The sequence below is a fragment of the Trichomycterus rosablanca genome, chromosome 4 (assembly GCF_030014385.1).
Source record: "Trichomycterus rosablanca isolate fTriRos1 chromosome 4, fTriRos1.hap1, whole genome shotgun sequence".
NCBI lineage: Eukaryota > Metazoa > Chordata > Actinopteri > Siluriformes > Trichomycteridae > Trichomycterus > Trichomycterus rosablanca.
The window spans coordinates 27,690,484-27,962,480 of record NC_085991.1 but is presented as its reverse complement, the minus strand read 5'-3'; the positions used below and the strand labels follow the sequence as shown (position 1 = coordinate 27,962,480).

At 38.9% G+C, this 271,997-nt stretch overlaps 4 protein-coding genes across 8 annotated transcripts; all 4 read right to left on the bottom strand.

The window, feature by feature from the left end:
* Positions 1 to 226: 226 nt before the first annotated feature.
* Positions 227 to 2,726, bottom strand: LOC134311522 (histone H2A.Z-like). Its single transcript, XM_062993152.1, has 5 exons — positions 2,629 to 2,726; positions 2,286 to 2,363; positions 1,706 to 1,819; positions 1,413 to 1,542; positions 227 to 1,103 (listed from the first exon to the last, which is right to left on the bottom strand). The coding sequence occupies exons 1-5, from the start codon at positions 2,629 to 2,631 to the stop codon at positions 1,042 to 1,044; spliced, it is 387 nt and encodes a 128-aa protein (XP_062849222.1). The 5' UTR covers positions 2,632 to 2,726; the 3' UTR covers positions 227 to 1,041.
* Positions 2,727 to 15,942: 13,216 nt separating this feature from the next.
* On the bottom strand, positions 15,943 to 19,769 carry LOC134311520 (DNA damage-inducible transcript 4-like protein). Its single transcript, XM_062993151.1, has 3 exons — positions 19,682 to 19,769; positions 19,344 to 19,457; positions 15,943 to 17,032 (listed from the first exon to the last, which is right to left on the bottom strand). Exons 2-3 carry the CDS (start codon positions 19,432 to 19,434, stop codon positions 16,539 to 16,541), a joined length of 585 nt encoding a protein of 194 aa, XP_062849221.1. The 5' UTR covers positions 19,435 to 19,457; positions 19,682 to 19,769; the 3' UTR covers positions 15,943 to 16,538.
* Positions 19,770 to 29,954: 10,185 nt separating this feature from the next.
* Positions 29,955 to 60,037, bottom strand: LOC134311519 (uncharacterized). Of its 2 annotated transcripts, XM_062993149.1 has the most exons (13): positions 59,947 to 60,037; positions 54,183 to 54,248; positions 52,912 to 52,977; positions 51,929 to 51,994; positions 49,628 to 49,684; positions 47,629 to 47,760; positions 43,086 to 43,154; positions 42,894 to 42,989; positions 40,851 to 40,904; positions 39,705 to 39,803; positions 39,575 to 39,599; positions 37,982 to 38,058; positions 29,955 to 30,525 (listed from the first exon to the last, which is right to left on the bottom strand). In XM_062993149.1, the coding sequence occupies exons 1-13, from the start codon at positions 59,993 to 59,995 to the stop codon at positions 30,512 to 30,514; spliced, it is 870 nt and encodes a 289-aa protein (XP_062849219.1). In that variant the 5' UTR covers positions 59,996 to 60,037; the 3' UTR covers positions 29,955 to 30,511. The 2 variants fall into 2 exon arrangements, with proteins under 2 accessions (XP_062849219.1, XP_062849220.1); XM_062993150.1 differs by lacking the exon at positions 40,851 to 40,904.
* A 6,868-nt stretch (positions 60,038 to 66,905) lies between these two features.
* On the bottom strand, positions 66,906 to 230,153 carry LOC134312289 (protein phosphatase 3 catalytic subunit alpha). 4 transcript variants are annotated; one of them, XM_062994120.1, is made up of 15 exons: positions 229,892 to 230,153; positions 151,713 to 151,913; positions 118,324 to 118,448; positions 116,094 to 116,205; positions 114,255 to 114,400; positions 107,451 to 107,590; positions 99,906 to 99,983; positions 98,599 to 98,693; positions 87,305 to 87,430; positions 85,153 to 85,224; positions 80,100 to 80,126; positions 78,177 to 78,261; positions 76,519 to 76,616; positions 71,513 to 71,542; positions 66,906 to 68,673 (listed from the first exon to the last, which is right to left on the bottom strand). In XM_062994120.1, the coding sequence occupies exons 1-15, from the start codon at positions 229,950 to 229,952 to the stop codon at positions 68,477 to 68,479; spliced, it is 1,593 nt and encodes a 530-aa protein (XP_062850190.1). In that variant the 5' UTR covers positions 229,953 to 230,153; the 3' UTR covers positions 66,906 to 68,476. The 4 variants fall into 4 exon arrangements, with proteins under 4 accessions (XP_062850190.1, XP_062850192.1, XP_062850191.1 ...); XM_062994122.1 differs by lacking the exon at positions 71,513 to 71,542; XM_062994121.1 differs by lacking the exon at positions 80,100 to 80,126.
* Between the last annotated feature and the right edge of the window lie 41,844 nt (positions 230,154 to 271,997).

Sequence of the window (271,997 nt, the reverse complement as noted above, 5' to 3'; positions counted from 1 at the left end):
CTGTGGGAAGAAACCCACAGACATGGAGAACATGCACACTTCACCTGTTAATCAGACCATCTGGGTGTGAGGCGAAAGTGCTACACAGAACCCTGTGCCACCCCATGTTACGAAGTAATAATTTAAAGCCATTGAATACACATCACACTAATTCCTGTGTTGCAAAGACAAAAACCCTTGCATGCAGATAATTCATACTGAATCTTTCAAACACTTGATTCCCAGATTTGTTAAACGAAGTGCTTTTATTTTCAAAAATGACTTCAAAAATTCTAAATAGGTGTGCATACACATCACTAAACACATTTACAAGTTTGTTTGCACAATCAGCCCTTTAACTTGATCCTTTACAGCTGAAGATGCTTACACTACTTACCCATTCATGTAAATTTGTAAAGTATCCATTGACCCAGCATTGTTCACAGGAAATTACTGATCTTATGTGAAATAAAATTATGTTGATATTTGTATTGGTTTTAAGGCTCACGGATATGATTGCAGATTGAGCCTTGTACAATCTTGCACAATAATAAATCCAGGTAAACCAGATAAAATGGTTGGTATTTAAAAAAAAAAGGCTAAATTTACTTCACTATATTACTTGAGGTCATGGTATAGATTGGATTGTAATTATATCAACATTTTAAACACATTAGGTAAATCATAGTTACTACATTTACTCTAATGACAAGATACAAATACATTCACACAGAGCCAGATGTGACCATGGCGAGATAGCAGGAGCAATAAGCTGCTTGACTAAATAAAAGGGCCAACAGTGGTTAATATAGTGCACCAAGATTTATTTCAATAAAACCCACTAACTCTTTAGCACATGACCAATTAAAATGCATAAGTACACTACAATTTAAAGTCAAAAATAAAAATTGGCTTCTTTGAAGCCATGTTTGTTTTAAAAGAAATACCCCAGAATTGAGTAAATGCAAAGATTAACACAGGGTCATGAAACTAAAACTACACAAAAACACAGCTGATTTCATTCAGAGCGAGTCCTGAGACACAACACATACATATCAATGTTTACACAGTCTTCTGTTGTCCTTTCTTTCCAATCAGAGATTTGTGAATGTGTGGAATGACACCTTAAAAACAGAAAAAACATCAGTGTAAAACAGGTGTTTATACTAAAAAATAGGCCAAGTAAACACATTAAGCAAACATTTGAAATCAAACACAAAAAGCACCAAAGCAATTATCACTCTAAGGCTTCAGAAGGAACTCGCCAACTGGGAACCTGACAATTCATTCTTACATAACTCGAGCAAACCACCAACAACCCATCCAAATGTCAGTGACTAACTGTGGCACATCTGATTTTTCATAGTTACAAAACAAGTTTAGTGTATGTGCATACTTGAACAATATACAAACATTAAATATGCACAACTTACCACCACCAGCAATGGTTGCTTTGATTAGAGAGTCCAGCTCCTCGTCACCTCTGATGGCAAGCTGCAAATGACGTGGAGTGATACGCTTTACCTTCAGATCCTTGGATGCATTTCCTGCCAACTCGAGGACCTAATTGTAGGAATAGAAACCATTTAGACTGATGAATTATACAATACGGCATCAGAAGTTTATTCATACAAGGCATGCAGATGGCATTCTTACAGAAGAAAAAGTTGGAGAGTCTTTGTGACTAATGCATTACAAATAAAACTAGTTAGAAAGCTCAACCTACCTCAGCAGTCAGGTACTCCAAAATAGCAGCACTATAAACAGCTGCAGTAGCACCTACGCGCCCATGGCTTGTTGTTCTTGACTTTAAATGTCTGTGAATACGGCCGACAGGGAACTAAAAGGTACAAAGAACAGATATTATACCACAACCTGAAGGTTGAAACCTTTATTGTACTAGGGGTGCAATTTTGTTTCGTCGGAACATTGACAGTCGACAGATTAATCACTATTATTATGACTACTCGCCAAACGAGCAAGTCTTGAGTATTCAGAGTTACTTTACAGTTTATCGAATACGTTCGAATTAAAAAACGAGAACAGCAAATATACTTCCATATAAACTACGATGGTAAAACTCTTCTACATGGAAGCATGTTTTTTACATTAGTAATTGGTAAATTCATGAGTATATTAGTGTATTTTATTGTTTAATAATGATTAATAATAAGTAACAAAACCGAAGACTAAAACTTGAATAAATAATCCAATGTAATTAGGATCAGGGCTAGATGCTGTATACATTTATTCAGAGACTTTTAAACTGTGTAAATAACGCAAACACACGGAGCCGCGGTACAAACCTGCAGTCCTGCCCTTTGTGAGCGCGAAACCGCCTTAGCCTTCGCCTTGCCCGAATCCTTACCAGCTTTTCCTCCAGCCTAGAAACAGAAAAGTTTCATCAATGGTTTAAAATAAAAAAAATTTCATTTAGAACATAATTAGCATTCTCAGGCATGTAGCACAATTCAAAAAAAGCGGGTAAACGTTAGCCAGCCGGACCACTACAACAAGCTATGCGTTAGCAACCGTGCTAACCAAAGTAAGCTACACGCACAATAGCTACAAACCACTAAACAACAAACAAGTTTAATACAACAAAAATGAGTGAAAATACAACAAGAGCAGGAAAACTGAACTTGTTACCATAATTTCGTTATAATTCTCCTGTACCACGCAGACAATTCCAGAAACTGTGTTTCAAACTGACTTCCCGCCTTCGGTTCACTATATAGAAACAACACCAGTACATCCGGGACCCCGAGCTCCTCTTTCAGCCAATCAGATTAGCTCTGCTGTCGTATGGCGCGTTCATTTACATAATCCTCTTTTGTTGTTTCACAACATAGAAACCAGATGGACCAAGAGATTTAGCATAACGAGACAAAATACAGCGTCTTTACTGGTCATTAAACGTCTAATTTTAAAATTTTTAACCTTAAATTACACTAAAAATTGATACAAACAATTTTATTATAAAATGTTGTAAGAACTGTGATTAGGAGATAAAAAGAGCTAGTTTTTTAAAGAACATACACATATATATTTGGAATTTACAGTAACATTTATGCCAAAGCAATATGCATTATGCACTAAAATATATATTACAATTTTAAATATGCAAATAAAAATGAAAAATTAATTCAAAATCAGAGATTTTAGGTGAGTGCAAAAGCACCATTTGTTGTATAATTTATTCATATTTATAATTTATTCATATGATCTCATCTAACAATATTTACTGCTAGGATACTTTTAAAGTTTTTATATTACATACTACATTTTTATTCTATTTATTTAATTACATAGTGTGTACAACATTACTTGTACTTTAATACGTTGTACTTTAATTAATAATTGTGTACTTGAATACTTTGTACTTTGATACTTGTGTACTTTAAATTTTTTTTTTTTGCTTTAATGTATCTTGAGCTGCTGTAATAACGGACTTTCCCTATGGGATTAATAAAGCTATCTATCTATCTATCTATCTATCTATCTATCTATCTATCTATCTATCTATCTATCTATCTATCTATCTATCTATCTATCTATCTATCTATCTATCTATCTATCTATATATGAAAATAGTAGGCCTACATCTAGTGCTATTTTATGTTAAAATAGCTATTGTAAAACACACACACACACTCACACACACACAACGGATCTGGACTTAATAGAAACATGATATTTTAAGTTATATATGGTATTTATTGTTTATGCGTGTAAACATCTTCCTTTAACTTTGTTTTGATACCAATTCCCACATTTAAATGTTAATAGGCACATTGTTGTAAAGCACAGTCTATAGTCTATCGATTTTTTTGTTTTATTACAATTATTTTATTTGTCAAAGTAATTTATTTTAATACTAAATATTTTAAATTGTAATAAAAGTGAAACTAAATGGTTTACATGGTCTAAGCATTAGAACTGTGCCACAGGTATCTGTATCTGATTTATATGCTATCCAAACCCCAAACGCATTTTAGTACATAATGCATATTGCTTTGAGAAAAATATGGATAAACAGAGGTATAAATCTTACTGTATCTAAAAATAACATCAACACATTCCTAAATGCTTCTCTGGACATCTGACATCCATTAAGTGCAATAAGACTCTGTATTACCTTTACTTGTCCGTCTTTTACAGTTCCACAAAGTAAATTATGTGCTTTAATTTTCATGTCTATAAACAATGTGGTGTCTTGGTGTGGTGTCAATAAATGTAATAAGCTATATTTAGAATATAGGCCTACCAGTAAACAGAGCTAAGCAAAGTGATGAATGTATATTGCTCTTGCCATGCTTTAACATAAAGGTAGCATCAGGTCAGTTCTTTCATAATTCTATATAATTATTTACATTTACATTTTTGGCGTATAGCAGATGCTCTTATCCAGGTGCTTTTACAGTAAACATTATCTTACTCTAGTTTAAGTATACAACAGTTCAAGAATACAAATCTGTTGAAACCCTGTTAGAACCAAAGTTTTTTTTTAAATATTTTATATTAATTTTTTTTTATAAATTATAATGTAATTGGATGGTAAAATATGTGAGCAAAAAAAAGTATATATATATAAGTATATATATATATATATGGATATATATATATATATATATATATATATATATACAGTGTATCACAAAAGTGAGTACACCCCTCACATTTCTGCAAATATTTTATTATATCTTTTCATGGGACAACACTATAGACATGAAACTTGGATATAACTTAGAGTAGTCAGTGTACAACTTGTATAGCAGTGTAGATTTACTGTCTTCTGAAAATAACTCAACACACAGCCATTAATGTCTAAATAGCTGGCAACATAAGTGAGTACACCCCACAGTGAACATGTCCAAATTGTGCCCAAAGTGTCAATATTTTGTGTGACCACCATTATTATCCAGCACTGCCTTAACCCTCCTGGGCATGGAATTCACCAGAGCTGCACAGGTTGCTACTGGAATCCTCTTCCACTCCTCCATGATGACATCACAGAGTTGGTGGATGTTAGACACCTTGAACTCCTCCACCTTCCACTTGAGGATGCACCACAGGTGCTCAATTGGGTTTAGTCCATCACCTTTACCTTCAGCTTCCTCAGCAAGGCAGTTGTCATCTTGGAGGTTGTGTTTGGGGTCGTTATCCTGTTGGAAAACTGCCATGAGGCCCAGTTTTCGAAGGGAGGGGATCATGCTCTGTTTCAGAATGTCACAGTACATGTTGGAATTCATGTTTCCCTCAATGAACTGCAGCTCCCCAGTGCCAGCAACACTCATGCAGCCCAAGACCATGATGCTACCACCACCATGCTTGACTGTAGGCAAGATACAGTTGTCTTGGTACTTCTCACCAGGGCGCCACCACACATGCTGGACACCATCTGAGCCAAACAAGTTTATCTTGGTCTCGTCAGACCACAGGGCATTCCAGTAATCCATGTTCTTGGACTGCTTGTTTTCAGCAAACTGTTTGCGGGCTTTCTTGTGCGTCAGCTTCCTTCTGGGATGACGACCATGCAGACCGAGTTGATGCAGTGTGCAGCGTATGGTCTGAGCACTGACAGGCTGACCTCCCACGTCTTCAACCTCTGCAGCAATGCTGGCAGCACTCATGTGTCTATTTTTTAAAGCCAACCTCTGGATATGACGCCGAACACGTGGACTCAACTTCTTTGGTCGACCCTGGCGAAGCCTGTTCCGAGTGGAACCTGTCCTGGAAAACCGCTGTATGACCTTGGCCACCATGCTGTAGCTCAGTTTCAGGGTGTTAGCAATCTTCTTATAGCCCAGGCCATCTTTGTGGAGAGCAACAATTCTATTTCTCACATCCTCAGAGAGTTCTTTGCCATGAGGTGCCATGTTGAATATCCAGTGGCCAGTATGAGAGAATTGTACCCAAAACACCAAATTTAACAGCCCTGCTCCCCATTTACACCTGGGACCTTGACACATGACACCAGGGAGGGACAACGACACATTTGGGCACAATTTGGACATGTTCACTGTGGGGTGTACTCACTTATGTTGCCAGCTATTTAGACATTAATGGCTGTGTGTTGAGTTATTTTCAGAAGACAGTAAATCTACACTGCTATACAAGCTGTACACTGACTACTCTAAGTTATATCCAAGTTTCATGTCTATAGTGTTGTCCCATGAAAAGATATAATGAAATATTTGCAGAAATGTGAGGGGTGTACTCACTTTTGTGATACACTGTATATATATATATTACTTTTTTGGTAAATGTTCTCTATAATAAATATGCATAAATTAAAAAATATATACTAAAATCAGTATCACATCCACTTTTAAGTTTGCACAAGAAGGAAGGTAGTTAGAAGGCAAGTTTGCCTACATGGTCAGCTATTTACTTGATCATAAAGGATGGAATTACCCAAAGATGTGTCAGACAAGAAAGAGGCACAATAGTTATCTAAAGTGGCCTGTTAAATGCCGGACAGTCATAACAATATCATTTCACACCTATTTAAACAGCTCAATGGCTGCACCTAGAAGTTCCAACAGGTGAAGTGCACAGTATGAATAGTCTACATGCATATGCATTTAAAAAGCCTAACTGCTAAATGCCTTTGTCATTACTATGATAAAAATCAATGTATTTCTCATTCTGCTGCCAATGTTATTCTATTGAGATTAAATTTGTTAGGAATGCAACATTTACATCAGTGCTTAACCAATTAAAATTTAGTATCACTTAAGTATCACAAAGTTTATAAAAGAAATCTTTGCTTTGCTGTTCATTAATCATGATTGCAATCCCCACTAGATGGCTGCATTGCTATGTAGTGCAAAAAACTGATTGCAACTCCTTATTACGCCATTTTATGTAGATCATTATGAGATCCTTTTGATCATTTGGAACTGTGTCAAGAGCAAAACATTTTTTTTTTCAAATACTTAAACAACCACCTAAGTGTAGCCAGAGCAAAGAACAGTACACACTTTTACATCACAACTATCAGGTGATTGATATACAGTATTTAGCCTATACAGCACCAGCTATTGTGGTCATGTGGAGAAGCATGATCTGTGGTAGTTATTATGCAACACCCTTTTTATCCTTTTTATTCAGTATGTGATCACCAAAAGTTGGTGAATAGTTTGCAGCAAAAATGATGGAGGTCTGTGCAGACCAGTCATATTTGTTCTCACCAACCTTTGCAAATAATTTCTTTATGGGTCTTGCTTTGTGCTAGCAGGAGCTGTAATGCTAAAAGAAAAGCAAAAGCCCACCCAAAACAAGTGTTGTTGAAGTTTTGACTCCAATATTTATGTGTTTATCACATGGTGATCCCAGGCCTGTGTACAACTAGGACATTAGAATACAATCCATGAAATCCAGTTTATGAAACAATTCATAATAAACAGTTCTGGTTCTAATGCTGCCTTTAAAGGAAGTTCAACATGTGTTGCAACTAAAAACCGACAGGTCTTTATCCCATATGTGCTTTAACCCTCTTTTGTTAGCTTGTGTGGGCTATTGTGTTGTGTGCACCTACAACTAACAAGCAAGAAAGTGTCTTGGAAAGGTGGCATCCTATAATTTTGACATAATAGGTCACAAAACTTTTTAGGACAATTCATCCTGCTCCCACTAAAGTTTGTCAACAAAAATGCATAGCTATATGCTTGGTTTAATATACCTGATAGAATAAGTATGGCTGAAATAACTGACTCCATTATTACAAGTATTGTTTACAAGTTTGGCCATGTAGTGTATCCTGGCAGGGGTCACTGCAGTGGATCATTCATCCGAATATTTGATTTGGCACAGTTTTTATTGCAGATGCCCTCCCAGATGCAACAATCTTATATTTATCCAAGCTTGGGATTAGCACTGGGTGTGCACTTATAAGTACCCAATGGTTAGGTTTATGTAACACCATCAATTCTTTCATATTTATAAGCCCAGCTCGGGATTTGAAATGCCTGAACATAGCCTTATGTCACACTAGCTAGCATAGTGTATCATGTGATTACAACCCTAAGTAAATGCTAATGTAAAATGTACAATGTATGGTATGCCCTGACATAACTCATAAGCACTTTCCAATAATGGCTTGTAAAAGTCAAATTGTTTTATATTTATTTTATTATGTGTACCAGTTAAGTTACAATTAGAAACCATGTGAATGCAATATGGTGTCCAGGAGATTGAAATGTGTAGTATAGCAGGCAGAATGACACCTCCTGCCCCACACAGAAATCTGTTGCTGGCAACTCACTGGCGTTAAATTACAGACATGCTTCAAGCAGTGTTGCCTACACAGAGCTACTGAAAGATACTTGGCCATTCATTGCTAAAGCTGACCTTCCGCCCATGTGTGATCTCCGCCCCCTCTCAGAATGCTCTGACATATTTTTTTGCTTTTCCCATTACAGTTACATTTTCCAAACTAAACATATTAAAAATGAATTAAGACTTAAAGTTCTGCTGTTTTTGGGATATAGATAACAATACTTATATGTACCACAATTATACAACCACAAAATAGGCCTTTAATTTAAAGTCTGTTGAAACAGATATAATCTTTTTTTTTAATTAATACATTTTTAAAAGATGTATTAGCACAGATATCTAATCAAGGTAGAACAACATTAAGACTAAAAAGCCACAAACTAAATGGAGGGACAATTGCAAATGAACAAGCGGAAAAATTAACAGAATCAAAGTATCAAATATAAGACACAAACGCATCTGCAACACGCAAAGAAGAAAGTGGATAGAACAGGGATTGTGCAGAAATTAGAAATGATTGTCACAATATGATATGCTAATTTGGCCGTCCACTACATAAAATAGAAATAGAACAGAGGGAACTGTCCGAAACTGCCGGTTGGAACACCTACTACACCTACCCTGTTTGTACCAGTGGATTTACGGGCGTATCCAGCTCTGGAAAAGCAACATCATACTGCCAGTGGGGCAGATTGCTCTCCCAAGGTGGTTCTCAACACGCCACAACACTGGGGTGAGTTCTCAGAAAACTAAAAAATGCTGACATTTAGTCACCTGGAGGCTGTTACACCTGCAAACAATCACATCAAGCTGATATAGTTATGACGGTCAAGTGTTCCAATACAGTGAGAGATACAAAGATCTAGTAGCCTAAATGATATTTTCTTTGAATAACTGCTATAAATTAGACACACTGCTAGATTATTGGGCATAAAGTGGTCATTCTGGAACCTACCACAGTTATATTGGGGTTGAGTCAAGAATAACAAGGCCATCCTTAAAAACTAACTGTGTTTCTTTTTATCCAGGTAAACTTGCATCATTGTACCACTGCATAATACAATTATGCCTCAGTTTTAGCTCAATTATAGCCAGATGGTCTAGTCTTCTCAAGAATCTGATTAACAGCAAGTCATCCCCTCCCTGACACAGCAAACTGTTATGTTTGACACATTACCACTGTTATGTTTGATTGTTGATACAATGTCATTATGAAATTCTCCCAGACTTACACCATACGTAAGGTTTAAGATGAGGGATTTCTATTCTACAAGGCTGGCAACAATCACGTCTGACTGTTCACTTAGCTAAAGTGGCTTTCCAATGAACTGGCTGAATATACAGAATAAAGTGTGTTTTTATTTGATTTTAGATTTGGCAATTATTGGTAAATATAATGTTTTGTTTAAATACAGTAGGTATAATGAATATACAACAGATCAAAACTAAATTAAAATGACTTTTTCACACCACTGAGTACTGCTAAAAGAAGCAGTACTATTAAAATATATAGAAAGGTTACAACAATTAAGTGCGAGGCTGACTGCATAAGTATGTACAATGTATCACAAAAGTGAGTACACCCCTCACATTTCTGCAGATATTTAAATATATCTTTTCATGGGACAACACTGACAAAATGACACTTTGACACAATGAAAAGTAGTCTGTGTGCAGCTTATATAACAGTGTAAATTTATTCTTTCCTCAAAATAACTCAATATACAGCCATTAATGTCTAAACCACCGGCAACAAAAGTGAGTACACCCCTAAGAGACTACACCCCTAAATGTCCAAATTGAGCACTGCTTGTATTTTTCCCTCCAAAATGTCATGTGACTCGTTAGTGTTACTAGGTCTCAGGTGTGCATAGGGAGCAGGTGTGTTCAATTTAGTAGTACAGCTCTCACACTCTCTCATACTGGTCACCGAAAGTTCCAACATGGCACCTCATGGCAATCCTCTCTGAGGATCTTAAAAGACGAATTGTTGCGCTACATGAAGATGGCCAAGGCTACAAGAAGATTGCCAACACCCTGAAACTGAGCTGCAGCACAGTGGCCAAGATCATCCAGCGTTTTAAAAGAGCAGGGTCCACTCAGAACAGACCTCGCGTTGGTCGTCCAAAGAAGCTGAGTGCACGTGCTCAGCGTCACATCCAACTGCTGTCTTTGAAAGATAGGCGCAGGAGTGCTGTCAGCATTGCTGCAGAGATTGAAAAGGTGGGGGGTCAGCCTGTCAGTGCTCAGACCATACGCCGCACACTACATCAAATTGGTCTGCATGGCTGTCACCCCAGAAGGAAGCCTCTTCTGAAGTCTCTACACAAAAAAGCCCGCAAACAGTTTGCTGAAGACATGTCAACAAAGGACATGGATTACTGGAACCATGTCCTATGGTCTGATGAGACCAAGATTAATTTGTTTGGTTCAGACGGTCTCAAGCATGTGTGGCGGCAATCAGGTGAGGAGTACAAAGATAAGTGTGTCATGCCTACAGTCAAGCATGGTGGTGGGAATGCCATGGTCTGGGGCTGCATGAGTGCAGCAGGTGTTGGGGAGTTACATTTCATTGAGGGACACATGAACTCCAATATGTACTGTGAAATACTGAAGCAGAGCATGATCCCCTCCCTCCGGAAACTGGGTCGCAGGGCAGTGTTCCAGCATGATAATGACCCCAAACACACCTCTAAGACGACCACTGCTTTATTGAAGAGGCTGAGGGTAAAGGTGATGGACTGGCCAAGCATGTCTCCAGACCTAAACCCAATAGAACATCTTTGGGGCATCCTCAAGTGGAAGGTGGAGGAGCGCAAAGTCTCGAATATCCGCCAGCTCCGTGATGTCGTCATGGAGGAGTGGAAAAGCATTCCAGTGGCAACCTGTGAAGCTCTGGTAAACTCCATGCCCAGGAGAGTTAAGGCAGTTCTGGGAAATAATGGTGGCCACACAAAATATTGACACTTCAGGAACTTTCACTAAGGGGTGTACTCACTTTTGTTGCCGGTGGTTTAGACATTAATGGCTGTATATTGAGTTATTTTGAGGGAAGAATAAATTTACACTGTTATATAAGCTGCACACAGACTACTTTTCATTGTGTCAAAGTGTCATTTTGTCAGTGTTGTCCCATGAAAAGATACACTTAAATATCTGCAGAAATGTGAGGGGTGTACTCACTTTTGTGATACACTGTATGCAAATGACATTGGACACTGGAACTTGCCTTTGGAAAATGATTTGATATTTTTAGCAGGTTTATCCTGGCATACCAAAAGCCTTTGGTTTCAGGCAGAGGGCAGTTTATAATGGGAACAAGTCCAGATGAAAGCTGTTACAAAAGCTAATGCAGGGCCAACGCCCACACCAGGGCAAAGAATTTAGCACATCCATGTACAGACTGATTAATAGTCTCATTAATCACTTATTTACAGAGAAGGACAATGTGGACAAAAACTAAGTGCGGTAATAAAGACTTTCTATATACTGAAGCCAGATTAACATTTTTCACTCCGCAACACTAAATTACTGTTGATATCTTTGGGTTTTGGGATGTCACAGTTAAGCAGGGGGTAACGCTGCCACCTTGCAGCCTGGGTTCAGTTTCCTGACCATTTCCTGTACTAACTGTGAATGTGTGTGCGTCTTGTGATGGAGTGTCCTAGGTGTTTCCTGCCTTACGCCCAATTAATCAGACCCAGCGTAACCCTGACCAGGATAAAGCGGTAAAGTGGTAAAACAGACAGTGAATGAATGAATGAATATATTGGTTTCACTGCAGGATTAGTTAATGAATCTTTAGAGGCCACCCTGTGGTTAAAATATCTATATTGTGAATATCTTGAAACATGAAAAATCTTTATTTTTTTGGTTTGAAGCAGTTTACATTAAAATTTAACATTCATTTAAAATCCCTGCCTTTATGTAACATTAAATCACACTGGTATGTCACAAGTTATAAGCCTGACAGAGTATAGGCAGTGACAAACATCTGTGGCTAAAATATTACATTATAACAACCTGACACTTGGACTCAACTGTCAATTAAATTTGACTTCTTCACTGCATATAAGCTTAAAGAAAATAGATTTTCTAGAGCTCCTGTGTTTCCTTGGTTCTGTAGGCATAAGTTTGTGACTGCAATGTAAATACTGTCCACTACGTTTGTTGTTCTTCTAGGTGAACACCATTACAGGCTCTGTATATATTAAGCTTTGTATTTGACCTATGCAGAACACATTTGACAGATACCTTGTGGCTTACCATCACATGGGCATGTCAGTAATACTTAAAGGTTATTGTGGTACATTATGGTAAAGGCAACATCATTATTTCTTCTGTTTATCATGAGGGTATCAGTTGCTGTAATGGGAGATTACAGTATCATGCCCATCTGCCATGCCATTATGGACCAGCAGAGGACATGGATGCAGTTTGCCAGTTCCTGTAATCAGCAATCCTGTCTCTGCACCATGTAGTGCATTTAGAGTTAATTTTTTTCTGGGAACCCAGCCAGTGGTGGTTTTATTTCGGTTCCTGTGTTTGTTCTTTTTTCCTCTTTCCTGAATAATGCATGAACTGGGGTTCTGTACTTCGACAATGTGTTTGACGTTTTCTGTAGATGACAGATCTGGGCTGCCGACAGGTCAGTCAAGCACAAGCATTTTGAAGCACTTGCAGAATGAGGCCCTGTATTGTTTTCCTGATGGCAGCATATGTTTCTCTAAAATCCCAATGTACAACTTTGTGTCTGTGGTACCTTTGCATTTTTGCAAGTCAGCCATGCTGTGTAAACATTTACTTAAGACCCTTAAGGTTTCCCTTTTACCAAGAGTTCTTGGTCACTTCCACCTTTTATTTTATTGTATACAGCATCCAGATGATTGTTTGCTAACTCGAACTTAAAAAAAAAAAAAAAACTTTGATTAGTTGAAGCAGAATGTGTTTGGATTGTGATTCCATTTTAGATGTAATAGGAAGGGGAAACAACAGAGGGTACTTAAAGTTCCAAAATATAATGCAGCTAGAGCAGTGTGGAAAAATACATGGGCTCTTAATTATCACAAGTATTTTATTATTACTCACTTATATTTATCTCTTTGGATACACAATTAACCAATAATGTAACATGTAATAAAGACATTTATGAGGCTGAAAATGTTCTGCAGAAATCTCAAAATTTCAACATGTATATAAATTTCAACATTAAAAGGATCAGTGACACATGGCCCACACATTCAAGGTTACTAGTCCCATTGCAAACCTTACATCAACATGGGCTTAGAAGGTACTGTGCAAAAAAATTGAGGGGTGCAAATGAATTTTTTTTGGTGACTGCGTTGTATTATTGTTCCTTATTGTTCCTCTAGATTTCGAAAAGCTGCCACAGCCCTTCATTAATTGTCATTCATAAACCTGACAGTTTGAAGACTGATTGTAACACATTGGCTGGATAGTGGTTTCCTGGAAGTCATTGTGTTACAAACAAAAGGTCAAGAGTTGACTCTGTGGAACATTTGCATTACTTGGCTGAGAATGTTTAAAGAACCAAAACCTGAAGAACAAAAAGTGTAAATGATATCTACGAACTGTGTAGCAGTCTAAGGACTTCTCAGGACTTCTTTTCTGTGACTGAATAACTGGGTCATGTTTTTCTATTTTCCCAAAAACTCACAAGTATACAGTGGGTTATTGTTGGTTCTTATTCCTGTATCATACAGGGGTTTAGTTGTGTATTAAATTGTTTGTAATGCATTTTGTGTTTCTGGTGTAAATAGATTGTTGCATTATCATCTTTGTTATTGTGTGCTACTGTTGAAACAGGATATGTAACAACTGCTTGTGCAGTTATTTAGAATTTTATGACTAGAAACGATTTCTAGTAAATTTTATGGCATGTGGCAGATGCTTTATCAAAAGTGACTTATAATTAACACTGAATACAATGGGTTAAGGTCCTTAAGCTACCTCTATCAGCATCTTTATTTACAATTTTAGCATTTAGCAGACACTTTTATCCAGTGACTTACAGTTGTGACAGTACCCAGTCTAAGCCATTAAGGGTTAAGGGCCCTATTCAAGAGCTCAACATTGGCAACTTGCCAGTGGTGGGGCTTTACCCAGCAATCTTCTGATTACTAGTCCAGTACCTTAGCCACTAGGCTACAACTGCCCCCTTAATGCCTTAAAACTAAAAATGTTTTAGCTTCTAAAAATAAAAGATTTAGAATTTTTTTTACTGATATTTCAGTAATTTCCTATTTTGTTTTCGCTATAAATCAGACATAGTAGTAGGAGTCAGCAGAAGGTGTACTTACAGTTACAAAATATAATACAGCTAGAGTGATGTGAAAAAGTTAACTGACTCTTAAATATCACAAGAACTTCTGGGTTAAGGGCCTTGCTCAGGGGCCCAACAGTTGCAGCCTGGCCAACATAAACCATCTTACCCCTTCTTCACTAGTAAAATTTTAATAGTAAGTCCACTATGCCACTGTTAACACAGTGGTCAAGGTAATGCTAGCTTACTGATAAGAAGGGTGATAGGTCAAGCCTGACCACCACTCTGAACTACTGCACAAGGCCCTTAACACTCAGTTGTGGTAAACACCTAGTTTAAAAATTCATACTAAGTTAAAAAAACAAACAAACTGACAGACACTTATGACTGTCCAACAGTCCCTATATGCCTCCTTATGTTGTCTTACGTAAAAATAGATGATTTGCACAAATCCCTATTTTGTAAATGCTACCTTTCAGGAAAAAAAACGGTTACTCCTAATTTTTAGTAATTAGTTTCTCATTAATTTTAACAATTTACTGGCTGAACACCAGTTTAAGCTAATGCCCTTTCTAGCTTCTTTTATTACTTGGCGCATAGCAAAATGATTCATGCAAATATGAATTTCTGATGGCATAACTGAATACATATCAGTAAAGCGACAAAACCAGTGACTATTTTGGCTAAGGGAAAAAACATATTATAAAAACTTTGCTTTTTGCCAACATCCCACCCAATAAGCCTTAGACCTTGTTTGTTTGGATTTTAACACCATGTTTAACACGTGTCATTTTATGGCATAATCAGTCACGTTTTATTTAACATTGCATGGATGGCGGGTGTGTGGCTTACCTGGGGAACACATGACACCAGGATGGGAAGAAGGCCAACTGGCAGAGGCAGTGTGATGCTTTGGGCAGTGTTCTGCTGGAAAACCTTGGGTCCTGCCATCCATGTGGATGTTACTTTGACACGTACCACCTACCTAAGCATTGTTCCAGACCATGTACACCCTTTCATGGAAACGGTATTCCCTGATGGCTGTGGCCTCTTTCAGCAGGATAATGCACCCTGCCACAAAGCAAAAATGCTTCAGGAATGGTTTGAGGAGCACAACAATGAGTTTGATGTGTTGACTTGGCCTTCAAATTTCCCAGATCTCATGTTTAACACATTTGTGTCATTTTATGGCATGGTCGGTATTTTGTGAGTCTGCTTATTGTATATTGTCTTTATATTGTGGGTCCATTTTATATTTTCATTTTTAGGGCTGCGAGGTAGGTTGGCTTACACCTTGAAGCTGCCTGTGGAAACTACCAACCTCTCAATTGAGAAGCTTTTTCTCTGACTAAGCAAGTCAATGTACTGAATTATTAAATCAAATAAATCAAGAGATATAAAGAAAATAGTTTATTGTCAAGAAAGACAAGAATTTGCCACTTCCTGAAACAGGAACCTCTTAAAAATACATTCAGTCCTTGTAACAGCACTGCAGTCAAAGGTGACAGAAGAGACAGAACATGTCTTGGGAGAAGCAGATCAGATACTGAACAATCACTCGATCAGATTTTTTTTTTTACACATTTTTTTTCTTTTAAACATTTGCAGCATATTTTTTGGGATTGGGGTGTCTCAAACACACACTTCCACTGAGAGTAAATGATCTCGGCAGCATGTTTATACAAGCATAAATACTGGGGAAAAGCCAGTTATATTTAGAAATGTTTTTTTTTCTTTTTCTATCAAACAGTTAACAATAGAGACAGCACAAAGTTATGGGCACAGCCTCATTACACAAACTGCAAAAACATTACAATCAACCACCACCATTTCCAATGCATTTTCCCCCAAACAGAACATCCAGTGACTACTAAACTAGTTCACATTTACAGTATAAAAAGTGCAGAAAACCAAGCTACTCGGAAGCAGCCTATACATTCACATCCTGAAGTGTTGAAGTGCATGTTATTTTTATTGAACCCCTCCTAAAGGCTCAACACTCCTCAACCACGGTACCAGCCGCTGAGGAGTAAAGCTTCTTTTTAACGAGCCTGAACCCAGGGCCAAGCCTAAGTGCTCGGCGAGAGAAGCAAGTGTTGATCCGCAGAAGGTCCCGCAAGTTCAGCCAGCTGCCACCATCTTGTTTAAACACCAGTGTCAGTTCGAAGGTGGGCACCACGCTGGCATCACAAGCCAATTTCTCTAGCCTTGCACAGCGTCGTTGATGATTCTCCTCAAGCTCGAGGCGCACGTCCAACAGGCAACCGCGCAGCCCGCACGGCTCGCATGCGGCCAGCCGCAAAACGTCCCGGGCAACCCGCTTGGTCAGTGTCTCGGGAACCAACACTTGGGCGCAGTGCAGGGTGCTGGTTTTTGCTCGGGCCAGACAGCCCTCGAGCAGTCGAGCCAGCTGTTGGCAGGCACGCTCCTCAAATGCCTCGGTGCTCAGGTATGGCTCGGACAGGCAGCGCTCCCAAAAGTCCAATTCTAAAAGGAATATAAGGATAAAATAATTACTCAATAAATGTTCATTTAACTTGAAGAAGATGAGAATTGTGCTGTAAAATTTTGACATTGCACATTGTAACACATCCAGCAGTCATTTCTTTCTTTTTACTATCTCTCTCATCCCAGTCAGATCATGGTGAGTTAAAGCAGTAAAACACCCTGAACAGAGTGCCAAATTAAATACAGGGTAGTACAAACATACCCATCCACTCACAATTAGTGGCAATGTAAAATAGCCAATCTACCATTTGCACAGTTTATTGTGAAATTAGCACTGCACAGACTGACTTTACACTTCTTAAATAAGCATGCCAATAGCACTACTTGTAGCTTTTTGGCAAGAACCTATTAAATCCCTCTATTAGTTGTAATTGCTTAATTATGGTTCGGGTCACAGTGGGCACAGCAGAAATACATTATATTGCCAAAAGTATTCGCTCGTCTGCCTTCACACACATATTAACTTGTGACGTCTCATTCTTAATCCATAGGGTTTAATATGATGTTGGCCCACCCTTTGCAGCTATAACAGCTTCAACTCTTCTGGGAAGGCTTTCCTCAAGATTTAGGAGTGTGTTTATGGGAATTTTTGACCATTCTTCCAGAAGCGCATTTGTGAGGTCGGACACTGATGTTGGATGAGAAGGCCTGGCTCGCAGTCTCCGCTCTAATTCATCCCAAACGTGTTCTGTCGGGTTGAGGTCAGGACTCTGTGCAGGCCAGTCAAGTTCTTCCACACCAAACTCACTCATCCATGTCTTTATGGACCTTGCTTTGTGCACTGGTGCACAGTTATGTTAAAACAGAAAGGGGCCATCCCCAAACTGTTCCCACAAAGTTGGGAGCATGAAATTGTCCAAAATCTCTCGGTGTGCTGAAGCATTAAGAGTTCCTTTCACTGGAACTTAGGGGCCGCGCCCAACTCCTGAAAAACAACCCCACACCATAATCCCCCCCCTCCACCAAACTTTACACTTGCCCAGTGGCGGCGTGCGCTTGATGGTGTAAAGCTTGTATGTCGGGCCATTCCATGAAGCTTTCTATGCACTGTTCTTGAGCTAATCTGAAGGCCACATGAAGTTTGGAGGTCTGTAGCGATTGACTCTGCAGAAAGTTGCCGACCTCTGCGAACACCTGAATTCAATGATTTGGATGGGTGAGTGAATACTTTTGGCAATATAGTGTATATCTGGGACATGGCTTGAATTCACTGCAGGACACCTACACTTAAAATTAAGCACAGCCAGTCCATCTATTGGCATACTTTAGAATGCTGAAGAAAAGGAATACCTGAAGGAATTCTACAAAGACATATGGACGACATGCCAAACTCATCATCATTTCATCAGTAACAAAAGATGGATGATCTAGTTGTGACGAAGTGACTAACAGTATTGAACCAATGAACCACCCTTTCGGGCTTCGGTAAACTAAAAAAAAAAAAAGGCTTTTTTTAAAAACGATTAAAAACCCACCTTTTTACTAAGCACTTGAGCTGACTTGTACTTACTTACTAACACTTTCATTTCTTAAAAAAAAAGCACTTTGGTTCTAACAGGTTTTAGCAGATGTGTTCTTGGACTGTTGTTTACTTAAACTAGAGTAAGGTAATGTTTACTATGGAAGCACTTCTGCAAGTCGCTCTGGATAAGAGCGTCTGCTAAATGCCGAAAATGTAAATGTAAATTTGCATCCAGGTGCATGTGGTGATGTTTATTAACAATTTTTTATTTATTTTATTTACATTCAATGACAGTTTCACATAGAATGCCCACATAGTTCAGTTAATAAGCAAGCTTGTCATGTTTTGATCTATGTGCAGTATTTGCAAGTGTCATATGCCTTGCTCAAATATGTAAACAAGACAATACAGCTCCTTTTAGATGAACTTTCTTTAAATAGATCGTTTAAATTATTCTATTTCATAGCTTTCCACAAATAATTCCACCATAATTATAATAACAGTAATAACAATAAAATACCCAGTGCAGATCTAATGCAGGGACTAATACAAGAAAGCTATTTATTATTATTATTTAGCTTGCAAACATGTCTACCTGGTGAAATTAAATGTTACTTATAGACTTAAGGTAAAAAACATGCTGACAAAGAAGCTCGGCTGCACAACAACATGACTTCATCCTCTTGGTGACGTCACTGCGACAAGCCTCTTCTCTGCCCTGCAGCTTTAAATCAGCTGTGCAGTAAACATGCAGTTCAGCTGCCTGCTTTGTTTAACCTCCAACAATAACAGTACTAACAATGAACAGACGTTTACAGTCATATTTACCGTTGTCGATGCAGGACTGATCGTAACCTCGATCAACAAAATCCAAGATGCATTCGGAGTTCTTGTTCTTCAATGTGCTTGTTGCAACCATGATGAAATCCTTCAGTTCAAGGTCTAAAAGAATAACGTAGAAATTATTTTAACTTACTAGCCAAGTAAAACACGCCTTAATACAAACACATACTAAATATTAAAGATAATAACAAAGATGCTAAAAGCTATCATTCAAATAAAAATATCCGCAAAAGTTTTAGCTTTTAAAGAAATTCTACCTACGCAGCCAAACAAAGCTCACTATTACTACCAAGCATTAAACAAATCAAGGTAAACGTGCTTACCGATATGAATGAAGTTAAAATCTAATACTTAGAAAGTTTCAAATAAATAGTCCAAAAGCGCTCCACACACTAACAACCACAAATCATTCTCGCCTAACGATAAACCTGACTCAGCCCTGCCAGTATTTATAACCTTGCGCTGACGGCGCCCCCATGACGCCAACCAATCAGAGCACATCTGTCATACCACAGACCTGCCAGCCAACGAGAACGCGCTTAATGTGAGAAACCTGATTGGACCGTGAGCCTATTCGACACTAGCCAATTGCTGGTGAGTATTAATTTGTTGCTACCTTCAGAAGATCTATTTTCCTCCTGTCTCCAGCTGAAGAAAAACAACGAGGTACCTGAATGTACTACTTATAGCAGTTTTATTAGTAAGAACTCTGCAGTTAAATGTGTAAAAATAATACAAACATCATTTGTCATATTCCAACATTAAATTAATATACATCAGCCTGTACTTTACCGTTCAATGACTGATTAAGTAAATACCTGCCACAAACAATTAGTAAATGTCAATAAATACCTGCAAAGAACTGTGCCTTTTACTCGTGTGAGAGAAAAATGATAATTTACACCAAAAGTATGCACCTTGAACCTATTTAATTAATAATTTTGTTTAAAAATTGTCTGTCTGTCTGTCTGTCTGTCTGTCTGTCTGTCTGTCTGTCTGTCTGTCTGTCTGTCTGTCTGTCTGTCTGTCTGTCTGTCTGTCTGTCTGTCTGTCTGTCTGTCTGTCTGTCTGTCTGTCTGTCTATCTATCTATCTATCTATCTATCTATCTATCTATCTATCTATCTATCTATCTATCTATCTATCTATCTATCTATCTATCTATCTATCTATCTATCTATCTATCTATCTATCTATCTATCTATACTACTTAGAAAATGTAGATTTGCGTAGGGCATGATTGCCAGTAGTCATGTTCCAAGAATACTGCCACAATAGAATGTTACTGGATGTGTACACGGTGTACAGGATTAGAAGTATGTCAATTACATTGTATGACATCCAAAACCCAGTTCTAGCTGATTTAGACCAGTTCCTATGTTAACTGTGGAATCTTCCACTGTCCTACAAGGTCACCAACAACATATATAAGGATGTTTATTATCATTATTGTTATCACATTTACAGAGCATCTGTGTGAGACTCTGGCGGTGTGATCCTTCTCTGCAGACGAGATTAAAACTCTTTTCTACTCACAATCCAGTCTTTGAGGTATTTTATTAAGGGTTTTACCACCACACCCTCTATTCTGACTAGTTCTATACTAACCCTGGCTGGTCTCTATATTACCAGGTCAACTATCACACATTTATCACACCACTAAATAACTAATTTATGGTAAGATTTGGCTAGTAAAATATTTGGCTTATAAAAGATACAAACCCTATTTTCAAAGGCTGAACCTTTGGTGGATCTTCCTCTAATATGCAATCATGATTCCTTCACCTGTCATCTGCTTATTCAGAAATGTTTCAGAACACTGTAACTTTTCACTCTTTTTTGTCAGTGTCACAACTTATTTTGAGTATGTAGCAGCCATCAATTCTTAATGTGTTTATATTTACAAAATACAATAAAGACAATCAGTGAAATCTTTGGTAATCTTTTGATGGTTAGTGAAGATTTAAGAGAATTAACAAATCATATATTCTTCTTTTTACTGAATTCTAAAAATGTCTAACTAGAAACTTAACTAAGTAGAATCTGACTGTGGGCTGGTAATTGAATAGCTCCAGTATACTGTATTGCCACAAAAACAACAACAAAATCCACCTACTTCATATAACGCACATTTATCCATGTTTTGAATTAGATACAAGTGAGTGAGATACGTGAGTTTTATTCAGCAAGAAATAATTATTGTTTAACAAAACCACATGTGCCACAGTTATTGCACGCCCAAGTAATTCTTAGAAACACTATAACTGAAGCATTTTATCCATGTTTGTTTTACCTTTTAAGTAACTTTTTATGCAGTAATTAATGACTTCTTGCTGTGTATATATGTGATGACAAAGAGGTCAAATAGTCTTAGTCATTCTCCAACATGGAAAACTAAGAGACAATTAAAATTGACCTTATAACAATTAAATTTGACCTTATAAGTCAGGGAATGGTTATAAACTAAATGTCCAGATTTACAGTGCAGAAAATAGAAAAAGACAAAAATGACGGAAGATCACTGTTGGAGAGTTACAGAAAAAATCTTGGGGTCAGCAAGTTGGACGAGAAGGCCAGGCTCGCAGTCTCCACTCTAATTCATCCCAAAGGTGTTCTATTGAGTTGAGGTCAGGACTGCATCTTGGGGTCAGCAAGTTTTTGAAACTACCATCAGATGCCACCATGCCAACAAGTTGTTTGGAAAGCTTGCTAGGAAAAAGCCTGTTCCTGTTAAGATGACTGTGCTCCCTAAATTTTGTGCTCCCTAAATTCTACACACACACTCCCATACTTGCACATAAACACACAAGAATAAAACGCACACTGTTAAATAGAGTGAATGGCCTGTGGTGTTGTTAAACAAAGTCCTCCAGTCCACACTTTGTGCAAGGCAGGTATACCCTAGACCGGGTGCCAGTTCATCCCAAAGCTTCGACCATCCCCTCAGACCCCTTCCCTCAGATTGCCAGTCGTGTGTGTTGATCACCGGCCAGTCAACACCCCTTCTAAGATTTAAACCCAGATCTCAGTGGTGGTGAGCTAGCATAAAAGAGTGCCATACATGTGGTTTGGTTAAAAATAACTCTTGCAGAGGGATTAATTTTCTCTGAATTCATTTTCTTCATAAAAGGCTGGCCTTTTAACTTATGTTAACCAGGAGTTCCAATAATTATGAAGGGGCAGGACAGTGTAGTGGATGCATTCAAACTAGATTCAAGTACAGTATATGGGTACAAAAAGCCACCAACCAAAGCCAATAATTATAAACCATGATTAATGAGGCCTTGCCTTAATGACATTTATTCAGTTTTTTTCCCTAACAAGCAAATATCTTTAGTCATTTAGTGGCAGGACAAAACACAGTTCCAGAAATCATACACATTTCTCACTAAATAAACTTTTAATCTCTACTCTTTACAGGCACAATAACGAACTCCTTCAGATCAGTGACTCAATATTTTTTTGCTGCATGCACATGTCATTAAAACTAACTGTTGTAACAATAGTCGCATTTATTTTTAGGTTTTTAGTTTTAGTTTTGCTGCTTTTAACAGAATCCTCAACTTTTTTGTTGTTTTACAAATAGTCTGTCTTTGTCAGAGTATTAAAATAATGTCTTCAAATTACTGACAGCTTCCTTAAAATTAGGAAGTGTGAAATGTGGTCCAAACCAACATACTGTATATGACATACAGACGTTTCAAGAAGTGTTTATCAACCGCATGGTGCAAAACAAGCTCATTAAACCATGCTCTCAATGGCTGTTTTTCTCCATGCAATATGACTCTGTCCACCTAGTACTTCTGACGCAGACACACTCATCCAAACACTCATACACCCAAAGCAAGGGGTAACAGAATACAGCTGGTCACATGGCATGAACAAGATCCTGGTATTAAAAGTCACATGTCTTCTATCCTCCTACAGTATCTAAAATGGCACAATCAACACAGCAACCTTTCTAAAGAAAAAATTAAGAGACATGCATACCATACCAGTATATAAACCTCAATTATTTTAGCAACAGTTTTTTTTTCTGTAAACAAATGATCAGAACATACTGATGTTGGAAGAAATGATAGAATGAATTTAAGTTACTTTATAACTTATCATAGGTTTTGTGAATGTATTAGTAGTATAATTATACCCTATTTAACTAGGGCTACTTTGAATGCACCAATTTTAAATACCGGGAACAGAGGTCTTTTTGTCAATAATAAAAAGAAAATGTCTGGCTGGTGAGGTGTAATTCATCACTTAAAAAAGGTCTGCCACAAATGAGAGCTGCTCAAACACAGGTCACACTGTCACTGTCACATCACCATATGAGAAAATTCTTTCTTTAAAACAAGCACATTGAAGATCGACTGAATGTTGTTGCTGATCTCATAGACAAGAAACAACGGGAACATGTTTTTTTTTTGCAAGGCAGCCATGGCAATATAAACTTGTTTGAGAGTGTACAGTTCCAGCAGCTTCTTTCTAACTTCTCCTAACCTACAATGGACCTGTTATTTTGAACAAAGAATTATGTATTCTAATCATTCAGTCACATAAAATTGCATTTGCAGAGTTTTTTTTTAAATGAAGATTACCATATGTCCAATATTGTTGTGTATAAATGTATTTTACATTTCTTACAGTTGTATTTTAAACTATTGACTTTAATTGTGCATGTGTATTACAAGTGTGACTACTGGCTTCATGTGCACGTCTCTTACAAGTGTATGTCAATCTTTCAGTTGTGTGTGAGAAGTTTTACCCCCATGTTGTGAGTACAAAGGAATACTGAAAACAGACCAGAACGTTTCATATGCATTAAAAGAGCTGCTTAATGCCTAAGTCTTTAATCTTAAAACTTTAATCTAAAGACATTGGGTACATCTATAAAATGAGTTTTCAGACTTTTTATGGTTGTGGTTGTTTGGATGTATAGACATACACTGATCAGCCATAACATTAAAACCATTTCCTTGTTTCCACACTCACATATAGAAGCACTGTGTAGTTCTACAGTTACTGACTGTAGTCCATCTGTTTCTCTGCATGCTTTGTTAGCCCCCTTTCATGCTGTTCTCCAATGGTCAGGACTCTCCCAGGACCAATACAAAGTAGGAATTATTTGGGTGGTGGGTCATTCTCAGCACTGCAGTGACACTGACATGGTGCTGGTATGAGTGGATAAGACACAGCAGTGCTGATGGAGTTTTTAAACACCTCAGTGTCACTGCTGGACTGAGAATAGTCCACCAACCAAAATCATCCAACCAACAGCGCCCCATGTGCAGCGTCTTGTGACCACTGATGAAGGTCTAGAAGACCTCAAACAGCAGCAATAGATGAGCGATCGTCTCTGACTTTACATCTACAAGGTGAACCAACTAGGTAGGAGTGTCTAACAGAGTGGACACGGTATTTAAAAACTCCAGCAGTGCTGCTGTGTCTGATCCACTCATACCAGCACAACACACACTAACACATCACCACCATGTCAGTGTCACTGCAGTGCTGAGAATGATCTACCATCTAAATAATAACTGCTCTGGGTGGTCCTGTGGGGGTCCTGACCATTGAAGAACAGGGTGAAAGCAGGCTAAAAAAGTATGTAATTAAATAGATGGACTACAGTCAGTAATTGTAGAACTACAAAGTGTTCCTATATGGTCAGTGGAGCTGATAAAATGGACACTGAGTGTAGAAACAGAGAGGTGGTTTTAATGTTATGGTTGATCAGTGTATGTAACAATTAAGCACTTTTTGACTTTAACACACATTGCCAAAAGTATATTGACAATTGATGAAATGTCTACTTCAGTCAAAGCCATTGCTAACAGATACATAAATTTAAGCTTACATCCATGTAATCTCCAAAGACAAACAGTGCCAAAAGAATGGGTCATTCATAACAACCGAAAAACTCTCCACCAGGGGTTTAGACTATAGGTTGTCAGGTGTGGCTGAATAAACCTAAACGCCAAAGGTGTAAATTCCAGTTTTGATCCAGTGTTTAGACAAATAAAAAAAGACAGTTCTTTAGACAGTTTTTTCCCATGTGATGACCCAGTCCAATCTTGAAGTTAAAACATCTAAGAACAAGTTAAGTCTGAGGCAGTAGAAGTAAATACTCTGGAAGAATGGATTTGTGTTTGGTAAACACAAGGAGAATACTAAAGTCAGCTACCATAGTTTAATCTATAAAGTTTTTAGGGGCTTTAATAAACTAAATAAACCCAGTCCAACAGCATTAACATTGTAGAGTATTATGTTCTTGTTAAAGGCAACAGTTTAAGAAGGTCTTCTTTATGTTTTAGCATATCAATGGCCTCATGCAGAACATGGGGTTATTAAAGGTCAACCCCACTAAGCATCAATTGCTCATCTTAGATGGACTGAACAGTGTGCTGTGGTCAGATGAGTTTAGGTTTTAGCTTATTTTTTGGGAAAATTAACATTGAGTTATCCATGCCAAAGACTGACTATCACTTGTGCCTCATGAGTGTTGGTACGCTCCAGGTGGAAGTTCCCATATATACTGTATATATATATATACTATATACAGTATATATATATATATAAAATCAGCTTTTTCCTGTCATTTTTGCCAGCTCCCTTGTTTGCACACTTACTTTTCTCAGAAATGTTGAAATTCTCAGAGTGGACCCACCCATAAAACCATCATGCACAGGAGGCGCCAGTTGCTTGCATGGCCAAGCCAGCAGGTTCTGATAGTTCCCTGTCTGTTCTATTTCTTAGGGATGGTTTGTTGCAGATGACCGGAGCAGCCTGTCATATTGTGCTATAGTTCTCTCCATGTTCTCTCCACTTTCTCCATTGCACACCTAAATCTGGGCAATCTGTACATATACAAATTTAGACTTGTGTTGATAGTTAGCTGTTACAACGACAATGACCCAAAGCAATGTATATATGTAAATAGACAAACACTAGCCTAATAAAACTAAAAATGAATCAAGAATTTATTTGTACTGTGCAACTGGTTATATAATATTTGCTGAACTGTCTACTCAGAAGTGGAAATGGAATTCTGTCACTGGTAATGACAAGCTACCTACCACAGCTGTTGGCAAACATCAGTATCCTGCAAAGTGTAAATCTAAGAACTTATGTAGCCTGACCCTGAACTTGCTCCTCACTATTTAGTTGGCCTGATCTGTAGCTCCCACCTTGGTAGTAATGCAAACAACTGACATGACCTCTGGGGAAATAGATGTGTGTTTAAATGAGTTCCCTACTCAACCTATATCCCCTGTACAACTTTTACCCTGCAGCAATCCTGGGGCTTTTCTGTGCACAGCCCAATCAAAGAGCTCCACCTGATCCAGAGACTCCAAAAATACCAGTGGTAGTGTAGGGAAAGGGAGTGGCACCATAAAGAGTTGCTACAACTGAACAGGGCCAAACTTTACATTATGGTCAAACCAAGGACGGATTAAGGATAGTCTGGGCCCCTGGGCAAAGAGTTGCCCAGGGCCCCCTCCAAAAACATAAATAGATTAATACATTAAACCAGAGTTTCTCAACCTTTGCTCAGTCACGGCACCCTTTAAAAGTGTTCAAAATATTGAAAGGCACTTCATCTCTGCGTCCCTCCTCGCACCACGCCCCCCTCCCCTTGGTGGACCAGCTCTCGGTAGCATATGATAGGCACTGCTTCCACCACGCCCCCTCCCCTCCCCCTTGGTGGAGCAATGCTCGATCGGCACCCCCCCCTCCCCTTGCAGAGTCGGTGCGTACAGTGGCTTACCTGACAATTTCTAGGTCCCTAGAACATCAAGGACCCATGGTGAACGACTTCTGTAGAAGTCTAGGGGCCCCAAAAGCATGGCTAGGGCCCCCGGAGCCCCCCCTCAGGGCCCCTAACCTCGAGGTCCCCTGGGCGCTGGCCCCACTGGCCCGGTCAGTAATCCAGCCATGGGTCAAACAGCCGTCACTGGCAGAGTTTCAGTTGACCAGGCCATTTATTTCTGTGCCAATTATATTGCCCTCTAAACAAGGTGAAATACTTAGCCAAGTAATAGTTAGGGCTCAAGTGAAGTATGCAGTGTGTGGGGATCAGTGTGCGGTGGGCTGCATTAAGGCAAACTACCTGCCTGGCCTCATGGATTACGTTGTTATGTTAAATAAGGTCTGATTTAAAACTAATTTCTTTGCACAGCCACCATGTTCATGCAAGCACCACTGTTGCCTTTCTTTGTATATACAGTAGTGTTCAAAAAAATAGCAGTGACTAAAGCACAAAATCATTATAATAACTTTTATTTCCATAAATGCAAACGCACTGAAAATACTACACTTTCAATTCTAAATCAAAACATTAACTACATTTAGCCAGTTAGTGTTAATCCTTTACAGAAAGTTAAGAAAAATGAATATTAGGCTGTTCAAAATAATAGCAGTGCCAGCATTTTTCTTTAAAAACTAAAAAAATGTATCTATAACATAAAAAATGTTTGAGGTTTCACTTTACTTTAAATTACTGAACTAATATTCAGTGGCATAACAATTGTTTCCGAGATCTGTGCTGCATGGAGTCGACCAACTTCTGGCACCTCTGAACAGGTATTCCAGTCCAGCATGATTACACTACATTCCACAGTTCTTCTGCAATTTTGGGTTTTGCCTAAAAAAAACACGTTTCAGATATCAGACCACAAGTTCTCTATGAGATTGAAGTCAGGGGATTGGGCTGGCCACTCTATTACCTCAATCTTGTTTGTCTGTAACCAAGATGTTTTGAATCACTGTCATGTTGAAACCCATTTTAAGGGCATTTCTTCTTCGACATAGGGCAACATGATCTGCTCAAGTATTCTGATATATTTAAACTGATCCATGATCCCTCGTATGTGATAAATAGGCGTAACACCATGGTATGAAAAACATCCCCATATCATCATTTTGTACCACCGTGCTTTACTGTCTTCACAGTGTACTGTGGCTTGAATTCAGTGCTCGAGGGTCGTCTGACATACTGTCTACGGCCACTAGACCCAAAAAGAAAAATTTTGCTTTCATCAGTCCACAAATTTGAACCCATTCAGGACGTGTCTGTTTCTTAACAACGGGACTTTGCAGGAGTTCTTGCTGGTAAATTGGCTTCACTTAATCATCTTCTGTACTTACTGGTAACTCCAGATGTTCCTTGATCTTTCTGGTGGTGATCATTGGCTGAGCCTTTGCCATTCTGGCTATTCTCTGATCCATTCGAACAGTAGTTCCACGCTTCCTTCTGCGTCTTTCAGGTTTTGGTTGTCACTTTAAGGCATTTTAGCTGAGCAGCCAATAATTTGCTGCACTTCTCTGTATGTTTTTTCCCTCTACAATCAACTTTTTAATCAAAGTACGCTGTTCATCAGAACAATGTCTGGAACAACCCATTTTACCCAATATTTCAAAAGGAAATGAGCTATGACCAACCTGTGCAACATTTGCCCCCTCCTACATTAAATAAGGGCCAAAATTGACACCCGTTCTTCTGCAGAATGAATGACTTCACCAATTGAACTCCTCACTGCTATTATTTTGAACAACCCCCTTTCAATCAATGCTTCAATTACTCAGAATGAGTGAGATGCATGTCCTAATTGTTGTGTTTGTTTTGTTTTCATTACTCTACTACACTTTCAAGTGAATTTTTTGCTATGTAGAAATATCTCTTCTACTAAAAACAGTGATTTATCAAGTTAATGGTGTTGGACTGCTATTTTTTTTAACACTACTGTAAATGCCATCAATTTATTTGTATATACATTTATTAATTTACTACTACTTCTACTACACTAGCAAAAACCCATTTAATACTATTTAATTTACTTAATTTAAATATGTGCACCAATATATAATCTTCTGTACTTCAATCAAATTAAATTATTTGTTTCATGTGAATAAGAATTTATGCTCAGAATTAAACTAAGGACCTTTATAGTTGACGGCTGTAACTCTACCTACTACACTCTGATACATACACATATTCACTTTCTTAACCGCTTATCCAGTTAGGGTCGCAGGGGGTGGCTGGAGCCTATCCCAGCTTTTCAATGGGCGCAAGGCACACAGTAACACCCTGGACGGGGCGCCAGTCCATCCCCGGGCAGGCGCACACACACAAACACACAAACACACAAACACACAAACACACAAACACACACACACACACACACACACACACACACACACACACACACACACATATTCACCTGTAGGGGAATTCAGTGTCTCCAATTAACCTGACTGCATGTTTTTGGACTGTGGGAGGAAACCCACACAGACACGGGAAGAACATGCAAACTCCACACAGAAAGGACCTGGACCGCCCCACCTGGGGATCGAACCCAGGACCTTCTTGCTGTGAGGTGACAGTGCTACCCACCGAGCCATGATACATACAGCCAGTATTTTTGTTTGCATTGGATGTAGTGCTCCAGATGTGATTACGTTTTAAAAAGTAATTGTTATTTTCAAATACAACCCCAAATTAGGCAAAAAGTTCAACATTTATTCCCAGCTAGTGTTGCAAAATTTAAGCAACAATATCCTCAACAGGTTCAAAAAGCAGAACATTGTATTTCTATATATCTGTGTTTAACAAGTCCTTTTATTTGTGAATTCAGTGTTTAGACAGATTCTCATGTACTGCACAAAGGCTTAGAATGAAAGTTTTACCCAAAATATAAAAGACAAAAATACCACTACCAACAACAACTTAAAACAACTTAAAATTTCTAATTTCTAATTGAATTTGGGATAAGCAAAATGTTTCAAAAGCAACAGTTCTCAGTTTTTGTATTAACAGGCAATATCAGTTGGCTTTAAAAAACTTTGTAATCTTGACACATAATAAGATAACAAAGAAACAGAATTTGTATGCACCATAAAAATTCTTATATACAATGTATAACATAACCTTCCAGCAATGGCATAATGGTATGAAAAAATTTACTCATGTTGCTTGAAAAACATTTTATATACAGTACTATTTATATGACTTCAGGCTTCCAATCTGCTGTTTAAATACAAATAAAATGCAAAATGTATGCTCCATTTCATTTCATTCCAGTGGAACATCATTGAAGCGAGTAGTCTTGATTTTATGAGCTTCGGATTCTTTTGGATCATCTTCCATCTCCAACCAGCTTATTTCGCTGCAGCTATATTAAAAGGGTAAGAGAACAAAGTTACAGTTAAATTAAAGCAAAAATCAGTGGTGAACAATCAGTGTCTGACGGGCACAAAATCTGTGATGCATCATGTATGATAAAATAGTCCTTATTCTTTATTAGGATTAACATTATGTTATTAGATCATCCAGATTACACTATAAACCTTTAGAAATCTTATATAAATATTTAATATTCTTAATATTTTATAATATTAATATGGGTGCCATGGTGTTTTCACTTGAAATGACATCCAACATGGCACTTCTTGAGTTTTTACAGGCATCTATAGAGGGCACCACATCACATTTTCTTCTTCTGGAGGGGCATCAATTATAAAGCTTTGCATGCAGGGACACCCTCTGCCGCACTCCATCACATGTTATCCACTGGGGGGTCACCTTTCCAATAGAGGAGCACCTAATTGGGCAGGGTACACCTGTAGGAATACCCTATATCACATTGCATCCCACTTTCTCTAATGGAATGGACACCCTTCTTGTCATCTGTCAAGATGGGGCAGCATAGAATACAATTTATAACGGCAAGAATGCCCATAAAGGCAAATTAGATAGACAGACAGACAGACAGACAGACAGACAGACAGACAGACAGATAGATAGATCACTTTATTAATCCCAGAGGTGGAAAGTAACGAAGTACATTTACTCGCGTTACTGTAATTGAGTAGTTTTTTACTTGTACTTTTTAAAGTAGACTTTACAACCTGTAATTTTACTTTTACTAAAGTATGTTTTGTATCAATAATTGTAATTCGCTACATTTTAAATAACATCCGTTACTGAGTAAAAAAAATGCTAAAAAAATGGCGTCTGGGAAACTGCTGCAGTGAATTCTGTGATGGAAAATAAACTGGTGCTAAAATAAAGGAGCTGTAATCTAAGTATAGAGTAGGGAAGGGTGATTTTAAAAGTTTAACATGTTTAGTTTGATGTTTCTTTATTTGACAATATAGTCTGATGTCAGAGAATGGCAAAGTTTTGTCTTACATCTTAAAGGTTTTCTTTGGGTCATTTAGTGAAAGCCACAACATGTGTAACCTTGACTTGTTTTGAGTTTTGAGATTTGCAGTATGACTGTTGTTTGGTATTTGTTGATGATGAAAAGAAGGCTGGTATATAGAATCCACAATTAATGCCACTTCAGTGGATATACAGTTGTTATACAGTTATACAGGGATGGTCTGTACTAAAATGACACATTACACATCCCTAAATGTTTTAAATGTTGTATCAACATGTTTTTTTTCTATTACATTTTAATTAAAAACAACTATTGTGAGATATATCCACTTGTCCTGTTTGCATTACACAGGAGAGACACCCTCTCCTGTTAAAAAAGTAACTCAGTAACGTTTACTCTGAGTACATTTCAAATGAGTTACTTTTTACTTGTAGATTTTTTTTTGACTAGTAATTTTACTCGTACTTAAGTAAATATTTATTAAAGTAATAGTAATTTTACTTGAGTACAATATTTTAGTACTCTTTCCACCTCTGATTAATCATATAGGGAAAGTCAGTTAGGACACCCTTTACAGTATTATTACATTTTCTTGCTCTAGAGGGCACATAATCATAATTGATTGCAGGAAAGCCACTTGTAGGGAACGTCAAGTTTATCCTATTATGGAAGCACCACATCACATTTTCTGTACTAGAGGGACACCTATGTTTTCCCCATGTAAAGTGCAGCCAGTGGGGCGCTTGTTCTCTGTTTGCCACTCTAGAGGGAACTCTTGGCATTCTAATAACATCATCATTTTAACTTCACCTGTTCGTTTTCAGCAAAACAATAATCAAATGTACATTTAAGCCACAAGTAATGTAAACTGCACATTTGAAATTGAAATTCCTCAGTAAATGTTTGTTTTTCCACTAGATATCACTATAATATAGGTTATGGTCAATTTAACTGAGGAAAAGCCTTTTTAACATAGCTAACAATGCTAGAAAATCCTGACATTTACAGAACATAGTAACAGTTTTCTAATAATGCCCAGTAACCCAAGCCCAAAAAGAGGAGCCCAAAACCTGGACCTGATAATAATGAAAAAATTATAATAAAATAAATAAAAGTTCAGATAAATATACAAGTAAACTCATTCAGATCAACCAGCTTTTTACATTCATATCTTGATTTCAAAATATGTTGTAATATGATAACGGTTTCCTAATGTTTTGTCATCTTGTTTTAATTATTGTTTTAATCTAATATAAGGATACAGGATCAGGTGCACTTTATAATGCAATGACCTTTTCTCTTTGTCAGAATGATAATGCCCACATACACACTGAATTCATTCATTTAAATTCATACATTTCAAACATTTCATTAATCATTTATCAAATGAGTGGTTTGATAAACACGAATAAAGTCAGGAACCTTCCATCATTCAACAATTTTACCTTATCCAGAAGTTCTTTCGATCAAAGAATTGAAAGGTTTTTTTATTTTTTATTCTTCTTAAATAATGCTTTAGTATGATGGCGTATTAGGGCCACTTTAAAGAATATACTGTATATATACAGTACAGTGAGGAAAATAAGTATTTGATCCCCTGCTGATTTTGTAAGTTTACCCCCTTACAAAGACTTGAACAGTCTATAATTTTTATGTAAGGTTTATTTTAACAGAGAGAGACAGAATATCAACAACAAATCCAGAAAAAAAACATTAAATAAAAGTTATAAATTAATTTGTATTTAATTAAGGGAAATAAGTATTTGATCCCCTACCAACCAGCAAGAATTCTGACCCCCACAGACCGGTTATGTGCACAAAAGGCACACAAATTAGTCCTGTCCCTGTATAAAAGACTCCTGTTTCTTCCGTTCAAATCTCTCGACCACCATGGGCAAGACCAAAGAGCTATCAAAGGACGTCAGGGACAAGATTGTAGACCTGCACAAGGCTGGAATGGGCTACAAGACCATCAGCAAGACGCTTGGTGAGAAGGAGACCACTGTTGGCATGATAATTCGAAAATGGAAGAAATACAAGATCACAGTCAATCGCCCTCGCTCTGGAGCTCCATGCAAGATCTCACCCGGTGGGGTAAGAATGATTCTGAGAAAGGTGAGGTCAGCCCAGAATTACACGGGAGGAGCTTGTCAATGATCTCAAGGGAGCTGGGAGCAGAGAAATGCTGGATAAGACCCCAAGAACACCATCCCCACTGGGCATTTCTCTGCCTCCAAACACGGCGAGTGGAGTTGATCCCAAAGAGCTCAATTTTGGTCTCATCTGACCATATCACATTCTCCCAAGCTTTCTCGGAATCATTCAGGTGTTCATTGGCAAACTTCAGACGGGCCTGTACATGAGCCTTCTTGAGCAGAGGGACTTTGCGGGCACTGTAGGATCTCAATCCATTACGGCGAAGTGTGTTACTAATGGTTTTCTTGGTGACTGTGCTCCCAGCTCCCTTGAGATCATTGACAAGCTCCTCCTGTGTAATTCTGGGCTGACCTCACCTTTCTCAGAATCATTCTTACCCCACCAGGTGAGATCTTGCATGGAGCTCCAGAGTGAGGGTGATTGACTGTGATCTTGTATTTCTTCCATTTTCGAATTATCGCACCAACAGTGGTCTCTTTCTCACCAAGCATCTTGCTGATGGTCTTGTAGCCCATTCCAGCCTTGTGCAGGTCTACAGTCTTGTCCCTGACGTCCTTTGATAGCTCTTTGGTCTTGCCCATGGTGGTCGAGAGATTTAAACGGAAGAAACTGATTCTGTGACAGGAGTCTTTTATACAGGGACAGGACTAATTTGTGTGCCTCATGGGCACATAACCGGTCTGTGGGGGTCAGAATTCTTGCTGGTTGGTAGGGGATCAAATACTTATTTTCCTTAATTAAATACAAATTAATTTATAACTATTATTTAATGTTTTTATTTCTGGATTTTTGTTGATATTCTGTCTCTCTCTGTTAAAATAAACCTTCCATAAAAACTATAGACTGTTCAAGTCTTTGTAAGGGGGTAAACTTACAAAATCAGCATGGGATCAAATACTTATTTCCCCCACTGTATGTATATACTGTATATATATATATATATATATATATATATACAGTGTATCACAAAAGTGAGTACACCCCTCACATTTCTGCAAATATTTCATTATATCTTTTCATGGGACAACACTATAGAGATGAAACTTGGATATAACTTAGAGTAGTCAGTGTACAGCTTGTATAGCAGTGTAGATTTACTGTCTTCTGAAAATAACTCAACACACAGCCATTAATGTCTAAATAGCTGGCAACATAAGTGAGTACACCCCACAGTGAACATGTCCAAATTGTGCCCAAATGTGTCGTTGTCCCTCCCTGGTGTCATGTGTCAAGGTTCCAGGTGTAAATGGGGAGCAGGGCTGTTAAATTTGGTGTTTTGGGTACAATTCTCTCATACTGGCCACTGGATATTCAACATGGCACCTCATGGCAAAGAACTCTCTGAGGATGTGAGAAATAGAATTGTTGCTCTCCACAAAGATGGCCTGGGCTATAAGAAGATTGCTAACACCCTGAAACTGAGCTACAGCATGGTGGCCAAGGTCATACAGCGGTTTTCCAGGACAGGTTCCACTCGGAACAGGCTTCGCCAGGGTCGACCAAAGAAGTTGAGTCCACGTGTTCGGCGTCATATCCAGAGGTTGGCTTTAAAAAATAGACACATGAGTGCTGCCAGCATTGCTGCAGAGGTTGAAGACGTGGGAGGTCAGCCTGTCAGTGCTCAGACCATACGCCGCACACTGCATCAACTCGGTCTGCATGGTCGTCATCCCAGAAGGAAGCTGACGCACAAGAAAGCCCGCAAACAGTTTGCTGAAGACAAGCAGTCCAATAACATGGATTACTGGAATGCCCTGTGGTCTGACGAGACCAAGATAAACTTGTTTGGCTCAGATGGTGTCCAGCATGTGTGGCGGCGCCCTGGTGAGAAGTACCAAGACAACTGTAGCTTGCCTACAGTCAAGCATGGTGGTGGTAGCATCATGGTCTTGGGCTGCATGAGTGTTGCTGGCACTGGGGAGCTGCGGTTCATTGAGGGAAACATGAATTCCAACATGTACTGTGACATTCTGAAACAGAGCATGATCCCCTCCCTTCGAAAACTGGGCCTTATGGCAGTTTTCCAACAGGATAACGACCCCAGACACAACCTCCAAGATGACAACTGCCTTGCTGAGGAAGCTGAAGGTAAAGGTGATGGACTAAACCCAATTGAGCACCTGTGGCGCATCCTCTAATGGAAGGTGGAGGAGTTCAAGGTGTCTAACATCCACCAGCTCCGTGATGTCATCATGGAGGAGTGGAAGAGGATTCCAGTAGCAACCTGTGCAGCTCTGGTGAATTCCATGCCCAGGAGGGTTAAGGCAGTGCTGGATAATAATGGTGGTCACACAAAATATTGACACTTTGGGCACAATTTGGACATGTTCACTGTGGGGTGTACTCACTTATGTTGCCAGCTATTTAGACATTAATGGCTGTGTGTTGAGTTATTTTCAGAAGACAGTAAATCTACACTGCTATACAAGTTGTACACTGACTACTCTAACTTATATCCAAGTTTTATTTCTATAGTGTTGTCCCATGAAAAGATATAATAAAATATTTGCAGAAATGTGAGGGGTGTACTCACTTTTGTGATACACTGTATATATATATATATATATATTGTATATATACTGTATATACTGTATATATATATATATATATATATATATATATATATATATATATTTTAAGTTGTATATGTTTCAATTTTGAGATTAAAGTCTAAATTATTTAGAGATTAAAGTCTAAATTATTTAGAGATTAAAGTCTAAATTATTTAGAGATTAAAGTCTAAATTATTTAGAGATTAAAGTTGACATATTATGGCTATTGCAACCTCCTTGTGTTAAATGAGGGATGTTCATGATTTGATTTTGTATCGGTTTCACAAATAAAGAAATCCCCAATCTCCTGCACATCAGCACCAGTTTGTTATTAGCGTAAGGACGATGAAACTGCTTTGTAATAAATTGTGTGTATTTAGAACAACTGGTGTCTGTGTCGTCACCAGTACCTCAACCGAGCCTTATGGACTCGTACAATAAACTAAAGCTGTATGGCATCGCTATAAATGGTTGCACTGATGGGTTTAGTTGTCATGTTATGCGGATGGAAGCGTACAATATAAACAATGACCCAAAAATTTTAACGCCAGTTACTGGATTACCACACTAACTGACTTTATTCTCGAAATGAAAACATAAAAATATTTTTTTTACAGTGGCCCTCGTACGCCGTCGTACTTTAGCCACCCACAGGATTAAAAAAGACATATATTGTTACCCATTATCGGTATTTTAGTCAGCATCTATAATTGTATTTATAAATGTTTAATAGAAAATGCCAATCAAACTAATTAAAACTGATCAACTAAAGCACTGTAGCAAACTAAATTGTGTTTGGCACATTTAGATATTCAGTACGCCAAGAATACATTTAAAGGAACACAAATACATTGCTGTGTTTCCACCTAAACAGAAGTTATTGTTTAAAGCCATAGTGCTTGATCAAGTCGTGAAGTCCAGTGGGACACATTTCACAATCCAGAAATTCACAAACACTGATTACAAAGAGTGTTTGGAACATTAAAATTAAAATCAAACAATAAAGATCTGACCTCAGTTCTAATTAAAGAAACAGCAACACAGAGGCAGGCAAATAAACAATCCAGTTTTGAGTTTGTGAGCCAGAAAAGTGCAACATTTTGTGCATTAGTCTTGAGGGATACATTGACATTTGTAATTTGACAGTGCCTCTTCAGGGTAGTGTGTGGGTAGTGTGTGGCTAAGGAACCTATTTTTCCATCTCCCACTATTTGTTTTGCAAGGTGGGGTGAGTGAAGGGAGGTGGAGAGATAAACAGCAGGAAACACCTTTTCTTGCCTACAATGAGTTATTAAAAGCACTTGCTTCCTCCCAGCAACTGAACACAGACAAGGCTGAAATAGCAATAGGCAGCATATATCGCCAGATAGAACACAACTTATATTTATATATTGGCTTTTTATTTTTGGTTGGAGCACTATTCTCTTACCAGCATTTGAATTAAGGTGTTTAAAACAGCCAACAAAACTGCTGCAGAATAGTCCACCACTCAAATAACTTTCTTTAGGGGTCCTATTATTATTGTTGATCATTTGATAATTAAACAAAGTGTTTAGAATGGGCTAGAATCAGTAATTCTATACCCACAAAGTTCACCTAGCTAAGTGTAGCTATACAATAATGGAAAAAAAGTCAGTGAGTGTATATACATTGTTTACAAAAAGCATATCTTTCAACACCCTTACATTTAAACCTCTCCCCAGCTATTCATGTATCTACATTAAAAAACTCATTATATAAGTCAGTAAGCATACCATTCTCCTCTCCACCTGATTTCACTCCCAGAAGCATGACCCCATCTTTGTTACTCTCTGTCCTTTGGAACGAAGCACTGAGCCATATGAGAACAAAGCAAGACAATAATTACCTTTACAGGAACATTATTTAACCAGCTTATTTATCTAGTTGTCTCTTTATTCCTTTTATTTCATACTTTGTAGAAGCCTATTTTGGCAGCATTTGCAGCTGCAAGGTTTTATCCAGATTCCTTTACATGCCATCATAAGCTTTTTACTCAACAGTGCATTCCATCTTGCCACTGTGCCACAAAACCCAAATGTATGGTGTTTAGAGCTTATTTAGAGTAACTGTTGGATTCTTTTCTACCTCTCTCACAAGGCCCTTCATTTCTGGGTGCCAAATTTGGAAGGATAGTCAGTTCTAGTTTAAAAAATTTTTTTTTAATGTTTTTTATTTTCTTTATGCATTTTCTCCCCATTTTTTTCTCCTTTTTAGGGCGTCCAATTGCCCCATTGCATCATGCTTCCTCTCCACCAATGCCGATCTCTGCTCTGATTGAGGAGAACGAAGCTAACCCACGCCCCCTCTGACACGTGGGCAGCATGCCGTATGCATCTTATCACCTACACTTTGACGAGTGCAGTGCAGCTTAGCTGCGTGTACGGAGGGACACACCCTAAGAGCACTCTTTTCTCATCTCTGTGCAGGTGCCATCAATCAGCCAGCAGAGGTCGTAATTGCATTAGTCATGAGAAAGAGACCCTATCCGGGTTAGTCCCGCCCATATGTTCTAGGTAGTTTTAAGGTTGTGCCAAGTTTCCTCCATTTCAAAGTAGGCCACAATGGTCCTGGAAACACTTAAAGCACAGATATGGCTTTATATCCTTGCCCTGATCTATGCCTTGCTACATTTTGATTGTGAAGGTACTAATACTAATAGTAATTAATGGTTTGGTCTTTGCCCTGGTAATGTAGTGTAAATTCTTTACACTATTTCCAGTTAATCGCAAACAAGTCGACTCCTATTCTCAACACACATCAAGGATGATTAAAGCAGGAATAAATCAGGATGTTCCTGACTACAGTTTAGAGTGTTACAGCAAAGGCTCCAAATAAGTTTCGGAATAAGAGATTTCAGTTTTTGATTTGTAATACATTTTTTGAAACATACGACAAAGCTTGTCATGCTTGATGAAAGAAGGGTTTATATTAGAGGATATCTTTAATCTTAGCCAAAACACTCAATCTGAATGCATCAACAAGCATAAAGTTAAAGTAACTTAAGACTTAATACTGGTTATTAAGAAGAAGAAGTTAAAGGTGTTTGGACTAGTATTTTACTGGAAATCTTTTAAAATGTATGTGGGAGTCCATTAGAGTGACCTTTGGGGAATGGTCAGACAGTTATACAAAAATAAATGGGCCAAAATTTAACTCTAAATAAACCAAAAGCTAATGGTGTCCTACCATGTTTCTTACCACATTCACCAAAGTCACCATTGTCAACAATGGCTTAGCATCAAGGTATTTATATTATTACTTTTTGTAGTGTTTGGATACTTTTTCCCCTACTGTGTGTGATTATTTAACCAACCCAAACTACTCACTTTTCAGTTCCACTGTCCATTGTTCCTATAAAGGGAAAACGAAATGAAAGAAAATCAAGGTTAGGTCTAACATGGTCTAAATCATGTCTACAATCCAATATTGTTTTTGTGTTTTGGTTGCAATAAATACCTTGATAATGTTGGACTTTAAAACACTTGAACCTAAGGTATATCAAACCAGCCAAAACAGCAACCAACAAAACCAAAAGTATCCAAAGATATCTTTTATCTGCAACACACAATGTCAAGGAATCAGATACATGTATAGCCTCCTTCAAAATTTTTGGCACCCTTGGTAAAGATGAGCAAAAATGGTTATAAAATATTGGGGGGGGGGGGGGGGGGGGGTGCTGGAGCCTATCCCAGCTTTTCAATGGGCGCAAGGCACACAGTAACACCCTGGATGGGGCACCAGTCTATTGCAGGACGGACACACACATGCACACGCACACACACGCACCTATAGGGCAATTCCGTGTCTCCAATTAACCTGACTGACCGGAGCTCCCGGAGGAAACTCACGCAGACATGGGGAGAACATGCGAACTCCGCACAGAAAGGACCTGGACCGCCCCGCCTGGGGAACGAACCCAGGTCCTTCTTGCTGTGAGGCGACAGTGCTACCCACTGAGCCACCGTGCCTAGTATGTAAAATTATTATTATAAAATTGTAATGGCATGCATATTTATTGCATGATCACAAACTGTTTCAGTTATTAAAAGAAAGCTGTATATATCCTTTTAGGCAATTTTTATTTTTTTAAGGTCCATTTTGTACCCATGTTGTATTTTTAGTACATATTGTAATATTCGATAATGTATATTATGTAATAAAATTAAAGTTATAGGCCAATCAATAGCTTGATTATGTAGCTTAATTTAAGTTACATCTATTATTCTGTTTTTGTTAAATTTTATAACACCACAGGATTCTATAACATAATAAAATTACCTTTAATATTGTATATTATTAGTAAATAATGTATATTTCCAGTTCAGTAATTATACATAATAATTCTACAAATCACAGCAGTTATGCATGTCATGTCATAGAAAATGTACCTTCTGTTAAAGTAACATTACAACAGATATAATAATATCTTGGGAATTTGTGATTGGCTAAAATTACTGATTGTACTGGTACTGATGGTTCATCCAACAGATGATCTATGAAAAAAGTCCTCTTATTAGATCAGTGGAATCATATGGAAATACAGTAAGTATGTGCTTGTATTTTACACAGTCACACATTGCTAATTGGCTACAAGTTACCAACCGGAATCTCCTTTTTCTGACTTGTTGTCCTGAACACCAGAACCATCTTGCTTTCCTGAATAAATAAACAATTAATAAGATCACTCGCAAAAAACACAGACAAGTGAATGAACTGTTGATGGCACATAGCAATGTACTTTGTACAAAGTACATTGCTTCTTAGGCTATGTAATATATGGTGGCACAGTAGTCAGTGACTTGTTGGATCCAAAACTTATCCCAGGAACACTGAGTGTAAGATGTGAATACTGTGAATGTAGTTGGACAGTGCATTGTATGACAGCACACCGTCTTGTAAACTGCCAACTGGGTTGGTTTTGGGATATAAAAGAAAACCTGAGTACTCAGCAGAAACCCATGCAAACACTGTAAGAACATGCTAAATTACACACTGACCTCACTGACCATTTTCTCAGCTCCACTTACCATATAGAAGCACTTTGTAGTTCTACAATTACTGACTGTAGTCCATCTGTTTCTCTGCATGCTTTGTTAGCTCCTTTCATGCTGTTCTTCAATGGTCAGGACTCTCCCAGGACCACTACAGAGTAGATATTATTTGGGTGGTGGATCATTCTCAGCACTGCAGTGACACTGACATGGTGGTGGTGTGTTAGTGTGTGTTGTGCTGGTATGAGTGGATCAGACACAGCAATGCTGCTGGAGTTTTTAAACACATCACTGTCACTGCTGGACTGAGAATAGTCCACCAACCAAAAACATATTCAGCCAACAGCGCCCCATGGGCAGCGTCCTGTGACCACTGATGAAGGTCTAGAAGATGACTCAAACAGCAGCAATAGATGAGCGATCGTCTCTGACTTTACATCTACAAGGTGGACCAACCAGGTAAGAGTGTCTAATAGAGTGGACAGTGAGTGGACATGGTATTTTAAAACTCCAGCAGCGCTGTTGTGTCTGATCTACTCATACCAGCACAACACACACTAACACATCACCACCATGTCATTGTCACTGCAGTGCTGAGAATGATCCACCACCTAAATAATACCTGCTCTGTGGTGGTCCTGTGGGGGTCCTAACCATTGAAGAACAGGGTGAAAGCAGGCTAAAAAGGTATGTAGAGAAAGAGATGGACTACAGTCAGTAACTGTAAAACTATAAAGTGCTTCTATATGGTAAGTGGAGCTGATAAAATGGACAGTGAGTATAGAAACAAGGAGGTGGTTTTAATGTTATGTCATAGAGCGAACACGACAATCATGGTGGTCCCACAGTTGCTAATTGGAATTAATTGGAAGTCTTGGTCATGCTCTTCCAACCAATGTCGGACACTTCTAGCAGTGTGACATGTCGCATTGTCCTGCTGGAAGATCCCATCCACCCCGAGACAATCAGCATGTTTTGGTGTATGTGATCTGCAAGGACGGATTCATACCCAAATTGGTTGAAAGCGCCTTCCACATGAACGCATGGGCCCAGAAAATGCCACGAAAACATTCCCCACACCAAAGCACTGCCACAATAATGTGACTCGACAGTGTGTAAACCACTTGGTTGGTGCAGTGGTCAATTACGTTAGCCCATCATGGCTGAGATCTGGATTTGAATCTCACTGATGCTATCAGCTGGCAGAAAATCTACACACACATTATTGGCTATGACTGGGGAAAATGGCTAAAGCCCTGCAATGGATTGGCGCCCTGCTCAGGGTGTTCCTGTATTAGGCCCAGTGTTTCCCTCTATGATCCTGACCAGGATAAAGCAGTTGATGGGAAGTTTTATGTTATCCTAGTGTCAGCACATGCTGGGTTTTCTTTGGGTACTCTGGTTCCTCCTACCTCCAAAAATATGCAGAAGCCGAATTAACTGATTTAATTTATCCCAAAGTGTAATGGATGAATGTGTGATTGTGTTTTGCCCTACAATCCATGGTGTAATCCTGTCCTGCACACAGTGTGTTCTAGTGGGGCCAGACACCACAATCCTGACCAAATTAAAGTGGTTAGAGAAAATAAATGAATTGATATGTTAATATAAATTAAAAAAGAGCTTTGACATGCATGTACAATCAGACACCAACCTTTATCTGACTTGTCATGAAATGTATTATTGGGTCCGGTTGCTGAGGTGCTAACAGCCTGTGTCGTCATCTTCTTATTTCCTTCAGTCTGTGAGCCTGAATTAACATATAGTTAGTAATTCACACTTTTCCTTAAACCTGCTGCATTTGTGTCTTTTATTCATTGATTATGACTGTCAGCATGAGACTTACCAGTTGAAGATTGTGCCAGTGTTGTGGTATTTGCAACATTTTTGTCACCTGTAGTAGATTGGGTGCTTGCTAAATGGAGAAAAAATTCATTATTTTCCATTATTTTCCAGTATGTTCTGTATCTTTTATACATAGACACTATATAGCCATAAGTATGTGGGTACCCCTCCCAGTTATTGATTTCAGGCATTTTTTTGCATAATTATTGCTAACATTGTATTATTTCCATTTCATGCAGTAGGTTCTGTTTTTGCACAATCATTGCTAACATCAATGTAACAGTCGATTACGTAAAATAATTATATGTTTTCATCATCGTGGCAACAGCATTACTGTGCCACTCTTCACAAAGTGAGGTCCACAGCATATGATTTAATGAGTCTGATATAAAGGAACTCATGCACAGAGAACTGACATTAACCTTAACCTTAACATTAACACCCTTTGGACAAACTGAAGCATTAAATGCAGGACAGACGACCTCTTCCAACTAGTGGTGGTAAATTCGGTTCATTTTATGGACTCGGGTTAATCTGAGTCACTCAGTAATGTGATTCGGTTCGCTTGAGTCACTTGTACTGACATCTTAATTGCGATTGATTTACTGCATGAAAATGCATCCAAATATCACTTGTCTTCTGTGCACTCATCTTCTGTAAATAAATCCTTCTCTCTTAATTCTCTTGGCACCTCACACTTTGACAAGTGGAATCTTGATCATGGGGGATAGGGACAAAGATAGGGGAGAAGGAGGTGGACTCACCTACCAATCAGATGGTATATTAATGGGTTGAGGGTTCAAGGGGGATGGTCAACAACAAATTGCCATGGTAACTTGACCCAGTCAGGCAGCCACAGTGGCACCAAAACAAACAGTCAATAAATTACCATAGGGACTATGACACTCCTTAAGTGATACAGTCCTAAAGTAGCCTGTAAGCATTTTAATAATAATAAATTCATAAGCATTTTAATAATATTATAACTACACTGCAAAAAATGATTTTTTGACTTAGTAAATAGAGTGAAGATTTTTAAAGTACTTTATACAAGAATTATCTAGTACAGTCTTGCTACTTAAAAATGTCACATATAATTTAGTGTGTTACTTGGTGTTTCTTTGTAATTACTTGTTATCAAATACATTAGTAAATTTTATTCTAAATACCAAGTAAAATTAACTGTTTTTTATTTCTTGGATTGAAGCAAAGCAAAACTAAAAACTTCTAGTAAATATTACTTTATGTTCTACGCATGCGCATTGCCTGGCAAGTTCGGACATGTTTCACACACGGAGTGCAAAACGAGCTGCTGAGACTTTTGAATCTTCTTAAGTCTTCTCACCACAAAGTTTTTCGGTCGTTGAGGACATACTTTGGCCAAAGGGGACTGTTTTATGGTAAGTTGTCATTTTTTAAGAAATTATATTACTGTGCCAGTTAATATTATAAATATTTAAAATGTGTTTACCTTTCTACACTATTGACTCTAAATTAGCATCCGTTAGCATGGCAGAATGAATGTTATGTAGTTATATTAATCGGGATAACTTGTTCCGTTTAATGAACGTGGGCTTAAAAATAGTTCTTTTGTCTAATGATTATGAAAGCCTGTTTTGCTACTTAAAAATAAATCTGTCTGAGGCTGTAGTCCCGGGTCTTTCAAATACAAATGTGCATTATTAGGCGACCTGTGAGCAAACCCTGAGAAAGTAAAATTGAATTATAATATGTAACATAACATTCTGAGGTCTACATAAACTTTATAATTACTAACTTATGTTATTTTTTTTAATCTTTGTCTTAGGTGAAAGATGAGTTCAGGAGGATAACTAGTCAGTCCACCTGGAGCGAGTGTTTCTGACAAACTTTTACTTGCATCTATTTTTATTTTTTACTGCAAGTTTTCAGAAAAATGTTTGAAAGATTGATATCATTTATTTTGTCCTTACACTGTGACACTTTTATAGTTTGTTTTCCATTTCCATTTTTTACTTTTGTGTAGCGAGTGAGACTTTAGAAAACACGCTGTTTGAAAGACATTTTGTCCACTGAACTGTAAGTAAAAAAATGCATTTCCATTAATTGAGCAAAACAAATAAAAAAGTTTGACAAAAAATGTTGTCTGTCTGTTATAGTGGTTTTTGTATATGGTAATCATTGATGTTGAATTGAATAATGTACAATTATTTTGCATTTTATAATATAACATTTTAGTAATATATAGCATTTTAATAATATATAATATAGCATTTTATAAGCCATGTTTTAATGCTTTAAGTGCTGCAATGTTTAAGTAAAATCTACTAAGATACAGCTATTACAATATACTGGAAGCAGTGTGTAGCAAAGTAACTTTTACTGAAGAATTTCTAGTAAAATCCAGATAGAATTGTGAGTAACTTTTACTTGAATATATGGTCTGTTAAATTTACTAGCAGTTTGTACATGGAAAAACTTTCCTAAGTTTTTTTTAAGTAAATCTTACTCCACATTTTTTGCAGTGTATATTTTGTTGTTTTGCTTACAAGAAAATATGCTGCATTACTAATCTATACCACTTCTACTGATAATAATAATAATAATAATAGCATGTGCATAAAATCAGCCACATAACGAACACCAGTGTGTTTAACCTCTTGTTTATTGGAATATTTAACTTATTACTTAGATTCACGGACTGGAGTGAAGCCAGTGCAGCCAAATAATCTGAGTCTGTGGTGTTTCCGGTGAGTCTGCTCACTCGCCTTGTGTACTTAGCAGTAGCCAGTCAGAGGACTCATAGGATACGGGTTAATTGAGACCTCAGACACGTGATTCCTGATTCAGTACGAAGATTCGAATCATTAACCCGGGTGATTCAGGAACCACCCAGCTCTACTTCCAACATCAGTGTCTGACCTCATAAATGCTCTTTTGACTGAAAAGGCAAATATTTCCACAGGTACACTCTTACGTCTTTTTGGAAGCATTGCCAGAAGAATAAAGGCTGTTTAAGATTATTTTGTCTTTTAAAATCCCTTTCACATCCCTTTCAATCAGGGTCCAAGAGCTTGTAACAGGGCACTAGAGCTGTTTTTATTGGGGTTCAGTGGTAAGGCCATGATGCAATGTAAACAACTAACTCAAGAGGACCCATGAGAACAGCTTGTGCTGGTCGGAATTAAGTGAGGAGAATCCAGCCCCTGTAACTGCCTTCAGGCTTGAGGCGACAGTGGCAATCTAATGACTAATAGTAAATGCCCTGTTTAAGTCTTATTACTTACTGTATTTAATATCTTAATATAACTAGCGAGTTAAGCAATGAGCTTAAATAAACTAACCAGTGTATTATTATACAGTCTTTAAATCTGAGATGGATGCCAATGATGATAATCATTTTCTACCTTTTACTTTAAAATTAAGTTCACTGTGGTAAATCCTGGGATGCAGTATGCCATGTAGTTAAATCTGGCAGCATACTATAAAATTCAGGGCAAGCAGTACATCATTCAAGCATACTACAAATAATCCCATTGTTTACATAATGTGTACTTAATTTGGGTTGAAGTAGTATGTATAGTGTGCCACTGTAACCCAGAGATGGGATCCGAGTCGCACATAAATTGCACACACAGCGACTTCAGACTCGTCTTGGACTCATTTCAAATGACTTGGACTCGACTCATGACTCGCAAAAAATTACTCGTAAACAACTGGAGTCCCTAGCGTCAGCATGTGTTAACGTTAGTTACGTGTGACAATTATATATATATAATCTGAACCCGCAACGCACACAATGGGTAAGTGTTAAAGCCAGCTTCCGGCGCAGTGATGTAGCGTAGCTCCCTACTCCCTATACAGTTTGAAGTTTACTTTATTTGAACATTTTCGTTACCTTTGGATTGGAATCTCACTTAAAATGGAGGAATACCCTACAAAGTGCACTTCACAGGAACAACTAGGGTGAAGGGAACGCTCCTACAGTATTGGCGCTAATGGTTGAAAGACCGATTTCTGAACCAATCAGACCTTCTGATTTGAATTTTTAGTAAGAAATGCTGTTATTTGCATTTATTCAGTTTGCGTCACACAGATGATGTGTCAGAACCTGTAGACAATGCACAATGACTAGGAAAGTAAAGGCACTAAGTAAAACAGCAAAATACAGTTGCTAATATGTTGTTGTTTTTATTTGAACTTATATTATTTGTTTATTTCTATGCTACATTTCCAATATATGTTTTGTGTTTATTATATTGCCTCATGACTTGACTCGGACTCTAGCCTAAAGATTCTCGACTTGACTCAGACTCGTATTTTGTGACTTGTGAACATCTCTGCTGTAACCACAGCCAATGTCTTAGCAAAATTTTGCCTGCAGAGTCTAAAGATAGCACCACCGGTTTTCGCTACATGCTGGGCATTACTGCTTGTTGCTTTCTCACTGAACACTAAATAAACATTAACATTAGCCTCTGTAGCATTACCAGGTTAATGAATAGATCAAGGTGATCATTGCATGCAGTGTTGAAACTGTCCAAGTCAGCTGAAATGATACTTACAGTTTACTGATGGTGCTGATGTGGAACTGGTTGTAGATTGGCTTTCAGAAGCAGATGAATTGGTTGTAGATTGGCTTTCAGAAGCAGATGAATTGGTTGTTGATTGGATTTCAAAAGCAGGTGAATTGGTTGCTAAACATTGAGAATTCATACATTACTCTCTTAATTTTTGAGCACAAAGTCTGGACAAGCTGACAGTTCATGATAAACATCTATAGAAAAATGCCCATGCGATAGATAGATAGATAGATAGATAGATAGATAGATAGATAGATAGATAGATAGATAGATAGATAGATAGATAGATAGATAGATAGATAGATAGATAGATAGATAGACAGACAGACAGACAGACAGACAGACAGACAGACAAGATAGATAGATAGATAGATAGATTAGATAGATTAGATAGATAGATAGATAGATAGATAGATAAGATAGATTAGATAGATTAGATAGATAGATACTGTACTTTATTGATCCCAAAGGAAATTAGAGACAGAGAACCTGAAAACATTGTTGTATTTAATTGGTTGGTGGCAATATTATTTAACATGATCCACTTACATACACATGAGCATGTGGAAAATTCAAACTGCACATTATTCAAAATAAAAACATTTGCTGATTTTCTTAAATCTTTTGGATTAAACTATTGCAACAACTATGAAATGGCTTGAAACCTAATATGTATAACAGCTCATTTCTCTTGATGTTTGCCTGTAACTAATGTTATCTTACTGTGTTGTGTTATAGGGGAGACAGTGGTAGCCTAGTGAGTAGAGCTTTGGGCTAGCAATCAGAAGATTGTTAGTTCGAATCCAGGCTCTGCTATACAGCCACTGTTGGGCCCTTGAGCAAGGCCCTTAACCCTTGTCTGCTCCAGGGGTGCTGTACAATGGCTGACCCTGCACTCTGACCCCAGCTTCCAATCAAGCTGGGATATGCAGAAGAAGAATTTTATTGTACTGTACACGTGTATATGTATATATGACAAATAAAGGCATTTCTCTTCTTCTTATAGTTAATGTAGTCTGATAAAGCTATTGATAGCTAAATCATCTGAGCTGAATGCTAAACATTAGGTATACTAGTTCATTTTGAGGCTGTGAAGCATCATGTGCTTAAATTTGAAAACATCAATTAAACGTTCTTAATTAAACCTGCTGTGGGTCCCAGTGTACAAAAACACATCAAATTTACAAACATTTACTTCATTATTTTAAAAGAATAGAAATATATTACACATCAGTGGGATCACAGAGCTACATAATCTCTACAATTATTGATTAACGATGCAGGTGCAGTTAACAACACTTGCCGTGGGCCGATCAGGTAGCGCAGCACTAAAAACACATGCTAGCTGGGATCTCGAATACATCGTCTCGAATCTCAGCTCTGCCATCCGGTTGGGCAGAGCGGCCACATTAACAATGATTGGCCTGTTGTTCATATATGGGTGGGGTGGTATTAAGCCGGGTAGGGACTGCTCATAACTGATGCAACTACGACCTTTGCTGGCTGCTGGGTGATTGATGGTGCCTGCACAGAGGTGGGGAAAGAGTGCGTTGATCAGGGTGTGTCTCTCCGTACACAATGCTGATTCGCATATATGCACTCGCCTAGTGTGGGTGACAAAATGCATATGGCTGCTGCCCACGTGTCGAAGGGGGCGTGGGTTAGCTTCGTTCTCCTTAAATCAGAGCGGGGGTCAGAATTAGTGGAGCATGACGCAATCTGGCAATTGGACGCGCTAAAAAGTCGGGAGAAAAAGAGGAGGGAAAAATGACCTGACAAATAAAAAAGGAATGGAAATCAATTTAGTTCCTAACACACATTGACCTTTGAAACCTGACAAACTTCTGTCTATTCTTAAAGGTATTAGTTACCATTAAAGGATTAGCATTAGCCACCATAGCATTACTAATTTCTTGAACATATCAAGGTATCTATTGCATACAGTATTGAATCTGTACAAGTAGATTGGAATGACACTTACAATTTTTAGATGGTGCTGGTGTGGTAGATGTGCTTTTTGTAGCAGATGTACTGGTTGCTAAAAATTGAGAAGTCATACATCACTTTGTTTATTTTGTAGCATGTAGTCTGAACAGAGTATACATTTATAGAACAAAATTATTTGCTACACAAGACACAGAAAAACTACAACTTTAAGACAATGGAATTAGCAAGTGGAAAATTCAAACCGTTTCATTACCATTACTGGAAATAAAATGTGTTGTGGTCTTAAATTTCAGTTCACTCAATAACTATACAATGGCATAAAAACAAGTTTGAAACCTAATATGTTAAACCTAATGTGGAAATATTTATGTCCAAAGAAAATATAGATTTATAACTCCAAACCTGCAGAGCTAAAATTTGCTTTAAATTAAATAAACAAAGAACATAAATGATGTAGTATTTTAAAGTAGCAGAATAATTTGTTAATACCATCATGTCACAATTATTCAACCCCTAATATTGCTGATCTTAAATCCTACTGCTTAAAGTTGGTTTAAACTATTGGGTACTTAATAACCCTTCTTAATTTGCCTCAGCTGTGATGTTATATAAACACCACCCAGAGCTGTGTTTAAGGTTTGTTACAAACATGGTGGAACATGGTGGTGTCACAAACGTTGAAAGAGGAGAACATTTCCAAGGGCTTGAACACTCTTAGGGATAGTGTTTTCCAGAAGGTCCAACCTTCACAGGAAGCGTTGACTGGAATACGACTGGAGAATTTGAATAGACCTGCAGAGATCTGGGACACAGTTCTATGGAGTGACGACAGGCTATCTTTATGAACAGAGGAATACTATCCCCACAGTCAAGCATGGGGTACATCAGTAATGATGTGAAGATGTTTCTCTGCTGCAGCAACTGCCAACCATGTCCATGTGATAGGCAACATAAATTCACAGAAATACCAAGGCATTTTGAGAAGGAATGTTCTGCCTTCTGTGCTAAAATGAAACCTTGGTGATAATTGTACCTTCCAACAAAAAAATAATTCCAAACACAATTTCAATGTCAATTAAAACATGTTTAAGAAACCAATCCTGGAATATCATTATCAGTCTCCAGATTGAAATACTGGAATTTAATGAAAGCAGTTGCATCACAAAAGCCATCCAATTAATTAATCCACTTAATGAGCTGGAAGCTTTTGCACAAGAAGAATATGTGTACATTCCACAAGAGAGGTGTCAGATGCTTGTTAGCACATATCAAAATTGCTTATTAGAGTTTATCAAGTCAAAAAGATCTTCTACCAAGTACTGAGGCTGGGGTTTAAATAATAATGCACATGGATATTTGTCAAGAGAACTTAAAACTCATAATTATATCAACTTGTTATTAGAATTGCTCGTATATATCAATAAATGTTTTCCAAGACTACTAGCTGTATATTTTAATTTAATTCTATACATATCACCATAACATCTGTTAAGGTGAGGGGGTTGGAGGTGAATATTTTCATTTAAAACTGTATATCAGCTTATTTAAAAACTCAGGATTTCAATAACCAACATAGTAATTATCTTGAAGGTTAGAATATAACTTAATATTACCTTGTTGTGTTTTAGTTACACCTTTACGTCTTCATTCATAATTATAAAACAGTTGTATGACACTATAATATAATGCTGCAAAATATGCTGCTCTTGTTTAAGCCCCAAAAGTGATTGATTTCTAATTTTAATACTAATACTAAGAAAGTCATACATTACTTTCTTCATTTTGTAGCATGCAGTCTGGTCAAGCTGACTTTTCAAGATAAAGATTTATAGAAAAAACACCCAGTTACACTACCCAGCAAATTGAACATTATGTACATCACGATGTACTTCTACCTACGACATAAAGATATCTGTTACACTCAGGTTTGTAGCAATATTATAGTGTTAATTCATAGTCCACTTCATAATGTTAAAAATGTTGAAGTTCTGCATCCCATTAGCTGATGTTAACATAACCAAGTGTACTACATCTATAATACATACAATATTATCAAAACATAAAAGATGTACATTTTGATTCATGTTTTAAAAGTTGGCAGTTTAGTTTTGTGTCTACTGTCTGAAACACAAGGGAAATTAAAACTTAAAAAGTTTTATTGATTTCCTCTGGATTATCTGGAAGTTTTAAAGTTATACATAATAGCATGTTAAAAATCATTAAATAAAATAACTTAATGTTACCTAATTGTGAGAATGAGTCTTAGTCTGCTAAAGCTTGTGATAGCTCAGTTATCTAAGCTAAATGCTACAGCTGAATTAGAGGTGACACTTACTGGTTGTTGTTTGTGCTGTTGTAATACTGGTTTTAAGTACTTCTTCTGTGGCAGTTGTCTTGGTTGCTAAACAGTAAGTAAGAAGTAAGAAGTTTTAGTTTGAATATGTTTGAGGCATTATTAAACTAATGACAAAGTGATACATTCGATCAATGCTTCAAAATTATTTGACTTGAATATCCAACAAACTTTTCACTCTTTGCTTTGCCTTGTCTCAACTTTTTTTGAGTGTGTGGTAGGAATGTATCAGACCATGGCCGTCAGGAAAGCCCACAACATAATTAAGGACAGCACACCCCCCCAAAACAACCTCTTCACTCTTCTGCCACCAGGCAAATGCTTTAGAAGCATTAAGGCCAGAACAACAAGACTGACCAACAGTTTCTACCCACAGGCAGTCAGGCTTGTGAACAAACATGGACTATCACACACACAACCTACCTCATGAACATTAAACCTCATAATACAATGCACAACTGTATATACAATGACTGCTGCTATGCATATTTGTACCTTAAAACAACTTAACAACTTAAAATTTACTTAAAATAACTTAAAATGCTGCTATATTCTTAAACACTGCACAATTTTTCTGCACCTTAAACAACTGCTGCTATGTGCCTTTTACTTTCATTTATATTTTTATTCATTGTACATAAAAGTTTTTATAGTTTAAGTTTACATAAAAAAAAAGGTTTTTATACTAAGTTTTTTATTGTGTTAGTTTAATTTTTGTTTTTAATGTATAATACTTACAGTATATTGACGTTTGGAGGACGAACAAAGTAAGAATTTCATTGTACAGTGTAACTGCTGGTTCTTTTAAAAGAAGTTTTACAATTATACATAATAGCATGTTAAAAATCATTAAATAAAATAACTTAATGTTACCTAATTGTGAAAATGAGTCTTAGTCTGCTAAAGCTTGCGATAGCTCAGTTATCTAAGCTAAATGCTACAGCTGAATTAGAGGTGACACTTACTGGTTGTTGTTTGTGCTGTTGTGATGCTGGTTTTAGGTACTTCTTCTGTGGCAGTTGTCTTGGTTGCTAAACAGTAAGTAAGAAGTAAGAAGTTTTAGTTTGAATATGTTTGAGGCATTATTAAACTAATGACAAAGTGATACATTCGATCAATGCTTCAAAATTATTTGACTTGAATATCCAACAAACTTTTCACTCTTTGCTTTGCCTTGTCTCAACTTTTTTTGAGTGTGTGGTAGGAATGTATCAGACCAGGGCCGTCAGGAGAGCCCACAACATTATTAAGGACAGCACACACACCCAAAACTACCTCTTTACTCTTCTGTCATCACACACATGTTACAGAACATGTTTAAGGTTCTCCCACAACATAATTAAGGACAGCACACCCCCCCAAAACTACCTATTTACTCTTCTGTCATCACACACATGTTACAGAACATGTTTAAGGTTCTCCCACAACATAATTAAGGACAGCACACACCCCCAAAACTACCTCTTTACTCTTCTGTCATCACACACGTTACAGAACATGTTTAAGGTTCTCCCACAACATAATTAAGGACAGCACACACCCCCAAAACAACCTCTTCACTCTTCTGCCACCAGGCAAATGCTTTAGAAGCATTAAGGCCAAAACAACAAGACTGACCAACAGTTTCTACCCACAGGCAGTCAGGCTTGTGAACAAACATGGACTATCACACACACAACCTACCTCATGAACATTAAACCTCATAATACAATGCACAACTTTATATACAATGACTGCTGCTATGCATATTTGTACCTTAAAACAACTTAACAACTTAAAATTTACTTAAAATAACTTAAAATGCTGCTATATTCTTAAACACTGCACAATTTTTCTGCACTTTAAACAACTGCTGCTATGTGCCTTTTTTTACTACCTTAATTTACTTTTATTTCTATTTTTATTCATTGTACATAAAAGTTTTTATAGTTTAAGTTTATATTTAAAAAAAGGTTTTTATACTAAGTTTTTTATTGTGTTAGTTAAATTTTTGTTTTTAATGTATAATACTTATATTGACGTTTGGAGGACGAACAAAGTAAGAATTTCATTGTACAGTGTAACTGCTGGTTCTTTTAAAAGAAGTTTTAAAGTTATACATAATAGCATGTTAAAAATCATTAAATAAAATAACTTATTGTTACCTAATTGTGAGAATGAGTCTTAGTCTGCTAAAGCTTGCGATAGCTCAGTTATCTAAGCTAAATGCTACAGCTGAATTAGAGGTGACACTTACTGGTTGTTGTTTGTGCTGTTGTGATGCTGGTTTTAGGTACTTCTTCTGTGGCAGTTGTCTTGGTTGCTAAACAGTAAGTAAGAAGTAAGAAGTTTTAGTTTGAATATGTTTGAGGCATTATTAAACTAATGACAAAGTGATACATTCGATCAATGCTTCAAAATTATTTGACTTGAATATCCAACAAACTTTTCACTCTTTGCTTTGCCTTGTCTCAACTTTTTTTGAGTGTGTGGTAGGAATGTATCAGACCAGGGCCGTCAGGAAAGCCCACAACATTATTAAGGACAGCACACACACCCAAAACTACCTCTTTACTCTTCTGTCATCACACACATGTTACAGAACATGTTTAAGGTTCTCCCACAACATAATTAAGGACAGCACACACCCCCAAAACAACCTCTTCACTCTTCTGCCACCAGGCAAATGCTTTAGAAGCATTAAGGCCAGAACAACAAGACTGACCAACAGTTTCTACCCACAGGCAGTCAGGCTTGTGAACAAACATGGACTATCACACACACAACCTACCTCATGAACATTAAACCTCATAATACAATGCACAACTGTATATACAATGACTGCTGCTATGCATATTTGTACCTTAAAACAACTTAACAACTTAAAATTTATTTAAAATAACTTAAAATGCTGCTATATTGTTAAACACTGCACAATTTTTCTGCACCTTAAACAACTGTTGCTATGTGCCTTTTTTTACTACCTTAATTTACTTCTATTTTTATTCATTGTACATAAAAGTTTTTATAGTTTAAGTTTATATTTAAAAAAAGTTTTTATACTAAGTTTTTTATTGTGTTAGTTTAATTTTTGTTTTTAATGTATAATACTTATATTGACGTTTGGAAGACGAACAAAGTAAGAATTTCATTGTACAGTGTAACTGCTGGTTCTTCTGTGGACATGACAATAAAACTCTTGAATCTTGAAGTGTAAAGGCCAGAACAAGACTGACAAACAGCTTCTACCCACAGACAGTCAGACTCTCACATCCCCTCATGAACCTCCTCAATACATTGCATAATTGCACCTTACTATGACTGCTTCTACTTTTTGCTGATTTGTTTATTTTTATTTTTATTTGTATATAAAAAATTCTATTGTTTTTATATTTTATGACAATAAAACTCTTGAATCTTGAATAAAATTCAAAATTTGTTTACATTTACAAAAATAATTACCTTGGTCAGCTAAAACATAAAAACAACATTTATTTGTACTTTAGTCAATTGAATAAATTTAAGAGTTTGAGAGAATTACCAAATTGCAAATTCTCTTTGTTGCAAAATGTCCCAACTTTTTTGGTAATGATGTTTGTACAGACATTATTCAGAACATATGCCAATTTTATAGTACAGTAGTATCTTATTTTACCTGTGGATATGTTCTGTATGTTGTGGGCCAAAGCCAGCATAAACATTATGACAATTTTGCTTTCTAACTTTATCTTTGATTTTGTCTGGAACAAATTAAAACTTCTCCAATTAAAGCTTTGTCTAATTAAAAAAAAAAAAAAAGTATTTTAGGTGAATGGGGATTTTAGAGTCAACCACTATAAAAGTTGTTAAACAAGTAAAAAACTTAATTTATGTAACAGTATATTTCAGCATGCATAATGTTACTTGTTAACAGTTTGTGTTGGTTTCAGAGATGCTGTATTGTTAAACACAATAGTTACTCATGTTTAGAGTTTCACTCTCCATTTGCTTAAAGATGTCATTTCCAAAGGTGTCAACACTTCTCAATAACGACTGGGTGTAACAAAGTATATGTAAGTATAAGTACTCATATATTTACAAGTATACTTTATAGTACACTTTACATCAGGCTGTTAATGTTATCTTAGGTTCTTCAGGCATTAAAACAGGACAGGCTCTAAAACAGATACAGTGGCTGGGGAAGCGAGCTAGTTGGATCTTTACATTACTGCGTCACCTGCTGGAAAAGTGAGGCTAGAGTGTACATGAAATAGAAACAATAGGATCTCGCCCATGTCTCTTTGTTTTCTCCCCAAAAATGGTGTTGGTAGTATACAGAATAATGACATTTTCTCAAATTGTTGGCATTATACAAAATTTTTATTACTAAAAAGCAAAACCTTTTCTTTAATGTAACCTTATTGTGTTATTAGTAACTTGTTAATGTTTGCTTTAGCTGGTGATAGCTTCGTTTATCATAGGAGTGGTATTAGCCAAGTGATGAACATGTTTGTTGCTGGCCAGACATGGTGTTTGTTGTTTTATTCTTATCTCATCAGACTAGAGAATCTTCTTCCTTATGCTGAATCCTTTACATGCCAACATTTTCTCTCTCTCATGACTAGTGCAATTACGACCTCTGCTGGCTGATTGATGGCGCCTGCACAGAGATGAGGAAAGAGTGCTCTCAGGGTGTGTCTCTCTGTACACAACACTGAGCTGCACTGCACTCGTCAAAGTGTAGGTGATAGGTAGGTGAGATGCATACGACATGCTGCCCACGTGTCAGAGGCCCCCTTTGTTAGCTTCGTTCTCCTCAATCAGAGCAGGGTTCAGCATTGGTGGAGAGGAAGCATGACACAATCGGGCAATTGGATGCATTAAAAGTGAGAAAGAGGGGAGAAAATGCATAAAAAAATATTTAAAAATGTTCCAAACACCCTAAAATAGACATATCCTTTTGAGCTTTGACCTAAAATCCAATAGTAAATCTTGGTGTTTTTCCTTTTTGGCACAGTTTTAGTATTTAAACTGCTATATTCTACCCAATGGCCCAAACAAAAGCATTCCCTTATCTTTTAGTTAAGACATCCTTTTGAACATTAAATGACCTGTAACCTGTGTAACCCCCTTATTCCTTCAACAGGCAATTAGCTTCCGGTCAATGTTTCCTGTCCAAAAGAAACACTCTTTTGCCTTATTGTTTGGCCTACTCCAAATGATAATTCTTTGATTTATTTTTTAAGGTCCTAACCTATCTGTCTGAGCCAGCTGAAATCAAACTAATTAATCTATTTAACAGTAGCTGAGCAGAAATGTTTTTTGTGAACTTTGGAAGTAATGTGCTTGCCAATAAATGCTCTCAATTATGTTTAACACAACCTTCTGCATACACATGCCAATGAAAGCAGATTTGCAGTACTTTTGTTTACTCGCTGAACAGTGGTCCTTTCCCCTGTGGGAGAGAGCACCATCTGTTTCCCACTGATTATCTTAACATCCTTTTGCACCCCCAAAATGAGAATGCCAGTAAATCTCCACCTTAGTGTGAAGAAAGCACCACAAATATCAACTAAACAAAAGTAAACAGTGTATTTGTGTATGGAATCAAATACACATAATATAGCAACATGAAACTCACTATATTAGGCTGCACATTAAGCAGAAAAGAGCTGTTGTGTTCCAAAAACACCCTATTCACAAAGTGTGCTAAACTTCTTATCTTAACTGACGAGAAGGTTATTATTTTAAGCACACTGTATATGATTTTGTGTGTGGATAGAGACACGACACTTCAGCTTGCCAGCCAATTGTAAAATACGTCACAGTTTGCCCAAAAAATTACAATTGAAAAAAGTCATATGATTTTATCTGCAGTAGTTTAAGTATTATAAATAAAACATAGTTTGGGTTCAAATGTACTGTAAAATCTGCATTTACCTGTTTCCAGCCTTAACATCCTTTCAGTTATTTCTATTATAATTAGAACTATATTGTGGTGAGTGGCTCTACTACCCACCCCTCATTAAAAAGGTGTGCCGCAGCTGAGAAAAAGGTCATGGAGGTGAGCATTGAACCGGATCTGCTGTTGTCAAAGATGGTGTTTTGGTCGTGCAACAAACCAGACCACCCAAATGATCCTGAGTGGGAAATAACTGAGAGGCTGATAATTGAGGGCTGATCGGACCCCTGCCATTAAGGCCCTCAACCTGGAGTTCACAGTTGGGCAATTGGGCTGGCAGAATATTATGTATATCAAGCTCTACAGCAAGCCAGCCTGCTGGGAGGGAACTTAGGAGGTCTGGAGAGGCTGAACACGCAGTGGCAGGCTGGAGTAGAGAAACTTTAATGAATCGGAGGACACCACAGCTTCTGGTTTGATTCCTTGTCTGCTGGAGTAGCTGAACATGAAAACCGCCAAAGCTGTGGGCGGTGCACTCAAGCAGCATGACAATGAGGAAGTCGTCAAGGAGCTGCACGCAAATAGACCTGGTCAAAAATGCCAAGACGCCAATCTGGTTGCAACCTCACTGCTTGCCCTGATTGCCCAAGAAAAAATCAAGGAGATGGTGGCAGCATGAGTCATTGAGCTATTCTGCAGTCTGTGTGCTATGTCCGGTTTGTTAGTTAAGAACAGTGGGGATTGGCATTTTTACCGGTGGCAAACAAAGTGGACTCCAACTTGCTGCCCTGTATCCATGACAAGTGGACTTGGCAGCCTGGTTGAGCTGTTTTAGCTTGCTAGACCTGTGCAGTGGCTTCTGGCACGTGCTTTTACCTTCCAAAGCCAAGGATAAAACAGTGTTCACCATCGGCGAAGGGCTGTGGCAGTTTAAAGTGATGCCCTTTGGGTTCTGTAATGCCCCTGCCACATTCAAGCGGTTGATGGAGCGGGTACTAGCACTCCCTCTGTGCTTTTTCAACACCAATAGGTCTTGACTTAGTAAAGGCATACATGATATCCTTTGTTACATGACGTGAAAAAAAGACAAGCAGAAATGCAATGTTTGGAAGAAAAAAAAGACACTGTACACCAACACAAAAACTTGATCTTAACTGTGAAACAGTTTGAAACTTGCATTAGGGAGAATATTAGGCTAGTGATCTATCACCTAAGGCATTAGATTTATTGTATTTAGCAACAACATGATGGCCCAAAACATGATTAAATTGAGAAGAGAACTGTACTGTTCCTAATTACACTGCTGCCATGCAGTGAGGGTTAAGATTTTCAGCACTTGTAACAGTAACTGTGATGAAGTAAATAGTATTGCTGGTAACACCGCTGCCAAGCAGTTATTGCTTGATTAGGTACTTTGGGGGCCTAATGTCAGTGTCAAAATGAGGACAATATCTTAAATTGTCAAACGGCAATGTTAGAAGAAACATATTAACGTATTATATATTATTTTTTTAATTGAGTTTAATTCTAACATGCTTTGTTCTCTATAGTCTTAAGCTACACTAGACTATTATTGCTGTAAATGCTACATGAAAAAGTGAGTTGTGTCTTACTGAATAAATAAACACACAATGTAATTATGTGATGTGATGTGTACGTGTGTGTGTGTGTGTGGGGGGGGGGGGGGGGGGGGCAGATGCTGGGAAGAGAAGCAAAGAACTTGTTGCCATCAAAATGACCAGACGTAACCCAATTACAATCCTTTTATTTGAACTACACAAAGCTGAATATGCAAGCAAAAAACAAAGCAAAAAGGCAAAAGTGTATTAAGGAACATTCTACCAATGCTGCTAATTATACCAGTATTAATGTACTAGACATCAGTTCACTTGTAGTAAAATGCATTTAATTCAAATCACTATTTAAAACAGTTTTATTGATTGCTAAAATAATTCAAGTAACTGTTAGCTTTTATAAGCACCTATAACCACCCATTTACCTATTGCTTTGAAGAAAACCTCATACTATCATATACAAATCATGTCTTACTGTTTGAATTTCTCTATTTTCTTAATTTACCTTTAAAAATCCAACCAACTATTGAAGCACACAATTAATAAAAATCAAAAAGTTTACTTACCTAGAATCATAACATAAGCACAAATGAGGAGAGTAATCCTGGCAACCATGGTGTTTTATTAATAATGAAGTACTATGGATTTACACTTCACCATCAGACAGATGAACTTACAATGAGAGGGACATGGCATTCCTTCACAGCTTATTTTGTTACTTCCTGTAGTTAAATAAAGGGGAAATACACCAGCTTCCACTTGGGTGGGGAACTAGCTGCCTGGATGTGGAGGTAGAGTTCCTGGCAAGGGATTATTCCAGGGAGTGAATTCCAAACATTGCTGATAGGATCTTGGTCTACATGTCTTTTTACATGTATTTTTGCACCTTTGTAATCATTTTATGCAGCTTATGTGAGCTGTGAAATGATAATTCAGGTACAAAAAACAAATACTAAGTGTATTGTACACACACACACACACACACACACACACACACACACATACGTATGTGTGTGTAGTGTGGAGGGAGGAGTAGTAGTGGTCGTGTCTGAAAGACTGAGAGAGAGCTTATAGTTCGAATTTAGCACCATCTGATTCCCATATTTTTGAACCGCTCAAATAAACTTTAAGGGAAAGAAGATTTTCATGTGATGATGTGAAAGCAGCGGTGCATCAGTGGCTACGTGCTCAACCAAAAAGAATTTTGCTGATGGCATTAAAATGTTATGACACTGGGAAAAATGCAACGCAAAGGAAGGTGACTATGTAGAAAAGTGGTGAAATTCTTAACAAATAGAGTAAAAAAATGTGAAGAAACTTTTTGAAGAACTCTTGTGTATAGACTATCTTAACAACTCCCTAAAACTAGTTGTCAACTTTTAATAATAACACACAAAAAGTATTGTGCAAATACGTGGAGTAATTTATTTATGCCACATTGTTTTCATAATTTCATAATGAATAGCCTTTCTTTGGTATGTGTGTGTGTTTGTAAATTATGCAGCACTCAGACCTTCCTGGTCCACGACAGGATGCCAGACATCGGTTTGCTTCCGTCATCTATTGTGTATGGGTTTTAAAAACGACAGGGTTACTGTATTAATATAGCAGAGCTCACAGTACCTTTCCAATGAAACTTGTAGGTAGAAAACAGAATAAATAATGCAAAAGTTGACACTCAGCCCAACATTTATAATGAACATTTACTTAAAATTATATCAGTTGGATAAACATAAAATCATGGAGAGTGGTTCAACATATTTCAAATATATTTTTAATCTTGAGTTTAAAATGTATTTTATATTTTTTTGTTTATGCATTTTCTCCCCTTTTTTCCTGACTTTTTAGCGCGTCCAATTGCGTCACGCTAACCCACACCCCCTCTGACATGTGGGCAGCCATATGCATTTTGTCACCCACACTAAGCAAGTGCATATATGCGAATCAGCCTTGTGTACAGAGAGACACACCCTGATCCACACTCTTTCCCCACCTCTGTGCAGGCGCCATCAATCAGCCAGCAGAGGTCATAGTGCATCAGTTACGAGGAGTTCCTATCTGGCTTAATACCCCACCCCTATATGAACAACAGGCCAATCGTTGTTCATGTGGCCGCTCAGCCCAGCTTTTACCACTGCACCACATGAGCGTCCTGTTTAAACTGAATTACTATTTGTAACTATGAGTACTTTAGCTTTACATGTGTAAAGTTGGTTAGAGCAGTACAAAACAATTTAAATGTAAACAATAGTGACACCTAGTTAAATGAATAAAGTCCAACATAATTTACTTAAGATGTTTGTTTCCCTTTAGTGAAAGCCCAGATACTGTACTTTACCCATTTACATTTTCAGCATTTAGCAGACGCTTTTATCCAAAGCGACTTACAGTATACAGTCTAAGCAACTGAGGGTTAAGGGCCTTGCTCAAGGGCCCAACAGTGGCAACCAGGCAGTGGTGGTGGGGTTTGAACGGGCAACCTTCAGATTACTTCAGATTACTAGTCTAGTGCCTTAACCACTAGGCTACACTGCCCCTACAGGGCACCCATCCAATTGCGAACATTGCATGGCATTCCTTCACAGTTTATTTTGTTACTTCCTGTAGTTAAATAAAGAGGAAATACACCAGCTTCCACCTAGGTGGGGCACTGGTAGCCTGGATGTGGGGGGTAGAGTTCCTGGCAAGGGATTATTCCAGGGAGTGAATTCCAAACATTGCTGATAGGAACCTGGTCTACATGGCTGTGTTTTAGCACCATTGTAAGAATTTTAGGAAATTTTTCCCTGACCAGCTTATGTGGACTGTGTAGTAATAATTAAGGCTGGTTTACGGATTTGGGTCCCTGTCCAGAAAGCCTACTAAATGTCCTGGATATCCAAAGGAAAACATTGTTCTAGAAACTTGATATATAGAAGACATTATTTGTATCACCAAAGGCTAACCTAGGGGAAAAAGTAAGGTACAATTAAACAAATAATAGGTAAATCACCCTGTAGCAACCTGGCAAATAGAAGTGGGTCTTGGACCAATGCAGTGCCTTCAGAGTTCATTCATGCCAGCAAGAGAGTGAGAGAATGGATTTGGCATGGAGTGAGAAGATCATGTGCTTAAAGGGAGATAACATTCCAAATGTCACTCTAAAAGAGCTCCAGTCAAAAAGAGTCTTGTGCAGAGCTAGGAGAACATGTTGGATGGACAACCAGCACTCCATATATCAGGCCTTTTATGACAGAGTGGCAAGATGAAGGTTACTGTTGGGTATACACACACGACAGCCTGCATGGAGTTTACTAAACACCATGTTTGTTTGTTTGTTCGATTCTTAACACCATGTCAGCCGCTATCGCTATTATCATGACTGAATAAAAGGTTCCATCTTTAAAAAGTCAAAGTGGGGTTGATATGTTTCTTTAAAGAAATTCATAAAAAGACTTTATATGGATTATGATGTTGTTTGAGTAACTGTGAGGGTGTAGAGACTAAACGGCATGTAGATAACTCTGAACTAATAGGTTAAAAATGTAACCTTTTTGGGAAAAAGAGCAATCACTGGAAAATGACTGGTAAAAACATCACCTGGCTAATACCATATCTATGTTGGAAGATGGTGGTGGCTGCATAGTGTCTTGTGGGTTTCTCTGAATGGAGACATGGATACTATTAAGAATTGTGACACGATTGCAGCCGAATACAAAGGGAGAATGGAAAATTCAGATGTAAATTGCTGTAAATTTGATCATTTGGTGTGGAGAAATGCTGCACTAAAGCCCTGGCCATTGTAAAAAGTTCTAACAGATTGTTATGATGTTTGGATGTACGCATCCTCTTATGTCACTAAGAAATTGCAAGTTCAAAACAGCAAGTAAGACATCATACTTTTTTTCAGTTAATGTTTTTAAGAACACTGGTCAGAACAGAAGGACCTGCCCTAAATAAAACATTTCATTTCTCAATGCTGCCTTTACTATTAATACTTTAGAATTAAAACTGTTTCCCACAGGCTTTGTTATCTTAGGGGCATTTCATAAAGGCATAAGACGCCACATGTCGAGGAAAAATCAATGACATCCTTACTTGTGGAAAAGGGGTTTCCACTGGAAAGACTGATGTGACTCCACTGAGAGCTTGTTCTCACAGTAAATGTAATGCTGATAAGCAGGAGTACTTCTGTATTGTCTCATACTCTACACAGAGCCTCAAATTGTTAGAACACACTTCACTGTTTAATTATTTTTCCACAAAATTCCCCCTTATGACGTTGTTAGCTTTTAAGAAATACAAATCCAAAAACACGACAACTTTATTACTGTAATCATATATACCAGGGGTGCCATTAGACCCAGTTTACTGTGGCATGTAAGCCACAATGCCCTATTAAAATCACAACAATAAAGACATAAATCTTACAGTTATATACTGGATTGCAGCACAGAACTAGGCACTATATTTCACTCACACTTTCACTCATGTGTATGTTGAACTGAACTAATGTAATAATGCATATGTATACAGTATATCCCCTTATTTAGTAGTTGGTTAAGTTAAGGTAGTTAATAGTGTTTTTTTAAATGTCCTTATATATTTATACAATGTGATGACTTATTTTACACACTTCTGCCAGGTTAGTTTGGAACTAGGGTGTTCAATACTAACTCCTGATTAAAATCACTGAATTACATACTAATATTGCTTTAATAATAATTTAGTTTAATTTTCAGCATACATACTGCTTATGATTTAAGAAGAAATGTTCCGAAGCAGTCATAATTTGTCTCGTAATTTTGCTGTGGAGTTTTAATAGCATTCATATAACATTTAGCTAATTCTTTTTGTTCATCCTATATAGGCATAACACATTAACATTTCATTCAGTTGCACTACTAACTTCTAAAACTTAGGATGACAGTTCACTGTCACAGTGGCTATATTAAAAAAACCCTTAAAGAATGAACATGTGAACATAAAGGAGATTATTTGTTTCTTTCTTTCTGTCTTTCTTTGCATTGTTGCAATTTAGATATATCTACAAGTAGCAGATTCCTATTAACAGATCACTCTGTGGCCCCTGATTTCCTCAACCAGTTTTGCCAACATGTTGAGTGTTGCAATTTCTAAATAGATTTAGATTTATTTTTAAGATGATTAAAATACAGTGGGCACTACACAGCAACATGCAACTTTGATTTAATTGCCTCCTGTTAATGCCTTTCCAAAAATAAGTGGATTGTCACCTGTCCAGGGTCTATCTCTGACCAGGATTATGCAGTTAGTAAACACAATGAATAACTATTAAATAAAGTAGTTAACTGATTGTTTATTAGGATTGTTAACATCATGTTTTACACTTTGGTTACATTCATGACAGAAACGGTAGTTACTCATTACACAAGGTTTATCAGTGCACAAAGTTATATTGAACACAGTCATGGACAATTTAGTGTCTCCAATTCACCTCACTTGCATGTCTTTGGACTGTGGGAAGAAACCGGAGCAACCCCACACAAACATGGGGAGAACATGCAAACTCCACACAGAAAGGACCCAGACCGCCCCACCTGGGGATCGAACCCAGGACTTTCTTGCTGTGAGACGACAGTGCTACCCACTTAGCCACTGTGCCACCTGTAGTTAACTGAAGAAATGAATTAAATCTGTAAAGTTAGACACATAATAAACTGGCACTAAAACATTAGCAGTACTAACAGTGAATGATGTTAGAATAGCTGATTTTTTTTATGCTCATCACAATAGTCTGGAAAAGTTAAAGCATTTGCTGTCAGGTTATCCTAACCTGATCCCTGTGTTTTTCACGAAATAAATATAGTCTGTTCAAGTTCCCTAAACACCTTTCAGTCTGCCAAATGCTCATTTACAATTCCCATTAGACTTGCTCCAATCTTCATTCCCTGCAAGGGCAGGAAAAGGAAAGAAATGGTCTTTAAAGTATCCCAAGGCCAAACTCAGTAAACACTTCAGCACATGCTTATTCTTCTCCTTTAGGCTACCTTCAGGGGTAGCCACAGCGAATCGTTTGTCTTCATCTTTTTCTGTCCTGAATATCCTTCTTTGTCAACCCAACCTCCTGCCCACTTGCATGTTCTCTCTCACTGCATCCATTAATCTCTTCTTTGGACTTCAAAATGCTTGAAATAATTCTGTTTATATGCAGTAATAAATACATTTTATTTTAAAATATAATAAATTCTGCAAATAAACAGCATACAAATGCAAGTTTGTTTCTTGTAGAGGTTTTCCACCACTAAGATTAGTTGTGACTGTAAAGCGCATTGAACACAACACTAGCGCACCAGAGCTGGGATTCTGAACTCCTTAAGTCTGAATCTCAGCTCTGCTACTGGTCGGCTGTGTTCAATGCTGTGTAAGGACCCTGGTTAGTAGTCCTATACATTTAGAGAAAATCTTTATGTATTTAGAATCTTATCTTTTAATTTCTTTTATTGATTTCTTAGTGCTAAATATGCTTCTTTTCATTTCTAAGTTTTCTGCTTTTCAGCCATAATAAATTAAAAGTTCTTTCTATTTTAGTTCAGCAATGCAATAGTGAAATGTAAACGTGGCTCTTGTATAAATCTTAGTATGAAACTTTTAACTTGACCTAGTTCACACTACATGATTTTTGCCCCAATTTTTGCTCGGGTTGCCGCTAGATGTGGCAGCTCGGAGGCAACTTGGCGTTCGTTCAGGGATCGAAACTCTGCTCTCGATCGCTATGTGTGAACTGAAGAAAAACATCTAGCATGTTAAATATCTGGACCTGTCGCCGAGGTGTTGCGAGCAGGTTGCGAGTGGCAGCGAGTGCTATGTCGAACTACAGCCAGTGAGAACGCAGGATACGGGGTGAGGGAAACCCGGGGGAGGGGTGTAAAAATGTGGAAAAGGGCATAATATAGTTTCTATCAGAATACATCGGCACACACAAGCTTTACAGTATTTTGTGATCTTATCCACGCCAAACCATAATACCAACGCTGCATTACAAATATATATATATATACTGTATATATAAACCTCCAACTCACTACAGAACAGACAATCCATGCTGGTCGCGTAGCCAAATCCACACAGATTTATTTATTTTTCCTACTTGCTTTTACACTGCACATCAGCACACAAACAACTTTGATCCATCGCTTATTGTTGACATGCATTTTGGACTTGGTATCATTAAACCCGTCAACGTCATGTGTATGTTTTCGTGACAACACCAAGTTTGGGAGACCAGACCGACTCGTCTGTGATTCCTCCTGATGGTAGATCGTGTAGTGTGTGACCCCCTATTGCCAATCAGTCGTGTAGTGTGAAAACCACACCGACTTAAAAGACTCCCGATTGCAAGAGACCCAGTTGTGTAGTGTGAACTGTACAGCGATCTGAACAACTTGAAAGTCGTGTAGTATGAACCTGGCATTAGATACATACCGGTCTGCCAATCAGGAAAAAGGGATTTTCATTGTTTATTGTATTGTTGCCTTAAAAACAGACAAACTCATAGACAAGTAGATTTATTTCCATGCACATTTTTATTGAACAGTAATATAAAATACTCTTTTATATTTGTGAGTGCATGCTGCATTAACCGACAGTTTGGAAGTTAAATTACAAAAGCAAGGCTTAATGTTGTGTAGTGAATTACTTGGGCACTTAAGCAGTTGTTTAAAAAATAAGAAAAAAAAAATCAATGGACTATTTTGTTTTCTTAAAGTATTGAGCAGTAACAAACTGATAACTGATATACAAAGCAGAGTTTCTAATAATAATAATAGTAATAATAATAATAATAAAATCAAATTACACTTTTGTCTGTGGCACGTTTACAAAAAACCCCAAAAATGTCTGTCATTTATGACATTAACAGATATCATGCATTTTGAGTTCCACATGTTATCACAAACTTGTGTCACGAGAACAGCTAAACATGCTAAATCGGACTACATGTGTACTTACAGCCGTAAAAACCATGATTCCTCATCCAATATTAAATAGTTCGATGCTTTCAATACAAAATAAGTCAAAGGCCTGAAGCTTTATCCCAGCTTTAGAGTAAAGAATGGTGGCATACATTTCCAGTACATACTAAGCACACTACAGATTGAAACCAGCCTCAGCAGCCAAAAGTAATTCTTCTGGTTTTTTTTTCCTTTCATAAATCTTATAAAACATGCATAGGCGGATGCTTTGAGTTTTTTGTCTTTTTTTACAGAATATAGGTGCTTTATAAATAGAGATTTTTTTGTTTGTTCGCAATACTTAAAAAGAACACTCACAAAAGTTCCAGCAAGCCACAATAAATCTATTCCCCTTCTTGATTCAAATAAAACAGTTTTCAAATGTAAAGGTGTAAATTCCAGTTTCAAACTCCAAGAAAGTGGGTACTTGCTATTAAGCAAATTAGCCATTTTACAGAAAATAAGATCGAAGCGCGCACACACACCAAAGAAACCTGAGGTAAGCATCTGTACAAAACCATAAAACATTCCATTTTTGGCATTTCAATGTTGCAACATTCTTTTAAGACTGCCTAATTTACGTTAGAGCTAGTTTATAAGAGTAGCAAAAAAAAAGGTAACAATAAATAGTCCTTATTTAGTTTGTACACCCTTTCCATGTTAAAAACTTTATGCTCTGTCCATTTTAGTGCTGTTTTTGTAAACATACAATAATTAGTAAGAAGTTACACACACAAAAAAGGTTAACCAGTAAATGAATAAAGGCCTTTTCACATAGATATCTGCCTGCTGCACGTTTAATCAACACCCCAGAGCACCCCCCCACTTCCTCTTTCCAAAAAAAGTAAACCCGCAAGAACTTTGTTTTTTACGAGCAAAATATTTTAAAAGGCATAACCCAAAGACTAAGAGAGAGTCACTCTGAATCAGGTTAAAAACTCTGTTCTTCACCTTCCACTTCATCCTCACTTGATCTGCTCCTTCCCTCTAACTCACGATGTCACCCACTGCACTCGCCTGCACAACATAGCATGGAGAGAAAGAGAGAGAGAGAGAGAGAGAGAAAGAGAGAGAGGAGAGAGGGAAGAGCCTGATAATGGCATGGCTTGGGCATCGGTGGGCGCAATCACTGGATGGCGCTGCCACTGCTGGCCTTGGCCTCGGTGCCATTGCTCTCGGAGCACAGCGCTTTGTTGAGCGAGTTAAGGCTGGCATCGCAGGGCAGCGTATCACGTCGGGGCGGCATGCGTTCGTTGATGCGGTCCAAGCCTTTAGCCTCCTCGAAGCTTGTGATCTTATGCTGTGGTGAGAAGCCTTTGATGGCTGGGGTGGAAAACAGGTGGAGGAGAAACATTAGAATACACTGATTCAATGCAGTACATGGCAAACCTTACATCTGAATGCAAGACAAGTTTGTAAACCTTGAACTTCCCAGATTTCTGCATTTCTTTTTCATTTTTCCCAATTTTCTTCCCAATCTAGTGGTATCCAATTACCCAATTGCATTACACTTCCTCTCGACTGATGCTGATCTCCACTTCTGATTGAGGATAGCAAAACTGACACACGCCCCCTCCCACACGTGTGCAGTAGCCGACTGCATCTCTTAAGGCGAGTTCATATGCGGATCAGCTTTGTGTACACAGAGCCAACCCCTTATCAACGCATTATTCCACGACTAAGTTATGAGGTCCCTATCCAGCTCCCCACCCTGTATGAACAACAAGCCAATCATTGTTCATGTAGCCGCCCAGCCCAGCCGGATGACAGAGCTGAGTTTCGAACCGACGAGTTTGAAATGTCAGCTCTGGTGTGCTAGCATGTTTTACTGCTGCACCACCCGAGTGGCTGGATTTCTGCATTATTGATTACAAAAATGTGGTCTTGATTTCCAGCTGGCTCACACCATTAATGACAAATTTTGTACTAGTAACATAAAAAATGTATATTTACACATGGAGTCACAATAAGTATGTACATTTTTGGGTTATGACTTCCAAAAGTAAATGTTTTTAAATGAGATTAGTATTGCTGAATTATCAATTAATCACTAAAGAAACAACACTAAACAAAAATTTGCAAATTTAAGGGTAACACATTGGGAAATATACACATCTAAAGCCTGGGGAAATGGCCCTGTTTTTACAATTGGAAATTCACATCATGAATGTGGAGCAAACATATTCACATTACTTGATGTCTACATGGAACAAAACCTTCAAAGTAATAGACTGAGACCTTGCAAAATCTATGCCAGAAAGTCATGGGGCTATTCAAATGGGGGCCATACCCAATATACAATCGAGTGATCAATAAAGTAATCAATGAGTGTACTGTAGCATTTAGCTAGCCATAGGGTAAGTCACTCTAATGGCTGAGAAGGATTTACATACATTATCCAGCCTAAGCTCTAAATGAATAATTTGGTTTAGGTTTGTTTGTTTGTTTATTAGGATTTTAACATCATGTTTTACACTTTGGTTACATTCATGACCGACTCGGTAGTTACTCATTACACAAGATTCCTCAGTTCACAAGGTTACATCAAACACAGTTATGGACAATTTAGTGTCTCCAATTCACCTCACTTGTATGTCTTTGGACTTTGGGAGGAAACCGGAGCTCCCGGAGGAAACCCACACAGAAAGGCCCCTGACCACCCCACCTGGGGATCGAACCCAGGACCTTCTAGTTGGTTTAGGTCAAATACCAATTGTTTTCATTTTGAAGAAGATTAGACCACGTTGTATAAGTAATTAATGCAGAATATCTAGGACATTTCGATGGTTTACAAAGTTCTTGCTTTTGTACAACTAAACATTCAGAACTATATGTATGGCAGCACACTTTAATATATGTATGTTTATTAATTTCATCATCATAATTAATACATATTTATAAACTTAAATAAACAAGTACTATGGTCAATTAAAACACAACAAAACAACAACAAACAACCCTTAAAAAAACCCATAAACCAGGAATATCCACATTTATAACCATCTGGTTCATATTAAAGTAATGCTGAGATGTATCAGTTCTGGATGGCCATGAAGTCAAGTGTTTCCATGGGACTATTTCCCTTTAAGCTAATCAGAAGATTATGTTATTCTATTCTGCCCAATAGAAACCAGAAAAAGGCCACCAAGAACTGAGCTTCCCAGCACACAATAAAACACTGCAGAGGCTTAGGAAACATAGAAGTGACAGAATAGGAAAAAACAGAAAAGTAATGATGGCTTGAAGTACCACCAACAGAAAAACATATAAGTGAATGTATGCAGAAAAGAAAAGTGGAACTTGACCAATATACATAAATTGAGGGGACTAAGTTGCTTGTTAACCACGTTATGCCTGTTTGAAGCATGCAGCAAGTGTTTGAAATGAATATTTCAGGAAGATCCTGTTCTGACTCAACTTGCCATTTCGGTTGGGATTTCAGTCTGGGTTTTGGGCCATGTTGCAAAATGAATATTTGTAATTATGTTGCTGCATTGCACAGGGCAAACACAGGTTATTAGCAGTGAAGGAAAGAAACACAGACACACAGCACAGCCACATACTATCCACATGGGGAAAAGCCAATAAATAAATCTTAATCTTATAAATAAATAAAATAGAATAATTATAATAATAATAATAAAAGAAAACAATGCTACTGGCACGGTGAGCATAATTCTTTTTACTACAATACTTAAGCATTAATAGTTATGACATAAATAGCAGCCGGAGCTGTTATTTAGAGCACAGTTGACATTGTTCTTGCAGTGGTAACATTGTGACGACTCAAAACCCACAATTTAGGCAAAAACAAAGCACAACTGCATCAGTACCATTGTTTTAAAGGGGGTAAACAGATTTTGTGTAACTACCATGTAATTACTAGATAATAAACGGTTGTATAGTACTTTTTAAAAGCTGAATCATTCTCCAAACTATACATGCTAATGTTGTAAATGATTAAACCTTTTCCCCTTTAAAGCAAGCATGGCCTGTTTCAGTTTTCTTCTGTTATTTCTACTGTTGCTGAACACTAAAGCACTCTGCCCAAACACCCAACACACTCTACACAAGCTACAGTAAAAATGGATGAACCCATTAGAACCCCCTTGTCTGTTGCAGAAAGGCAACAGAAAGAGGAAAGGGGCGTTGGCCTATTTACCTTCATCGGCTTCTATAGCCTCAATAGTAGCTGAAGAGAAGAAGGGGGAAGGGGTTACAAAACGAGTCAGAGAGGTGAGCAGAGCAGGTTACATTTGTCCATGTACAGGTCAACAAGCAGCAAAAAAGAGCCAAAATGTACGTAGATCAGAATTAAAACACGTCATCCCCATTCTGAGGTCAGCACACATACAGATTATGGTAGTAGAAAAAGAGAAGAGGAACAGGAACACCAAAAAGATGAGTGATGAAAGCTTACATCACAAGTCTCATACCATTAAGAATGGATGACTAGGAGGAATGTGAGACAGGGGCGACTAGCAATTAAAACAGTTACTGTGGGCCTGTCTGTCTCATGCTGCAGATACAAACTCTTAGCAAGAAATGGAGATTGTTTGTTTGTTTATTAGGATTTTAACATTGTTTTACACTTTGGTTACATTCATCACAGGAACGGTAGATAAAGGTTACACATGATTTATTGGTTCAAGGTCAAACACAGTCACAGGCAATTTTGTATCTCTAATTCACCTAACATACATGTCTTTGGACTGTGGGAGGAAACTGGAGCTTCCGGAGGTAACCAAACTCCAAACTATACACAAGGAGAATATGCAAACTCCACACAGAAAGGACCTGGACTGCTCCAACTGGGAATCAAACCCAGGACCTTCTTGCCGTGAGGCCACAGTGCTACCCATCAAGGCACCGTGCCTAGTCAATGGCATTATAAGTTCTAGCAAAGTATACAATACTTATTCTGATATCTAAATAAACATATATTTTACATTATAATTATTAAATAATATTGTACTATATATGCTATATTAGTATTATATATTTATTTATTAGGATTTTAACGTCATGTTTTACGCACTTTGGTTACATTCATGACAGGACATGTAATTACTGGTGACACAAGATTCATCAGTTCAAGTCTTTAATGCCAAACACAGTCATGGACAATTTAGTATCTTCAATTCACCTCACTTGCATGTCTTTGGACTGTAGGGGGAAAAAGGAGCTCGCCGAGGACCCCTACACAGACACAAGGGGAACATGCAAACTCCACACAGAAAGGACCTGGACTGCTCCAACTGGGAATCAAACCCAGGACATTCTTGCTGTAATATTACAGCGCTACCCACTGAGCATTGGTGCCGCCCCTATATTATTATAATATTATTATTATATTAAGAATTAAGCTCAATAAAATTATCTGACCACATAGTAAAAGCTTATACTTTACAAAATACAGTATTTTAATTAACTACATTTTCGTCTTTCTTATTTAATGTGAATGTGATTAGGTGATTAAGTTTAGCTTACCAGCCAAGGTTAAATTAACGGCTTTCAACTTATTTCACAATGTCAATTATTTATATGCTTTATCTGTCTGTGTTACAGCCTATCTTTTCCCTTTTTCATCTGGATTGTTTGTTCTTCTGTCTGGTCTTTCATGTTTTCTGCCCATTCCATTGTCTGTCGTCCGTTATTTGGTAAATTATCTGATCTTTAATGTGTCTGTTTACTTGGTTATTTATTTACGCAATTTCTTGTTTGGTCTGTCTGTTGGTTTTGTGCATTTTTTGTCAGTAAACTCATACGTTTTGTTCTAGTAGTCCTTTTTTTGTTGGTTAACTCATGGTTAACCCGTTACATAGTCTGTCCATTATGTCCCTTGACCATTTTTGTCCTTTCTTACATTTCTTTGTACTGCTTTCATTCTTTCTTCATTCCTGCCTCGCTTCTTTTGGTTCTTGTTTATTTTTCATTCATGCCTTCCTTCCTACCTTTCTTTCATTTTTTTTGCTTTCGTCACATTTTTCTTTCTTTCTTTGTTTAAATCCCCTTTTGCCTCTTCCTTCTTTCTTACCTCCACTCAACCCCATTTTTCTTCACTTTAGACTTTCTTCTTTCTTGCTTTTTTACTTCAAACTAATTTCGAACCAACTTTAAATATACCAAGCCAATGTTTAGTTATTCTATTTCCCCACTACTATTACACCATACACTACAAATTTCAGGATGTTATCAGGATTTTCTTCTTTTTGAGTGGACATAGTGAAGATAGTGTTCATATATTATGTATGTTATAAAAAACAGGATAATTGATTTCGAACCATGACTACTTTTTTTATATAAAGCATAACTGAACCCCTGTCAATTTATAAAAAAAATATATATATCTGTATATAATAGCATTGATCAAATTGTTTGGTAAGGATAAAGACAAAAGTGGTACTGAAGGAAAAAACAGCACTGCAGAGGAAGCACTGAAATGTGTTGAAGAGAAAACATTTACTGAATGTATTTCTACTGTTGCTAGGACAAGAATGAACTTATATTTATATGGTATGTCTTTACTATAAACTATCTACTGTGTGTGTGTGTGTGTGTGTGTGTGTGTGTGTAAGCTCACCAAGTTATTAACTGAACTAGCAACCAGAAAAAAGTAAACATTTGTTCATACTTATTTACAATAAGAAAAGTAACAACAGAAACAGTGAGATTTACACAGCTGGAACACATGGCATGCCTGGCATTCAGAAAGCAACTACGTCAAAGGCCAATGTAAAAAAAATTAATAGCTTTTTAACAACAGGGTAAATATATGTTTAGAAGTAGCCACAGCAGATGCCTTTAACTGACAATGTCTTCTGCTAACTGTTTATTACAGTGGAAAATAATTGCATGTTAAAATGATGAGGTAACATTTTCCAATTAATGTGCTGTGGAGGAGAGACTGTAAAGTTCCACATAATTTGTCCCTTAAAGAACTGAAAAAAAATGCATAAACATCCTATCACAAACAATTTAATAATATTATGGGAGCATTTAAGTATGAATTATAGTTTGAGTAAATTATTGGCTACTTTTGGCTATTCAGGCTACCCTGAATGTACTGGTTCCAATTTTTTATATTTTGTATATCCCTGTATACAAGCAAATGAATCTTTAAAACAACTTTCATGATCATTTGTGGTATAGGAATATTCTTAAAAATCTCCTTTTTAACATGGCATGAGCTTTATCATTATACTATCAGTAACACGTATGAAATGTGTTATTAATAATAATGACCAATTATTTCCTAATGAATCACAAAAAATTTATGAGTTATCAAGAAGAAAAACAGTTCTTGCGTGTAATATTTGTAAGTGAATTATAACCACAAATCAGAAGTTGGGACAGTATGGAAATACAGTGTTTCTTACATTTACTTCTATTTCATTGCAGACAGTTTGAACCCAAGATATTTCATGTTTTGTCTCATCAACTTCATTTAATTCATTAATATACCTCCATTCCTGTATTTCAGACCTGCAACACATTCCAAAAGAGGATGGGGGCAGTTTAGGGCTACTAGTGAGCAAAAACACTAAATAATGATGTGATTTCAAACAGGTAATGCTAATCTTGGTTTGGTACAAAAGCAGCATCCACGAAAGGCTGAGTCTTTGATGAGCAAAGATGATCAGAGGATCTCCAGTTCAACAAATGTGTGAGAAAACTGTTGAAATGTTTAAAAACAACGTACCTCAAAGAAATATTGGAAGGGATTTGAATGTTTCTCCCTTTACAGTGCATAATATCATTAAACGATTCAAGGAATCTGGAGGAATTTTAGTGCGTAAAGAGCAAGGGCGCAGCTGTGATCAACAGCAGGGATCTTCGATTCTGCAGATGAAAAAGATGTCATACATGTTTTACCATGCCAACTTTTTTGGAATGTGTTGCAGATCTAAAATGGAGGAATGGAGGTATATTAACAAATGAGATAAAGTTGACCAGACAAAACATGGAATATATTGGGTTCATATTGTCTGCAATGAAATAAAAGTCAAAGTAAATGTAAGACTGCAGGTTTATTTGTAATTTATGGGGCCATATTAGTTTCATGTAAACATGTTTAAAAGAGATTCCATAACACATTATACCTGTAATGTCTAGGAAGAAAGGGGGAGAAGAAAAGACAATGTTTGACAATAGATTGCACAGAAAACCAGAGAGGCTTTTGTTCCGAACACCACCAGAGAAGAAGGTATCAGTGTAAGGATTTTAAAGCAAATAGCACTTAGTTACCAGGTTACACCTTGGACTTATACTCACTGGTATTTTAAAAAAGTATCAGGATTTAAATTACACTTTATTAAATACACCTATTTAGTTTGACTTGTTTTATGTCTAAAGTTATAAGCTTATGTTTTGTCATTTGTTGTTTTTGTTTAGTTATTCTCCTACTATCTCTTAATGAGAGACCTATTGTCTACTGTCTATTGTTAGCTAGATATGTTGCGATGGTTATTTTTGTATTTTTAGAAAATATGTACTCTGTGTTCATGAAGATTTATAGTGTAATGCCAGATATGTTGCCTGTATAATGCTAAAGATGTACCACTTCAGTGAGTGCTGTCTGTGTATTGCCTCCACATGACCTAGTTTAAAGCTAAATAATAAATTATGAATAACTTTAAAACACATCAAAGGACTGGGCAGTGTGTTTCTACATGGATAGCTTACAGCTACGTACACATTTAAGTGTGTGTAGTTCAATTAATTATCAAGGTTACTTTTGTTCAGTGTTGTAATCATGACAAATGTCCTCCAATAACACTACTGTACAGATACAGAGTAGATCCATGTCCACAAACCACTTACCCATCCAAAAGATTGGCTAAAATATTTGCTTTGGTCATCGTTTAAGTATGTTAATGTTTTTATCAATGCCTCTGTATATCTTTTCACCTAAAATGTAGCAGCTCATGCTCACACATAAGAAGACCCTGTAAAGTGAACTGTCAGTCCAGTTGACGATTATTACTCAGGTGAATGTGCATGTGTACACGGGATGCAGGGAATCATACACATCTGATTCAAGCTGCCTGTCCACTATAAAATAAATCAGATCTGCTCTGCCTGTGTGCTATAAAACAAAAGTGTTGTAAAAAGTGAGTTTGAAATCCCCCTCATGCAGAGGTGTGTGTGAGGGGGTGCATAGCTTACCGTTCTGGAGTTTCTCTCTGCCTCCCGAGAGAACACCACTGGGTAGCATGCCAGTGGGGGTGAGACCCTTCAGAGTCAGCACACTCTCACTCTCCTCTCTAAAACAGATATACAACATTGCACCAGCATGGTAAACACCAGTACAACACACAGCTGTTGCTGAATTGATGTAGAAATATTGGACAACACATCAGCAGATAGAAAAGTAATTAGATATTCATTAAAATATTTAAATATCACAGCTGTTATTTTAATTTAATTAGTGATTAAATTACAGTATATCTAGTATGGTAGTTTGCCATTTTGGTCACAGCATTTATTGTGCTTTATTGTATTGACTTTTACATATACCGTTAATGATATAAACAGTACACCCATGATAGTAACACACCCGTAGTACACCCACATTACACCCAATAGTACACCCATGGTAGTAGTACACCCATGACAGTAGTACACCCATAATACACCCACAATAGTAGTACACCCATAGTACACCTATGGTAGTAGTACACCCATAGCACACCCATGATAGTAGTTCACCCATGATAGTAGTACACCCATAGTACACCCATGATAGTAGTACACCCATAGTACACCCATGATAGTAGTTCAACCATGATAGTAGTACACCCATAGTACACCCATGATAGTAGTTCAACCATGATAGTAGTACACCCATGATAGTAGTACACCCATGATAGTAGTACACCCATCGTACACCTATGATAGTAGTTCACCCATGATAGTAGTTCACCCATGATAGTAGTACACCCATAGTACACCCATGAAAGTCGTTCAACCATGATAGTAGTACACCCATAGTACACCCATGATAGTAGTTCAACCATGATAGTAGTACACCCATCGTACACCTATGATAGTAGTACACCCAATAGTACACCCATGATAGTAGTACACCCATAGTACACCTATGATAGTAGTACACCCATGATAGTAGTAAACCCATGATAGTAGTAAACCCATAATAGTAGTACACCCATAATAGTAGTACACCTAATGGTACAACTACAATAATAGCACACCCACACTACACCCATGATAGTAGTACATCCATAGTACACCTCTGATAGTAGAACACCAGTAGTAAACACATAGTACACCCACAATAGTAGTACACCTATGATAGTAGTGCACCCATTGTACACCCATTATAGTAGTACACCCATGATAGTACTACACCCATGGTACACCTATGGTAGTAGTACACCCATAGTACACCCATGATAGTACTACACCCATGGTACACCTATGGTAGTAGTACACCCATAGTACACCCATGATAGTAGTACACCCATGATAGTACTACACCCATGGTACACCTATGGTAGTAGTACACCCATAGTACACCCATTATAGTAGTACACCCATGATAGTACTACACCCATGGTACACCTATGGTAGTAGTACACCCATAGTACACCCATTATAGTAGTACACCCATGATAGTAGTACACCCATGGTACACCTATGGTAGTAGTACACCCATAGTACACCCATGATAGTACTACACCCATGGTACACCTATGGTAGTAGTACACCCATAGTACACCCATGATAGTAGTACACCCATAGTACTTGAGTGTTCTGTATCAGGCATGTATGCTCACTACTCACCGGTTTTATCAAAATCTTACCGTAGGACTGAAAACACCCTTGCCATTTTCCCAATGGCACGAATCTTATTCCGGATTACTTCTTTGCGTGCAGAGGCTGTTGGACCTACACACACACACACACACACACACACACACACACACAATTAAAAAAGCACACAAAACACCACAGAGAAGGCCGGAAGCTACATAAAGTTCAAACTCAACTCCATTAGCCCATCCACTTTCTATTGTTAATGGTAGCCAAGAAACAGCCTCAAATATTTAACACTTTTTAAATATTAAATATGCTCAGTTCCATCCTAACGTCCAGAAAGACAAACAGCTGAACTGACTCAACAGTGCCTTAGGGTGCAACTACTAATCAACAGCGATTTTAACCAATTCGTTATCGTTGCAGGTCAGATCTATGAAGTAGTTCCTAACAGCAGTCCACACCATCAGTCTTTAGAATGTGAAGCACATGCTAAGCATTTGATTAGCCTGTTGATTTCTGCAGCCAGGGTTACAGTGAGGTCACTCACAGCACTGCTCCACACATTTACTAATTAATGACTGATTAATCAAGCTAGCTTAAGGGGCCTTGTGGAAAACTTGCTGTAATAAATAAAAAAATGATGCACACAACTCCTACACATGCTGTGAGACCTGATTTGTAAACACTGGAAGTTATAAATCTCACACACACACACACAGACAGAGACTATAAGGCCAAAAGTATTTGGACACCTGAGCTTCTTGAACCGTCCATTAACATTTACATTTTCGGCATTAAGCAGAAGCCTTTATCCAAAGTGACTTAAAATACAGTAACAGTATACAGTCTGAGCAACTGAGGGTTAAGGGCCTTGCTCAAGGGCCCAACAGCAGCAACCTGGCAGTGGTGGGGCTTGAACCAGCGACCATCTGATTAATAGTCCAGTACCTTAACCACTAGGCTACGACTTGTGAATAGCTTTCAGCTATAACAACAGCCACTCTTCTAAGAAGGCTTCTCATAAGACTTTGACAATGTCTTTGACAATTTGTGCCCATTCAGTCAAAAGAACATTTGTATGGCTGGGCACTGATGTTGGTCAAGAAAGCCTTAGTTGATGTTCCAGTTCATTCCAAAACTGTTTAGTGGGGCTGAGGTCAAGGCTTTATGCAGGCCACTTTTCTTCATGTCTTTATAGAGCTTGCTTTGTGCACAGAGGTACAGTCATGCTAGAAAAGAAATGTTGCTGCAAAGTTGAAAGTGTATAATTTCTATAATATAATTGATTTACTACACCTGTTAGCAATTGTTGTGGCTGAAACACAAACTCTATAATTAGAAGGGGTGTCCCAATACTTTTGACCATTTTGTCCATAGTATGTGTGTGTGCCCATCATGATTTACATATAACACACACCATGTTGAATCAGTACTCTTTTATCATTTAAGTCAAACAAAATGTTGCAAAAACAAAATGCATTGGGCTACAGGGATGACGAAAAAAGTGATATGACCAGATAAGTCATCTTTCACCATATTCTAGACAAGTAGGCATGTGCATGTCTCAAGTGCATGAAAAGAACAGAAAATAAACGAGTACCTGAGAAGGAAAGAAAAGACCTGAGTACTTGAGGAGGAGTAGCTCTTGTGTGATGTATTGTTATCTACATTTCTGAATAGCAATTCACTCCTAAAGCTTGTAAACCCCATTGGCTCCTAAAATCTATGACAATGGGGTATTGCACTAAATATGTACATCTAGATTAACCTTGCAGGCACACCATTCGCAAACCATGTTTTACAGACCTACTTTAGCTGTACACAGATGCAGCACCATTAGTACAAACTGTATACTGAATAATAATAATAATAATTGTAAGTTTTAGTGTTATTCAATCTGTTAGCCAAAAATACAAACAATAGCAAGGCAGCACTGTGCACACGGCATGGCAGGTAAGAGGTGGTACCTTTCTTGGGGGCATATATTAGCTGTCCTTCTCAAGAACACCCCAGAACAGAACAGAAGAAGAACAGAAAAATGATCAGAGAATGAATCAGAATTAAGAAAGAAGGGAATAGAGAGAAAGAAATGTGTGATTATACGTAGGGCCCTAGCTAATTCACCGCTGTGAAAATCGCGTCACGGACCGTGAAATGAGCTGTGTCCCATGAAATGAGCCGCTTCCCGTGTAATATGCAGTTTAAAATAAGACACAATATGCAATATGAGGCGGCTATCATACAGCATCATAATTGCATTTGAGTAAGAGACTTTAATGTGTTGTCGTGTGCTGTCAATCTTTGATGTATGTGTTTATGTATTAAGTGCATTTTGTCCCTTTGGGGATTCCATAGTCAATTGAAAGTGTGCTTCTCTACACACGTGATCATCTCTCTGTAGTCTGTGCTCGAAAAACAAGCCAGTAAAGTATTATGCTTTTTAGTTTGCCTATGTACAGTTTATTTCATTCTCTATAAACTCGAGGTCCATGAAATTAAGCACATTTTCTTGTGAATTTAGTAGGGCCCTACTTATAGGTAATAACAATGAAGAGGGAGAAACAGAGAGAGACAGACAGACATGAAGCAAAAGAAAGGAAATGATTGACCCAATGACTGTGGGAAAAAAAGAAAAGACATTGGTTAGATAAAGCAAGAAAATGTTAGGAAAAATAAAAAAAAACAAATGTGTGAACTAAACAGTGAAAACAGACAGAAAAATAATTAATAAGGAAAAAGAAAGGAAAACAATTTTAAGGCTGTTTCACAGAATACTTTAGTCTGTACCCAGGACTGATTCTGGAATCATTTAAGAGAGGGCTGCTGTTACAATTGGTGGATTACAGGCAAAACTAAAACTATTAAAACTATTAAATAAAAATGCAATACATCTTTAAACTAATCTGTTTCTTTAAACTAAAACATTATAGCCATATTATTAATTCAGAGTGACCACTATGTGATTTTTTCAGCTACAACAACAGCTATCACAAAACTTCAAAGTATGTCTTTGGTAATTTGTGCCCATTTAGTCAAAAAAGCATTTGTATACCCAGGCACTGATGTTGGTCAAGAAAGCCTCAGTTAATGTACCGGTTTATTCCAAAGCTGTTTTGTGGAGCTGAGGTCAGGGCTCTGTCCAGGCCACAGGAGTTTCTTAACCAAACTTTTCTTCATGTGTTTACAGAGCTTGCTTTGTGCACATTTCATTAAATTAACAATACACAATGAAATGTTTTCAGCACAAAAGAAAAGCAAAAGCCTTAATCTGGTGTCATTTGTTTTACACAATGTTTAATTAAAATGCTGAATGAATGTTTATCTTTTGTGCAGCATTTCTACCTGTGACTTAGAATAAAATGCCTTTATTTGTCATTTTTACATATACAGATGTACAGTACAACAAAATTCTTTCTTCACATATCCAAGCTCATTTGGAAGCTGGGGTCAGAGCGCAGGGTCAGCCATTGCATGGAGGCCTTGGAACAGAGAGAGTTAAGGACCTTGCTCAAGGGCCCAACAGTGGCTGTATGACAGAGCTGGGATTCAAACTCTCAACCTTTCAGTTGATAGCCCTAAGCTCTACCCACTAGGCTACCACTGTTCCAAACATTTAACAGTTTTGTGTTTTGATTTTTATATTTTGTCAAGTCCAAATGTGTGATTTATCCTAATCAGGTTTGCAGGTTTCTGGAATTTACTTATTCGTGTTAGGAAAGAAGTTAGCCAGTCCACCTTCTGCATGTTTTTGCAGACAGAGTTAGAATCTAGGTTTTCAGGACCCTACTGCTTTGCTGCACTTGCACTACTTGCTGCATCACTGCTCTGCCCATTTGCTGTTCAGTTAAGTTAAAGCAAATGAACACTGGAGCCATCTGCTGCTCATTTAGATTTTAACTTCACTAACGTTACAGAATTTAATAGTGCAAAAACAATAAGCAGTGGTCCACATAGATGAAACACTATTATGGCCAAATGAGCCTTGTTTTAGCATATCAGTGCACATTTGGTGTACAACAAGAAAATGTAACAGACCCAAATACTGAACCACTACTGTAGGGGTGTCTGGGAATGTAAAAATATTTATACACACACACTATATGGCCAAAAGTGTGTGAAATTCAGGTCTTTCAGACAGACCCATAGCTAACAGGTGTATAATATAAATTAAATAATATAATAAATACGCTTCCAACTTTGAACAATTTGGGCAAGGGTTTTTTTCTGTTCCTGTGTTACACAAAGTGAGCTCCCTAAAGACAAAGTGGCCTGCACAGATGCCTGATTTCAACCCCAGTTAACACCTTTGGAATGATCTAGAATACAAATTGTGAGCCACACCTTCTTACCTCACATCAGTGCCAGACCTAATAAATGGTCATTTCTCTAAATGAGGATACATTCCCACTAACACATTAAAAAATTTTGTGGAAAGCACTCCTAAAAAATTAAAGGCAAACCCTATATTACTGCCAATTGCCAATTTGAAAAAAGATGACCAACAAGCTCATGGTCAAGCATCCACATATTTTTGGCTATATTGTTTAAAGATATATTTATTCTTAATACAGCATCTTGTTTCATATATATATATATATGAAACCGTGAGTAAATTGGTGAGTGAGTGATACCCTAGGATGGACGGTGCCCTCCATTGTGTCCTCACCATATGCACAGTGCTTCTGGGTGCCACCAGAACTTAAATTACTAAATAACCTTTCAGTAGCATCACTATAAATATTTTTAGTAGAATCTTAGAAGTATTTATTTATAAGGCTTAAAATAATAAAAATAATGATAGTAAAATTAAAAATAAAATATAGAGTAGTGGAGTTGTGGAGATAAATCCCACACAGATTTAAATCAAGTAAAACGCTGGTGTGCATCCATTAACACAAATCTGTTTTTAATGTGAAACGGAAACTTCCTTTGAGACACACATTTGCAGTTTTCAGCTGAGTAGAACTTTCAATGTCGTATCAAATGTGAAATCAAATGGAAACAAAGTACTGACACTGCAGCATCCAAACATAACAATTCTTGTGTATTACTGTTGCAGTTCTATACAGTAATTACACACCAATCAACCATAACATTAAAACCACATCCTTGTTTCTACACTCGCTGTCCATTTTATCAGCTCCACTTACCATATAGAAGCACTTTGTAGTTCTACAATTACTGACTATAGTCCATCTGTTTCTCTGCATGCTTTGTAAGCCCCATTTCATGCTGTTCTTCAATGGTCAGGAATCTCCAAGGACTGCTACAAAGTAGGTATAATTTGGGTGGTGGTTGATTCTCAGCACTGCAGTGACACTGACATGGTGGTGGCGTGTTAGTGTGTGTTGTGCTGGTATGAGTGGATAAGACATATATCCAGCCAACAGCGGCCCGTGGGCAGCGTCCTGTGACCACTGATGAAGATCTCAAAGATGAGCAACTCAAACAGCAGCAAAAGATGAGCGATCGTCTTTGACTTTACATCTACAAGGTAGACCAACTAGGTAGGAGTGTCCAATAGAGTGGACAGCGAGTGGACACGGTATTTAAAAACTCCAGCAGTGCTGCTGTGTCTTATCCACTCATACCAGCACAACACACACTAACACACCACCATTATGTCAGTGTCACTGCAGTGCTGAGAATGATCCAACACCTAAATAATAACTGCTCTGTGGTGGTCCTGTGAGAGTCCTGATCATTGAAGAACAGCATGAAAGGGGGCTAACAAAGCATGCAGAGAAACAGATGGACTACAGTCAGTAATTGTAGAACTACAAAGTGCTTCTATATGGTAAGTGGAGCTGATAAAATGGACAGTGAGTGTAGATACAAGGAGGTGGTTTTAATGTTATGGCTGATCGGTGTATAAAGTTTATAACAAACATGTGAGCACTCTCAGAAATAGAGGTAGTAAAATGTATGTAAATGGTTGCTTGGGTGGTAGGCTCAAGGATACATATTTGTACCTTTACTGTGTATGTTTTGTCATTAAGTACATGTTTGCACCTTAAACTCACTTAAGGTACATAACACTGCTTTAAATTAGATGGCTTATTTGAATTTTTCTATCTTTCAGTACACATTAAGGCACAAAAGATGTACTCTTGAGAGTACCACCCCAGTGACAAGCAAAAGAACATTTTAGTAATTCCATTTCTGAGAGCGTGTTAAAATAATTAATTATGGTAGCTGTTCTTTTTATAATAATAATTGTTAAATATTTAAAATAAATATTTTACTTGTAAAAGTGCCCCATAAGTTTATTGTGTTCTAAATACAGGACATGTCTCCATACATTCCAGTTGGTGGTAATAATTTATTACAGTTGCTGACAGTGTCACTAGCTGTAGGTAGTTAGATTACACCTATTAGACTGAGCCACAAGCATAAGAAGCCCTGTTCAGGGGATAAAAGATTTTCACAAGTAACTCGGATCCATTTCTAATCAGTGTCAGGTTCCAAGATTATATGTACAAACTGCTGGCCGTAAGTTCACTGTACACGAAACAGGGTTCTTATTGACATGGTCTAACTAACTATCACTTTATGCTAGAAGAAAATTTGAAAAGACTGCCACATGTAATCCAGAAACAACCAAAAAAACACATCTGCCATCAAGGTGGGGTGCCTTGGTGTTCCAGCAGGCTTTAATTAAGTTGTTTAAAAAGCTGTACTGTATGAAAAAGTTAAAACAAACCAGAGTCAGTTACCAGAGTTACCAGAGTTAGAACGAGCCAAATAACCAAATATAAGGTGTGCTGTATGTATAGCACTGACCCATCAAAATGTGACTTTTTTCATAAAACCCAAAGTAAACTTATGAAGGAGCTCAAATTTATATTAAATTTATATGTTTAAGACAGAGAGAAAGTCCAGTTGCAGAAATTCTCTCATTGTTTTGGGATCTGATTATTTCAGGCTGACATAACATTAGATCTATTGGATATCATTTTCTAAACAGAAATACTATAATTGTATTATAGACAAGTCCTGTTTGTATGTAACCCCTCTTACCATCAATTTCCTCATCTGTAGTCAGTTCATCATTGGAGCAGATGCTCAGCACGTTTACCAGCATCTCAGTTACTGAGGATGAAAGAGAGAGAGAGTGAAAGAGAGATGGCTTAACGTCTTCTACAAAAAGTGGTACATGCACAACAAACCCATAAAATAAACAGTGGATTTTAACCTCTTTGCTCACTTCGTACTGTGGATATGATTTAAAATGCATATAATTGTGGCGCTCGAGTGGCACAGCAGTAAATTACGGCAGTCCACTACCGCTAGGATCCAGTGTTTCAATCCTCAGCGGCGCTATTGCCCGGTCGAGCCATTTACATACAGACATGACAGGCTATGTCGGGGGAGGGGAGGGGGATTGACGCCCTGTCCGAGTTACGTTGCTGCGTTGTGGCCAGTAATTCCAGGGAGGCTGGAGCCATTACGACTCTGACCAGCAGAAGGCGGTGGTGAAACATAAAAATGAAATGACATGTAAATAGCTGTTATTTTTACCCATTAGTATAATTAAATCAATACTGTTAATAAAAATCCCTTATTCACAAAAAGTATCTGGTGAGATCATTTACAGTGAGATTTACATTCTGTTGGCTTTAGGTATCATTGAATTGTGTCGAGGAATCCACTGGAGTTCACTTTGACTGGACATGTCCAAGGGCCCACACATTGTACAACATTGTCAGGACAAAAGTCCACGGTACAGTCTGTGTCTCTCCATGATTAATCTTTGACGAGGCACTGATCAGGGAAAAGACATAAAACTATACCTCCAGGTCTCCAGGACCACAGTGGCCTCAAAAATTTTAAAAGGGATGAAGGGTGGCACAACTTTTCAAACATTGGCCATCTATCTAAATTGGGCATCCAGTCAAGAAAGGCCTTTATCAGGGAGGTAGGAAGACATCAAAAGGTCACTCTAAAAAATTCTATGCAGAGACTGAAGACCCTGTTGAATTGACAACCATCTTGCAGCACTTTATACATCATGGAAAAGTGTCATGAGGGAAGCCACTGTTAAGTACAAGGCATCATACAGCCCTTAAAAGACTCTAGCAACATGAGAGAAAGATAATCTGTTATAAGGAGATTCAATTACACTCCTTAGGCAGAACAGCAAGCATTATGTTTGTCAAAACAACAGGCACATCACCATTCCCATGGAGAAACATGGGGGTAGCTATGGGGGTGCTTCTCTTTCAGAGTGCACTTAAACTCTGACTGGGTTTATTTTGCAACACAACAATATCCCGAAAAAAACTTTCTGATATAAAGAATGGAATAAACTGACCAAATCCAGGTTCGCAAAGCTTGTGGAGACATGTCCAAGCAAATCTGCAGCAATAATTGCAGCCAAAGGGGCTCCTACAGTGTATTAAATTGAGGGTCTGACTATTTTTGCAAATAAAATTATTAGTTATTATTAAAGTTATTATTTCAGTTATTAATTTTTGGAAGAATGTTTTCACTTTATCATTTTGGGTGATTAAGTGGGAATTAATGGCAATAATATAGATTCAAAATCAAATCTACAACACAATAAAGTGCACAAAAAGTGGTCTGAATACTTTCTGTATCCACTGTATAAATGCATATACAGTGAATATAAAAAGTCAATACACATACACAATAACCAAAATTAATTGTTTTAGATTGGGTTACATTCATGACAGGAACGGTAGTTACTCATTACACAAGGTTCATCAGTTCACAAGGTTATATCAAACACAGTCATGGACAATTTAGTGTCTCCAATTTACCTCACTTGCATGTCTTTGGACTGTGGGAGGAAACCAGAGCTCCCAGAGGAAACCCATGCAGACACGGGGAGAACATGCAAACTCCACACAGAAAGTACCCGGACCGCCCCACCTGGGAATCGAACCCAGGACCTTCATGCTGTAAGGCAACAGTGCTACCCACTTAGCCACCGTGCCGGCCTATATCTTTAATGGGATCTATAATCTGTGCAGTTCAATTAAAAACAAACTGAAATTGCTTAAAAAACTAAAATAATGCAGTAACATAGTGTACACACTTAAAGTAATACTTTGTTAAAGCACATTTTGATTCAATGACAAAAATTAATGTGTAAAAAATGTTTTTATATCCACTGTACATGTGTATTAAAGAAAGACTAATAACTTACCTTTCTCCCCAACAAAGGGCAAGGACCAAGTAAAGACATCCATGAAGTTGGGCAACCAGTATGGGTGAGGGGAACAGTTAAACTGGCGAATGTTCATGACGTTATTCTCATATTTCAGCACAGCCGCTAAATATGAAAAAAAGGGTGTGAAAGTTTAGATGTTTTGCACATTAACATTAGCAATCCATGTTAACACACACACACACAACCATTGTTGACTTGAACAAATACAGTAATATGCAAATCACATTTGAAAAGAAGTGAAAAGAAGGCACAATTGAACCTTCACAGCTCACACCTAATTTGCAAATGTAATGCAGTGTCACTTTAAATTTTATGAACTAAAAACAAAAAAAATGCTATGGCAGGTTTGGTTAATTACTAACTATTAAGCATAACTTTCTGCATATTCTTTGCTGGGGGTTTATTTGTCTTTCTGGCTAGCATACAATCAGTTCTATCTAAGCAATTTCTTCGTCTTCCTTAACTTTATTGACTGCCCCAGTTCCCCATTACTGCTTTTACTTAATTTAATCTTTTTTCAATTATGGCATTTAGCAGATACTTTTATTCAAAGCGACTCACTGAGCATGGTAATGTAATCGCGGTATGGAGAATGGTCCACCATCTAATCAGATGGGTCCTATAATGGTCCCTTCCAATTGACAAATGGGGTATGATGAGGGGTGACAAATTGTACAGAGCAACAAATGGTCTGTGACTGTATGCCCTGTATGAACTTTAAGTTATGTACTTGGTGTAGTGTAGAAAATAATATATAAATGTACGTACCTGTTAAGTGTACACACACACAACTATACCAACTGTGTCTTTGTAAGGGTGAATGTGAGTACATGATGGAATTTAATAATCAGTTGCACTATTCAGTTGATCTACAGTTCATCTATTAAGGGCAATGAAGCCTTTAAATAACTGGTAAACATACAAATCAAGGCTATCTTTATGAAATCTTATCTGTATGACTCAAGGTCAGTCTCAGCCTGAGCTACCAGGCTTAGCTTAAGCATGGTGAGTCCCGCTAATGTGCCTCAGATACTGAAAGCTGACACTACGCTCACGAGCTTGCAGAGGGACTTTCCCCACTGCAGAGTCTTACTCTCGATTCAGAATAGCAGCTTATCATGTGGCGCTGAGAGCACGCCAGCTGTCCACTGCAACTCAAACACCCAATCTTTACTAAACTCCAACCTTAAGTTACGTAATGCACAAAATATCAAGCAGTACATCATTCCACACATTATTAAAAAGATGCTATTCATAACAACCTACAATGTTATTCACGTTTGTCCTGAATGGATGTACTTTTATGGCTTGTTGCTTAGATGGTGGGTGGGGGGGATTGCGGATAAGCTACAACTAAATCCTTTGAAATAAATCTTTACGACCTCTCTTAAATCAGTTTACACTGGCTGCCTTTTTAAGACCATATTGACGACAAAATCCTGCTTATGACCTTCAAAGCCTCAAATGATTTAGCCCTTGCAAATCTTGTTGATCTGAGGTAGTATAACCAGTTAGACCTCGAAACATTTGCAGCTCATCCTATAGAGGGTATTCTTCCCTGACTATCCCTAAACTCTAGTATAGTGTTTCACAGAACATTAGGAAGAGCCATTTTTAATTCTAGATTAATAAAGAAAATAAACCTGACACAAAACATATATTTGCAACCTGGTCTTTATGTAGCATTATTGATTTCAATAGATTTTTTTTAAAATAAATTTTAAAAGGTGTTACAGAAATTATGCCATCATTATTACTATTATAATTATTATTATTAGTAGTAGTAGTGGTGGTTGTGTAAGTCTGAATTGAACCTAGAACAAACAACAGACTGCATCATTTTGTGCTTGGTGTAAGCTTAGCAAGAGAGCTACACTGGTGAAAAAGTAAAGTAAGCTAGTATAACTTTCACTATGTTTATTTTCTAGAATATTCTGTAGTTTACAATAGCCTGGCGAACCAAATACATGCAACTGTAAAAAAAAAAAAGAAAAAAAAAAAGTTATATTTGGTTGTTTTCACAATTCACAATGGCAGTAAAAACACTGCGAAGGTAATTAGCATGCCACCTGTTAGGGACCTCTGACAGTTGGCATTTTCAACCACTAGGGGGCTCTCGTGCCTACCAAACGATGTTAAGTTATAGAAACGCTCATAGGGAGACTAGGTAAAAGTCAAGTTTACGAGTGTCAATGGACTTAAATTAGTAATATACATAAATAAATGGCAACAGCTGGAAATAAAAATAATAATTCTTAAGCTACATTAATGAGAAAAACACTATATAACCACAAAGCCATCCAAGCCCTGGAAGGACAACGTGTGTTAAAACCAATAAGGCATTTTTGTTTCTAAAAATGTGTGTGGTCAAAAATAAACGAAACGCAACTATCATTTGATGGTACTAGATTATTTGATGGTAAATAAAGTTCTATATTGTCATTTAACTTTAAGTTTAGGCTTTAAGTACCTTGAACCTTTCTGGACAAACTATGTCTTCTTTAAATCATTTAGTTCAACAAAAAGGATATCTGCAGTAATTCTTGAAATCAAAACTACCATGACATGCACTATATGGCCCAAATAAATGTAACCCCCCACCCCAATTACCAAAATCAATTATATTAAATAAATTATAAGCTTCCAAATTTGTGGCAACCATTTAAGAAGACAAGTCAGAAAAGACATGGTTTGACATCTCTGGTATGGAGGAAGTCTGGAGCCCTGACCTCATCCCTACTGAAAAGCTGTGGTATGATTTGGAAAGCTTATTGCCCACCAGACCTTCTTGTACATTAATATCTGACCTCACAAATGAGCTTTTGACTGAAACCACTACTGACCAAAAAGAACACAAAAGCTCAGCTCAGATTTGCCAAAAACATCTAGATGAGACCCAAGACTTGTGGAATAGTAGTCTGTGAACTGATGAGTCAAAGGTGGAACTTTTTGGAAGACATGAATCCTGTTACATCTGGTGTAAAGCTAACACCACATTCAAGCATAAGAACATCAAACACTGTGGTGGCAGTGTGATGGTCTGGGGCTGCTTTGCTTTTGGACCTGGATGAGTTGTCATAACTGAACCATGAATTCTGCTCTTTATCAGAATAATGTCCACCTCATAGTTTGTGACCTAAACCGCAAGCTCAGTTGAGTTATGAAAGCAGGACAATGATCAATCGCACAAGCATGTCCATCTCTGAATGACTCAGTGTGGCCAACTCCAGATTTAAATCACATTTGGATGCTGTGGCAAAACCTGAACCAACATAATACACATTTACAAGTGTAATTTTAAAACAATGTGATGGTTACTGAAGGACCTACAGGACCATCACTCACAAAACTGCTCTTTTTAGTTTTGAGGGACGTAGTTTTAAAAGTCATGGCAAATGTCAAACAAATAAGATTAGCAAAGAGGAACAGAGGTCACAATTGAAAGCTTACTACCTAGAATGGATGGCACAAGTACAAAGCATGAATGCAAGACAGGGCAGTCATTTAGAAATGTTTTGTACTAATGACCAGTACACAAGAATAGAAAAACATGGTGTAGAAACAAGTGCAAACCTGGATCTCTAAGCACTGGAAAACAGTATTATGATCTAAGGAATGCATTATTGCCACATCAGTTTACATCTTGACCAGCACTGATTTATTTTGGTTTAAAGCTGAAATACACCGATCAGGCATAACATTATGACCAACTTCCTAATGTTGTGTTGGTCCCCCTTTTGCTGCCCCATATGCAACAAACTGTGATGCACTGTGTATTCTAACACCTTTCTATCAGAACCAGCATTAACTTCTTCAGCAATTTGATCTACAGTAGTTCGTCTATTGGATCGGACCACACGGGCCAGCCTTCGCTTCCCATGTGCTTCAATGAGCCTTGGCCGCCCATGACCCTGTCACCGGATTACCACTGTTCCTTCCTTGGACCACTTAAGATAGATACTGACCACTGCAGACCGGGAACACCCCACAAGAACTGCAGTTTTGGAGATGCTAATCAGTGTTAAATTACTTCACCTGTCTGTGGTCATAATGTTATGCCTTGTCGGTGTATGCTTCTAAGCCACAATGCCTTTTGACAACTGTTAAGTACAGTGTGGAGAGCAAAGTAGATTTTTACCTCTTATTTCTTTAACACTGGATTATTTTTTTCGATAAATGGTCCAAAATTCCAGGACAAATGATTCAGTACTTTTATTTCCAGCATTCCAAGAAGGAGAAACAAAATATCTGTTGCTAATGACGTCAGTGTTTGCCATAAAAAAAAAAAAATTTCACACCCACCCACCCACCCCTGATACCCTTCCCTAATTCCATGACAGTCATCATAACATTCCAAACCTTTAACCTGGAAATACCAGTCTGGACAGGAAACACATGAAGCCCATATGACCAGTCTGTCTACAGATCTTAAGGCAGTAACATAGCTCAATGCTAAACCAGTGGTTGAAGGGTATAAATTATTTACTTTTAATGCCCACAGAATAATAAAAATGGCACAGACATCCCTACATCTTGATTGCCTTTGTTTTTGTTATTACATAATAGCACGCTGGCTGGATAACTATGCAAGCTTGCATTTAGGTATTTAAGGTACACATAAGTGGGATTTTTGTGTCAAAATCAAATTTGCATAATTACATTTGCAGTGCTTTATTCTGTAGTAGCCTAAGCAGTCAAAACACATTAACATTTTATGGTACTTGGTTTACAAAAAGGTCTGCAGTCATCCTCAGCCAGCATGGATGTTGAGGTTGATAATGCAATGGATAATTTATAATAAAAAGGTCAAAGAATAAATTATGGAAAGAGTCATTTTTCTTGTTTATAATGTCTGTAAATGAATTCTTGGAAATATAATGTCCTGCTCCTTCTGAATCATCTAATTCCTTCAGTGTTTGTACATCTCTACGGCTGCTAAAGGCAATTACAGATTCCCGATCAGCATTCGAGTCATGCCTTTTCTGGAATCCCCAACTGTTGTGCCACTGACAGATGGAGAAACCCTCGGTGCTTTAATCAATGCTTGGAACAAGCACAGCATGCTGGCAGAGACCGCGGCCATTACCCCTGCTGAGTCCAGCTACAATTCACTCCGCTCCCAGACTAAAACGCTGGTTGGGCGTTTATTGAAAAGGGAAAGAAAACCAGCACAGTCATTACATTACTAACTCTATATCTTCTGCTCTATTATGGGATTTCCCTTGATTTGTCCAGGGCTGTCTTAGTGACAGAGAAGTGGGATTTGGAACAACACTGATGGAGACTAAATCTGGCAACCCATTGGGCTGATGGATAGCATGGGCACCCCCCTCCCCACTGTTATTGAATTTACAATGACGCTCGATGGGCTATCAATCTCGAAGCAGGCCACGACTCTGACTTTACCGCTATGAGTAAGGATCGATCACCCGTGCATCCATCTACCCCCTCCTCCGAGTTCATTTGATTCAGATTTAAAAGAATGTGCAGGGTTGTGCTGTTGCAGCGGCGTTATGTGGGCGGAGGGTATAACTCAGTGAAATCACTGCGGCAGTGCTGACACAATGCTCGCTGGCCAGGGCTGCCTAATGGTGCCATATTACAGAGTTGTTCGTCGGAAATAAAATCTATCACAAAACAAAGGGTGGTAATATCAGCAATATTTTATTCTATCTTTATTTTTTTTATATAGTTCCCATTTGCTCATTCTATATAGTGTGCACCTGTTTGGTTTATTAATTTCTATAAATTTTTATTTTTAGTTTATGCATTCTTTATGCTTATCTCCCAATTTAGTGTAGCCAATTCCACTGCTGAGGACCCTGATTGCATTCAAGGAGGGTATATTCACCTGACACTTGCTCCCTTCGACCAGTGCACAGTCCACCGCCACCTTCCTATATGCACACACTTTGGTGGATTCAAGTGTAAGGCCAGTCTCTCACATGTAAGTACGTCACACAATGGCACCTCCATGGATCATTCGATTGTATTCGATTGAGGCAGGGCACATTGTCCTGCTACATGAGGCAACTGCTATTATGGAATACCTGGTTGTACTAAGTCTGCCACAATGTTTAGGCAGGTGGTATGTGCCAAAGAATCATCCACATGATTTCCAGGAACCAAGGATTCCCTGCAGAACATTGCCTGGAACACTATATTTCCTCCACTGGCTTGTCTTGTTCTCAGAGAGCATCCTGGTGTAATCTTTTCCCTAAGAAAGCAATGCAAATGCACCCAGCTGTCTACTTGATATAAAAACCCACACAATAATCAGACCAGGCCAGTTTATGGCTTTGTACATGTGCTTGATTTTTCCATTGCTCACATGCTTATTGTGGGGAAATTTGTAAAAGGGAGGAACTCAAATAGTTACTTCTTTACTCAGTGCTACAACATATCAACAGAGCCTAATGTAAACAAACACTGCACAGTATGCTGATCCAAAGTAAAATGCTAAAATGTTTAATATTTTAATTAAAAACTGAGTATTCTAATAAAATCCAGTGAAGTTGTAACTCTGTTGCTGCAACATGTACTTACAATAGAGTTGATGTATTTTCATCCAGCCACTAAGCCAGGGTTTGATACCTGCTTTCCTTTTTCCTTTCTAATACAAGCCACAAATACTTTAAGCTGATTACCTTTGGCATTGCAAAGCTTGGATAAAATATTAAAGCTGTAGAAACATTAGCATGGAGCAAAGCAAGTAAATATGGAAGCTAAGAAACCCAGGTGTGTTAAAATACTGTATATCATGATATAGTGCTGTGTTTTTTTTAAATGATGCTTTCGTTTCTTTAACCATACCTGTCCCTATGTGAAAATGTAATTCCCCCTTTAGCTAGTTAATCAACCAGTTAGCCAAACTGGCACTGACAACTGACAATTCGCTTCAATTTCACTAGCCACATCCAGGCCAGCCACACTGATTACTGCCAACCCTGTTGAATCTTAACATCACTTGAACAGAACCTGTCTGGCAATATGAAGCAGGCTAGAAGGTCTCAAAAACAGCACATGATGCCACTAAAGAACTACAAGCCACTTGCTCCAGTTAAGCTTAATCTACATGATTCCACAAATTTACATTCGCAGCATTTAGCAGATGCTTTTATCCAAAGCGACTTAGAATTATGGCTGATACAGTTTGACCATTTAAGGGTTAGGGGTCTTGGTCAGGGACCCAACAGTGGCAACTTGGCAGTGGTGGGGCTTGAACCAGCAACTTTCTGATAACTAGACCAGTACCTTAACTGCTGAGCTACCACTGTTCTCATAAAAAGACACCAGAAAAAAATGCATCCATTGGAGAGTTACAATGTTTAAACCCCTGCTGTCCAAAAAGAACAGAAAACATCTAGATGGCCCCTAAGAATTTTGGGATAATATTCTGTGGACTGAAGGTAGAACTTTTTGGAAGACATGGATTCCATTACATTTGGTGTACAGCTGACACCGCATTACACCATAACAGTGTCATACCAACAGTCAAACACGGTGGTAGTAATGTGATGATCTAGGGTTGCTTTACTTCTGTAAGACTGAGACTTAATTGATGAAATCACAAACTCTCTATCATAAAATCCTAACGAAGAATGCCTGCCTGCCAGTTTGTGACCAAAAGCTCAAGCGCAGTTGAGTTATGCAGCAAAATAAAGATTTTGGAGTGGCCAAGTAAAAGTCCTAACTTGAATCTCATTGAGATGCTGTGGCAAGAACTAAAACAGTTCTAAAACGTTCGAAAACCTTCCAGTGAAGCCGAATTCAATCATCACAAGTTATTGCAAACGTCTGATTGCTGTTGTTACTGCCAAGGGTGGCACAAACAGTAATTAGATTAAGTGGGCAATTACTATTTCACATGGGTGATATTGGTTTTGAATGAATCTTTATCTTCAATAAATGGAATGAACATTTAAAAGCTGCATTTGTGTTTACTTGTGTTGTCTTTATCTTCTGAAAGATCTAAGACATTCAAATGTGACACAATAGCCTAAATAGAAACAGGAAAAATAGAACAAATACTTTTTCACAGCACATGAGGACATGTTCTCATGGCTATTGTTTTGCTTATGCCTAGTTCACACTACACGATTTTTGCCCTGATTTTCACTCGCCGACTGTTCAGATTTGCCGGCTCGGGAGCATCTCAGCGTTTGCTCGGTGAACGAAACTCGGCTCTCAATCACTATGTGTGAACTACTCAACAACTCGATCCAAGCGGCACCGAAGAGAGATATTCAGCTTGTCGAATATCTGAATCTGAGTTGCCCGACTGGCAATGAGTGCTATGTCGAACAGCCAATGAGAACGCAAGATACGGGTTGAGGGGAAACGCAGGGGAGGAGTTGTGAAAAGGTGTGACGGGGCATAATATAGTTTATATCAGAATACATCGGCACACACATGTTTTACAGTATTTCTGACCTTATCGTTCTCTACAAAACACCAACGTTGCATTGCAAAAAATATTTATTAACCTCCAACTCCCTACGGAACAATCCATGCTGTTCCTATTTTCCTACTTGTTTTTATGCTGCACATCAGCGCACAAACTTTGATCGCTCGCTACTTGTTGACGTGCATTTTTGGATATGGTCTCATTAAACCTTCCGTCACTTCTTGCATTTGTTTTCGTGACAAAACGTAGTTTGGGAGACCAGAGAAGCTCGCCTGTGATTCCAGTTGGTGATAGATCTTGTAGTGTGAAACCCCCTATCGCCGATCAGTCGTGTAGTGTGAAAGACACACTGACTTGAAAGACTCACAATTACAAGAGATCCAGTCGTGTAGTGTGAACTGTACAGTGACCTGACGACATGTAGTGTGAACTCGGCATTAGCTCTTTGCTTAGCTTTAAAACGACAGCAATTCCGCGTTCTATTAAACATGTATTTAAAATGTGTAACACTGCCCTTAAACACAGGGTTGACTTATTCTGAAAGACTGGCACAAATGTTCCATGAATCATTAATAATAAAAGTGATTTGCTATTCTTTTAAAGTTCTCAGTCAAATGAACCACTGGATGCTTTTAAGTTATGTAAAACACTAAACAAGCAAATGTGTTTTGGTGGATGTCAACAGACCAATAAAGTGCTATGTAAATAATTTAGTGGTATCTGTTTAGGCACTACAATTGCTTGGCCTTCAGTATATTCAGCAAAATTCTGCACTAGAAAAGAAAATCTAATTTTGTGGTAATTCTGTAGAAAAAATCAGCACAAAGTAAATAAGTCATTCCTATATGATTTGAAAAAACTCTAGTAATGACCACTAGAATGACAACACGTAAAGAAAAGCCCAAACATATGTGCAGAGACCATGAATACCGATTGATGATGGATATGGAACAAGCGTATTATAATACACGTGTGGGTTTAAGTAAACTCAGCACACTGATCCATCTTCACGTTTTCATTATAAAGAAAAAGCAGCATGGACAAAGTGACCAAACACCCACTCACTTTCCTTTCTCCCTATGAAAAGTGCTGACTTACTGATCATGATTCTGTCCATGCTGCAGTTCAGCAGGACCACTGCATGCCAACAGTGCACTACTGCCAACACACATACAGTATAATGCTGCAGTGTTATAGTAGTGGTACTAACATACCTGCTGCTGAAGTCGAGACAACAGTGTCAACTAAGATGAGGTTTATGATGTGATTTAATTGCTCCATCATCATACTGGACAAGAACCTGATGTTGTAAATGGCCTTCATGGCCAAAAATCTAAACAACCCTTCGAAATAACAGATTTGACAACCTGTTACCAAGAGTTTAAATCAAATCAAGCATATAGCAAGGTAGGCTGTATAGTAAAACACTGGCAGTTAAATTTAGACTGCAAAGCTCAGAGACGTCCAACGTGGTACTGTCACAAAAAATAACCTATTCCGACGAGTCAGTTTGTACTATGTTTTAAAATCTGTCCTTGGCTGTAACACTTACTACAAAGTTCCAAATGGCTTCTGAAAGCAACATCAGTCAGAACTTCTCCACAAACACATTGATTGGATTTTAATGGATAGACAGCTAGATAAAAGCCTAAGATTACTAATAACAAGTGATAGATGGAGTGGTGTTAAGTAGTTTTTAAAGTAAATCTCACTTTGCCATCAGGCAGCTAATTGGATGACCATGAGTTTTGGTGGATGCCATGAGAGTACTTCCTGTCCGAATGCACAGTGTCAACTGGAAAGTCTGGGGTTAAAGAAATGTTTTGGTGGTTTAGATGCAATACCATTGGAATACACTTTTATACCAAATTCAAAAAGGCTTACAGCTTGAAATAAGAGACATATCAGGCAGGCATAACATGATGACCACCTCCTTGTTTCTACAGTTCTACCACATAGAAGCACTTTGTAGTTCCACAATTACTGACTGTAGTCCATCTGTTTCTCTACATACTTTTTAGCCTCCTTTCATGCTGTTCTTCAGTGGTCAGGACCCCCATAGGACCACTACAGAGTACGTTTTATTTGGGCAGTGGAACATTCTCAGCACTGCAGTGACACTGACATGGTGGTGGAGTGTTAGTGTGTGTTGTGCTGGTATGAGTGGATAAGACACAGCAATGCTGATGGAGTTTTTAAACGCCTCACTGTCACTGCTGGACTGAGAATAGTCCACCAACCAGAAATATCCAGCCAACAGCGCTCCATGGGCATTGCCTGTGACCACTGATGAAGGTCTAGAAGATGACCAACTCAAACAGCAGCAATAGATGAGCGATCGTCTTGGACTTTACATCTGCAAGGTGGACCAACTAGGTAGGAGTGTCTAATAGAGTGGACAGTGAGTGGACACGGTATTTAAAAACTCCAGCAGCGCTGCTGTGTCTGAACCATTCATATCAGCACAACACACACTAACACACCACCACCATGTCAGTGTCACTGCAGTGCTGAGAATCATCCCCCACCTAAATAATACCTGTTCTGTAGTGGTCCTGACCATTGAAGAACAGGGTGAAAGCAGGCTAAAAAGCATGTAGAGAAATAGATGGACTACAGTCAGTAATTGTAGAAGTACAAAGTGCTCCTGTATGGCAAGTGGAGCTGATAAATTGGACAGTGAGTGTAGAAACCAGGAGGTGGTTTTAATGTTATGGCTGATCAGTGTACTTTATCATTGCTCTTTATTAAAACCCTTACTTGATGTGGATAGGATGTTTTTAATATTGCTGTACAAAGAAATTTACAATTGTGACACTACTACTATACTAGACACACAACCATTTGCAATCAACACACTTACCTTTATTATTGTAGACATCTAAGTAGTTAGGGGCTGAGAAGATGGTGATGAGGGAAGGGAAACCTGTGGTCTGGCTCTTTCTGTACATGCGATACCTGACAGACAAATGCTTAGCAGTTAGTTATCCAGATTATTACATGAATAATAATTGACACTGACTCATTAAAAGCATCAGGTCTGAACTATAGTCATGTCTTTAGTCTGTGGGATTTAATATTGTCCTTAACTCCTCACTGCTCTAATCCATTAGACTTTCAGACCAGGGGGAGTCCAAACTACTCAAACAATAACTCAGCTTCAATCAATAAATCTCCCACTGCGCAATGTGATTAAACAAACTGATTAACGCAGGAGGGAGGCAATTTTATTTAAGCTGGAGTGACTAAGCAAAACTGCAAATACATTCTAAGATTATTGTAAACTTTAGTGGAATTAATTTTCATTCCATGGGTGAGCTTAGTTGATCATACAAAAACTCTTTTCAAAATGTCAAAACTACTATTTTACAGCACTTTTTAATAAAAGTCTCTGTAATTAACATTGTAACCAATATGGCCAAAAGTACTGTATATAAACACTCCTCCCACTTTTTATATTGATGTTACAGGCACACCCTTTGCTAACATGTGTATAAAATTTATAAATATTTACATTAGATCTAAGATACTGTCAAAGTTATTTGACAGTTACCATAATCTAGTCGTATCCAATTACCTAATCTAGACGTATTGCATTTTGCTTGCCCTACTGCTGCTGACCTCCAACATTGACAGAGGAGAGACGTGACTAACACACTTCCCCTCTGACAAGTGTGCAGTAGCCAACTGCTTTTTTCACTTACACGATGCGGGTTCAAATGGCGATCTGTTTCGCACATGGAGAGTCACACACTAATTCCCATCAATCAGCCAGCATGGGCTATAATTGCAGCAGTTATGAGGAACCCCATCCGTCTAGCTCACCCATGGAGAAGCCAATCATTGTCTGTATAAGCACCTGGTCTGACGGTAGCAGAGCTGAGATTTTAACTCGTGAGATCAAGATGTAAACTCTGGTGTGCTAGTGTTTCACCACTCTGCTAGCCAAGCACCCAATGAACAGCTTTCTAAATGTCTAATGTTACAGAATAATAACATATAAAATCAACTGTATGAAATGTTGGTAAAGACAATTAATTTCTCATCCACCATTCATACCCAAATCTACACCCACACTTATATTGCAGTGCCACATTCAGCACAACAAGACTTTAAAAAGAGTTTTGAATATGAAACTCTCAATCTGAAGTGTTTTGAGTGAGACATTACCCAGCATCCTGTGCTTCGTGGGCCCGTATGACAGATAATAAGTTATTGTGTTGTAGGAAGTCACACACAGCGGGATAACTGTGGAGAAAAAGACATGTATTTAATTTGCAGAACAGATGCAATCCTGTTATAGAAAGGAAAAAAGAAGCTTGTTCCAGTGGTTTTTCTACACTGTACACTGGTGGAATTTAATTCAAGTCATACAAAATCTTGCAACTATCCAACATACAACATAAAAATCCGTCACAGTGACCGAAAAGGAAGGAAACTTCATATTAAAACAGTATGTGTGTGTTTTTAAGCGTAAGGGGGGAAAACCTCAAAATTCGTGGGATCAGGGAAGGAGACTGGACGCCAAAGCAAACGCTGTCAGCCATCCTGAAAGGATAGATGTGAGTTTCTGGACTTTTCCACGCCACAACCCTGCTCTAATTCGAAAAGAGCACGCTGGAACATTCCCATGTTTACAACTGGCTTTGGTGATGAATCGACTCCGTGCCACCCTGAAACCACTGCAGGAGCTGACAGAACTAAAACAACATGTTAAACTAACACAAATGAAGGTTGCTGCCTGCATAAATACAGCCTGAAAACTCACCATTGAAAGAATGAAATGCATTGCAAAGCAAATCCTATATTTTTGAAGTCAAGAAAATTGTATACTTTTCTGGTGGGATGCAAACACAAAAATAATATTGCCTAGGTTCCAAAATTGCAATTACTAGCTGGCAATACAGTAGTAAGTATTGCAAAGATAGACATGGTCTTAGAATGGGAGTACATGTCTAAAGAATATAAACCCATTAGGGAATCTGTCTTTAATATGGGTTGAAACTCTGTTTATGCTGGAAGCAAACTCAGTATGAAAATTACAAAGCAATCAACGCCTCCAAGCATGGAGTACACTGATTAAAAGTAATTGCATCCCAAACATCATAAATAGAATGCCGAAACAGTCTGACTTCAGTTAATATATTATAACTATATATATATATACAGTGTATCACAAAAGTGAGTACACCCCTCACATTTCTGCAGATATTGAAGTATATCTTTTCATGGGACAACACTGACAAAATGACACTTTGACACAATGAAAAGTAGTCTGTGTGCAGCTTATATAACAGTGTAAATTTATTCTTCCCTCAAAATAACTCAATATACAGCCATTAATGTCTAAACCACCGGCAACAAAAGTGAGTACACCCCTAAGAGACTACACCCCTAAATGTCCAAATTGAGCACTGCTTGTCATTTTCCCTCCAAAATGTCATGTGATTTGTTAGTGTTACTAGGTCTCAGGTGTGCATAGGGAGCAGGTGTGTTCCATTTAGTAGTACAGCGCTCACACTCTCTCATACTGGTCACTGAAAGTTCCAACATGGCACCTCATGGCAAAGAACTCTCTGAGGATCTTAAAAGACGAATTGTTGCGCTACATGAAGATGGCCAAGGCTACAAGAAGATTGCCAACACCCTGAAACTGAGCTGCAGCACAGTGGCCAAGATCATCCAGCGTTTTAAAAGAGCAGGGTCCACTCAGAACAGACCTCGCGTCGGTCGTCCAAAGAAGCTGAGTGCACGTGCTCAGCGTCACATCCAACTGCTGTCTTTGAAAGATAGGCGCAGGAGTGCTGTCAGCATTGCTGCAGAGATTGAAAAGGTGGGGGGTCAGCCTGTCAGTGCTCAGACCATACGCCGCACACTACATCAAATTGGTCTGCATGGCTGTCACCCCAGAAGGAAGCCTCTTCTGAAGTCTCTACACAAGAAAGCCCGCAAACAGTTTGCTGAAGACATGTCAACAAAGGACATGGATTACTGGAACCATGTCCTATGGTCTGATGAGACCAAGATTAATTTGTTTGGTTCAGATGGTCTCAAGCATGTGTGGCGGCAATCAGGTGAGGAGTACAAAGATAAGTGTGTCATGCCTACAGTCAAGCATGGTGGTGGGAATGCCATGGTCTGGGGCTGCATGAGTGCAGCAGGTGTTGGGGAGTTACATTTCATTGAGGGACACATGAACTCCAATATGTACTGTGAAATACTGAAGCAGAGCATGATCCCCTCCCTCCGGAAACTGGGTCGCAGGGCAGTGTTCCAGCATGATAATGACCCCAAACACACCTCTAAGACGACCACTGCTTTATTGAAGAGGCTGAGGGTAAAGGTGATGGACTGGCCAAGCATGTCTCCAGACCTAAACCCAATAGAACATCTTTGGGGCATCCTTAAGCGGAAGGTGGAGGAGCGCAAAGTCTCGAATATCCGCCAGCTCCGTGATGTCATCATGGAGGAGTGGAAAAGCATTCCAGTGGCAACCTGTGAAGCTCTGGTAAACTCCATGCCCAGGAAAGTTAAGGCAGTTCTGGGAAATAATGGTGGCCACACAAAATATTGACACTTCAGGAACTTTCACTAAGGGGTGTACTCACTTTTGTTGCCGGTGGTTTAGACATTAATGGCTGTATATTGAGTTATTTTGAGGGAAGAATAAATTTACACTGTTATATAAGCTGCACACAGACTACTTTTCATTGTGTCAAAGTGTCATTTTGTCAGTGTTGTCCCATGAAAAGATATACTTAAATATCTGCAGAAATGTGAGGGGTGTACTCACTTTTGTGATACACTGTATATATATATATATATATATATATATATTTATTATATACACCGATCAGCCATAACATTAAAACCACCTCTTAGTTTCTATACACATTGTCCATGTTATCAGCTCCACTGACCATATAGAAGCACTTTGTAGTTCTACAATTACTGACTGTAGTCCATCTGTTTTTCTGCATGCTTTGTTAGCCCCCTTTCATGCTGTTCTTCAATGGTCAGGACTCCCCCAGGACCACCACAGAGCAGGTATTATTTGGGTGGTGGATCATTCTCAGCACTGCAGTGACACTGACATGGTGGTGGTGTGTTAGTGTGTGTTGTGCTGGTATGAGTGGATCAGACACAGCAGCGCTGATGGAGTTTTTAAACACCTAACTGTCCCTGCTGGACTAAGAATAGTCCACCAACCAGAAATATCCAGCCAACACACACTAACACACCACCACCATGTCAGTGTCACTGCAGTGCTGAGAATGATCCACCACCTAAATAATGTCTGCTCTGTGGTGGTCCTGACCATTGAAGAACAGTGTGAAAGCAGGCTAAAAAGGCATGCAGAGAAACAGATGGACTACAGTCAGTAATTGTACAACTATAAAGTGCTTCTATATGGTGAGTAGAACTGATAAAATGGACAGTGAGTGTAGAAACCAGAGGTGGTTTTAATGTTGTGGCTGATCGGTGTATATCTACATCTATCTATCTATCTATCTATCTATCTATCTATCTATCTATCTATCTATCTATCTATCTATCTATCTATCTATCTATCTATCTATCTATCTATCTATCTATCTATCTATCTATCTATCTACATATACACACATATACAGGGGTTGGACAAAATAACTGAAACACCTGGTTTTAGACCACAATAATTTATTAGTATGGTGTAGGGCCTCCTTTTGCGGCCAATACAGCGTCAATTCGTCTTGGAAATGACATATACAAGTCCTGCACAGTGGTCAGAGGGATTTTAAGCCATTCTTCTTGCAGGATAGTGGCCAGGTCACTACGTGATGCTGGTGGAGGAAAACGTTTCCTGACTCGCTTCTCCAAAACACCCCAAAGTGGCTCAATAATATTTAGATCTGGTGACTGTGCAGGCCATGGGAGATGTTCAACTTCACTTTTATGTTCATCAAACCAATCTTTCACCAGTCTTGCTGTGTGTATTGGTGCATTGTCATCCTGATACACGGCACCGCCATTGGATGCACATGGTCCTCCAGAATGGTTCGGTAGTCCTTGGCAGTGACGCGCCCATCTAGCACAAGTATTGGGCCAAGGGAATGCCATGATATGGCAGCCCAAACCATCACTGATCCACCCCCATGCTTCACTCTGGGCATGCAACAGTCTGGGTGGTACACTTTTTTGGGGCTTCTCCACACCGTAACTCTCCCGGATGTGGGGAAAACAGTAAAGGTGGACTCATCAGAGAACAATACATGTTTCACATTGTCCACAGCCCAAGATTTGCGCTCCTTGCACCATTGAAACCGACTTTGGCATTGGCACGAGTGACCAAAGGTTTGGCTATAGCAGCCCGGCCGTGTATATTGACCCTGTGGAGCTCCCGACGGACAGTTCTGGTGGAAACAGGAGAGTTGAGGTGCACATTTAATTCTGCTGTGATTTGGGCAGCCGTGGTTTTATGTTTTTTGGATACAATCCGGGTTAGCACCCGAACATCCCTTTCAGACAGCTTCCTCTTGCGTCCACAGTTAATCCTGTTGGATGTGGTTTGTCCTTCTTGGTGGTATGCTGACATTACCCTGGATACCGTGGCTCTTGATACATCACAAAGACTTGCTGTCTTGGTCACAGATGCGCCAGCAAGACGTGCACCAACAATTTGTCCTCTTTTGAACTCTGGTATGTCACCCATAATGTTGTGTGCATTGCAATATTTTGAGCAAAACTGTGCTCTTACCCTGCTAATTGAACCTTCACACTCTGCTCTTACTGGTGCAATGTGCAATTAATGAAGATTGGCCACCAGACTGGTCCAATTTAGCCATGAAACCTCCCACACTAAAATGACAGGTGTTTCAGTTATTTTGTCCAACCCCTGTATATTAATTATATTTATATTACACAACTGGTGCACATTTTATTTACAGTGACTTGCTTCCTTATTTCTCATTTATTCATTCATTTATTTTCAGTAACCAGTTCATTCTGTTCAAGGTAGTGGCAAATTCACAGCCTATCCAAAAACACTGGGCATGAGCTAAAAAAAAAAAAACACCCTGGCCAGGGCACCAATCCTTTTCAAAGCATCAATTATTTGCCTCTCAGGCTACATACTTACCTGTAAATGCAATTAAAACCAGTTATTTTACCAATTGGCATGTTTTGAAAGTTTAAATGACATCAGATTACACACAGTACAACCAATTCAGTAGTGAATAGAATTCGGTTCCCTAGAATTTTTAGCGACACCTACATGACCTGCTGTGCTCAATGTTTAAAAGTGAATACATGTGATTTTGTTGAACACTCAGCTCTGTACAAATGACAATAATAATAATAATAATAAAACTTCAGGTCAGCAGCTCTGATTAGGAGTGTTACCTCATACTTGACTGGCCGTGCTTGACAGAAATGTTCACACGTTGACACGTTAAAATTTCAGGCACATGTCCTCTAATTTGAGTCCATTTAGTTTCATTTGGAATTTCTTGACACAAGGGAGGAAAATAAACAGTGGACAAAATACCCAGAGGCTTAGATCATTTCCCCTCACAGATGCTAAACTAAAGGACTATGTGTTCTGTAGGTGACTAGGTTAAAACTGGCAAAGGTGAAAAGTGTTTTCACCTCACACCTCTCAACCAACTGGAAACCTAGAATCACTCATGTTGTCTTGTTATAAAGGAAACTCTGTGACTGAGAGTCGTCATGAATGCTCCTTTCTTCTGCTGAATCCTAGTTGTTTTTCCCCACCACTTGTCACGGGGCTGAAAGTCGGTTTTAAAAACATGTCGGGTGCAAATGTGAATCGTGTGCAATTACACGGCTGGGCTACGAGTGTAAAAGAGTTACGAGTTACTCAGTTGGACGAGAAAGGATGTTTGTTGCCGGGAGTTCAGAGAAGAGGCAGGATTGGTCTGTGGCTCTGAGGCGGACTCATAACGCTTCGGCAACACAACATGCTTTCAATTAAGCCCTACCGAGTGAGAAAAAACAAAGAGAGAGGGTAGAAAGGAGACAGCTGTAAAAGCAGCAGCTGTCGACAAGCTTTTCAATAATGCGATTTCGTAGTACTCTTACGTCAAGAAAATGTTAGTGATCTTCCACTTTGAATTGTAATCTGATGAGAATATAATACATCTGCAAAACCACATTGTGGATTTTAATGTCCTTAATCAAATGGGATTGTTATTTCTTATTGAAAGAACAAATTTATTTAACTAAATTTCTGGTGGGTTTTTTTGTTTAAAAAAAAAAAGACAATGTTACAATGTCAGTATAATTATATTTTTTTTTTTAGCATTTATCCATATGACTTTCAGCATAAATCATTGTGTATATTACAAGTGCCATGAGATTAAATGATGTAACATTAGGGGACTAGAATCCATATATTCATGCAAACATTTAAGAGGTGTTATATACTAAAATATATTATAAAAATATTATGTAATAAGTGAAATAAAATATACTGATCACATTAATCAATTCACTACAGCAACATTTATTAATGCAGAGCTGCATTATATCAAAGGGACCAGAAGCACTAGAATTTTCTTTGGGATAAAGTTCTTATTCTATCCTATCCTGTTCTGTTCCATTCCATCCCATTCCATCTTCTATCCTGTCCTACCTTAAGCATTCCTATTTCAGATGCAAGACAGTCATATGCAGAGGGTGTCCAGCATCCTCTAAGCCTTTTTATTAAAGAAATGTATTAATTTATTAAAGGAATATAAGGCAAGTGGTTTGAACATTAAAACATTTAACTTCGTTCTCTACCTATACAGCAATGTAACCGTATTTTGTCTGTACCAACTATAATACTGCAATACATTAAGCTTGATAATACGAGTCTTCAAAAAGTTTCCGCACTTTTTTTAAAACTCTAATTATTAAGAATTTTTAAAAACATTTAACATCACTTTTCAACATAGTCACCTTCCTTTGCGATGCATTTCTCTCAGCATCGTACCAACTTTTTAATGCCATCAGCAAAAATGTTTTTGGTTAGCCACTGATGCACCGCTGCTTTAACATCATCATCACATGAAAATCTTCTTCCCCCTAAAGCTTCTTTAAACGGTCCGAAAGGTGGAAATCAGATGGTGCTAAATCCAGACTATAAGCTCTCTTAGTCGCTCAGACACGACCAATTACTACTCCTCCCATCCTCACCGCTTCCAACCAAAATATAAAAGTAAAAGTATGAGTATGAGAGAATTGTACCCAAAACACCAAATTTAACAGCCCTGCTCCCCATTTACACCTGGGACCTTGACACGTGACACCAGGGAGGGACAACGACACATTTGGGCACAATTTGGACATGTTCACTGTGGGGTGTACTCACTTATGTTGCCAGCTATTTAGACATTAATGGCTGTGTGTTGAGTTATTTTCAGAAGACAGTAAATCTACACTGCTATACAAGCTGTACACTGACTACTCTAAGTTATATCCAAGTTTCATGTCTATAGTGTTGTCCCATGAAAAGATATAATGAAATATTTGCAGAAATGTGAGGGGTGTACTCACTTTTGTGATACACTGTATGAGGGCAGCTTGGGCCGTAGGTGACATACAGATGTTAAGATAGAAATACTGCTTTGCATATATATTACAGTAGAACATTGTATAGCATGCTAAGTGATGCTGGTATAGGAATATGTGAGAGTTTTATGTGTTTTTGTACTTTGTGTAGTAATACAGTACCTGTAGAAGTAGGAGCAGCCTCGCACTGTGTTGTGTGTGAAGTGTTCTTGGGTCTTCTCGTTGCCGAAGTCCTCCAGCGGGTCAGACCACAGTAGGTCACACATTGGCCCATACGCGGGAGGCTCCTTAAATCTGTCTAACTGGAGATGAAAAAAGCATGATCAGCTTATGGATGTCTAAGAATCGAGGGCTTTGTGATAAATAGATGTATAACAATGCGTAAATTTAATGCAAAGCATTTCACACAGCAAATCTGCACTGCTTCAGACTGTGCTGTAGCTCTGATCTTCTCTGACACAATGCTTGTACTGATTTCAGAGCTGGATTCATCTTAAACCGTTTTGTGCTTTTCCAACACAAAGAGTCAGCTCTTGGATGGCAACGTTCATTTGCTGCTGGTGCTGAGACAAAGAACAGGTGCCTTTTGAAGCTTGAAGTGGCAGCTTTGTATTATCATGACAAAATAAGTTTGACATAAATTATTGGTCTCAGAAAGAAACTTTTTCCTGGCATGTGTCACTACACTACACACAATCAGTACACTGGAACATTCGCTCATGTTTACCAGGCCACTTTTTTTCTTTTTGTCTGCCAAATGCTGTTGTACTGAGCTATTACACAGACAAAGTGCATTGAATCCATTGCTCATTACAGAGAAAGTCATTTGGGAATTTAAATAACCTTCCTTTGACTTGTACACTATAATTTTATTTATTTATTAGGATTTTAACATGTTTTACAGATTCATCAGTTCACAAGTTTAATGTCAAACACAGTCATGGACAATTTTGTATCTCCAATTCATCTCACTTGCACTGCTTTGGACTGTAAGAGGAAAACGAAGCTCCTGGAGAAATGCCAAACAGACACAGGGAGTACATACAAACTGTACACAGAAAGATTCCGGACCGCTCTACCCGGGGATCGAACCCAGGACCTTCTTGCTGTGAGGCGACAGTGCTACCCACTGAGCCACCGTGCCACCCCGTACACTAATACTAATACCCGTATACTAATGTGGGTAAACATACACCGATCGGGCATAACATTATGACCACCTTCCTAATATTGTGTTGGTCCACCTTATATACAAAACAGCCTTGACCTGTCGAGGCATGTACTCCACTAGACCCCTGAAGGTGTGCTATGGTATCTGGCACCAAGATGTTAGCAGCAGATCCTTTAACTCCTGTAAGTTACAAGGTGGGGCCACCATGTATTCCGTGTATTGTGACACCTTTCTATCAGAACCAGCATTAACTTCTTCAGCAATTTGAGCTAGAGTAGCTCGTCTGTTGGATCGGACCACACGGGCCAGCCTTCGCTCCCCATGTGAATCAATGAGCCTTGGCCCCCCTGTCTTCAGTTTACCACTGTTCCTTCCTTGGACCACTTTTGATAGATACTGACCAATGCAGACCGGGAAACACCACACAAGTGCTGCAGTTTTGGAGATGCTCTGACCATGCTCTGAGTCGTCTAGCCATCACAATTTGGCCCTTTTCAAACTTGCCAAATCCTTACGCTTGTCCATTTCTCCTGCTTCTAACACATCAACTTTGAGGATAAAATGTTCACTTGCTGCCTAATATATCCCACCCACAGGTGAAGAGATAATCAGTGTTATTCACTTCACCTATTAGTGGTCATAATGTTATGCCTCGTCGATGTACAAGTGTACCTCACACACCTGAGGCCATATATTAGCCAAGATCAAATCAGCAGTTTTCCTGCTGTGTGACAGATGTGTTCATCAGACCTCGGGTTATACTGGGCACCTACGTAGATCTGTGCTGGATTTAAAGCGACAGATCCTTTAATTCCAGAGAGTGCTTACATGTACACTAATGCTGATAAAGGTCAGGTTCAGACAGTAATCCGATTATTTAAATGGTCATGAAGACAACATACCTCCATTATCTCAATTCTTATTTAAGACCTTATTTGGATTACGAGTAATGCAATTGGGCTACTTGGATTTCTGCCCAGTAATCGGTTTATTCAAGTGATGAATATAGGTAATTGGCTTGCTATTGAATTTCTGCATCTGCACATATGCGACTGGAAAGACTATGACTATTTCTATTACTACACTACATCACGTGAAGTAAATACGGTAAACAAAGTTATTTACCAAAAATGATATTTACCATCAGTATAGGGCTGATGCCGAAACAGGATTTATGCTTAAACAGAAATAAAATTCTGTAGTTATTTGAGTTAATCTTACAGTTGGACTACTGCAACTCCATCCTGGCAGGAGCTCCTATGTCCACTATTAAACCCTTGCAACTCATCCAAAATGCAGCTGCTCACCTGGTTTTTAACCAGCCCAAACACTGCCACATCACCCCACTGCTGCGTTCTCTTCACTGACTTCCTGTAGCTGCACGCATTCAGTTCAAAACACTGATGCTTGCCTACAAAGCCAAAAATGGACCAACCCCAAGCTACTTTTGAGGTCTAATCAAACCCTGCTCTGTACCGCATAACCTCCGAGCCACTAGTCTCGCTCGACTTGATCCTCGAGGAACACAAGCATCAAGGCTCTTCTCTGTACTTGCACCCAAGTGGTGGAACAAACTTCCCTTATCTGTCTGAACATGTGAGTCTCTCGCCGTCTTCAAAAGACGATTAAAAACCCACCTCTTTACTAAGCATTTAATCTGACATGTACTTACTAATGCTCTTATTTATTTCTTGCATAAAAAACCCTTTGGTTCTAACAGGGTTTCAGCAGATTTGCATTCTTGGAGTGTTTACTTAAACTAGAGAAAGAAAATGTTCACTATGGAAGCACTTTTGTAAGTAGCTAAATGCCAAAAATGTAAATATAAATGATGGCTGTAAACACAAAAACAGGGGCACTTGTACTGTGGTGTGCTGATGGGTTGGTATTTGCAAAATTATCTTGTCTGAATACACACAATCAGTACATTCAAACAACGTGTTGCAAAGCTGGATCATCACCACACATACGCTGCCTGTGTATTGATGGGCATATGTTATATATGCTATATGTATATTTTATAATTAAGACCCCACCCAATTCATAAAATGAGCCGTTTCCACTAAAATATGCAATTTGCTATGAAATTCGAAATGTAAGGGTTTGTGTTTAGTGATTTAACATTTTTCATACGCTTAGCGTTTGAAATATGAGACACAATATGCAATATGAGACAGTCCTAGCAATCATACAGCATTATACGACATCAGAATTAAGTTAGTAAAACAGACTTTTCTGTGCTGTAGTGTGCTGATAATGTTTGATGTATGTGTTTACATCTTGAGTGAATTTTTTTCCCTTTAGGGATTCCGTAGTCAATTGAAAAGTGTGTTTCTCTACACACATGATCATCTTTCTGTAGTCTGTGCTCAAAAGAACAAGCCAGTAAAGTATTATGCTCCCGATAGTTTGACTATGTACAGTTTATTTATTTCTTTATAAGCTCAGCAAACTCTAAAGATGCTCGGTTATATTATGTTATGAAATCTGTGATTTTTTTAAAAACTTGCTTTGTGAAATTAAGCACATTTTCCTGTGAATTTAGAAGGGCCGTACTAATACCTATGGGCTAAATATATTGTGTCTGTTCACCTGTTATGAAAAAAACACTACTTCTGAATGTATTACTACTGGATGTTATTTGTAAGTTACCATTTGTAGAGAAACTTATACTATCCAAAGGAGGATATTATGAAAGCTCTTGGCAGTGCCAACATTTTAAGGCAGAGGGGAAACATCATGGCCCTCTGTGCTTTTAGAGAAGATCTAGAATATTCTAAAAATAATATTTTAAATGTGAGCAGCTGTAATTTTATTTTATCTACTGATCATTTGACCAGTCTAAGCAAATAAATTCTTAATACTCGACTATTAATTTGTGCTGGAATGTGAAGGGTCAAATTTAAGAAGCCTTTTTGTGTACCTGTCAGAATTTTGCCGCATATGCTGTTGATGGAAAGAATGTTGGGGATGGTTGGTAGAGCAACAAATTAACAGAGGACCAAGCAATAGTATTTCAATGAGACCAATTTTAAATGACTTTAAATTAACCAATCATATCTGACCCCATAATAGTTGAATTTTATTTGTGCTAACTTTATGACAAGTTCCACCCACTGTTCCAGCTGCTTTTATTCTGACCACTGCTGACATGGTTTGTGTAATGTGCAGATTTCAGACTCAGACTCAGCTTTTCTTTGGGGGAAAAGCAATCATGCTGATTTACCAGTCTTTTTTTCTGATCTTTATGTGTCTGACGATAATGGCTGCTTGGGTGTGTGTGTGCTGTTGTGATGTGAAGGCTTATTATGAAATTTTGTTGGTTTTGTGTGGTAGGAAGGTGTGAATCATGCATTTCGAACCCTCATTTGTAAGGATGATTTGCATTTTGTTTAAGAAATGAGCTCTTATTTAGGTGATAAACCTCTCTGTGCTGTTTGCTTGTTGCATTTCCAAGGCTGAACTATCGTCTCAATTTTTGTTTCTTAACTTTTGCAATACCTTAGGAGAGGGGACAGTAAACTAAGCAGTTTTTCTAAGATGAGGGAAGGGGGGATCAGAGGGCCATTTCGAATTAAAGGGTAAAAACAAATTTTGATTTTTATAAAGATTTTCCATTTATACAGACTGGTTTGTTGAGTGCCTGACCCAACACCAGCTCCAGCATTAGAATGTGCACCAATACTATGTCAGAAAAAGGGGTATGCAAGATGTTCAAATTCATTGTTTAACAAACTGAAACAGGTCCAACTGTTGGTGTGTACAACACAGACAGCATATGCCATTTTGTCACATCTGAAATGATTTGATTCACATTCAGAAAAAATAAAAATAAACTAAAAACTAAATGATTTTTAGACCAGGGTAATTCTCTTGCTGAATAATTGTGTACTTTTATATTGATAAAATGAGGTGCAGACTGCTTACCTACCTACACCATGGCCTTTTTAAATGTATAACAGTCAAAAGCTGGAAGTGAAGACAGTGGTTTCCAGCGTTAGCCTAGAAGTACTGAGATTTCTGTGGTTTCCCTGAATTTTTAATATTATTATGTACAGAATTTACAACTTTGTGTTGAGAGATCTTCTTTTTTTAATCTGACTGACAATTCTCTCATAAAGTTTGGCACAAAGTGGTGAGCCACGGTCTCTTTGCTTACAGAGACGGAAAGGATCCTCCTTTATACCCAATTTGTTTGTTTGTTTGAGTTTAACGCTGTATCAGCACATTAAAGCTATTTATATGGCGGTACACATGTTGCATCCTAAGACAACATCCTAAGATGTTTAGATTTAAATGTGTCAAAAAGCTCAGTATTGTCCCTGATGATGTAGTCTTAAGCAGGTTTTGTTATTGTTTTCTGTGTTTAGTGCTGGGCAGTCCATCAATATGTGTTTGATTGTTAGTGTAGCTTTGCATAGATGGAAAGTTGGTGCAACCTCCCCTGTAAAAAGGTGCTTATGTGTCAGTTTGGAGAGTCCGATTCGGCATCTTGTAAAAACATAGTCTGGTTTAGACAACTGTCCATCTAACATAGGATTTTCCTACCTTCGGTTCAATTTCAAACAGTTTGTTGTGCGGTTTACTGTCCCATTCATTTTGCTATGTGTTTTTTAATGATTGGAGAGATTTTTGGAAAGGCGTCTGTGGGAGGTTGGGTCCTTTATACTCAATACTAATTCCCTTATCTGTTACCAATTTACATGCTAATTGTGAAATGTTTCAAAATGCTGTAACTTGAATACTCCATAAACTTTTCACTCAAATTTTGCTGCGTCCCAACATTAAAAGTGTTGCGGACATTAAATTCTATAATGATCAGTAACATGGGAAATATTTTCTCTGTAGTATTAAAAGTTTAATAACAATTCAAGAAAAAACAAAAAAACAAACAAAAAAAAAAAACAGATTTTTTTCCTTCTCCCCCTTTTCTCCCTTTTAGCGCGTCCAATTGCCCCATTGCATCATGCTTCCTCTCCACCAATGCCGATCCCTGCTCTGATTGAGGAGAACGAAGCTAACCCACGCCCCCTCCGACACGTGGGCAGCGTGCCGTATGCATCTTATGACCTACACTTTGACGAGTGCAGTGCAACTGAGCTGCGTGTACTGAGGGACACACCCTGAGAGCACTCTTTTCTCATCTCTGTGCAGGCGCCATCAATCAGCCAGCAGAGGTCGTAATTGCATTAGTCATGAGAGAAAGACCCTATCCGGCTTAGTCCCGCCCATGGACAACAGGTCAATCATTGTTCATGTAGCCGCTCAGCCTCAGCCGGAAAGGCAGAGCTGAGATTCGATACGATGTATTCGAGATCCCAGCTCTGGTTCCAGCGTGTGTTTTTACTGCTGCACCAGCTGAGCGGCTACAGATTTATCTTTTTATTGCATTTTACAAAATGCCCCAACTTTTCTGGAAATGTGGTTTGTAATACTTTCTCAATATATACTGGTCCTGGTAATACTGTTGTGAGAAACTCCGGCCATTAGAGTTATTTGTAAAAGAACACTCCAGCTGTGTTTAAATATCTAGTTCAATTAACTGACTGAAATCATACACACAACCATCCATTAAAATACAGCGACCTAAATTAGCATGTATGAGTATTCACATCCCAGTCAGGAACGTGTTGAGTGTTGGACTACATTAGTATCTATTAGCATACTGCTACTTAGGACCTTTGAACCGTGGTTAGTTCACCCCACGTATTGCATTTGCCAAGCCTCATTTGAGCAATGTACTTGAAATCTGCTAAATAAGCCTAATGGGTATTGCTTCAATATGGCATACATACTTTTCTGATGTCGTCAAGGTTTGTGATTTCAGGGGACAGGCCTCCGTGCACGCACAGGAACTGCTGGTTCATAAGGGCAGCCAACGGAAGGCAGTCGAAGGCATCCATACATACATCATACACCCGCTCCGAATACTTAATTTTACCTGTGAGGGATAAAAGCGAGAAGAGACAAGACAGCAGGGAGGAAGCACAAAGCTAACATCAGTATACATTAATACACTGGACATGTGTGTTGGTCAAAAGTGGAGGAAGGTCTTAAAAGGCCATTCACTTCAAACCAACACTGGAAAAAAAACAGTAGTTTCATTCTGACGGGCACTGTTATTCTGCCCATTTATAAGCAATAGATCTAAGATGTAAAAAAAAAAAAAAAACCTATATAAAAACATGAAGCACTTTAACTTTTTACTGTAAACTTCATAAAATGTAAAGCAATTTCAATAATTACTCTACACTGTGTTTGTGTGTGTCTGTAACTACAACCCCAAGTCAGAAAAAGGTCGGGACAGCAAGGAAAATGCAAATAATAAAAAAAAAACAGTCTGAGTTTCTTACATTGACTTTTATTTCATTGCAGACAGTATAAACCTGAGATATTTCATGTTTTGTCTAGTCCATCCTAGATGCCTCAGAGCCCAGAGAAGTTGACACCGCTTCTGGACATGGGTAACATAAGGCTTCTTTTTTGCACAGTAAAGTTTTCAGTGCCATTTGTACTCCATAACTCCGTATTGTAGTGGTTGACAAAGGTTTGCCAAAGTAATCCCTCAGCCATGTGGTTATATCATCTATTGTTGAGTGGCGGTTCTTGATGCAGTGCCGTCTGAGGGATCAAAGATCACGGGCGTTCAGCTTAAGCTTGAGCCCTTGGTCTTTATGCACTGAAATTCCCCCCAATTCCTTGATTCATTTAATGATATTATGCACTGTAGAGGAAGAAATACGCAAATCCATATCTCTCTGATCTTCTTCATGTCTACACTCCTTGCCGTACACTCAGATCTTCTTCTGCCCTCCAATTAACTACTCCTTTGGTTCGTCTGTCTACTATGGGGGCTAGAGCTTTTAGCTACTCTGCCCCACATCTCTGGAACTCTCTCGCTCCTGACATTCGCACCATTGATTCATTCCCTAGTCTCAAATCATGCCTTAAAATGTATTTCTTTAAACTTGTCTACCCTTAATCAGTGTAATTAATTATGTACTGATGTTTTGTATTGTAAGGTGTCCTTGAGTTTTTTGAAAGGCGTCCATAAATAAAATTTATTATTATTATTCCCTTACGATCTTTCTTTGATGCACATTGTTTTTAAACATTTCAATAATTTTGTCACGCATTTGTTGACAAACTGGAGATCCTCTGATCATCTTTGCTCATCAAAGACTCCTGGATGCTGCTTTTGTACCAAACCGTGATTACAATCACCTGTTGACATCACCTCTTTGAAATCACATCATTATTTTAGTTTATTCACCTCATTACTAGCCCTAAATTGCCTCAGTTCCAACTTTATTTGGAATGTGTTGCAGGCCTGAAATGCAGGAATGGAGGAATATAAACAAATGAAATGAAGTTGAGCAGACAAAACATGAAATATCTTGGGTTCAAACTGTCTGCAATCAAATAAAAGTCAAAGTAAATGTAAAAAACTCTGTTTTTATTTTATTTGCATTTCCCATACTGTCCCAACTTTTTCTGATTTGGGGTTGTAGAACAAGGCCAGTTTCTTTTTATTTGTCCTCAAACAGTGTTTAAATTCAGTTAAATTCTTGGCAATGCAGCAATTAAAATGTTGTATGTGTTTATGTGGCAAAGTGGGTGGCAGCCATACTTACATTCCTGTTTAAAGGTGAAATACTCTGTTAAATGTCTACATTCGTGGTTCCCGCGCAGCAAAAAGAGTGTTTTGGGGTAAAGAATTTTTAAAGCCCATAAGTACAGCACACACTAAAAAGGAGAAAAAAAAACAAACAACAAAAGGTACTGTTAAAGACTTTTTAATACACCAAAAACCTTTTTAATTTAGGTAAAAAAAATACTATTTTTCATTTGGTAAAAAGAATATTTTTACACAAATAGTTTTGTTATAATAGAATTGTTCCTTTGTTCATTCAATCACCCAATAACAAAGTAAGGCAATTTATCAAATTTGAAACAATCAGGTTTGGCTGACCTGAAACTCAAAGAAATAAAAAAAAATCACCTTAAAGGTTCTACACAAACATTATGCCACAATCTAGTGAAATTCAGAGAGAGCTTATAATTCTATCTATCTATCTATCTATCTATCTATCTATCTATCTATCTATCTATCTATCTATCTATCTATCTATCTATCTATCTATCTATCTTTTTTTTTTTTTTACTATACATCAGTGGTGATTTCTCTAAGACTGCAAGGGAAGCTCAGCTTCCACTAAAATGTCAAAAATTAAATGGTCAAATATGTACAGTTGTGTTAACATTTCATTGACTACAAATGCATTAGAACACGTTCATCTCGAAGACGAGTTCGTTCAGAATCAGCTAATTATCACAAATCGACTGACTCGAACTTCTCATACATTCCCGTAGCGTCAATGCATTTACCCGCAGAAGCTGAGCGTCTATTCACTTCAATGGGACTGCATGGAAGGTTTTTTTTTTTATTGCTTCGAAACTCGCCGGTCATTGGATAAATGCCACGATTTTGTCCCGCCCCCGGACGCTGAGCGTCTCTGGGGGTGAATGGAGCTGTGGGCGGGTCTGGACGCTGAGCTTCTGCAAGATGATTGGAGGATCAGTCGAAAGGCTGAATCCCGTTTTGATTGACAGCTATTTTGATCTCTACACCATCACTTAATCACTGGGAGCTTCAGTCCCATCGCGGATTTTGCGAGTGAAGTCGAAGGACAAACTGCAACCCATTTCAGGCCATTTTCTTGAAAAGGAACGGAGGGCAGAATTTATGTATAAATAAATTGACAAATTTTATGATGTAAGCCGACAATGAGCTTCCCCTCTTTGAAAGACCAGCAGCCGCCACTGCTATACATACATACTGTATATACAGGGTGAGTCAAAAAACACTTGAATGGCGGAAACTAATTATTCACAAAACACATTTCATATTTGCAAGATGATTTACAGGAAAGTCTCAACCTGTTTGCCAAATATACTGAAAAGGAAAAGTGGAACAGTAGTGAGTCTACTCAGGAATAGACAGTCAATTTCTGCAAAAACTCTAAAGACTTAAGACTTGGGTAAGACTTTCAGTAAGTCACAAATAATCCCAGACAACAATCCCTAAATCCTAAAATCTACAACACTGTAAATGGCTTCAGCATTAGCTAAACCCAATGTTTATAACTAGAATACAAAAGAGACTTAAAAATGTTCATGAGAAGGTATCAAGGAGGAAACCACCACTGACCAAGAGAGACATGATTATCTGCAAAAGACATCTGTATGAACTCCTAAATGATTAAAACATGACTTTTTTACAGAACTAAATATACATTCTAAGTGCTTTTGATAGTCATATACATCTGCTGAATGCATGTTAATTTGTCTACAACTCATACAACATGACCTGGTAAACTTAACCATGCCAGTTTATTTGTGGCTCTTTTTTAAAGCCCATTCTTTAAAAATAATTAATATCTAAACAAGCCAAAGTTTTCTTTACATTAGCTGTGTAAACATGCCCTATTTTTATCATTTGATCATGTGTAGGTCTTTATCAACCTTTTTAACCTAATAGGCAAACATTGTTGGATGTTTGCACTACTTGCCATTTTGAGCTTTGGAATGCAAAAAATATATAATGAAATATAGTGATATAATGACTTAAAGCGTATGCATATAAAACTATACTGTAAAAATCTGGCATGTATTTTTGTAAAGCCATTTTAAAGTAAAATAAAGTAACTGGACACAACAAACATATCACATAATTGAGTAAAGCTAAACTAATAAATAGATATTTTCATTTACTCCTAAAACATCCACCTAAAAATAACAATTCAGGAAATGTAATAAGCTTTAAAGTTAGGAAAATAAATATCATTTTTACACAGTACGTACTTCAATACTGAAATACCCTCTGTCCACATAGTCGCCTAGGAAAAGGTAGCGCGTGTTGGCTGGTGATCCTCCCACCTCAAACAGCTTCATTAAGTCAAAGAACTGTCCATGAATGTCACCACAAACTGAAAAACAATGTGGACGAGAAAAAGAGAACAAATGTTAGACAAATATACACAAAATACAGTCATACAGTACTAGTTCTGAAAATGTAGGCAACTTTTTCCCCAAGATTTTACATTAATATGTTATTTCATTTTTGCAACAGTAAAGAACACATAAGTAATAGCTTTTTATTGTGTGGAAATCAACTACTGGTTTTATAAAGCATTTGGTAGACAGCAACATTTTATTCACACTCTGTACTGAGTGTGAATAAGAAGCTTTGGGAACTGGAAAATTGATTCTCCGCCCTACAAATCAGCCTAGCATGTTAAATTAAATTTGGAGCTTAATGATGCCCCCTGATAGAAGTTGCCTGATATTTATAAAATGATTTGATTTAATACCAGAGTAACAAGGCTGTTTTAAAAGTGAGTATGAAGTATACATCTGTGTAACAAAGATACTTGCTCTGCTATAACATTTAGTAATGCAGTGACAGAAAGCTTTCCTCTATCTTGTTAGTGACCACCAGTGCCTACAGCTTTTTAGATAAAGAGTGTCACCTGGCCTCGTTTATTGAATAATACATGCATCAGTGCCGCTGGGTGAGATGCACCATTATGCAATAAACAATGCAGTGAAAGCCACTTTCAGAGAGTATCCAGCTGAGTAATAAGTCATAATGGAAATTGGTAACGAGTTGAACTGTTATATGGGATCCTGCTTTGGCTTTTCTTTTTTTTTTTTTTTTTTTTTTTTTTTTACTTTTCCTTGTTCTGTACAATGGAAAAGTCAAGTATATTGCATTAACATTTAGTAAATGTCTCATTGATTGGCATTTGTAGCTCAGCAGTTAAGGTACTGAATTATTGATTGGGGTGACTCTGGTTCAAGCCACATCACCACTACATTGCCATTGCAACTAAGCAATTAACTTAACCCTTGATTACATAAATTGCATTTAGTCACAACTGTACGTCGCTTTGGACAGAACCATCTGAGAAATGTAAGTAAAAAAGTATTTTTTGAAGTGGTGAAAGTATGAAAACCAGTGTACTACTAGTTTGTGTCATGTACAGTGGATATAAAAAGTCTACATGACACTGTTACAATGCCAGGTTTCTGTCATGTAAAAAATGAGACCTAGGTGAATAATTTCAGAGGAATATGTTTTGTGAGGGCATCTCCTGTGACCCTCTTCAGGTCACCCAAAAGATTTTTAATTAGATTCTGTTCTGGGCTCTGTCTGGGCAATTCCAAAAATGTGAACAACTTCTAGTGAAGCCATTCTTTTGTTGATGCGGAGGTATGCATTTAGTCATTGTTGGGGTTTCTGTATGGAACTTATGTCTGGCTTTCTCTGTGTTGCATTTTTTGATGCAGTGACAAAATGTGTTTAGTGACAACAGTTTTCTGAAGTTCTCTTGAGGCCATGTTGCTATATTTATTATATTAGCTTGATGGTCTCTACTGCAAGGCCATCTGATAGGTTAAAGATAGTGTACTTTCAATTGTAATTTTAGGTCTTGCCCTACATAGACTGAGATTTCTCAAGATTGTTTTAATATTATGTACAGTAGATGGTAAAATATCTTATTTGCATAATTGCAGTGAGAAGTGTTCTTTTTAAACTGACTGAAAATTCTCTCATGAAGTTTGGTACAAAGTGGTGAACCAGAGCCCACAATTGCTTACAAAGAATAAGCCTTTAGTGGATCTTCAATTTAAACCCATTTGATTCCCTCACCTGTTACCAATTCACCTGTTTATAGTGAAATGTTTCAAAATGGTGTCATTTTAATATTATTAAAATTTTTCATTTTAATATTGCATTTTAAAATTTTTCATTTTAATATTGTTGCCTCAACTTTCTTTGAGTGTTGCAGGCATCAAATTCTTGTCATAAAAACTTGTTTTTATTTACAAAATACAGAGAATTTTTATTTTATTAAAAACAACAATAAAAACAATAAAATATAATAAATAAAATATTACTAATTTTCCATATAATAATGGTAATAATAGAAATAATCATTCCATTATTAAAACAATAATTATTAATTAAAAAATAATTTAAAAAAAATCATTAATAAAAAATATTATTTACAAAGTAAAACATTATTAATATCATTATTAAAAAACTAATTAATGATGACTAACAATAAAAATTATTATTATCTATGAAAGTATTTATTCAATAATAATAATATTAATAATGATAATTAATGATAGTTATAATACTAATACTACGAATAATAATAATTATTATTATCATTAACAGATTTAACACAGAAAAGAAGCACTTCAACAACAAAAATAATGGCAAAGTGATAATAAAAATAATGTGATTATTTTTTTAAGGTTATGGTTGCTTAGTTATGTCTGCATGTGGCTTTTGACGGACTACTATGTGTACATTTTGCTGTTGTCACATTTAATTGGCTTGAGGATGAAAAGGAAACATGTGTAAGCTGTTTCTGTAGCAACCATGCACATCTTTCTGAACTTGCCTTCTCTTTAGTTGCATGAAACACTTTGGATTTTTTTTATGTAAACATAATCAAGTCTGTTTATTTCTAAACTACATTAAACTCCTTTAATACCAGTACAGTGTCCTCCTATTAATGTTTTTACTGACTAAGAGAAACAGCAATACAATGACATTTAACAGAGACAAAGTCAATTCATATGCACTCACCTTTCTCTACACCTTTTTAAAAGGTTAAAATATCTAAGTCAGAAGAATGTCCTGCTCAGTGACCTTTTCTGTTTCATTTTAATGCACACAGTAAATATAAAAATAATTTAAGCAAAAACTACAGCAGGCTTTAGACTTTAAAATTACAAATTCACCTAACATATCTGTACAGTGCCCTAAAGACTTTGCTAGTAATACAATGAGATATTGGTAACTACCATTATTCATCAGACATTTCTTAACATATTATTCAAATAATCTTACATACAGAAACCCTTTAAATAAACGACCACCTACAATTTTATCATCTAAAATATAAAAAAAAAATTGTCTATGCTTGTTTCAAGATTTTATTGTAATTTCAGTTGAAGATTACCTGAAGCTAACCATTTTGTTTATAAATACAATAAATAAATGCAATCATACAATAACTGACAGATAACTAAACACATTCTCTATTAAAAGCAAGAACAGCCCAGTACAACCAGTGGCTTAACGCTTCTGTAAGAACCTTATTTCCATGGATACTGTGCATGGCAAGCTCCGTTACAGTGGCCATTTGAAATGCAAATGCTATTTGCAAAATGATTGTTCCAATCCCCAAGCAGCTCATCAATATTTTCCGTTTTCCTGTGTACCGTTCCAGCAATAAATTAACTGCTCTCAATTTAATGTTTCAGAGTTCTAATAGCACAGCCCTGAATATGCTGATTTCATTGCTGCTAATGTTTATACCATTTTGTTTGTCTGTCAATCTGGCCGCCCCATTAACCATTTGCTGTTATTTTTTATTCATGGAAGCGGAATGAATTCTATAATTAGAGCTTCCTTTGTTTGATCATTTGCTCACACCGACTAAGTCAAGCTTATTAGCATTTAAACTACTTTATACAACAGTGGTATATCTGCACACATACATAGTAATTTTTGGATTCATGTGTTTTAGCCAGACCAGTTGTTAACAGGTGTAATAAATCAATTATATAAAAGAAAAGTATATGCATCAACACTTGCAGCAAGGGAAGTTTAAGGATGGCCGTTTTTTTTTGTTCCAGCATGACTATGCCCCTGTGCACAAAGATCAAGGTCCATTTTATCAGCTTCACTTACCATATACTGTAGAAGCACTTTGTAGTTTAACAATTACTGACTGTAGTCCATATGTTTCTCTGCATGCTTTGTTAGCCCCCTTTCATGCTGTTCTTCAATGGTCAGGACTCTCCCAGGAACACTACAGAGCAGGTATTATTTAGGTGGTGGGTCAATCTCAGCACTGCAGTGACAATGACATGGTGGTGGTGTGTTAGTGTGTGTTGTGCTAGTATGAGTGGATTAGACACAGCAGCACTGCTGGAGTTTTTAAATACCGTGTCCACTCACTGTCCACTCTATTAGACACTTCTACCTTGTTGGTCCACCTTGTAGATGTAAAGTCAGAGACGATCGCTCATCTATTGCTGCTGTTTGAGTTGGTCATCTTCTAGACCTTTATCAGTGGTCAAAGGACGCTGTTGGCTGGAAGTTTTTGGATGGCGGACTATTCTCAGTCCAGCAGTGACAGTGAGGTGTTTAAAAACTCCATCAGCGATGCTGTGTCTTATTCACTCATACCAGCACAACACACACTAACACACCACCACCATGTCAGTGTCACTGCAGTGCTGAGAATGATCCACCACCTAAATAATACCTGCTCTGTGGTGGTCCTGGGAGAGTCCTGACCATTGAAGAACAGCAGGAAAGGGGGCTAACAAAGCATGCAGAGAAACAGATGGACTACAGTCAGTAATTGTAGAACTACAAAGTGCTTCTATATGGTAAGTGGAGCTGATAAAATGGACAGTGAGTGTAGAAACAAGGAGGTGGTTTAAATGTTATGGCTGATCAGTGTATAAACACATGAAGAAAAGCTTGGTTTTAAGTCCTGACCTCAGCTTCACTAAAGAGCTTTAGAATAATATCTGACATTAGTCCAGGCTTTCATGACCAACATCAGTGCCCAGCCAGACAAATGCGTTTCTAAGTAAATGGGCACAAATTCCCACAAACATACTTTAAAGACTTATGAGACGCTTTCTCAAAAGAGCTGGAAAGATTACATTTCTTTTAAAAATGGCATGCCCAACATGCTCATGATCAAGTGTCCAAATACTTTTGGCCATATAGTGTATACTGTGTGTTTTTAAATAGACTGGAGTGTATTTGCACTGCATTTATCTGCAACTAAAAACAGACAGATAGATGTACTTTATTTTCCCAAGGGTGCTGCAGGGGCAAACCAAGATAAATAAGAGATATACTGCACACAAAATCAAAACACCTACTCATACATACTAGACATATTTTTACATTTAGTTATTTAAGTCCCAATAACCAATTTGCCTGCTTAACTTAATTTGGTCTTTCTCTTATCCAAAAGACATTTTGCCCAGAGATCTGCCATTCACTGGATGTTTTTTGGTGGTGGTGGGGAATTCAATTAGGCTGCAGTGAAAACAAATCTTTTTCTCAATTCTGATGTTTAATATAACCATTAACTGAAGCTTTTGATCTATATCTGTATTATGTCGTGTATCTGATAATGTGGGCAGAAAATCTACAATTAAAAATCCGGCATTCTGGACAGTTAAGAAAAAATGACTAATTAGAAGCAAGCATGAACTGAAACTGAATATTGATGGGCAGCTGCTGCCACTAAGCATGACTAATGTTGCCATGTGGATTAAAATAGCATTGCTTTAAACTACTTAATTCTGCAAATATACACATCTGTACATGTGAATATGAGACATGCAAAGCAGCAGAGTCAAAATGTCTTTTACAACTGTCCAATTAGCATCTATTAAAGAAGTTGCAGTGGGTAGCAATTAAGCTGAGTGCAGAGTCTCTGGAGATAATGCGCGCGCACGCACGCACGCACGCACGCATGCACGCACACACACACACACACGCTCTGCTTTTGATATATACTTAAAATACATATAATTTCTATAGATGCAGGTGGACAATTATCCAGTTTTATTTTAAATTAATGCCTGTGGTTACCGTAAATACCTGCATATATGCACAGCTGGTGGACCGTGTGTGAAGCAGAAAAAATAGGGCTGCTCAGTGAATATAATACTGGACTAGTGATCAGAAACCCCACCATCGTTAAGTTCCCACTGCTGGGCCTTTGAACAAGACCCCTAACCTTCAACTGCTTGTACTGTATTCAGTCACACTTATAAGTCACTCTGGATAAAAGTGTCTCCCAAATGCCGTTTATGTAAATGTAGTCTTTACATGCGGTCTGTCCTCACCTATTTCCCTGCTGGTAAGGAGTTTTGCATGTGCTGTCATGTTCAAATAGGTTTCCAAAGCGCAGATTACATTTATGTGCACCCAGCACGCGTTTAACCAACGTTTACCCCATAACCAGAAAAAGACAACAAATAATAGTTGTGTTAGACCTATACATGATAATCCATTTATTATTGTCTCATACATTCAGTCTATCCTTCTTCTTCTTTTGGCTGTTCCCATTAGGGGTTAAGGAGGAGAGGAAGACCAAAAGAGAAGGTTTATGGACTCAACAATCCATTTATTATTGTCTCATACATTGAGTCTATCATTCTTCTTCTTTCAGCTGTTCCCATTAGGGGTTGTCCTGAGAATCACCCCACCTCACCGTATCCATAAACCTCTTCTTTGCTCTTCCTCTACCCCTCCTGCCCGGTGGCTCCATCCTCAGCACACACACAGGAGGAGGAAAGGAAGGTCAACAGAGGTTTATGGATTCAGTCTTTCCAAACACGCTAATTAGGTTTACTCGGATTTACAAATTTAAACGGACAGCTAGAGGCCTGGTAAAAATCGCATTTTAATGGCCAGTGTGATATTAGTGCATGCTGCAGAGATAACAAAAGCAATAAGCAATTGTAAATGACTGGATGGGGAAAAATTGTTGATTTGGCTACACGAACAGCAGGGATTGATTGTTTTATAGTGAGTTGGAGGTTAATACATATTTTTGCAATGCAACGTTGGTGTTATGTTTTGTAGAGAATGTTAAGGTCAGAAATACCATAAAACTTGTGTGTGCACCAATGTATTCTGATATAAACTATATTATGCCCCTATTCCACCTTTTTACAACCCCTCCCCTGCGTTTCCTCTCACCCCGTATTTTGCGTTCTCATCTGTTCGTCATAGCACTCATAGGTCGACATTGCCAGTTGGGCAATTCAGAGCTAGATATTTGACATGCTAGATATCTCTCTTAGGTCTCAACATCTCGATATTGACATGACATGATATAGAACCGACATCACATTCGCCAAGAGGCAGAACAACATGAACCATTATTATCTACATAATGCCAGATTATTATCATACAGTGGAACTGCAGAGGCTATAGAGCAAACTAACCAGAATTACAGCGATTAATCCCAACACTCAACCCGGTAGCACTATGCCACCAAGAAAGTTCCATGAAGGATATACAATGTATAACACATAAAGACCTTCAGCTGGGGCTCGGCGAGCCGCTCGGATCGAGTTGTTCAGTGGTTCACACATAGCGATTGAGAGCCGAGATTGATCGCCAAGCAAACGCCGAATTGCTCCCGAGCCGGCAAATCTAACGGCAACCAGTTGGCGAGCAAAAATCAGGGCAAAAATCGTGTCGTGTGAACTAGGCATTAGGTTGAAGTTTGCTAAGAAGTCCAGTATTTTCTCAGGTGGAGCCATTTCAGTAGGTCCTACAGAATTCCTTCTAGATAAGGTTTTCGGCTTGCAGGTTTAAGAGTTGGACAGTTAATTCTTACAAGCTTTATTGCTAAGGGAAAGATGCACAATTGGCATGTTTGGTGTTCTGGATACATCATTAGATAAACACAGATTTCTGGTATTATTATGTCTTCTGTTATTTTCCCCTTTTTTGTTAGTTTTGTTGCTCTCCCAGAGAGAGTTGCAGCAATTTAAATTTCTCATGGGAATGAACAGGGTGGGCAGTTAATTTATTATATTGCTTGCAGTTAAATGGTAGTCTGGGGGAACGTAGATTGTGCAGAGAGTTACAGGTCTTTGTGGATTGGAATTTGACTGTGGATGGTGTAACGGATGGATATTCCCCCAGCTGAAGGTCTTTATGTGTTATACATTGTATATCCTTCATGGTACTTTCTTGGTGGCATAGTGCTACCGGGTAGGAACCTGGGTGTCCTAAAAGCACACATCTGGGTTTTCCCAGAGCATGTCTTGACCAGCTGATTGATTGGAGCGTGGCTCTCCAACATCCTGTCTAGGTGTAGGAGTCAAAGCACTGTGTTGGATCCTTGCAGCTTCATCTTGTCACTACCCTCAAATACCAGGATCTCTTTATCCACACAAAAGTAGCTTGAAGGTGCTAAGGACCTACTCTGCCATGGGGTTCCCAGAGGGTTTCACTTTTCCGCTGTATTCATTCAATTTTATCGCCCGCATTGTGTGTAAACATGTTTGTTAAGAGAGAGAAAGCAAATGAACGAGGGTGTATGTGGGTGTGCAATGGATTTGTGTATCTCTACGTGGTTGCAAATGTACCTCTGGACTTTAAAATTTTTGTCCTTTCAAACAACAATGCATTTAATGATGCAAAAGCTACAAAAACATTCAAAATAACTAGAATAACTAATCACATCTGCCAGTTTCATGGTAGCATGGCTACAGTAACAGCGGGAGCTTGTAAGCATTTAAGAAATGTAACTACACCAACACAGTGGTCACCTGCAATCATAGCAGCACTCCCATCACTATGGAAACCTTACTTATCGGCATGGAAACAGCCAAGCGATGAACAGATCCCTATTTACTCTGATATAACTCCTCTAGGTCAGTTTCTGCATGATGTATTGTCCATAGCGTGTGTTGCTTTTGTGTTCGGAGACTATTTAATATAAAAGGACTATGATACACGGTGCATGCTTAGACGTGTGAACACACACACACACACACACACACAGAGAGAAATGTACGGAATGAGGAAGCAGAACTTTCTGTCACAGATCCAGAATTTTTGCATTACTGTTTATAAATAATGAGATAGATAAAAAAGATCGAGTTGGCTGGCAAGTGTGCCAACATTGTGTTATGAACTGTAATCCTCCAAAAGTCAACACTGCAGTTCAGATAAGGAAACTAACACAACACAGAGCAAGGATGCTGTTAAATGCTTAATAGAGCATCACCGGTCACAGAAGGGGAATGAGTCAGTGTTTAAGTGCATTTAGGTCTGAATTATTCTTGCTGGCTGACTATGCGTATGCATGCACGTGCAGCTTTGAATGGAGTAGCAATGGCATGAGCTTTTTCTGTGTACCTGAGGGTCTACATCAAGTCAGTGCAATATTAACAGTGTCATTATCCTCTGGATTAAACATATTTAGTATAAACAAATTATTTTGGCCACATTCTCTACAGTTAACAAACCTGACAAGTCTTTTCCTGCATCTTATGTTGGACACATTTAATAGCAAACTAAGAATAACTAAGTGGGTAGCACTGTCGCCTCACAACTAGGGCTGCAACGATTAGTCGACATAATCGATAACGTCGACTATAAAAATTTGTCAACGTGTAATTGTCGACGCGTCGTTATTATTGCAACGAACTAAAGGGACTGCAGGGGGCGCAGCATCGCTTCCATGGCGCAGCGGGGAGTTTATGAAGACAGAGAGGCAAAGATAAAGAGACCGAAACTTTCTAAAGTATGGGAGCATTTCAGACAAAATAAACCAAAGAAACGAGCTGAATGCAGACACTACAGAGCAGAGTTGTGGTTTCACGCCAGCAACACGGTGATCCATGAGCATCTGAAATGCGAGCAACCTGCAGCCATGATGACCAGCATTATTCAGGACAGGTAAGTTTTTACACTGCTTCATTCTTTAACCAATGTACTGTAGCTAATGTTTGTTAATGTTAGAGTACCTGTCGGAAAACTTCCTAAGAGATCGCTATTTTTTAGGTTTGATAGCTAAGCTAATGCATTAAGTGCAATAGTTAATCAGTGATTTATTAGGAGTAACGTTATATAACAACGTTATAGCCTAACGTTATTTTTTGCTCACGTCGATGAGAGAATTCATTCTAAATAATAAGCGTTCTCCACTTAATAGTAGCTAGTTAGCTCAGCAGATAATTCAGTTAAGATATTTAACCTGTTGTGGTTTAGTTGGCATAGCCAGTACACTATTTGTAATAAACTATGATACATAGCCTTCAGTTTGTGATAATTAATACAGCTTTCTCTTTTACTCTTTCTATTAATAGCACTAAGCAATGGAGTGTGGATGACTTTGACCAGAGAAGAGGTTCATGCACCCCTCAAATGGCTGAGGTCCTCACAGACAGCATTCACATGTTTCTCAACGACATGTTATATGTGTTTTTGATTTCCAGAGTGACATAACATAACAGCTTCTAATGCTGTCCAAAGCTTTCTTATTTAATTGAATTTTTTTATTGTGATTGTGTATTAATGTTTCAAATATATTTGATTAAACTATCAAGCTTAAGTTTCAAATTCATGTTTCATGGGTCATTATTTTAATTTGATGTTGGAACTTAAATAACATAACAGGGTTTTGTTATGTTAAGGCAGAGATGGAGGGTATGACATAAATAGTCGTTGACTAGTCGACTAATCGAAAAAATAATCGTCAGATTAGTCGACTACTAAAATAACACTGGTCAACAGAGATTTTGTTTCTTGAACACTTTTGGGTGTGTCTTAGGTATTTTGAGCTGCTGATAACAAAAATCACCTCAAATTTTTCCTATCACGTACCATTTTATTGATTCATGCCTCAAGGCTGTCTTGTTATACAGTGACAATGTCTATCCTTCAGTACCTGTTGCTATGCTTTACACATGAAGGAAACATACCAGAACATGGAACTGTTGTTGAAACACATCAAGTACAGCAACAACAACTGAAACAGCTGGAGATTTAGAGTGGCACTGCTTCTTGGATTGCAGCTCAGATATACCAAGTATTGCTGCTTCATTTGCAATTGGGACAGTCATAAGAAGAATCATATTACACTAAAAATAACTGGCCAATTCATCAGAATTTGACCCCAGGGCAGAACAATATTGCACATAAACCACTTGTGGACCCAAAAAAAAAAGATATTCACTTCACTTAAAACTCGGGCTGATGAAAGATTTTATAAAGGCAACGAACAAATAAAAAGCAAGAAGAGTTCGCAAGAATAACTGATACCATGATTAGTGAAGGCATTTCTGTTGGTCCACAAATGCGACACATCATGAATGATCAGTTCAAAGAGCTGGTGGTGAGACCTGAGAAAATCACTTGGAAATCATTCCGGGATGTTGTTGAAAAATTCTTTTTTTGCAACTATCGAGCGCCAAACTTCATCAAGCTGGGTGACAACCTTCTTCAAGCTTACAAAGTGATGAAGTGCAACGTCACTGAAAATTCATTTCCTGCATTTCTTCCCTAATCTTGGTGCAGTAAGTGATGAGCATGGCGAATGCTTTCACCAAGACATTGCCACAATGGAAAAATGTTACCAAGGCCACTGGAATCCGTCAGTGCTGGCTGACTATTGCTGGACACTAATACGAGATGCACCAGATGTTGAGTAGAAACGAAAATCAGCAGCAAAACACTTTTAGCTCAGTTGAACTAATGACACGTATACGATTTAAATGTGTTATAATCAGTAAAGTTAATCTCATGTTTCTCAAAATTTCTATGTGATACAGACAATCAGAAACTACATTTGTGTTCAGATCAAATGGGTCTGTCACAATCACCAAAAATCGTAATCATCTCTATGTAGTCTGTGCTGCGCCTTAAAAGAACAAGCCAGTAAAGTATCATTCTCCTAATAATTTGTCTATGTACAGTTTATTTTCTACTTTATAAACTCTAAACTACAATGACACTCGGTTATATTAGCAATCGGTTAGACAAAATATCCAAGATGTTGAAGTGTAAAGTAGCTAAAAACACGACATACTTGGGCAACTGAGATAACTGTTAACTGAAAACTCATAACTGATTATGTGGACACTGGGGAAGGGGGGGGTCTCTAAACACGGTCAAAAATGTACATATTCATTAAGGTAGCTGTGCTGTGTATTGTAGCTTCCATTTATTCTATCATTTAGAATAGAGTGTTATTTAACTGCCGTGAAATGTGGGAAGGTCCGTGAAATTAAGCACATTTTCATTTAAATTTAGTAGGGTCCTACATATGACTAAACAACTGAGCGGTTAACCTCCTTCCATGCATTATGCATGGTCTTCTGATTCCTCATTAATGATTAGAATTAACTTCAACTGGTGACTTGTACTTCTATGCTCAATTGAATAGGGTCAGTTGACTGCACTCTTCAGGTTAATGCACAATCATTACAATGACTTACTTCAAATCACTGGGTGCAATGCAGAAACATTTATTTATTTAGATGTTTTACACCGTGTTTACACAACGGTTATATTCATGGCAAGAAAGGTAGGTAAGTTTTTTTTAATCAGTCTATAGCCCTTGTCAAGCAAATTTGTTTTTATAAGCATTTTTAGCGCGTCCACTTTTTACCCAATCGCATTATGCTTCCTCTCCACTGGAGCTGACCCCTGCCCTGATTGAGGAGAGCGAGACTGTCACACGCTGCACGAGGCGAGTTCATATGCCAATCAGCTTTGTGCACGGAGAGCCACACCCTGATCAGCATTATTCCTCAACTCTGTGCAGGAGCCATCAATCAGCCAGCAGAGGTCATAATTCGTTCAGTTATGAGGTCCCTATCCGACTTATCCTACCCTATGAACAACAGCCAATCGTTGTTTATGCAGCCGCTCAGCCCAGCTGGATGGCAGAGCTTCGATTCAATACGATGTATTTGAAATCCCAGCTCCGGTGTGCTAGCATGTTTTACCACTGCGCCACCTGAGTGGCTATAAGCATTCTTTTAGACACATTTTTTTTTAAATTGATGATTGTTTTTATTTTGGCTTGGTTAAAAAAAATGTCCATAGTTTTTGGTAGTGCTATACATTGTAGTTCTCGTAAGTATCAATGCAGTAACACATCCAAGACAGGACATCAATACATCACGGTGCCTCAGCAATCCCCCAAACAACGCAAAGAAAATCATGGCTGTATGTAGATGCCCAACTGGCTGTTGGGACCACTAGGGATTTGAACCCTGAATTCCAGAGCCTGGTGTGATTTACAGGCATCTTGTCAAGTATGCGGTTCCTTTCATTTCATTTTCATTAGCCGCGGTATTCTGGTCATGGCGGTGGCGGATCTGGTTCCACTGGGAAACACTGGGTGGAAGGCACAATACCCTAGGCATGGCAGCAATCCATCACTGCAAGTATGTTGTTTGTAGTAATAGGCTTTGGGGCTGTTTTGCTTTTAGTAGAACTGGTGCATCAAAGTGAAAGGGATAATACAAATGGAACATTACCTCTAAATAATTTAGAACCTTTACAGACCATTAGGCAGGATGTTGTACTTTGGAACATCTGGTTATTACTACAAAACATGGCCATCAAAGGAGGTCTTAATTCTTAGTTTCGGAAAATCCACAGCAAACAAAATATAACTTGGGATAAGAGTATCAATTAGTAGGAAGTGTCAGGAATTTTAATTAAAAACTCAACGTACAATTTTTGTTTAAAAATCTAGGTGACCGTAGTTCAGGTGGTGCAGCGGTAAAACATGCTAGCACACCAGAGCTGACATTTCAAACTCATCGGTTCGAAACTCAGCTCTGCCAATCGGCTGGGCTGGGCGGCTACATGAACAACGATTGGCTTGTTGTTCATACAGGTGGGAGCCGGACGGGACCTCATAACTGAGGCAATTACGACCTCTGCTGGCTAGTTGTTGGCGCCTGCACAGAGTCGAGAGATAATGTGTTTATCTGGGTGTGTCTCTCCATACACAAGGCTGATCTGCATATGAACTCGCCTCGTGCAGGTGAAAAGATGCAGTGGGCTACTGCACATGTCAGTCTCGCTCTCCTCAATCAGCAGTGGAGATCAGCATCAGTAGAGAGGAAGCGTAATGTAATCGGGTAATTGGATACAACTGGCAGAGAAGTTAATTCCTTTGTTTCTCACTGAGGGGGTGAAATAATCACCTGACCAGGTGTTGGTGTATGTTGGTCCACTTGGCTTTCAAAACAAAACATGCACAATATAGACCGGCTACTCCAAATTGCATTACACCATAAAATGTAGCATGCTAAATCAAGCAAGTGGAGCATGTTCCTCAAGCAAACCAACAACACATGAGATTTAAAAATGGGTGAAACCTTTGCACACCCTAACACTATCCATTAGGAATAAATTAAGAATACGTGCAGAATAAAAAAAAGCTATTTAGATGTATATTTCATCTTTTCCCAAGGGTGGCTTAATATTTATTGTATTAACTAGGATAGAATGCTATAATTGTTGCAATACTATTATTGAAAATATAATTTTTTTTTTGCTAGTAAAGCAGAAATGCATTATTATTTATATAAAACCAAGCAGTAAAGCCACTAGCAAGGACATTTTGTATTTCTAACATGCTCACACATACTGTATAATCAGTGAAAGAGAGAGATAGTCACGATCGGGTCCTTGATGAGCTGAGTGAGTAGGAGCGAGCTGTATTGAGTGATGGTGGAGTGATCTCTGCGACTACACCTCCATCAGTGGGCCACTGCGTAGGCGAAGCACATTACACAACTCCACTTACTACCTACATGCTACCAGTGCAGGGCCAAGGTGTGTACTAACAATACTAAACAGCGTGCTAAATTAGCCAGAACAATGGTTTCGGTACTATTTTAACACTGTATTTAATATTTAGTACAAGTGTTGGAAACGTCTATGGTTTGACAATAGACTCTGTGCCCAAGATGCAGCGGTGATGGATAGTGTCACTACCATCAACAAATTTCTTAGATTAGATACGTGTCCTAGTAGCAAGGTGGATGTGGCCATTTATTCATAAAATTGGCTGGGAGCTTTTTAGGTGGCATTGCTAACAAGCCTGTAAAAAAATCTTTAACAGGGGTTTTCAACCTGTCCAACTTAAAAATAGGGCTAACAGTGAAGATAAATCTGTGACAAAAACAATGACTCCTGTTATAGGACGTGTGTGTGTGTGTATGTCTTTAAGAGAGGTGTAAAGTGGGAGATGCTCTGTTCACAATATCGCTACAAGTGAGTCAGAAGTCGATTCATATGAAGTGAAGCATGTGCACGTTCTAAGTTTCTCTCCTCAGTAGTCTCTCTGTTTTTTACTGTTATTAATGAGTGCTGCGGTTTCAAATAAACTCCTACTACTACGGAACATTTTGTGTGACTCGCTTACAGGTCGGACGCCTAATTACACTGGCCATTACCACAAAGCGAGAGCCGAGTCAGACTCATTCTGTACGTGGAACTAAAAGTTAACTCCTCTTAGTTTTCTGACTACGGACAAAAAGCAGGAATCAGGAAAGGTAACACTGAGGTGTTTCAGTCTAAGACTCCCATAACAAGGCGATCCGTTCTGATATCACTGATGCCGATTACCAATCTACATCTTTTGGCTGTCAGTCAAAGCAGAGTATCGTGAATTAGCGAACTTAGCAACTGATGTACTTTTGCCTCTACTTGGCTCTGTAAGATAAAATTTTTTGCTCTCATCTACATCAAAAGCAAGTAAGGTAGTAAATATTTAAATCAGCAAAATTGCATTGTATGTATGATGTACTGTACAGTGGGGCCAAAAAGTATTTAGTCAGCCACTGATTGTGCAAGTTCTCCTACTTAGAAAGATGAGAGAGGTCTGTAATTTTCATCATAGGTACACTTCAACTATGAGAGACAAAATGAGAAAAAAAAAATCCAGGAAATCACATTGTAGGATTTTTAAAGAATTTATTTGTAAATTATGGTGGAAAATAAGTATTTGGTCACCGACAAACAAGCAAGATTTCTGGCTCTCACAGACCTGTAAATTCTTCTTTAAGAAGCTCTTCTGTCCTCCACTCGTTACCTGTATTAATGGCACCTGTTTGACCTCGTTATCTGTATAAAAGACACCTGTCCACAGCCTCAAACAGTCAGACTCCAAACTCAACCATGGCCAAGACCAAAGAGCTGTTGAAGGACACCAGGAAGAAAATTGTAGACCTGCACCAGGCTGGGAAGAGTGAATCTACAATAGGCAAGCAGGTTGGTGTGAATAAATCAACTGTGGGAGCAATTGTAAGAAAATGGAAGACAAACAAGACCATTGATAATCTCCCTCGATCTGGGGCCCCACGCAAGATCTCATCCCATGGGGTCAAAATGATCATGAGAACGGTGAGCAAAAATCCCAGAACTACACAGAGGGACCTGATGAATGACCTGCAGAGAGCTGGGACCAAAGTAACAAAGGCTACCATCAGTAACACACTACGCAGAGAGGGACTCAAATCCTGCAGTGCCAGGCGTGTCCCCCTGCTTAGGCCAGTACATGTCCAGGCCCGTCTGAAGTTTGCCAGAGAGCATATGGATGATCCAGAAGAGGATCGGGAGAATATCATGTGGTCAGATGAAACCAAAATGTGTTTGTGTTATATAACCATACACAGAAATTACTGGAAGTGATGATTTCCACCAGCTGGTTGCCCATATTATAGATTCATCGGTGTAAATTAAGAAGTTAATGGCAGCAATTGGCATTTTTCTGAATATTTAAAATGCTTACAGATAAAATTTAACAGCTGATATTGGACCTCAAATGAAGTTTACAAGTAAATTTAAAGTAAACCGGTTTTATTTTTTTCTTTCGGAATGTAAGAAAACATGCTGGATTTTTCTCAAACCGATACTTGTATTTTCTAGATATTGTCTAGATAAGAACTAGATAATACTGTTCACACAGTGCACACTTCAAGTACATTACAGTTATTCAAATTAATCCAATGTATATGTTTAACAACTGAGTAGCTCTGCAGTGCTGTAGGAAAAAAAATTGCCTGCATCCAAGCTATTGCTTAATGTTCTTTTATTTTTACAAAATAAAAGTAAACAAACTTAGTGCAGCATTGTAGTAGTAAAACTAGAACACTCAAAATGAAGTGAAGGTTCTTTTTGAGGAAAATCTGCATCTCTGCCGTGTTAGTGGACAGCCGGTTCCTCTTCTCATCATATAATAATAAACTCGCTGTATTCGACTGTGTTTATTTTTTAGGTGCCGTATCAAATTGGTAGTAATTGTAGATCGTTTGGTTAAATGATATCTGGTTTGTTTCTTATGAGCCACCGTAAATTCTTATGAGCACGTATGCGTGTTGAAACTGTAACAAACTTTTCTGTGGTTGTATTGTGACAATGGTTTGATGGACGTTTCTATGCAAAGTGAGTGTGTTTTGATCCTTTGGGGCTTCCATAGTGCATGGAATAGCGTGCTTGGCCAACGTAATTCCGCTATTCGGTACCGTAACAGAAGAAGTTAATAAAGTGTTATGCTCCCGACAATTTGTGAATATACCGTGTATTTATTTCTTTATTAAGCAAGTGCATCACTACGACACTCGGTTACATAACTAAGCCAATCAGAGTGCTTGATACTGAGATGTCGTTCAGTCTTGTAACACGTAAACTCGTAAAAGCAGTATGTTATGGTCCTTAAGTTTTCATACTCGGATTAAAAGTTATTGTTTTGTAAACCGGTGTGATCCTTGACTCACACACCATATAAATAGTAAAATTCTTGATCGGAATCGGGACATCCCTAATGCTAAAGGTTAAAAAAGTGTTGGAGTATATCCAGCTCTGTCTGAAAAAAGGATTGTTGGCTATCAAAAAAAATAGGGCTAACAGTGAAAATAAATCGGTGACAAAAACAATGACTCCTGTTATAGGACGTGTGTGTGTATGTCTTTAAAAGAGGTGTATAGTGGGAGTAGGAGTAGGAGTCGATACGTATGAAGCGAAGCATGTGCACGTTCTAAATTCTGAGTTTCTCTTCTCAGTAATCTCTCTAAGGAAACATGCTGGATTTTTAACATGCTAAAGGTTAAAAAAGTGTTGGAGTATTACGCCAACTCTCTCTTTCATCTACTAATGCTTCTATCAACATACACTTTACCACACCCACCTAACCCAACAACAGTTCATTAGTCCTGTACAACTATGAGTATCTAACTGTGATCTTAGTTTAAACAAACCAAGAAAAACACTGTGGGTCTTCCTCCTAGCTGCCATCTGCCCAGCTACCAATAAAGCCCATTCCACTAAAGGCACCATCATTATATTCCACACACATTGTTAAACAAAGCCAATTACCATCCCTTCTGTAAAACCACCAGTTCATGAGGTTGCTTTTCTATTTAACGTTATTACAGGAATTTGGACTTTCTAGATAACAATTAAGGCAATTGCGCTGTGCATGGAGAAGCAAACATCCAAGCTGTACTGTCTTTTCAGCCAATTAGCGAAAGATAGTGGAAAAGCTTGGCACTGATTACTGCTGAGTCACATTGTGTATGCTAGGCCTTCTGTTCTAACCACAGGACTGCCACATAGCCTGGGATAAAAGCAAAATCTCACTGATCTGACGTGCAAGCTAGTGCCCATGTATGTGCCCTACTGTATGCCTGCTAGTTTAGCCAATATATTAATGACAAAATTTGCATGAGGTTCCAAGTACTCAATATTCCTCAGAACTATTGCTATGCCAGCAGATGAATTATTTACTCTAAATTCCCTCTGGGTGTAAACAAGTCTGAAAGTGGCCTGGCAACTCTGCAGACTATAGGCTAGACTGTATTTGTTTGTATACAGAGAGTAATAAAAAGACATTTATTTACCCATGTTTATATACACTGATCAGGCATAACATTATGAACACCTTGCTAATAGTGTGTTGGTCCCCCTTTTGCTGCCAAAACAGCCCTGACCCATCGAGGCATGGACTCCACTAGACCCCTAAAGGTGTGCTGTGGTATCTGGCACCAAGATGTTAGCAGCAGATCCTTTAACTCCTGTAAATGGATCAGACTTGTTTGTCCAGCACATCCCAGAGTTGCTCGATTGGATTGAGATCTGGGGAATTTGGAGGCCAAGTCAACACCTCAAACTCATTGTTGTGCTCCTCAAACCATTCCTGAACCATTCCGTGCCCATTTTTGGCCGCTTTCAGTGGTGGACAGGGGTCAACATGGGCACCCTGACTGGTCTGCGGCTATGCAGCCCAATCCGCGACAAACTGTGATGCACTGTGTATTCTGACACCTTTCCATCAGAACCAGCATTAACTTCTTTAGCAATTTGAGCTACAGTAGCTCGTCTGTTGGATCGGACCACACGGGCCAGCCTTCGCTCCCCATGTGCATCAATGAGCCTTGGCCACCCATGACCCTGTCGCCGGTTTACCACTGTTCCCTCCTTGGACCACTTTTGATAGATACTGATCACTGCAGACCGGGAACACCCCACAAGAGCTGCAGTTTTGGAGATGCTCTGACCCAGTCGTCTAGCCATCACAATTTGACCCTTGTCAAACTCGCTCAAATCCTTACGCTTGCCCATTTTCCTGCTCACACACATCAAGTTTGAGGATAAAATGTTCACTTGCTGCCTAATATATCCCACCCACTAACAGGTGCTGTGATGAAGAGATAATCAGTGTTATTCACTTCACCTGTCAGTGGTCACAATGTTATGCCTGGTCAGTGTATGTGGAACATGGAATTCGGGTGTCCCAACTGTGCCATAAGACTCCATGTGAAGCTTGGTGATGCTGCAGCTTCAACTAAACTAAACTGTAACGTTACAAAATTACATGTCTGGAATGTATACAAACTTATACCGGTACTAATATCAGCCATCGTCCCACTCATTCTAACCCTTTGGCCGGCTTTATGCAAAAAAAAAAAAAAAAAAAAAAAAAAAAAAAAAAAATATACAGTGTTCTCCTGAGCTAAGACCATTTAGAGAGAGAGAGAGAGAGAGAGAGAGAGAGAGAGAGAGAGAGCAAACAGGAGTGTTTTGTATTGTGTGTGTGTACTGAAAAGGATAGGGAATTATGAGTGGGAGTGATAAATGGCTATGTTCCAACCAAAATGTGTACCTCTCTACATCCTGATGAGTGTGTGTTTGTGTATGTGTGTGTGTATGAAGTTCATCCTCACCCTAACGCTCTCTGGCTCAGCTGAGCCTCAGGCCAGCATGATAGTGAGCAAATACACCACCAGAGCCAAACCTAACCCACAAACAACATTCAGTACACAGTGTAAACAGTCGCTCACACCATCCAAACACCGTGTCCTTACTAAGAGGCCATTTTAGACAGTCATTCACCTCTAATAAGCGCAGGTGTGGTCAATATGATGCGGTCAGTAGAAAGGACGAAGATATAAGAACATAAACAGTTGAATGTTTCACAATACTTTCTATTTGAGGTGTTACTTGTGTGAATGAGTTTCACTCTTGATGCTACTCTCTCTAGCTCAGAACAGCCTCAGGCCAGGATGATGGTAAGCAAATACACCAGCTGAGCCTAAATTCACCTACAAACAATGCTGAGTATACACTGTAAACACTGCCTCACACTATCCAAACATCATCCACACACTGGTCTTACTGAAAGGCCATTTAGGATGGTTGTTCATTTAAAGTGACTTCGATCTGTTCCAGAGTCTGGACAGCTGGACACAGAATAATGTTGGTCAATGTCATGTTTTATTTACTTGTGTGTGGATGATATGCATTCTAGTCAGCCTTAGGCCAGCATGATGGTAAGCAAATACTCTAGCAGAGCCAAATTTAACCAACAAACAACAACATAATTCTTTTTGCTTGTTTTTTATATTTTATATATATATATTATTTATGCATTTTCTCCCATTTTTCTCCCTTTTAGCGAGTCCAATTACCCGATTTGCGTCACGCTTCCTCTCCACCAATGCCGATCCCTGGTCTGACTGAGGAGAATGAAGCTAACCCACGCCCCCTCCGACACGTGGGCAGCATGCCGTATGCATCTTATCACCTACACTTTGACGAGTGCAGTGCAGCTCAGCACTGTGTATGGAGATACACACCCTGAGAGCACTCTTTTCTCATCTCTGTGCAGGCGCCATCAATCAGCCAGCAGAGGTCGTAACTGCATTAGTTATGAGAGAGACCCTATCCGGCTTAACCCGCCCATATCTGAACAACAGGCCAATCGTTGTTCATGTGGCAGCTCAGCCTAGCCAGCAGGCAGAGCTGAGATTTGATACGATGTATTCGAGATCCCAGCTCTGGTTCCGGAGTGTGTTTTTACCACTGCGCCACCTTGGCCTTTCTTTTTGCTTGTTGGTTCATTCCAAGTTTACCAAAAAAGGTTCGGACTGTTACCACTGTGTTACATCAACTTTTCTTTTAAATGGATAGTGGTAGCTCAGTGGGTAAGGTAAAGGACTAATAATTGGAAGGTCACTGATTCAAGCCCCACATCTGCCAGGTTGCCACTGTTGGCCCCTTAAGCAAGGCGCTTAACCCTCTCTTGCCTGCATTGTATATCTATGGTCACAATTATAAGTCACTTTGGATAAAAGCATCTGCTAAATGCCTAAAATTTAAATGTTTTAACAACATTCTGCATTAGTTTGAGAATGTGGGTACAATTCACTGGGCAAAAGTTAGGAAACACCCCAAACAGGTCACCAGTCCATCACAGAAAGCACACACACAAACATTGACACCTAGTTAGTAGCTCCAGTTAACCTGACTGCATGTCTTTGGGCTGTTGGAGGAAAACTGGGCACCTGGAGGAACCCTATGCCGACACTGGGTGTACCTGCAAAGTGTACACAGAAATGACCCAGACCGCTCCACCTGGTAACCAAACCTAGGACCTTCTTTCTGTGAGTGCTACGCACCAAGCCACCCAGCCGCCCCTGTTTTCATTAAAAACTTCTAACATAGTTCACGCAGTTCAATTTTTTCTTACAATTTCACCTACTGTCTAGACTTTTTTGGAATTAAATTAAATAACTTAGTGTTATTTATAATTCTGTAATATAGAACAGAACCAGGAGTCTGGGGTTCAAGTGGTGGAATGACTTCCCTTGTCTGTCTGAACATCTGAGTCTCTTGCTGTCTTTAAAAAACGATTAAAAACCCACCTTTTTACTAAACACTTAAGCTGACTTGTACTTACTTACTAACATTCATTTCATTTCTTTATTTACTTAAAATAAAAAAATTAAGTAATAGAGTTCAAGCAGATTTGTGTTCTTGGACTGTTGTTTACTTAAACTAGAGTAAGGTAATGTTTACTATGGAAGCACTTCTGTAAGTCGCTCTGGATAAGAGCGACTGCTAAATGCCAAAAATGTAAATGTAAATGAGAGGATAAATTATCTGTTGGATATGAATTTAAATATTCTGGAAACATAAAGAAAAACATTTACAAAAAAGTGGATTATATCCCTAATGGAACAACACACAAATATAGATTTGATCTCAATTTGAAGAAGAGAAGCTCAAGTAAGCAGCAGTTATGATTTTACGCTGCTGTGTGGTTGATCTGGGTCGTGGTGCTGCTGTTTATCGCGACCTTTCATTTTGGAGTGATAGCAAAGCATTATCAAACATTGAACTTTTTGGGTAAAATTTAAGTGGCCTGCCATTGTATTTTGTTAAGTTTACATTATATCGTATCGTATATATATCGCTACTTCTCAAAAGCATATTGAGATATGAGTTTTTTAGTCATATTGCCCAGCCCTAGGTGCACGTACATTAAATACGTTTCTTAAACTTTTTAAGCTGCATGTCTTATATGCACCCACAAAAAAACACAAGGCAAGTGACACCCATTAAAAGCAGACACAAAAATATAAACTCTGCAAAATTGCTAATTCTAATGTGATTTTTCTACATGCCATCTTTAGCTAAAATTGTTGTTTATATTGTTAGATTAACAAAATCTATGTTCAGTCTTAAGGTAGGTTAAAGTTGGGTGAGGTGCAAACTGAATAAAAGATCATTTAATGCTTGTGAGACTGGTATAAATTTTAGATAACAAAGCATAAAGTGTTAGACAACAAAGTGCATTAGCAACCATTCATTTGTGCAGAGAGAGCACTGTCCACACAAACCTCACATCCTCTCAGACGAACACATTACTGCTCTCATTATTCTGTAAGAAGCTGGAATATGCATTCGTACAGTTTAATGTAAGCATAACCTTCCATATTACTAATAAACTCCACTCCTGAGCTGACTCGCAAACACTCGGAGGGCTTTTTGTACTGCTGTGTAAGAATTCTTTCATCGTTCAGTCACAGTGTTGAACATACTGTAGTTTTATGATTACATCATGAACCTGAACTACAAAGCTTTTAAGCAGAGCAGAGCTTCACTATTTCACATCAGAAACCAACAAAAGGGTTTTTCCTCAGGCCAACAACCAGACGATCCTCGATTAAATAGATACAGCCCCGGTTTAAACCAATGTTCATGCCTGCAGCATTTTTTTATCTTATTTTGCCCAGCTCAGTTGTTGCTGGTAACCAGTGGGTGGGTTTTAAGGCACTCATTTAATTCACCAAAAATAAACACAGTTTTAAACACATTTCTGTCTATTTTTGGCAGTTGTAGCCTAGAAAGTAAGATACTGGACTAGTAGTCGACTAGTAATTGAAAGGTCGCTGGTTCAAGCCCCACTACTGCCAGGTTGCCACTGTTGGCCCTTGAGCAGGATCCTTAACCCTCAATTGCAACACTATACTGTCACAGTAGAGCTGGGCGATATGACAAAAAAACTCATATCTCGATATGCTTTTGAGAAGTAGCTATATAAGATACAATATAATGTAAACTTAAAGTTCAATGGCAGGCCACTGTCATTTTACCTTTAATAAATAAGCATTAAAAAAAAATCCTGGCAGCAGCACTGTGTTATAACCGCTGCTTACCTGAGCTTCTCTTCTTCAGATTAAAACCAAATCTATATCTGTGTGTTGTTCCATTAGGGATATAATCTACTTTTTTTCTAAATGTTTTACTTCATGTTTTCAGAATATTTCCAGAATATATACAGTGTATCACAAAAGTGAGTACACCCCTCACATTTCTGCAGATATTTAAGTATATCTTTTCATGGGACAACACTGACAAAATGACACTTTGACACAATGAAAAGTAGTCTGTGTGCAGCTTATATAACAGTGTAAATTTATTCTTCCCTCAAAATAACTCAATATACAGCCATTAATGTCTAAACCACCGGCAACAAAAGTGAGTACACCCCTAAGAGACTACACCCCTAAATGTCCAAATTGAGCACTGCTTGTCATTTTCCCTCCAAAATGTCATGTGATTTGTTAGTGTTACTAGGTCTCAGGTGTGCATAGGGAGCAGGTGTGTTCAATTTAGTAGTACAGCTCTCACACTCTCTCATACTGGTCACTGAAAGTTCCAACATGGCACCTCATTGCAAATAACTCTCTGAGGATCTTAAAAGACGAATTGTTGCGCTACATGAAGATGGCCAAGACTACAAGAAGATTGCCAACACCCTGAAACTGAGCTGCAGCACAGTGGCCAAGATCATCCAGCGTTTTAAAAGAGCAGGATCCACTCAGAACAGACCTCGCGTTGGTTGTCCAAAGAAGCTGAGTGCACATGCTCAGCGTCACATCCAACTGCTGTCTTTGAAAGATAGGCGCAGGAGTGCTGTCAGCATTGCTGCAGAGATTGAAAAGGTGGGGGGTCAGCCTGTCAGTGCTCAGACCATACGCCGCACACTACATCAAATTGGTCTGCATGGCTGTCACCCCAGAAGGAAGCCTCTTCTGAAGTCTCTACACAAGAAAGCCCGCAAACAGTTTGCTGAAGACATGTCAACAAAGGACATGGATTACTGGAACCATGTCCTATGGTCTGATGAGACCAAGATTAATTTGTTTGGTTCAGATGGTCTCAAGCGTGTGTGGCGGCAATCAGGTGAGGAGTACAAAGATAAGTGTGTCATGCCTACAGTCAAGCATGGTGGTGGGAATGCCATGGTCTGGGGCTGCATGAGTGCAGCAGGTGTTGGGGAGTTACATTTCATTGAGGGACACATGAACTCCAATATGTACTGTAAAATACTGAAGCAGAGCATGATCCCCTCCCTCCGGAAACTGGGTCGCAGGGCAGTGTTCCAGCATGATAATGACCCCAAACACACCTCTAAGACGACCACTGCTTTATTGAAGAGGCTGAGGGTAAAGGTGATGGACTGGCCAAGCATGTCTCCAGACCTAAACCCAATAGAACATCTTTGGGGCATCCTCAAGCGGAAGGTGGAGGAGCGCAAAGTCTCGAATATCCGCCAGCTCCGTGATGTCGTCATGGAGGAGTGGAAAAGCATTCCAGTGGCAACCTGTGAAGCTCTGGTAAACTCCATGCCCAGGAGAGTTAAGGCAGTTCTGGGAAATAATGGTGGCCACACAAAATATTGACACTTCAGGAACTTTCACTAAGGGGTGTACTCACTTTTGTTGCCGGTGGTTTAGACATTAATGGCTGTATATTGAGTTATTTTGAGGGAAGAATAAATTTACACTGTTATATAAGCTGCACACAGACTACTTTTCATTGTGTCAAAGTGTCATTTTGTCAGTGTTGTCCCATGAAAAGATATACTTAAATATCTGCAGAAATGTGAGGGGTGTACTCACTTTTGTGATACACTGTAAATCCGTTGTTTATACTGCCTGAGGTAAAGGTAAAGTGCAGGTTTTATTGTTATTTTATTTTTTATTGATTTTTAACTGTTTTTCAATTGTATTTCAGTGTTTTTATATTATATTTGTGTTGTTTTCAGTGTATAAGTGTCAAAAACCCCATTATCTTACATAAGCCGAAAATATATGCAGTTCCACTGGACCCATGGAACGCAGGTTTCCCAGACATCCTTATGGGAACAAATATCTTGAAACACAATGCCTTTTAAACTCATCACCACTTCCAGAACCAACTGACGTTGAGGTTCAAGGTACCACTGTAGTTCCTTATTTTTGAGCAAAAATAAATGTTTAATGTTTTAAGATATGCTTTGTATGAAAACTGTGGTTTACAGTAATAATACTTTTAAAGAAGCATGCGTTATAATTAACACAAAGCAAAGTTCTTTTTGGCACCTGGTATAGGACCCTGCTGAGATAGCTCTCTGCACACCTGCATACCAACTTTAACTCAGTTAACTTTTCTGTTAACAGCTGATCAGCAGCATTAAAAAGCTCCTATGACCAACTAATTGGGTGTTGCTGGACAAAACTGATATTGTGCTTTTAAATAATTTGATCATTATTTCTACCCCTGTAAGCAAATATGGCTTTACATCTTCTAATGTTTATGAAATAGCAAATTATTTTAATACCAGGCTTTGCTATGAGGAAAAAACAGTGGTTATGTGAATGAGCTTGTTTTCAGCCTTTTTTGGAATAAGGCTGGGCGGTATATTCGATGTTACTTTTTACACGATACTGAAAATGACCATATTCGTTAAAACCAGTATTCCTATAATACACAGGTTACCATCTGAGAACGTTTAAAACAGCACAAAAGTGCTGCGCTGCACACTCTCTTTTGCGCATGAGTGATAAAAACAAATCGGAGAATGACAATTTTCAAAGAATGATTCATTAGAATCAAATCAGGGAGCTGTGCTCTTATCTATGATAAAGATTCATTTGTTTTGCTTACTCTATTTCATTATGGTGTCGTCCATGGATCAGTGTGCATGTGTTTTAGTAAATCAGTCATGGTGCAGGCCTTGAAAAACAGCTGTATAAACCAATCAAAGCTTCCAAATTCTGAGGTTTTTTTTGCATTTGTCCAATGTGCGTCATTCGGGTGAGCTGGCAATGGGGAAAAATAAATAAATAAATAAAATCTCTCTTTATTGGTTGTAGATGTATAAGTGACAGCTTAGTTAACTATTTACTAGTTTCGGCTTTTAACCGCGAAGGCTGAGAGGATAAATTATCTGTTGGATGAAAATTTATATATTCTAGAAATATTCTGGAAACATGAAGGAAAACATTTACAAAAAAGTGGATTATATCCTTAATGGAACAACACACGGATATAGATTTGGTCTCAATTTAAAGAAGAGAAGTTCAGGTAAGCAGCAGTTATGATTTTATGCTGCTGTGTGGTTGATCTGGGTCGCGGTGCTGTAGTTTACCGTGCACTTTCATTTTGCAATGATCACAAAGCATTGTCAAATATTGAACTTTTTTTGGGATTTTTTTTAATGCTCATTTATTTGAAGTAATATGACAGTGGCCAACTATTGTACTTTGTTAGGTTTACATTATATAATATCGTACTGTATATCCCAAAATATATGCTCAAAAGCATATCAAGATATGAGTTTTTTAGTCATATCGCCCAGCCCTACTTTGGAACATATCAAATTTTGTAGGTTTATGTAAATATTAATCTGTTTTCAATGTATTTAAGTTTGTTTTACCATTCATTTATTTCAAAAACATTGCTACTAATAACTTTACTAAAACACACAACCCCACTGCTCTTACCAAATGTAACAACATCTGCCCATCAGAACTTATGAGTAAATATTAACTAGGGGAAATGTTATTTAGGGATGTAACGATTCACCACAATACAGTTAATAACCGATTCAAATCGATTTGACATGTAAAATGAATCGATATTCACTTGACACAGCAGAGGGCACTGGCACTATATACACCTCACCTTGTTGACGTCACTGGCGCTATACGCCTGGTTGCCAGATTCAGGGTTTTTCAGCCAAATTGGGCTTAATTCAAAATTGTTTTGCATCGTTTGTATCTACCTCAGAAATAAAGGGCATGCATTATTTAGATAAATCAAAGATCATCACAAATACAGTATTTTATTTTTTTAATAATACAATAATTTTGTAATAATACAATAATTTTGTAATAATACAATAATTTTTTAATAATTTTTAATTTTTTAATAATACAATAATTTGTCTTCAATTTCAGTTTAAAAAAATCAGTAAATACATTTAATAAATCGTATTGTGAACCCAGTATCGTGAATCGCATCACATCGTGGGTAGAGTGTATCGTTACACCCCTACTGTTATTTAATTTATATTTTATTTGTTGACATTATTGCCAGCCATGTAAGTACACAAAACAACACCATATTAAAAAATATGGTAAAACAGAGCAGCAAAGTTACTACTGCTTCTGAGTTTAGCTCCATGCTTACATAGTATTATCGTAATAAAAGAGCACATACACTCAAATGAAAAAAATTTTAGTTGAGCCCTGTGTATAACATTTCATGAAATACTGGGATTAAACAGGCAAAACCAATGTTCTTTTTCTCTGTAAACAACTTCAAGCAGCACGTAATTGGTTCTCAGATGTGAGTGGGAGGGACAATAAGATAGTGGGCTGGTGAGAAAACTGCGGGTGAGATTTCAAATGAGAGTACAAAGAAAACAGCACTTAACCAAAACCTTAGGTTTTAAAAACAGTTGTAAACTGTGCTGAGGAGCATCATAAAGGATAATTAAGAAGGTCAGTAATACAGATTAAACCTCAAACCCCAAGGCCAAGCATAATGAAAAACAGACAAGGTGTTTGGTGTTTGTGGGTTACAGCCAGCCAATACAGCATACGCCCGAATATAATAACAACCACTCCTGATTTTTTTCTTCCTTTTTGTTATTTAAAGCATCAAAAAACCATAGCACAGCCGAATAAAGTCGCCCAACGATACAGACAAGGAAGAGACAGGAAGAAGAAACACATACCACGGTTCACTTGTCTTATAAAAGTCCTGGTGAAAAGTAACAATAAAAGGAAGCAAGATCAGCTCTCAAGCTCTCTGCTAAGACATTGGAAGAAAGCCAAACCGACTGAAAACTACATGCACAGTGGATATGACAAAATCAAATGTGAAAGACTGCTCCACATTTGCTCCTTTCTCCCCCTTAAATGGGATTTTTTTTAGCCTGGTATAAGCACTTGCTGTCTTTTTCACAAAAGCAGGGGGCGAATTCAGGTCAGTGGCACAGCTGTCAAATTAGTGAAGCTCAGGAAAAAGAAGTTCCAAGAAAGCTGGAACACAGGCTGCCCTTCCTGAAACATTTCTCTGATTAACACAGTAGATCTGCTCACTGACAAAGCTGTCAAAAGCCAGTTAACCCTAGTTAACCCCTGACCTCTGTACTGGTCAATAAGTGGGTTTTCATGTACGGAATAATAGGATAACTGCAGTGAATGTGATTTTGACACTGAGCTAACACACACCTTAGTAATTAGATAACAGGAAACCTTAGAGTTAGAGAGTCTATATTATTTTACTATTGTACGGTACGTGTGTATATGTATGTGTACTTTACTGAACATCACACTACATCATTAACACCATCAACACCCTGGACTACACACTGGACCTATTATTTATTATTCACACCTGCACTTTACACAAACCGTCATACATATACAGTAAACCCTTGACTTACGAAAACTATTTTTCCCATAAGAAATAATGTAAATAGAATTAATCCGTGCCAGACCTCTCAAACCACCCCTTTACCTAACCTTTCTAATGTATTTAATGGTCTTTTTTGTATTAAATACTATTATATTTACCCTTAATCTTAAATTATAGAATAGACATTACTGTAATAAATAATATTATACAACAGTTAGTTCCGACCTTACAATCTGATTGGTTGAGAAGCGTTCTAACCGTGCTGATATTCGTAATAACAGCACGGCCTTTTCACACCACAACTGTATTACTCCGCTGACGCGTTGCCAGTAACGACAAGCTTCATGCACACAAACGCGCACGCAGGCGACACAGACTTTTTTCCCCGATCGCGTTTTAAATCCTTTATCTGATATAGTACAATCTAGCGCACTGTGTAGGGAACATAAATCAATTGTCTAATTCACTATCTAGTGCACTATGTAGGGAACATTAAGGTGTTTGTAATGCGAACAGTTAGCTTAATAGCCAAGTTAGCAACTCATAAAAGTTCTGTTATCACCCATATCCTTTGGTGTGTGCAAGAGGTTTTTTCTTTCTTTTTTCCCTTCGAAGGTTCTTGCCTTTTTCTTCTTGTTGTTCTTGCCTCCCTGAAATGAGTTTCTGCAACTTGGGATGTTTGCTTTGTAGTGTTAAACTTTATATTCGTTGTGGAACTACTTTTTGGCGTAAGGTATTGTCAATATTAAAGCATATTTATTATGAAATTCAGGGCTTCTTTGATTTATTTTCTTTCTTTATTTTGTAAAAACTGTTGTATAAAAGCAATAGAACACTTGAGGCTCGTGCCTGCGACCAAATCATAGCCGTGATGTTATTCGCGATAACACACTCCCTCTCGTGTTCTATTGCTTAAATAAACAACAATACACAGTAGTACTGTACATAAACACACACCACATTTCAGTACAGTACATGTGCTGTACCATACACCATAATAAATTTCCTTCTTTTATCAAATGTATCTACCAGAAACAACAATAACTCTCATATTTCTCTATTATTTCATTCTTTATTTCAGTAGTGTTGTATTTTGTAGGTGTAATTGCACGAAAGAAAGGATACTTTACTGAGCCGAATTCCTTCTTCTCTCTCACTCACTGTCCCCTCTGTCTGATACACAGTGACAGCTACTGGCAGGAGTAATTATACAACAACAAATGTAATAGATTTGTTCATTTTCTCTCCACTAAGCTTTCTCTGCACCTGCACACATCCATCTATACATCCATCTATCCATCAATCTATGCATCTATCCATCTATCCATCCATCCATCGACATATAAAAGCATTCTATTGTAGTATTTCTCTATTTATACCTGTTATACACTATATGACCAAAAGTATGTGGACATACAGGGGTTGGACAATGAAACTGAAACACCTGTCATTTTAGTGTGGGAGGTTTCATGGCTAAATTGGACCAGTCTGGTGGCCAATCTTCATTAATTGCACATTGCACCAGTAAGAGCAGAGTGTGAAGGTTCAATTAGCAGGGTAAGAGCACAGTTTTGCTCAAAATATTGCAATGCACACAACATTATGGGTGACATACCAGAGTTCAAAAGAGGACAAATTGTTGGTGCACGTCTTGCTGGCGCATCTGTGACCAAGACAGCAAGTCTTTGTGATGTATCAAGAGCCACGGTATCCAGGGTAATGTCACCAAGAAGGACAAACCACATCCAACAGGATTAACTGTGGACGCAAGAGGAAGCTGTCTGAAAGGGATGTTCGGGTGCTAACCCGGATTGTATCCAAAAAACATAAAACCACGGCTGCCCAAATCCCGGCAGAATTAAATGTGCACCTCAACTCTCCTGTTTCCACCAGAACTGTCCGTCGGGAGCTCCACAGGGTCGATATACACGGCCGGGCTGCTATAGCCAAACCTTTGGTCACTCGTGCCAATGCCAAACGTCGGTTTCAATGGTGCAAGGAGCGCAAATCTTGGGCTGTGGACAATGTGAAACATGTATTGTTCTCTGATGAGTCCACCTTTACTGTTTTCCCCACATCCGGGAGAGTTACGGTGTGGAGAAGCCCCAAAGAAGCGTACCACCCAGACTGTTGCATGCCCAGAGTGAAGCATGGGGGTGGATCAGTGATGGTTTGGGCTGCCATATCATGGCATTCCCTTGGCCCAATACTTGTGCTAGATGGGCGCGTCACTGCCAAGGACTACCGAACCATTCTGGAGGACCATGTGCATCCAATGGCGGTGCCGTGTATCAGGATGACAATGCACCAATACAGACAGCAAGACTGGTGAAAGATTGGTTTGATGAACATGAAAGTGAAGTTGAACATCTCCCATGGCCTGCACAGTCACCAGATCTAAATATTATTGAGCCACTTTGGGGTGTTTTGGAGAAGCGAGTCAGGAAACGTTTTGCTCCACCAGCATCACGTAGTGACCTGGCCACTATCCTGCAAGAAGAATGGCTTAAAATCCCTCTGACCACTGTGTAGGACTTGTATATGTCATTTCCAAGACGAATTGACGCTGTATTGGCCGCAAAAGGAGGCCCTACACCATACTAATACATTATTGTGGTCTAAAACCAGGTGTTTCAGTTATTTTGTCCAACCCCTGTATAACCATAATCTTGTTTGATATCCCATTTAAAAACCATGGACATAGGTACAGTATTGGCCCACACTTGCGAGTATTACAGGCTACTCTGTTTTGCAAATGCTTTCCACAACATTTTGAAGTGTGTTTGTAAGAATTTGTGCCCATGAGGTAAGAGCATCTGTGAGGTCAGCCAAATCTGTTGCTGTTGTAGCTAAACCAACCTCAAATTTTTGGGATGGTTTTTCTAAAGATTTCTTAGTGTTTCTGTGGGAATGTGGGTGCTTTTAAATAAAAGGGAATGTGTAAAGTCAGGAACTGATGTTACATAATAAGGCCTGGTGTTGAATAATGGTGTTCGGTGGGGTTTAAGTCAGGGCTCTGTGCTGGCCACTGGAGATTCTCCACACCAAACTAGTCAAATTATTTCTTTGTGCACATGGAGTCATGCTGGTACAGAAACGGCTGGAAGCGTATAATTGATTTTACACTGTTAGCAATGAAAAGAGGAGATGGAAATAGTAACATTAACATAGAATGAATTAGTAAGACTACACACTGATCAGCCATAAAACCACCTCCTTGTTTCTACACTCACTGTCCATTTTATCAGCTCCACTTACCATATAGAAGCACTTTGTAGTTCTACAATTACTGACTGTAGTCCATCTGTTTCTCTGCATACCTTTTTTACCTGCTTTCACCCTGTTCTTCAATGGTCAGGACCCCCACAGAACCACCACAGAGCAGGTATTATTTAGATGGTGGATCATTCTCAGCACTGCAGTGACACTGACATGGTGGTGGTGTGTTAGTGTGTGTTGTGCTGGTATGAGTGGATAAGACACAGCAGCACTGCTGGAGTTTTTGAATACCGTGTCCACTCAATGTCCACTCTATTAGACACTCCTACCTAGCTGGTCCATCTTGTAGATGTAAAGTCAGAGACGATCGCTCATCTATTGCTGCTTGTTTGAGTTGGTCATCTTCTAGATCTTCATCAGTGGTCACAGGACACTGCCCACAGGCAGGGCGCTGTTGGCTGGATATTTTTGGATGGTGGACTATTCTCAGTCCAGCAGTGACAGTGAGGTGTTTAAAAACTCCAGCAGCACTGCTGTGTCTTATCCACTCATACCAGCACAACACACACTAACACCCCACCACCATGTCAGTGTCACTGCAGTGCTGAAAATGATCCACCACCCAAATAATACCTACTCTGTAGTGGTCCTGGGAGAGGCCTTGACCAAAGCATGCAATATAACAGATGGACTACAGTCAGTAATTGTAGAACTACAAAGTGCTTCTATATGGTAAGTGGAGCTGATAACATGGACAGTGAGTGTAAAAACAAAGAGGTGGTTTTAATGTTATGGCTGACCAGTGTATAACTACTTGTTAAAATGTACGCTCGACCTCCTGTTGTAGCATCAGATTCAACATGGCAGCCGACTAACCTGTGACAGGAGCCTCAATGTCCAGCAGGTTCCTCTCAGCACGCAGGATGGCAGCCCCCTCACTGATGAGGCGCAGAGCTACACTCTCCTCCACACGGCCCTCTTTGGTCAGGTGAGCCTTGAGCACATCGACTTTGGGTTTGCCTTCACTGTCGAAAACCTCCTTTACGGTCAGCCTGTGGCTCGGGGGGAATGGGACAGCTATCAAGGAAAGAAAAAAAAAGAAATAAATGATTTTCTTACATACAAATCTAGCCTCTAGTGCATTTTTTCGACCTGTATACATAATACATTTTTAATAATACATTTTATTTATATAGCGCTTTTCAAGATACTCAAAGACGCTTTACATAAGACAAATAATCAAAGCAAATACGTACATACACCATACAAATCAAAGTACAAAATCAAAATAGTACATCAACATCAAGAATAATTAAGACAAAAACAAAGAGAGCAGCATAAGACAGTTCATTAAAAATTAGCTAAATTATGAGAGAGAACAACAAATATAGAACAATTTCTTAAAATTAGACAGAAACAGGACAGATTCACATGCAATCAGGAAACTGAAAACTTTACAAGTTTTAGGATCTAGGACTTCACATTTCTGTCGTGATCCAAGTATAAAAACTATTAAAAAGAATAGCAAAAATAAAAGCATTTATTTCGTGGTGTTACAAGTTAAATGCCATTTTGAATAGATGAGTTTTGAGAAGTGACGAATTTGGACAGGTCAGGACAATCTCGTAGGTGTTTGGGGAGAGCATTCCATAAAGATGGAGCAGCTATGGAAAAGGCCCTGTCACCCCAGGTCCGGTGCTTGGTCCTAGAGGGTATGGACAGTAGGTTAGCCTCAGAAGAGCGAAGGCTACGGGAGGGAATGTGCTGATGGAGCAGGTCGGTGAGGTAGGATGGGGCCTGATTATGGAGAGCTTTGTGAGTGAATAGAAGAATTTTGAATTGAATGCGTTGAGCAACGGGAAGCCAATGAAGTTTTTGGAGAACAGGTGTAATATGATCACGGGAGCGAGTATGAGTAAGGAGGCGAGCAGCTGAATTCTGGATATACTGAAGTTTTTTTAGGATTTTGTTAGATGTACCATAAAGGATGCTATTGCAATAATCAATTCTGGATGTAATAAAAGCATGAATCAAGGTTTCGGCGGCAGAAAAGGAGAGTGATGGACGTAGACGTGCTATGTTTTTTAGATGAAAGAAAGCAGTTTTGGTGATGTGATTTACATGGCGGTCAAAAGAGAGGTTGCTATCAAAAATTACACCAAGATTTCGGATGTTAGATGTACATGTAGATTGTAGCTTCTTGTAAATATTTTCACCTTTATATGAAGAAATCCCACCTGCTGCAAGTGCCCACACATACACTACATTGTCAAAAGTATTCACTCGTCTGCCTTCACACGCATATGAACATGAGTGACATCCCATTCTTAATCCATAGGGTTTAATATGATGTCAGCCCACCCTTTGTAGCTATAACAGCTTCAACTCTTCTGGGAAGACTTTCCACAAGATTTAGGAGTGTGTTTATGGGAATTTTTGACCATTCTTCCAGAAGCGCATTTGTGAGGTCAGACACTGATGTTGGACCAAAAGGCCTGGCTCACAGTCTCCGCTCTGATTCATCCCAAACGTGTTCTATCGGGTTGAGGTCAGGACTCTGTGCAGGCCAGTCAAGTTCTTCCACACCAAACTCGCTCAGCCATGTCTTTATGGACCTTGCTTTGTGCACTGGTGCACAATTATGTTAAAACAGAAAGGGGCCATCCCCAAACTGTTCCCACAAAGTTGGGAGCATGAAATTGTCCAAAATCTCTTGGTATGCTAAAGCATTAAGTTCCTTTCACTGGAACTAAGTGGCCAAGCCCAACTCCTGAAAAACAACCCCACACTTGGCACAACACAGTCAGACAAGTACTGTTCTCCTGGCAACCACCAAACCCAGACTCGTCCATTGGATTGCCAGACGGAGAAGCGTGATTCGTCACTCCAGAAAACACGTCTGCACTGCTCTAGAGTCCAGTGGCGGCGTGCTTTACACCACTGCATCCAACACTTTGCATTGCGCTTGGTGATGTAAGGCTTGGATGCAGCTGCTCGGCCATGGAAACCCATTCCATGAAGCTCTCTACACACTGTTCTTCAGCTAATCTGAAAGCCACATGAAGTTTGGAGGTCTGTAGCGATTGACTCTGCAGAAAGTTGGCGACCTCTGCGCTACTATGCGCCTCAGCATCCGCTGACCCCGCTCTGTCATTTTACATGGCCTACCACTTCATGGCTGAGTTGCTGTCATTCCCAATCGCTTCCACTTTGTTATAATACCACTGACAGTCGACTGTGGAATATTTAGTAGTGAGGAAATTTTACGACTTGACTTGTTGCACTTGTTGGCATCCTATCACGGTAGCACGCTGGAATTCACAGAGCTCCTGAGAGCGACCCATTCTTTCACTAATGTTTGTAGAAGCAGTCTGCATGCCTAGGTGCTTGGTTGTATACACCTGTGGCCATGGAAGTGATTGGAACACCTGAATTCAATTATGTGGATGGGTGAGTGAATACTTTTGGCAATATAGTGTATCTGCTTGCATGAATATTAAGATCATAAGCAAAAACTGAGCATCTCACTTTTCTGATTACGCCTGCATTCGGATAAAACACCTGTGTCTGTGTTCTCAGCAGGTGTACTACAGCAGAGAGAAAGGCGGATGGCGCAGTGGCATAACGTGCTAACCCGCCACCGCTGACATCTGGCTGGGTGCCCGAACAGACACGACTGGTTGTGTCTAATAGGAAAAAGGTCAAAGAAGTTTTAGAGGAAGAGAGAAAAATGCTTCATTTTAACTCCAGGCATTAATATGCACAACACATCCAGGTTACACCAACTTCAAAAGACTGAGAATGATGGGATGTTAAAGAGCCAGGAAGAATGTGTTGCTTTAGTGAACACTAATTAAGACTTTGAACTGGAGGAATTAGCAAAGCTAAACAGTAATTGTCTCTTTATTTCGGTCTCTCTCACACATGACTTCTTTGCTTTATCTAACAGCTCCATGGTTACTGGTGCAACTCAGCCAATTAAATCCCAATGAAAGGCTGGAAGAACCATATTAAAGCATTAATAACAGGTTTACTTGAATCATGAATTACATGTAACATCTAAATTTGGATTTGAATAGCCGAGGCAGCATTGTTAAGCATGTCTCTAACTGTCTGATTACTGAATGTAATGTGGTTTAGCTCCAATCTGTATACTGATATTCATCCCATTTTTTTCCACCATGCTGAACAACATCTGTAGCTTTATAGCTACAGTCAGTGTATTCTGACTAACATCTACATTTAACAGTAATTAGCTATGCACTCATACATTTACATTTTGGACAGACTGTGACTGCACCTGTAACGCTTTATTCTACGAGAGCATAAAAATTAAAGTACAGAACACTGTGTGATTCTAGCATCCTAATAGCTTATATCGCTGAGCCTTATTCTCATTTTCATTAAAGCAAAGCTGTAATTTACTTCCCTGTAAAAAACAAAGACATCACTTAGCTCCACTGGCATGATTATTTAAACAAGTATGAGGTTGTTGGACGTCTCATTCCAAAACTAATGGTATTAATATGGACTTGCTCCCCTCTTTGTGGTTATTACAGACAATCTTTTTCTACAAGAGTTGCAAGTCTGTAGGAATGAATACCTGTTCAGTAAAACGAAAGGCAGGCAGGGATGTTAAACAGGACTGGCACACAAACAACAGTCCAATTTATCTCCAAACTTAACGTCAAACCATGTCTTTATAGACTCTGTAGTTCTGCAAAGCGGTTCCAGTCCAATGTTTATATTGTTGACTGCATACACACATAAGCATTGGATGAAGCTAAAAGCCTTGAATTTAAAGCTTTTAGCCAAATAGTGGCATCCACCAGACTGAGCTACAGGCAGTACAATGGGAAATTCTAAAACTCTATACTATTCTATCTTTAAAAAGCAGATATTTATTAGGATTTTAACGTCATGTTTTACACACTTTGGCTACATTAATGACAGGACAGGCAGTTACTGGTTACACAAGATTCATCATTTTCTTTAATGTCAAACACAGTCATGGACAATTTCATATCTCCAATTCACCTCACTTGCTTGTCTTAGACTGTGGGAGGAAACAGGAGCTCCTAGAAACAGGGAGAACATGCAAACTCCACACAGAAAGGATCCGTACCGCTCTACCTAGGAATCGAACCCAGGACCTTCCTGCTGTGAGGTAACAGTGCTACCCACTGAGCCACTGTGCTGCCCTTAAAAAGATAAAGCTAGCAGTGTCACTTGGAGCCATTTCTAAGTACCTTTAAAACCCAAGGTAATCTGTACAGACAACTGTATAAGTACCAAGTAGAAGAAACAATGGTCTCTTTCCCAAGGTTTGGAAGAAAACACAAACCTTTATGCTGACTGGAAATGTGTCTGGATGGTCATGTGTAATACATGAATGACAAACAAACTGCTGAAATTAGAAACTGTTGGAACACAGACACCACTGTCCACAATCTACCAATTTTACCATATACCTTAGTCAAAAATACAACAGGTTTTTGACAGCAAAACTAGACACACAAGTGACCTTTTTTGTCCCATTTTAGGCCAAAATCACTTCTACCTCTTAGCACTTCAAAAATCCATAAAACAAATATTTTGCCACTTTTTCCAACATGAATCAGATAATAAACAGTGCAATAACATTCTTTGTACACAAAATAAGTTGTGGTTTACGTAGGTTTCCATAGCAAAAATAGCCAACAGAACATCTGGGTGTTAAACGTAATGTTACTGCCATGTCCATTATGCACGCCCACAACTGGTTTGGTTTTAAGGCTGTGATCACACTGACTGTTATTATGTATTTGCAATAGCATGGCTCCATACTTACTATATAATGAACTACATGTGGTGCTTAATATTATAGCTTTTACAGCCTTTACAGTCCATTATATTTCAAATACATTATTTAATGTAATGCTGCATCAATATTTAAAATAAACCCTGCACAGTTCTCAAATTATTTTAATACATTCGAAGTTTGTTTGTTTGTTTATTAAGATTTTAACGTCCTGTTTTACACTTTGGTTACATTCATGACAGAAACGGTAGTTACTCATTACACAAGATTCATCAGTTCACAAGGTTATATCAAACACAGTCCTGGACACATTTGTATCTCCAATTCATCTAACTTGCACATCTTTGGACTGTGGGAGGAAACCCACGCAGACACGAGGAGAACATGCAAACTCCACACAGAAAGGACCTGAACAGTCCCACCTGGGGATTGAACCCAGGACCTTCTTGCTTTGAGGCGACAGTGCTACCCACCGAGCCACCATGCCGCCCTAATACATTCACAGAAGTGCAACATGTAAATAAGAAAAAGTGTCCCATCTGTCCAGCTGTGATGAGCTCAACCCTATTCAGCACCCTCGGGATGAATTGGAATAGAAAGCATACATTTGCCGCTCAGGTGGCGCAGCGGTAAAGCGCACGCTGTTCACCAGAGCTGAGATCTCGAATACATCATATCGAATCTCGGCTCTGCCTTGCTGGCTGAGTGGCTACATAAACAGTGATTGGCCTGTTGTTCAGATAAGGGGCGAGACTAAAGCCAGATGGGGACTCTCTCTCAGACTAGTGCGATTACGACCTTTGCTGGCTGGTTGGTGGCGCCTGCACGGAGATGGGAAAGGAGTGCGGTAGGGGGTGTGGCCCTCCATGCACAGCGCTGTACCGCACTGCACTCGTCAAGTGTAGGTGATAAGATGTTCGATTGCTGTGCACGTTTCAGAGGGGGCATGGAGCAGCCTTGTCCTCCCCAATCAGGAGCAGGGACCAGCATTTGTGAGAGGATGATTGACGGGTAAAAATTGGATGCACTAAAAAAGTGGGAGAAAAGGGGGTTTAAAAAAAAACAAAAAAACAGAAAGCATACATTTTTTCATCTTGGTATTTATTAACAAAATAAATGGCAAACGTGGCAGGTAACAATTGGAAATGAGCTGTTTTCAATAATTGTATGATTCTGCATATGTATTCAAGTATAATATGTAGAACTGCAGTGAATGCTTTATATAAAGCATCTACTGATATAATAATTGCAAAACAGGGCAGTTTCACAATTCTACAGTCTGTTTTCTAAAGGTCAAGCTGGTCTTAAGCAGCACTGAACAATCTGCCTCATTATCTCCTTCTCTAAGCCAAGAGATTTTCCTGCACTCTTCTTCATCTGCACCTCCTGCTCAGTGATCACACACACTTTTATACTGAATCTAATGAAAATTGAAGTCTTACATAAACAACAAAAAATTTAAAAAGTTGTAAAAATATATATATAGCCGCTCAGGTGGTGCAGCGGTAAAATACGCTAGCACACCAGCTCTGGTATTTCGTATACATCGTGCAATCCGGCTGGGCTGGGTGGCCACATGAACAACGATTGGCTGTTGTTCACAGAGTGGGACAAGCTGGACCATGGTTCATCATAACTGGTGCAATTATGACCTCTGCTGGCTGATTGATGGCGCCAGCGCAGAATTGAGGAATAATGCTGATCAGCCTCAAGGCTGGTCCACATATGAACTTGCCTCGTGCAGGCGAAAAGAGGCAGTCGGCTACTGCACACGTGTCTAAGGGGGAATGTGTCAAATCCAAAGCTCCCCAATCAGGAGTGGAGGGTTATATCGGTAGAGGTAAAGCATAACACAATCAGGTTAATTGGATACAATTAGATTAGGGAAGAAAACTGGGGGGAAAATTAGAGAAAAATATATATATATATATATATATATATATATATATATATATTATTATATATTATATATATATATATATATATATATATATATATATATATATAGACTCAAAAAATTAAATTAAAATTGAATAAACTTAATAAAATTAATTTAAATAAATTTTAAATAAATTAAATAAAGTTTAAATGTTAATTTTATTCAATTAAATTAAAAAATGGCCTACATGTGAAATACATTTTGACGTTAGTTGTTGTAGAGACGTGCAGTGTAGTGTATACTTGTGGTATTTGTGAGCCTGTGATTAGATATGTTTTTAATTTATTATAGTTCAATAAACTAGAGGCATACATGAGTACTGAACTCCCACTAAAACAAAACTTTTATTGATTCGTGGGCTAATTGATTGGTTGTTTATTGTCATATTAGTCCTTTATGTGACATGTCATGGCATACTCTTGCAGTGACAAATTTAGATTCTATATAATAAACTGAATACAATTTATATAAAACAAACACACTCAATGCAAAGTGACAAATATGAATAACAAAACATGCCATCTCTACGCCTCTTCTTGCTCAAGGTTGGTTCATCTATTCAGTTAAAGTGAATACTTATTTTAACGTCATGTTTTACACACATTGATTACATTCATGACAGAACTAGTTACTCGTTACACAAGATTCATCAGTTCACAAGTTTATATCAAACACAGTCGTGGACAATTTTGTATCTCCAATGCATCTCACTTGCATGTTTTTGGACTGTGGGAGGAAACCGGAGTTCCCGGAGGAAACCCATGCAGAGACAGGGAGAACATGCAAACTCAACACAGAAAGGACACAGACCATCCCACCTGGGGATCGAACCCAGGACCTTCTTGCTGTGAGGCGACAGTGCTACACACTAATCCAGATATTAAAAACAGCTTATTTATCAGTTTAAAAACAAGTTTAAAAACATATTTAGGTGTAAAAAAATAATGATGCTTGTAAAAAAAAATCATACTGATCTGCTCAGAATCAGTCAATAACAGAAAATGTTGTTCTTGAGTAATGTTTACAGTTAGGTATATTTATTGTTTAGGTAGTGTACCAATGTCCACTTTGATTATCAGCAGTAAATAATAGTAAAGAATTTAGCTAGTGGTTGCTCCTTTCCCATGTGGTGTTTATATATAAAATAAATAAATAAAAAAGCAGTGCAATAAACTGGCAATGTCCAGAACAGTCTTTATCTATAAAATGGCATTCCCCCCATAATGGAATATACAACATTAGCATTAGGTCCCAACCGCCTCTGCATTTATTGTGATAGTTAAAGCCGCTTATGCTTTACTGATGTAGACAGTGTACTGTACAGTGTACAGTTCACTACAAACCCCATCTACAAGCCTTTACCTCTTACCTTATCTGATACATGTTGTGTTAGCTAGTTTAAAAAGTAGCTCAAACAACTGTAATTATATGCATGTGCAAATGCTATGGTTCATGCAACTATGAAACATTAAATTTCATAAATTAACAATAAGTGATCACAACCATGTTTTGAATAAATAAATAAAACAGATAAATAATTGAAAAAAAAAACAAATGTCAATGCTATTAAACAAAACTGTGTTGAAGGCAAAATAATCAACTGCAATTAACATGACTTGGGAGTCACTTTTAACCACCTTTTATTGGCAGCACTTTAAATGGTCACCAGCAAACTTGGTTGATGTTTAGTTAGATTAAGCTTCTAGTGCAGTAGTGGTGCGCAATGCTCAAGGTACAGTGACATCAAGATAAAGCACAGGCTTCTCCAGCATTGCCAGCACCAAGCAGAATTGCTGGTTATCACATAAAACCAGCCAAACTTTTCAATCTATTAAGCCCAGTTACCAAAGAAAAACAAATGTCTCCGATTAGTCCCAGTTTATCCATCAAAAGCAACGTCCTGGTGTGAATGACGCATTCAAACATAGCCAAAACAGAGTTAATGCAGAAGGGAAGCAGATGAAAATTTGCATAACGAGAGGAATTTAAAAGGAAAACACTGCTCCGCCTCTCTTCCATATCAGCCAATTACCATGCATAATGCAACCTCATCTTGTTCCTTGCTCTATAGCACAATCACAGGCTCACGCATAATTCCACACACCCCGGGGAGCACGACTACTTTCTTTAGCCGATAAAGAATCAGATTCCATGCTATGATTATGCCAAACAATATGGTTACTGCCCAGGTCAACAGCTCCAAATGAGATGTGGGATAAATCATTCCCATATTTTCCATCAAGCACGAACAGATCACGGTATTTCCATGGGGATCAAATCGATTAAACATCAGTCTGAAATGGTTTCACTGTGCATTTTTAACGTGGTTTTTGTATCAATTTTCTTTGATTTGCTTTAAAATGATTTAATAATCACATGCATCACATTATGTAACAATAACTTGTTATAACAAAGATACATTACACTACACTAGTGTAATTTTCTTTTACATTTCTGTAAGGAAAAATGAGCCAACTTTTCTATTTTTATTTTAATAACATAATTCCAAAATTCAGCATCTATTTAAATGCCTTTCACTGTAGTTTTTTTTTTTTTTTTTCATTTTCTCCACATATTCCTCCCAATTTAGCACAGTAAATTTTTCTGCTGCTCAGGGATACTCGACTGCATCAGAAGAGAGCATGTCGCTGTACACACCTCTTCCGACATGTGCACAGCCCTCCTCTTCTCGCCCCTGCATTCTGCACAGACGTCTCTTCCGCCAATCAGGGTCCTTACACAGCGTATGAAGATCCCACCCAAACATAGTCAGGTCGCCCCGCCCTAGCAGATACGATGGCCAATTAGTATCTGCTGCAGGCACTGCCAATTATACCTGGCGCCCAGCCGACCACTGGCAACGCTGAGTTTTGAACCGAGGAGTTCAGGATCTCTGCGCTGGTGTGCTAGTAAAATATCCCACTGCGCCACCTGGGCACTCTTTCACTGTAGTTCTGGGGGCTGGTTCTGAGTTTTCTTAGCTTATGGCAAATGGTTTGTTAAGAACTGTTTAAGGAAAGCATGGAACTTTAAAGTTAAGGATTCGTAGCATGTAAATTTTACAGTGCTGATTTATATCAAGCATGGCTATGTTTAATTACTTACATTATTAGTTCAATTAGTTACATAATTACTAATTAGTTCATTAGAAAGCTAGGTAGCAGTTAGTTTCTTAGATATGCATGTCAAAGGAACTGGTTTCTAACCTACCAGCATTAACTTATTGATTCATACAAATAGCATGTAATTAGAGATGCATGAGTACCAATACTGGTATGGGGTATTTGCCCGATACCGCGCTCATTAACCTGTACTCGTACTCGCAAAAGAGGCTCCGATACTAAACATCCGATACCGTGTGCCTAGTGCACGTTGCTGCGTTATGCCTAGTTTACACTACACGATTTTTGCCCTGATTTTCGCTCGGCGACTGGTCGGCGCTAGATTTGCCGGCTCGGGAGCAACTTGGCGTTCGCTCGGCGATCAAAACTCTCCAACAACTCGATCCGGCCGGCTTGCCGAGCGCTCGGCGACCGGATCAAGTTTTCTAGCATGTCAGATATCTGATCCAATAGGTATTGGTATCGGTATCGGCAAGTACAAAAATACATGTACTTGTACTCGGTTGGGAAAAAATGGTATTGATGCATCCCTACATGTAATACAATGTATTATTACAGAACTTGTACGTTTTCTTTATTTTAATTTTAATAATTCCCTTCTATTTACAATAGCCAAACAAACAAATAACTTTTCCACTCCATGACCACAACACAACAGGACACACCATTATCATAATCACTAGTAATATTTAAAGTAACATTATTTTTTCTAGCTCTGTACTCACAGCTTTTTAATTCAGACAGAGATGGGAAAATGTCAGGATTACATTCTGGGACACTTCTCTTTCAAGCACTTCTTGAAACTCAATTACAATATTATTGCTCAACCCTCCTTTAATGTTTTTGAAAAGGTTACGGTTCCCTCGAGACTAGGAGCTCATCGGAAAGATCCATTAACTGCAAAGCCAGCACTTCTAAAGCTGCTGAATAAATGCTACTGATGGCCAAGTGTGAGTCTGGTAGAAGAGGCTGAGACCTGCTGCTGATCATTTTCCTAATCTGGCTTACAACACAATCCCAGCTCAGTAAGTGAATTCTTGTTTATAGATATTAAGATTCAAACCTGGCAAAAAGCAGAGACGTCAAGGAAAACCATCCTTCAATTTATCTATGAGTACTTTTATTTTTATGATAAAATTAAAGTTGGTCTCATTTTACTTACACTGTAAACATAAACCATGCAACCAAAAGGATGTGGACACCCATTTGAAATTAGTGAAATTATTTGTACCCATAACCTACGCATCGCACTATTCTACAAAACCACCTTCATACAAAACAACTTTCATTCATTCATTGTCTGTTTTACCACCGCTTTGTCCCATTCAGGGTCGCACTGGGTCCAGTCCCCTGGGTGAAAGGTAGGAAACACCCCAGACAGGTCACCAGTCCATCACAGCACAAACACACTCATATACACATTCACACACACATACAAACTTAGGGCATTTTTTAGTAGCTCCAATTAACATTACGGCACATCTTTGGACTATGGAAGGAAACCCACACAGACACAGAGAAAGCACCACTCTACCTGGGAGACAAACCCAGGACCATCTTGCTGTGAGACAACTGTGCAAAGCAATTTTACTGGAATTAAAAAAAAAATGTAAAGAAAGTTAATTGCTGAAAAAAAGCAATACATAATTAAACTGTTTCTGCAGTACATTCATTGATTATTTTATAATTCACTACAACCATAGAGGTTGTGGATATTTTATGGGTATATGACTGCTTACTGTCGCCAATCGTTTACTCTGTACGCTTTGTCAGCAACTGTAACGCCCTTAATTGATCAAAAGAGAGTCTCATAGAACCCTCTCTGATCAGATGATGTCTGGGTGGTGGACCATTCTCTGCAATGCACTGACACTAAAAATATAATGAAATGGAGTGTTGTTTTGGTATAAGAATATGAGGTGCAACAGTGTTGGAGTACATGCTCCCCATGTTTCAGCATGGCTGTGACTATGCATAAATGCAGGATACTTGTTTTTTTCTTGATTTGTATATATGGCATATGAATTACATACTTTTAATACTTTTTAAACCATTCGCTGCACCCTCGTGCCATGTAAATGTGGAGTGATTATTCTGAAAACACTTGCATCTGGATAGAAAGGTTGTATATAAATCAGAGAATGCCATTTTTTTTGTGTGCCATTTTTCCCCCAATTTTCTCCCTAATCTAGTCATATCCAATTACCCTGATTGCATTACACTTCCTCTGTACCGACACTACCCTCCAGTGCTGACTGAGGAGCGCCACAACTGACACATGCCCCCTCCGACACGTGTGCAGTACAGACTGCATCTTTTCACCTGCACGAGGTGAGTTTATATGTGGATCAGTTATGTGTATGAGAGCCACACCCTGATCAGCATTATTCCTCAACTCTGCATCAGCCAGCAGAGGTCGTAGCTGCACCAGTTATAAGGAACCCTGGCTCTGCTTTCCCACCCTGTATGAACAACAGCCAATCACTGTTCATGTAGCCGCCCAGCCCAGCCGGATGGCAGAGCTGAGATTAAAAATCCCAGCTCTGGTGTACTAGCGTGTTTTACCACTGCACCACTTCAGCGGCAATGAGTTTGCCATTTTTTATTAAATAACCACATTTATATACTACAGTACTTCAAGACAAATACAACCCTGTTAAGCAGCTAACACTTGACTAAACATGGCCTGCAAGATAAATGTTTTAAAAATTATGTAAAACTCATGTCTCATCATTTTTCTGAGGTCAAATTGCTATCAGCTATTAACAATTTCCAGCAGAGCCTGATAAAAAGCAATTTAACCTTTGAGATTGTTCCATGTCTGCCTGCCAATCACAATGCCAGCGTTAGTATTCCTCCTGTCAGACATGATGCAGAGATTTGAACTGACCTGACAGTGCTGCTGAAATAAATAAAACAAATGCAGCAATTACGCAGATAGAAAGCACAGAAAGTGTGTGCGGTGCTAGGGATTGTGGTGTGTGATGTATGGTTGCTTCTGGTCTGATCTGGGTGAATATATTAAAGAAAGCATTGCACAGCAACTTTTGGGACTACTGAAAGGGCTGAGGTGGCAGAAGCCGCTCTGATACCCTGGGGCTGCCAATGGGAGATGGTATTGGCCTGGCAACACAACACCAGTGGGCAGCACTTTTACTCTGCCACCCACTCAGTCCCAGTAAGAGTAAGTGAGAAACACACAGAGAAAGAGAGGGGGGGTAAATCAAATACAGTGAAATGGATGGTATCAGTCTTAAATTCCAGACAGCACTTTCACCCGTGAAGGATGAAAAACCATTTCGCTCTGTGGTTAGGATAGAGCCAAAGAGCCAGGGTGATCAATGACCTGGCTGAGCTGAGAAAGAGGAACGCAGGCACTTATCCTCCACTGCCCACAACACTTAGCACTTGTGCAATTCCAGACCTAGCATACTTAAATGGCTGATGGAGGGTGGAGTTGAAGCCAAAGAAGTCGAAAACATTACTGCATTAGCAAGAAGCACCGCAAACACAGGGAGTTTATTGAAACAGCACTTGCAGCATTATGGAAACAACATCGACTGGTAAAGTGTTGCATGGTTTGCACAAGCACAGGGTCAGCAAAACAGTGGGCAAAGCTGTAAGAAAGACTGCCAACTAATTTTCATAAGTAACACAACCATGCCGATATTAAAGGTAATGCACAAATGGTGGATAATGAGATTAATTGCTAATTAAAAGCATGTATCAGCTATAAAAGAGACATTTAGAACTTGATGTTTCAGAACACAAAGCATCTAATAGCTTTCCCAAAAGCAATAAAGGTACAAAGAAGTGGCATGAGCAAATTTACACTGATCAGCCATAACATTAAAACCACCTCCTTGTTTTTACACTCACTGTCCATTTTATCAGCTCCATCTGTATAGTGGAGCTCCATCTCTGTAGTCCATCTTTATCTCTACATACTTTTTTAGCCTGCTTTCACACTGTTCTTCAATGGTCAGGACACTCCCAGGACCACTACAGAGCAGGTATTATTTAGGCGGTGGATCATTCTCAGCACTGCAGTGACACTGACATGGTGGTGGTGTGTTAGTGTGTGTTGTGCTGGTATGAGTGGATAAGACACAGCAATGCTGATGGAGATTTTAAACACCTTACTGTCCCTGCTGGACTGAGAATAGTCCACCAACCAAAAATATCCATCCAACAGTGTCCTGATGAAGGTCTAGAACAGGGGTCGGCAACCTTTAACACCCAAAGAGCCATTTGGACCCGGTTTCCACGGAAAAGAAAACACTGGGAGCCGCAAATACTTTTTGACATCTAAAATGAAGATAACGCTGTATATATTGTTTTTTACTTTTACGCTTTGTATAAACAAGTACAGTGGAACCTCGGTATACGTCTGCTTTGGAATAAGTCCAACTTGGTATACGTCCTGTTTGGACGTGAAAAATTTACCATTCAGTGAACAACCCGCGCTATAATCTATAGCTATAACGCGCGCTATAACTCTCTGTGAATTGTCAGGTACTGTACTACAGGTACTGTAGTCCCGTTAACGGCGTGCCGTGTTGCTAGGCAACATGAGGGCGAACATAACATTCACAAACTATTACACTATTTCTTGGACGAAACACCCGCTTAATGATTAGGATTACTGTTTATATTAATCTGGACATTTCCATGTATAGTTCATGACTTAAAATAGTGTTCAACCAAGTTTGTACTTTGTCTTTTCAGTGGCGTATTAATATGGAATGATGTGAGGTGGTGACAGGTGCGCCTATATCGGGGATTTAACAGCGGCTTCAAACGCAGCTCAGCCAATCAGATTTTAGGACCGGAACTATCCGTTTTATAAATTATTTTATACAACCCCATCAACTTATAATATGCCAATAACAATAGGATTTTCGTTTGGTATACGTCCTGTTTGGTATAAGTCCAAGGATCTGGAACGGATTAAGGACGTATACCGAGGTACCACTGTATAGTGTGTTGCTTATGAAATCCATGAAGTGCTACAGTGAAAATTTAATTTTATTTATTTAATGAACACATTTTGAACTCTTAAAAAATAATAATAATAAACACGCCGAGTTGAAGGTCTCTTTCAAATGAATTAAAAAGCTGAACTTTAAATGTCCATGTAGCAAACAAAAAATGCCGTGAGCAGTCATCCTTATATCGCCTTTGGGCTTTTGGAGCGTGTAGCGGAGCCTTGACCTGAACCTCTGCGCACAGCGTCTGCAAATCGGGGCTGTACGAAGTCACTTTCATCTTTACGCAGGACTGTAAGGTGCCGTCTGTGAGGCGTGAGCGGTGTTTGTTTTTAACATTGTTCATGGTGGAGAATAGCTGCTCACATACATATGTGGATCCGAAGTTCGACTGTACTTATAATTTATTTTACCAAGACACGCGGAGCCGCAGTATAAGGATGAATGAGCAGCATGCGGCTCCGGAGCCGCGGGTTGCCGACCCCTGGTCTAGAAGATGACCAACTCAAATAGCAGCAATAGATGCGTGATCGTCTCTGACTTTACATCTACAAGGTGGACCAACTAAATAGGAGTGTCTAATAGTGTGGACAGTGAGTGGACATGGTATTTAAAAACTCCAGCAGCGCTACTGTGTCTGATCCACTCATACCAGCACAACACACACTAACATGCCACCACCATGTCATTGTCACTGCAGTGCTGAGAATCATCCGCCACCTAATAATACCTGCTCTGTGGGGGTCCTGTGGGGGTCCTGACCATTGAAGAACAGCATGAAAGGGGACCAGCAAAGCATGCAGAGAAACAGATGGACTACAGTCAGTAATTATAGAACTACAAAGTGCTTCTATATGGTAGAAGCTGATAAAATGGTGAGTGTAGAAACAAGGAGGTGGTTTTAATGTTTTTAAGCAGGGCACTCTGGTAGTCTATGTAACTACTACTACTACAGTTTCAGACTGATAAAAGAACCTCTTGTTAGCTCATGCTGGCCGGTCATCCAGGAAAATAAGATGCAAACCAACTCGCTTCTAACACGGCACTGAACAGAGAGCATTTAAGGTCAGGTACACTGTGTAAAAAACACTATCAATTCATAATGTAAAATTATTCAATTGCACAGGTGTGCAAATCATTAAAAATAAAACTAACCGACTCAGCCCACATCAAATTAGAACCTAAATAATCTAGCTTCACTGGATGCTTTGGGTTTTCTGAAGTATTAGGGCTGTGCCCTAATATTGTCCATATCGAGAAAACCTCTCTCATCTGTTAACACTGTGATGCTAACGCTACCTGGCGAACAGGTGTGCTGCATCTAATCTAAACAACGCTCAAACAATATTATATGATTTGCTGACTACTTAAGCCTATGGCTGTTGTATTAACTATGCTACGGTATGGCGGGATATTAAAAATCTATACTGTACGAGGATATACCGAATGAACCCTCATACTGCCCAGTACTATGAAGAATTTGTGCTCAAAACAAGTTTTCCTAAATGCACTTGCAGGCAATGTCAGGTAGTTGATAACGGACTAAAATTGTCTGGTGCGTTCTCTTTCACCATCACAGTCATCTCTGAATTAGATAAACAGTTTTTAAATTAATAATCTTGTCCCAGTCAACAGAGAATCAGATTTAATCAACAAATCAAGTCATTCATTTATTTAATTTCATGTACCCTCATTTTACTGGCCCTTACACACATTTACAAAATATTTGCATTCTTGAAAATTTGCTGTGTCACTTTTAAATAATTTGTATCCCATTTTACTAAAATACACCGATCAGTCATAACATTAAAACCACCTCCTTGTTTCTACACTCACTGCCCATTTTATCAGCTCCATTTACCATATAGAAGCACTTTGTAGTTCTACAATTACTGACTGTAGTCCATCTATTTCTCTACATACTTTTTTTAACCTGCTTTCACCCTGTTCTTCAATGGTCAGGACCCCCACAGGACCACCACAGAGCAGGTATTATTTAGGTGGTGGATCATTCTCATAACTGCAGTGACAATAGAGGTGGTGCGTTAGTGTGTGATCAGACACAGCAGCGCTGCTGGAGTTTTTAAATACCGTGTCCACTCACTGTCCACTCTATTAGACACTCCTACCTAGTTGGTCCACCTTGTAGATGTAAAGTCAGAGACGATCGCTCATCTATTGCTGCTGTTTGAGTTGGTCATCTTCTAGACCTTCATCAGTGGTCACAGGACGCTGCCCACGGGGCGCTGGTGGCTGGATATGTTTTTGGTTGTTGGACTATTCTCAGTCCAGCAGTGACAGTGAGGTGTTTAAAAACCCCAGCAGCGTTGCTGTGTCTGATCCACTCATACCAGCACAACACACACTAACACACCACCACCAGGTCAGTGTCACTGCAGTGCTGAGAATAAACCACCACCCAAATAATACCTGCTCTGTGGTGGTCCTGACCATTGAAAAACAGCATGAAAGGAGCTAACAAAGCATGCAGAGAAACAAAAAAACTACAGTCAGTAATTGTAGAACTACAAAGTGCTTCTATATGATAAGTGGAGCTGATAAAATGGACAGTGTGTGTAGAAACAAGGAGGTGGTTTTAATATTATGGCTGATTGGTGTAAATCCAGTAAGTCAAATGTACAGAGATGCAGATCTTACCAGCAGCTGACATGAAGTATACGATTCAAGAAAGAAGAATCAAGAAAATCAAATCAATTCTGTGCAGATGGTTAATGTTACATTACATAACATTAACCACTTAACTAATAACTAACAAAAAGTCATTGTTCAGTTAATGCTGCTGATTAAAAATGTAATATAAATAAATATTTAATATATGATTGATTTGACTTCAGAGCGAGCAACAGAACGCTTGATGGATCTAAATTACATACAATATTCACCATGGGCAAAAAGTCCAAGTTTATTTTAGTGGCTATAAAGAATTTGTGTAATAACCAGAACAGGAAATATAATATAAATAATTTAAAGACTAATTATGTTAAGCCTACGGACTAAATCTATATTTATGTCACTACTAAGCTTAAAGAACTTATAATTTTTATAATCATTTATTAAAAGTGTTCCAGCCATACACATTGCCAAAAGGTGTATAAAATCCATTCTATAAAACAAATAGTATTTTTTAGCGTGGCTGTGTCTCCATGCACAAAGCAAAATCAGACTGAGCTGTTATATAATTTTGTCATAAAGTAACCCCTGACCTTAACTCCAATAAACACCTTTGGGATCAATTGAAACAGTGATTGCAGGCCAGGGCATTTTGGCCAGTATCAGTGCCTGATCTACCAAATGCTCTTTTGACTGAGTGACCACAAATTCCCACAGACACACACCAAAAATCAAGGAAAGCCTTCCCAGAGGAGTGGTAGCTGTTATAGTCACAAAAGAGGGAAGATAACTTTATACTAATGGGGAAAGTTAGGGACAGTGGGCTAACAATTGAAAGGTTAAGAGTTTGAGCCACTGTTGGGCAAGGCCCTTACCCCTGTCTGCTCCAGGGGCGCCGTGCAATGGCTGACCCTGGGCTATAACCCCAGCTACCTAACAAGCTGGGATATGCAAAGAAAGAATTTCGTTGTACTACCTACAGTATGTATACACTGATCAGCCATAAAACCACCCCCTTGTTTCTACACTCACTGTCCATTTAATCAGCTCCACTTACCATTTAGAAGCACTTTGTAGTTCTACAATTACTGACTGTAGACCATCTGTTTCTCTGCATGCTTTGTTAGCCCCCTTTCATGCTAATCTTCAATGGTCAGGACCCACCCATGACCACCACAGAGCAGGTATTATTTAGGTGGCGGATTATTCTCAGCACTGCAGTGACACTGACATGGTGGTGGTGTGTTAGTGTGTGTTGTGCTGGTATGAGTGGATCAGACACAGCAGCGCTGATGGAGTTCATAAACACCTCACTGTCACTGCTGGACTGAGAATAGTCCACCAACCAAAAACATTCAGCCAACAGCACCCCATGGGCAGTGTCCTGTGACCACTGATGAAGGTCTAGAAGATGACTCAAACAGCAGCAATAGATGAGCGATCGTCTCTGACTTTACATCTACAAGGTGAACCAACTAGGTAGGAGTGTCTAATAGAGTGGACAGTGAGTGGACACGGTATTTAAAAACTCCTGCAGTGCTGCTGTGTCTGATCCACTCATACCAGCACAACACACACTAACACACCACCACCATGTCAGTGTCACTGCAGTGCTGAGAATCATCCACCACCTAAATAATACCTGCTCTGTGGTGGTCCTGACCATTGAAGAACAGGGTGAAAGCAGGCTAAAAAAGTATGTAGAGAAATAGATGGACTACAGTCAGTAATTGTAGAACTACAAAGTGTTTCTATATGGTAAGTGGAGCTGATAAAATGGACAGTGAGTGTAGAAACAAGGAGGTGGTTTTAATGTTATGGCTGATCAGTGTTTATGACAAATAAAGGCATTCTATTCAATTCTATTCTATTCTAATACCCATGGGTTTGGAATTTGATGTCCAACAAGCTCATGGTCATTTGGAAAGATTCTTAGCAAACATTTTGTATTCCAAAGTTACCCTTCAGCCTGATATTTAAAATCTGAATTTAATAAAAACTGCTCTGAAATAAGCTATAGCTTTAACGGTTAAACACCCTGAACCTCAGTTCTTCCACTAAAGCTTTTATGGAAATTACAAGAAACAAATGATGCTGAATCTGGTCATAGGTACAGATTATATTGGTTTAAACCGATTTAAAAGTTTTTGACAGGTATTAGAAATAATTGACTATTATTAGTCAGACTTCAGCAGAATAGAACATCTTACTCCTTTAAAGTGTGCAAATTTGGTTGCGGAGGTTTAAAATCTGAACCATACAGACACTATGGATCAGACTGTTCAAATAACCGACAAGCCTACCCAGGTTTTGTTTTTTTCATAAATTCCCTGGGTGGCCCTTGCTTCCTCAGAATCGTCCAGGCATCCTCTCGAGAGTTCTCTGAAAGTGCATGCAATATTAATAATATATAAGGGGATTAGCGAGACATACTAGGCAGTGATTGTAGCTGCCAGTTTTCATTTAGCAGAAGTTCAAAAGGAAGAAAAGCCAGAGCACAAATGAGCAGTAATCCCCCTTTAAATCCCAGTCAACCCATAAATGCCAGCTGAACGCAATTTACCGCTTGTGCTTCTTAACTTACTACTTGCACTACAACTTTTAATTCTGGACGAGTCTACTTAAACCCGACCCCCCACCCCTAAATCCTCCAGACCTAATCACTCCGAGGAGTGCCTGGCATGCCGTCTTACGTGCTTAGTCATTTTCCTTTTTACTATTATTATAAAAGGTGTTATAACAGAAATCACAATCCTTTATATCAAATATAATAAACAGAAAAAGAATGTAGCAGTTCTTAGTAAGGTAAGGTGGAATTTGTCGATAGTGTGGGTAGGGCAGCGACCGCTCAGCAGCCCTTGTTCCTTGGAAGTGCTTCACTTCATTCCACATAAGGCCAAAAGACAACACAGAAATCAAACAGAAGACTATCTCCAATGTTCAGAAAGTGCTGGCAACATTAAAGCAGAACAGCATTCTGGACTTTGTGCCACCCTACTGATACAGGAGGTTGTAAGGCTCCTTTTACATCACAAAATACAGTTACACAAAGGCACAAAACCTGTAGTGTTAGCTTCAAAACCCAGCAGAAAGGCCTTTAAGATTGATTTTACTTCTTTCTAAAGGATTTTGAGCCAGTTTGTGGGATATGCTGTTTGAAGCGGGGTTGGCAAGGCCTGTTAAGGTGAATAATTTGGATATAACTCAATATTAGGAGTGCTGGATGCTGCATGTTTCTATCTATAAAATTCCATACAATGTATGTATATGTACACTGATCAGGCATAATAACCACCTTCCTAATATTGTTTTGTGCCAAAACAGCCCTGTCCTATCGAGGCATGGACTCCACTAGACCCCTGAAGGTGTGCTGTGGTATCTGGCAGCAAGACGTTAGCAGCAGATCCTTTAACTCCTGTAAATGGATCGGACTTGTTTGTCCAGCACATCCCACAGATGCTCGATTGGATTGAGATCTGGGGAATCTGGAGGCCAAGTCAACACCTCAAACTTGTTGTTGTGCCCCTCAAACCATTCCTGAAGCATTTTTGCTTTGTGGCAGGGCGCATTATCCTGCTGAAAGAGGCCCCAGCCATCAGGGAATACCGTTTTTATGAAAGGGTGTACACGGTCTGCAACAATGCTTAGGTAGGTGGTACATGTCAAAGTAACATCCACATGGATGGCAGTACCCAAGGTTTCCCAGCAGGACATTGCCCAAAGCATCACACTGCCTCCGCCGGCTTGCCTTCTTCCCACAGTGCATCCTGGTGCCATGTGTTCCCCAGGTAAGCGACGCACACGCACCCGGCCATCCACGTGATGTAAAATGAAACGGGATTCATCAGACCAGGCCACCTTCTTCCATTGCTCCGTGGTCCAGTTCTGATGCTCATGTGCCCATTGTTGGCACTTTTGATGTTGGACAGGGGTCAGTATGGGCACCCTGACTGGTCTGCGGATATGCAGCCCCATACAGAACAAACTGTGATGCACTGTGTATTCTGACACCTTTTTATCAGACCCAGCATTAACTTCTTTAGCATTCTGAGCTACAGTAGCTCGTCTGTTGGATCGGACCACACGGGCCAGCCTTCACTCCCCATGTGCATCAATGAGCATTGGTCGCCCATGACCCGGTCACCGGTTTACCACTGTTCCCTCCTTGGACCACTTTTGATAGATACTGACCACTGCAAACCGGGAACACCCCACAAGAGCTGCAGTTTTGGAGATGCTCTGACCCAGTCGTCTAGCCATCACAGTTTGGCCCTTGTCAAACTCGCTCAAATCCTTACACTTGCCCATTTTTCCTGCTTCTAACACATCAACTTTGAGGATAAAATGTTCACTTGCTGCCTAATATATCCCACCCACTAACAGGTGATGTGATGAAGAGATAATCAGTGTTATTCACTTCACCTGTCAGTGGTCATAATGTTATACCTGGTCGGTGTATATATTAGTATTTGGTACTAATGAAAAGCATTAACTACTATTACTTGCTTAAATTGACCATGTCAATATCTTTTGTACAAAAGCTACAACTTCCTGAAGTCATATCCTTTTCAAAGCACATGCTTAACTTGCTTATTAGAATCTCTTCAGTAAAGTTATATACAGTTATCTATTTATCAGTCATCAGCAACTGCTCGCCTATCGTAAATTTGTTCATAGCAGATACCAAACGTTAAGCCTTCATAACCAAACAAAAACCTTCTAAAACCTTTATTAAATTATAAAGGGACCAAAAATTTTATGGTTTATTCAGGTGTTTTTTGGAAGCACATCTAAAAGGATTCAAACATTACACTGGATCTCTTCAGCATGGGATTGTGGGTGGGATGTAAGTAGCTTTAAGGCCTGGCCTTTAACAGACTGGTTTCAAACCCTGATCATGCTTTAGATCAACAAACTGAAAGAAAGAGAGAGAAACAAGAGACGGTTCAGCAAGCTTTGGCAGTTCTGAAGACCAGTGGGATGAAAGCTAAGTCAGCGCCAGGTGACGCCCACGTGCAGCACCACTGGTACCCCTGGCACACGAGCCTGGAGGAAGTGTAGGATTCAAGTGGAGAAAAAAGGGAAGGGAAATCGAAGAGGATGGACATAGTCCAGCTGAACACTATTGCTCTGAGGGTTGGTAATAGAGTCAACACTTAAGCTGAAATACAGTACGTAACCTGGTACAGAATTAACAGTTTACAATACCTGTGATGTCACACAATAACAAAGAAAAATATAGACTGCAATATATGCTATGTAGTAGGGAAAATCATGGCTATTACAATATCCAGATATCTATGTAGCATGCAGAGTTCACTATATAAGGAATATTTCAAAAAATCGGGAGAAATTTCAGTGTGTAAAGGCCAAGGGCGCAAGCTTAAGATGAACACCTGTGATCAAGAACTGCCCCTCAACAATAGCTGATATAACCACATGGACAAGGGATTACTTGCACTACAATACAGAGTTACATGCACAAATGCCACTTTAAACTTTACTGTGCAAAAAAGAAGCATTATGTTAACCATGTCCAGAAGTGGCATTGACTTCTCTGGGCTCGGAGGCATCTAGGATGGACCATCACACAGTGGAAACGTGTATTGTGGTCAGATTAATCAGCATTCCAGGTCTTTTTTGGAAAAAAAATTGGATGTCGTGTGCTCCAGATCAAAGATGAAAAGTACCATCCAGACTGTTATCAGCAATAAGTCCAAAAGCCAGGGTCAGTCATGGTATGGGGTCGTGTCAGTGCCCTCGGTAAAGGTCATGTACACTTCTGTGATGGCAGCATTAATGCAGAAAAGTACTTTGAGATCTTAGAGCAACATATGCTGCCTTCAAGACGTCATCTTTTGCAGGGACGTCCATGCATTTTTCAACAAGACAATGCAAAACCACATGCTGCACACATTACAAAGGCATGGCTTTGGAAGAAGAGGGTACAGGTACTGGACTGGCCTGCCTGCAGTCCTGACCTGTCCCCAATAGAGAATTTTGAAAGGAAAAATGCGACGACCCTGTACTGTTGCACATCTTAAGACGTGTTTGCAGGAAGAATGGGACAAAATAAAACCTAAAAACACTAAATCACTTGGTATCCTCGGTGCCAAAATGTCTTTTAAGTGTGGTGATAAGGAACAGCAACATTACGAAGTGGTAAATGCTTTACTGTCTCAACTTTTTTGGAATGTGTTGCAGGACTAAAATGCAGGAATGGATGTTTATTAATAAATGAAATGAAGTTGAGAAGACAAAACACGAAATATGTCAGGTTCATCCTGTCTGCAATCAAATAAAAGTCAAAGTAAATGTAAGGAACTCTGTTTTTGTTTTTTATTATTTGCTTTTTCCATGCTGTCCCAACTTTTTCTGATTTGGGGTTGTAATTACTTACATTTGCCATATTTACATATCACAGAAACAAAAAAAAAGGGCACCAGTTTGTATCACACACTTGTTTGAGGTGGAAGTTAAGTGTTCATGCTTTTTAATGACATTAGCCGGTACTTAGCTGTCCATTAAACAAATTGGTGGGTAGTAAACAGCCAGTAGTAAGAGTAAAAGTACAGCTTTAAATGCTTAATGTTATGAGGGGCGGGGCTCAAGCTTTATTGATTATGAAGTCCAGTGTAATGGTGTTCGTTTGCTGCATTAGGTTAACATTTAACAACAGATTTATATAAAAAGCTGCTTAATATGTAAAAAAAAAAAAAAAAAAAAGTAGTTATAATACACAATCTTGTTTTATTCTAGACTTGCAACATTTAGCATCTGGTGTGGATCACCAAAAGAGCTACTGCAGCTCAAATATCAGATCATTTTAATACTGGTAACAAGGTTCTTGTGCTCAAATGCTGTGTCTGGTCTTCTGTTTATGTGCCCAAATAATTAAACATCAGATTAATCTGTCCAATGCACATTGGTCCAGAAGTCCTGATCTTGTCTAGGTGTTCTCTGGCATACCTTAGTTTGATAGATGCATGTACCTGGACATCAGCTGTGAAAAGAGCAAGCTGTAGGGTCCATGATGACATTTTAGGATTACTGGAAAGTTCTTTCGCAGTCTGCTCTTGGGCTGAAATGCTAGGACGACCTAACCTAGCCATGCTGGCAGTTGTTTTAGATGTTCTCTTGTAAATTATTTTCCAGACAGTGGAATGTAGAAAACATTTGCATCCCTAAGTTAAACACATCCAAAATTCATAACCTTAGAAGATTTAAATATCCCAACAAAAGTCCAGCTGCTGTAACATAACTTACATGAAATTTTACTTGTTGTTGTATATTTTTGATAAATACCAAATATGTAATATGTAAGCATGCACAACCCCAAATTAGAAAAAAGTTGGGACAGCATGGAAGATGCAAATAATAAAAAAAACAGTTTCTTACATTTACTTTGACTTTTATTTGATTGCAGACAGGATGAACCTGAGATATTTCATGTTTTATCTGCCTAACTTCATTTCATTTATTAATAAACATCCATTCCTGCATTTCAGGCCTGCAACACATTCCAAAAAAAAGTTGGGACAGTAAAGAATTTACCACTTTGTAATGTTGCCATTCCTTTTCACAGCACTTAAAAGACATTTTGGCACCGATGATACTAAGTGATTTAGTGTTTCAGCTTTTATTTTGTCCCATTCTTTTTGCAAACACGTCTTAAGATGTGCAACAGTACAGGGTCGTCGTTGTCGCATTTTTCCTTTCAAAATTCTCTACTAGAGACAGGTCAGGACTGCAGGCAGGCCAGTCCAGTACCCGTACCCTCTTCTTTCACAGCCATGCCCTTGTAATGTGTGCAGCATGTGGTTTTGCGTGTGTGTGTGTGTGTGTGTTTGTGCCTTTAAGAGAAATGATCTGTTCACTGTATCGCTTAAAGTGATTCTCGAGTCGATTCATTTTCCGCGAAGCGTAAGTTTCTCTTCTCAGTTATCTCTCCGTGTTTACTGTTATTAATTAAATGTCGTGGTTTTAAATAAACACCAACTACTACAGAACATTTTGTGTGACTCTCTTACATTAAAAAGCTTCATTAAAAAGCTTAATTAAACTGCTATTACCACAGATCTGTAACCGAGTCAGACTCGTTCCGTCTAAGGAGCTAAAAGTTTTCTGATGATCCTAAAAGTTTAGCAGATGATCCTGAACTAACGAATTTGGTAATGAATAAACTTTTGCCTCTGATTGGCTCTGTAACGTTTTCTGTTCTCATTTACATCACAAGCAAGAACCACTTACGATTTACCAAAGTGAACCAGGAGTTTATATAACATGCTGATAGAATCGACTCAGATGTGACCGGGTTGAATTATCTTTTTAAAGTAAATATTTCAATCAGCAAAATTACATCGTATGTATGATGCACAACGTTCATTATGTTATTTTAGGTGGTGAAGAGCTTTCACGATGGTTTCTGTACGATGGTTGATGAATGGTGATGTGATGGTTGGTGCTTTGTAGCTCAAAGTCTGGATCAATCCACTGAGTTGTTAAGCTTAACGTGGTCTTCATATATCACACGATCGGATCGGCTACTTTTAGGAAATATCGGCTGATCGCCGATAGCATATTTTGATTAAAAATCGGCCGATACCGATTCATAGCCGATCGATCGTTCCATCTCTAGCCTTTACGCACTAAAATTCCTCCCAATTCCTTGAATGGTTTAATGATATTATGCACTGTAGAGGGAGAAATATCCAAACCCTTTCAATCTTTCTTTGAGGTACATTGTTTTTAAACATTTCAATCATTTTCTCACACATTTGTTGACAAACTGGAGATCCTCTGATCATCTTTGTTCATTAAAGACTCTGGATGCTGCTTTTGTACCAAACCATGATTACAATCACCTGTTGACATTACCTGTTTGGAATAACATCATTATTTAGTTTTTTCACTTCATTACTAGCCCTAAATTGCCCCCGTCCCAACTTTTTTGGAATGTGTTGGAGGCCTGAAATGCAGGAATGGATGTTTATTAACAAATGAAATGACAAAACATGAAATATCTTGGGTTCAAACTGTCTGCAATCAAATAAAAGTCAAAGTAAATGTAAGGAACACTGTGTTTTTATTTTATTTGCATTTTCCATACTGTCCCAACTTTTTCTGATTTGGGGTTGTATTAATATGATGTATTTAGGGCTTACTAGAATACTGAAATTCCACAAACGTAAGCTATTAGAACGGTATGTTTGAGGATGGGAACATAATTTACTCAGCAGCAGTTTCACTTTAAATCCCTTAACATTCACCCTCAAAGAGCACATGGCCATGCTAACAGGAAGTCAGGTATTACACAGCCATAAACAAGTGCCTCGTTCGACTTTAAGTGAAGTAAGTCATTATGGTAATTACTAACTCTGCATGCTGTGCCTGCCAGTGTATGTGATCTGATATTTACACCCTAAACACCTAGATTTACTACGGAGAAACAGCACTTCACTGGAACACTCAGTCCATATACGACACAGCTCTGTAAACAATACAGAAGCAGAAAGCATGTAAACAAGCAAACATAATTAAGCAGAGCAAGACAAATATCCACGCTGGGTCTTGTGTCAGTGCTCAGTGTGAAGCCAAATAATTAGTGTTCTTCTAAATCACATTCTTACACAGGGTGAAAAAAGATTTACTCATTGTATCTGCTCTCAACCCACTCTGATAGCCCAACTGTTCATAATAGTCTCGAGCACTCCAGATATCCCGCTACCTGTACTACAGTATACATTCTCTATCATTTATACCCTCCCCATTTATTTAAGAAACCATACAATGGCCTAATTTGATTTTTTTGCAATCAAAAAATGCAATTCAATTCCAAATGGCACTTACAGCACTTACACACAGAACTAGTGTTCATGGGAAAAGGGGAAGCAAATATATAGTTTAGCTTTACTATCTTGTGGAGATGGGGGGTAACTGCTAAGAACATAAATAAAAAAGCCAAATGTTTAAAGCACTGGTGTCTCTGCGACATCACACTGCAAAAACAATGGAGGAGTCAGACGGTTGCCAAGGAAACTGACCAACACAAAACACAGAAGCAAATAATAAAATAGTATGTGTAAATGTACAGTATATATATATATATATATATATATATATATATATATATACAGTACAGGCCAAAAGTTTGGACACACCTTCTCATTCCTGTGGTTTCTCTTAATTTTTTTTTAATTTTCTACATTGTAGATTAATACTAAAGACATCCAAACTATGAAGGAACACATATGAAATTATGTAGTAAACAAAAAAGTGTTAAACAAACCAGAATATGTTTTATATTTTAAATTCTTCAAAGTAGCATCTTTTGCTTTAATGACAGATTTGCACACTCTTTGAAATTTTCTCAACCAGCTTTATTAGGTTTCCACCTGGAATGGTTTTCAATGAATGTTTGTGCCTTGTCTAGAGTGAATTTTTGGAATTTGTTGCTTTTTTAATGTGTTTGAGACCATCAGTTGTGTTGTGCAGAGGTAGAGTTGGTAAAATATAAAACATATTCTGGTTTGTTTAACACTTTTTGGTTCACTACATAATTCTTCATAGTTTGGATGTCTTCAGTAGTAATCTACAATGTAGAAAATAAAAATAATCAAGAAAAAACATTGAAGAGAAGGTGTGTCCAAACTTTTGGCTGGTGTGTCCAAACTTTTGGCCTGTACTGTATATATATATATACACATTCTGAACCTTTGCTTCAAAAAATTTTCTCCTTTAAATTTTAGTTGAGTACCCCTGATCTAGAAGATGACCAACTCAAACAGCAGCAATAGATGAGCGATCGTCTCTGACTTTACATCTACACTGTGGACCAACTAGGTAGGAGTGTCTAATAGAGTGGACAGTGAGTGAACAAAAGCTAAAAAAGTATGTAAAGAAACAGATGGACTACAATCAGTAATTGTAGAACTACAAAGTGCTTCTATATGGTAAGTGGAGCTGATAAAATGGACAGTGAGTGTAGAAACAAGGAGGTGGTTTTAATGTTATGGCTGATCATTGCATATAACTACTGAAAAATGAATCCAGGCAAATTATGATAAGAACAGTTTTACTGGCCTTTATTATTTTATATATTTTGACAAATACAATTTTGAATACACAATATTTTCAAAAGAAGTTTAAAATATGGGGACATTATCTGATTGATTGCAGTATTACATTATGCAGCTACATTCAAATGTTGTACTGAATCTACAGTGTGCTATATAGGCATAGAGCATGTATAATAAATATAAAAGAACTTTCATTTACATGGCATTGCAAAATCCTTCAAAATACATACACCTCTGATTAAAATTTACCGAGTCAATGTGATCTGACCATATGTATGAAGAGACCTGATTGTTAGCTTGTTGGAAAGGTCCAACTCCATAACTGTAACAGCCTTTATTCTTCTTTTCCATGATAATTTGTGGTTGTAGGAATTTGGCACATTCAATTTGGCACATTGTAGGAATTTGGCACCCGAAAAGGCTGCAATTGTTGTTTCAATTCACGTCATTGGGGTTCATTGAGGTTACATTCTGCAAAACATGATTTACTGTACTTAAGTTGATTTGGTTTTTACAAATTTACACTAGTAAGAGTAAAGGAACATACAGCTAAACTTGCATCATCTTTACAGTTTCAAATCCGGCTACCGGATTACTTGATGTGTACGACTTACACTGTAGAATTCTGTTACACTGTAGTCTATACAGCACAATGTACAACTATCAGAAAAAGCCACAGAAAAGAAACAGAGCCAGGTTAACATGTCTGAATGAACAGGTAAGTAAAAGTATGTGAAAATTCTGTAAATAATTCTATCATTCTGAGTGAGACCCTCAAAACAAAACTATTCCTACACAATTCACATTTAGGTTCTTCAATTCATTCAGTCTTTCTCAGTACTACTTGTTGTACATCCGCCTTGCAATGGACCATGGGCTTATAATACACACAGTCATACTATGTAGAGAAATCTGGTGTTGAGCTAAAATCTAACACCAGTTTGAAATGCATGCATTTATCCCAACAGTTATGCCAAATTCTGCATCCTTGGCTTACTTGAATCCCATCTTAGGTTATGTTTAAAGTATAAACGAGGACGCTATTCAGTATCTATATATAGCCACTGGTAAACAAACTGCAGATTGCAGATGTAATTTTTTTCTCACAAAGTTCACGATACTTTGCACTAATACCGTTTGAAATAAATTTAAAATAAAAACTGGATTTTATCCATTGGCTTATTTAGTTAGTCCCATTTTGAAATGAACAGCCAGCTTCTGACTTTCTTCATTTAAAATGTACATTCTGAATGCTAAATTCAGAATGCTAGCTCTACTTTTGGTATTTACATTTGTTACTGTTTTGCATTACTGGTATGTTCACCACATTAAGCAGTTATTTTTTCAGTAAATACTAAAACCTTGTCAACTTGAAAGTCATTACTGTGTTTAATATTTTAATGAGTTACTGAAAGCTTAACTATTAACTAAAAACAGCAGGTAAGGTTAAAAAAAATTGCATCCTTATTTTTTACCACAGCTGCGTGAGTCACTGTAACCAGTGGTGAATGTAAATTTGCCATGTTGTTGCCATGGTTAATATTTAACTGGCTGTCTCCTACATCTACATACGCAGCCATGCACATCTATGCTAATGACTGCTGAATTAGTCAAATAGTCCTGACACCACACAGTTTTATTCTTGCCTATTAATATAATCTGAGCTGAATTCTGCCCAAGGAGACCAGAGAATCCTGAACATGGCATTTAGTAAACTCCAAGCATGCTTTCATATGCCTCTTACTCAACAGTGGTTGGTAAATCACTCCATACACGCTCCTCTAGCCTATTTGGACTCTTGGAAGTTTTAGGGTTGTCCCAAGCTTCTTCCATTTGCCAAGGCCCTAGGGAGATACTTACATGATTCCACTTTAGGGAAGGCCCAGTTCCATCCTGACTAAGCCCCTGTGCATTAAACCAGGTCCATAATGTCATGGTTTGAAGAGTTTGGTGTAAAGAAACTCCAGTCTGCACAGAGCTCTGACCTTAACAACAATAATAGCTTTGGGACAAATTAAACAGACAATTGTGAGCCTTACAAAAGTTCTGTTGACTGAATAGGCACTGATTCTTCCAGACACATTTCAAAATCTTGTGGAAAGCCTTTCCAGAGACTGTAATAGCAGCAAACAAGACAATAGTGTGTTTATCACTGCTACTCGATCAATAAACCAATTTCATTTTAAGCTCCTTGATTTAAAGGTAGTGTGGTTTTACCCCAGTAATGAACTGTAAACAGTTTTACCACAGGTGGCCAACACTATCAGAAAAATCTGATTACTGACTCATTTAGACCCTGAGGTTTAGTCATTACATAAAAGCATGTAATGCGCTGATTAAATGCATACCTGTGTATGATTTCTTGCAGTTCTCTTATTATTCTGTGCATGTAAACATACACAAACTGTATGAGCTGTTTTGGGATGTTGCGAGTGCTGCTTGTCTGTACATGTGTAATGAGCCCAAAGACATTCCTGGCTTTTCTTGTTGCCAGCATTTTCACAGTACTATGACACAGCATTACGAGACATATGAAAAGAGAGAGTGCTAATCTGATTTACACTGGAACCAGCATAAACAATGAATGAGCAAGAAAGAGGAAAAATTGAATAGAAGTGAAAATGGAAATACGAAACTGCAAGCTGGATGAATGATTCAAATACCATGTGTAATGAAGCATATTAGCCAAATGAACAAATGTATCATTGAAAGCTGGAGCTGTAAAACTATTTTGCATTGAACAGTGATGACAGGGTGCAACACCTGCACGTTCTTTAAATATGGGTTTTACTGAGGGTAAATTCTGATACTGATACTACTACTACTAACAATAATAATAACAATAATACAACTAATAATAAAGTATGGAACTTAATACCAGAACATTTTAATTATTATTATTATTATTAGTCAGCTAGCGTGGTTCCATCAGCCAGACCAGATATCCAGTAAAAACAGCAATGAGCTATCAGTTATTTATTTTCCACCAACAAAGTGCTGGTGCCAAGGCCAGAGCTGGTGCTGGTTCTTGCAAACTAGCAAACCTTTTAAAAATGATCCCCATTCCCACTGGTTTAAGAGCCTAAAAGTTATTATTTGGGTGTGAGCAGTGATTGCTCAGTGGTTAGGGTACTGGTCTACCGATCAGTTTAAGCCCCACCACCGAAAAGTCACCACTGTTGAGCTCCTGAGCAAGGTCCTTAACCCTTAATTGCTCAAATTCTATATGTAGGTCATAACTGTAAGTCACTTTGGATAAAAGCGTACACTGAAAGCCTCAAATGTAAATGTGTGAGCGTTTCATCATCCGAAAACAGAGGTCAAAAAACACTTAAACGCACTTTTCTTTTGCAAAATTTGCTTCTTTTTCTGAAGGCATATCTAACTGTCCAGAATCCACTTTTTTAGCATATGTGCGGGACACATAAAGACCATATTGCAAGTAATGCATTTGTTTCTTTCATGGACACTTGATGATTCATTACTGCTGTTTTTGCTGCAGATCTTTTGCTTTTAGCTGTAAATGACAAAGATGACCGCCCTCAAGACACCGTCTTCAACTAATGGTTAACACATGTCACTAGTGTAAACAGTCACATTTTAGCTTTAAATAATTTGCCATTTGTAAATGAATTCTGCTCTTAAGGGCTTTATAAGCAAATAATTGTGTTCTAGGAATGAAACCAAACAAAAAATATATACTACTTTTTGAGTACACCTGTCTGATGCAGTTGTTAGCAAAGACACTACCTGCAAATAGCACATAGTACACAAATCACTCTATTTAATACAGTCTCCTGACTGGCTGCAAACCATGTTGCAACAACTTTACAGATTTTTAATCAGGTTGGGTGATATTGTATATGAGTACACGGTACACATATAAAGTCAAGTCAATTTTATTTGTATAGCGCTTTTTACAATGGACACTGTCTCAAAGCAACAGACCAAAAACCCCTGTTAAGCAAGCCAAGGGCATATTCGCCTTTATGAATTAACCGCGCCTTTAGAGCTCAACACAGCAAAGGGGCTATGCTATTGACAGACAGATCTGACCTCAAAATAAACAAGAACTTTAGCACCGAGTACAGGCTGATACACTCAGTCACTCATTTTCTTAACCACTTATCCAAACAGGGCCACGGGGGACGGAGTGCTGCAGCCTATCCCAGCTTTTCAATGGGCGCAAGGCACACAATAACACTGGATGGGGCGCCAGTCCATCGCAGGGCAGACACACATACACACACCCATTCACTTACAGGGCAATTCAGTGTCCCCAATTAACCTGACTGCATTGTTTTTGGACTGTGGGAGGAAACCGGAGCTCCCGGAGGAAACCCATGCAGACATGGGGAGAACATGCAAACTCCGCACAGAAAGGACCCGGACCACCCCGTCTGGGGATCGAACCCAGGACCTTCTTGCTGTGAGGCGACAGTGCTACCCACCGAGCCACCCCAGGCTGATACAGAGTACATGTAAATTCATTTATCCAATTTAATATTTTGTACTATTTATGCTGGAATTTCCTTTAAGATAAAATAACTACAGCTGCATGTTTATGCTCATCATGTTCATTGTACACTATGTTTTATACTTTGAAGCAGCATTTAAAAAATTCTAGCTAAAAACACTAGGCCACTGAGTCAGTGGGGATATTAAAATGACTATCAAAACACAGGTACTGTTCCCCTTTCCAAAGATCTTGAACAAGAACGAATAAATCTGCTGCCAAACCGGAGTCAGGCTTTTTCTGTCAATCAGCACGAGATAAGAAGGAAGTCTGAGACGACAGACAGTAAAAAAGAAAAAGAAGAACGCTTGTATGTAGCAGGAGGGGGGGCATCTCTCCTCTGCTACGCCTCCTGTGGTATGTGTGAAATGTAATGACTCGGCAGACAGCTCGAGGATGAGCATGCTCTATTTTAGCTTGCCATGTTTAGCACCCGTTGCGGGGCCCACAGAGCACCTGACCCACATTAAACAAGGTCTGAAGCGGCGTGCGGCTATGCTAGCTAAAGTAATTACACCTCATTCTTTCTCAGCAGCCTCCCGGAGGAACAGAAAAGCAGAGATGTTAGGCATTATGAAAGTGATCATGACTGGTCTGTGCTTTGCGGGACAATGTGAGAGAGCGACTGCAAGCTCTGATCTGTGTCTGATGGGTCGTTTCTGTCTCACTTCTGTCTAAGAATACAGACAGCGGTTTCAAGTATTACTGACTGATTCTGTATAGTAGAGACAAAACACATTTCGATGTGTAATGTTTTCTTTTAATATATCAACTACACCAAATGTACTATATTGTAAATAAAAATGAGGTTCAGCAATCAATATATACCATCAAAACTATAATGTATGCTAGTAAGTGCCAAGTCAATTATGACTTCTGTTAACCAGATAAATAATGTTTCTCCATTACATTTGTAATAGCTTCTTAATAACTTAACATTCAAAGCTGACCTCTTCCTCTTATCCTACAACTGTTCCTGAGCATTATTTTTCAATGAATTGGTTCGTTTTATAACGTGTCCCCATAGAACCCCCGTCTGACCAGATGATTTATAGATGGTGGACTATTCTCAGAACAGCAATGGCACCAGCTTGGTAATGACATTGTATTGTGTGCTGTTCTGGGAATGACTATCAGGTGCAGCAGTGCTGCATTTAAATAATGTACAAGTTCATAAGCCTCTTTATTAGGAACACATAAGGTGTGTTTAAGTTCTAGTCTTATACTTTATACTTACAATGAGTGCTAATTCCTTTCAATCTTCCTCTAGTCTCTAGTTTCTCTGACACTGTTTGCTTTAGATGTTTGGTTGAAACACTATATTCCTCCCAGCACTGACATTGTGGTGTTTACAATAGACACTGTCTCAAAGCAACTTTTTAGCATCCAGGACCAACAGACCAAAAAACCCCATTGAGCAAGCCAATGGTGGACAGAGGAACGTTAAAAACTCCCTTAAGATTACAGGAGGAAACCTTGAGAGGAACAGACTCAGCAAGGACCCATTCAAACAACACTTCTGCACCTGCTACACTGATACACAGGTACAACACACACTACTACGTCATTACCAGGTTAGAGTCATTGTAGTATTAACATTTACATTTTCTGCATTTAGCAGACGCTTTTATCCAAAGAGACTTACAGTATTGTGACAGTATACAGTCTGAGAAATTGAGGGTTAAGGGTCTTGCTCAAGGGCCCAACAGTGGCAACCTGGCAGTGGTGGGGCTTGAACCAGTGACCTTTTGGTTACTAGTCCAGTACCTTAACCGCTAGGCTACAACTGCCGATAATAAGAACTGTCTGGTCAAAAACATCTGGTCAGTGGGAGTCCTATGTGGGTCTTTTTTAACTAATAAAGGTGTTGAAGGGCACTGTTTGAATGCAAAATTAGCTTCTTTTTTGAGGGCATATCTGTCCAGAATGAACTGTTTTCTCATCTGTGCCTGGTACACAAGGATTGTCATGGACAAAGATTACATGCAAGGCGAAAGGCAAGTGCTTTGTTTGCATAATAACTGTACACAATCATAACATGTTGAACTTATATACATGATTACATAGTTCAGGTCTGGATGACAATTAGAAACTGAAATTGTTTTTAGCAGACATCCAGACAGTTTATTCATTTGTTCTTTTTGGGTTTCACCCAGATGATGGATAGTGTTGACACAGACTGATGGCGCAGACTCCCTCCAGAACAATTGCTGAAAATTTATGGAGACTTCTTTGCAGCTAATACAGAGGCATTGATTGGACAAACTGGCTAAAAATCCAGTGAATAAAACATTATTATTAAAATATTTCTTGCAATAATCTGAATTTTTGGATGCTCATGTAAAATAAAGAGCTGATGTTCAGCAATTCTCTGATTTTGAATAATCCCATTACAAAGTCATTGAGTTATTTAGAGCATGTAACTCACTGATTATGTTAAAAAACAGTTCAATTCCGATGTTTTATTATCAACAATGGAATTTAAACTGCACTTCACTGAATTATCATTTGCACTAGGCTTTGTCTAACAACGTTTTAACACAGTATTTAGAACACTACATTTATTACATACAAAAAAGGTTGGGACATTTTGTAAAGTGCAATAAAAACAAGAATCTGTAATTTGTCGGTTTCTAGAACCTAACAAAAGGACAAAAAAATAACTTTTAATGTTTTGGCTGACCAAATTGATTGTACTTTATGAAAGTAAACAAATGTTACATTTGAGTCACAGAATACACTTAAAAAAAGTTGCGACTGGGCAAAATAAGAGTAAAACTATAGCTCATTTAAGATACACTGTTTTAAAACAAAATAAGTGAGTGAATTGATTGGGTACAAAAAGTGGCTTTAAAAAGACAGAGAAAATAAAAAAAATGCAAGTACAAATTTGTCAGAATTGTCAATCAATGCAAAATTACAATTAATTTACCATCTACTGCACATAACATTGTGAAAAGATTCAGAGAATCCAGAGAATCCCAGTCTGTTTCAGGCAAGGCCAAAAAACACTGTTGAGTTTGATCTTCCAGCACTCACAAGGCTACTGTGATAAATGTATGCAAGTACTTCAGAAAACCATTGTCACTTCATACAGTCTCACACTGCATCAAGAAACACAATCAGAAACTATTATGCAAAGAAAAAGCCATACATTAACTGTATGCAGAAACATTCTCTGAGCCAGAGCTAATTTCTGATGGACCAAACAACAGTGGAAATGTATGTTGTCCAGTTCCAGTTTATTTTCTGGAAACATGGACATGGACAGTTTTCTGTGTCAAAGACAAAAAGGAGCATCCTGACTCATCAACAAAAGCCAATGTATGTCAAGGTATGTGGGTGCATCAGTGCCCACAGCATGGTGAAGGTACTATTGACATGGGAGACATATGCTGCTATCAAGAAGATCATCTTTTGTCTGTGATGTCCATGTGTTTTTCAGCAAGAAAATGCCATTGCTCCTTCTACATCCACAACAGTGTGACCTCATAGACACAGAATGCATGTGCTTGATTGGCCTGCCTACAGTCCAAATCTAAAAGTATTTAATTAGCAACTTGACTGCTACGGGGACTCACAAACAATAAGCTGTTCATGATAAGAAATACAAAACATGATGGATTAAAAAATAAGATACATTAAGAAAATAAGTGTTATCAGCATAAAATGCTACTCGATCACTAAACCCATTAATGTCATTACTTACTCATTACTTTGAAATTAGTGATGGTACCAGCTTTATGCAGAAAATATAATTAAACATCAGCTTTAATAGATAGACATGCAACTGAAAGCTGACTTAGTGAATTATGTAGAGCTGAAAGCTGACTTAGTGAACTATGTAGAGCAGGAGTTTTACTTTATCTGAAGAGCAAGTATTAGAAAGCTAAACATTTATTTATGCAAATACAAATATTTTAATTATAACTACGTTATTTAAAATGTAGAGACAGTACTACCTAGGGATGTAACGATACACTCTACCCATGATGCGATACAATTCACGATACTGGGTTCACGATAAGTTTTTTCCCCGATTTTTTTTTTAAACAAAATGAAATTGAAGACAAATTATGACAAAGTTTCCTTTTATTATTTCTCTTTTAAAAAAACAAGATAAAATACTGTTTTTGTAAAATTTAAAACAAATCCAACATTACATAAATAAATTAATGATACAAATAAAGAAAGTATCCTCACGTTAATAAATTTGGCTGGAAAATTCCCTACTTGGCAACTTTGTGAAGTGCCGTCAACCAGGCGAGGTGAATAGCGCCCAGTGCCCTCTGCTGTTTTTTAAAATATATATTTTCTTTTATGAATTTTCTCCCCTTTTTCTCCCTTTTTAGCGCGTCCAATTGCCCGATTACCTGGGCGCTTCCTCTCCACCAATGCCGATCCCTGCTCTGATTGAGAACGAAGCTAACCCATGCCCCCTCCGACATGTGGGCAGCATGCTGTATGCGTCTTATCACCTACTGTACACTTTGACAGTGTTTTCTTTATATTTTGTAAAATTCAATATTAAAAAGGCCTCAAAGAATGTGCAGAAAAATTGTAGTGTTGAGAAAATTAAAAAATCTATTACATTTGTTGTTCTATAATTACTTCTGCCAGTAGCTATCACTGTGTATCAGACAGAGGGGGCAGTGAGAGAGAGAAGAAGGAAATCACTGAGTAAAGTATTCTTTCTTTCATGCAATTACAAAATACAACACTATTGAAACAAAGAAGGAAATAATAGAGAAATATGAGAGTTATTGTTGTTTTTGGTAGATGCATTTTATAAAAAAACAAAGAAGGAAATGTATTATGGTGTATGGTACAGCACACGTACTGTACTGAAATGTGATGTGTGTTGTTTTATGTACAGTACTACTGTGTATTGTTGTTTATTATTGTTTATTACAGTAATGTCTGTTTTATAATTTAAGATTTAAGGGAAAATACACTTGTATTTATAACAAAAAAGACCATTTAAGACATTAGAAAGGTTAGGTAAGGGGGTGGTTTGGGAGGTCTGGCAGAGATTAATTATATTTACATTATTTCTTATGGGAAAAACAGGTTTAACTAACGAACATTTTGACTTAAGAACAGTCTTTTGGAACCAATTACATTTGTAAGTCAAGGGTCTACTGTACTTTGGTTTGTTTACATTACAGCATACCTGCATAGTGGTTAGGGTAGGCTTTCTGAAAAGTTGTCTTGTAGCTCCATGGATGTGTAGAAATTAACGATGACTTGAGAAACAGAGGGCAAACTCACGTTCAGTAAAACAGTAACATGAAAGTATTTGTAACACAGGCAGAATTGATAATGGAGCAGATATGGCAATACAAATCAAATGTTGTATTGTCACAGATCTAATATAAATGAACTCAGTGGTAGCATTAATTTTGACTAGGACAAACTTTCCTGCCTCTTCACTCTGGGCAAAGTATGACAAGATGGATAACTATGGTCACAAGGAAGGCTCTAAGTAGTGAGCTGACAGAGTGATTCTTTAGACAAGTCTCAGGCAGCGTAACAGTGGAGCTGCTTGTAGTGGCAGACAGAAGGATCTGAAAAAATATTGGCTGACGTAGCGCTTCAGCCGGACTTTCCCCAAGTCCTCCTTTATGGTGCACTATAAATACTTAGCCTGAGGGGGGTGTCCTCTGATCGACACTCTGTGTGTGTGGGTCCGTTGCCCAAGTGCAGTAATACACGTACACGATCCCATATGCAGAAGGGGACATCCAATCCTTCAACACAGAGGCCAGCATGAAGCTGCATTTGGCTTTCCAGTCAGCCTGACACATTCCAGCTCTAGCTCGAGTTACGGGCTATAGTGGGCTCTAATAGAACTGCTCTAGAGCTACACTCGACAGCAGGGTTACCAGCTTAAACAGAGCTTTAAGAAAGTTCCCAGCTGGTCTGAGTAATTGCCAAGGTTGCAGTTTATACTGGACAACAATGTTACACAGTAGAAACTCTTGTAGCGCTTACAATACCAAGCAGCTAGATGAATGCTTTCAATGAGGAAGGGTTTAATTAATGAACATTCACGTCATCCAGCCATTTAGTTTTGGTTAATAATGCAAGCAATCATGGGTTTTTTATACAATACACCGATCAGCCATAACATTAAAACCACCTCCTTGTTTCTACACTCACTGTCCATTTAATCAGCTCCATTTACCATATAGAAGCACTTTGTAGTTCTACAATTACTGACTGTAGTCCATCTGTTTCTCTGCATGCTTTCTTAGCCCCCTTTCATGCTGTTCCTCAATGGTCACGACTCTCCTAGGACCAACACAGAGCAGGTATTATTTGGGTGGTAGATCATTCTCAGCACTGCAGTGACAATGACACGGTGGTGGTGTGTTAGTGTGTGTTGTGCTGGTATGAGTGGACACAGCAGCACTGCTGGAGTTCTTAAATATCTCACTGTCACTGATGGACTGAGAATAGTCCACCAACCAAAAACATCCAGCCAACAACACTGTTGAAGGTCTAGAAGATGACCAACTCAAACAGCAGCAATAGATGAGCGATCGTCTCTGACTTTACATCTACAAGGTGGACCAACTAGGTAGGCATGTCTAATAGAGTGGACAGCGCGTGGATACGGTATTTAAAAACTCCAGCAGCACCGCTGTGTCTTATCCACTCATACCAGCACAACACACACTAACACACCACCACCATGTCAGTGTCACTGCAGTGCTGAGAATGATCCAACACCCAAGTAATACCTGCTTTGTAGTGGTCCTGTGGGCCTGACCATTAAAGAACACGGTGAAAGCAGGCTAAAACAGTATGTAGAGAAACAGTCAGTAATTGTACAACTACAAAGTGCTCAATTTAAGCTCATTTGTTTACATTGCCCTTGTTTCTGAGAATTGAAATTCTTAAGTTGAAGCAGAATAAGCAAAATAACGCTCATATACTTTTGACACAAGAGTAATCCCATAGTGGCCCTTAACTGGCAGAAAGAATTACCATACTTCTAAAAGCCTTTATTACCATTTTAACTTAACAGCCAATAGCTAAATTTATGGATATTTAAAATTTATCAATTGACTGTAACAGACAAATAAGTGAAATCTCAATGAATACCATCAATTAGTTAAATTCATTTTTAATGGTTTAATGGTTGACCGAGCCAGGGCTAAAATTGGACAAAGCAGAAAATAAACACCCTCAGCTCCTGCACTAAACTGAACCTGTACTTGGGATTAAATTTAATTTTCTCACTTATGTGCAATCTACACTATACAGCCCAACAAGCCCATGTTAAAACCTTGGCAGTTCCACTGACCAGTGTTTAACGTCTTACACGACACGACAGCCATATTAATTACACCGAACGCAGTTTGAGTCCCTTCTGAGATAACGTAAGCAACAGCAGGGAGAAAGAGACAAGCGATCCTGAGGGGAGACGGGGGTTACAACAACAGATGTTAAAATCATCTAGACTGACTAAATGACATATGTTTAACAAATGCTGGTTGCTCATGCATGGAAACAGGTAGAACAAATGCAACTGAGAGTCTGAATGTAATAAATGGCAGAAGAAAATTAGGTCCCTGCGGGGTAGGTATTTTAGTATTTTGTTAAGGGGACAGATGTTTTTACACAGTAAAACTAACCCTATATAGCCATAACTCCTTCTCTAATCTTCACTTCAACCATAACCCTGTTTACAAGATTCGACATAAAATGAAGAAATGACTAAGAAGATGAAACTTAATGAATTGTATTGAAACACCCACCTCCAAATTTAAAGCACCTATGATGTGGAAAAGCCTCCTTACTGGGTAAAAGAAATACTATATATACAAAACAAAGAAAACATTTACTACCCTCAGATCACAGTAAAATCCCTGTGGTATGAATTTGATGCTGACATAACGACATCATATAATGCTGTAGATTTATAATCCACCATGTCACTCGGACATCAGTGCAAGGGCAGTGAATGGTGTGTGAAAATTATTAGTTCCTAATGGTGTGTTGGTCCCTCTTTTGCTGCCAAAAAAGCCCTGACCCGTCGAGGCATGGACTCCACTAGACCGCTGAAGGTGTGCTGTGGCATCTGGCACCAAGATGTTAGCAGCAGATCCTTTAACTCTTGTAAGTTGCAAGGTGGGGCATCCATGGATCGGACTTGTTTGTCCAGCACATCCCATTCCACAGATGCTCGACTGGATTGAGATCTGGGGAATTTGGAGGCCAAGTCAACACCTCAAACCATTCCTGAACAATTTTTGCTTTGTGGCAGGGCGCATTATCCTGCTGAAAGAAGCCACAGCCATCATGGAATATTGTTTCAAGGAAGGGCTTTACATGGTCTGCAACAATGCTTAGGTAGGTGGTACGTGTCAAAGTAACATCCACATGGATGGCAGGACCAAAGGTTTCCCAGCAGAACATTGCCCAAAGCATCACACTGCCTTCGCCGGCTTGTCTTCTTTCCATAGTGCATCCTGGTGCCATGTGTTCCCCAGGTAAGCAACGCATACTTCTACACTCCCCATGTGCATCAATGAGCCTTGGCCGCCCATGACCCTGTCGTGGGTTTACCACTGTTCCTTCCTTGGACCCCTTTTGATAGATACTGACCACTGCAGACCGGGAACACCCCACAAGAGCTGCAGTTTTGGAGATGCTCTGACCCAGTCGTCTAGCCATCACAATTTGGCCCTTGTCAAACTCGCTCAAATCCTTACGCTTGTCCATTTTTCCTGCTTCTAGCACATCAACTTTGAGGATACAATGTTTACTTGCTGCCTAATATATCCCACCCACTAACAGGTGCCGTGATGAAGAGATAATCAGTGTTATTCACTTCACCTGTCAGTCGTCATAATGTTATGCCTCGTCGGTGTATATGGTTCATATATGGTGAAATCATGGTGAAGTGCAGCACCTAACTACCTCTTACACCATCGAATCAGAATGCCAGTTGATAAGTATTGGTGCTAGAGATATTTACAATTATAACTCTCTGCTTTATGTTAATGCTATTACACAAAAGACAGATGGATAACCCACAAATATCTTGATCAGCAAGCACTGTACATAAGAACTCAACCACGGCATCGTGTTCTTAAAAATTTTTCTATTTTTTCATGCCATTAGCTTTGCTTGATTACTGTTAGCATACCTGTAAACAGGTACAAATGCAGAACAGCTGTACAGCAAATCTCATAATAACAGCTCCCGCCCACACATACTACATTCATCTAACTGATGGGACGAGCTCACTAATGAGCTAATATACTGACAATGTTGTGTGCAAGTGTCCGTTGTTTACTTTGAAATAAATTACTTCCAAACTTCATCATCCCCTCGTTGTTTCGAGTTCATATTCTGTGTTGCTTTACAACACATGTGGCCTGCATAGGTCTTGTGCTGAAACCAAATGTACACTTTTTTTCTCTTACTTGAGGAGGAATGTTATGCTTTTGTGGTCAAATTGAACCTTGGGGATTTATGGACTTTCAAGCAAGACAATGATCACAAGAACATGTCCAACTCAACCACAGCTTGGCTAATAAATCAGTCCAGAAATATTCTGGATAGGGCGTCCTAATCTCCAGATTTAACTTAAATACGCTAGCACACAAGAGCTGGGATTTCTAATACATCTTATCGAATTTCAGCTCTGCCATCCGGCTGTGATGGGTGGCTATATGAACAACGTTTGGCTGTTGTTCATCCAGGGAGAGAGCCAGATAGGGACCTCATAACTGAGCGAATTACGACCTCTGCTGGCTGATTGATGGCGTCTGCACAGTGTAGAGGAAAAATGGTGATCAGGGTGTGGCTCTCCGTGCACAAGGCTGATCCGCATATGATCTCGCCTTGTGTAGGTGAAAAGATGCAGTGGGCTAATGCACATGTGTTGGAGGGGGCGTGTGTCAGAACGCGTTCCTCAATCAGGGCGGGGGTCAGCACAAATAGAGAGGAAGAAAAAGATAGAAAATGCAAAAACAATCCACAGATTTAAAGAAAGCAGTTGCAGCATGAAAGCACGAGAAGGTTATTTAATGAGCAAAGGTTTAAAAACAATGTTGTGGTTAAGTGGGTGGCAAAACAGTGTTAAAGGTACCTTAAAAGTTTGATATAATAAACTATTTTTTGACTATTTTGATATGATAAACAATTTTAATTTTCACCAACTGTTTTGTTTGACAGTAGAGCAACAGGCTGGAATATTTAGTTTAAATAAAACCATTCCATGAAATCATTCAGACTAATGAGTCATGCAGACTAATGAGTCATGCAACTTGTGTGAATTACTCAGCATGGTTGGTAATGTCTTCATGGTGTTGTGATTGTCATATTTTAGTGGCCTATTGTGAAAGCCTTATGAAATATGTTCTCACTAGAATTAATAGGCTGCCATGCTGTTCAAACAAAGCATGATAAAGCAAAACAAAGCCAAATAACATAAGCAAATAAGACCTATTTAGCATAGAAATGGCTGCATTATTTATATTTTAAATAATGATCATGGTGGAAGCTCGGGGGGAAGGTACAGGACTAGTAATCAGAAGATCACTGATTCAAGCCCCACGACTGCCAGGTGGCGACTGTTGGGCCTTTGAGTAAGGCCCTTAATCCTTAATTGCCTGGACTGTATACTATCTCAATTTTAAGTTGTCTTGAATAAAAGTGTCTGCTAAATGCCAGAAATGTTGGATTTTACAAATCAGTACATGTAAAGTATTACAAAAAATACCACCCAAATAGAAAAAAGCTCAAAATTACAGATTTATTTCATTTTAAATCTACAGTTTTTGTTTTCATGCTGTACAATATAAAGCCATATCCCTGTAAACATATACTGTACATATTTAAATAAAAATAAACATGTTTGTCACATTTTTAATGTAAAGAACAGTCACAACCTGGGATTTGGACACAAAGAGATGTTCATATATATTTTCCAGATGTGCTTAACACTTAGATCCCAGCAGAGATGGGGACTCGAGTCTGTGACTGCACACACAGCGACTTCAGACTCGACTCAGACTCGTTTCAAATGACTCATGACTCCCAAAAAAATGACTCGTAAACAACAGGAGCCCTTTTATTAAAAATGAATGAAACGTCGATCCGACATCATTCTGATCATGTCATTGTCTGCTCTCTAATAACGCTCCGGCTGTCTTAACCCGTAACGCACGCAATAGGTAAATGTTACAGCCAGCTTCCAGCATAGTGATGAAGCGTCGCTCCCTACTCTCTACACAGTTTGAAGTTCACTTCATTTGAACATTTTCGTTACCTTTGGATTGGAATCTCACTTGAAATGGTGGAATACCCTACATAGTGCACTTCACAGGAACAACTGGGGTGAATGGAACGCTCCTACAGAATTGGCGCTAATGGTTGAAAGAGTGCTTTCTGAACCAATCAGACCTTCTGATTGTAATGTTTAGTAAGAAATTTTGTTATTTGCATTTATTCAGTTTGCATCACACAGATGTGTCAATGAAACACTTGATTGGCTTTCTAACGAGTTCGTGTTTTACTTCACAACCAGGAAAAATTCGAAGGTTTTTAATTATAAGCACATTTACAAAATAACGGATTATATTCCTAATGGGACAACACACGGTTATAAATTTAATAGCATATAAAAGAACATAAGCTAAGGTAAGCAGTGGTTATATAGATAAACTAAAAAAACATTTTCAACATTTGAAAAGGCAATCAGACAAGTAAAAAACAGTTCAGAAGGTTGATACTTTTCAAGTACAGCCTGAAATTAGTAAAAATTGGGACAGTGTTGAAATGTCCCTTACATTTACTTTAATTTTTATTTCCTTGTGCACTGTATGAACAAAAGATATTTCATGTTTTGTCTGATCAAATTCAATTCATTTGCTAATATACAGTACATATATAATTCCTGCATTTCAGGCCTGCAACATATTCCTAACCAGTTGAAATGGGGGCTAGTAATAAGAATGATTTAAAAAACAATTTGTAAACAGTGATGCAAACAAGTGATTTGGTACAAAATCAGTACGCTACAAGGCTGAGTCTTTAAGGAGCAAAGATGGGCAGAGGATCTCAGATTGTCAACAAATGAATTAGAAAATGTTCAAAAATAAAGTTCCTGATTGGAAGGGATTTGCATATTTCTCCTTCTACAGTGCATGATATCATTAATTGATTCAAGGAATCTAAGGGAATTTCATTGAGTAAAGAGCAAGGGCCAAGCCCAAACTGACATCTTTTAATGGCAACATTACAAAGTGGTAAATGCTTTACAGTCCTAACTTTTTTTTGGGGTTGAGCAGTTGACCAGACAAAACATGAAATATCTTGGTTCATGCTGCTCTCCATATAACGTAAGAAACACTTTTTAATTTTTACTTGCATTTTCCATACTGTCCAATTTTTTCCAATTTGAGGTAGTAAAAAGAAAGAAAAAAAACGCAAACTAAGGAGAATAATAATCTCTTTTATTTAGTTTATTGTTTTGATGGCTGCTGCCAGAATGCCATCCAATTCTTGTGACAATGCCAGGACCATCTGACTGTTGAGCCCTATAGCCATGTAAAGCATCAGGAAAGAGTTTGCATAGTTACAAGGCTTAACCTAGGTGACACAACAAAGCCACTTAGACTGTGGTGAATCTCCTCAATATACCACCAACTATCATCAGCTCTCACGGTTCACAACTCACACGAGTGTCCATCAGGGTTGCCTGGGTTTGTTTATTTTTAACCCTTCCTTTCATGGAGGTGCCATCCTAAGTAATTTGCATAAAGTTGAGCTCTGCTTAACCTTTGCCGTGTTATCTCAGGCTGCAGCCTGCTACCATTATGTAGTGAAAGTGGTCACATACCACAAGTCAATTATCAGATGGATGATCATAGACTTACAGGATTTGCAGCTCAAACTCTGAGCTTCATAAACCAGAGAGTAAATCAAGAAGCAAATTCATAATTTCTCATTGTTACGGCCACATTCTATTCATTTGTCCTGTTGAATTAGTTAGCTAGCTTGAGTCCATGCCAGAAAATTGATCACACCTTTTGACCATCAGTATGAGGAATTCAAAAGTGCAACTGTGTAAAGGATTTACAGGACATATTTACAATGTCAGTGTATTTAATGATGATAATCCAGAGTCCCAGTAGGTAAGAGAACCTGCAATCAGCGGTGATATAAGCTCTTGGCAATAAACCATCTCAAGAGGAAATAAACTCCTGAGAGCCCAGCTGAGCATTACTGCACAATCCTGCCACTCCAAGTATTAACCAGCTCTACTGGCAATGATACATTTACTGTGTGCTAGCCATACCACATACATTCCACTCCCCTCTCGCGCTCACACACACTTGCACACTCTGTCAGTACATTCCATAGACATGCTGTCATAGCTGTACACCATAACATCCCCCTACATATATATATATATATATATATATAGTACAGGCCAAAAGTTTGGACACACCAGCCAAAAGTTTGGACACACCTTCTCTTCAATGTTTTTTCTTGATTATTTTTATTTTCTACATTGTAGATTAATACTGAAGACATCCAAACTATGAAGAATTATGTAGTGAACCAAAAAGTGTTAAACAAACCAGAATATGTTTTATATTTTACCAACTCTACCTCTGCACAACCCAACTGATGGTCTCAAACACATTAAAAAAGCAACAAATTCCAAAAATTCACTCTAGACAAGGCACAAACATTCATTGAAAACCATTCCAGGTGGAAACCTAATAAAGCTGGTTGAGAAAATTTCAAAGAGTGTGCAAATCTGTCATTAAAGCAAAAGATGGCTACTTTGAAGAATCTAAAATATAAAACATATTCTGGTTTGTTTAACACTTTTTTGTTTACTACATAATTCCATATGTGTTCCTTCATAGTTTGGATGTCTTTAGTATTAATCTACAATGTAGAAAATTTAAAAAAATTAAGAAAAACCACAGGAATGAGAAGGTGTGTCCAAACTTTTGGCCTGTACTGTATATCTGCACCCCTCCCTTTAGGGCTTTCCCTCTACCAACTAATCCATTTACTGATGCTGCCACAGGCTTTTTAGATCCTACTCATGCCTGAATACAGAGACCCTAAAAGACAGGTTCCTGCTTGCCTGTTGATGTCCATTCAACAAGAGATTTACATTTTAGGCATTAAGCAAATGCCTTTATCTAAAGCGACTTACACTATAGTTATAGTATACAGTCTGAGCAATTGAGGGCCCAGAAGCGACCTGCCAGTGGTGGGGCTTGAACCAGCAACTTTCTGATTACTAGTCCAGTACCTTAACCAGTGGGCTATGGCTTGCCACACTGCCAGAGATAAGGTTGGCAACCAAAACTTGGTTCCAATAAAGAACCGAATACAAAATGGAAAATACACAATACAAACTAAATTTTGGTTCTGCTTATCGATTCCTAACCGCAATAACACTTTATTATTATAAACAAAGGATTACCTATATGCAAGGATGTCTGTACATATCTGCCAGGACCTGTGTATGTTACTTCATCACACAGCAACACAACATCGTGCATGATCTAGCATGCAATTTGGACCGCGGTAAATGGTCAAAAGTGTGGCTTCACTTTAGAATATGTTTATATGATGTATGTTTATTTATTTTATATATTTAATTTATATATTTTTTTATATTACCCTTTTTAAGTACATTCATGACAGAACAGGTAGTTACTCATTACACAAGATTCATCAGTTCAAGTCTTTAATGGCAAACACAGTCATGAACAATTTTGTATCTTCAATTCACCTCACTTGCATGTCTTTGGACTGTGCGAGGAAACCGGAACTCCCAGAGGAAACCCACACATACATGGGGAGAACATGCACACTCCACACAGAAAGGACCCAGACCGCTCCACCTGGGGATCGAACCAAGGATCTTCTAGCTGTGAGGCGACAGTGCTACCCACCTGTGCCACCATGCTGCCCTTGATGTATGTTTAGATGTTTAAAGTTTATTTTACTCAGTTAACACTTAAAAGAATAAAGATATTTTGGTAATTAAACATTTGACTTTTTTAAACATATTGGAATCGATAATCAGAATCAAAAATTGAATCAGAATCGCTACAATACAAATGATACCCAACCTTACTTACAGAACAACAAAACTTACACATTACTGAAAAAGCACTGTAGATGGTGCTTGTTCAGGGTATCAGTAGCCCAATTTTAGCCACCAGTCTGCACTTCCTTTTGTTTGGAAACCAAACTATTACGTAAGCAAATGTAGTGCAACAGTGGTTAATGAATAAGAGTGTAATGACCAATTTCACAAGCTGTAGAACTACAATGTGAACTTACAAACAACAATCACAATCATAAAAGATGCTAATTTCATTGAAAACAATGTTTTGGCACAAATGGCACCAATCTTTTTCAGATAAAGCACTGTTAAAGACTAAACACTTTTCCATTCACTTTATAATGTGGACAATAGGGCTGGGTATCGCCACTAATTTCCTGGATCGATTCGAATCGATTCCGATTCACAAGGTCCCGATTCGATTCTCGATCTTCGATCTGATTTTCGATTCAATTTCGATTCAACACATTTAGGCATATTTGAGTTACATTAACAGGTTTTGTTTAAATATGTACAGATGTACAGAGAACGAATGTGATAATTGTACAAAGAACACTCATTATTAAAAATATTTGTTTTTACATAAATAAGTAATCCTCAACAAAAAACAGTAACATAAATTTTTTTTTTTTATTATTATTTTATATGTCTGACACACTACAACAGTGTATGTGTAATGTAAACATACACCTGGCTGTTGCACAGCTTATGCCAAGTTCACACTACACAACTTTATGATTTGCCGGGTCGCTGTACAGTTCACACTGCACGACTAATGGGTGATGGGGGGGTTTCACATCTACACCATCTATCACCAGGAGGAATCTCAGATGAGTCTGTCTGGTCTCCCAAACTACGTTTTGTCACAAAAACACACGTGAGAAGTGACGAGGGGTTTAATGAAACCACGTCCTAAAATACACTCCAACAAGTAGCGAGCGATCAAAGTTTGTGCGCTGATGAGCAGCGTAATATCAAAGAGAAAAAAATAAAGGAATCTGAGTGGATTTGGCAACACGACCAACAGGGATTGTTCTGAAGTTGGAGGTTAATAAATATTTTGTTTTGTAGAGAACGATAACTATGCTCCTGCTCCACTTGTGTACAACCTCTCCCGTGTGTTTCCCCTCGCTGTTTCACATTGATTAAGAGCCGAGTTGCTCCCCAGCCGGCAAATCTAGCACAGACCAGTCGCCGAAAATCAGGGCAGAAATCATGTAGTGTGAACCAGGCATTACTGGAGCTTCTGCCATGCTGAACTGATGTGCAGGTCAGATCTGGTTGCACGAAAAAACAGCGGCTGGTCACGCGAGATTAAAGAAGGTAACAGATTTCCGTGTACACCGTAAAAAGGGGCTCATTTAAAAGATCGATCTCGCGTTTATATGAATCGATATCGGATCATTCAAATAAAGATCGATTCAAATCGAAAAATCTATTTTATAAACCCACCCCTAGTGGACAACGTAGAACACAACACATAGTTCACAGGCGCTTCAGGTAAAAATGGCATTTTACACCAACACCAACATGTGGAAACAAAATGAAGACAAATATGCAATTCATTTACATTTCTGATGAACCGTCTTGTAACAACAGCGGCCCACTTCTTCCAGATTGCTTTAAACATTGAATAAAAAAGAATTTTTTGCTTCTTCCTTGTGCTCATTGCCAGAAATCTGCACTCTGGGCGAAGCTGCATCCTAATTAAAAAACAACTAGGGATGGAAGAATTCAGCCCGGGATAGATCAAAATCAGCCAGTTTCAGTGCAAAACATATGATCAGCAACAAACCAGTTAAAGAAATAACTTAAGACTAAGAAACAAAGATTGATATAGGCCAAAAGCTAGAATAAAAGCTCAGAAATACAACTAAACATACATTACTTGTGGTGTGTTGGTGGCCTTTCATTTAGCCCTGTTAGTGTTTTTCAATGTACAATCACAGCACATTGCTACAAAAAGTAGGAAACACAGAGAGTAAAATATTACCAACTCAGAAATGTAACCCTGATAATGGAAACCCTGACAGAAGGAAACCTGCAGTAATAACACCAACCATTTAAACATAAGCATCAATATTGGAGTCCAGAAAGGAAGATGCTTCACATTTAATCATTCATTTATATGGCTCAGTAGGCAAAATTGCATCATGCGTAGTAAAGGTTTTATACTGGGCCTGTGAGAGCAGACACAGCTGCATGTTGCTACACCAGAGAACAGAGTAAATATAACCGCCAACTAAACTCTTTTAAAACCTGTTAGAAAACATGTCTGAGTTCCAACAGTGACTGGAAGAATGCAGACAACATTCTGACATTCTGCACCTCATAAAACTGAGAAGAGAAATACACAATGGCAGTGGTCTTTTAGTCTAACTCAGAACCATAGACAGACACAGACTTGTCATAATAAGACATTAGATATGCAAAATTAATCACATTTCAAACAGTACTTGCACAATTCATCTTTTAAAATGTATAGCAATATTGAAGAGCTCCGGTAAAGTAAACTGAAATCTCAGTATGTCATTAATAAGTGACTATTTCTAAGTGTCCAACAATTATAGCATGCCGAGACCACTTTCTGTTGTTTTACAAGCACACTGAGATAGCAGAAAGCTACATTGACCAGAAGCCAACAAATAGCAGCCCAAAGTCTGGATCCAGACCAAAGACTGAGTCTATCCAGTGCCAAAAAACAATCTTCACAAATTATACTAATTAGCATTGTGTTAATTGTTTTCCATATAACAGTAGGTTCTTCATTTAATCATATTCTTTTAATTTCTGATTTATTTGCAGGTAAATGAAAGGCTAATAAGGTTTATTAAAACAACAATCAAACTGCATAACTCAGAATTTAGTTGCCTGGTAGAAATGACATTGGACAGTGGGACAGTGGTAGACTAGTGGGTAGGGCTTTGGGTTATCAACTGAGAGGTTAAGAGTTCGAATCCCAGCTCTGTCATGCAGCCACTGTGGGGTCCTTGATCACGGCCCTTAACCCTCTCTGCTCCAGGGGCGCCGTACAATAGCTGACCCTGTACTCTGACTTCAGCTTTCAAAGAGGTGGGATATGCGAAGAAAGAATTTCATTGTACTGTACATCTATATATGTATAAATGACAAATAAATGCTTTCGATTCTATAACAATGAAATGTTATCTCATTAGACCCACAGGATCTATACAATATATAGCTTAAAACATATTAATGACATAAACGAGCATGTGCTTTGAGCGAGATGCATCATCACAATTTACTACACGGCCACATCTGTAAACACAACTGGCAAATGAAATGTACACCAACAATGCACCACTTAAAAGCAGACAAGCACTGGCATACATCTTAGAATGCCTTTATTTGTCATATATACATTAAAGCCATACATGAAAATCACCTCCTTGTTTCTACTCACTGTCCATTTTCTCAGCTCCACTTACCATATAGAAGCACTTTGTAGTTCTACAATTACTGATTGTAGTCCATCTGTTTCTCTGCATGCTTTGTTAGCCCCCTTTCATGCTGTTCTTCAATGGTCAGGACCCCCACAGGACCACTATAGAGTAGGTATTATTTGGGTGATGGATCATTCTCAGCACTGCAGTGACAGTGACATGATGGTGGTGTGTTAGTGTGTGTTGTGCTGGTATGAGTGGATCAGACACAGCAGCGCTGATGGAGTTTTTAAACACCTCACTGTCACTGCTGGACTGAGAGTTGTCCACCAACCAAAAATATATCCAGCCAACAACGCCCTGTGGGCAACATCCTATGTCCACTGATAAAGGTCTAGAAGATGACTCAAACAGCAGCAATAGATGAGTGATCGTCTCTGACTTTACATCTACAAGGTGGACCAACTAGGTACGAGTGTCTAATAGAGTGGGCAGTGAGTGGACACGGTATTTTAAAACTCCAGCAGCGCTGCTGTGTCTGATCCACTCATACCAGCACAACACACACTAACACACCACCACCATGTCATTGTCACTGCAGTGCTGAAAATCGTCCACCACCTAAATAATACCTACTCTGTGGTGGTCCTGTGGGGGTCCTGACCATTGAAGAACAGGGTGAAAACAGGCTAAAAAAGTATGTAGAGAAACAGATGGACTACAGTCAGTAATTGTAGAACAACAAAGTGCTCCCATATGAAAAGTGGAGCTGATAAAATAGACAGTGAGTGTAGAAACTAGGAGGTGGTTTTAATGGTACGGCTGATCGGTGTATACATATACAGGTGTACAGTACAACGAAATTCTTTCACATATCCCAGCTTGTTTTGGAAGCTGGGGTCAAAGCGCAGGGTCAGCCATTGTACGGCGCCCCTGGAGCAGAGAGGGTTAGGGGCCTTGCTCAAGGGCCCAACAGTGGCTACATGGCAAAGCTGGTAACAGTGACTGTCTGGTAAGGGCAAATGCAGCAGATAAAAACATAGGGAATGGTGTCTTTTCTATTCATGTATGGTTCTCCACTGGAATAGAAGGCTTGTTAACTTGCAGCCCTTTAGGCCTTTTAAAAAAACTGGAGAACATTAGCACTGTGGCTAGAATTTGGTTTCAAGCCAAATGAAAAAGAAAAGTTCAGTAAGCTGAAGTAAGCTGGCTGCCAAATTTTTAATCAGCGGTGAGCATTTTTAGACAGCTTAGGTACTCATAAAAATAAGCAACTACCTGAGTAAACAGATCAGGGAGTAAGTGATGGTGCTGTTCACACCAGAATCTCAGAGCTGGTGTTGCTTTATAAAGGCTGAGAAACTTAAGCTGGAAATGATCCACCAGTTATGTCACTTATTCCTATATTTAAAGCTTTAAAGTTTAGCATACTGTGTAAAAAATAACTTCAGGGAATTAAGTACACAAAATTCAATTCATTAGGAGTAGATCATCTGCCTCTGATGCCCAGGTCACTGTTAACAATAAACAATACAAAACACAACCATAGAAAACACATATTCTAGTCCACTGAATCACTTTATGTTGACTGACTGAAACCTATGTCCCAATATTTTCCTATATTTTCATTCAATAGTTTGTCATCTGGGGCTGCTCAGGTGGCGAAGCGGTAAAACACACGCTAGCACACCGGAGCTGGGATCTCGAATACATCGTATCGAATCTCAGCTCTGCCACCCGGCCACATGAACAACGATTGGCCTGTTGTTCATACAGGGGTGGGGTAGTAGTAAGCCCGATAGGATCTCCTCATAACCGATGCAACTATGACCTCTGCTGGCTGATTGATAGCGCCTGCACAGGGGCGGGGAAGGAGTGCATTGATCAGGGTGTGTCTCTCTGTACACAGTGCTGATCCGCATTAGCACTCATCTAGTGCAGGTAAAAAAATGCATACGGCTGCTGCCCACGTGTCGGAGGGGGCGTGGATTAGCTTCGTTCTCCTCAATCAGAGCGGGGATCGGCATTAGTGGAGAGGAAGCATGATGAAATCGGGCAATTGGACGTGCTAAAAGTCGGGAGAAAAAGGAGAGAAAATGCATAAACAAAATAAAAAAATAAAAAAAATAGTTTGTCAGTTGGTTTGGGTAATACTGTAGTATCTGTAGTATCTCTGTTTACATGATGTCGCAGCCAGTATTGCATAAGCTACTTCTAAAGCTGCAATCATTTGTATTGAACTGGTTTGCATTACACACTGTGTGGTTTTACTGTTAAGTCACCCTAATATCAAACTTATGATTACAATTATATATAGTTTTTTGCTGGCTTAAAACAAGAACCAAGAATACTAAAGTGAATTAATAACGATCATTTCAAATACTAATTAAGATCATTACAGTCACTGACACTAATGAGTCGACCACCTAGAATTTTGATTCCAAGCTAAACGCATGCAGGCATTTAAAAGCCGTTTGACTCATGATCCTGATTCATTATGCTGGCTTCTGTCACCGTCCCTTCCCCTGACAACAGACAGCAGCATTTGTAGTAGAGTGACCACTGATTGATCGCCGGCGCTGCTGTGGCAAATTTTGAGAGTAGGATCTAATTACATGCTATCTATGGTACTTTCTCTTCTGCACAGTAGAAGCCATGAGCAAAATACCAAAGCAAGCAGGGCTAGACACTGTTTGCTCAGGTTTTGGCTCACACATTGCATACAAGAGCTTTTTCTTATTTCCATGCAGTGGGGTAGAACATACTGATCACATAAAATACACAAAATAAAAAAAAAACTGGAAATGTTTGGCCATATGGATAAGCGGTTTGTCTGGCACAAGGAAGGCGAGGCTTACAACCAGACAAACTCTATCCCCAGGGTCACTTCTGATGTGGGGATGTTTGTCTACTGCAGGAACTGGCAATCAAGATAGTGTGACTGGCATCATGAATTCACAGAATGTTCTGCCTTCTATGGTTAAATTGAAGCTTCAAAAAAATTGGATTTTCTATTAAGACAATAACTCCAACTACATTCCAACCAAAGCTTTGCTAAGGAATAAATCTTCTGGAATATCTTGGAATGGCTTTCTCCGTTTCCAGATTTAAATACTATTTAAAAAAAATTAGTTGGTATTAAAAAAAAACAGCAGCAGCATAAAAGCCATCAAACCTCATTGAGCTGGAAGACTCGGGGGGTGATTAAGTTCCATAAATTAAAAAATGCTGATCTGACTGATCTGTTTAATAATGTTGATGTTTATAATATGAAATAAAAACTTGAATACAAATAAATTCCAAATAAATTAGTACAAGTGGTGGCACAGAGGGATATTCTGCTAGCACACCAGGGCCGAGACTTCGAACTCCGCCACCAGTCGGCTGGGCGCCATCTAGCGGGCATAATGGGCAGTGCCTGCAGCAGACACGGTTCTGCTAAAATGGGATGACCGGATTATGTGGGTGGGGTCTTCAAACACTGGGTAAGGACCCTGATTGGCAGATAGAGAAGCGCCTGTGCAGAGTGCATAGGTGAAAAAGCGTGAGCAGCAATATACCCACCGACTGCAATCAGGGATCCCCCAGCAGTGGAAGACAAATTGACTACGCTAAATTTGGAGAAAATGGGAGAAAATGCATAAATAAAATAGACAAAATGAATAAATAAATCAGTAAAATAGGTTAAAAGTTTGAAAAAAAATTGTTTACGTTAATTCATACAGCAGAAAAATATTTTAATATTATTTAAATCATGAACAGTGAAAGTGTGCTTTAAATTAAGAAACTGTAAAGCCAGTTGGCATCACTGTGGAGTCTAAGTCTAAGTGAGTAACTTTTTTTTTTTTTAAATTGTGCTCCATAATGAAGGTTAAACCTTATCATTGCTTATGCTTATCATTGTATGAGTACAGTACATTATTGTCAGGAAAAGCTTATAAGTAAATGTTTAATATACTGACTGATATATGCATCCATATCCCTTTGATGTAAAAAAATAAAAATAAAATAAAATTCAGGTCAAAATAGGGATACCCAAAGCAAATAAGCCTGGACATAAACTGAGTCACACAATGTCTGAGGCACCTAACGCTGAATATACTGCTAAAGCACTCACTCCTACTTACACCATAACAAGTGGTATTATTCACCCAAAAGAGAACAAAGCTTACAACACATGGTTATAGATAAATATAAATTATCCCTTAAATATAAATTATCACAGCTAACAGTGTATGTGTACAAAATAATAGTGTATATGTATTACATTATATCTAAGAATTTACTCTATAGGTCTTAAAATTATTGAAATCTTATATTTATTGTTTAGACAAACGATAAATTGAATAGACTGCTTGCAACCATAAAACACCCAAAAGAAATTTAACAGTGAAGTCCTGACCCCAGTTGGTAGCCGATGACTGGTTGCAAACTGAGCCAAAGTAGGTAGAAGAAATTGATGCATGCTGTTAGCGTGCACAGGGACTCCCGGTGCTCTGCGAGATTAATAGAGGAGATCTAAAAGGGCATGAGCCTAATAAACACTGTAAGTGAACTGGCACTGTGGGTTCATTGTCTCCCAACAAGATGCTCTAACAGGAAACATCAAAGCAGCGACCACTTCTGTCATGTTTCCTTTCATAGTACATTTTTTTTCTTCTGATAAACAACACTGCAAATATCAATCAGCATGTCAGACAGAATCATTTCTATAAAAAAAACATTTAATCTATAGATTTAAAGTTAATTATTATTATATGTCATTGATACATAACATACTGTATTTGAATCTGCTTAAAGCATGAGATTTTAAATGGATAAAATGTTCTGATGCACACCAATCATAAGTTCATGCTAAACAATCCTATTATACTAAGGGAGAGGGGCTCAGATTAAATTATTTTACCATGCAACTGAGGGTTAAGGCCCTTTCGTGCTGTTCTTTAATGGTCAGGACTCTCCCAGGACCACTACAGACTAGGTTTATTTGGGTGTTGGATCATTCTCAGCACTGCAGTGACACTGACATGGTGGTGGTGTGTTAGTGTGTGTTGTGCTGGTATGAGTGGATCAGACACAGCAGCGCTGCTGGAGTTTTTAAATACCGTGTCCATTCACTGCCCACTCTATTAGACACTCGTACCTAGCTGGTCCACCTTGTAGATCTAAAGTCAGAGACGATCGCTCATCTATTGCTGCTGTTTGAGTTGGTCATCTTCTAGACCTTTATCAGTGGTCACAGGACGCTGCCCATGGGGCGCTGTTGGCTGGATACTTTTGGTTGGTGGACTATTCTCAGTCCAGCAGGGACAGTGAGGTGTTTAAAAAACTCCATCAGCACTGCTGTCTCTTATAAATGATCCACCACCCAAATAAACCTAGTCTGTAGTGGTCCTGGGGAAGTCCTGACCATTGAAGAACAGCATGAAAGGGGGCTAACAAAGCATGCAGAGAAACAGATGGATTACAGTAAGTAATTGTAGAACTACAAAGTGCTCCTATATGGTAAGTGGAGCTGATAAAATGGACAGAGAGTGTAGAAACAAGGAGGTGGTTTTAATGTTATGGCTGATCGGTGTATATATAATTAGTAAATGCAATAACTGTAGCATAGACCACTCTCTATGATTTAAGTTTATAAATCTTACAGCTTTAAGATGTCTATCTGTAATACCCTGGATCGATTTGACTCATCTTATCTTGGCAAATTGTGTTAAATTCTCCAGAGCTATTTACATTTTCAGCATTTAGCAGTTCTGTGACAGTTTACTGTCTAAGCAATTTAGGATTAAGGGCCTTGCTCAAGGGGCCAACAGTGACAACCTGGCAGTGATGGGGCTTGAAACAGTGACCTTTGGATTACTAGTCCAGTACCCCAACGTCTAGGCTACAACTGCCCTAAGGGTCCATCTGAAGAGCTTGCCATTTTAAAATACTTCATAATTTTTTGTGGTAATTGTTAAATGCTTAAATCTAGCTTCTTGGCTGAATTAACTACAAAAAGAGTGTGAATTTTGTAAATTCATGATGCGTTTACACAAGGACCTGTAGCAAAAGCAATACATGCAATCTTATAAAGACAAATTAAAGATCTGTTACCGTCCAATCACCTCACAGTGTTTCCATCTGTGTGTTGAATTTGCAGAAGCAGAATCTGCAAGGTGCAGCTGCAATCTGCAGCAGTGGTAATGGCTTAGTAAATCTAGGAGTTTAAGAGTGCTTTAAACAAACAGTGGTAATGCAGTCCGCTGGCTGCATAGCAACAATACATAAAAGAGCCACAGAGACATGCGATAAAAAAATAAAAGCAGCAGTGGAGGAGGCTTGAACTGCACAGTACTGAGACACTTATAACAGCAGGCAAATTCTTATTTGTACTGGACTCGACTTCCTTCGCAATAATTTGCATAATGTTAAAGCCATGTGCAGACCAGTGTTGACTGCTAATAGAGCCTTCTGCTACTGACCCGCTTCCTCAAGAGGTATTTGCATCGAGCCCTGTTTAACCATTATTAGCATCTAGCAGGTTAATTCCAGCAGCAGATTCCATTCCATTCCATAAAGTTAAGTTCTACTGATTAGTTTATACAAGCCACGTGCTGTGCAGGTTAGCTGCTTTTTTTCTTAAGCCTAAATCTGCAACCTGCAGTAAGAGTATGTAGGAGTTATCGAATGAAAGCTTGTAGTGGCCAGAAATTCATGTTTTCTAAGGAACTGGGTTATACAACGTTTTCAAACACACAACTGATCTCACATGACATGAGTGAACACTATTAACCCCTTGACTTAAAACAGCTTTGAGGCAACAGCGCGATCCACTGAGCCACCGTGCCACCCCATAGTGCAATTAGCTGAGAAGGCAGCTACATTTTTACAAGGATGATACGTGTGTTAGATAACTTTGTCGCTTAAATGAATATCTTTCTGTTTTTAAGTGTCATGTGTATACCACCAAGTATGTGGACACCTGGCCTTGAGCTTGTTGGCATCCTACTCCAAAACCATCATATAGGGCAGTGGTAATGGACTAGTAATCAGATATTGCTGGTTCAAGCCCCATCTCTGCCAAGTTGCCACTGTTAGGCCCATAACCCATAATAGCTTGAATTGTACACAGTCACAATTGTAAGCCATTTTAGACTAAAGCGTCATTAAATGCTTTGAATTTAAATATGAAATGTCTCTCTTCGTGCACTTAACACAGATTTGTGAGTGTCTGTGGAAGTTTGTGTCATATCACCGAGGGCCACATCAGCATTATGGTGGCCCTCAAAGGGCGGATTGTAACGTATCCTGCTGTGATTGCAGTTGGCCTTTTTAGTCTTGGACAATTTGTTGTTTTTCTTGGAGGCTAAATTCTGTGTTCGGTGTCAAAATGTCAAATATATTTATTTATAATGTATATCTACATTTTATTATAGTACTCCTGTACCACAGACACGGCCTCATAACACAAGAGACGTACCGGGTTTTCTTCTTGAAGCACAAACTTGTATTCGCTTTCCCATCTTTCATTAAATTACTGTACCATCCTTCTGCTTCAATTTTCTCTTCTTGTACACTTTGGGATTATTTGTAAATATTTCTCAACATCATCTAGTGGCGGGATGCGATCATTTTGCAAGTCACAAAAACGGCATGCATTGTGGGAGATGCAGTTTATGTACGATTTAACATTGTATTTTAAGACAATTGTTCTGAGGGGGAGTTTTTCCCCCTTTCTCAGCTAGACAGACAGACAGCTCCCTCCAAAATACAGTTAGGTCGGTTTTATTTGCTTCCCAACTGTACACTGTGTGCATCAAAATGGAGTAAAACTACAAAATACAAACAGTAAAAACAATAAAAAAAAACAACTTAATACAGTACATGCACATAGCTGTAGTTAAGTGTTACATCTAGTACAATATGAAACCAAACATAAATAGCGCTAACGAGTTAGCATTTTGTGTAAAAATACTAATTGCTATAGTAACAGTAACAACCATATTTACGGAATACAAAGTAAATTTGTAACTGAACCGCTGTAACACACTCGCTAAACATTTACAAAACCACTGAGAATATAAATGTCTACTACTTACAGAAGATGATTCTGTATTAGATTGCAAAAGAATTAAGTTCTATTTATAATTTTTTACGCTACTGGCTTTACCCTGCGTTCTTTTGACGCTAAAACATAAACGTGACATGGCTTCTTAGCAAAGGTCCTTTGTTAAACCCTGTTTATATAATTGATGTTATATTCTTGTTAGCAATGAATGTGATTAAAACACTTTAATAAATCGACATAAGTCAAAAATTCAGTGGGTTGTCCAGATACTTTTGGCCATAGTGTATTTGTAAAATGCAAACCATACTGATTTAATGGACTTCTGCTGGCCCATGGCGATCACATGTCTATTAGTTTAGTAAGCACCTGTCCTTTTAGCATCCCAGTCTTTGTTTATGCCCTGCTGTCACCTTGCATTTTCCATCCCCCCACCAAGGCTAACTAAGGCTAATGTAGACAGAAATAGCTGTTGATAGAAAAAAATAATAATAACCCAGTATGTACTATAATTAAATTATGTGTTTTTGTGTGTTGTGTGCTTCTACCAGTAAACTTCTTCTTCTGTGTCTTCTTCTTGCATCATTGAGACATTGCAATGATTGGTTAGCATTCTACTCTTAGTATGAGGTGAGAGTTTGGTTTTAGTTCCTGACCTTGGCAAGAGTGCACTCTTCAACGAACAATCCGTATTTAGATAGGCCTTGAATTTGCAAAAGCTGCAAGGTGCAACTGCAATTTGCAGCAGCGGTAATGGCTTAGTAAATCTAGGAGTTTAAGAGTGCTTTAAACAAACAGTGGTAATGCAGTCCGCTGGCTGCATAGCAACAATACATAAAAGAGCCACAGAGACATGTGAGGGGAACAACGCAGCAGTGGAGGCGTTCCAGCAATTTTTAATTTATGACAGACCTTTTATATTTATTTACTCTTAAGCGTGAGGTGAGAGTTTGGGTTGAATTCCTGACCTTGGCAAGAAACCACTCTTCACTAAACAATCCGTATTTAGATAGGCCTTGAGAAGTCATTAGTTATAGGCAATAATCACTTAGAAAGTTAAAGTTTTAATAAATGGGCACAGATTTTGACACTCTCCAAAGCCGTTATGACTGCAAGAGAAGGAACCCCTAATACCTAGTTCACACTACACGATTTTTGCCCTGATTTTCACTCGCCGACTGGGCTAGATTTGCCGGCTCGGGAGCAACTCGGCGTTTGCTTGGCGATCGAAACTCGACTCTCAATCGCTGTGTGTGAACTACTCAACAACTCGATCCGAGCTTGCCAGATATCTGGATCTGAGTTGCCCGACTGGCAACGAGTGCTATGTCGTACAGCCAATGAGAACACAAGATACGGTGTAAGGGGAAACGCAGTGGAGGAGTTGATTTTACACTGCACGTGGTGTCTTTAAACCTTTCATCACTTCTCACGTTTGTTTTTTGTGACAAAACGTAGTTTGGGAGACCATAGAAGCTCGCCTGCGATTCCAGTTGGTGATAGATCGTGTAGTGTGAAACCCCCTATCGCCGATCAGTCGTGTAGTGTGAAAGCCACACCGACTTGAAAGACTCCCTATTACAAGAGATCCAGTTGTGTAGTGTGAACTGTACAGCGACCTGACGACTTGGAAAGTCGTGTAGTTTGAGCTTGGCATAATACTGCCCATAGTTTTGCAGTAGGGTGCCCATCAAGTTAATGGTTAAGTGTGTACATACTTTTCAGCCATAGTAAATAGTAGACATCCTATAAAAGTGTATGTAAACCTTTGACTATAAGATATTTTTGTCAGATAGTGGCTCAGTTAGCGCCAGGCTGAACAGATGGACTATGTGAAATACTCCTGTGCTGATCATGCGGAGCCTCAGGGAAAATCTTCACTAATTTCATCTCATGTCAAGAACATGATGAGAAATAAAGCCTTTCTGCTGGTACACAGGAATAGTATAGACTAAAACATCAATATGTGTAAGAAAACAAAAGCTGTCTGTACAGTGTGGTTTCCCAACATGATGGGGCTTCCCATCACCACTGCTTGTGGTTGGGTTGAGAGGGTGTTCTGCTTTAGTCATGCACTGATGAAGACGACTGTGCAGCGAGTCGGTATGCTCTCCTTCCACTCTAGCGTCTGACAGGGAGACTCCCTCTCTCTTCTCGCTTTCATGCTTACCTCTCAACACAAGTGTAAGAAACTCTGCAGCTCCGCTCCTGCCACTATCCACACCCAAACATGCCGTGACACGTTATGCTACGAGACAGTCCCGTCAGTAAACACAAAGGGCAAACCCACCTGAACACCCTGCATGAGCGAACAATGTGTACTCAAAGGGGGAAGTTCTGAATTTCTGCAAGTTTTCTTAGAAGAATTGTGAAACAGATACTGAGTCACTTTGTAGAAAGAGGTTTGTTCAGCCACCTTTAATGTTCAGAAAGATAGTGTGTTTGGAAAACTACATTTAAAAAGACATTCAAAGGCAGTGTTTAGACCTCAAAGATCTACAAATACTTGATTTATGCAGTAAAATAAAAAAAGAATCATGTATAACCTATGTATTGCTTGTAGCTAGAAAGAATACTGATTCAGTACTACGACTTGGACCTAAAAGCCAAATTAATACAAACAAAGAACCTAATCAGTCTAGAATTAATCAATTTTATTTAACCTACAAGGCAACATCAACAAGTTTCTAGTCCCACAGGTCTTTTTTAAACAACTGCTGTGCAATATATGCAGTTTCTAACATTTTGTCAGCATTTGACTAGTTAAGTGTAGAACACATTTAAATTACATGGTGATTAGCTAAATAATGTAAATAGCTTTTTACATGAGTCTAAGCTACTAAATGTGCTATCTAATACCAGCCATTGTATTTTGCACCAGTGTAGCAAAAAAATGATTCAAGATCACAGCACCACAAAATCAGCTAGAATACCAGCATTTAGAAATGGTTTGTAGGTGCACCCAGGTGGCGCAGCGAGATATTCGGCTAGCACACCAGCGCCGAGATTCTGAACTCCTCGGTTCCAAACTCAGTATTGCAAACGGTCGGCTGGGCGCCATCTAGCGGGCATAATTGGCAGTGCCTGTAGCAGACACGGTTCTGCTAGGGCGGGATGACCACACTATGTGGGTGGGGTCTTCAAACGCCTGTGCAGAGTGCATAGGTGAAAAAGGGTTCCGCTAAGGGCTGCGCACAGGTCGGAGGAGGCGTGAGCAGCAATATATATATTATATATACAGTGTATCACAAAAGTGAGTACACCCCTCACATTTCTGCAGATATTTAAGTATATCTTTTCATGGGACAACACTGACAAAATGACACTTTGACACAATGAAAAGTAGTCTGTGTGCAGCTTATATAACAGTGTAAATTTTTTCTTCCCTCAAAATAACTCAATATACAGCCATTAATGTCTAAACCACTGGCAACAAAAGTGAGTACACCCCTTAGTGAAAGTTCCTGAAGTGTCAATATTTTGTGTGGCCACCATTATTTCCCAGAACTGCCTTAACTCTCCTGGGCATGGAGTTTACCAGAGCTTCACAGGTTGCCACTGGAATGCTTTTCCACTCCTCCATGACGACTACACGGAGCTGGCGGATATTCGAGACTTTGCGCTCCTCCACCTTCCGCTTGAGGATGCCCCAAAGATGTTCTATTGGGTTTAGGTCTGGAGACATGCTTGGCCAGTCCATCACCTTTACCCTCAGCCTCTTAAATAAAGCAGTGGTCGTCTTAGAGGTGTGTTTGGGGTCATTATCATGCTGGAACACTGCCCTGCGACCCAGTTTCCGGAGGGAGGGGATCATGCTCTGCTTCAGTATTTCACAGTACATATTGGAGTTCATGTGTCCCTCAATGAAATGTAACTCCCCAACACCTGCTGCACTCATGCAGCCCCAGACCATGGCATTCCCACCACCATGCTTGACTGTAGGCATGACACACTTATCTTTGTACTCCTCACCTGATTGCCGCCACACATGCTTGAGACCATCTGAACCAAACAAATTAATCTTGGTCTCATCAGACCATAGGACATGGTTCCAGTAATCCATGTCCTTTGTTGACATGTCTTCAGCAAACTGTTTGCGGGCTTTCTTGTGTAGAGACTTCAGAAGAGTCTTCCTTCTGGGGTGACAGCCATGCAGACCAATTTGATGTAGTGTGCGGCGTATGGTCTGAGCACTGACAGGCTGACCCCCCACCTTTTCAATCTCTGCAGCAATGCTGACAGCACTCCTGCACCTATCTTTCAAAGACAGCAGTTGGATGTGACGCTGAGCACGTGCACTCAGCTTCTTTGGACGACCGACGCGAGGTCTGTTCTGAGTGGACCCTGCTCTTTTAAAACGCTGGATGATCTTGGCCACTGTGCTGCAGCTCAGTTTCAGGGTGTTGGCAATCTTCTTGTAGCCTTGGCCATCTTCATGTAGCGCAACAATTCGTCTTTTAAGATCCTCAGAGAGTTCTTTGCCATGAGGTGCCATGTTGGAACTTTCAGTGACCAGTATGAGAGAGTGTGAGAGCTGTACTACTAAATTGAACACAACTGCTCCCTATGCACACCTGAGACCTAGTAACACTAACAAATCACATGACATTTTGGAGGGAAAATGACAAGCAGTGCTCAATTTGGACATTTAGGGGTGTAGTCTCTTAGGGGTGTACTCACTTTTGTTGCCGGTGGTTTAGACATTAATGGCTGTATATTGAGTTATTTTGAGGGGAGAATAAATTTACACTGTTATATAAGCTGCACACAGACTACTTTTCATTGTGTCAAAGTGTCATTTTGTCAGTGTTGTCCCATGAAAAGATATACTTAAATATCTGCAGAAATGTGAGGGGTGTACTCACTTTTGTGATACACTGTATATATATAATATATAATATAATGAAACAATATAGACGTGCAACATCGTGCTAGTGCTGCTGTGGTACCATTAAAGCTTTGCACAGTGTACAAACCACCTTTTTGTTTTGTGCCAGTTTTAAGTATTCCCAAACTTTTGATGATTTGGCATTTTGTTTAAAGACTATGTTAATGCCACCAACCAGTGACTGGACCAAATACGACTTGGTCATGCACGCAGCAAGTAGTGCTGAGGGAAATCATATAAACACTTATATGAATAGAAACTGTAGAACTGTCGAAATTAAAAAGGATCATTTATAAACATAGTTTTAAAAACGATGCATCGACTTAAAATATTGACGCGTCAATGTCATCGACTAGGTCGACGTATCATGGCAGCCCTAGTATCACCCAAGATTTTTGGGATGCGCCCAAAGCCCTCTTCAACAGTCAAATGTCACATTATATCAGTCTACAGTTCTGCAATGAAATCCATAAACAACTCCCAACAGCAAGTGTTACCCCATAATATATCAGCTCAGCTTTACAATGTGGTGAGTGATATATACGAATCCTTTATTGTCATTGCACATTGTACTTGTACACTTGCACAACGAAATTGCAAGAAAAAACGGTGCAAGAAAAAACAGCAAACAATAAAAGTACTATATACATTTAACATAAAATATATAGATTTCTGCTTGCAGACTCTTGACAGCTGATCCTGTTACTAAACCTTTTGTGATCCCATGCGTCTCAAAGTAGTAAATCTGAAAAGAATTTCAAAAGAACGACATTTTAAATGTAAATGCTCCCATTCAGCATAACTGCTCATAATAGTGAATTCATACTGTAGATAAACAAGGCAGTTATTTAAGGATTGTGGTGTAAGAGTACTGTAAAGCAGGTAAAGCTAAACGAGTTAAAACTAGGGATGCACCGATCCGATATTAAGATCGGATATCGGTCCCGATATTACCAAAATGAGATGGATCGGATATCGGATAATCAGGCCGATCCATGGGTCCGATACGTTCACTTTAGTTCGTTTGCGACGCATGCTAAGCCCATACAGGACGCGCTGCTGACGTATGGCGTATAACACAAACAAAAAGAGCAACATGGAGCGAGCCAAAGAGTCACCTGCATGGAGGTATTTCACGCTTGCTATGCTAACAAGTTCGATGGCAACATGTTTATTACTCATGTTAAGCTGCTATATTTTATTTTGAATTACTGTTTGCACTAAATATTTACGGATAAGTTTATTTGAAAAAGTTATTTAAGCTACTACTGTTTTTCTCATTGTCAGCAGCTACATTATGGGTGTGTTCGAAAACCTAAGGAGCTGCCTTGCTGTCTTACTGTCTACATAAGCGGCTGCCTCAGTAGAGAGGATTCTAATAAGTCATCAACTTATAAGTCAGGTTATTCGAACGCCCTACTTACACAGCGATTCCATCGGGTTTAGCATTTAGCATCTTGCCATTAAAAACAATGAACTGAGGTAGCACAGCGCTAACGCTAACGTCAATATAACATTTCCCTTCATGTACCGATAACGGTTTATACAAGTTAAAAATCAGTAATATTTTATTTACGTTTGATAATAACTCCATTCGTTTCTCCGCCCCGTCAGCTATGTTTATTTTTCTGTAAGAAAAGCGCACCCGACCCGCAATGAATGCAGGGATTGCTTTGGTCACCAAGGCAGCGTCGGATGCTTACTCGTTGAGTGAAAATAACACTGAAATATTAAGATGCCTGTTTATTATTTTATTGACAAATAAATAGCAGTTCAGTACATTTATATCTGTGTTAATTATATTTTGTTTTGCAAACTTAGTAATGTTTAAGTCAATCCTGATGCCTTAGTCTTTCCCACATAATAAAGTATACGGTTTATTAATTCAACAATGGTATCGGATCGGTATCGGCCGATATTCAAAGTATATGTATCGGATCGGTATCGGAACTGAAAAAGTTGGATCGGTGCATCCCTAGTTAAAACTATTTAAAATATAAAATATTTAAAAGAAGAACACTGACAGGCAGCAGCTAATGAGGCGCCCTCTTACCATGTGTTCAGGGTCAGGTCTCACGCTGAAATTAAAACAGGCTGCATGACATCTTTACTATTTAATTATATTGTTTAGTTAGTGGTAGAACAATGTAAATCATTAAATATTATTTCTGGTCAAGGCACCAGCACAAGAAGTGGAGGAACACAAAAGGCAACACATGCAGTATGGCTTTCTGCCATAAGCCACCACTGACTGGTGTAAGGAACCGGTCAGCAGGTTCACACATCTTGGACAGGTGGGTACGGTCAGTGTGGGGTCCCTGCAAGCAGCATAGTGTGATAGGGAATTGTGATAGGTAACTAAAAATTACTAAATTAGTGGGAGGGGTGGTAAATGTATGAAAAAAGCAAATAAACACCCAAGGTTGTGCTGTCACAAATAACATCAAGTCTACACCTCAGGCAAATTACAGTCATGGTGTTACTGGTGCCAACACTCTATATGTTCAGTTGAGATCTTCAATCAAAATTAACACATTCAAGAAAAAAAAAAAAAGCTCTTCCTGGCGTAACCCTCTTTTTAGAGCAGTTGTAGCCTAGTGGTTAATGTACTGGACTAGTAATCAGAAGATTGCTGGTTCAAACCCCACCACTGCCAAATTGCCACTGTTGGGCCCTTGAGCAAGGCCCTTAACCCTCAATTGCTTAGAATGTACACTGATCAGCCATAACATTAAAACCACCTACTTGTTTCTACACTCACTGTCCATTTTATCAGCTCCACTTACCATATAGGAGCACTTTGTAGTTCTACAATTACTGACTGTAGTCCATCTGTTTCTCTGCATACTTTTTTTAACCTACTTTCACCCTGTTCTTCAATGATCAGGACTCTCCCAGGACCACCACAGAGCAGGTATTATTTAGGTGGAGGATCATTCTCAGTCTAGCAGTGACAGTGAGGTGTTTAAAAACTCCAGCAGCGCTGCTGTGTCTGATCCACTCATACCAGCACAACACACACTAACACACTACCACCAGTGCTGAGAATCATCCACCACCCAAATAATACCTGCTCTATGGTGGTCCTCTGGGGGTCCTGACCATTAAAGAACAGCATGAGCATGAAAGGGGGCTAACAAAGCATGCAGAGAAACAGATGGACTACAGGCAGTAATTGTAGAACTACAAAAAGCTTCTATATGGTAAGTGGAGCTGATAACATGGATAGTGTGTGTAGAAACAAGGAGGTGGTTTTAAGGTTATGGCTGATCGGTGTATACTGTGAGTTGCTTTGGATAAAAGCATATGCTGAAAATGTACATGCTATTTCATCCGGGCTTGGGAAAGCACACTGACAAGTGCACCTCCCAGTGACTAGGCTGTTTCAGCCATCCCCCACTCGGACATTAGCCAAACAAGTCTTCGCAGACGCACGATCTCTGTATCTCAACGGTAGTGGGCTAGAGCAGGGGTTTTCAACCTGTGGGGTTGTCTGGGGGGGGGGGGGGGTCGCGAGTGCCTGACCGGGGGGGCGTGGCATTACGAGATTTTTTTTACTTCTAAAACTGAAGCAATTCATTTTTCACCCACGGGAGACATATTTCATTAGTCTCACTGACCACGCACTCAAGCACGTTTAATGTTATTCAGTTCAGTCTGAAAAAAACCTTCAGAATAGAGCTCACAGCAAAGATAACCGGTGTCAAAAGCAACGACCGCTGTTATAGGACGTGTTTGTGTCTTTAAGAGAGACGCTCTGTTCACAGTATCGATGCAAGTGATTCAGGAGTCAATTAATTTTAAGCGCAGCGTAAGTTTCTTTTCTCAGTCATCTCTCCGTGTTTACTGTTATAATGAATGTTGCGGTTGTAAATAAACACCAACTACTAAAGAACATTTTGTGTGACTCACTTACCTTAAAAAGCTCAGGCTTAATTAAACTGGCTATTACCACAGAGCGGGAGCAGACTCAGAGTCGTTCTGTCTGTAGAGCTAAACGTTTTTTGTCAGTCAGAGCAGATGATCCCGAACTAACCAACTTAGTAATTGATGAACTTTTGTCTATGTTCTGTGAAGTAACGTTTTCTGCTCTCATCTACATCAAAAAGCAAGAATGATTTACCAAAGTGAACCACGAATTTATATAAATGGGATCGGACTGTATTATTTTTTTTTAAGTAATATTTTCAATCAGCAAAATTGCATCGTATGTATGATGTGCACAACATTAATTATGTTATTTTAGCTTGTCAGAAGCTTTCTCAATGATTTCTGGTTGAAGAAGGGGAGGGGGGCGTGGCGCAAGTTCGCCGTTGGCACACGAAGGGGGGCGCATGTCCAAAAAGGTTGAGCTAGAGTACACTTGAGCACCCCTTTTAGTAAATCTTTAATAACTGCCAGAAACAAAGTCAATTATTTAAACTACTATAACCATAGCACATCTGGATTTATATGAGAAGAATATATTATCAAATTACAGCATTAGAAACGAATTAAAACTGCATGGAATAGAAACACAAGAGAATGTGCTGTTGTAGTAGTGGAGTTGCCCTTGCAGCGTTTATACAGCCTGGTCCATCCTGAAACAGAATCCTAATCTGTTTGCACTAAAGCTCAATAATACATCAAATCCAGAGTGCCCTGTGGGAGTGAGCAGGCCTGCACTAATATTTCCTCTTCCACTGAGAGCAAACACATTACAGCTGAGTGAATGGCCGGCATAATGAATGCAATTCAGCTCTTAGTTGGCCACACCTGAACTGAAAACTGAGCCGGGGTAGTCATTTTCTGTCTGTCCATCTGTCTCTCCATCGGTTATCTTTTTACCTCTCTCTCTCTTTCTCTCTCTGCCTTCCTCACATTTTCCCTCGGAGCACATAAAAGTCCCATTAGCATACAGAGTGAGTCTTTTCTTCGACAGGAAGCCTGGAAAACTCACAGAACACAACATTACATAACAGATAGGATCATTTAAAACTATGGACACATTACTGAGCACCCGAGCCTTTCACAGCACTGTGAGATTGACAGATAATAGGGCAATAAAGGGGCTACTGAAGAAAACCTCTCTCAAATCACAGAACTGAGCTGAGCGCAAAACGAGAATGTTAAAGTGTCCCTTACTATAGCTGTACACTATATGTGCATAAGTCTGTTAATGTGTTTTAACCCAGCTTTAGCTAACAATGTATGGCATTAATTATATTTCATAAATTGCTTTTAACTCTCAGACAACAATTCCTGGAAGGTCCTTTCATGTTCCAGCATGACTGCCCATGTGTATAAGGCGAGGTCCATAAAGACATTGTTCGATGAGGAGATAATCTCCAGTGCCAAGGGTTGGGTTTAAATCGTAAACGAATAATATCTATAATACGTACATATCTGCCAGGACCTGCCTACGCTACAACGTCACGCATCAACACAAGCATGGCTAACCTTAAGACCTTAAGAGTGCAATACAGACCATAGTAAACAATCAAAGGTGTGGCTTCACTCCATAAAACAAAACAACAACAAGTGTAATACATGAGGAAACACTACAGTTGTCAAATCTCTGTCATTTATGTAGACAGGTATAATAAAAAATAATAATGGTAGAGTATGATGATTTTCCTTAACAAGAACGGTTATGTCACGTACATCTTTTACATACCCTCTATTCTATGTATTGACTTTATTTATTTGGTCGCAGGCATTTTGCACCTGTTGCTATTTGGACGACTTCTCAGAGATGAGATAAGTCAGTTTTATTTATACACCGATCAGCCATAACTCCTTGTTTTTACACTCACTGTCGATTTTATCAGCTCCACTTACCATATAGAAGCACTTTGTAGTTCTACAATTACTGACTGTAGTCCATCTGTTTCTCTGCATGCTTTGTTAGCCCCCTTTCATGCTGTTCTTCAATGGTCAGGACCCCCACAGGATCGCTACAGAGCAGGTATTATTTAGGTGGTGGATCATTTTCAGCACTGCAGTGACACTGACATGGTGGTGGTGTGTTAGTGTGTGTTGTGCTGGTATGAGTGGATCAGACACAGCAGCGCTGCTGAAGTTTTTAAATACCTCACTGTCCCTGCTGGACTGAGAATAGTCCACCAACCAAAAACATCCAGCCAACAGCGCCCCATGGGCAGCGTCCTGTGACCACTGATAAAGGTCTAGAAGATGACCAACTCAAACAGCAGCAATAGATGAGCGATCGTCTCTGACTTTACATCTACAAGGTGGACCAGCTAGGTAGGAGTGTCTAATAGAGTGGACAGTGAGTTGACACGGTATTTAAAAACTCCAGCAGCGCTGCTGTGTCTGATCCACTCATACCAGCACAACACACACTAACACACCACCACCATGTCAGTGCCACTGCAGTGCTGAGAATGACCCACCACCTGAATAATACCTGCTCTGTGGTGGTCCTGTGGGGGTCCTGACCATTGAAGAACAGGGTGAAAGCAGGCTAAAAAGGTATGCAGAGAAACAGATGGACTACAGTCAGTAATTGTAGATCTACAAAGTGCTCCTATATGGTAAGTGGAGCTGATAAAATGGACAGTGGCTGATCAGTGTATGTCACAGTTTAATATTTATAGTTCTTAAAGTTAAATCGCTAAAATACAAACGATAACTCAACCCTATCAGTGCCTAATGTCACAAACGCTCTTTTGACTACATGGCCACCAATTCCCCCAGACAATCTTTCAAAAAGCCTTACTAGAAGAGTGGAGGCCACTAAGTGGAGGTGGGTAATAGTAACTCCCATAGTTTTATAATTGGGTGTGCAGATGATTGTCAGGTGTCCACACACCTCTGACCACGTAGTGTACTAGAGTTCATGCGATGTGATAAAGTGATAAATTAGTGCTGTCAATTAAAAAGGAGGTCATTTCAATTGAACAGGTAGCAGTTGCATTTTGAACTAGGAGTGGAGCCACAGACATCACACATCAGCTCCCTGGAGAAAAAGCTGGTGTTGCGCCAAATTCTAACACAGCAGAATTCAACACCCTTAACGTACATGCACCAGTTTAAAAAGTGTTTACCACAAGTTTGTTCGTTTGTTTATTAGAATTTTAACGTCATGTTTTACACTTTGGTTACATGCATGACAGGAACGGTAGTTACTCATTACACAAGGTTCATTAGTTCACAAGGTTATATAGAACACAGTCATGGACAATTTTGTATCTCCAGTTCACCTCACTTGCATGTCTTTGGACTGTGGGAGGAAACCGGAGCTCCCGGAGGAAACCCACGCGGACACGGGGAGAACATGCAAACTCCACACAGAAAGGACCCGGACCGCCCCACCTGGGGATCAAACCCAGGACCTTCTTGCTGTGAGGGCAACAGTGCTACACACCGAGCCACCGTGCCGCCCTGTTTACCACAAGACTTGTGTTATGCTTTGTTCTATTTTTTCAACTCATACAAAATGATAAACATGAAACTATGATGGATTTAAATTAGTACGGCCCAACCTTTTTTTGCAGCAGGGTCACAAAGAGGTGACCACACCTGTATGTGTCACAGGCTGCAAATTAACAGGACCAGGAAATCCATTAACACCTTGTATATGTAGATATTTCAGAAAAGCCTCTCAGAAATCTGAATTAGATGTAAATATTCAGCACTGGTGCACCTATAGCCAAATCCTTGTATTTAAATTAAGTTAATGTACTGATGTTACTACACCTGTCTTATTATTGAATTAATGCATCAAAACATTTAAATAAAGTATAATAAACTAGACATTATACTACAAAAATTATTTCAAAACTATTTCAGCATACACAGACCAGGCATAACATTATGACCACTGACAGATGAAGTGAATAACACTAATTATCTCTTGTTACCTGTTAGCGGGTGGGATATATTAGGCAGCAAGTGAACATTTTATCCTCGAAGTTGATGTGTTTGAGCGAGTTTGACGAGGGCCAAATTGTGATGGCTAGACGACTGGTCAGAGCATCTCCAAAACTGCAGCTCTTGTGGTGTGTTCCCGGTCTGCATTGGTTAGTATCTATCAAAAGTGAAGGCTGGCCTGTGTGGTCCGATCCAACAGCTACTGTAGCTCAAATTGCTGAAGAAGTTAATGCTGGTTCTGATAGAAAGGTGTCAGACTCCATGTCTCGACGGGTCAGGGCTGTCTTGGCAGCAAAAAAGGAGAACAACACAATATTACGAAGGCGGTCATAACGTTATGCCTGATCGATGTATATATAAGGCGAAACTCGAAGGCTATTTTGCTTGCTTGGGTAAACAGTGCAGCCAGATAGCAAACAGCACTTGATAGAGACAGCCAATGCTGTTAATACAACAGACAAGACAGGTAAACAAGCGAGAGGCTTTTCGGACAGCTGAATAAATATTGAAATGCATGAAAACCGAGGCAGCACTTTCCTCACTGACTACAAAATAATATGGTTGGAATTAATAAAATAATGGCAGTTTAATAAAGGTGCATGCTGTGATTTGATACAAGTGAACAAAGTCTACAAGTTTCTCTTCTCTTAGCAGTAATATTTCCCTTACATAAAAGAGGATAAGCAAAATTGATTCCATTTCAGCAGTCGCCACACAGCAGCAGATCATTATACCAACTCGACTAATGAGGTGAGAAAGAAAACAGTATTTCTTTCCTTCCTCTTCTCCGTCTCCCCACTTTTCAAGCCTTAATTCTCAGAGCGAAGATACTCTGGGCCAGTGCACCAATTACGCTGATTTCCCTCATGAAGATGATACTTTGTGCTGTGATCTCGTGAAATATTTAGAACACAGAGTGTCCCTCCGAAGGCACTCCGAGCTCTTTCGCATCCTTAGGCCAGCAGAAGGAAATTGCAATTCACATCACCATACCAAAGAGACGCGGGCCAGTGAATGAGACAGAGTGACTTATCAGCTCTCCGAGGGCTTCTTTATGAGAGCAATCAATTCATATCAGAAGGGGCACTTATGCAACGGTTCCTTTCCAAAGATCAAATCACAGCAGCATTAGAAGTGCTTGCCTGAATTAAAGATGCTGGAGGGGTGAGCAAACAGACCTCAGGGGACTGGTCACTGTAAGTTTCTGTACGTTTCTGTAAGCCAACCTGATCTGATCTGTTCATTACAAGGGAAAAATGTTTGAAATGTTCAAAGTAAAGAGTTGCAAATAAATTACTCACTAAGAGGTGCACCAATATTTTACTGGCATGAAATTCCCAATCAGTATCAGACCAGTCTAAATACTGTTTCCTATTCATTCCACTGGCTTATTGTTCATGTACACTGATCAGCCATAACATTAAAACCACCTCCTTGTTTCTACACTCACTGTCCATTTTATCAACTCCACTTATCATATAGAACAGGACCACTACAGAGCAGGTATTATTTAGGTGGTGGATCATTCTCAGCACTGTATACTACTGTATACTACAATGACATGGTGTTGGTGTGTTCGTGTGTGTTGTGCTGGTATGAGTGGATCAGACACAGCAGCGCTGCTGGAGTTTTTAAATACCGTGTCCACCCACTGTCCACTCTATTATACACTCCATTATACACTCTTACCTGGTTGGTCCACCTTGTAGATGCTCATCTACTGCTGCTGTTTGAGTTGGTCATCTTCTAGATCTTCATCAGTGGTCACAGGATGATGCCCACGGGGCGCTGTTGGCTGGATATTTTTGGTTGGTGGACTATTCTCAGTCCAGCAGGGACAGTGAGGTGTTTAAAAACTCCATCGGTGCTGCTGTGTCTTATCCACTCATACCAGCACAACACACACTAACACACCACCACCATGTCAGTGTCACTGCAGTGCTGAGAATCATCCACCACCCAAATAATACCTGCTCTGTGGTGGTCCTGACCATTGAAGAACAGCATGAAAGGGGGCTTACAAAGTATGCAGAGTAACAGATGGACTACAGTCAGTAAATGTAGAACTACAAAGTGCTTCTATATGGTAAGTGGAGGTGATGAAATGGACAGTGAGTGTAGAAACAAGGAGGTGGTCATAATGTTATGGCTGATTATGTCAGTTTAACAGCATTTATTTTCAGTGCATACATGTACAACCCTTCCCAAACAGCTGGGCCCCATAAGACTAGTATCGAGGGGGAAAAAAAGGATCTCTTCTTGACAATTGTTGACTGATGTACTGAAAAATGTTCAGTGTTGCAGCACAAATAACACTCTGATACAGATACAGAAAACAATGTGTGATTTGCTTGCAGAGAATGAGCTGCGTTACTGTGAGGATGTCGGTATCAGATGATGCTCAAACCTGATGTTAAGCTATTGTATATAATCCAGAGTTCAATGTAAATAATGTCCCTCCCTATACTAGTATTGAGTACGAGTTTGGAAAAGTGACATTTTAAAATAAAATATAAATATCTGGCAACAATATTCCAGTTTATTATTGTGAGAATGTCGGAATGTGGTCAATACTGGATACTGGCTGATATTAACAGTTCTTGAATTTGTATTTTATTTTTAAAAAAATGTAAAGGGAATCACAGCATCCCAAAGGACATTTGCTGACAGTCCAAACAAACTCTTATGAGAATTTCAATTTTGGATTTATTAAAAGGTATCAGTCTGTAATATTAATAATATAATAAAAGGTACTTGTAACTTTGTTAGCAGAATGTCAGGGTCAAGTACGGGTCAAGCTTTGTATTGAAGATACAATATTAGTACTGCATCCAAATTAAGAGAATAGAAACTGTGCCTTTTAGTGAAAACCAATCACGTCATTAAATCAGCTATTTTAAAATCTGTAATTTGCTTACAAAGTTGGGTTGGTCTGCATCGCATACTCATGGAATATAATAACTGAATTACAAAGGAGAGGTTTTGTAACTTGCTTGCCAAGAATCAGCTCGGATATCGTAAGTCTGTCAGAATTGGGTCTGTATCAGGCAATTTCTAATTCTCAAAACTAGGGCTGGCACCGATCTGATACTCTGTATCGGTCCGATATCGGCCCAAATCACTGGATCGGATATCGGAAGGAAAAAATCGTGTAATCCGATCCGACACTGTTGCTTAATGTAAATAACACATAATGTAAATAAGGCCATTGTTTGTGTGTAAAGCAAATAACACACAAAGATACGTTCCAACAGAGTGCCGTTTATTGCCAGCTCAACTGCCGTAACTTGATGACATCATTAACATGTGCCACTGATCTACAACTCATCTGCAACAGCCATTCAGAAATTAAAACACACTGATCTACTTAAACTTTTATAATTTAAAAAAAATCATCTACTACTGCCACATCTAAAAACACTGTTTAAACACAATAAAAATTGCTTTATAAATGATAAATCTGGCTTGGAGATCTCTCACATCCTCAATGATTAATCCATTAGTGTTATGAAATAAAACAAACTACACCGTTTCCCGTTTAGGCAAAGATGTCCTCTTCAAAATCCAGCAGGGTTTTTTAATAAGCACGCTTAGGTCTTTAATAATCTAAAAACGTGACAGAACTTTAACGGAAAATCTCAAGCAAACTCTGCGTCAATTCTAATTGGTCCATCGCGTTTGATTGACATCTACATCTTCCAATTGTGGACACGTTTGTTAAACAAGCCAAAAATGCTGCTAAATGCTGCAGTTTTGTATAAGTGTGATGTTGTAGGTTCTGTATTTATTCCTTTAGAATATTTGTTTCACAGTCTGAGCATTGTTATTTAGATAGCTAATTTAACCATGGTGCATTGAGACATGTATTATTACTGCTTAGTTGTTTGAGAGGTGAAATGAAGGTATCGGATTTGTATTGGTATCGGCAGATACTTAATTTGCAGTATCTGTATCAGTATCGGACATTAAAAAAGTGGTGTCGAACCTATACACTGCTAATATATTAAAAATAAGATCCTTGTGCATCCTTGTACAGACGAGCAGATTTCTGCAGCTACCATATAACATTTATAACAAAAACACAAAAACACACGCTGCAACCAGGCTGGGATATCGAATACATCGTATCGAATCTCAGCTCTGCCTTGCCGGCTGAAGGCTGAGCGGCCACATGAACAACGATTGGCCGGTTGTTCAGGTGGGCGGGACTAAGCCGGATATGGGTCTCTCTCTGTCAGACTGGTGCAACTACTAGCTCTGCTGGCTGATTAGAGGCGCCTGCACAGAGATGAGAAAAGAGTGCTCTTAGGGTGTGTCTCTCCGTACACAACGCTAGGTGGCACAACACTCGTCAATGTGTGGGTGATGAGATGCATACGGCATGCTGCCCACATGTCGGAGGGGGCGTGGGTTAGCTTCGATCTCCTCGGTCAGAGCAGGGATCGGCATAGGCAGAGAGGAAGCATGACGCAATTGGGCAATTGGACGCACTAAAGGGGGAGAAAATGCATTAAAAGAAACATTTCGTCAAACCATGAGTGAGGGAAAGGATTTGTAATTTGCTTGTTTATTAGAATTAGAATTTTAACGTCATGTTTTACACTTTTGGTTACGTTCATGACAGGTTACACATGATTCATCAGTCCAAGTTAAATGTCCAACACCATCACGGGCAATTTTGCATCTCCAATTCACCTAACTTACATGTCCTTGGACTGTGGAAGGAAACCGGAGCTTCCGGAGGAAACCCACTCAGGCACGGGTTGAACATGCACACTTACCTGCTTGCAAATAACTGTATCGCGACTGTGCTATCGGATCTCTACTGGGTCTGTACTGTGTACCAGCCCAGTCTTACTCTGATCTTGGCACTGTGTCAAAAATGGGTAGTCTTGTGTACAGGCAAATATTCTAGTCTCTGACATAGGTTGTTTATTAGTGCATCACTTGTAACTTTGGTGCGCGTTTATAATCATCTAGTTTAGGGATTGTCTTTACTTAAATAGTATGAAGATAATAGTAAATAGAAAAGAATGAAGAATTGAGGAGTGTGTTGTTCATTGTCACAGTGGGGAGGGAAGCTTTTCACAGAAAGGGAGTGTTTCCCAACAGCACGGGCCACAACCTGTCAAAAACTGCAGCATGCCAAACAAAGTGACCAAACCCATCATATCTGACCAACATAAAACCTCTACTGAAACAGTGAAGTAGAACTGAGATTCTAAGGAGAATATGATGGATTACAAGTGCAGGGTAAGAACAGTAAGAGATGATTTACTTTGCAGCTTGTGCTTCGTTCATCAACGTTTACAACATAGTAAACATACATATGACAGGTAAGAGAAACTGTTATAATTCACAGCAGACTATATACAGAAAAGGAAAGCCACTCGTAATTGAGCAGGATTGATAAGTAGTGTGCTAACTGGCTCATAACTGCCCTTACTTCCTACTTTCTGTAGTCGCTAACACCCTTTTTTCTCCTGATCGGGCAGCTGGGCTCCCTCTAATTAACCGAATCACACCAAACTATTGAGTTTCCACTGAACGCTGCATGGTGAATATGATGCATGCGCGTATAATAATCTAGTCTCGTGCACTTGTGCCTACTGCTGCTGGCATGGCGCGAGTCATACTCACATTTAATAACTCTATCGGTCGTAGACAACTTCGGATCATCATTGGGTTTGTTTTCAGACATTTCCACTCAAGGATCTGCTCGCCTCGCTTGTTTAGTGCCTGGAAGCGATCGGTGGCTGTAAGTCCCGCTGTAACAGCTCGACTCTTCCCCGAAGCAAAGCTCGACGGTGCAGCGACGATCTCCGATCACTCGCCACTAATACACTCGCAACAGGCGGACAAATTTCAGCTCCGGTACTGTAACTCCGTCTGATTTACTGCTCCCTCCACTGTAGCCTTTCTCACCCCACACCCCCTCACTACTGAACCAACCGAGCTTGAGTTCATACACACGCCCGCTAACAGAACAGCGCCTCTGATTGGTGCAGCACTAGATCCCGCTGCACTTTAGGATCTCATGTGTGGCCGCGCCACGTGTCAATCTCTATTCCTCCTGTACTACTGACTGCTGTGCTACATTCACATGCGCCGGTATTTGTTTCCCGCTTTCGAAATGATCATTGCGAAGTTTAAACGAGTTAGCTGGCTTGTTCCTTCACGAGTTATGACTGTTTGTGACACCTCTATTTTCATATTTAACTGTAAAAAAAATTAAAAACATTGTCGTGTTGTGTTGTGCCACACAGCTTCATGGTCCTGGGAAGCTAGGTTTGTGTCTCCGGTCTCTATTTGTAAGATATTTGCTAGTTCTGTTCAAATTTGCATGGATTTTTATCTTTTTTATATACATATATTTTCTCTTATTCATTTTCTCCTCTTGTTCTCCCTTTTAGCTCGTCCAATTGCCCGATTGCGTCATGCTTGCTCTCCACCAATGCCGATCCCCGCTCTGATTGAGGAGAGCAGCCAGCTTACTTTTGTGTGATAAGATAAAAATCCATAGGGCCGCTCAGGTGGCGCAGCGGTAAAAAGACACGCTGCAATCAGGGCTGGATTTTGAGTACGTGGTATCGAACCCAGCTCTGCTTTACCGGTTCGAAGCTGAGTGGCTGTATGGGCAACGATTGGACGGTTGCTCAGTTGGGGGGTGGGACAAAGAACCGGATGTGGGTCTCTCTCTGTCAGAATGCGATTACGACCTCTGCCGGCTGATTAGAGGCGCCTGCACAAGAGATGAGGAAGAGTGCCCTTAGGGTGTGTCTCTCCGCATGCAACGCTAGGTGGCACCAAACTCATCAATGTGTGGGTGGCAAAGATGCATCTGGCTGCTGCTCATGTTTCTGAGGGGATATGGGTTAGCTTCGATCGCCTCGGTCAGGGCAGGGTTCGGCATAGACAAAGAGGAAGCACGATGCAAATTGAACAGTTGGATGTGCTGAAGTGGGAGAAAAAGGAAAAAAAAAAAAAAAAACGCACGCTGGAACCAAAGCTGGGATCTTAAATACATAAGCTGTGTCCGGAATCGCATACTTACAGAGTACATACTAGATTGGAGGAAGTATGCACTACTCGGCCGGTAAAAAAGTACATACTTTCAGTACAGAAGTATGCAGTATGCACACAACACCGCTACGTACTACATCCGCCATCTTACCAACGTCAAGTGATGACGTGGGGATGTGATGACGTAATATCACCATAGTTACAGACTCATTACAAACCCCACTCACCAAAATTTTGGATATTTATCTTTTTGTTATTTATTCGTCTTTAACATTTTTATTTTATTTGTCTTACTTACACTTGTAAACAGAGTCTCTGTTTTCCGCTATCTTTCTTGTTTCATATTCCGCTTCGAACGCCTACGCCGCTCCAGTTGCATTATGGGATACGTTAGCGGACCACAAGTGTGCATCGCTTGCATTCTCAAACATGGCTGCCCAAGAAGTAGGTCATCCGGGTACTTCTCACGTACCTTTTTGTGTATACTATGTATTCGGACATACTAACCGCTCTCGCGGACTCATTTCGCGTACTATGGAGTATGGAAGTATGCGATTCCGGACGCAGCTATAGTATCGAATCTCATCTCTGCCTGCTGGCTAAAACTGAGCGACCACATGAACAACTATTGGCCTGTTGTTCAGATATGGGCGGGACTAAGCCAGATGGGTGCAATGACTGGTGCAATTACTACCTCTGCTGGCTGATTGATGGCGCCTGCACAGAGATGGGAAAAGAGTGCTGTCAGGCTGTGTCTCTCCATACACAACGCTGAGCTGCACTGCACTCGTCAAAGTTAAGGTGACAAAATGCATACGGCTGCTGCCCACGTGTCGGAGGGGGCATGGGTTTAGCTTCGTTCTCCTCAATTAGAGCGGGGATCGGCATTGGTGAAGAGGAAGCATGACGCAATCGGGCAATTGGACCCGCTAAAAGGGAGAAAAAGGGGAGAAATTGTATTTAAAAAAAAAAACCAATGTTTAATATACAGTATAACTTAATTGCATGACACAATGATGCAGGAGGCAACCTGAAGTACCAGGGAGGAATACATCATGAACAAAGTGGCAGTCTGTCACAGGGCATTATAGACTCACTAACACCTAGAAGCATTTTACAATAACCAGTTTTCCAACTGGTGTGTTTTAGAAAGATTTGGGGAAAAACAATTTAGTAAAAAAACAATTAAAAAGGAAGAAAATAGCAAACCACAAACAGACAGTACTCAGAGACTTGGATGAAACCCAGAAACTTATCTGTTCTGCACCAATACTTTCTGCTGCATCACTGTACTGCCTTTTTAATCAACACAGTTGATTGGATTAAACATAATTTAAAAAGCAAAACTCATTTAAATAAAACAACTCATGACAGGTGGTATGTCAGCACAATATCATCATGGTTATCACACAACTCCTATTTTAGATTTGTTCTGTGTGCATCAACCTAAAACACAGAAAGTGTATTGCATGCTCTTAATTACCCCTAGGTGTGCGAGAGTGAGTGAATGGTTGAGGGTGTGATACCTTGCAATAAACTGGAACCTTGTGTGTGTTCCTGCTTGGAATCTAGTGTTTCCAGACACCACAACCCTAATTGGGGATTACTGCAAACAAATTGTAGTCACACAATTTTTTCACACTATTATTTAAACATGCTAATTTGGGCTACATTTATCATAGTCCATCATACTACCTTTAATGACCAGTTTCAACAAGCAGCATTTAAGCAGCAGAAACAAAATGCTGTTAATTTAAACTTGTTATTGTTGGTTAATAAAAATAATAAATCAGTTTACACATTACTCTAGCTATTAAGACATTTAATCCACTTGCTTAGCACTGTCAACGTGTTACAGGAAGGTCCTGGTTCCCCCGGGTGCTCTGGTTTCCTCCCACAGTCCAAAGACATGCATTCAGGTCAATTGGAGGTACTAACATTGCCCTGGGTATGAATGTGGATATGTGTGTTTCCCTGTGATGGACTGGTGACCTGTCCAGGGTGTTTTCTTTTACCCAGTAAAATTGACCCACCATGACCCTGCTCCCTCCACTGTAGCCTTTCTCAACCCACACCCCCTCACTACTGAACCAACCGAGCTTGAGTTCATACACACGCCCGTTAACAAAACAGCGCCTCTGATTGGTGCAGCACAAGATCCTGCTGCACTTTAGGATCTCATGTGTGGCCGCGCCACATGTCTATCTCCATTACCATTATCCTCCTGTACTACTGACTGCTGTAGTACAGTCCAAAGACATGCATTCAGGTCAATTGGAGATATTAACATTGCCCTGGGTATAAGATAAGATAAGATAAGATTCCTTTATTGATCCCCATGGGGGAAATTCGAGTGTTACAGCAGCTCCTGTACAGTGTAAGTACAGTATATAGAGCTGTAGCCTCCACCCAGGACTAAAGGAAGACAAGCATCAAGGCTCTTCTCTGTTCTAGCACCCAAGTGGTGGAATGAACTTCCTCTGTCTGTCCGAACATCTGAGTCTCTTGCTGTCTTTAAAAAACGATTGTATTTATTACTAACATTTTTTTTCATTTCAAAACTGTTTCTAAAACTTGAGAAATTAAATGTTTACTATGGAAGCACTTCTGTAAGTCGCTCTGGATAAGAACGTCTGCTAAATGCAGAAAATGTAAATGTAAAAATTTAAATACAGTAAATAAAATAAGAGTAGAATAAAATAAAAAATATGGAAATGATAAAAAAATTACTATTATACAACAGTATGGTAATTACAACAATATAATAAAAACACTATATATACTATATGTAGATATATGCTACATGTGTGAATAATGAAACACAGAAACATAGAAACATAGAGTCCAGGGTAGTGGGAGATCGTGAGTTATTGTGGGGGGGGGGGGGGGGGGGGTGGCTGGCTCATCAGTGTGAGGACAGTTTGTGTATTCTGCTATTGTTATGCAGTCTGATGGCAGTTGGCACAAAAGAACGTCTGAAGCGCTCCGTCTTGCTCTTTGGTGGAATTAGTCTATGACAATGAACTACCCAGCCGCCATAGTTCCTCATTGAGAGGGTGAGAAGGATTATCCAGGATGGCCCTGATTTTGTCCTTTGTTCTCCTCTCACATACTATCTCCAGACTGTCCAGCTAGCTGTAGACCCACAACAGAACTGGCTTTCCTGACCAGCTTATTTAGTTTGTTGGCATCTCCAGCCTTGATGCCACCACCCCAGCACACCACAGCAAAATAGAGGGCGCTGGCAAACACAGACTGATAAAAAGCTTTCAGCAGTCTGTTGCACACATTGAAAGACCTCAGCCTCCTCAGAAAAAACAGTCTACTCTGTACTCTGTCTACTCTGGTATGAATGTAAATATGTGTGTTTGCCCTGTGATTAACTGGAGACCTGTCCAGGGTGTTTTCTTTCACCAGTGGATTGCACTCACCATGGCCCTGCATAGGATAAAGCGGTGGTAAAACAGACAATGAATGAATGTTGTTTGTTGTTTATTATTAGGATTTTAACGTCCTGTTTTACACACATTCATGACAGGAATGGTAGTTACTCATTACACACAAGGTTCATCAGTTTACAAGGTTATATCGAACACAGTCAAGGACAATTTAGTATCTCCGAATCACCTCACTTCCATGTCTTTTGACTGTGGGAGGAAACCGGAGCACCCGGAGTAAACCCACGCAGACACAGAGAGAACATTCAATGAATGAATAATCCACCTGCTGTGTGGTAACAAAACCATATTAGTTTCAGTTGTAAAAAGTGTGTGGAATCACTCTACAAATGTACGGTAGGAAAAAGTACTTGTCAGTAACATAGTAATAAACAGAGATTTCCAATGTATTTTCTACTCGTAAACACTACTCAACACAGCTTTTAAATGGGGAACTGCTTTTTACGGTAAATCCGACCGCACATGAAGGAAGCATTTGTGTCAGCAGCAATCGCCGACGAGGTCCGTCTTCGAAATACTATCCTTCTCCCCGTTTGTTTACATTTGCGCAGTTTGTTTTTATTTTGATTAAGTTTAATTTTGATATTTGATAACTGAAGTACATACGCTGCGTAAGGCGTTTATATAAGATGAGAAAATTCCCTATATAAAGCATTGTGTAGCATAGGTGTATATTTAACTATGCGTTTGCAGCCATATGGGGGTACTAAACTGGTCAAATATTATATCAGTATGCTAACTGCCATTTTTTAATGGCTACTCAAAATTTTGGTTGGCCACTAGTTGGTTGGTTTCCAGTTCTGAGTTTGCCATACACCCTAAAAATCAATTTATTGGTTGGGTAAAGACTGGCTATGCTCTCCTTTACTTTCTAGAATAGCATGTGGACACCTGGCCATAAACTTCTTACACATCCTATGAATTAAAGCAATAAGCCACGAGAGGCCGTGCATTACTGTGATTTTAGCACGGGGATGACGTTTTTGGCACGACGCGAAGCGGAGTGCCTAAAACTTCTTTCCCCGTGCTAAAATCATAACAGTAATGCACGGCCTCTCGTGGCTTATTGCTTTTATAAAACGGCGGTCAACATAAAATATAATAAATCCAACAATGTTTAATTCATAAATGTATTTATTGTGTATAAACTTACAATAAAGCATTCTTCCGCGACGCAAAATAGTTCGATTAAAAGTGTTGCTAGGCAACATGAGGGCGAAAATAGCATAAATTTGTTCTATTCAGTGGCGTATTAATATGGAATGATGTGAGGTGGTCACAGGTGTGCGTTTATCGGGGATTATAAAACGGATAGTTCCGGTCCTAAAATCTGATTGGCTGAGCCGCGTTCGAAGCCGTTGTAAAATCCCCGATGAACTCACACCTAGGACCACCTCACATCATTCCATATTAATACGCCACTGAATAGAGAAAGTTAATGTTATTTTCGCCCTCATGTTGCCTAGCAACACTGTTAATCGAACTATTTTGCGTCGCGGAAGAATGCTTTATTGTAAGTTTATACACAATAAATACATTTATGAATTAAACATTGTTGGATTTATTATATTTTATGTTGACCGCCGTTTTATAAAAGCAATAAGCCACTCGAGACCGTGCATTACTGTTATGATTTTAGCACGGGGAAAGAAGTTTTAGGCACTCCGCTTCGCGTCGTGCCAAAAACGTCATCCCCGTGCTAAAATCACAGTAATGCACGGCCTCTCGTGGCTTATTGCTTTATTGTAAAACGGATAGTTCCGGTCTTAAAATCTGATTGGCTGAGCCGCATTCAAAGCCGTTGTAAAATCCCCGATATACGCACACCTATAGAGGGATTTCCATCCACCAATTTTTTGCGAATTTTGAAAATACGCATTAAAAAACCTGGATGGAAAAGCTCAAAATTCGAAAAAAGACCAAATATCGCAAAAAATGTTTTCACGCTTGAACGAGGTGGAAAAGTTAGAATATCGCATCACCGAAATGCGAAAAAAGGGGATGGAAACGGGTTTTGCGAATAAACGATGACGTTTCAAGCTCTAAGTATACTCTACGGTGAACTGTTACGCTTACGCAGAACGTCTCGCCCACTACCCTGTACTCCGCACAAGTGGCCAGCTTGTACAAGGCAATAGCAATCCTCTTTTCAGTTGGCACGGGTGGCCGGTGACTGTAAACTTTTGGCTCTACAGATGACCCGATCATGGTGCATAGCTTATCAAAGGCTGATTTTGACATTCTGAAAATCTTCATCCAAAGCTCGTCTGAAAAATGGTTCCGCACAATGTGCTCCCAAAATTGTTTAGTGCGTTTACATTCCCAGATGCGGGGTGAACGTCGCCGTGGCACGGAGATTTGAGCCCACATTAGATGGGCCATTGCTCGTTCTGCCCGACGTCTCTTAGCTGCAAACAACATAACCATAAAAAGATGGCAAATGGCTGTAAATATAATTCTACTGAAAGCAAAAACCGAATTAAATCTCTTCATCTTGCTTGTTTCTCTGCAGCGCGTTGACACGTCATGTAAAGGCTTTTTCACATAACTGTAGTTGATGGAAACGCGTAAATTTCGTAAATGCGCATTACTCTTGCGAAACGTTTTTGATGGAAACCCGGTTTATGACCACCTCACATCATTCCATATTAATACGCCACTGAAAAGAAAAAGCACAAACTTGGTTGAACACTATTTTAAGTCATGAACTATACATGGAAATGTCCAGATTAATATAAACAGTAATCCTAATCATTAAGCGGGTGTTTCATCCAAGAAATAGTGTAATAGTGTTTGTGGAGGAATGTTTATTGCGAATGTTATGTTCGCCCTCATGTTGCCTAGCAACACTGTTAACGGACTACCTGATTTCTCAGAAGAATGCTTTTTGTAAGTGTTTTTGTAAATAAAAACATTTATGAATTGAACATTGTTGTATTTTATTATATTTTATGTTGACCGCTGTTTCATAAAAGCAATAAGCCACTCGAGACTGTGCGTTACTGCTATGATTTTATCACGGGGAAAGACGTTTTAGAAAAGAAAACATGTAAATAGATGGTTAGGATAACCAAATACTTACATACAGTGACCAGAACCGAGGCTAAACTCAGGTTTCCAGGATCCTGGAATGTATTACATATTGTGCTGACATACCTCCTGTCATAAGTTTTATGATTCAAATGCGTTTTGCTTTATAAATTATGTTTAATCCAATCAACTGTGTTCGATAAAAAAGGCAGTACAGTGATGCAGCAGAAAGTATTGGTGCAGAACAGCTAAGTTCCTGGGTTTCATCCAAGTCTCTGAGTACTGTCTGTTAGTGGTTTGCTATTTTTTTTCCTATTTAATTGTTTTTTTACTAAATTGTTTTCCCCCAAATCTTTCTAAAACATACCAGTTGGAAAACTGGGTTTCCTCCGGGAGCTCCTGTTTCCTCCCACAGTCCAAAGACATGCAAGTGAGATGAATTGGAGTGACTGTGTTTGACATAAAAAAACTTGTGAACTGATGAATCTTGTGTAATGAGTAACTACCGTTTCTGTCATGAATGTAACCAAAGTGTAAAACATGACATTACAATCCAAATAAACAAAACAAAATATTTACTCCACCTTAATGGAACAGCTTTCAGAGGATATCTGTGGTCATTCAGTTATAAGGATATTTGTGTCATCAGACATTGACGTTGGACAGGAAGGGCTGGCTTGCAGTTTTGATTCATTGCTGCAGTTGTGTTAAAGACAGGCTCTGTGCAGACCTCTCTGTAGACCTACCTTCTTCCACACCAGACTTGTCAAATGTCTTCATTAATCTCCGGGTCCTTTCTGTGTGGAGTTTGCATGTTCTCCCTGTGTCTGCGTGGGTTTTCTCCGGGAGCTCTGATTTCCTCCCACAGTCCAAAGACATGCAAGTGAGGTGAACTGGAGATACAAAATTGTCCATGACTGTGTTTGACATTCAACTTGTGAACTGATGAATCCTGTGTGATGAGTAATTACCGTTTCTATCATGAATGTAACCAAAGTGTAAAACATGATGTTAAAATCCTAATAAATAAATAAATAAACTTCATTAACCTCTTTTTGTGCACAGGGCCACAGCTGTTGCTGAAAGAGTAAAGGGTAGTACTCAAACTTTTGCCAAAACGTGGCATAATTTATTCTTTTACCAATAGAATTTTAATATTCCAACACATTGTTGGAATATTATTTACCTTATGGAATAAGTTTACCTTATTAAACAAGGTAATAATTAGAATGTGTGTCCATACACCTTTTGTGACATGCTGTATATTAAAAGTGGAAAATGTAAGTTTAGCATCTTCATCAGAAGATATGTACAGCAGTGGTTTGGTAATAAAACAAAAACACGAGTGATAGGATTTTGGGTGAGGTTTTACAATGGTCTTGACTAGTAATTAGTACTATATTTTAGCTATCTGCTATTAAGTATCAATTGTCAAATTTGGAGGTTTAACAATTGATACTTGCTTTTGTTATGTAAAGGACAGTAACTGAGCAGTCTTAATATGGGACTCAAATATTTAGAAAAAAATGTTTTAACTGGCCAACTCTATTTTGAAAATAGAAACAAAATTACAATTCTATACCCGCAACACACTTAAAAAAAAGTTGGGGCGGGGCATGTTAACTACTGGGTTACATGACATTTCTTATCCTTCACACTTTTTATCAGTTGGAAACTAAGGATACTAATTGATGCAGTCTTGCTAGTGAACCCATTCTTGATTATTACAAGACTTCAGCTGTTCAACATTCTGTGGTCGCTGTTGTCTGAGTCTCCTCTTCATGATGCACCACACATTTTTCATGGGAGACGTACACCGATCAGCCATAACATTAAAACCACCTCCTGGTTTCTACACACACTGTCCATTTTATCAGCTCCACTTACCATATAGAAGCACTTTGTAGTTCTACAATTACTGACTGTAGTTCATCTGTTTCTCTGCATACTTTTTTAGCCTGCTTTCACCCTGTTATTTAATGGTCAAGACCCCCACAGGACAGGTATTATTTGGGTGGTGGATCATTCACAGCACTGCAGTGACGAGACACTGACATGGTGGTGGTGTGTTAGTGTGTGTTGTGCTGGTAAGAGTGGATAAGACACAGCAGCACCGATGGAGTTTTTAAACACCTCACTGTCACTGCTGGACTGAGAATAGTCCACCATCCAAAAATATCCAGCCAACAGTGCCCCGTGGGCAGCGTCCTGTGACCACTGATGAAGGTCTAGAAGATGACCAACTCAAACAGCAGCAATAGATGAGCGATCATCTCTGACTTTACATCTACAAGGTGGACTAACTAGGTAGGAGTGTCTAATAGAGCAGACAGTGAGTGGACATGGTATTTAAAAACTCCAGCAGCTCTGCTGTGTCTGATCCACTCATACTAGCACAACACACACTAACACACCACCACCATGTCATTGTCAATGCAGTGCTGAGGATGATCCACCACCTAAATAATACCTGCTCTGTGGGGGTCCTGACCATTGAATAACAGGGTGAAAGCAGGCTAAAAAAGTATGCAGAGAAACAGATGAACTACAGTCAGTAATTGTAGAATTGTAGGAGGTGGTTTAAATGTTATGGCTGTTTGGTATATCTGGATTACAGGCAGGCCAGTCAAGTACATACTCGGTCTACAAAGCCATGTTGCTATTGCAGATGCAGGATGGCATTGTGTTGATGAAATAACCATGGATTGAGACCATGGAAAAGACATTGCTTTGACGGCAGCATATGTCCCTTTAAAATTTGAATATATGCCCCTGTGTTAATGGTACTCATATGCAACACATATGCCCATGTTGTTGGCAATAATGCACACCCATACCATGACACATGCTCGCTTTTGCACCTTTCGCTGATAATAGCCTGGGTGGTCTTTCTTTCTTCGGCTCAGAGAAATCGTATTCTTTTTCTTTCGGCTGTACCAGTCAGGGGTTGCCACAGCGGATCATTAGTCTCTTGCCCTGTTCTGAGCTTCCTTCTCTGACACACCAACTGCATGTCCCTCGGCTTGCTCAACAGGGGTTTTTGGTCTTTTGGTCCTGGATTCTGTAAAGTTGCTTTGAGACAATATCTGTTGTAAAAAAACACTATACAAATAAATTTGACTTGACATGTCCCCCTTCACCAAATCCATAAACCTCTGCTTTGGCCTTCCTCTCCTACTCCAGCCTGGCAGCTCCACCCTCAGCACACTTCTCCTGATATAACTCTCATCCCTTCTCTGCAAATGCCCAAACCATCTCAAAATCCCCTCTTTAACTTTGTCTCTAAAACATCCTACCTGCACTCTCCCTCTAACGTTTCTAATCCTATCCATTCTTGTTACTCCCAATGAGAATCGCAGCATCTTCACCTCTGCCACCTCCAGCTCCATCTCCTGTTTTTTAGTCAGTACCACTGCCTCCAAGCCATACAACGTTGCTGGCCTCACTACTGTTTATAAACTTTCCTTTTTACTCTGGCAGATAACCTATCACAAACCATTCCTGCCACTCACTTCTGGCGCTGCCACCCACTCCATCCTGCCTACACTCTCCATTACTTTGTACACTCAACTTCAAATATTTAAACTTGTCCACCTCCATCACCTTATCTCTTTGCAACTTTTCTGTTCAATGCATACCTCCATTTCTTGAGGCTCTCCTTAACCTGCTTTCTACTCTTGGTACAAATCACAATGTCATCGGTGAACATTATATTCCATAGAGACTTCTGCCCAACCTCAGCCATCAGCCTGTCCATGACCATTGCAAGCAAGAAAGGACTCAGGGCTGACCCTTGATGCAGTCCCACTTCCACTATTAACCTGTCCATCATTCCTACAGCATATCTCACTGCTGTCACAATGTCATTATACATATCTTTTCTTTGCCACTCCCAGTTTTCTCGTACAGTACCACAGCTCCTCTCGCGACACCCTATCATAAGCTTTCTCTAGATCTTCAAACACACAATGCAACACCTTCTGGCTTTCCATATACACTGATCAGCCATAACATTAAAACCACCGCGTTTTTACACACATTGTCCATTTTATCAGCTCCACTTACCATATAGAAGCACTTTATAGTTCTACAATTACTGACTGTAGTCCATCTATTTCTCTGCATGCTTTGTTAGCCCCCTTTCATGCTGTTCTTCAGTGGTCAGGACCCTCCCAGGACCACTACAGTGTAGGTATTAATTGGGTGGTGGGTCATTCTCAGCACTGCAGTGACAATGACATGGTGCTGGTATGAGTGGATTAGACACAGCAGGGATGCTGGAGTTTTTAAACACCTCACTGTCACTGCTGGACTGAGAATAGTCCACCAACCAAAAATATCCAGCCAACAGCGCCCAGTGGGCAGCGTCCTGTGACCACTGATGAAGGTCTTGAAGATGACCAACTCAAACAGCAGCAGTAGATGAGCAATCTTCTCTGACTTTAGATCTACAAGGTGGACCAACTAGGTAGGAGTGTCTTAATAGAGTGGACAGTGAGTGGACATGGTATTTAAAAACTCCAGCAGCGCTGCTGTGCCCACTCATACCAGCACAACACACACTAACACACCACCACCATGTCATTGTCACTGCAGTGCTTAGAATGACCCATCACCCAATTAATACCTGCTCTGTGGTGGTCCTGTGGGGATCCTGACCATTGAAGAACAGGGTGAATGCAGGCTAAAAAGGTATGTAAAGAAACAGATGGACTACAGTCAGTAATTGTAGAACTACAAAGTGCTTCTATATAGTAAGTTGAACAGTAAGTGTAGAAACAAGGAGGTGGTTTTCCATGCCTCTACTGTCATCTGGGCCAACTGCCTTTCCACTCTTCAGGCTCTCTATAGCTGCCCTCATAACTTCTTCCCTGCATTCTGAGGCACTCCCTGGTTCACTGTTTGTACATCATCTAATCTTCTCTCTGTCATTGTCTTTATTTATAAGCTTCTTAAAGTACTCTTCCCACTCTCTTAGTACACGCTCCTCATTTATCAGCCCTGCATTTGCATCCTTTATCATTCTAACCTGCTGCAAATCCTTTCCAGTTCTGTTCCTGTCTCTTCTTGTCTCTGTCGGTCCAGATTCCTTCTTGCCAACCTCTTCCCTCCTAAACATTCCTGCACTTCCACATTCCACCACCAAGTCTCTTTTTCTGTGTCTCTGTGTCCAGATGTCACACCAAGTACCCTCCTAGCTAATTCACTCATCACTTTTGCTGTCGTTGCCCAGTTGTCTAGTACTTCTTCACCACTGATGCTATCTAACTACACTTTCCCCGGCCTCCAATCTGTTTCAGGTTACATCTCCTGCATAGGATATACCTGTGTGCACCTTCCCTATTCTTATACTCTATGTCACCCTGTGTACCTCCTTCTTTCTGTCAAATCTACCACCTTCTGCTTTTCCTTATTTCTGTACCGAACACTGTATCTACCAAACACCTTTATTTCCTTCACCAACACGCCCAGTGGAGTCAGCTTCAATCACAACTCTCTTATTTGTGTACACTCTATGCCACTTCATCTAACTCCAGAAATCATCTTTCTCCTCTATCCCACAACCTGTATGTGGGGCATATGCACTGATGACATTCATCAGCACTCTATCAGTTTCAAGCTTCACACTCATCAGGATTCTTTTTACTTCCACTACATTTTTGATGTTCTTTTCTTTTAAGATTGGCGAGCAACAAATGTGTTTTACCAAATTTTAAAATAGCAAAAATACAGTATGCTATCAGTGGTGATTTCTCTAAGACTGCAAGGGAAATCCCCTAAAATGTCAAAAAAAAAAAAAAGGTCAAATATGTAGTTGTGTGAACATTTCATTGACTACAAATGCGTTAGAACACGTTCATCTTGAAGACGAGTTCGTTCAGAATCAGCTATCACAAATCGACTGACTCGAACTTCTCATACATTCCCGTAGCGTCAGTGCATTTGCCCGTAGAAGCTGAGCGTCTATTCACTTCAGTGGGACTGCATGGAAAGGTTTTTTCATTGGTTCGAAACTCGCAGGTCATTGGATAAATGCCACGATTTTGTCCCGCCCCCAGACGCTGAGCGTCTCTGGGGGTGAATGGAGCTGTGGGCGGGTCTGGACGCTGAGCTTCTGCAAGATGATTGGAGGATCAGTCGAAAGGCTGAATCCCGTTTTGATTGACAGCTATTTTGATCTCTACACCATCACTTAATCACTGGGAGCTTCAGTCCCGTCGCGGATTTTGCGAGTGAAGTCGAAGGACAAACTGCAACCCATTTCAGGCCATTTTCTTGAAAAGGAACGGAGGGCAGAATTTATGTATAAATAAATTGACAAATTTTATGATGTAAGCCGACAATGAGCTTCCCCTCTTTGAAAGACCAGCAGCCGCCACTGTATGCTATATATGCTAGTTTCTAATTGTATGCCCACAGAACATTAGAGCAATATTGGGACAGAGGTAATGTCATAGTGTGAAGTTTGTGGAATAGTCAAAAACAATTGTTTTTTTTGTTTTTTTTACACTGTTTTTATGATAGCTGTGACTTTTTTGCAGGTCTGTTGTTTAAGAAATTTGTTAGATGAATTGCCTGTCAAATAGTCAAAATATTTTTGGACCTTACTACCCTCTTTGCACCATGTATTTCCTATAACCTCATCATGTTAAAGCCAATCTGTTCTACTCAAGACAAAGACAAGAAATCTTTGTATTTGAAGACACCAGACCAAATTACTCACCTGACATTTTGGCAAAAATAAATATTTGTAAGTGAACAGCAGGTTAGTGTTATCTCGTGCTGCTTTTGGCACAGTGCTGCAAACTACTTGTTGTCAGATGTGCAGACAGATGTTTCTCACACACCGGCTGCTGGCTTGCATGTTAGACTGACAGACTTGTTGAAGTACAGCCACCCCACAGAAACAGATGAACTTTGAAAGCTCTGATACCAGTTACTCTATCCCTGAGCTGGTCTTTGTTGTGCTTAAGGACCATTATGTATCAAGAGTAGCTTTGTTTAACATAAATCTGGTTGTCTGAAAATCAGACTAGAGTAGACTTGGAATGACTGTAACTGAAGTATTTTTATTCTTTAGTAATCCTTTCATTCCTATTCCTGCCCTGAAACAATAGGTGCAAGGCAGAATATATTCTGGAGAGTACCCCTCATCCAACTGGTCCTTAGTCACTGCACCGACACACCACTAACACACACCAACACACCACTAACACACACTGATACACCACCTACACACACCGACACTCTACTAACACACACTAACACAATAAAGACTCAGGAACAGGAAAAATCTGCAAACCCAATTAGAATAAACCAAATTACACAAAGACTCAAATTAAATACCTGAATTGTTGGCAAACAAACTAAAGTTCAGAGTAAAATGGCCCTAAACAGACACTACAGTGCAGCAGATTACCTGAGCACAGTATCCGACCCTAAATTAAGAAACACCCTGACGAGGTACAGACTGAGCGCACCCGGTCCTGGCTGCCCCGAGAGGAGAGGCTGTACCAGCACTGCACTCTCAGTACAGTAGTGACGGAGCTGCACTTCCTCACCCAATGTACCAAATACCATCACATTCCACATTTCAATTCATCCCCGACTTTAACTCCCTCCCACCTCCTGGGGGAGCAAAGAGAGAGCTGCACACTAGCAGCACTCTACACACATACCTGCCACCAGGTGAGGGACAGTGGGTGACCATGTCTCACAAACACACACGTATGCACGCACACAACTAATTTATATTACTACCTTATTACTTTTAATGTTATCATTTTTATTGTTACTATTTGCACTGTATTATTATTATTTTATTTTATTTTATTTATTTTTTCTGCATCTGTAACTGTTTTGTGTATATTGTTCTTTCTTATTGTTATTTTTCTTTTCTCTGTAACTGTAACGAATGTCCTAATTTGTCATGCCAATAAAGCTTCCTTTGAGTTTGAGTTTTAGTTCTGGATAGGGTGGCAGTCCATGGTGGGACATCACACACTTATCCATTCAGTTGAATAAAAAAAAAAAAAGAAGGTATAACAGCGATCTTGGGTTAATTTAGAATTTTTTTTTTAAACATTTGTCTGCCTCAATAATAATCCTTTAATAATAATATTTCTTTAGCTACACATTTCTGCATTATAACCCATTTTGTTAGGACTTTACTTTTTGGGTCAATATTGGGTCATTATTTTATTGCCTTTTTCAAGTTTTATTAAGTGCGTAGTCTCATAATACAATTTTTGATTCATAATTTTAAGCTGCCAGTCCCATAGTCAGCAAAACAGCCCTGAACCATAATGCTTTCTTTGACATGCTTTGCTATTAACATGGTTTTGGTCAGCAGAATATGGTGTTATGCATTTCTTCTCAACATTTGACTATACACAGAACAATATTCTAAGACAACTCTGGAACATACAGGTGGTTCCATAGAAAGAATTAAATTTGTGAGTCATACTGTCCACAGTCCAGCAAGCTGCACATTAACATAGCCTTAGTGACGAGTGTGCAAGAAAAAAGCTCCTTGATTTGTTTTTCCCCACTGCTGATTGGCAACAAACTTTATTAGAGCTTGAATGTGTAGATTTTTGACCTGGAGGTTCTGCCTTATACCCATATTAATGTGAAGTTCCCTTGACCAAAGGTACAGAAAGAAAGTGGGGCCAGCCCAGGATGCAGTTCTTGTGTTCCAAATACCATATTATATTCTAAATTTATAGTATTTGAAACAACAGCTAATTTTGCTTGTAACCAAAGGCATGGCTACTATTTCAAGCACACTGTATGTAGTTTTGTGCGTGTTGAAACACAACCCTCCAACTTGCTGGGTAAGCAATGATCTGCAATGATTTTGCAGTCTGACAGTGTGCACTCTAGAGATGGTATAAGCCAAATGATGTGCAGGTGCCTGTTTACAGACTAGTGCTTTTTATTCAGCGGTGGCTTTCATCTAACATTATGACCACTGACAGGTTAAGTGAATAACGCTGATTATCTCTTCATCTCGGCACCTGTTAGTGGGTGGGATATATTAGGCAGCAAGTGAACATTTTATCCTCAAACTTGATGTGTTAGAAGCTGGAAAAATGGACAAGCGTAAGGATTTGAGCGAGTTTGACAAGGGCCAAATTTTGATGGCTAGATGACTGGGTCAGAGCATCTCCAAAACTGCAGCTCTTGTGGGGTGTTCCCGGTCTGCAGTGGTCAGTATCTATCTTAACTGGTCCAAGGAAAGAACAGTGGTAAACCGGCGACAGGGTCATGGGCGGCCAAGGCTCATCGATGCACGGGGGGATCAAGGCTGCAAGGCTGGCCCGTGTGGTCCGATCCAACAGACGAGCTACTGTAGCTTAAATTGCTGAAGAAGTTAATGCTGGTTCTGATAGAAAGGTGTCAGAATACACAGTGCATTGCAGTTTGTTGCTTGTGGGACAGCAAAAGTGGGATCAACACAATAGTAGGAAGGTGGTCATAATGTTATGCCTAATCGGTGTATATCAATTAACAAATCCACAACTCAATAAAGTATGCAAAATGTCAAGGGGTCTAAATACTTTCTGAATAAGTTAGTGTAAACCTTAAAGGGCTATTAGTATCCTACATTTTAGGATTACTAATTTAATTAAAAGACATTTTGCTCATCCAGAGGCTTAAGCATCTCTTAAAGATTTTGTCTATTATGGTTCAGTGTCGTTTTGAAGTAGTACTATAATCCCTGATAGAGAGTGAGTTGCACAATCAAATGTAATTAACACAATGGACTCCAGATTGTATTACTGTTAACCTTTTTATCTGCTGAGCACATTCTTACAGAACTTACAGAATTAATTATAGTACAAAACAGAAGGAATGTGTTTGGCCAAATACTGGCATGGACTCACCAGAGGTGAAGTTGCACACATAGCGACTTCAGACTCGACTCGGACTTGTTTCAAATGACTCTAACTTGACTCATGATTGCAAAAAAAGGAGTCGTAAACAACAAAAGTCCCTAGCGTCAGCATATGTTAACATTAGTTACGTGTGACAATTATATTTGAAGTTCACTTAATTTGAACATTTTCGTTACCTTTGGATTGGAATCTCACTTAAAATGGAGGAATACCCTACGTAGTGCACTTCACAGGAACAACTAGGGTGAAGGGAACGCTCCTACAGAATTGGCGCTAATGGTTGAAAGAGCGCTTTCTGAACCAATCAGACCTTCTGATTAAAATTTTTTGTAAGAAATGCTGTTATTTGCATTTATTCAGTTTGCGTCACACAGATGATGTGTCAATGAAACGCTTGATTGGCTTTTAATGAGTTTGTGTTTTACTTCACATCCGGGAAAAAATTGGAGGTTTTTAATTATAAGCACATTTACAAAATAACGGATTATATTCCTAATGGGACAACACACGGTTATAAATTGAATAGCATCTGGAAGAACATAAGCTAAGGTAAGCAATGGTTCTGATTTTTTTCTGGTGTTTTGGATTTTGGCCGCTGTGCCGTGATTTATTGCGCTTTTGTTTTGCAATGAAAACAAAACATATCAGTTTAAGCTTTTAACTGGTACCTTCTTGTTACGGAAATGACATTCATTTGCACAATGACTAGTAAAGTAAAGGCACTAAGTAAAACGACAAAATACAGTTGCTAATGTGTCGTTTTTTATCTGAACTTACATATTATTTGTTTATTTCTATGCTACATTTCCAATATATGTTCTGTGTATATTATATTGACTTGTGACTTGACTCAGACTCTAGCATAAAGACTCGTGACTTGACTCGAACTTGTATTTTGTGACTTGTGAACATCTCTGGGACTCTACAACTGCAACTACTACAAACAACCACTAAGTTATCTGCATATGCTAACATTTACTACAGATATGTGAAAAGAAGAGAAACTGAGCTGGAGAGATGCTGAGTCATAAGGTCCAGTTATTAAAATACTAAATCAGATTATTTTTATCCTAAAATTCCTTAATGATCTACATAAGAAATACTACTTTAATTTCAAGAAAGTAATAAAATCGTATCCTTTAGATCATGTCATACATTTCAACAGCGCTGTTTACTGTAAATGATCACGTTATCTATTTTGGATTCCTAATTAACTTCATATCCTTTTTGCTATGCTGTTTTTTCTGTCATAGGTCTCCTTGCCATCAAATCACAGAAGCATAAATGTCTTGGCTCTGTTAAAGTAGTTGTCAGATTGATCTCCTGTTGAGTCAGCTCTCTACAGCAACAGTAAATATTGCAGCTGAACGTATTGAGTTGTGTGCAGTGGGAGACAAGTCTATACCCCCTCCCCTCTCTGTAGACTGCACCTGCTGAGGCACAGCCCGATGAGATCAAACAGAGAAGGGAAATGTTGAAGTAAGACTTACATTGATGAAATGTCATAGTAATATACAGTATATCTATTTAATTTAAAAAGATCTTAGCATGTAAAAGCAAATTACATAATGTTAGAATAATACCTGTTAAATTATGTAAAATTACATGTGGTTGAGGCCAAGCATTTAAATCCATTTGTATGAAACATGTCATGACAGTTTTAGGATTTTAAGCATTTTGAACCCAATTTTCCTCCTAATCTAGTCGCATCAAATTACCTGATTGCATTACGCTTCCTCTCTACTGATGTTGATCTCCACTCTGACTGAAGAGAGCTGTGACTAACACATGCCCCCTCTGACACGTGTGCAGTAGCCCACTGCATCTTTTCACTTGCACAAGGTGAGTTCATATGTGGATAAGCTTTGTGTATGGAGAGACACCCTGATTATACATCATCCCTCGTCTCTGTGCAGGCGCCATCAATCAGCCAGCAGAGGTCGTAATTGTATCAGTTATGAAGAATCCCCTCTGACACCCCCCTTGAACAACAGCCAATCATTGTTTGTGTAGGCATCCAGCCTGCCGGATGGCAGAGCTGAGTTTCAAACTGGTGCTCTGGTGTGCTACCTTTGTCTAAAAACAAAAACTGCTGGGTCAAAATATACATACTGCAATTTTGATAATTTGTTTGATGGTGTAAAAAGTTTAATAATATCATTTATCTTTGTTGGATGGTCTGATCATTAATGATTATGATGAACTACAGGTGGTACATAAATAGTGGTTGCTTGAGTACACCCATTGGACTAAGCAACATTAGATTCTAGGATTATCTGTACAAACAATGAACCATATATACAGAGTAACACAAAAACATGGAACAGTGGCTAAGTTTAGGATGGGGGGGGGGTCCCAAATTGTCACCTTGTGCTAAAACAGATCTGCCATGAATTTGCTGGAATACAGATCACACTGCGATTGTGATTTTGGTCCAACTAAGATAAGCCCCGTTCCACAAAATTTAGTAGTGTGTTTGCACATAATTGATCTATTGCTTTTTCTTTGTGTAATAGATTTTTAGATTGTGGACACATTTGCAGTCTGTGTTCAGTGACAACGGTTTTCTAAATTACTCCTAAGCCCATATCACAATATTTATCACAGTAGCATGACCATGCAATGCAGTCTCAGGGTTCAAAAGGCCAAGTGCATTCAATGGTTTCTGGACTTGCTTAACACCTACTGAGATTTATCTAGATCCCCTAAATCATTTTACAATATTTCATACAGCAGATGGTGAAAGACCCAAGTTACTTGGAATCATGCATTGCAAATGTTTTATTTGATTGTAAGTTTTCTAAGTTTGGCATTTCTGTGTAAGAAGGAGCGCTACCGCAGGTCCTTTATTCCCACAGCCATCAGAGCTTACAACAGTAATAATATATAATAATGTCACTCATACCTTTTCTTTCATGTTCATGGTGTAATAACACGTGCAATATGTAAATTATTTACAATAAGTGCAATAACCTAATATATTTTGCATATTTCTAATGTATACAGTGTATCACAAAAGTGAGTACACCCCTCACATTTCTGCAAATATTTCATTATATCTTTTCATGAGACAACACTATAGACATGAAACTTGGATATAACTTAGAGTAGTCAGTGTACAGCTTGTATAGCAGTGTAGATTTACTGTCTTCTGAAAATAACTCAACACACAGCCATTAATGTCTAAATAGCTGGCAACATAAGTGAGTACACCCCACAGTGAACATGTCCAAATTGTGCCCAAATGTGTCGTTGTCCCTCCCTGGTGTCATGTGTCAAGGTCCCAGGTATAAATGAGGAGCAGGGCTGTTAAATTTGGTGTTTTGGGTACAATTCTCTCATACTGGCCACTGGATATTCAACATGGCACCTCATGGCAAAGAACTCTCTGAGGATGTGAGAAATAGAATTGTTGCTCTCCACAAAGATGGCCTGGGCTATAAGAAGATTGCTAACACCCTGAAACTGAGCTACAGCATGGTGGCCAAGGTCATACAGCGGTTTTCCAGGACAGGTTCCACTCGGAACAGGCTTCGCCAGGGTCGACCAAAGAAGTTGAGTCCACGTGTTCGGCGTCATATCCAGAGGTTGGCTTTAAAAAATAGACACATGAGTGCTGCCAGCATTGCTGCAGAGGTTGAAGACGTGGGAGGTCAGCCTGTCAGTGCTCAGACCATACGCCGCACACTGCATCAACTCGGTCTGCTTGGTCGTCATCCCAGAAGGAAGCTGACGCACGAGAAAGTTCACTAACAGTTTGCTGAAAACAAGCAGTCCAAGAACATGGATTACTGGAATGCCCTGTGGTCTGACGAGACCAAGATAAACTTGTTTGGCTCAGATGGTGTCCAGCATGTGTGGCGGCGCCCTGGTGAGAAGTACCAAGACAACTGTATCTTGCCTACAGTCAAGCATGGTGGTGGTAGCATCATGGTCTTGGGCTGCATGAGTGTTGCTGGCACTGGGGAGCTGCAGTTCATTGAGGGAAACATGAATTCCAACATGTACTGTGACATTCTGAAACAGAGCATGATCCCCTCCCTTCGAAAACTGGGCCTCATGGCAGTTTTCCAACAGGATAACGACCCCAAACACAACCTCCAAGATGACAACTGCCTTGCTGAGGAAGCTGAAGGTAAAGGTGATGGACTAAACCCAATTGAGCACCTGTGGCGCATCCTCATGTGGAAGGTGGAGGAGTTCAAGGTGTCTAACATCCACCAGCTCCGTGATGTCATCATGGAGGATTGGAAGAGGATTCCAGTAGCAACCTGTGCAGCTCTGGTGAATTCCATGCCCAGGAGGGTTAAGGCAGTGCTGGATAATAATGGTGGTCACACAAAATATTTACACTTTTGGCACAATTTGGACATGTTCACTGTGGGGTGTACTCACTTATGTTGCCAGCTATTTAGACATTAATGGCTGTGTGTTGAGTTATTTTCAGAAGACAGTAAATCTACACTGCTATACAAGTTGTACACTGACTACTCTAAGTTATATCCAAGTTTTATTTCTATAGTGTTGTCCCATGAAAAGATATAATAAAATATTTGCAGAAATGTGAGGGGTGTACTCACTTTTGTGATACACTGTATATTACTTTTTAGATATTTTTTTAGAGTAAATAACTACACACTATGTGTGCAATATTTTTTACTTAGTTGTATTTCTTTCTGTTTTTCCTGTCTTCATACTGCTGTAACAAGTTAATTTCCCTAAGGGGATCAATAAAATCTTATCTTATCTCTTATCTTATCTTATGAAGTGGTGAGCCAAAACCCATCTTTGTTCACAAAGACTGAGCCTTTGATACCCTCACCTATTACAGGTTTACATACTTATTTTGGACAGTTTCAAAATAGTGTAACCTAATTGTTCTATGAACATTTCACTATTATTTCACCTCTGTACCAACTCTTTTGAGTATTTGCTTATATTTTTCTTTAATACAATCTAGCTAATCAGCCAAAACAGAAGTCTGTTGAAGTCTGATGCACTAGAGACTAGTTCTTCAACAAAGTTCTAGGGACCTAAATTCAAATCTCACCTCCAACAACTGTGAGAAGTTTGGCATGTTGTCCCAGTGTCTACAAAGGTTTGATTTTACTTTGTATTTTCAACTTCAAAGTAAAAAGAAAAAAAAATGAGGCAAAAGAATTGGATAGATAAAACCAATAATACTCAAAACTTGAAAAGAATAGGAAATGTCATGGAGAAAAAAAATGGAATAAAGGCAGTACAAAGGAAAAGGTGCGATCAAAGTTATTGGGATTTAAGTATCCTAGAGTTTCATAGGGATTTTGGGCCACATGAAAAGATTGGGCCTACGACCCCAGATCATTCCAAACCTGAAAATATAACAATGTGCCAACATGAAGCTCTGTGCAACATTGTGCTTACTGTGAAATATACTATTTGATGATACTGATACTCTCTATAAGAAAAGAGATATAGGCCAGATTTTACAGTGTAAATTTTAATGTTCAAATTTATAATCACAAAATTCTCCCTGATTTACTTCTCTCTTCTGTCTTACTTTCATTTCTTTAGTTTTTTATGGTAAACAGATTCCATGTATGTAAAATATACAGTGGTACCTTGTAACTCAACGTCCCCTGTGCAGTACTACGTCATCAAAGTGTGCATATGAGACGAATCTGCATTTGTGTGGAATAACCGTCAGATTCATTCTGAAAGCTCCACATGTATCTGTGTTTATCTGGATTTTCCTCACTGTTTCACTTTTAAACTTGCGTTACAGCTTGAGGTGTTTTTTTTTTTTACATTATACTGTATTTGTGTTATTTTCAGTGTATAAGTGTCAAAAACAACCGCATTATTTTACATTACCCTAAAATATATACAGTTCCACAGGACCATGAAACGCATTAACAGGTTTCCATACATCCTTATGGGAAAAATACCTTGAAACTCGATGCCTTTTAAACTCAACACCAGTTCCAGAACCAATTGACGCTGAGTTTCAAGGTACCACTGTATACACTTTTGAATTCAGCACTACTACTTTTTAAAAACACTTTATTAAAATTTTGGAATGTTTCTATTAATGGAAAATAATGGAGCGTATTGTGTGCAGGGGGCACAGTCAGAATGAAAGAGGAAAGGGTTTTTCTTAAACTTCTGCCACAAAGATTTCAATTATTTCAATTACTTCTGTGCAGAAAAAATCTCTGCTCCAAAAGTGTGACTCAGACTGTTGCTCATCACATGGGCAAAGAAAAAAAGCATGAGCATGGCTCACATAGATGTACAAGATATGTTTACTTAATGTGATGATGTAAGTACTATTGTACTCCTTACACATCACCAAGACTTAGGATTTAGGTATCCAATGGAAGTAGTGTAAATAAATAAATAAGTACTGTACTTACCTGTTGTTGGGAGATGATCCAGGTGTCGGCAGAGGTCGAAGTTGGTCCGGGACTCTGTTGTGTGTAAGGTACCTGAAGATACCAGAAAAGAACACAGTAAGGAATAAAGCTAGCTGAATGTTGTATATGCATTATGAATTATGTGGGAAGGTGTACACTGAATGTTATGACCATAGGAATGTATCTTGTTGTGTGTGTTTGAATGCCCGCTCTAGTTTTTCCTGCTTGAGGATTGGCCGACAGGTCCTAGAGGGGAGGGGCCTCATAGTTAAAGCAGGAGGGAGTGAGGAGGGAACAAAAAAATGGCGGAAAGTCTTCTGTAGCTTCACAGCTACCTCCTATTCATGCGACTGCTATGGTCTTATCTTATGAGTAACGGCCTTTTTGTTGACTGTAGTCAATAGGGTTACTCATATCAACCAGCTGTGGTTTTATTTTTCGACATGTTGTGTAAATATTTCTTGTGTGTGTGAATAAAACTATAAAACTTGGAACTTGGACTTTTGAGCTGTTGTCCTCCTTGCAAGCCTCCAACACTTGGTAAACCTACTACACTCCTTTCACACTTAATAACATGTCCAGTGATTGTAAGCTTAATATAGGCTTAATAAGCTGTAACATTATGTTCATGCAGAACCTGCATTTCAATTGAACAAGTTCGGCTGAAGAACTTTCTGCACATCCTTAATTGACACTTTAGAACAAACTGTACTGTACTGAATGCACTACAAATCAGTGACAAGTGAGAGTAAAGATATTCAAATTCATCCAAAAACATCCCAACATAACAGCTGCAATTCTCTTTCAGAAACTTTACCATAATTGCACCAATTGTTCACACAGTAAATCAAGTTCTTTTTATTCTTGAACCTCTAATTATACTAAAATAATGAGATGGGTGCTCTGCAAGGCTTATTTTAAAGTGATGTGTATTATAACTTAGCAGTGCTGTGTGATGGTGATCTGGCATAAAGACTTTAAAACAAACATATATTATACTATACATTTTGGCATACCTAGGTATAGCACAGTAGTAGAATTTCTGAATTATATACAAATAATATGCATATCCAGTGTGTAAGCAAAAGCTTTTGATATTTTTTCAACTGCATCTAAAGCACAGGACTTGTCTTATCTAATGAAAATGCCAGTTGCTTCCATGCTAAAAAACAAACAATAAACTATGTACGTATATAGCACTTTAGATTATGAGTGGCATAGTGGCATATCTGGTTCAGTCCTTTGTATGTTCTCCATGAGTCTGCATGGATTTTTAGCCTACCACTATAGAGACCCAAACTTGTACCACCCTCCTGGTAAGGTGTTCAGCAGACACAGTTAGCTTTGTTTGAGGCTTTGGATTGAGATTATCACCTTGCTGCTGAAACAGTGCTTGTTATTGTCTGGTTAAGGTGCCAGCACAAGCATAGTAGGATTACATTAAGGCTCTCTGTAAGAACCTGCTGATGGCCAATGTAAGAATGTGGCCTGTGACCCTCTTGTCAGAATACTTGGGGGTAAGGAGGGAGCACAATTTTTTTTATACAATTTTATTTGAGCACATAATGATTCAAATTACTAAAAATGTCAGTTATAGACCTACATGCAGGAATATTTTGAGTCCTTTAACACTTATTACTTATTTATTTAGATGTTTTACGCCGTGTTTACACAATGGATATATTTACAGCAGGAAAGGGTAGGTAAATTTATATCAGTCTATAGCCCTTGTCATGCATTGTTTTAGTATGCTTTATATGCATTCTTTTAGACCATTTTTGCAAGTATTTGAGGATTGTTTCTACTTTGTCTTGGTTAAAAATTTTCCATAGTTTTTGGTATTGCTGTACATTGTCAATCTTGTATTTAAGTATTTAGAGCATTCAGTCTGGATGGATAGATACATTATATTGCTAAAAGTATTCGCTCGCATATGAACATGAGTGACATCCCATTCTTAATCCATAGGGTTTAATATGATGTCAGCCCACCCTTTGCAGCCATAACAGCTTCAACTCTTCTGGGAAGGCTTTCCACAAGGTTTAGGAGTGTGTTTATGAGAATTTTTGACCATTCTTCCAGAAGCGCATTTGTGAGGTCAGACACTGATGTTGGACCAAAAGGCCTGGCTCACAGTCTCCGCTCTAATTCATCCCAAAGGTGTTCTATCGGGTTGAGGTCAGGACTCTGTGCAGGCCAGTCAAGTTCTTCCACACCAAACTCGCTCATCCATGTCTTTATGGACCTTGCTTTGTGCACTGGTGTGCAGTCATGTTGGAACAGGAAGGGGAAATCCTCAAACTGTTTCCACTAAGTTGGGAGCATGAAATTGTCCAAAATCTCTTGGTGCGCTGAAGCATTAAGCATAAGAAGGCCTGGCTTGCAGTCTCCGCTCTAATTCATCCCAAAGGTGTTCTATCGGGTCAGACAAGTACCATTCTCCTGGCAACCGCCAAACCCAGACTCGTCCATATAATACCACTGACAGTTGACTGTGAAATATTAAGTAGTGAGGAAATTTCATGACTGGACTTGTTGCACAGGTGGCATCCCATCACGGTACCACGCTGGAATTTACTGAGCTCCTGAGAGCGACCCATTCTTTCACAAATGTTTGCAGAAGCAGTCTGCATGGAAGTGATTGGAAAACCTGAATTCAATTATTTGGATGGGTGAGTGAATACTTTTGGCAATATACACTATATTGCCAAAAGTATTCACTCACCCATCCAAATAATTGATACTTTATTCATCCCGAGGGGAATTATTGGCCTCCAGTAGTTTAACAAGCAAAAGAATAGAAACTAATACAAAAACAAATAAAGTAAGTTAGTAAGTAAAGTAAGTAATGTGAGTCCTAACACAATTAGGCAAATTCAATATCTACTTGTTTAATACAAATATAATGCTCAATACAAAGGAAGCAGAAAAAAACAGAACATTGAAAAACAGCCGATAATAATGTCAATAAATTTAAATCAACTAGACTAAAGGTGTTTCCTATTTAAACGTATAATCTTTCTTCTTTAAAAAGATTTTTTTTTTCAACAAAATGCAATAGCATAAATATAACACAATACTACCCACCTCTAAATCCTAGCAACAGTGTTATTCTGGAGGTGAACACTTCAGTGTATTCAGAACTCATCTCAAAATTGGGTCTTTTTAGAGCCTTGTGATAGTGTGAGACATCTACAGTGTGGAATACCAAACCAGGGCACTATGACACCTTTAGAGGTACTTAAGACGAAACACACACAATCATTTAAGCCGAGCAGCAGCAGCAGGATTGTCTATATTAGGTGTTGCTAAGCATGAGAGCTTTACAACTGTGTGTGAACCAGGGAGATGGAACAACACTTACTGTACAATATCCATACAGAATGGCTTTAAGCCAAAAAGAGACGATACAAGCTGTGAGGTTTGTTTTATATTAGCTCTTTAAGTGTCACAAAGTACTTTGACTCTTGTTAAGGTCCTTTAGCTGCTATAGTTCCTTAAGATCAGTGTATTCATCAGATATTATGGGAGAAAGGGGGGGGGGGGGTAACTAGCATATGAAGAGATTCTGTTTCATGGCAGCTGTGCACCAACTTGACTTTTTTTGTTGACTGCACATTTTCCAGATGATTTCAGTTTTCATTTAGGTAAATCACAGTACTATAAACTAATTAATAAACACTTGGGTGGTGCAATGGTCTATTATGCTAGTCCACCACAGTTGAGATCTGGGTTTGAATCTTAGCAGTACTATTGGCTAAAGCCCTGTGATGGATTGGTGCCCTATTCAGAATATTTACCCACCTTTCCCCTGACCTTTTACCTTCTATCTTGTGCAGCAACCACGTTTTAAACAGTCTCTAGAGGTAACATCATCAAGACCTATTTTTCCAGAAGCCCAAAAGATCAAATTTTCATAGAGGAGTTACCACACTCAGTGCTTTGATTATCATTTACATTTTATCGGCATTTAGTAAACGCTTTTATCCAAAGCGACTTACAGTACACAGTCTAAGCAATTGAGGGTTAAGGGTCTTGTTTAAGAGCCCAACAATGGCAACCTGGCAGTGGTGGGGTTTGAACCAGCAACCTTCTACTTACTAGTCCAGTACCCTAGACACTAGGCTACAACTGCCTAGTGTGCAATGCTAATCATGGGCCACTACCACTGACCTGTGTAAATGTGTTTTCTGGAGTAACAAATTATGCTACACCATCTGGTAATTTTTTTGAATGAATGAATCTAGATGTTCTTAAATCCATAAAATGAGCCCTACCACTTTGCTTATTTTAAAGTTTGTTAAGGGATAAATAATGGTTTGGTGCTATATTGAAATGTCAGGGCTAAACCCTTTAGTTTCCATGGTGAAATCTTAATGCTATAGAAAGCAATGAAATTCTAGGCAACTGTGTGTATTCCAGCTATTGTGGTAATTTGCCTGACCCACTCAAAACCATGGCCACAAGTCTGTGCAACACTTGATGGTTTGGCTGCTCTAGATTGCCTCTGAATGGCAGTGAGTGAAGATGTGAGAGTTTACTAGCCATTTTAAAGGCTAATTTAACAGCCCACCATAATAAGATTCTTTTAATAACTAATCAATTTAAAGCCCTTTCACACCTCATGATCCATGCTGCTTTTTATGCATTTCAGAATATGTGTGAAATTTAGCTCTGAAGTCCATTACCATTACTAAAAAGTGCAGCCATTTCCATGACAACAGCATGAAGTCTGCACACACTCATTAAATTGTCTTAACAAAGCCACTTAACTCATGATTCACTTCTGCATCTTATTATGATTAGAACACTGAAATGGAAAACATTTTTTCCACGCTCCACAGCTTTCATTGGACAACCACCCAAATGTTCATGAATGGTTCATTCTGTACTATTACAGAGAAAAGCATTGATTCTGTTGCTCATTAAACAGTTTTAGTCACATTCATTGGAGAGGAGTTTAGACCATATTTCTCAGCAGCAGCAGCATTCATCTGTGTAACTCTGCATACATTTTAATATCAAAATCCCTCAAGACAGTCCAGTGGTGAGGCTTGTTAAGTGGGTGTTGCATGGATCCTGGGGAACTGGGATCCAAGAGGAACCAGTTGGTGCTGGACCCAATCCAGCCCTGACTGAGATGAAATGGTAAGTAAAGAAAATACAACCCCAAATCAGAAAAAGTCCCTTTTTTTGCACAGTAAAGTTTTAAGTGGCATTTGTACATGTAACTCTGTATTGTAGTGCTTGATAAAGATTTGCCAAAGTAATCCCTCACCAATGTGGTTATATCAGCTATTGTTGAGTGGCGGTTCTTGATGCAGTGCCGTCTGAGGGATCAAAGATCAGAGGCGTTCAGCTTAAGCTTGCGCACTTGGCCTTTACGCACTGAAATTCCTCCCGGTTCCTTGAATGGTTTAATGATATTATGCACTGTAGAGGGAGAAATATGCAAATCTTTTCCAATCTTTCTTTGAGGTACATTTCAATAATTTTCTCACACATTTGTTAACAAACTGGCCATCTTTGCTCATCAAAGACTCAGCCTTTCCTGGATGCTGCTTTTGTACCAAACCATGATTACAATCACCTGTTTAAAATCACATAATTATTTAGTTTCTTCACCTCATTACTAGCCCTAAACTGCCCCCATCCCAACTTTTGGAATGTGTTGCAGGAATGGATGTTTATTAACAAATGAAATGAAGTTGAGCAGACAAAACATGAAATATCTTGGGATCAAACTGTCTGCAATCAAAAAAAAAGTCAAAGTAAATGTAAGGAACACAGCATTTTTATTTTATTTGCATTTTTCATACTGCCCCAACTTTTTATGATTTGGGGTTGTAAATAAACAATTATTGAACATACACATCGTTTAATGGCTACTTCTATGATAAAGCACCATCTTACAAAGCACAAGCAATGTCAGACTGGTTTCATAAATATGATTAGTTCGAATTACTTTACTAATCTCTTCAGTCACTAGGCCAGACTCACTGCAAGCCTGATCAGGATAAAGTCATTATTTATCTATCAACTTTAAACAATTAAACTGAAAACATGGTAACTAGGCTAGCTTGCTTATGCATTTTCTCCCCTTTTTCTCCCGACTTTAGCATATCCAATTACCCAATTGCATTATGCTTCCTCTCTACTGATGTTGATCTCCACCCTGGTTGAGGACACCCGAGACTGACACACGCCCCCTCCGACACGTGTGCAGTAGCCGACTGCATCTTTTCACCTGCACGGAGCGAGTTCATATGCGGATCTGCTTTGTGTACGGAGAGACACACCCTGATTGTTATAATCCCTCGTCTCTGTGCAGGCACCATCAATCAGCCAGCAGAGGTCGTAATTGCATCAGTTATGAGAAATCCCAGTCCGGCTCCCACCCTGGATGAACAGCCAATCGTTGTGCCGGACAGCAGAGCTAAGATTCGAAATGACGATTTTGAAATGTCAGCTCTGGTGTGCTAGCGTGTTTTACCGCTGATTTAAAAGAATGAACAGATTATTCTTCTTACTGCATTTTACTAAACGTCCGACTTTTCTGGAAATTGGGTTTGCATAATTCAAAGAAAAGGTGATGTGACTCTAAAGGTGATGATAAACATGCTCCTGTCCAAATTTTTTTGTTGTGTTGCAGGCATCAATATCTGTTCATATTTAAACAAATATAATTAAGTTTGCCATTGAAAACACTAAATATCTGTTCTATAAAAATGTGGTTTGTACTTGGATTGAAACATTCAACAAATATTTCAACATCTGAATAAGTAAGAGGAATACTGAGAGCCTGAAGGACGCAACGCTTGCAACAGGCTTACAAACAGTGACTAGAGGCAAGTATTAAATTCAGGTTCAAACAATCACAAAAATCAATTATTAAAGAACTGAAATAATAACTGGATTGTGTGTGAATAAAATTTAAGTGATAGCAGTGGCAGATGTAACTCAGCAGCTTGGTTCTGCAGTATTGATTGAAAGATCTCTGGTTCAAGCCCCATTTACAAGCAAGTTGCCACTGTTGTGCCATTGAGCAAGGACCTTAACCCTCAATTGCACCAACTGTAAGTCAGTTTGGATAAAAGTGTCTCTTAAATGCTGTAAAGTTACCTTTAAAAATTTCATGACATAAAACAATGGGCTAAAACTACCAAATTGTGCAGCACCAGATCCGAAGCACATAAAGTCATTTAATACAGACACAGTACATTTTATTTATTCCCCCGCCCTCCTACAAATAACTATTGATTTTGAGAGCATTGTTTTTTCAGGCTCAATTTATTACCAGTAAAAGAATGAACTGCTGACCCACAGCACATAAATGCACTTTATACTGACAGCATTCATCTAACCCTCTGTCCTGTCTGTAATATATTTATAAGCTGAAAGTAGAATCTGGGATTTCTTAATTCTTTTGAACCTTTATTGAACTGACAAAAGTACAAAGACAAAAATAAATCCAATGTTTTGACTGACTAACTGCATCATATTTTGCAAATTTAGAAAATCCTGCAAAATAAAAATGATACAGAAATGTTTACCACTGTGTTACATCACATTACCTATAATTAACATTTGTTTTTGTTTTTTCAATTATTTGGGAACTGAAGATACTAATTATATTTTGGCATACTCATATTTTCAATAGGAGACAGATCTAGACTGCAGGCAGGCCAGTCAAGCACACACACTCTGTGTCCATGAAGCCACACTATTGTGCAGAAGGTGCAGAATGAGGCCTAGAATTATCCATGGATATTGCCCCCATACCATGACAAATGTTGGCTTTTGCAGGATGGTTGTTTTTGTCTTTGGCACAGAAAACTCCATATTTCCCAAAAACAAACTGAAACATGGACTCATTTCTGACAGCACACATTTCACTGTCTTTCTGAGATGAACTCAGATTTCTTAGGATTCCATGAATATTATTATAATACACTGATCAGTCATAACATTATTACCACTGACAGGTAAAGTGAATAACACTGATTATCTCTACGTCACATCACCTGTTAGTGGGTGGGATATATTAGGCAGCAAGTGAACATTTTATCCTCAAAGTTGATGTGTTAGAAGCAGGAAAAATGTGCAAGCGTAACGATTTGAGCGAGTTTGACAAGGGCCAAATTGTGATGGCTAGACGACTGGGTCAGAGCATCAACAAAACTGCAGCTTTTGTGGGATGTTCCCAGTCTGCAGTGGGCAGTATCTATCAAAAGTAATCCAAGGAAGGAACAGTGGTAAACCGGCGACAGGGTCATGGGCGGCCAAGGCTCATTGAAGCACGTGGGGAGCAAAGGCTGGCCCGTGTGGTCCGATCCAACAGATGAACTACTGTAGCTCAAACTGCTGAAGAAGTTAATGCTGGTTCTGATAGAAAGGTGTCAGAATACACAGTGCATCACAGTTTGTTGCATATGGGGCTGCATAGCTGCAGACCAGTCAGTTAGGAAGGTGGTCATAATGTTATGCTTAATCTGTGTATTTATAAGTACTTTAAATTCATAATATTGTTTCAGAAATGGGGTTTGTGTACATTTATTTATCTTCAGGGCACTATAGCATGACCCGGCAACAAAGAGAAGCCTGGGATGAAACCAGAGAACCACGAGGTAGCCCACAAGGAAACAAGAAGAACTACTAACAAACAGTAATTAAAGCTGAAAAATTGTGTGGCCCCCACACAAATTCATTTTAAAACATAGCCAATTCAGCATCCAATGAAAAGTCAGATGGCACAACAACCCAACTTATCTGGCAGGGGCGAGACCATGATCAAAAAGGTGGTTCACCCAGGGCAAGGCTCAGCCGTTGCACTCTTGTTGTGCTGACCCCTGCGAATTCCCCAAATCTCAATGATAAAATATTACACATTTTTACAGTATATAATAATACATTTTACATTGTATATTCATTTATTAGAATTTTAATGCCATGTTTTACACACTTTGATTACGTTCATGACAGAAAAAGTAGTTACTCTTTACACAAGATTCATCAGTTCACAAGTTTAATGTCAATCACAGTCATGGACAATTTTGTATTCACCTTTATATTTTGGACTGTGGGAGGAAACTGGAGCTCCCAAAGGAAACCCACACAGACACAGAGAGAACATGCAAACTCCACACAGAAAGGACCTGGATCACCCCATCTGCGGATCAAACCCAGGACCCTCTTGCTGTGAGGCAACAGTGCTACCCACTGAGCCACAAAATGTTGTATATTAACACAAACATTTTGTAAGATTATACATTTTTATTTTTTTAATATATTATGGTTTTATCATTACAAACAAATTAAAGTAAAATTACACATTTAATTCATTTACTGTGTTTGTTTTTAAGTTGGTACAATAGCACCACGTATTGTTTTTAAAACTCATTCACGTAGGGCACAGTAGGGCATAATTTTAGCAAATATAATGTAATGTAGAGAATTGTGCTTTACCATGGTGTCAAAGTCTGTTACCATTTATGTCTAGTTTTCTGAGGATAATTTGGTCTCCTACCACCTTTCTAAAACATGACATTAAGTGAATTGGTGACCCTCAGTCTTTAAAATGGATTTGAGAAATAAATTGGATTTGTCATTATGCATAATTCATGAGACTTAGTTTAACAAAAAAATAAATTAGCTGTTTTTATTTAATAAAATTAAGTTTTTTTTTTCTAGCTATAGGCTTTTAGTGGGCTTGTGATTGACTTCTAACCATTGTGCTGACTGCTGCACGACAGAAATGAGGTGACAGTGAGATTTGTTAGCTTTGGCTTAATGTCCTTCCTGTCAGTCTTGACTAAATTCACAGAATTCTAAACCTGCATTTCTTACCAGTTCCATCTGTGTTAATGAGAGAATGACGCAACATAGGCAATTAAAGGGACTGCTGGTCCTCTCTCCGAGGATTAAGCCTAATGAGTGGAATGCATTGAGTCTAAGCAGGTGTGACTCTGATGACAATGTAGACGTGTACACACAAAATGATTTTTGCTCAGAACATTCACTAATTACAGTCCATGTAAAGCTGCAAATCCACTTCTCTCTCTGACAGACTGCTGTGTTTTCCAGGTATGATTAGTACTTTGCCCTAATTAGAATTTTATCATGTAATCTCTTTTTACTTTCATACTTTAGTTTAAGTATATCAGTTAATGCATAACTTCTTAACATCTTTCTTTTTTAAAATAAACATTTAAATTTTTTTTTCATTCAAAAAATGTCTCAAACAGTTTTAGATACTAAAACCTTTTTTTTTTTAATTTTATTTAAAATGTAATAATTAATTAAAACACATAACAAATGCTGCTCAGGTGGCACAGCGGTAAAAACACATGCTGGAACCAGAGCTGGGATCTCGAATACATCGTATCGAATCTCAGCTCTGCCTGCCGGCTAAGGCTGAGTGGCCACATGAACAACGATTGGCCTGTTGTTCAGATGGGTGGGACTAAGCCTGATGGGGTCTCTCGTCCATGACTGGTGCAATTACGACCTCTGCTGGCTGATTGATGGCGCCTGCACAGAGATGAGAAAAGAGTGCTCTCAGGGTGTGTCTCTCCATACACAACGCTGAGCTGCACTGCACTCATCAAAATGTAGGTGATAAGATGCATACGGCATGCTGCCCACGTGTCGGAGGGGGCGTGGGTTAGCTTTGCTCTCCTCAATCAGAGCAGGGATCAACATTGGTGGAGAGGAAGCATGACGCAATCGGGCAATTGGACGCGCTACAAAGGGAAAAAAGGGGGAAAAAATTCATAAAGAAAAAATAAAAATAAAATAAATATATATATATATATTCCTCACTTTTCCTCAAATGTAAATTAATTTAAAATTTCTGCCCTTCTAGAGCCCCCCAGTCAATGGTAATTTCGGGTTTCAAGTAGAAGAACATACCCAAGTTCACTAAATAAGACCACTAGGTCCTGAAGCTAATTTATTTATTTATTTATTTATTAGGATTTTAATATCATGTTTTACACACTTTGTGTTTGACATTAAAAAACTTGTGAACTGGTGAATTTTGTGTAACAAGTAACCTGTTCTGTCATGAATGTAACCAGTCACTAACAATTTTGTATCTCCAATTCACCTCACTTGCATGTCTTTGGACTGTGGGAGGAAACCCGAAGCTCCGGGAGGAAACCGCACAGACACGGGGAGAACATACAAACTGCACAGAAAAAGGACCTGTACCGCTTCACCTGGGGATTGAGCCCAGGACCTTCTTGCTGTGAGGTGACAGTGCTACTCTTCCAAACCACAGTGCCACCCCATGAAGCAAGAATAAATATCATCTTGTCATCTACAGTTGGAAATTTCTATAAGAATGCTCCTTTCCCAAATGCATAATGCCAAATGTGAGTTTTGATAAAGAATAAACCATGGTATGAGCCAATTCAGTAAAGGGACACATCAATTCTGCAGCATGAGCATAATGACATTCTAAAAATGTGTGTGCTTCTAATTTTGTGGCAACTGTTTAAAGAATGCTTTTCTTTTTACAGAAAAGTACATTTTGGTGTACTTTTATTTGGCAACCACTGTGATAGAAATTTGTAAGTGTCAGAACATTTTGTAACAATAAATACTCAGTCATGTGTGCCTCTTGCCTGGATAAATTATTCTAGTGGCTTTGGGTAGTAAATCAATAGACATTTAAATAGAATTTAGTAGTGCTTACGGGTGTGGTGACAACCTGCTATAATGTGTGACATACAAGTCTGAATATATGTAATACGTTTTGACATTTTTAGGTTTCTGGCAGCATTGTAAGAACCCCAATTTTTATTTTAAGAACCCCCAAACCCATTAAGTAGTTTTCCTTAATTACCCTATATTCTACTTTTGCTGGGTTTAGTGTCTTTCCCTGTTGAACACCTTTACGATGAATTTGGATGCCGACTGTTTGCAGAGCCTCATCAACCAAACTCAGTGTCCAGCCTCACCAAAGCTGATCTGGTCCAAAGTAAGTAAACCTACATTTGAAAACTAGTCAAAAGCCTTTCCAAAAGATGAAGGCAGTATGTTATAGCAGCCAAGAGGGGACCAGCTTTAGATTAATATTTATGATAAATGAATGGATATGATATGTCAAATGGAAGCAAATCGATATACTTATTATGTTAAAATTTAACCTTTAAATACAGTGAAAATGCAAAACAAACATAGAGAGGTGCATTTCCTAATGAAAATGTGAGTGTGATTGCAGCCTAGCGGTGGGTGTGTGAATGTATCTATGCAAGGGGTCAGGGGTAAAAAATATTTTGCTTAGACGCAAGGTATTGCTCGGTATATGCTAATGTGTTGCTAGGTGGCTGCCAAGATGTACTTGTTGTACATATGGTTTTCTTAGGTGGTTTTCTAAGATGATGTCAGTTTGTTGCTAAGGTGTTGCCAGGCAGTCGCCATGGTAGTGGTCTATTTGCTAACATGTCATTAAGTGGTTGCTAAGGAGTTGCTGAGCTGCTGTAGTTGCCAAGGTGCACTGTTGCTCAACTGTTGCTTGGTCATTGCTAAGTTTTTGCTAGTCAGTTGCTTTACTAAGAGGTTAGGTGGTTGGTAAGGTATACCAAGTGATGCTGCTGGGTAAGTAATAGGATAATAGGTGTTTCCAGATGGCTGTTATGCTAACAGGTTGATTGCTAAGTTGTACTGGGGTGTATATATACAGTGTATCACAAAAGTGAGTACACCCCTCACATTTCTGCAGATATTTAAGTATATCTTTTCATGGGACAACACTGACAAAATGACACTTTGACACAATGAAAAGTAGTCTGTGTGCAGCTTATATAACAGTGTAAATTTATTCTTCCCTCAAAATAACTCAATATACAGCCATTAATGTCTAAACCACCGGCAACAAAAGTGAGTACACCCCTAAGAGACTACACCCCTAAATGTCCAAATTGAGCACTGCTTGTCATTTTCCCTCCAAAATTTAATGTGACTCGTAAGTGTTACTAGGTCTCCGGTGTGCATAGGGAGCAGGTGTGTTCAATTTAGTAGTACAGCTCTCACACTCTCTCATACTGGTCACTGAAAGTTCCAACATGGCACCTCATGGCAAAGAACTCTCTGAGGATCTTAAAAGACGAATTGTTGCGCTACATGAAGATGGCCAAGGCTACAAGAAGATTGCCAACACCCTGAAACTGAGCTGCAGCACAGTGGCCAAGATCATCCAGCGTTTTAAAAGAGCAGGGTCCACTCAGAACAGACCTCGCGTTGGTCGTCCAAAGAAGCTGAGTGCACGTGCTCAGTGTCACATCCAACTGCTGTCTTTGAAAGATAGGCGCAGGAGTGCTGTCAGCATTGCTGCAGAGATTGAAAAGGTGGGGGGTCAGCCTGTCAGTGCTCAGACCATACGCCGCACACTACATCAAATTGGTCTGCATGGCTGTCACCCCAGAAGGAAGCCTCTTCTGAAGTCTCTACACAAGAAAGCCCGCAAACAGTTTGCTGAAGACATGTCAACAAAGGACATGGATTACTGGAACCATGTCCTATGGTCTGATGAGACCAAGATTAATTTGTTTGGTTCAGATGGTCTCAAGCATGTGTGGCGGCAATCAGGTGAGGAGTACAAAAATAAGTGTGTCATGCCTACAGTCAAGCATAGTGGTGGGAATGCCATGGTCTGGGGCTGCATGAGTGCAGCAGGTGTTGGGGAGTTACATTTCATTGAGGGACACATGAACTCCAATATGTACTGTGAAATACTGAAGCAGAGCATGATCCCCTCCCTCCGGAAACTGGGTCGCAGGGCAGTGTTCCAGCATGATAATGACCCCAAACACACCTCTAAGACGACCACTGCTTTATTGAAGAGGCTGAGGGTAAAGGTGATGGACTGGCCAAGCATGTCTCCAGACCTAAACCCAAAAGAACATATTTGGGGCATCCTCAAGCGGAAGGTGGAGGAGCGCAAAGTCTCGAATATCCGCCAGCTCCGTGATGTCGTCATGAAGGAGTGGAAAAGCATTCCAGTGAAGCTCTGGTAAACTCCATGCCCAGGAGAGTTAAGGCAGTTCTGGGAAATAATGGTGGCCACACAAAATATTGACACTTCAGGAACTTTCACTAAGGGGTGTACTCACTTTTGTTGCCGGTGGTTTAGACATTAATGGCTGTATATTGAGTTATTTTGAGGGAAGAATAAATTTACACTGTTATATAAGCTTCACACAGACTACTTTTCATTGTGTCAAAGTGTCATTTTGTCAGTGTTGTCCCATGAAAAGATATACTTAAATATCTGCAGAAATGTGAGGGGTGTACTCACTTTTGTGATACACTGTATATACTGTATATACATAGACATATAGACAGCTGATACGTATACTACAATATTGATCAAGACTTGCACTTATTTTACTGCCAGGTTGCATTATATAAACAGCATAATTTAATGTTTGTGTGTATATCTAAAACAAATTTTAAAACTGAAGCTGCTTGTCTGATGCCTACTATAGCCATTTGTCACTGTCAACTGAAAGTGTTTTTTTCTGGCATGCCCATTCATTTTTGGATGTGAGTAGTAGTGGAATAGAGAGGTGGACTTGATTGACTATTCCCCCAAAATTGTAATTAAAGATGAGAATAATTAGCTCTTAAATGTGGATGTCATGTTTCCACAAAGAGAAGAGTGGGCATCATTCTGTCACACAAGTGTGCTTTGAGTGATGACACATCCGACAACATGAATATTAAATATTTAGGCTATTTAAAATGGGGTGTAAAGGACAACACTGACATTTCTCTTATGCATTACAGGATATGTAAGATTCCTAGAACGTTTTCTATATACACTATATAGACAAAGGTATTGGGACACACCTGTTAACCACTGAATTCAGGTCCTATTCAAGCACCTACAGTACATGCATGCTGTCTTTATAATCATTCATGCAAGAATATGACATTATAAAGAGCACACTCAATTTAAGTGTGGTGCTATAATAGGATGCAACCGTTACAACAACTCATTTCATGACATTTCTTTCCTCCTAGCATTTAGGAACCACAGCAACTCAGACATGAAGTAGCAGACCATATGAGGTTACAGAGCGGGGTTGCCGAGTGCTGAGGCTCATAGTGCTAAAAAGTCGCCAACACTCTGCTGACACAATAAATGTAGAGTTCCAAACCTCTACTATTATTATCAGTACAAAAACTGTGTGCCAGGGACACTATGGCATGAGTTTTCATAGTAAAACAGCTGCATGAAGGCATTACATCACCAAGCGAAATGCCAAACGTCAGATGGAGTGGTGTAAAGCATGCCATCAGTGGACTCTGGAGCAGTAGAAACGTGTTCTGTGGAGTGGAGTGACAAATCACGCTTCTCTATCTGGCATTCTGGGTTTGGCGATTGCCAGAACATTACCTGCCTGACTGCATTGTGTTAACTGTAAAGTTTTTTGGAGTTGGCCTACACCTTTTGGTTCCAGGGAAGGGAAATGCTATGCTTCAGCATACAAAGACATTTATGCTTCCAACTTTGTGCCCCTGTACACAAAGAAAGGTCTATGAAAGCATGACTGGCCTACAAAGCCTTGACCTCAAGCCCACCAAACACCTTTGGGATGAACTACAGTGGACCCTTTTATTCATCATCTGTATCTGATTTTACAAATGCTCTTCTGAATAAATGGGCACAGGCACACTCCAAATCTTGCAGAACTTTGTATAATCTACCCAGAAGAATAAAAGCTGTTATACTGAAAGCTGCAAGAAGGGGGGCTACAGTATAACAGCCATACAAACTCTATATTAATTTGTATGGATTTAGAATGGGATAAGAATGTTGAAAAAGCCCCAGTAGGTGTAACATGTAGGTATCCAAATATGTTTGTCTATAAAGGGTATGTTTATTGCTTAAATTTCCCCCTGATATGAGTGAGTGTGTGTCATCCCCCTTGGTGAACTGTCAACCCTGTGTATTCCTTGTGTCCAGTGTCTTTGGGTGGTGCTGGACCCACCATGATCCTGACTAGGATAAAGTTGTTTGTGGAATACATGAATGAATACACAAAGTCATTTAAAAAAAAGTAAAGTTTGCTTAATAAAGTAAACATAATTATGTATCTTAAACTTTTTTATTGTGCCCAATTCTTGTCACATGTAATATGAATAATATAGGTAACTTAATTTAATAGATGGTGTTTTTATGAGCTAAAACACAGTATGCTTTCTGTGTAGGTAAAGTGTCACTTGATGTGTTATTTTGTAAAGTAGCATAGTCATTTGCAAAATTGGTCACGCTTAGGGTACAGACAATGCAATGTTGTTAGCAATATTAACAATAAGCCTACTGTAAAGCTCAGAGTGTGCTACATATCAAATATCTTACTGTGCATGCTGTTACGTCTGTGGTTTACACAGCGCTATTATCAAATTACACTAATGTACATGGTATTACTGCGATAAACATGTACGGTTTTTGACAAGCCCCACTCAAATACAGACTGCTAACAAAAAAAATGTTCTATAGATTGTACTGTTACTGGACATAGAAATATAATTTTAGCATGATAATCATGGCATGATAGATTGTTAATGGCTTAATTGTATCACAATTGTGTCACACTTTTTGTGTATTTTGTGATGATACATCTGCCCATAAGTTTCTCCATTAATTTTTCCACTTATATTATTTCATTTATTTGTGTAGGCTATAACTTGATTTATTACAATTTATTATATACACCGATCAGACATAACATTATGACCACCTTCCTAATATTGTGTTGGTCCCCCTTTTGCTGCCAAAACAGCCCTGACCCATCAAGGCATGGACTCCACTAGACCCCTGAAGGTGTGCTGTGGTATCTGGCAGCAAGATGTTAGCAGCAGATCCTTTAACTCCTGTAAGTTGACTTGTTTGTCCAGCACATCCCTAAGATGCTCTATTGGATTGAGATCTGGGGAATTTGGATGCCAAGTCAACACCTCAAACTCATTGTTGTGCTCCTCAAACCATTCCTGAAACATTTTTTGCTTTATGGCAGGGCGCATTATCCTGCTGAAAGAGGCCACAGCCATCAGGGAACACAGTTCCCATGAAAGAGTGTACATGGTCTGCAACAATGTTGAGGTAGGTGGTACGTGTCAAAGTAACATCCACATGGATGGCAGTACCCAGCAGAACATTACCCAAAGCATCACACTGTGTCCGCCGGCTTGCCTTCTTCCTACAGTGCATCCTGGTGCCATGTGTTTCCCAGGTAAGCAACGCACACGCACCCGGCCATCCAGGTGATGTAAAAGAAAACATGATTCATCAGACCAGGCCACCTTCTTCCATTGCTCCGTGGTCCAGTTCCGATGCTCACGTGCCCATTGTTGGCGCTTTTGGCGGTGGACAGGGGTCAGCATGTGCACCCTGACTGGTCTGCGGATATGCAGCCCCAAATGCAACAAACTGTGATGCACTGTGTACTCTGACACCTTTCTATCAGAACCAGCATTAACTTCTTCAGCAATCTGAGCTACAGTAGCTCGTCTGTTGGATCGGACCACACAAGCCAGCCTTCGCTCCCCACATGCATCAATGAGCCTTGGTCACCCATAACCCTGTCGCCGGTTTACCACTGTTCCTTCCTTCCAAGATTTTGTGTAAATAGAGATGGTTTTCCATTAGATTTTATGTCGTTCCCCTCAAGAAGTGTGCTGTGTGTGATCAGCTTAAGTATTAGTGGACTGGGTGTCAATTTTAAATGTTTTGCAAATGCATATTGCACTCACATGTGTGTGATGTTCAAAAATTTAACCCAAAAATCCTTACATCATAATAGCAAGTCAAAGCCTGTTAAAGTAAATACTGTTCCAAGAGCTCTACTCAAGAAACACCTAGTAACCCTACAGGTACAGTAAAGGACAGGACGACCCACCATCACTACCAAACAATAGTAATGAG

What these genes read in the sequence shown, in the direction of transcription:
- LOC134311522 (XM_062993152.1), bottom strand. An exon ending in CACAAAGGGCAGGACTGCAG is followed by an intron (nt 1,820 to 2,285) that starts GTTTGTACCGCG and finishes TGTACCTTTTAG; the next exon opens with TTCCCTGTCGGCCGTATTCA. An exon ending in AGCAACCATTGCTGGTGGTG is followed by an intron (nt 1,104 to 1,412) that starts GTAAGTTGTGCA and finishes TCTGTTTTTAAG; the next exon opens with GTGTCATTCCACACATTCAC.
- LOC134311520 (XM_062993151.1), bottom strand. Translation starts at nt 19,434, where the DNA reads ATGGTTGCAACAAGCACATTGAAGAACAAGAACTCCGAATGCATCTTG. An exon ending in TCAGTCCTGCATCGACAACG is followed by an intron (nt 17,033 to 19,343) that starts GTAAATATGACT and finishes TATTCCTTTTAG; the next exon opens with AATTGGACTTTTGGGAGCGC.
- LOC134311519 (XM_062993149.1), bottom strand. Translation starts at nt 59,995, where the DNA reads ATGGTTGCCAGGATTACTCTCCTCATTTGTGCTTATGTTATGATTCTA. An exon ending in TGCTTATGTTATGATTCTAG is followed by an intron (nt 54,249 to 59,946) that starts GTAAGTAAACTT and finishes CTTACTGTTTAG; the next exon opens with CAACCAAGACAACTGCCACA. An exon ending in TCATGACAAGTCAGATAAAG is followed by an intron (nt 40,905 to 42,893) that starts GTTGGTGTCTGA and finishes TTATTTATTCAG; the next exon opens with GAAAGCAAGATGGTTCTGGT.
- LOC134312289 (XM_062994120.1), bottom strand. Translation starts at nt 229,952, where the DNA reads ATGTCTGAAAACAAACCCAATGATGATCCGAAGTTGTCTACGACCGAT. An exon ending in GACCGATAGAGTTATTAAAT is followed by an intron (nt 151,914 to 229,891) that starts GTGAGTATGACT and finishes TTTCCTTGATAG; the next exon opens with CTGTCCCATTCCCCCCGAGC. An exon ending in AATATATGCCCCCAAGAAAG is followed by an intron (nt 78,262 to 80,099) that starts GTACCACCTCTT and finishes GTGTGTGTGTAG; the next exon opens with GTCCAACAGCCTCTGCACGC.